Raw genomic sequence first — 288,358 nt, 5'->3', positions numbered from 1 at the left:
CATCCTGAGCACTGGAGCTCACTTTCAACATTTTATTCGAGAGTTTTTGTTGAGTCTTTTCCATACGAAATGCATGTCCACCGTGCAAAACTATAAGCATGATGTCATTGTGAAAATGTTTTTGATTAAATATGTACAACACATTTTTTACGCAAACTCGGGATGTCAAAAAATTGTGAATGCATACTATGAATTCCAAATTGAGGTTCAGAAAAAAAGGAAAGACAGGGTGTTGTATGAAATCAAAAGATAAACAATGAGATAGAACAATTATTAACGACAAGGAAACTCATTGGAGATTCGGAATTCAATACGAATAAATGCTTAGAAATTTTAAACAAAAACAGTATTTAAAGATCAGAGTATCGAAATTAATTTCAAATTCGATATTTTATATTCTTATGAACCTTAGGGTGGCACCTTTGTCAGTTTTTAAATTATTATGCCTAACAAATGTCAATTTTGCCTAATCAAGTTTGCACGATAAATCATTGGAATATACCTATAACATATTAAACTTGTTTTAACAGGATAGAGCGTTCTACGATTTATTTTTGACGATTTTTGTTTACTGTTGAAAAAATCACACAATATTTCGCTGTTTCCTCAATCCGAGTTAAGTACAGATCCTTTGTCAAAACTTTGCATACCTGTATCTGAAAACGCTCCCATTCTGCGGTCTGTTACAAAGAATCTCGATATACTATGTTTTTTTTCGGATAAAATGTAAAATCACAAAAATCTAGAACTCCGAGTACAATTCAAAACAGAAAACCCTTCATCAAATAGCAAAATCAAAAATCAAAAATTTGAAGGCTGAAATTTCATTGCCTAATGTAAAATTACCAGAACAGAAATTGAGTGACAATATAAATAGACTTATTAACATTAGTTTAATTAAAATGAATACTTAAGAAGCAAATAATACCTTCTATCTACCTATTTCATTTATGTGATCCTAATTTCATTTTGGCTGTTAATTTCTTTTGAATTAACAATCTGATATTGTATCGTCTTGTTTGCTTTATAAGAATGAATTCTACTTTAAACGCCATGCATTTTTATCAGGTTTAAAATATAGATCTAGTTTTATTTGATTCCTATATAATGACATATGATGGTTTACAACCTCTTCCTGTTGTCATTGGAGGAAAGGTTGTTTCATTCGTACGTTGAACGTTGTTTTTCTGATAATTCCAGAAGACGTTAATTCTAAGTAACTGCTTATAACACAACAAATGAGTATCAAATACTTTTCACTTCTTTAGTTTACAGTGAGATGCTTATAGGTGTTACTGTAAAATTTTACCTATAGCTCAACCTGTTTTTAAAATTGTCAACACAATAGGGACATTTAAATTGACCAGTTGGTATTGTTAGATTTAAATCTACCTTGATGCTACCTGTAAAAAAATTTATTCACCTAACCAAAAGTTTCAGCATGCTTTTTTCCTGAACTTTTTTTTACCTAGGATTATTCTATTGAGAGATTTTTATTTTACTGTCATTCAAAATCTTATGAGTGATCAAGCCAAACAAGAATGACTTTATCATATATTTCATTTTCTTGCAGTTAATTCAAAATTGCATGACCTAAAATGCACTACATTTCATCTAAATGTTTGCATAGCCACTACTAGCAGTGTTTAATACCCCAAATAATCCAGTCGTAATATTTCACTCACTTTAATGAAACCTCAAAATCATATTTGAATAAACAATTTCATTTATTTTTTTACACTAATATTTGACATCTCATCCAGAATTCCAAAGATTTTAAATAATTCCCAATTTTATTCATTTTTCACTACTTCACTAGATTTTTTTCTAAATCCATAGTATGAATTCTGATTAACTTTCAATGATATACATCCTAATTTAACAGGTGCAGAATCTATACATAATTCAGAATCATTTCCATTACTATATTCCAAATAGTTATCCTCACTTATATTTTGTAAAATTTTATTTATATTTTTACTGTATATCACCTGATTTTAATATATCCACAGTAAACATTTTATTTCATTTCCTATAATAAATTCCCAAATCAAACAATATTTGATTCAGAATTTTATAATGACTATTAACAATTTCACATTCACTTAAAACATTTCCTCATGTTAGGAATATTTTAGAATATTTTACTTTCATTTTTCACTTTATCACTAGATTTGATTATATCCACTGCATTACTTCAACATTTTATTTCATTTCCTATAATAATTTCCAAATCAAACAATATTTGATTCAGAATTTTATAATGACTATTTCCAATTTCACATTCACTTTTAAAAAACATTTCCTCACGTTAGGAATATTTTAGAATATTTTACTTTTATTTTTCACTTTATCACTAGATTAGACTATATCCACTGCATTACTTCAACATTTTATTTCATTTCCAAGATCCCATTAAAATAGGGAATCATCTTAAATTTGTAATAGATCCCAAAATTAATAATGAATATTTCAAAAATCACATTTAAAGCCACAGAAACATGTTGGATGAACACACACTATATCTCCTACTTGAATTCCAGTTTTGAAATTTTTAAATCTTTAACATTACTAAATCCCATCGTATGAAAAATTGAATTTCCTTTAGTGAACACAGCATTTTATGCACAAAACTCCCACTAATATTATAATAGATTTCAAATAAAAAACACATCAAGGTATACTCCAAAATTATTTTGAATTTAATATGTACAACATCATATGTAAGCCCCACAAAACGGTTTGAATGAATTATTTCCTCCTTGATGTCCTTCATGACAATAAAATCTTGAAAGAAACACATCACATTTTAAGAAGCAAAATTGCTATAAAAAGTCTGAGTAGTGAATTCAAATAAAATAAATCCAATATTGTACACACAATGACACCAAAAGATTTAAAATATTGCAAATAATAATCCAAAATGAGAATCTTGAAGGGTCATGTGAAGAAAAGAACAACATATCCCTCTGAAAATTTAAACTGTAAACACCTGAGCAGCTATTTCTTGTTTCACTGGCAGCTGGACAATACTATGTATAAGGGTTGGAATTTTAAAGAAGCATTTTGGTGTAAAAACAGTTTAAATTTTCAAACAAATTAATACATATTTATTTTAATCTTTTACTGATTTAGAATTTTAGGTAAAAAAAAATCATATATATCAGGGATTTAAAACAATGAAAACCAAAACTATTTTCTTCCCTATCAATTTTTAATAGAATAATCATAGGTAAGAAAATCTTCAGGAAAAAAGCATGCTGAAACTTTGGGTTAGGTAAATAAAAATCTGTACAGGTAGAATCAAGGTATATTTTAAATCTAACAATACCAACTGGTCAATTTAAATGTCCCTATTGTGTTGACAATTTTAAAAACAGGTTGAGCTATAGGTAAAATTTTACAGTAACACCTATAAGCATCTCACTGTAATAATTTTGTACAATTTATAGACATATCTCTACCATCTTGGTATATATTTCATTTGTCGTTGTTTAGCAATAGTTTTTTTTGGCGTCAAAGATGCATAATTTTTCACTTTTATATATGCAATTTCTATAAAAATTCAGTGTTAACTTATCTAAGTAAAATAATTTAGCGTCATCATTTTTGTCAACTATAAAGATTTGTTCTTGGTATTCGGAATAAAAATAGTCACAATTTTTAGTCTTGTGTAATTCAGAAAAATGCTGCAACATCTGACCTTGAAAAACCTGTTCTAGTAACTAATTTGTATTGAACCTTTTCCAAGAGAATGACGAACTCAATGCATAATTACTTAAATAGTAACGTTCGGCGTACTTGCATGTTTATTTCTAATAATGACATCGAACTTTATCTGGGTGACAATTAGCTCTTTTAATGAAGGTTACAATGCCTAACAACGTGAAATTAAAACCATAAGATTGAAGTTTTGTTTAGTTTAAAACTATGAAGTGAACGAATAATTAAAAATTCGTTTATAATGTGATTTTGACATTGCTTTTTGCTTTAGACGAATTGAAGGACAATAAACAGTTGGGTTATTCATCAGCATATATTTGATGAAATGTTGCTTTGATAAAGAATGATATTGTCTTAATGAGTGTGCATATAATATTGCTTTGGCATGCTAACTGTCTTTTCCGAAAAATATCTATTAAAAAGTAAAATCACAAAAATACCGAACTGCGAGGAAAATTCAAAACGGACATTTCCTTATCAAATAGCATATTCAAAAGCTCAAACACATCAAACGAATAGATAACAACTGTCATATTCATGACTTGGTACTGGCAGTTGTTAAAAGTAAAAGATGGATGAAACCTGGTGTTATAGCTAGCTAAACCTCTCACTTGCATGAGATGTTAAGTTATGCCTTTAATGTTGGTTAGTAAAGCCACTTTCATTACTATAAGCTCCATCGATAAATGAGTAGATTGGTAGGACGTCGATATATATCAGCAGAACAAACAATCTTTTGATGTAGATTCTGTCGAAATGTGCCGATTTATGATGTTATGGTAACATACAATTCTACTGGACTTGAAGTAGAATAGTACACACGCCTCAACTTAAAAGAATAATTGTAATAACTAATATACGGAGTCAACTCTTTTCATTCAAACTATTAGATGTATTAGGCAATCCTTTCAGTAACCATTATGATTATAGATATGTAATGAAAGTAGCGACGACGATATCTAACACAGAACCATTTAACCTGTTAATGTTTTTTGAAATTATTTGAAAGCTTCGTATCAAAGAAGTTTAATCGGATTCTATTTCTAGTAGGCATTGCCATCTTCTCCTGCTCATCAAACTTTTTGACAAACTATGTATCACATAAAAGTCTACAAAATTTATCGATTTATTGGCAGGTAGATTTATTTTGATTCCTTCAATAAATGATAACTATTCCGATATTTGCTTATTTTTATACTACAACATAACATATTCAATGATAAAATATTAATCTTAATTTGTTCAACACTTATATTTAGATTATAACCCTATTTTGATATTAACATTTAAAAAAAATTAGTAACCTGTGCTTTAAACCAACCCGCATCAATAAACCCTGTCAAGAATATAACAGTTGTTATCCAATAGTTTGATGGTTTTCAGTGTTTTCTTTTGTTATTTGATTATGGATCTTCCATTTTGAATTTTTCTTCGGACTGGAGTTTGATATTTTTAAAACTATAATCCCCCCTTTTATCACTTTTTTACCTTCATATTTGTGTGTTTAGAATTATAAGCTTCCGCATTTTTCTTTTTCTAACGGTTCTTTCATTTATATGTATGGACAAGTGATATTAACTGTAGTTTCACGTGAGTGGACTATTTTCGCAGGTTAATTTTTCAATTCTCTCGCTAACTTCTAACTGGCAAAGTTCAGATAAAAAGTTGGTTCATTATTGTTTTGTTTTCTTGTCTTTTACTATATATAGGTGTAGTGTTTACACGTGTACATTTTGTTGTATTTTGTTTATGTTAACAAAGGCCAATTTTCAGTACTGTCCAATTTACACCTCTCGGGACGATCTTCCGAGCATTAGTGTTAGGAAACGGGTTTACATTTCGACTAAGGTAACTTGGTTGTTGGTTCTTCCTGACCGGCAGGTTCGTTTATTACAGAGTATTTTTTTTTCAATTCGTATTGAAAGCTTGAATATTGTTTTCATATATAGAAATATTATTTTCATAAAATAAGTATGTGTATTAATGATAGATTATAATAGAATCCGGTGTCCTTCTATTCTTGTGGGCGATCGGCAATTGTAAAATTGTGTTTTTGATGTTTTTGCCATACATTAGTATAGTATGTACTTTTACCTAAATAGATGGGATCTAACTCGACACAGACTGTCTTCTGATAAACGAGGTAATTAATTGTAAATTTTTAAAGATTTTACAATACTGGAGATCAAATATATACGTAGGCGTCTAACACGAAATGGCAGCACAGTATCAATTTTCAATAACTATTTAGAACTCCCTAAATATTTCATGTTGAAGTCAAAATTCGGGTTAACTCTGTTAACTGTTATAATTTGTGACAAAAAATATAAAATAAAGCAATACATAAAAAATGGAAACTATTGAAGTAAAGGAAGCTTGTATTATCATTGTGTGACGCTATTTGACGAGTAATTGTCAAATGTTGATCTGGTTCAATAACCTTTGCCAAATACGTCAAACGATGATTATTTGGAGAGCTTTTCCAGACATAATATTAAGATTAAAGGTTCTTATTTAGAAATAAACACTGTTCTAGAGAGCCGTAAATCCTAACCTTAATTTTCTATTTCATACTCTACGTCTACTTTGTCTCTATATATCTGGTAAGAAGTGGCTTTATCATAGAAATTAGATTAAGTAATCATAATATATACTATTGCATTCATTGATTCTTTGTCTTTCAGAGACAAGTGAATTGTCAAAGGTGAAGCCATATAGGGCGTATAACTGGTATACAGTATCAGACAAAAACAGAAGTGTAAGGTTAACTGTTTATTTAAAAGACTTAGCTGATTTATAAGAATGTCAAAATGTAAACAATAAACGGAATAACAAAATACAAAAAACCCAACAGAACAAGTCTTTTTTGTTCGTTTTTTTTTGTGGTCTTTAGTTCTCAGTTTATTGTTTAACCTTTTTCGTTCTTTTGGTCATACATTGTCATAGCAAATTAATGCACACCCATTTTCTATTCATGATTGTAGCAATCATGCAAAACTATCAAAAGTTATGTAAAATTAATTTAATACAATTAAAATCCCAAAAAGGAGACAGACAAGGCCATGGTGTATCAAACATTATCTGTATTTTACATAGATAATCCAAACACTGTCCATAAAGTTCTTCTCCAATAAAATTGCAGCGAAATGTTTTTAGAAAAGAATGTCTGTCTACTGCCATTCAATCAATGTTTGGTTTCTATCAATGTTTGGTTTCTATCAATGTTGGAGTTCTATCAATGAGAAAAATATGCTTAGGGGGACAAGCAGCTTTTTGCCGAATCTACCGAATTTCACTGACAGCCGGTGGTGTACTAATGATTATAAAGTGACCTTTTGAAGTTTCGTTTTGATTGCACTGTCACAATTGTTAGGAGGGAATTTTCTTTTTCAAGTGTGCTATCTATATATATAGAACCAAAAAGCGTTCGGTTAAAGAAAAACAAAAACGAAAATAAAACGTTTGATTGCATTAAAATCAAAAGGATCTTTATTTTTCATTGATGTGTTAGAACCATATAGACATCGTTTCAAACCTTCCAGTCGCATAAACTTTCAAGCCAGATCACATAATTTCTAATAAAACAACAAAAGAGAAAATAAACAATATCAAACTTGACCTTTATTATGAGGAACATACTTACTAAGTATATTGAAATTCGAAAAAGAGTTGATCAAGCAAGCATTCTCAAGTTAGCACATAAACTACCATTTAGCACACAAAGTAAAATGTATTTGTTGTGTACTTTGTGTAATACGAAATATAATGAAGGCCAATTATTGAATCAGTAATATTCCAACAACACACAACTTTTAATAATTAATACGATAGTTCAATTCGCACTGGATGGCACGAACAATATAATAGTTGTTATGTATAACCTAAAACCATTAAATAATTTCGTTGGGCATTTTAGTTTAATACGATATTTGGTCCAGCACATGTTCAATAGATAAATAAAACAACTAAAAGTACTATCTAAGTATGCTTTTCAATGCTTTGCTAGGAAGAAAATGCTTAGGAGCATGAACTCACATGTTCTATTATAATAACTTTATATTCTCATTAAATACATTTAAAAAAAATGTAAACTTTAAAATTAGACAAAGTATCGTTAATCATTAAATATCAACCTATAATTATCATATTGAACGCTTGAAAAAAAGTTCATTGAGTCAGTTTTCTACTTGATCTCATTTCCTATGAAAATGCTGATTACTGAAACTTTAATGTTTTGCTAAAATTTTATTCAATACGAAAACGATGATGTTTATCTGAACCTTTTGCTACCATAAAGCATCCTCTACCCTAACTTGTCTGACCGTAAACAGTTAACATTTACCGCAATGATAGTTCTGGTACCATACTATAAAACATTAAAACACACAAGAAAATAGTGGAAATGTTGGTTTGTTGAAACCTGTTCTAAACATTTATTGTTTCAATGTCGAAGCTGGGAATTCTGTAAAACAAATTATACGTGAAATCATAATTAGTGAGTACCAGAAAGTATTTTAAATAGCAAAATCTAAAAATGTCGGAAGTTGAATGATTATTGAAAGGTACTCCAATGGCAGCTGATAAAAAGAATTTAAAATTCGTTTTGATCGGCTTTGCAAATTTGTTCTTATCTATTTGAGAGTTATAGGTGAAGGTACGGCCTTTAACACGGAGCCTTGGATCACACCAAACATCAAGCTATAAATCTTTTAAAGGAAAGAGCTTTTTTGATATTTTAATAATCACATCTCCAAACACACCAAACAAAGTGTGTTTTTATGTTGAAATGAGTCACTACGGTCGTCTCAGGTTAGGGTTTAGGTCGAAGCCTGTTAAAACGTTTGAATCCGCGGCATCCTAGTGCAGGAGCCTGTTATTCAGTGGTTGTTGTTTGTTGGTGTGGTTCTCGGGTGTTTCTAGCTTTTCGTTTATTTTTTATATCGATTAGACCGTTGGTTTTCCTGTTTGATTTGTTTATTTGGGAGCCCCTTGTAGCTTCTGGTCAATGTAAGCCAATGCACCGTGTTGTAGTACGGCACTTTTAGTTTATACATTTATGCTTGGATTGAGAGTTATCTTATTGGCATAGATAACACATCGCCCTTATTTATACATATAACAACTATATATAGAGAGCGTAATCATTCAATTCAAATTTACGATTGCAGAAACGAATTCATGGCTTATTATAACGGTTTTATTTGCTTTACTTTGATCAAAGCAAGACTTCAAACGGACAGTAATTATTTTGATATTTGATTGATGAGTTTATATTTTCGGACTTACTTTTAGAAATGATATTTGCCCATCGGGGAACTTCATATCAAAGACCTTCACGACAACTAATCTTATTGAGGTCATATTGAAATTAGTTCTGCATTTCACCGAAAATGAAAGATTAAGTCATGGTTATGACCTTTTCCTTGATTGGATATATCATTCGACTTGTCGATACGTTTTGTCTTACAGATACATGTTTAACTTGCCACTGTTGCAGACAATTAACATGGCTGATTGTCACGTCTTTAAAGATATAAACTTGTACTTTTGGTCTTAGTGTTCGATAAAGCAATTAATTTTACTAGCCTTGTATAACTAAAATTGTCTTATGAAAAACGATCGATTATATAAAATTATGAAACAATTGATAGAATATTAGTTTAGTAAAACAAAATAATGCAAGTTTAGTTTTCTGCAAAATAAACATAAAAACCCATAAACAGATAAAAGTATGCCATCCTTTTGAACTTCCGTGTTCACGAAAGTTTATGTGGACTTTTGTCATTAACTTGCATAACTTTAAAAACTCATTAAAAAAGAAACGACGAAGTCTGACCAATCACATAAGTTTGCATAAGACTTAAAGCATCGAAAAATACATACTTACAGAATGATTACAAAAGGATCCTTGATCAATTACGTCGTTAGAGTAAAAATGTTCTTGTGCAGATTCCACAAATGTATAATTGTTTGTAGTTCTTTTATCTAAGACGATTATATATGATTCTTGGTTTTAAATGTTTACTTCTAGTGTTAACTGAAAGCTTACTTATCACTGATACCAATATTATTTGGTTTCTTTTTTTCCCTTTGATTCAAGACAGGTTAGTTTGTTATTTTCAATGCACAAAATGCCAACTTTGTTGTCATTTGATAGTCTTCATAACACTGATTAAAAAAAACCATTTAAAATACCTCTGATTCAAATAAAGGAGATTAATTGCTACCTTCGGATTAAAAAATTTGAGGTCCGGTTTTTGATAATAGGTGACTTAAAATTGTACGGCCTTATGTAGTAACTACAATACCCTTCCCTTTTCACGAATTTGACCTACCGAATTAGACTATTTAGCGGATTTGTAATAACATAAGCAACACGATGGGTGCCACATGAGGAGCAGGATCTGCTTACCCTTCCGGAACACCTGAGATCACCCCCAGTTTTTGGTGGGGTTCTTGTTGCTTAGTCATTGGTTTTCTATGTTGTGTCTTCTGTGCAATTGTTTGTCTGTTTGTCTTTTTATTTTTGGCTATGGCGTTGTTAGTTTGTTTTCTATCTTTGAGTTTTACTCTCCCTCTGGTATCCTTCGTCCCTCTTTTACTTTAGCCGTAATTTGCACAACTTTAGGAATTTTGGGTCCTCAAGGCTCTTCAACTTAATACTGGTTTGTCTTTCTAAAATTTGAGCGTCACTGATGAGTCGTATGCAGACGAGACGCGAGTCTGGCGTATCGAATTATAAGCCTTGTACCTTTGATAACTATGTACTTCAATTCATCAATTAACATGAATCTATCAAAAAAGCAAATTTAAATTCAACCATTATTGAATACAGAAATGCAAGTAATATACAAATTTAAGATGCTGATGCAATTCATTTATGGTATACATAATTCATGAAGCAGGTATCGTCGTTGGGAAAGAGCTGCACATATTTTACAATAGGTGCAGTATCGTTCTGACTATGTCTGTAAAGAGAACCTATTATTTTATAAATGTTCATTCGTCTGATGGAAATGTTTAGTTCTACATTAACCCTAGAATTGAAACATTTGCGTTGATCGCGGATTTTTGGTATTTAGATTGGGTAGAAGTAACAATCACTAAAAAACAGAATTATCTCGTGTAAACCGATCACATCTATCAATGTGTAAGTCATTGCGTCATTGTTATGACCTAGGAAACACCAGGTTTGATGTATTTTATTTTCTCTCTCTAAGTCTTTTATGACTTGTGTATCAAAAAACTGGAATTGACAATTTCCACTTTGAAAAAATGGTGGTTTTTTGGTTGGGCGATTTATTCTTTTGGAAGTGCCATCCATAGATCCAAATACCTCTTCCAATTCTGGCCAATCACCCTTTATAGATTCCCATTCTTCAGTTGAAGGCCATGTTATCATTAATCTGAATGATTGATGAATAATTTCATGGATAGCGTAATGAATAGTTTCATGGATAGCGTCATGAATAATTTTATGTTTAGCTTAAAGAATATTTTCATGGTTAGCTTTATGAATCAAAGTTTTGCCAACATCAAACATCAAAGCCATTTTTCAAATGTAAGGTAAGATCTTCACCAACTCAAAACCATTAAAAGCTTATTTTGATAGTGTATACGAACCGCTTTTTATTCCTCTGTCTTATACTCTCATTTATGTATTTTATATTATTAATTGAATATAACTTGCGTTACTATATTTTTTATTTGATACTCGTTGAATTTTCCTTTGCTTTTTTGATAGATTCATGTAAATTGTTGAATTGAAGTAATACTCTATCAAGTGCATTAAAATTTCACTCACTAAAATAGTGTAACAGCTTAGCATTAATTAAACATATAAACATTCACATTTACCTCACTACTATTTTTCGGTATCGATATCGGCTTATGGTGAACATGTCTATTACGCATGATTCATTGGCCAACGGTCGTTTGAGAGTTGTATCTATTTATACTCCGGGTGCATGGTCTGTAGTTTAATCTCACAAACTTAGAGTGACCATAGTGGAAGCTGTTTAATTAAAGAACATAAAAACAAAATATCTAAAAAAAAATATGTAGTAAGTTTAAAGTCTAAGTCCAGCAGGATAACCGTATGCGTCCTTATATCCTTATCCATAGACTATTGCTCCAAACACAACATTTGATTGAACATGAATAATTTTCTGAGCGCCTTATCCTGAATCCCGATTCATATTTTTGGTCAATCACAATTGAGAGAAAGTTTCTATAAGGTATGTTATTAACACTCATTAATGAAGGTCCTGCTACAACGTAACCATTTGAAAATTGGGTAATAGCAGGAATTATTGACATAAAGGGACTTATCGTTTCATCTAAATATCTTGTAATAACAGACAAAATAATTGGATATTTTGCTGTTACTGAGTATGAATCTGCCGGAAGTTCTACTTGCAATTGATCGCTGGATGTGAAAGACCTTGAGTAATTATTACCAATGATGTTTACGACATTTTTTACATCGTTAATAACTATTCTTAAAGATATTGCTGCAGCCTGAATTAAGGGTACAATAATATCTTTACCCAATGTATGTGTAGGCGGAATACTTTATGCTACACCATCGGAGTTAGTAGAATAAACTTTTAGATTGCCAGAGATGACGGCAAAAGATTATTTGCTGGTAATTTCAAGTCCTGATATGTTAAAGTCAACAGATGTTTCGTAATAGTAACATTGTAAATGGTTTTACCTATGTGTGACATTTTCATGGTATTGAAGATGTTTTCCTAATACATTTAGGGTTTGATGTCCCATTTAAACTGATGTTATCACAACAGATGTATACGGAAACGCGGAGACGATACCGAAACATTGTTTGTCACCAGAACTACGGAAAAGTGTTTGAATTTTGTAATGTTCTTCTTGCTTATCGGGTGACAAAGCATTAAAGGCAATAGCTGTACAACAACTATGATTGTAATTGCTTATTCCGACAACTGATATTAGTTGGTCAGATAAAATATGAATTGCTCTTGATACTAGTCCAGAATAAATGCCATCAATAGCATTTGGTAGATCTACATATGCTACACTTTTGGAAACAAAGATAGGTATATTGACGCCTAGGAATGGAGTATATATATCAACCGTAGCTGTATTGTTAGTTGTTATAATAAGCTTTACTGCCTTTTCCTCTGTACCGTAGTTTTTTTTCAAAAAACCTTCAGAAAAATTAATTTTTTTCTGAAAGTCTGTGAAGGGTCATTATGAGGAACATATTAGACGTTGAACAAGAACAAAGTGACATAGGTTGTAAGGTTAGTTTGTGACTATTACAGCCAAAAGTATCAGTGTGTGAAAACATCATAGGTTGAAAATTTACCAAACTACTAAGAATCTTACGATAAATATGAGATGCCAGATAAATGTTTATTTTCTGTATTGGGAATTTTAAAATTGAAACAAGGACGATGAATGTATGTGCTCCGGGATTCATTTATTTTTAACCAGCATACATGTTTTTTTTTTATCATTTGTTCTTTTAAATAATCATACATATTAATATTTATAAGTTCGTAAGACCTTTCATTGTTTTGTGTACCTGGCATTTGTTTTTATATGTAACTTATACGTTTCATACAATAGGATCAGAAGGGTTCACTTCATTCGGAAATTCTGCTACTTATGTTTTTTGTATTTTGTTAACTGCGACAACAGAATACACAAAAAATCTGAGTAATTACAAACTTATCAAAATCTGGCAAAACCCTATATGTGGTTTATTAAATAAAATAAGAATGGATAATCCCTGACAGAGAGTTGTCTCATTGCAATCATACCAAGTCTTACTATTTTCATATCTTACATACATTATTACTATGGTTGATAGCTGTCTAATTTGCAATAATTCCAACTCTCATTACTTCATAATAATTGCAGAGTGTGTTGCTCATTCTGTGTAGATACAGTAGAATGCGTTCATGTGCCTGTAGTGTAGCCCTAATATTCTACAGAATTCTCTGCTTTGAAAGAACTGTTTATATTATTCTGGTGAAAAGATGTCTCAATGGAATCTGTTTATTTTTTAAACTGTGTACATATTAGTAAGTCGAAAGATGAGCACACAAATAGTAAGAAAGACATCATCACCACAAACGAAAACAAAGGGAAAAAAGTATGTCACACAAATTAAACAAAATGTTATAAACTATTCCTTTAATTATTGGAATTCATTACCAACACATAAAAAACTGTTCCATGTAAAATGTCAAATTAGTTAAGCATAATGCACAATATTTTGCAACATCATGATTTTAAATTATCCAAAATTGGTCATACAACAAATAGAATAACATGATAGCACGTTAATGTCATGTAACACTAACGTTTTTTTCACTTCTTGGAAAAAGACCATAGATCAAATGATTTAAAAAAAATTGAGTTTAGAGTCTAGTCCGGCAGGATAACCGTATGCGTCTAAATAACCATATCCATAGACTATTGCTCCAAAGACAACATTTGGCTGAACATGACTAACTTTATGAGCACTTGATCCTGACAACTTGACAATAATGCATGTGTATTTTAAATTTTCCAAAGTGAAACTAGTTTCTTGTAGAGCCTGTAAGACATTTCCGTTCATTTTTAGACCGGATGAATATGTTTGGTCAATCACAATTGAGAGATAATTTCTAAAAGGTGTGCTCTTATCACTCACTGCCGAAGGTTCAGCTACTATGTAATCATGAGAGAATTCAGTTATAGCAGGAACTATTGACATGAAGGGACCAATCGATTTATTGAAATATTTTGTAAAAACAGACAAAAGAATTGAATGTTTTGCTGTAACTGAGTAGGACCCAGCTGAAAGTTCTACTTGTATTTTATAACTGGTTGTTAATCCCTAAAATAGTTATTACCAGTGATGTTAATGCATTCCTAGGATCGTTCACAATTATCTTTAAATAAATTGCTGCAGCCTGAATTAACGGTACAATGAATTTTTGTATGCCGAATACTATCTATTGTACTATCGTCGTTATAAGACGTGTTTACACGTAGATTGCCTGAGAATACAACAAAAGGTTTGTTACCGGTAATTTTAAGTCCAGAGATGTCAAAGCCAACGGATGTTTCGTAGTAGTAACACTGCAACTGGTTTAACGTGATCCTGACACTATCATGGAAACTGAGATTTTTTCCTGATATTTCTATAGGTTGTTGTACCATTGAAATAATCTCAACAGATGTATCCGGATACACCGAGACAATACCAAAACTTTGCATGTCATTAGAATAACGAAAAAGTGTTGGAATTTTGTAATATTTCCCTTGCTTATCAGCTGATATATCATTGAATGCTAAAGCTAAACAACAATGAGGATAATTAGTACTCAATCCGACAACTGATATTGGTCTGTCAGATAAGATATGAGATAAGAGATGTAATTCCAGTAGAAATGCTACCAATAGAACTTGGTAGATCTACATGTGCTACACTTTGCTTTACAAACACGGTTTTATTGACGCCTGAGTAAGGTGAGTAAATATTCACAGTTGCCGTATTATCCGTTGTTATAATAAGATTTACTGACTTGTTTCTCATATTGAAGTTTTTCATAAACATTAAGAAAAATTCAGTTCCTTTGTGATCTGTAAAAAATACAAAATCTGTACTTTAACACTCATTATTGATACATTTGTGATTAAAATAACCAATTGCATATCCATTAAACGTATATAGTTATTATATTAATTTTATTGCATATACAAAGAAAAATATGGATAGGAAATGTAGTAAACGTTCTTGTAAATAATCGCAAAAACACTGAAATAAATCTAATTGGGCATTCTAACCGGAATTACCATCGCCGAATGTGATCCAGATAAAAGATTTCGACATGTTAAAATGTAAAACGTTGCCTTTTTTAATGGCGACATAGTCTGAAGACAATAGAACATATGAATAAATCATTAAATGAAATATTGCTCGAATCTTTATTTGAATAGTGTTGAAATGCTGAATTAAACAATTTAACAATATAGGTAGTTGCATTTTAAAGTTGGAAATAGAGTGTATTACCTCCTCGAGGAACAGAAGTAGTAGTCTTTTTTTTTGTCGTGTCAAATAAAACAAACACGTTTACAGCAGTGTTGAATGACATCTTTTTTATATTTTGTTTTAGAAAAAAAATAAATTAGAATTTATTGGAGAATTATGTGCGATGTTCATTTTATATATCGTCGTTGTCTTATTGTTTAGGGTTATCAGTGTAATAAGCTTAAGTAATATGATACAAAGTGATCCATTTTTAGGTTACTATGTAACAAAGTACTATGATAAAAAAATATATTATCAAACAGTAAAAACTTAAAAAAAAATATTCATAAGACAAAGAAAATAATATTTATGGATCTTCTCAATTAGCCTGATAAACGATAACATTAGCTAAGAATCATAGTTGACTCTATATTATAAGTGTATTCGTTGCTATGGTTACGATGAAGCCTAGGGTTTCACTCGGCCCGTCAGAACTATTTCGTTTCATATCATAGCACCATGTTATTAGGTTAACCAATACACTGTTATAAAATTTCGTGTTCATTTTTGTATTTTTTAGGAGTTTTACACTCATATGTTTTAAATTGTGTACTGCGTTAATTAGAAACAGCAAATATTAGCCAAAATAAATAATATCTTGCCAGCATCGAGTAAATGTTAGTAAAAATAGTCATCAATATCGAAATCTTTGTAAAAAATTTAAAACTTTGAATATTATCGTTCTGAGAAGCAATAAACGTTCGAGTGTAAAACTTTTAAATTGCTTGATAAAAAATATATGAAAATTGTCGAATTCATAACAATAGCCTCCTCATTTTTCTTTTAGTTTCTTAATCTCGTAAAAATATATCAATGTATAAATATGCATATGTACTCACATTTACTATTGCACAAGTTTTCACTACAACAACTGGCACAGGTAACAACACTAGACCGATCACTTCTCTTAACAGTCGTTTTCCGAATATATCTGGGGTCTGTTGTTCAACTTGTCGTTAGGGCTAACGCGTCGTTAAAATTTCTTAATCATTCGATTAAAATTAATCATATGATTAGTGTGTTGTTCAACTTGCCGTTAATTTTAACGCTGCGTTAAAAAGGCTAAAACTGTCGTTAAACTTAATCCACCTCTTTGAGGTGTATTAAATTTTAATCATATGATTAAAGCATCCAAGATGGCTGCTGTATCAATGCAAAAATTATTTTATCCTCGAAATATGAGGCGTTTAAGAGATATTAGCTCCTGGAAAGAGATTTCAGCCATAAAATACCTTAATATTTGAAAGAAACAAAATATAGTTGCTAGGAGTTGAGTTCAAAACATAAATTGGAAAGAAATTTGACAAGATAGGGCGAAGGATAGGACGCACACATACAATGGGCATTTGATAACAGAGAGAAATTGCACATTTCGGCAGTTTTTCGTTTGTATTTTACCGCTCAGTGACAGTTGATTGCAAAAAAACTAAACGTACGCTGAGACGGGCCACATGTTATTGTGCGGAACCATTCAGCAAATTATGACGAACAGCTTTCATAAATAAATAATGTTACCATAGCATTAATGTACAGGCCATAATTGATTTTCAAAGCAAGTCTTTGCTAATTTCCCCATTTTCGAAGTTCAAATATTAGCACTTTCAGTTTCAGTAGCGCCCTTGACCTAGTCCTAACTGTTTACGCAGGTAAATTATGATGGGTGAATTCGTCCCCGTATATCTCGGACCTTAGGATTTTTATCTTTACACGGAGTTTTTAAACAGTGTATATTGTTTTCCCATTTAGTAAAGCTTATGAGCTATGAGGATCCAAATCATGGGTGGATCCAGCCATTTTGGGGGGTTCCAACGTAGCTCAGATTAAAAGAGTTGTTTCAAACCTCACGTCGCCTTTCAAAAACTTTGATTGTCAAATAAAACTCCCCCTTAGGCCTAGGATCCGCAACTGCAAATATTTATAATGAAAATATACTGCCATCAGTGTTTAATATTACATGTATTACTGATTAGGTTATTAAGAGACTGAGTCAATAAAATGTTTCATATTTTTTTATCTGACACAATATACAAAAACAAGCACCTGTTTAAATTTTAGAATCTAGGAAATCTCATATTCGAGTGTCAGATATATTTCAAAAGAAGTATTATACCACCGTTGGGAGAGAGGTACAACAATGTATGATTTATGTGACTAGTGCTTGTTTTTCCAGATCATCACAGAATATATCTTTGATTTTTTTAACTTCCAACTCATCTATAGATGCTTCTCTGGTTAGTCCGAGTAAGAAATGATAAGTATAAATGATCATAAATTGCATCAATATTGAAAAATAAAGAGCATGCAAATATCTCATAGAGAAAATAACACGGATAATTTATATTGACCATTTGTTATATTGTTGTGGTCTTCAGTGGCGACACGTACATGCAGGTCATGTTCCGGAGCACCTGAGATAACCCCTAGTTTTTGATGGGGTTCGTGTTGCTTATTCTTCAGTTTTCTATGTTGTGTGTGCTATTGTTGTCTGTTTGTCTTTTTCATTTTTGGCCATGGCGTTGTCAGTTTATTTTCGATTTATGAGTTTGACTGTCCCTTTGGTATCTTTCGTCCCTCTTTCATAAATTAATTTCACTTTACAATGGATCAAATCTACGAATGGATCAAGGTAATGGGTGCAGTAGGAGGTCCACCGGAGTTTTGAGAGAGGAATTCTTGGCAATTGTAACAGATGGAAAATTTAGGGTCAGAATTCATAAAACAGACATGGGGCAGTGGCAAATATGGCATGCATATTTGAACACACAGAGGGTAACCCTGGCACCGGCTGTTTTCCCCCAAAAAAAAACATAAATCTATTTCTCTTCTATGTGACTTCAGACTTTATGTTTTCAATTTTAGTTTCACTTTCTATATTCTGTATTTATTCTTATGTAAGCCCAAGGTGAAAAATAACTTGATGCAGGAATATATTAATAATGAACATCTTTGAGTTGGGCTATTTCTTTCTGTGCGGGTGGGGATCAACTTCAAGCAGACAACATGCATGCGTATAACGACACTGAATATTTTTTTTTTTTTTATAAAGACACTTGTTGTCAATCATGACGTCCTTGAATAGATCAGTTAGAAAGCAAGGTTTGAAGTTTAAGTACACAGGAAAACCTCATTTCTAGTGTTGAAAATAGAGGGAGCAAAAGTTCCACATCCAGGGAATATTTTTATATAAAGAACTTTTTATTTGAAAGGTTTATCTTATTTGAAAGGTTTATCTTTTTTCAGCTTAATTTAAAAATAAAAAAAATAGACAAATTGTGATTGGTCTTTCTTCCTTTCTTTTGTTATCTTGTGAATTATCATGTTAAAATCCAGTGGCAAATACTTCATGCCTTTATATAACGGAGAACAATTTAATAAGAGAATGTATTTCAAACAAGAAGCTAAACTTTTTGCCACAAACATAGAATGATACATAATCATAATTCATAGTTATTTTATTCACAGTGAGCAGCCATCTTTGTTGTTCGGTTGTAGCACAATCTCATCAAATGGTAAAAAAGACCACACAATAGGTTCAAGGACACAGTTATCGTCCTTTGATTTTCGTTAGTTAGTTCCTACAGTGAACAGTGTATAACTTGCATTTGTATTTGATACATTTTCACAATTTATTTCTTGATATCTAATGCATGAAATATTAAGTAGGGGCTGTTATTACATGTTATAAAAATTTGGGTGCTGAATCTTTATGTTAAGTAGTGATTTGGTCAGTTTAAAAAAGGTCAATTTTTATTACGTCGGAAGCTGTCATTTAGAGCTGGTAGAAGTGTCTATTAATTTGATCTTATTTGTCTCACTAGTAGTACACTACACTGTAAAAATCTTTTTGAGAAAGAGTAGGTGCAATTTTTTAAATTTGAATTTATTGTCCAAAGAAATGCTCTACGAAATAACTGTGTTCTCGGGCCAATAGGGACCAAATAAACATCTTCTACTTGTATACCGTAAATCCGCATTTGGATGTGCCTTTAATTCAGTTGTTGCATGTCGTTTGTTGCTATATATATTATTGTTTTACGTTCTTAGTTTTGTTCATGAATATATATAAGGCCTTTTGATTTCTATTTTGAATTGTTTTACTGCCTTGATTTGTCATATCTATAGGTCTTTTATAGCTTATGCTTCGATGTGAGTTTTGCTCACTGTTGAAGGCCATACGGTGACCAATATTATATCTGTTAACTACTACATCTTTTGGTTCCTGATAGGGAATTGTCTCTTTGACAGTCATGCCACATCTTCTTGTCTTTATATTTAGTATTAGCAAAGCCCATACCGCATAGTCAGCTATAAAAGGCCCCGATAAGACAATGTAGACAATTCAAACGAGAAAACTAATGGCCTTATTTATATATATATAAAAAAAATGAACGAAAAACAAATATGGAACACATAAACAAACGACAACCACTGAATTACAGGCTCCTGACTGGGGACAGGCATATACATAAATAATGTGGCGGGGTTAAACATGTTAGCGGGATCGCAACCCTTCCCCTAACCTGGGACAGTGGTATAACAGTACAACATCAGAACGAACTATTTCAGAGGTGTTTTCAGGGGCCCAGGCCCCCTCCCCCTTTTGTGGAAAAAATTTGGTTGATTATATAAAGGGAATCACTATAGCATTATTGGAGCGGGCCCCCTCTAAGGCAGTCAGTGCCCCTCCCCCTTTATGAAAATTTCTAGAACTAACAATTTGTTATTTCAGTTTTAATTATGTTCAGTGGACCGTGAAATTCGGGTAAAATCTCTAATTTGGCATTAAAATTAAAAAGATCATATCATAGGGAACATGTGTACCAAGTTTGAAGTCAATTGGACTTCAACTTCATCAAAAACTACCTTGACCAAAAACTTTAACCTGAAGCGGGACAGACGGACGAACAGACAGACAGACGGACGGACGGACAGATGAACGGACGGACGATCGGACGCACAGACCAGAAAACATAATGCCCCTCTACTATCGTAGGTGGGGCATAAAAATCATTGAAAAGGTTCTCGGACTGTGCCATTACACTTGCACAAGTGAATATTTAAAATTGTCACACTGTATCTTCTTTTGCAGTGTGAACTGCAATCGATTACAGTTCTGTTATTTATTACGATCTACACCATCAGTAAAAATTATCTGAAATGTTAACTTGGCATGCCATACTTGATAAAATGCGGACGTGAAAGAAAGCACCCTTCACATACGCGTCAATGGAGATCGTTATTCCAAATTATTTCGTCATTTATAAACAAAAGCGTATCTTTCGCATGTGTAGAAGGTATGACTTAACTAACAAAAAATATTTTAACAGATATTTGGAGGAATCATTATGTAAAAACAAAGACTTCAACTGAATTATCATTGCAATCATGGACACTGTCGTTGTTGTCAGACACCAAATTCCGGCATTAAAATCATGGTCATGAATGATGCATGTTGATTGAGGACCGAAGACAATCTCTGACATTGCTTCTGAGTTAGAACAGTCACATGTTGCATGATAAGACTATTTCAACAACGACTGAAATTTTTTAATATAATTAAGAAACAAACTGATTTCAAGTTATTCATTGCATGAATGTTGGTTTTTCGACCACCTGCATGACCTCATCATTTCAGATACCAAGATTTTTGAGCAATAACATGAAAAACTCTGGCCCTAGTCATAATTTAAAGTGGAATGCAAATGCTGATTATTACAAAATGCACCCGAAACCATTTTCATGGTAAATAAATGCATATTACTTTTGAATTTGAGATTACTTAATCAGTAGTGCATTCACTGAAACTATTTTTTCATTCAAGCATATTTCATTTTGAACTGGAAACATATCTAAAATATTTTTATGTTTCCATAAGAAAAAACATGAATATGTTATAAGATATTTATTCAATAATTATTGGCACCCAAAACCAGTTTAAAAGAAGAATGTTATAATTTAATGCATCAAAGGAAGTTTTGTAGGCCCTGATTTACAATGCATTGTGGGAAACACTTGCTAACTACCCAAATTTAATCATATGATTAAAAATTAATCGAATGATTAGTAAATACAATGATTAAAATAAGTTGAACAACGCAATTTAATCATTGCATTTACTAATCATCCGATTAAATTTTAACGACTGATTAAAATTAATCATATGATTAGTTTAATCACAAGTTGAACAACAGACCCCTGTTGGCGTTAGAAAATGACGACAAAGCTTAAATGAATAGGAAAAAAATACAAGTATGGTAAAAAAAATGCATTTAGTGAGGTAATACCTCATCTTGTGTTACAATGTTGTTAGTATATCCATGATAAGTTGTGAATAAATTAAATAAAAACGACTATTTACTCGTTTTGACAAATTTGATGCAATAGTAGTTTTCCAATGTTCGATTCAGAAGTAATAAATCAAGGTTACAAACTTATTTTTGGAAAACACATATGAGCGTCGACTGGGTGAACATCATGAACAGACAGAGATAACCATATGTCATCAATCTTTTTATTTGTCGAGTCTCCCTAATTCAGTAAATATGTAAGTAAATTAAGGAAATCATTATAAATGAGGGAAAGCATCTCTGATTCTTTGTACGGTTTTGGATCTTTTGGATTGTATCGACTCTTCCTTTTTTAAAGGCATAAAGCATCACTGAAGGTAGAACACTTGTCGAAACGTGAATCTGGTACAGTAAAAATTATATCGTTTATGTTAATACTGAAAAAAGTAAAATCACAAAAATACTGAACTCCGAGGTAATTCAAAATGGAAAGTTCCTAATCAAATGACAAAATCAAATGATAAAACACATCAAATGAATGGACAACAACTGACATATTCCTGACTTTCTCTTAGATTTATCAACAGCATTCGTTGTGACGGCAATTGAAAAAAACACTTTTTGTTTGGCTGTTAAAAATATACGACATTATTTGAATGATAGTAAGATCATACTATTTTTCAAGTTCAAGACAAAAGTAAGAATTTTTCTGATTACCATTTTATTTCTGTTTCGATGTCAATTGTCAATGTCCTAGCCATTGTAAATAATACTATGAATGTTTGAGTTTTAGTTATTCTGATTGAGGCAAATCCAGAAAAAAAACAATTCGAGAGCACATTTTTTCTGTCATTCACTATCAAAAAGGATATTTTTTTTTACTAAACTCCAAGGTCAATTAAAAAAGTCAAGAAAAACCAGTCAAACAATGAAACGATTAGTAAAAAACTGCAATATTTCTGACTTACTAATGCATATTAAAAAAATAAATAAAATTGGTTTATTCCTGGTTTTACAGATTTCTAAACCAATTCTTTGATACGACAGCTGTTTATAGTTTCGCTATTTTGGAAAAATTGGGTGACCAAAACAGACATAATATATAAAAACCTTCGTAACTACTATATTTGATGGTGTTCGTAACATAATGTCTGAAGGTTTAGATGGGCGGGAGGGGTCTTTTATTTCTGTATTCTTTAATTTTGTAGGCCATTTTTCTTTATGCTTTACACTTTTTGTCCATTAATCTCCATTCTTTATATACTAGCTTCCATCATTCTCTATTCTTTATTTCATTGATTGATTTTTATCCATTCTATATATTTTGTGGGCATATTGTTTTTTTTGTATAAACCCCCTTCCACACCGCCATGACGTTGTCAATAGTTTTCATGATAATCAAATTGCGTGAAAGTAAATCTTTCCCCATTCCCCATAAGAATTAGCAAATATATAGAAATGTTAAAATTTGCCGTTACGTGTTCTAATCTGTTGCACAAATTGATTCAACAAATTTACTTCACTCTATAACAAAAACATTTAATGGCTCATACAAGGGCTTGAATTCGTATGAAAGTCAATATGACTGTATTTACTTTTATCTGGAACGCTCAAGTCTTCACTTGAAACCCATCGATTTACAAATACGTAGATACGTTAGGTCACGTTACGGCCTTCAACAATTAGCAAAATATATAACGTATAGTAATATATATAAGCTATATAAAAGGCCCAATTATGACAAAACTTCAAACAATTCATACGAAAAACAAAGTTTTAAAGGAGTTTGGTTTCTTGTTTCATTTTCAATTACTAGTATAAATTTTTTTTTTAAATTTTAAACTTACAACTTACATGTTCAGACAAACAACCAGACGTATAAAACTTGATACCTGACTGATTTATCTCTTCTATGTGACATACCTTTAGAAAAGTATACGTTTCATTATTGTTGAATTAAATATGCATGCGACAGATTAATTGTATTATTTTAATTACTAATGAAGGAATGCATCATTTTCCTTTTCATCATTATTTTAACTTCGTGATTAGTTTAGTGTATGTATATATTTTTTTTGTAATGGCAGCATATAGTAATTTTAGTATCATATTTATTTCATTCAAATTTGATATAGCGATGTTGGCTTTGTTTGTAATTAGTCATCTGTCTTATTTCAATAAATGCAACATTAGTATACCGGTGTTCAAAAGTCATAGTTCCATTGAGATAAAACAAATCCAGGTTACAAACTTAAACCGAGAGACACACATCAACTTTAAGAGGAAAACAAAGGAACAGGAACGCTGAAGTGCGATGAATTTATTCAATATCATATCATATTTATGTTAATGCCTGTATGTATAAAAATTAATTGGTCTATTGTCTAGTATAGATTGCTGTTAAGATACTGTAAATTAAGAAATTATTGCGTGCATTTATTATTGCGATTTTATCATTTTAAACTTAAATGCGATTTTTAATGTTACGTTTTTGAGAAAAATCCTGTTTGATTCATATAAATTATTTCAAAATGCGAGTTTAAATCATTGCGATTATAACCCTGTCGTATTTTTCGCAATGATAAAAACATCGCAATAATTTCTAAATTTTACAAAAGAAATCATTATCTTACTTCTCCAATTTCGCATATGTTTATAGAATCACATTTGGCTGGATTTCTCGACTGTTTACAACTTAAACAGACAGGTCCATGGTTATTAACAAGTCCTTAAAGAAATGAAGCAATAGATGAATTTGGCGATTTTCCAAGGCAAATGGGAAATTTGGAGAAAGGCTGAAATGCCAAAACATATTTCGATAGAAATGCAGTGTATGTGTTTATTCAACAACTTTAGTCATTAAATAACATTAGCGGTAACAATTTAACTGCACCAAACGTCTCGTTAGTGAATAATTCGACTTGATTGAATTCATATTGAAGTGAACTGCAAGTTAACCCTTTAGCTAGAGATGGGTTACGCATAAATTATGCGTGTCTATTTGTCAAAAGGAAAAGACTGTCAACATTGAAAGTGCAACAAGGGTAAACCATTTGATTGATTAATTCGATCCACAAAAACTCATTCTTATACAGGAAAAAACGATAATTAACATATATTTTCAACCTAAAACTGCTTTAAACAGGCATAGAACAATCAAATTGCACAAGTTCGCTATCTATTTATGTCTATATATATTTTTACATCGAGTTATATAATCTCCGGCAGTTTTTGGAGATCACCAAGCTGGTTAATAAGATGACGTCTCGACTATAATACACACTACATGTTGATACTTATAATCGACCCTATGCATTGTTAATTGTTTATTTAAGACTTCCTATAAATTGGAGCGGTTAATTTAGAACATGTGTGTTATTAACAAATATAAGAATTTGATTCAAATCAGTGAACATAAATTTGACAGCTAGTGCATTTTTAAGAACATTTTTTGGAGTGGCAAACAGTAAATTTAAATTTCGACTCGGACAAGAATTAATGTAGATCGATAAAATGTGAAAATATTGACTACCAAATATGAACAAGAAAGCTCCACATTCTGTATGTATGTGCCTGTCCCAAGTCAGGAGCCTGTAATTCAGTGGTTGTCGTTTGTTAATGTGTTACATATTTGTTTTTCGTTAATTTTTTGTACATTAATAAGGCCGTTAGTTTTCTCATTTGAATAGTTTACATTTGTCATTTCGTGGCCTTTTATAGCTGACTATGCGGCATGGGCTTTGCTCATTGTTGAATCCTGTACGGTGACCTATAATTGTTTATTTCTGTGCCATTTAGTCTTTTGTGGAGAGTTGTCTAATTAGCAATAATACCTCATCTTCTCTTTATAAAATGTGGTATGAGTTTCAATGAGACAAATCTCCATTCAAGTCATTAAACAACTAAACAACGAGATATAAAACAAAATAAATAATTATTGAATAACAGAAATGCATTACAAATTGTGTCAAAGGTCAAATTAACGTTTTAGCAATAACAACCTGTTTCTCCACATCCGCCGTAGTTACAAAGATCAGAATCACAACAGTTTGTACATACATCTAGCCCAACTTGTATGCTGCACTTCTGTGATTAAATATATGTATCCCTTAGATGTACAGTTAGTCATTTCATAAGATTTAATACAAATGTTATCTCCTTTAGGTATATGTAAAATGATTGCTGTATCCTATAAAAAGTATTCTCAAAACGTCATATTGAAGTGTTTTCCATCTATAGCACTTCACCTGTTTCTTTATGTCTCATAAGAAACCAGTTTATGTTTAAACATGGTATCGTTTTTAAGATTGATTAATAATGTTATGCTAAAAAATATATATATAACGAATAACGTCATCCTCCCTAATAGCGATTCCTAAAGCCAACTTTTATTACATTGGAAAATAATCATACTCACAGAGTTCAGCCTACATCCGAGGTTGAATAAAATTTCTCCATCGAAACCTTTGAATTTATCAATGAATCACACCTATAAGATTAACAAATAAAAGAAATGTCAAGACCATACAAAAAGTTCATGCAGGAAATAAACTGTAAGAAAGAGATGACTTTGGGAACACTGAATGCATCATGTTCAAGGGTGAAAAAGTCTTTTTGAGTGACATTTAAGACACATTTGAGGATTTTTAATCATTTTGTCAAGAACAACTTGTAGCGTTAATGTATACTTCTACTGGGTTGACACTTCTGCCGATGGTACCACAAGCCCATTTGCCAGTTCGGTCCTTTTTCATCACTGTTTATTATCGGAATAAACATTTAATGCAAAATAATGTACCTTTAATGTTATTAATGTTATTAAAGATATGCTTTGCTTTCGAACAATAGGTATTCCTGAATTATTTGCGGAAAAGTAATAATTTATTTTTTCCGGAATAGTGACTTTTTTTCCGGAAAAGTAAGATATTTATTTGCGGAAACGTAAACTTTTTTTTCCGGAAACGTCATCTTTTTTTCGCGGAAAAGTAATGCCAATTTGCGGAAACGTAAAACGCCGAGTTGAATGTACGAGTTGCAATAAAGTTAATACGCCGTTATATCTTAAAGGTGTTGTCATGAGCGTGTTTTTAAAACTAACAGTTCCTTGCAAACCATTCAATGATTGTTCGAAATGTCGGGAATTATTCTGTTTGTTCATTTCAGTTTTTATGTTTATCGGTTTTGTTTCGTTTTTTACTATTACTTTTACTTTTTCACACAAAGTGTTACACTAAATATTTAACTTGAATTTAATCCATCTTAAAACGTTTTTCCATAGTAAAGATAATAAAATATAAAGGTATACATCACCACGTTTGATTCACACGTAACTTTGCCGTTACACAGTATTGGTGAAATTACATTTTCACATTTGAGGCACTGAAGACTTTGCACACATAAATCTGAAAATCATAGTGATATGAATATGTTTATTGATAATAAAATGAACTGATTCGTTCTATGCTAAAATGAAAGCTATCAGTGTAAGCCAAAGTTTTATATTCTAATTTCGTTGAATTAGCATGGATCAAATTATATAGCAGATAAAAAAAGAACAATAGACAGTGCCATGAACAAAAAAAGACTTAATGATTTACAAATTTGAAGAAAAACCTGGTCTATCACATATGTCATGACAAAATAAACTCTATTCATACAGTTTAAAAACAACTCTTTTCTTAAATAAATTGCTGTCACAGTTTCTAATTGACATTATTATTGCAAATTATCACAATTTAGATACAATGCATATACTCCTAAGTATTAAGACACTTGTTTCGTTTCAGAAGATTGGACAACGACACTCAAAAACAATTCAAAGACTAAGTAGACATTATGAATATGAATACAATTTGAAAAGCATTTGAAACCAAACTCATGGCAAGCATGAGCCAGAGTAGAAAATCGCTTGTACGGTTTTTAATATTAGGTAAATGTTTATTTTTTAATCGTTTGTACAATCTAAAATATCGTTTGTATTAGTTATAAAATCGAATGTACAGTTTTTAAAATCGACTAATGAATAAACTCAATGAAAAATGAGATTTTCATATTTTTATGAGTTTTAAAATTTTCTATACTGATCTATGTACTAAATTAGGCATCGATTATCAACATACATGTTGATAGCTTAAAATTTTCTTAATGGTAAAAGCTAATCATTTTTGTAAAATATTAGCCTTCAGATCAGTATATACTTGATAATAAAATTATAAATGAAATATGCTATTGAAAATCCATGACTCATAATCATAACTTGACTTTTGACTCATAATCATAACTCGATCCCTGAATCACAATCATAACTCGACCTCTGACTCATAATCATAACTCGACCTCTGACTCATAATCATAACTCGACTCCTGAATCATAATCATAACTCGACCCCTGAATCATAATCATAACTCGACCTCTGACTCATAATCATAACTCGACCTCTGACTCATAATCATAACTCGACCTCTGACTCATAATCATAACTCGACCTCTGACTCATAATCATAACTCGACCTCTGACTCATAATCATAACTCGATCTCTGACTCATAATCATAACTCGACTCCTGAATCACAATCATAACTCGACCTCTGACTCATAATCATAACTCGACCCCTGACTCATAATCATAACTCGACCTCTGACTCATAATCATAACTCGACCTCTGACTCATAATCATAACTCGATCTCTGACTCATAATCATAACTTGACCTCTGACTCGATGTTTCGCTCAACTGGATTTATTTATTCTGTATTTTATAATTCGTTATTTACTATTTAATATGCAATTCAAGCAGCGGTGTAGTTATTGTACTGTTTACCATCATGTATACAATCACATGTCAGAAAAAAGTAAAATCACAAAAATACTGAACTCCGAGGAAAATTCAATCGGAAAGTCCCTAATCACATGGCAAAATCAAATGACAAAATACATCAAAAACGAATGGACAACAACTGTCATATTCCTTTACTTGGTACAGGCATTTGCAAATGTAGTAAATGGTGGATTGAACCTAGTTTTATAGCGCTAAACCTTGTGCGATATTCTCTTCAAATTCCAATATTTACAAGGATGCGTGAACAAAACAGACATAATAAATAGAATAGTCAAAATATGGGTACAGCAGTCATTACTGTGTTACAAATTTAAAAGAAACAATTTTACAAAAAAGCACAAACGTATCTATCAAATTAAAAACATATTCATTGCTTCGCGTGTCTGACGTCAGAAAATGTATACGTCACATAGGAAGACATTTTAAACAGAATTTAACTTACATGCGTTTGCAACGATTAAAATCTCCAATAGTCTATATTGTATCATTCCCGTCAATCTATTAATAGAAAAGAAAGTTACTATATTTTGAAAATAGGAATCATTTGATCATAACAAGTCAAAGTAATGATATTAAAAAGTCTCTGAATTAATTTACAAAAAAATACAATATCAAAGAATTCGTTTCGTCCTAATAAATAACAACATTATTATAGATCTTAACCTACAGAAACATGCGTATTAAGAGCTAATTAATAGTATTTTTTCTCAAATAATTGTGTTATTTCCCATGTTCTTGTGTTTTAACTTTGATTTGCAATTAACAACTTTCATAGTAGTAGAAATATTTAAAACTTTTGATCAGGTCGTTTTTTTTCGACAAATACTTGACACACTCCTTTTTATCTTACATTTTTGTTTACAAATCATTGTTAAAATTGGACAAATAGAAATAAGAATTTAGATTTTACCAAATTAAGAGTAACGTCTTATCATCGTCACAACTATTGCATTCACGAAAGATATCCCCCTCCTTTCTCATTTGAAAACATAAGCTATAAAAAAGAAGATGTGGTATGATTGTCAATGAGACAACTCTTTACAAGAGAAAGTTACACAGAAATTAACAACTATAGGTCACCATACAGCCTTCAACAATGAGAAAAGCCTATACCGCATAGTCAGCTATAAAAGACCCTAGAATGACAAATGTAAAACAATGAGCACATACATACAGAATGGGGCGCGGTTAAAAATGTTAGCGGGATGTATGACTGCAATAGACATTGCAATTAACAAAATTACAAAATTAATACATGCTTACTTCTTCGGAGCAACCAGGTATGCAAGTGGAATACTAACTCTCTTTCATCTTGTAACAGTATTAAAACATTTGACTTCTCTACTCTTTACACAAGTATTCCACATTCCAAACTTAAAGACAAATTAAAAGAGTTGGTATTACTTTGCTTCATAAAAAAGAATGGCCAACGTAGATACAAGTATCTTGTCTTAGGGAGGGATAAATCCTACTTTGTAAAGAATCACTCTGATTCAAACAAAAAATTCTCTGAAACCGATATTATCAAGATGCTTGATTTCTTGATTGACAACATATTTGTTACGTTCGGAGGACGTGTTTTTCAACAGACTGTCGGCATACCTATGGGAACAAACTGTGCCCCTCTACTTGCTGACTTGTTTCTTTATTATTATGAGGCTGACTTCATGCAGGAACTTCTTAGGAAGAAAGATAAGAAGTTAGCAATATCCTTTAACTCTACTTTCCGCTATATAGATGACGTTCTTTCACTAAACAATTCAAAATTTGGTGACTATGTGGAACGCATCTATCCCATCGAATTGGAGATAAAGGATACTACGGATACAGTTAAGTCAGCTTCATATCTTGACTTACATCTAGAAATTGACAATGAGGGTCGGTTGAAGACAAAACTTTACGACAAAAGAGATGATTTCAGCTTTCCAATTGTGAACTTTCCATTTCTAAGTAGCAACATTCCAGCAGCACCTGCATACGGGGTATATATCTCTCAATTGATACGATATTCCCGTGCTTGCATTTCCTATCATGATTTTCTTGATAGAGGGTTACTGCTCACAAGGAAGCTATTAAATCAAGAGTTCCAAATGGTGAAGTTGAAATCATCCCTTCGTAAATTTTACGGACGCCATCACGAGTTGGTTGACCGTTATGGAATAACCATTTCACAAATGATATCGGATATGTTCCTCACGTCGTAACTACAATCCCCTTCCCTTTCATGAATTTGACCTACCGAATTAAGACTATTTACCGGATTTGTAATCACATAAGCAACACGACGGGTGCCGCATGTGGAGCAGGATCTGCTTACCCTTCCGGAGCACCTGAGATCACCCCTAGTTTTTGGTGGGGTTCGTGTTGTTTATTCTTTAGTTTTCTATGTTGTGTCATGTGTACTATTGTTTTTCTGTTTGTCTTTTTCATTTTTAGCCATGGCGTTGTCAGTTTGTTTTAGATTTATGAGTTTGACTGTCCCTTTGGTATCTTTCGTCCCTCTTCTATATCTTATCTTGTAAGGGAAATGCGTATTTGTATTCAAAGTCAAGTTCGTTTGTGTTTGTCAAAGAAGTCGTCACGAATTATACAATTTGAAAGATAAGCATATTAAACATTCAAAATATACTGTTTAAACGTAGAAGTACAGTAAAATGTATAGACTAACGGACTTAAAAAACGCAACACACATTTTTGTGATTATTTCTTTTACCAAATAATGATTGATCCTCAAGTAACTATTACTTATGCTAAATAATGATTGATCCTCAAGTAACTATAACTTATGATAAACATCCTTCTTGTCTTTTAAGCCAAAAAAAAAAAAGAGATAACAAGAATGTGTCCCAAGTACACGGATGCCCCACTAGCACTATCATTTTCTATGTTCAGTGGACCGTGAAATTTGGGTCAAAACTTTAATTTGGAATTAAAATTAGAAAGATCATATCATAGGAAACATGTGTACTAAATTTCAAGTTGATTAGACTTCAACTTCTTCAAAAACTACCTTGACCAAAATCTTTAACCTGAAGCGAACGGACGGACGCACAGACGGGATGAGGCCGGAGGCCGAGTCCCCAATGAATTTTATTCACCCTCTATGGATCCGTAGGGGGTCAGTAGTTAACCGTATAACGAATTTATCGGACGCTGGTCTTTTTCTGCGGCGTTATGTTGAAAAATAAACAATGAAACACAACAACATTAATAGATTACGTCGCCATTAACGCGTCATGAACCCCATATGAAACTTACTAACCCCATACGGTCTCATAGGGGGTCACCACGTGACGGCTTTTAACCAATCACAACGTGTTAATTCATCTGTGGTCCGATAAAGACAGATAGGTTTTGTTGATGACCACCCATGGCCAGAACAATATCGAGTGACAATTCCACGGCATAAACATGAGAACACACAACGTCTTTTGCGAGACATTATTACGGCTGTAACATCAACTGATTATCAAGTCAGCGAATGCAATGGCAGACAGATTCACGCCATAAATAATATCCATTTAATGATTTGCCAAAGAATTGACTGCATAAAAAACGTTTAAAAAGTTTAAGTTATAACCTCATAATTGCTAAAACACTCTGTAATGGATTGAAAAGAGACCAAATCAGAAGGTACAAAACTGAAATCATAACATAACCAAAAGAATTGGTTAAGAAAATGCCTATACCAAGTCAGGAATATGACAGTTCAAGTGTTATCCATTCGTTTGACGTGTTTGAGCTTTTGATTTTTCCATTTGATTAGGGACTTTCCGTTTATAATTTTCCTCGGAGTTCATTATTTTTGTGATTTTTTTTTTTACCTTTTTGTAAATGATTCATTTAGGCATTGGCTACAGGCATTCGTTGCCTTTTATAAGGTTATATTGATAATATCAATTGATAAGGGGAACACCAAAGGTTTAGAGACGCGTTGGTTTACAGTTCAGGGAGAAATGTTTAATTAAACGAACATTTAAATGGAACCGAATTTCAAGAGGAATATGCGAGACATAAATCGAATTGTGGGTAGGCATATGTATTTATAAATACATAAATAAACTAGAAGTACTGTTTGTTCCGTATATTATCACAATTCCTTCAATATCGAATGAATTTTGCAATAAAGCATCATATTCTTTCAACCGCTCGCTCAACATATAATAGAAGGGAAGTGACGATGCCTGTAGAGGAACATTACTCAAACCAAATTAATTGACGGAAATGTAACAAACTTAAAAGTTGTCTATTCAATGAAACAGATCTGTGACTGAATGTTGATGGCTGTCTTTGGTCCTTTCGCTATAAATCGAAAATGTATTTCTTTTGAGTTCAACTCAGATTAGAATTAGAGGAGAAAAAAAAGCTTACATTACAATTCTATTGGTTCCATCGTTCAAAACGAAAGTTATAAAAACTATAAAATAAAATAAAAAGTCTTTCGTATCACAGGATTTGTCTTTCTTGGCTGCAGTGATAAAATTGAGAATGGAATGTGAAATGTGTCAAAGAGACAACAACCCGACCATAGAACAGTCAACAGCATAAGGTCACCGATGGGTCTTCAATGCAGCGAGAAATTCCCATCCATGTAAAAACATGAGTAAACTACTCGGAGTTGCAAAGAATAAAAATATAACCACAAACATTGACATATTTAAAAACATATATATATATGTAGGACTCTAAAGTACGATGGTCACGCTAAAGTGCGATGGTCTACGCTAAAGTACGATGGTGCTTCACGCTAAAGTGCGTTGGTTATTTGTATGCTAAAGTACGATTGTATATCACGCGAAAGTGCGATGGTCCAAAAGGGTAAGTTAAAGAGTTTACACGTTACAGTATATGGATTAAAAAAAATGTATACAGCTAGTATGCTAAGGTCTTAGATAAATGATGGGCTTAATCATTTACTTGTAGGCTTACGTGATTGTTTCTAATTAAATTTAAAAGACCGTCCACGTAATAATTGCTAAAAAGGTAATTTTGTTGTCATAAAATGGTCCATTTCCTGTGGATAATTGGTGAAGATTGCCATTTCATGTGGATAATTTGTGTAGATTGCCGTTCAAACAATCTAATACTAACGTAAAGTCGTCATTGTTAATTACAAATACAAAATTCGTTCATTGTCGGAAGGTGTAACATTTATCTGCATATTTGAAAAAGTCTACTCTCTTTAACATAAACTGTAAATAAATGTACGTTTAAAAACTTTTCATACATTTTGAAGTCCTCTTTTTCAAATTGCATGTCGAAATTTGCCTATTTTTTTCCTTTTTTGTTGCTAGGTAAAATACATGTTATATTTTCCTACAATGTACAAACTAATGTTTGAACCGACAATTTATAATTTACGCTTGAAATCATGTAATTTTGTATTTGATCGAGGTTACTTTTCAATAAAATCGATAATATTTTAATAGGGACAGCATTTAGTAAACTGCAACGCAAATAATGACTTTATTTATATAAAAACAAAATGTGTCCGTTTGCTTCCAATAGAAGCAGGATACAGAATACTTATACTTAAGCGTATACTATTTCGTATCTATAATACTAAAATTACCAGGTCCAATTTGTCAGCCGTCATCACGTAAAAACGACGAATCAAAGAATTTAACTTTATATATAACTAATATAGTACAAAGGTGAAGATTAAAAATTACACCACTCCAGGCCCTTTTGTTTTCAAGGTGTCAGACCACCAATTAAAAATCCCTATCTGTTCAACCAAATTTTGCAATTTTCACAGCTTTCTAAATATTTTACCTTAAGTTTAACTTCAAGAAAACCAGGTATATCCTGAATTGTACATGTGTCACCTTTCTACATGCCAATTTTCAACCAATGTTTAAAGTCTTGTAACAAATTTCTGATCTTGAAAAGACAGGTACTACCAAAATAACTCCCGGTTTTCTGGAAATCTTAAATTAGTGTACTATGTAGCGCATTAATCCTGAATTTTTAATGCAAACTCATAGACAAGTGAATTTTGGCTCAAAATGGTCTAAATATATTTCCCTTTCACCAAAAGTTTCATTTCTGCAAATTTGTGGGTTAGTTTAGGTAAACAATGACATCAAAAGCACTATTTTGTGTCAGAGTAGGACTACTTTTAATTGGTGGTCTGACACCTCAAGGTAATTAATATTGCCAATAATTAAGAAGTTCCGGGTCGAGTCCGATACCGATACCAATAGTATATTCACCTGTTACCTATTACCTTATATGTACGTTCCGCATATCAGGCGCACCACCAAACGGTGTATTCAGGATTAATATGCTATATACACGGGTCATTATCACAGGGTTGACACAACTTAATTGTCAAATTGTTACCTGTTGTAGTATTTCAATCAGTAAGACTTTCTAAGATAACAATACGAATACTAAAAATCTGTGACTAAAAATAAGGCGTATAGGTACAGTTTTCAATTTGTTAGCGGGCATGGCGTAAAACAGCGAATCAAAGAATTCAACTTTATTTAACTAATAAAGGACAATGCTGTTGATTAAAAAATATTCCATTCCAGGAACTTTTGCTTTCTAAATAATTAATATTACCAATAATTGATAAGTTCCAGTTCGACGGGTTCAAACAGAAAGACTTTGATAGCAGAGAAAACTTTGTATCTTATAATCGGCATGACTTTATCAGATGACCATTCTAATACTAAAATAAGGCTTGCGCATAGTTATATATATACTTTAATTCAGTCACGGACCCGCGATATGACGGGTGTGTTCTAGTATATAGTAAAATGATCGACTGCAGGAAACAATTCCTTCTTCCAGCATCCCCCCCCCCAAAAAAAGAAAACAACATTTGCTTCATCCGACAAAGCAACGTTATGTTTAAATAAATTAAGTCATGGACATTTTGGTATAGAATCTGTTATATCACATCAAATATTCTTAATTTATCTTCCGGCATGAACACTTTTGGTTTGTATAGACGACTGTTGACGTCATAATCCAACTACGTATAGTACGTCTATATAGATACTTTCGCGGACCAACGCACTTTAGCGTATGCAGGCATCGCACTTAAGCGCATACCTAGACTGGGATCCCGCTATATATAATCACCTTGTTCTATAAAATATATATGAAATATGTAATATGCACATTGATCTAGACAGGCGAATGGGTCTAGCGCAGACCATCGCACTTTAACGTGACCTTCGTAAATTAGCGTCCCCATCGCACTTTAGAGTCCTACATATATATGGATTTAGATTCAAATCAAATTATATGCTTTTAACGTACTCATTGTTTAAATGTGAGATTAACGTTTCTTATTTTGTTTGTACCTGTAATCCAGCTGAGCTAAAGGTTGTAAGTTATTTACTATACAATATTGTTAAAATTTAAAAAATACGCTTCTTCAAACAAATGGCTTTAATTTCAAACTAGCAGACTTAAACTCCAACAAACTGATATCATCTTTGAAGAAAAATAATTTGCTAAATGTCTGCAAAATATTCCTTTTCAACAAAATTTTGAAAAATGAATAATGAAGGGACCAATGACTTGGAAAGCGATAATTCATTTTAATCAAACACAGACTGGCATTTCAATTTAGTTAGAAACAAATTCGCGAGTTTCCGATAGTTGAAGTTACATTATACACGATTAGAGCTTTTAGTTCAGCAGTAAATAAACCGGTAAAGGACATACAATACCGCTTAACGTATCATTTACATAAATGTCCGTTCAACAAATCCGATTGGTTAAAATTTCAAGCTATTGTAACATCAACGAATGAAGTAAAATTTCCTGATCAATATAGTGGAGATTCTAGTTTCCAGTTATACACAAAAACGCTTTGACAGTGATCAAAACTGAATTTATTTTACACAGAGATATCTAATCAAACCACGATATAATAGTCTTGGATTGTGAATTATTGGTAAAAAAGTTTCTGAAATTCAAAACAATTTAAGGAATATTAACTATTGCATCAAGTCTATTTTTATCAAAGGTAAGTTAATTTTAAATTTTGATCAAAATATTCGATTCAATTTGATGAACTTATCTAAAACTGATTAACTCTTCTATGAATTATTTCAATAAAAGCGAATTTAACCAAAAACAGCATATAAAACTGTCATAAATTGTACAGGGCTTAATGTAGTATATACATGTGTAAAACTGGTGTTATTAAAATGTATATACTCCCATGGTATGCATACATTTTATATAACGGTCTTGGACCGTATTTTGATATAACGTACAGATAGAAGTCTGATATACTTTATTACATCATACAGATATGAAGGTAATAGTGTATTGTATAAATATATCGGTCTCACCATATATGATAACATGATGCAAGAGTACAATAACTTGTTGCTGTGGACAGATGTATCACGGATTTGATATATATTGAAAATTATAACTTAAAAAGGTCCTATTATGCTTTGTAAAAGATATACAAAAACTTTGCAGTAATAAATATTAGTTTGAAGGATTTCATTTTAAGAATTGAATGCTTCTTTTTGTAACTTCATTGGGGTGTAAAAGCGTTGACCAAAATACATTTTGTATGAAGCGCTCATACTAAAAATGTGCGCACGGTCAACGCTTTTACAACCCTATGAAGTTACAAAAAGAAGCATTTAATACTTATAATTACATTTCTTGAACAATGATCATGACAACACGAATTTTATTATTGTTTTATTTAATTCACCTGTGCACTTTATTGTGGGACCACGTGTTATCATGAATGAAAAGTTTTATTGAGCAATGCATTGCTTACGGAATAACACGTGATGTGCAGTTAGCCAATCAGAATAAAGTATCATAATAAAACATACATCTAATGTAATTATTAATATGTAAACTGGACACTCACTAACAAAATAAATAAGTCCGAAAGACTTTATGTTTAGTTTGGACTGAAAAATGGAATTCACACACAAAAAACTCCGTCAAAATAACCTTTGGTAGGCATATTTCTTCCATATGTTGGATTTATACAAAATAAACAGTTTTGTATTACAATATTTTATTCTGTCATATTATACAAATATCGTAATATTGGCATGCAGAAAAACCATTATGGCTTAATTTAAAAAAAAAAAACCAAACCCAACCGGTACAGGTAATTAGTATGCATACAAAATATGTTCTTGGACTAAGTTAACCTTCAATACGTTTACTCAATGCTCATTTGGTCTGATTGATATTTAGTTTCTTAACGCCTAGTGTCATGTGTTTCATGCATGTTCATGATCAGGACATGATCAACTTTACAATACATCCAATAGGTAGTCTCTATAATAGAGGTCATCTCGGTCAGGGAAATGTGTCATGCCCCTGGAAAATTAGGGTATGTAGGACAATACCAGATTTTGGACTTTTGGCAGTCTTCCTACGGATCCCTCTAGGTTTGTTGTAAGGATTTTTAACTTGCGGAGAGTCTGATCGTAACTAAACGGATGACCGACTCCGGCAAGGGTTTTACTGTTCAAAACGCCATTTTTTTTACCTAGTCACCAATGGGGTTTGATCATTCGAAGGACAAATCTAGTTTTGTTGACGATTATACGGGAAGCCAAAATTTTAAGAAGTTGGAAAGTTAAAAACCAAAATGACCCCACTAGAATAGTCCACACTGTTTTTAGGTCAAATGACTTCAACTGGGGAATTCCAACCAAAGCTTTACTACAATTATGTAGCAAAATGATATTTAACTAATCCTAACTGTGAATCAAAATTCTATTGATGTTTTCCAATTCTATTTTAAAAAATTAGTAAAATATAGGAACCAAAATATACCAAGGCGATAACTAACTAATACTTTGGCTTTGAAACGGCACAATCAAACAGTATTTTAGGATATTTTCGTATACTCAGATTATTTTACTTATAAAAGAAGATGTGGCATAATTGCCAATGAGACAACTCTCCACAACAGCCCAAATGACACAGAAATTAACAACTGAATTAAACTGAAAATAAGAATCACAATCAATCATTACCATCACAAAGGGGGGGGGGGGGGGAATCTACGTCATCACGCAGGGTGTCGGCGATTGAAATTGGACCACCATCTTGTCGCTTCAAGGTAAGAATTTTACTTATTATGCCAGTTATATGAGGGTTATGATTATGCAAAATAGTCCACCAAAGACTATATAAAGTAGCGAAACAAATGAGCCATCACTCAATATTATTGGTTGTCTCAATTTTGCAAACACTTCGATACCAGTTTTAGGAATTAGGTCAGACATGCAGGATATCGGCACAATTTTTCATAACAACATCTTGAATATCAAGAACCGCCTACTATATCAACAAATGAACATGTCCGAATTCCTTATTGTACTCGGGGGAAATACTTGTCACTCACAATTATCCGTCATCATGGTCGAAAAACCTCTTATTTAAAAAAAAATGGAAAAAGGATGTCGGCAACACATCGAATATCGAAGGATGTCGTGGACACACTTATATATTATCAATGTAATTGTCCTTTGATTTTATCAACCAACCACTTATAAATACGATAAAACAAAACCCAACAGGATTAGTGTTCCTTGTTTGCTTCCATTTCATATACTCAATTTCAGGATTCAATTGTTGTAAATATTCGAATTTTTGAAGGTCAAAATCAGATTTTGTTTCAGTTAAGCCAGGTGTTCCACATGGGTCTATTATTGGACCAAGTCTTTTTGATACTACCGAAAGCTTTATTATTGTGAAGCCAAGGTGGTCGTGTGGTCAAGCGCACCGGATACAGTGCAGGCGATTTGGTGTCACGATATCTCAGTAGCATGGGTTCGAATTCCGGGAACAACAAAACGAAATCTGATTTTGACCTTCTAAAATTCGAATATTTACAAAAATTGAATCCTGAAATTGAGTACATGAAATGGAAGCAAGCAGGAACACTAATCCTGTTTTTTTTGGTTTTTTTTTATCGTATCTTTAAATGGTTGGTTGATAAAATCAAAGGACAATTAAATTGTTAATATATTAGTGTGTTCCCGACATCCTTTTTCCATTTTTTAAAAATAAGACGTTTTTCGACCATTATGACGGATATTTGTGAGTTACAAGTATTTTCCCGAGTACAATAAAGAATTCGGACATGTTCATTTGTTGAAAAAGTCGGCGGTTCTTGATATTCAAGATGTTGTTATGAAAATGTTGCCGATATTCTGCATGTTTGACCTAATTCCTAAAACTGGTATCGAAGTGTTTGCAAAATTGAGACAACCAATAATATTGAGTGATGGCTCATTTATTTTCCTACTTTATAAAGTCTTTGGTGGACCGCTAATTTGTATAATCATAACCCTCATATAACTGGCATAATAAGTAAAATTCTTACCTTGAAGCGACAAGATGATGGTTCAATTTCAAACGCCGACACCCTGCGTGATGACGTAGATCCCCCCTTTGGAATAAAGAAAAGACTAGAGAAGAAAGAATCACAATGTAAGAAAATCAGTGAAGTGCTTCGTTAATTCTTTAGTTTATTTTGTCTTATCCGTTCATAAAATTGAAATAAAAATCTACATTCGGATATATGTAAGGTAAATAAAGAACAAATATAAAGCACAAACATATGATTAGAATATAGATCTGTTTCCACATTACGCTTACAAAAATCCGACAACGCTCCAGTCTGCTTTCCGTTGAATAAACCTTTCGATCTTTTCAGATTTATTCGTAATGATACATACCTTCAAATATTTGAAGGCAGAAATTTCATCGGCTCATGATAATCATTAGAACAGAGTAAAATGGGATGTAGCGTGAACACAGGTTCTGTATTTCAATAAGATTGAAAAAATTTAAAACCAAACTTATTAACTATTTCCAAAACCAGAAATGCCTGGATCATGATAATAAACGAAAACGAACAGAACATAGAAGTGCTAATCTTCGTTTTAAAATACACAGAAATATAGTTACAAGTTACCCGTTTTAAACTCGATCAGAGCGAAAAATTAAAATTGAATTGGATGTAATATGAATCTTCATTTTTTTAAGATTAAAATATTTGATCGAATCGGGGTGAATTACCTGAAAATTATCGAAATCCAAATCAAGCGTGTGACAGATTTAATCTTTTATAAATCAATATCACCTATATATTCATGGCTTGCTCATTTCGATAAAAGTTTAGCATACCAAACAACCCCTTAAACGCGAGCTGAAAGATTTCTGTCAATTTCCCGTAGAGCTTTGTGTGTTGTATTGATGATAATGTAGAATCACACTGCTTCTAAAAGTCAACATTGGTTTATTTGATTGTTTTAGTTACGAGAAATTCAATAGAGTTCAGTGCTTTCGCCAGATTACTTAATAAAAATTCAAATGTTTCACTGTGACTCTTCATGTAAATCTTGCTTTTATAAAACAATTTCGTCTGCCTGTCCTCGACAACATTGTTTTTGTAACGCATGCTTGAATATGAAATAAGAATTATAATTCATCAAAAACCGGTTAGTGTCATCTAGTACGACCGACAGTTTATTTAAAGCTGAAAAAACGTATTCATTTTTTCCGAGTGAAGAAACTCCGTTTACATTTAAAATACACAAGTGGGAATCATATCGGATATATTGGGATGTTCCCAAGATGTATGCAACACAAGTAAGGAATTACCATGTAAACTGTTAATCAATTTGATTGTTTTAAAAATATTTAAATTCAAAATTTAGTCAGTTATCATCTCGGCACTTTTACCATGTTATTCATACAGACATCTTACGGTCATACACCTTTCGAATACAAATATTTTATTGCTCAAGGTAATTTTTTCTCAGACTGTTTGTTACGTCTTTACACTTAATTCAATGTATGTGTTCTGATTGATATTCTTGTCTTTGATACATGATTCATCTATTAGTGGTAAACAGCACTGCTAGTACTCTTAGATCGGTACTTTCAGTGTACTTATTTCTTGTGTTGATTGTTTACTCTGCTTAGTGTTGAACTGATGATTTACGGTCTGTTCTTACGTTGATCATTCTGTGTGAGCCTTTCCAAAGTTAGGAGTCTGCAATTCAGCGGTTGAAATCGAATTTTGGCTATCTTTTTGTTCGGATATTGTGTTGTAAACTGATAGATCAGACCGTTGATTTTGTTCTTATCATTTTGAGTTGTCACACAGGAAGGATATAGATTTGCTAATGTTGAAGGTCGTACGGTGACGGCTCTCGTTTGGTGCCTTTGAGATAGTTTTCTTGTGACAATCAAACCGCAACTTCTTAATTGTGATAATTCGTTGTGAAAATCATTGTTTAAATTTTGTGAACATACTTATTCCGACTTCTTTTGGTTTTTATTACTTTGTTTGTGTTAATGAACGATGAATAAATCATTTAAATCATCGACGCCATTGTTTTTCTTGTAGCTCTCATTATTGCACAAGCGATACTTTTGCGATAACACTATACTGTTGCATCTTGTGCCTACGTAAGATATAAAACCGCCAGACTACTAGTGCTATTTGATGCCGAGTCATAAAACGTCGGCCAACTAATGATATTTGATGCCGAGTCTAATCCAAGCAATAATTATCATTTGCGTAACGTTTTCTCGAGAATAGTCCCGTTTCCTGCTTCACTGAGATCAAAGCGGTTATCTTATCATTAAAACAGTAATGTTATCTTCAAATCATCCCATATAATTATTTAAAACACGTTTTATTCTTTACAAATGTGTTACGATCACGAAGGTTGAATTCCTCTGAAATTGTATTGTTGTTAAGCATAAAAAGGTTGTATATTGTTTTCTGTTTCTGATTTAATAATTATAACACTAAATAAAAATAATACTTTTTTGAATTAACTTGACAACTAGTAGCAAGTCAAATGTACAACCACCAAGCTTTATTGTGTTTCCACTACACACAAACGCACTACACACGTTATCAAGCTTAGATATATTGTTATATAAAATTTTTGTCTTTGTCAATTCATAATTTATCTATAAGATATCACGAAACTATGAAAAAAAAGCCGTTCGAAATATGTTTTAGAAATCCTGTTTATTTACAAGTTATGCATATTCCGACACATTTTTAAGTATAAATTACCAATGCCACTAAACTCTCATAAATTATAATATTTTATGCTAACCATTTAGCAATGTATATGTAATTTTGAAACTTAGCATACACCATTTCGAATAATTACTTAGGACGAGCAAATATTGCGGTCTTAGCGCAGCTGTTCAATGTTTTTGGTAATTGCCAGAACCAAAGACATATAACACACAACATAAATTGTAGTATATGTCTCTGTCAGAACGCTTAGTTTATAAATGATACATTTTTGTAATGTATTGTAAAATATCTATCACAAGCCAACAACTGACCAACTTATTAAATTAGTCAGTCAACAAAATAAGACGAATAGATGTGATGACAACAGCTTTGCTTATTCGTCCAGTTTCAAAGCAAATACTGTATCGTGTAAAGATACACTTCGAGTTTATTTATTGTCTGTATTTATTTGTTTAACTAATTTATTATTGAAACTTCTGATTCAGTTAGATTATATTCATTCTAACATATATTTCTGAACAAAGTTTTGAAAAAACAATTTATTTTACCACGACACCTCCGACCACCCCTGAAATTAGCCTTAGTTGGTCTTAGTCATGTATATAAGATTCATATCCTACTATTGGCATGTTAATATGGTCCTCAAAAGAAAAAGCACTGATGAATTGTCCTAGAAGCATATTTTCATGACTAATAATGTTCTTTATATAAGCAGTTACATTTATATCATGTTTGAAGCGGTGCAATTTTTTTAATTTAATTTGACTTTTACCAAAAGATGCATTGTAGCAAAGGAGAAGAATAATTGTGGTCTGAGGCCACAAACACGAAAATAATTGAATTTAACAGAAAGGAAACAAATATCGGAGCTTGGAAAAAGGGAGAGGATCTTTGATACCTTTTATGAAATTCTCAAAACATAATATCTTTTACAAAAAATCATTCGACAACAGTTCACAAGCTGTATATGCCCGCGATTTTGCGGGTTTGTTCTAGTATTAAAAAACAACTGGTTAAACATTTCTTGTGGTAATTGATTAGTTGTCCTGCAATACTGTATCGGTATATAACACATGTAAACGAACAAGATGATACTGGGTACGATACACCAAGTCGTTCACAAGACATTCGTCAACGAAATTAAGGTGACCTCGTAAGAATTACGAACAATAGTACTGACTAACACGAATAATTCAGTCCCTTCCATAATCTATTTCTCCTTCTTGCGACGTGATTAACCGTGTCATCATAACGGCATAATACATTTAAGACTGGTTAAGTTATGCTATTCGAGCTAACATCGAATAAATATTCGATTATAATGAAAGAATTCAAATAGAGAAAAATATTCAACTCGTGACCGAACAACACTGATAATTAACTCATGCGCTACGCGCATTCGTGAATTAATTTGTTGTTCGGTCACTCGTTAAATATTTTTCTCTATTTGAATTCTTCCATTAGTTATTTTATAATTTCAATACGTTCCAATTTTCTTGAGCAGAAAGGATAAATGAGGGACAAAGTCCATCATATAAATATCAATGATAAATGAGGGACCAAGTCCATCTTGTAAACATCAATAATGCTCGATACATTTTTTATCTTACACGAAAGTGTACATTTCTATAACTGAGTTGAAATAAATGTTATTAATTTCCTGTAAAGCTAATGTTTTATCGGCAATCAGTTGAACGCATGAAACTTCACAAGTCTGAAGAACAATTTGATCGGAAATAATTAAAGCAATAAATAATTGATAGACTTCATATTAAAGAAATCAGCCTACAAACGGATTCTTTAAACGAGTTATAGTATCTTGAAGTCATTTTAATGTAAAATTCCTTTTTACTTTCCTGCATTAGTATATATTGTATAATTTTAAGAATTTATTCATTTGCATATTACAATGATGAAAAGCAATCAAACATTCAAATAATGAAAAAATGGGGAGAAAAGTAACAAGCTGTTACTAAAATATATGAATCAGTGAATTGTAATACTTTTTAATATCCAATACAATATAATTGTAGTATATGTCTATTAAAAATATTTTGGATATTAAAAAGTATTACATATTATAAATTGGATTTTAACATCTCGTTGGTATTATCAATAGAATTAAAAACTAAACGTACATATTTGTTTCTTTCGCTTACGGACAACTATTCTTCAAGTATCTTGGTGTATCCTTGCGATTTAATGTTACGTAGCTGGCGTATCAGTTCATATGACAGCGCTGTAATTATTAACTTAGTTTGGATTTACGAATATTTTGTCCTACGGGATCAACGAGAAGAAACTTATTTTCAAAACATGCATCTGGTGCAGAATATTTAGTGGTGATAATGTCATTGCCCGAAACTTTGACCATCAAATACCTGAAAGTTTGTATTTTCGAAATAGTATCCTGTTCTTTAATGTTGTCTCTTGAGAGGTTATTTTGTTTCTATACGATGATTGTTTTACCTTAAGGAGGTACGCTACTCATTTCAAAATAACAAGCTTTTCATAACACTAGTATATATTGGTAGGAAATTAATAAAGGAACCAAAAAAAGCAACAACAAAAAAAATATATAGGTCAATGTGCTTGTTTACGAGATAATAGCCATTGAAATTTTGAAGGGAAAATGTTATCTCTTGATTTTTCATAGCTTTATCATTGACAAGTTTAAGTTAACTATTAAGAACTAACAAAGATTTTTATTAGACTTTAACAGATGTCTTATAGTTATACAAGTAAAAGATTTATAAAAAGAAAAATAGGGGTCAATGGTCAAAAATTGTTAAGGCATTCAAATGGATAATACCAGAGGATACTGAAAATCTTACAAAAATCTCAAAACATGACAAGCAAACATCCTTAATATACTAGCTTTTGTGTAATTTTCATCAAAATATTCTTTTTTTTTTGCAAATTCCACAAGTAAGATTATAATACTTTTCAAAAGTTACATAGATGTTATACCGGTAATTCTTGCATGTGCAAACGAGTGCGTTTTCGATGTCGACCTAAACACTTATAATAACTTCTGTCTCATGTTCAGTTAGCCATACGTTTTGATAGTTATTTTTACATGAGTTGTAAGTAAATGTATAATTGTGTTTTAAGATTTCATGGACTGCGGTAAGCCAGAACGACTGGGGATGGAATTGACTTTTGAAGGCTCATTTGCACTTAAACATCAGTGCTTACGGACAAGTGTGCACTAATATATCGAAGCGATACTGAAGATGACAAGAGGAATGTCTTTTGTCATGGTCGTTGTATTTGTTTGTATCTTAGAGAAAATAATGTTTATTTTGCTTTTTATAAAACTTGATATTGAACAGATATATCATGTTAAGGAGGGGTATTTGCGAAAAATACCAGTCGAGAGAATGTTAAATTTCACGAGCCGTAAGGCGAGGGAAATTCATTCTCAAGACTGGTATTTTTCGCAAATACCCCTCAATAACATGATATATCTGTTTAATTACACCGAATGTTAATGTACTAAAACGCATTGATGATCGTGACGTTACAAGCGTCCAGTCGGATAGAGTATTTTTTGGCAAATACCACGGCAGAGAGGGTAAAAAAGGCATATCCTTTTAGCAAATACCCCGGCGGCGTTAAAAATGAACGATATTCATTTGATAACAGTAAATTGGTGAAAAATACACTGGCTATTAACCAATCAAAACCCCGGATTCTTACATAAGGTGTAATTATTATCTAAAACCTCTGTTTAATTGATGCTATGTGCACGCCGCAAATGCATGAAAATATATAAAAAAAAAATAAGTACGCGAGAACCTAGAATAACGACGACAAACTGTTATAAAATAAACAAAAAGAAAAGTGTGAGTCTAGATTAGTTTAATTCGGAATATTATCTTGTAAACAGTATAAAGAAAAGCATTATTTTGTATTTTGAGATTTGACCATACCAGTTGATTAAGAAAGTCTATACAGAATTGGTATCTCATTCGTGAAACGATTTCTTCCATTTGGTGTTTGATTGTGTCTATAAAGTGTTATAAATTAGTTGTCTATCACAAAATATGATATTTTGGTAGAGTTCTAAATTATTTTTCGGTGTGTTTGATTATTGCCTACCATTAATCAGATTTACACAATTTATTGGACATTTTGTTCTATAATATCTTACAATGAAGACAGGAAGTATAAATCAATGTTTATAAAGAATATATATGAAATATTGAGGAGAAATGTTACAATATCACAATTTTTTTCTTTACAATCCTATATGGTTATATGTAATTCACAGTAAAATTACCATTTATAGATTTAAACGTATGTTTTTTTTTAAAACAAACATACAAATACGATAGATAATAAATTGAATTGTTCCGTTGTTGTCCATTAGTTTGATGTGTTTTGTCATTTGATTTTGCCTTTTGATTAGGGACTTTCGGCTTTGAATTTTCCTCGGAGTTCAGTATTTTTGTGATTTTACAGCAATGACTAAAACATATTAGAATAACCAATGGAGTTTATAGGTATTCGCTACATAAACGTTGTAAACCAGCCAGGACTATATCAGATTATAACATAAAGTGGAAATCATAACCAAAGAACATTAATAGCTTTGTGTTTTTTTGCGTTTCGCTTTTCTTGACCTATAAAAAAATCAAAACTTTATAACTGTCATATGTAAAAGTACTTTATTCTATCATGTTACATCAATGATCATGGTTAAAAGAAATGACAGCAAAAGCAAATCCATTGAAATATAGATTTTGAGCATGAGATTTGAGAAAGAAAAAATACCAATCTGATGTAGATTTTGCAAAACTGAATGCTGAATTTAAATATCGCTTAATTAATTCAATAGCTGCCATATTGGTTCATCAATACAAAAACATTTTAACAACAAAAACACAACATCTAAATAAAGGCAACAGTAGTATACCGCTGTTCAAAACTCATAAATCCATGTACAATAAATAAAATCGGGGTAACAAACTAAAACCGAGGGAAACGCATTAAATATAAGAGGAGAACAACGACATAACACCGAAACGTAACACACACAGAAACGGACAAAGCATCAGACAAAACACCACGAGAATAACAAATATAACATGAAAACCAAATACATGAATTTGGGATAGACAAGTACCGTGCCACGTCTTATCTCAATTTCTCAAAAATAAGAGAAAACACAAACGACTCAACGTTAAAATGCAACACACACAGAAACGAACAATAATATAACAATGGCCATCTTCCTGACTTGGTACAGGACACTTTTAAAGGGGAATAAAAGTGGTGGGTTGAACCTGGTTTTGTGGCATGCCAAACCTCGCACTTTAATGGCAAAGTTAAATATAACATTGAAATGGCAACATAATATTACAGGACTACAATACAAATTAATAGAACATATTAGACAAAGAAAAACATGATTAATAGATAACAAAAAGCATCAGGTTTAAAATTCAATACGCCAAAAACGCGCCTTGTCCACACAAGACTTACAAGTGACGCCCAGATATAAAAGATCGAAAGTGAAAAAAGTACAAAGTTGTACAACACTGAAGATCAAAAGTTGAAAAGGTTTCGCCAAATACGGCATTGTTCTAAATACACACACAAAAAGAACAAGTATTTACACAATGCTTCTCTCTAGTTATAGAAAAGTAGTCAACAAATTTTTTGTTCATGTCTTTAGATACAAATTGTTGATCTAGTTCGTTTTTCAGCCTTAAGATAGCATAGGCAGCACATCAGACAATTATACGTTTATCAATCTATCCATTTCAAAATATGATTACCAAATAAGGCCACTAGCAAAATATCATCTTAAAATAACAAAGAACAAGAATATTTTTTTCTATGTTTTCCTGTCAGCCTTGAATCTTTGAATCTTAATTGAAAACAGTCACATGTTGAATGGAAATACATATGTTGCTCTCTAGAATGTTATTAAACCTTTGAATTGTATTTTGTTTGGTAAAATGCTCATTTCTCGAGCGTTTATTGGACTATTCTATCCGAAATAAAGTTACCAATGCATGTTAAAGTTTTGGCATTATGTCTTCTTTGGGAGAACGTCAAGTGGTTTGATTAGTTGTAAGAATCAATATCGTAGATTTTCCCAAGTGGCCCTTTAACTTGACAAAGTAGTTCTTCGTTACAGTTCTTTATTCTGTGATTGTTAAGCTGGACAATTTGGTGATCATTAGAATGCTGGAATCTGTTTCAATGCTTTTCCTATAATCTTTCAGCAAAATAACCACAAAGTCATCAATTTATAACGTTTCAGGTCGATATTCAATTAAATATTGCACTCTTTATACAAAACAATTAAGATCTATATTTCTGATATACTCTTTAGGTCTGTAAAGGCTCCGTGTGGGTTAAGTTCTAATAGTTTTGCAATAAAATACAACTTAAAATAATCCTTCACAACATGACACAAATTCCAATAATAATGTGCGATTCTCGAAACGGAAAACATATAATTTCATGTTTATGGCAATGGTGTTTATCTCATGTATATCATCTTCAAATATTGTAATTTTTTACATGTCCTGTTTCGTATTTGAACTTTAATTATAGTGACGATAATATATACGAGTTACGCTTATCTCTATGTTGAAAAAACGACGATGACCTGATTATTTTGTATTATTATCTTACATTTCGGTTTGGAGAAATCAAGCCTAAATTAAATTTTTGAGAAAGTTTTCCGCCGATTTTTATGATTGGTAATCTATACTAAGATGAAGCTGTTTAAAGGATTTTTCAACCATACTATTCTGTTGAAGTATTAATACTTTCAGTTAGACATCACCAATTACAAGTTTGGTTTAATTTGAATTCTTTGGAAAATTTGCAAACGTTCACTCTTCTTCAGTCTTGAAAGATCAATTTTAGAAAAAAAAAAAAAAAACCATAGCACTAAAGTTATTGTATAACACGATCCATTTAACTGTCGTCTTTTGTCTTCACTTTTCCTCGAGGCACGTGACGGTGTTGTAAATATACAGGTGTTCTTTCTGTTAACCCCAAAACACTGTTTATTCTAAGTTTTGAGCATAACTAAAGGAAAGTACCTAAACCAATATTATGTATTTTTTTATGCTTGGAAAAGATTGTTTCTATGCGGTTCTCGTCTATTTTTAGGCATCCGACAAATTAAAATATAATACATATTGATTCTGCTATCGTTCCGATTAATATATTCAATCAAAGCTGTTAGGCATTGTTTTACCAAGATTATGGCAATTAATGGCTACGATAAAAGCTTAATTATCGACTTGAAACAGAAGAATCAATTGTTCTTTAGCTTTTGGATGTATAAATATGATAATTTCCTTGTATCTATCCAAGGTGACGATATCTGTATAATCGCAAAGATGTCGGTCACGAATAATAAAATGGTAAGTGTTGAAGAAACCGTGATGGAATCTGACACCGAACATATTTATTTCTTTCTTTTGTTCTAATGTGATGCTGTTAAATTGCTGTCCCAGGTTATGAGGAGGGTGAGCGCGCCATCCAGAAGTGCATTACCCGCCACATACGGTATGTGCCTGTCCCTAGTCAAGATCCTGTAATTCACTGGTTGGTGTTTGTCATGTTTGTTTTTCGATAATTGTTTTGCACATAAATCAGGCCGTTAGATTTCTCGTTAGTCAATGTCGATCCATTCCGAATCCACTCTTTTCAAGAATTTTTCTGCTGTGTAATATATACCCTTAGAATTCATCTCATAAACTTGCCGTAACGTGTCAAAGGGGTCAGAACCATTTGTTTCTCACATTTTTTTTTCAACATTCAGTATCATTAAGTGCATTGCAGGTGTCTCTCTTTGTATGATGTCTATTAAAACTATGAAAATAGTATCAAATTAATTGAACCACATTGAAGTTCTGTTTCCAATGAAATTTCCTCACGCATCCAATCAATTTCTTTTGATTAAACTTTATAAAAAAAGACCTAATAATTTGAGCATGATATTTCACATGGGAAATCCAATACAAATTTAATGTGCATACATAGATTATATCATATTTTAATGTTCATTAATGTGTCATTTTATTAAGTGTTGGGATACTAGTTTCTTGCGAGGGTTGTAGATACCGTCTTATCTCTTTACGACTTTCATTAAAATCACTTCTAAAAGACCAAATCTGATCATGATATTATAATTGAATACAAACTATTTCGGAAGTTTACTTTTATAAGTACTTCTTCGCTGCAGTGTGAAGAACAAAGGTGATAAATAAATAGAACACTCTGTGTAACTTAATTATTAAAACATTTTCAACTTTAGAATCGAGTTTGAGTGTAACAGAGGCAAATGTTCTGTGCTGACATGAGTTCTCATTGATATGGCCATATTCATAAATCAACTGTTTACAAAACTTTTGAATTTTGAAGTTCTTAAGCCTTTTTACCTCAGGAATAGATTACCTTAGCTGTATTTGGCAAAACGTTTAGCAATTTTAGTCCTTAATGCATTTCAACATCGTACTTTATTTGGCCTTTTTAACTTTTTGGGATTCGAGCGTCACTGATAAGTCGTTTGTAGACAAAACACGCGTCTGGCGTAAACACACACTTTAATCCTGGTATCTATGATGAGTGGAAATGGAAAGGGATTAATATAAGTTGCAAAACTTGTTTCCCAATCCACTATAAATAAATATGTTTAAAAAAATTATGATGAGTTTATTCACCCCTTTTGGTGTTGCAGACGTGTTTCTTATTATGGAAGTCACAATTATGTTATTTTTGTATCGTTTATATACCACACAGAAATAGATTTAACATAGGTTAACAATGACATGCATATAACCTGACCCTATGGGCGGAGGATTTCATCTCCGTTTACTTTGTTGTTCTATCGTTGGTTGTTTGTAAAATTTGGTAGACTGTTGGTTTTTTTTTCTCGATTGCTTTTTATTGCGCTTTGGTATCTTTGCCCCCTTGTACATTGTTACATTGTTATTGGGAAAAATGGAATTCGTTCGGTTTTTTTATGTATAACTACAGCAAATGTATAGGTTGTTTTCTCTTCAAATAAAGTGGACTATTATCGTCATGGAAACTTATGTATCATCCGTATCCAACACTCAATTTATACACACCATATATTGAAAGAATAAATACCGTTTTCTTAAGGAAACTGTCAATCACACTTTTAAGGATAAACACAGTTTGACATTCAAGGAAATGAATATATTTTTTATAATGTAACACTGAACAGAATCTGCAAAAGTGCAAATGTTAATTGTAAGGCATTATTTATCGCTCACTTCATAGTAATTCGTTAGTCATTGACACTTTCAAGACTTAAAGCTTCTATTCAGTTTATTCAAAATGTATTTACATTGTACATTAAAAGCGACATTTTAATTGAAGGAGCTGGTTTGAATGATTCGGACAGATTTAAACACGTTCCAGGCAATACCTTTGCGTATTAGAATTATGAAACACAATCTGTAGACATTAATCCGAAATCAATCTTCCTCACAGTGCTGATTATAACTAACAAATTAAGGAACCGTTGTTAGCGTGTCTCTAGGAGAAGACATCAATTTGCATTTTCTCAAATTTGCGTTTCATTAGTTCGAATCTATATTGTCAAAGCTAATCTGGAGCTACTACATTGGAAGGTCAGAGACCAACTTCATAAATAAATGGACGAGTTATTATATTGTCATATTTCTATATACGAATACTTGTAGTAAATCTTTCAACTATTTGTGATATAAAAAGTTTAGGCCTCTAATTGAAATATATACTTAACGTTTGTTCTTTATAGCATGATCAAACGAGAGACAGCGCATTTGTATAGAACATTTCCCATATTTTGTTAAAGAAATACCTTTCTATATTTTTATGGCATTATTTAAGGTAGCATGGTAGTGTTTGCGTTCCAGAATTTAGGTTGCTCTTTTGTGACCCTACTTAAGTCAATGTACCAGAACAGTGTGATTGGACAAAAACTACAGTATCAACTGAACATACTTTCCAAAACTTACGGATGAATCAGTTGTAGTAAAATATGAAATAATTTTACATACAGGTGAAAATGAATTTTTCAGAAGTTTGCATTCACTGCACGATAAAAGAGCTAGTGGTCTTAGGTTTTTATAGACATTAAAAAAAGTAAATGGTCATGATACCTATTCAAATTCATTTCTGAATAGTATAATGGAAGTACTACAGTAAACAGCATAAAATTATGTAGAATTTTTCTCAGTGTTAGAAAGTTGTGAAATTTCTAAAAAGGCTAGCATTATCCCTTATGGGCCAGGAAAAATAATACCCTGCCACCTTAAAGGACTTCCTCGGATTTTCATTTAGCATGAAACACACATTTTTTGATTCCACATTACAGGACATTACACTGCATGTAATTTATGTTCTTTAAATGTAATTTAATTTTTAACTTTAGAAAATATATGCTTTATGCAGATTTTAGCCTACATTACATAGATTACTTGTTTCAAACAGCTGACGCCATGATGAATATGCAAATTTCTGTATTCTGGTTAAGACAGCTAAATAAAAGAACAAAGGATGACATTTACGTAAAGTGAATAATAAAACGTAATGCTTTTGGCAATATAAATTATGCAGATTTAAAGCAGGTGTTTCGGAAGGATAAGTCAATCCTGCCTATCTAGGTCAACTTGGGTTTTTCGTTAGGTTGATGTCTTATTGCGCGTTTGACGTATATACAAAATTTAGTCTTGGTATCTATGATGAGTTTATTGACATTTTCTACTTTCCCGCCTTAACTTTAATTTAAGAAACCTTATGAACTTTATCATACAAGATACTTACAGAACATATAGTTATATCGTTAAATTTAAGCATCTGAAAGCCAGAAAAGCGCCATTAAATCAGGGTTTCATACAGTATTTTTAGATAACAACTATGATGTAAACCTTATAGTTCAAATTACAAAAAAACTTTAATTGTAAGGCAATTTATAGAATTTCTAGCTGAAGTTTGATCCCAAATATCGGTTTCCGTATGATAATAAAGTAGTTGATTATGATATAGGTACCATGTCGTTGTTTTATAAGTTGCCATTGAAATATGATTACACATTGCATTAAGGATCTGACAGACCGGAAGTTTGTTTGACTTGCTAATTGAACACGTGTTAATGTTTTGTTTAAATTGTCGCTTATTGTTTTGCATTGGTAACTCATTTGAATTCAGCGCTGGATGAAAACACACTGCTTCCAGGGACGAAAACAGATATTTTTCTGATAATATGTTTACGTAATTATGATGTTTTTTCTTCTGTAATGCGAATAGAAAATTCATTGGTTGTAATTGTTAGTCAGAGATAATGCGTTTCTAAAGATGTTCTATTACATTTGTTCAAGTGTTTATGTCAGTTTAGTTTGAACTGACTATGAATTGCTTGAAATTTCATTATATTTCAGTGTTTTTAAATGTTTATAATTACTTGTAGCTATTTATCCCAGAACTTGAAAACAAATTGAATATTTTGTCATGGAAGATATTACAATTTCCTTGTTGAAGGCCTCACGACACTGTGACTTTGAATTGTATAGAACATTTCCCATATTTTGTTAAAGTAATACCTTTCTATACTTTTATGGCATTATTTAAGGTAGCATGGTAGTGTTTGCGTTCTAGAATTTATGTTGCTCTTTTGTGACCCTGCTTAGGTCAATGTATCAGAACAGTGTGATTGGACAAAATCTACAGTATCAACTGAACATACTTTCCAAAACTGAGGGATGAATCAGTTGTAGTAAGATGTAAAATAATTTTACATACAGGTGAAAATGAATTTATCAGAAGTTTGCATTCACTGCACGATAAAAGAGTTAGTGGTCTTAGGTTTTTATAGACAGTAAAAAAATTAAATGGTCATGATACCTATTCAAATTCATTTCTGAATAGTATAATGGAAGTACTACAGTAAACAGCATATGTAGAATTTTTCTCAGTGTTAGAAAGTTGTGAAATTTCTAAAAAGGCTAGCATTATCCCTTATGGGCCAGGAAAAATAATACCCTGCCACCTTAAAGGACTTCCGCGGATTTTCATTTAGCATGAAACACACATTTTTTGATTCCACATTACAGGACATTACACTGCATGTAATTTATGTTCTTTAAATGTAATTTAATTTTTAACTTTAGAAAATATATGCTTTATGCAGATTTTAGCCTACATTACATAGATTACTTGTCTCAAACAGCTGACGCCATGATGAATATGCAAATTTCTGTATTCTGGTTAAGACAGCTAAATAAAAGAACAAAGGATGACATTTACGTAAAGTGAATAATAAAAGGTATTGCTTTTGGCAATAGAAATTATGCAGATTTAAAGCAGGTGTTTCGGAAGGATAAGTTAATCCTGCCTATCTAGGTCAATTTGGGTTTTTCATTAGGTTGATGTCTTATTGACTATTTCTACTTTCCCGCCTTAACTTTAATTCAAGAAACCTTATGAACTTTATCATACAAGATACTTACAGAACATATAGCTATATCGTTAAATTTAAGCAGCTGAAAGCTAAAAAAGCGCGCATTAAATCAGGGTTTCATATAGTATTTTTAGATAACAACTATAATGTAAACTTTATAGTTCAAATTACAAAAACTTTTAATGTAAGGCAAATTATAGAATTTCTAGCTGAAGTTTGATCACAAATATCGGTTTCCGTATGATAATAAAGCAATTGATTATGATATAGGTACCATGTCGTTGTTTTATAAGTTGCCATTGAAATATGATTACACATTGCATTAAGGATCTGACAGACCGGAAGTTTGTTTGACTTGCTAATTGAACACGTGTTAATGTTTTGTTTAAATTGTCGCTTATTGTTTTGCATTGGTAACTCATTTGAATTCAGTGCTGGATGAAAACACACTGCTTCCAGGGACGAAAACAGATATTTTTCTGATAATATGTTTACGTAATTATGATGTTTTTCTTCTGTAATGCGAATAGAAAATTCATTGGTTGTAGTTGTTATTCAGAGATGATGCGTTTCTAAAGATGTTCTATTACATTTGGTCAAGTGTTTATGTCAGTTTAGTCTGAACTGACTATGAATTGTTTGAAATTTCATTACATGTCAGTGTTTTTAAAAATGTTTATAATTACTTGTAGCTGTTTATTTCAGAACTTGAAAACAATGAAATATTTTGTCATGGAAGATATTACAATTTCCATGTTGAAGGCCTCACGACACTGTGACTTTGAATTGAAGAAAGCGTTAAAAGCACTGTTCTTTAATTTGTGGGTGTGTTATACTGTGCGCTGTTCTTTAATTTGTGTGTGTGTTATACTGTGCGCTGTTCTTTAATTTGTGTGTGTGTTATACTGTGCGCTGTTCTTTAATTTGTGTGTGTGTTATACTGTGCGTTTCTTATTTTGTGTTATGGATACCCCATTTCCTTTGAATTTTTTATATTCTAATTATTTATTTTGTTGGTAACTATAAAATAACCATAAAATACGTCAAGTTTTGTTTCAATGCTTTTGAAAGAAAAAAGAAAACATTAGTTTTAATATGTAAACCGTATATAGGAGCTTAGGTAACAGGTTTAAAAAAATGTTGTTCCTTGTCATTGGCTTGCATTTGTAAATTCCATACGAAGCATTTGAATAAACCAAGGTTGACCTTAATGTACCTTTCTGTCTACTAGTACCTTCTTAATATCTACAAGGTTACTATACAGATTTATTTACTAGGGCACGATTCAATATGCTTTTAACTCTTTTTAGTCTTTATTGAAAATGTACTCATGCATGTAGAAAATTACCTGAAGATTTTATTACATGGATGAATTTCCAAACGAAGAATATTAGTTTAATGCATATTGCAGTTTTCAAACGCACTTAAAAGCTATAACGGTTTAGTTAAGATACAAACATGTACAGAAAATAAGGATGAGTTATAAATTAATTTACTTGACATTAAAACATTAATATCTTCAAAATAATGAAAGGGATTTTTAAATGAGACTTGCATGTCAAATCAAGATATGGTATGAGTGCCAATGAGACAATTCTCCATCAAAGTCACAATTTCTAAAAGTAAACTCGTAGCCTTGGCTCAAACCGAACAGCAAGCTATAAAGGCACCCTAAAATACTAGTGTAAAACCATTCAAACGAGAAAACCGACGGTCTTATCTATATAAAAACGAGAAACGAGAAACACTTAAAAACCGCATCAACATACGACAACTACTGAACATCAGATTCCTGAATAAGACAGGTACAAACAATTGCAGCGGGTTTAAACCTTGAAATGGTACCAAACCTTCACCCTTATTTGAAACAATAGTGGAACATCATAACAAAGCAAAACAAACAAAATAATACGAGTAAACGAATAAATTTGATCTATGAAACAATGTAAAATATTAATGGATGTTTTAGAATATATCAGAAAAGGCCAAATACGAGTAAGGAGATAAAGGTATCCTGAAAACCTCAAATTTTACTGTGTAAATGTCTATCAATGCACACTTCGCCACTCGCCACAAAAACTAAAATTTAATAAACTGCCGAAGTTTATCAAATGAAATGGGTTTTTTTCCTCCTTCGATTTACGTTATAGATTCGTAACTAATGTAAACAACTTGAACATACTAGTTTGTTGTATACTATGAAGGCGTTGGTTCAATAATTTTCATAACTTTATATTTTAATTGAATCTAGAATATCGTTTCATATGACTTAAATCTTACAGGCCCTCTCTAAAAAGACTACAATTAATTTAAACTTACGAATGAATTTTAATAAAACAGACCTTCACACTAAAAAACAAAACATATTTGTGCAACTTATAAAAGAAAAGAAAAGAAAATGGAAATGATTGTAATAACAAGGGAGATAATAAAATGATTGTTAATAAATTAATTGTAACAATAAGGGAGGTAATAAAATGATTGTAGTAACAAGGGAGTTATTAATATTATAATTATTGTAATAACAAGAGAAATAACTCATTTTGCAGTTTTCGCAGATTAGACCTAACTAAGATATAAAGAAATAAAACCCTAAATAGTGAATTTACACCTAACAGATAATTTTTTTTTGACAATTTACACGAGTTTGGTACACAGCCATACAGAAGGGAGATATAATGTTTTCAACGATTTATATATAATTCTACAAACATAACATAGAAATACGCACCATTGAAAAAATCAAGAAAAGATACAGAAATGTTGAGTTGTAAAAATAATTATCAACAACATTTCATAACGCAACCAAATTTGTGCTTTTGACAAAGTTGATTAACACTAGAAATATTAACGCTGGACAAAAGCTTATCTGCACTGTGTGCTAGTCTAGATGTTTTCTTTACAACATAGTGGTCAGTGTGGCGTGATTCTGTCTCTCGCACAAGGATTCATTACAATAAGTTTCCAGTCATTTCCTGTGAAAAAGAAAACGGTTTATGTATTCGACAGATACCAAAATTATTCTTATATATCAATCCGTTCGAATATCACGTGATATCTAATACATAAGTTATAAGATGAAAAAAAATCATCAAAGGAAATGAGGAGAATTTCGTTCGCACTGAAATATTAATGCAACTCAATAACAATATATAAATGGATGAACTACAAATGATATAGTTACAAATATAGAATGTACACTTACATTAATTTTTTTTAAATAACAAGTTAGCATGAGCACTAAATATATGAGACCAGTTTCATATACATTGACGCTATGTTAGGAAACAGCTAAATTGTATTGCTTAAAGGAAGATAAACTCATATGTATTTGCGTTTCATCAAGTCGGAACTTACAATTTGACAAAAACCCTTTCGATAACTTTTACAGTTTTTAATTATATGTGATAGCAAGGACAGTTGAGAACTTAGAACACGACCTTGAGCTTTGACTTTGTGATCAACTTCCTGCTACATACCTTTCTTAAATTGTCCGTTTATAAAATAAGAAATTCTTAAGAAAACAAGGTTCCAACTTCTTATACTGCTAGACGAAAAAACGACTGTCCATACCACTACGACTGATAATTTTTGTCAAAGTTGGTAAATTTCACAGTTGATGCTATTATTTAACTGTTCTAGCTAGGGGAAAGTTAATCTTGAAGCTATTATGTAACTGTTCTAGCTAGGGGAAAGTTAACCTTGAAGCTATTATGTAACTGTTCTAGCTAGGGGAAAGTTAACCTTGAAGCTATTATTTAACTGTTCTAGCTAGGGGAAAGTTAACCTTAACTGGATTTGGCTATTGCTTCCAAGTCCTTTTTTGGTCTTATATATCATTTGACTAAAAATATAAGACTTTAAGAATTCCTGTCGGAGGTAAATCTCAAAACACACATCGGACGTATAAAATTTATGGTATTTTTTATTTTTGTTATTACATTACAATGTAGTTTTGTTTCAGGTCCAGTCAAGAACAAATGGGTATATTGTAATGGATTGACATAAACTATTTGTCTGTGTCGTCATTGTGACATTGAAAAAGAGTTTGTTTTGTTTTGGAATGTATTTGTCTTTCTTTTTTTTTTCAATTTCATTTATAGATATATATAAACATTTGAATCAAATATTAGCATCTTTTTGGTAAAAGTTGTCGGAAGCCTTTCATGAGTATTGACCAAAATGTCAGTCCAAATGGGAATACATGATAATGCGTAAAAGCTAAATTAAAATACCACAGGTTATTCGGTGTCCTTCCCGTATCTCCTGCAGATAGCCACCATTTTCATGAATAAAACATAAACATGGAAAATTCGATATCTCTAAAATGATATTACATTATATTTCCTATCGTAAAGCTAAATGAAAAATCAAAAAGTTTGTTATACCGTCTAGACAATTATAAAGGACGATAATTATGTCCTGACGGTTGTAAATTATTCGATTGATGTTTTTATTAACCTTCAGTGACCCTATTTACTATGCCTTATTAAGGCATCAATACATATTTTGCATTTTTGTCAATAACATTCATTATAGCATACCTAGACTACAATGATGTTCATACACGTGTAATTAATTATCTTCTCCCGACGGATCTGATAGTTTTCGACAATTGTATCTTATGAAAACTGGATGTTTTGTTGGAGAAATGTTTATATTCAGACTATTTATATTGAATATTGCTTGCCAATTTAGTACGAAAGCTGAATGGTTATCAAATTTATCTATTTTCTGAACATTTCTCCTTGACATTTAGTAACCTTAAAATGTTTTTGATGGCTTATTTCGATTAACAAATATTGAATACTTTGTTACATGGAGATATTGTACTTGATACCAAATTTTAAAAGAAGGTAAAGGCATGTGTTTAACCGCTTGTTTTTAAAGAAGTGTTGTTTGTGGGCAAGTGGTTGTTCTTTAGTTGCATTTTTTGTTCTTTTAGTCAAAGTGTGGTTTATTACTAAAAAACTGATGTTGTTTTCCTTTGGTATCCTTTTCCTTTTTAATATCATTAGAAAATGTAGATGTTCACTATTAGTGAAAATATTCGACCTATTTCGTCCAGTCATTCATTTTGTATATTATAATATTACGAGAAATAATGATTCCAATATCAAGACCATAAAAATGCAAACTTTAGTAACCTTTTTGATATTTAAAAAAAATTAGTTTTAGTAATTTGAAAATGTCTTTTGCGTACATATCATCAAAAAGTAATTTGTAGCCAGACATCACATATGGTAAATAGATAAAAAGAAACTTATGTCTACTGATTGGTTTGAAGGATTCTAAGAAAGTTATATTTAATTTGTATAGCAAATTGAAAATCTTATAGACAAAATTTCCTGTTACTTGTGAACAAAGTAGTGACTAAGTGTCGTCATGCAAGAAATTCAAAGTTTGACTTAATTAGAGACATAAAATTCGAAAATTGAAAAATCTAGAAAAGGCAAAATGTACTTCTTCAAAGGCTAAAGTCATGCTGACATGGTAGTTTTTAGACAGTTTATCAAATGACAATCAACAGAGTTTTTCGTGAATTGAAATCAAAGCTTACATGCTATCCTTCATTAACAATGACATAATCAATAGACGGTGTCAAACTTATATGAGCATTCAATACTTTTTATGAAATATTGTCAACATTAGAATTTTTGTGATCAGATTAAAACTGAAATCAATGTCAATCTATTTAAGGTATGTAATATGTAATCTTACAAGAAATGAGAGTTTTATGCTTTGATTTTAATGAAACACTCCTTTTATCAATTTGAGATTTCAAATATTTTTTTCTGGTTTATTATGTTTGTTCGGGGAATATTAAAGCTATTTGCGCCAATCTCAGTTAGAACAAAATGTTCTTAAGAACGATAGTTTCTTTGATTTGACTATATATATCCTTTCATCCGATAGTATATCGTGTGCTTTATGCCGATCTCTTTATTTAGTTTGTTCTTAAATTGTGATGTAACACCACTGTTCTGTGTCAGGGACACACAAGTTTAAACTGCCACAATCTTTATGTTCCTGTCATAATTAGGAACCTGTAATTATGTGATTAATGTTTGTTGCTCTATGACCTGTTTGGTTTTCGGTAAATGATTTAGCATGAAGATTCCGTTATTTGTTGTTATTTGTTTTGTTTTGTTTTGTTTTTTGATTTGTTCAAATTGTTTTTGTGGGATTTTTTGTTTGTGATCTAACAGAACATAAAATTCCCTATAGATAATCATAGGATATATAAATACACCAGCAGACATGTTATACACACTATATTCATAGATATAAGTAGACAATGGTCAATTTATTTAAGATATACTACTTCGAATCAGGACCTCCACAAAACATCACTTGTATTGTACGAACAAGACAGACATTTTGAAATTGTGTTGTTGTAAAGAGTTAAAAGATTGTAACAGATCAAGATTTCATACAAAATGCCATGCATACATACACTCATATCATATTTAAATTTGATAACGTTGTGAGATTGCTGTCTTCCATTATTAGTGGCAATCAAATCACTTATCAAAGCTCCGAATCTATTTTCATATTCTAATCTTCAACAATTTATATTAATAGCAATAATTCTCTGTTAAATCATTCAGTATTTCTATTTCAATGACTATTGTCAAAAAGTGTTGAAAGGTTACATTTGATTAGTTAAACGTCAGTTGAAATTAAATACCTGCCCAGATTTGTAATGCTCTGAAGATTCAGAGAAAGCATTCCAATGTATTAATGGAGTGTGGTGGTTTCTGTAATTATAATGTAACGATGACGAAACATAGAATAGTTAGGTAATACATCCCGTGTAAGAATAGCATTGGAAATTCCTGAGACGAAGCATATGATAGTTATATAATACAACGCGTGCAAATATACAATTAGAATTCCTTTATCATGTACCCTTGAAAGATCATATTATGGTTGAAAGGGCTTTTATTATCGATTTAGAAATGTCATATCGAAACTTGTAAAAGTGATAAGAGCGACAAATAATGGATTAGAACAATGGTAGGAGGATCTATCAAAGAGACGTAATAAAGGATTAGAACAATGGTGGGAGGATCTATCAAAGGGAACTGATAATGGGTTAGAACAATGGTGGGAGGATCTATAAAAGGGACGTAATAATGGGTTAGAACAATCGTGGGAGGGTCTATCAAAGGGACAACCAAAAAAAATATATATTAAAGATCTCTTCATTAACAGATAAGATGAATTTAGCAAGGAAATAATGGTTTTAAATGCTAGTGACTTTTTGAAAGTTAAAAGGGAAATAATATCAAAAAGTACTCACCCGCTGGAAGTTTCGTATCCGGTAATAAAGAAAACATGCCGCGATGCTGTCAATGATCCACCGTTGAATTCCATAACACATTTGTTTAAGGAGCTACAAAAACTGTGCGAGAAGACAATATTTTGTGCTATTCCAATAGTAAATGTGTACATACTTTCCATATATAAAATAAGTGCAATCTCTTCTGTTTCAATATTTTGATTTGCAAATTTATAGGCTTCCTTAATATAACTACAGGCACATTGATCAGATTAACAAAGACAACAAACAACGAGGGTAATGACTTAAGACAACCAATTGAAGCAAAAACAGAAATAACAAATTTTCATAGTTACTTCAATCAAACTTAAATCTGTTGATATAAAACATTGTGTCCCTACTCACGGATACTTAAGAGTACATTTTATACATCAATTTCATACATGAACTGTAGAGGATAGCAGGATTCTATTCTATGAAGCTAATACAATATTGAAACTTTGAAATATTCAGTAACAACCTGGAAATTCTTCTCTATTAACTTCTTATTTTGGTATTTTTTAAAGAAAGTTTAACTACAGTAATTTCATCTAAAGCTTATGATGTTGTTTGAAACCGAACACAAAAGTAAATTTATTATTGGTGAAAAAGTATCACAAAAAACTGAATAAAATTGAACGTTATCTTTCAACAACTGAATTTTGATGCAGTTAGAGTTTTTTTTCTGTATAGTAAATAAGTTGATATTTTCATTAACGTATACACATTTTTTATAAATTGTCTCCCTTACAAGAAACTTTATTCTCTTACGACCTCGGACTCGATAAATAATTCTCGATATAATCGGCTTCAGTCGTTTTCTTAATACCTGTATTGTGTCAAAGACTTCTTAACCAATTTATAGAGGGAAGCGATGCAAGCATAAACCTGTTGAATGTTAGTATGAGTGAAGACTTTTAATTAAAAGAATTATTTAGAAATACAGAAATTAGAGATTCAATTGGTGTTATATTGTCACGTATGCTTACATCCAAATTAAGTTTGCTCCGAACGGAATGTGTCATTCATACTTACTGTCTGTTGTCAATAGCTACAAAAAGACAGATATTCAAATCAATGGCGACTAAGAGCTTCCGGTCAATGGAAACTGTTAATTAAGTCGGTTTATTTCAAATAGCAAATGCTAATTGCAATGTAGATGGAAATTATTAACAAGAAATTCCCAAAAGATGAAAGAACGTTAAACAATTTGACCAATTAGATAATACGAAAGGGCAATTCAGGTGAAAGTTTGATAACCAGCAAATTAATAATTTACAATACCATGGGATATTTAGTTGAGGTTGAACGGGGACAACCTATAAATGGCGAAAACTTTCGACAGAAAACAATATTGTTAACAAATGATGATTTAGAAAATGTGTAATAAGTGTTTTATTAACATGTTAACTGTTTTCTTCTCTAAACATGCAGGTAATACTAGAAACAAGCCGAATTTGTCCGTCAGTTTACAAAGTAACCACTTTTTAAATATAACTACAAAAAAGTTTTCTCGTAATATTTTATCAAAAACTATTGCTATTAGAGATGTTTGTTTGTTTAGAACAAAGCAAATGTTAATAAAAAAAAAAACAAGGTTACATTTCCCGCATACACATATACAAGGTTTACTCTAGATGAGTTTGGTTGTTCTTATCTATTATGTTCCTTTTGGTCACATGGCTACTACGGTTTTACGTATTTAAACACATCTCTGTCTTTCAAAAATTGAGATTAAAGTGTTCTTCACCATGGTCAACCAATCCTTTTTCGAAATTGGAAAATATCTCCTCGTGTAATGTTTTCCGCTCAGAAATTATAAAGATGTCTCTAAACAATGTTTCAAATATATTCGTTACTTCCTCACTAACATTTTGGCCGAACCGGTACGGTTACATGCAATAATCTTTTATTCTTTTTTGTCTTTTTGTTTGACATGAGAAGTATGTTGGTGTTACTCCTAACCACCCGTTACTCATAGAGATCTAGAGTATTGTATAGGATTATGTGGTCAATCAGCAGATATGGCAGTTGTTATCTACTAGTTCGTTTCTTTGTATGAAGCACACCTTCGCTAGCCAAGGGTTTTGATCCACTTCCCTCCTCTCTACCCTTGGCAGATTAAGCCAACATTTGTGATAACAGTGTTGCGCCATCTGTTGGTAGATAACAGTCACGCCCATTCCGAAATACATTATTCCTGACCAATGGTAGGACTTAAACTTTTCAATTTGGAGGTAAAAACACGGTAGCGTCTAGATTCTACACACTCGGTAAAGCAGGAAACGTAAATATACGTTGAAATTCATGCATTTGTGCAAAAACATACACAGGAACTTCTATTAGTTGATTAAAAACATTCAAATAATATAGTCGTATGTTTAGGGATGTAAAGACTTGTTGCACACTAAGCACGTGGCAATTGTTTACATACACTTTCTACATTTACACGTGATCATGTTATAGGCATTTTTTTTATTGGATGCAGCGAGTTTCAGCTGCAACCAATGCAAATCTTTACCTTGTATCTCCGAAATTCTATCTCAGTCCGTCAAGGGTGGAAAGGAGGATAATGGATCGTAACCCTTGGTTAGCGAAGATGTATGAAGCATTGCTGGCTTTTTGTTTTTGTTGCGGATCTGTTTCTGTTGTTCCGTTGTTTTCCTCTTATAGTTAGTTGATGTGTTTTCCTCGGTTTAAGGTTGTAACCCGAATTTGATTACTCTCAATCGATTTATGACTTTTGAACAGCTGTATACTACTGTTGCCTTTATTTATAAATCGTGCCAATACCATAACACTGAATTCTGATATATGATTTTCACAGTATAACTTGATAAAGATGGATATATATATATATAAATATGGCGTATTGATTCATAACAAAAAAGCATAACCCGCAAAGGACCAATCATGGTATTATTTTTTTTATCTCAATGTCCCAGCTAGGCGGTTATGTGAGACAAACTGATCGGTTCAAGTTAGGCCTTCATCAGGAAGTAAAATTGTCTTTGTTAGATATTGGCATGAAATATGCATATATTAACAATAGCTTCTAGCTTCCTCCCTACTCTTATTCGGTATCTGTTGGGTATGATAATATTTGACATAATCTTAACTCAATTATTTAAATCACTTCTATTCCCATATTGTTAAGAAACACAGAATATTTAAATTTTCCCTAGATGTTGACGTCGGTAAACATATCATTCTGCAGTTTATTACATGTCATCCTTTTCTAACGTATATGCTATTTTTTTTAAAGATTTCCATCTATTATTTTCTTAAATTCACCAATGAACAGGGTATTGTGGTAGAATAAAGGTATGCGTGCATGTGTCCTCTTATAAGTCATTACCATTAAGGTTCATATGTATTGATGTATTTGTTTTTTATGTCAAAAACTGATTTGACAAAATAAAGTTTTTACTTCCGTATCATTAAACTAATAAGCATAAATATGAATAATAATTTAAAAGAGAAAGAGAAGATAGTAAGAAGGCAATACAAACATATAAGTTACAAGACGGAAAACGACAAAAGGACAAAGAACAATAACAAAACACTACACTGACCACTTAATATAATAAATAGGCAACAATACCCCACCTAGATCCTGGATTCACTCTGGTTCTCTGGAAGGGCAAATAGCCACGAGTAATGGAAGTAATGGCACTTGACGTGTACTAATTGCAGTCAAAATCTGGTTACAATTATCAACTTTTACAATATGCCTTTTCATAACCTTGTACTAAAACATATATGTGCATCTTAAGAACACTATGTTGACCGCTGTACACCAATATTTTGGCATTTGTACCTGTTATGACTGTTTTGTTCACACATCGGTGTCACATAACGGATTTGTATGTACATGTCATACAAATGAGAAGTTTAGCTAGTTATAAAACCAGGTTTAATCTATCGTTTTCTTCATAAGAAAATGCCTTTACCAAGTCAGGAATATGACAGTTGTCATCCATTCTTTTGAAGCGTTAGAGCTTTTGATTTTGCAGTTTGATTTGAGACTTTCCGTTTTAAATTTTCCTCGGATTTCAGTATAATTTTGTTTTTTTTTGAAATCGTTTCATATCATTAAAACGCTATAAACGTGTTCATTTAACTCATTTCAAATCACATACCATAACTGGAATATGCTTCCGTTTTATAATTGATATTGTTTCATCATTCATGCCTGCTCTGATGTTCATGTTCCTATATGAGAAGCACGAAGTATTGTAATTTAAAATAAAAAAGGGTGAATGGGGTTGGGGATAAAGATCATTTTCTAAAAAAGATGCAAAAGTACATGTATGTACCGATTATTATGTTTACTAAAAGTAAACGAGTACAAGTGTAAAGTTGATCAATCTGTATAAGAAATGTAGAAAATTTTCTTATGTAGAAAATGGTATGAAAGTTTTAAAATATTAACACATGTTTCCCTTATCATAATCATATAAAGCTAATCAGCAGACATTTGAGTTATAAACGTGAAAGTCGAAGATTTTATTGTAATATCAAAGCGTTCTTGCAATCTTTGTCACATTAAAAGACAAAACAGAGAAATGTTTCAAGAGAAAATTGTGATTTCCTATAATTACAATTTGTGAGCCTCAAATTACAAATCTTAATTCTATTCACGTTGCTTAATTTGACAGCTGAAATTATTATGCCAGAGCTGAAAACTTGATTGTAGAAATTTTACCATTTGTACATTTGCATGCTTCAAATATTGTTGTTAACATGCTACCACGAATCGCAAATTGGAAGCAATGATAAACAAGCACGAACAATTAAAGATCGACATGTGTTGATGGAGACATCTTTGGAAAATCAAATAAAGTTATGTTTTGTTTCGTAACTATATTAGAGTACATTAGAGAACAACAACACTTAGATATGACTAAAAGGTAAAGTCGGTTAACGCTGATACAGCAAATACAACAAAATAACATCAATTAATGAATCTATATTATTTCGAAGATCTTCATGGTGAATTTGGACTTTTAACTTTGATGATTCTAGCGTCTAATGTAGACGAAGCGCGCCTGTCTTGCGTATACAACTGACTTCTTTATAAGTTTATGTAGAGGTTAACAAATGATCTGCAATGGTAGACGAACACCATAGATCAAGATATAAAACGCTCCGAATCTTATATTAATTTGACGATATTTACAATATTTATGTATTAATAAAAATATTTGTCAAACCTCCACAATGTACCTACATGAGGACAATCCCCCTTTCGTAAGAATCTTGATCTCTACATAAGAAATTAATCGTATTGTCATAAGTATAGATTCAAGAATCACTGGTAAGTCAAAAACTATTGTTAAATAATGATTATGGCGTCCCTTTTGCATAGCTTATTGTCAACATAAATAGTAACTAGACATCTATGTAGAACTGATTTATAGGTCTATGTGTTTATCTGTTTTTATGGTTTTATCAATATATCTTATATATATATACAACTCGTCTAAACATCAACCCAACAATGTTAGATCTGTAAATTTGCTTTCGCAAAAAGAACCATCAATTCGCATGTTTTGTTCATGCATCGTTGTCAATAAAACAGAATATGATGACTGTCATACAAGTGAGAGGTTTAGCTAGCTATAAAATCAGATCAATCCACTATTTTCTACATAAGAAAATGGCTGTACAAAGTCAGGAATATGACAGTTGTTATTCATACGTTTGATATGTTTAAGCTTTTGATTGGGCAATTTGAATAGGGACTTTCCGTTTTATGATTTTACCTTTTTTTCATAATTCAAGTTATAAAAAAAAATTAACAAATTTCAAAATAAAAGGCATGCTCAGAACAATTTCCAACAAATAAGAGTTTAATCGTGATTTGGTTGACCGGTTTACAATACCTAATTATATAATTATGGACTGGTGCCTGGTTTAAAGTCGTCATATGTCTTGTTGACATGAGGTTTGTTTTTTTTGGACATTTTTTTTTAACATTTTTTCTCTCGACATTTTGTCACTTATATGTACATTGATTTTGTTGCCTCCAATAGTTGTGGCTTCATTAGCTACGTATCTACATTAGCGAGCACATTTTGACTCAGAGTATGGTGTGCCAGAATATACAAATGTATAAAATATATAATTTGAACTATCATGAAAAACAGTCTCAAAAAGTTTTTCCTGCTTAATTTTAGTCTAAAATATAATTAATACATTTTGTCAAAGCATTTCTGGACAACATGAATACTGTTATAAAACCTATGATTAACGGGCCTTGAAATAAATAAAGTAATAACTTTGTCCTTGGATCACAGCAACAAGCCTACGCTTCATCGAAGACAGTAATTCTAAAACGTCTGCAATTCATCAATTTTCGTAAAATACTTGCTAGATTTAATCAATTATTTCAAATTTCCACAGCATTAATAGAATGATTGTTTTAAATCAAGTAGGTAAATTAACCCTATCTGCAATTCAAATATCTAATCGTACTCTTTATTCCTTCGTGTACCACTGCACAATAACAACAGATGGACACAAACTGATCAATCAAATTGATTAATGGTAAAATACTGACGATTTAGAGATTTTCATGCAAGAAACATCGCTTATTATTATATCTATCAAGTTTTTGAACAAGTATGGACAATGTTTGTAACATGAATCTTTCTGGTCACTTTGATTTGGTGCGGTTTGTGTTGATCAGTCTTTAATTTTCTATGTTGTGTTTTTGTGTACTATTGATTGTGTATTATACATAAAAAAAGAAGATGTGGTATGATTGATGATGAAACAACTCTCCACAAGATACCAAATGACACATAAATTATCAACTATAGGTCATCGTACGGCCTCCAACAATGAGCCAAGCCCATCCCGCATAGTCAGTTGTAAAAGGCCCCGAAATGACAATATAAAATATTTCAAACGAGAAAGCAAACGGTTTAATTTAAGTAAAAAAATGAACGAAAAACAAATAAGTAACACATAAACAAACGACAACCACTGAATTACAGGCTTCTGACTTGGAACAGGCACATATATACAGATTATGACAGGTTTGAACATGTTAGCGGGATCCCAACCCTCCCCTTACCTAGTCTTTTATTCTTTTTCTTCTTTCGCCATGGCGTTGTCTATTTAATTTCTACGTACGGATTTGAATGTACCTCTTGTATATTTCGCTTTTCTTTTAAAGTAAAAACATACATTTTCATCGTATTTTTGCGATATATTTTAGGACAAAAAGGATAAAAAAATTCAAACCGCATCCTTAATTTCTGTTACATTATATTTTTCTTTTCAAAGCATTAAATCAAATAACTGTTCGTATGTTTTGTTTCACAATTTTAAAGTAATTGAGTTTAAGGGAGTTCGCTTCTCAGTTTCAAAGTAATTAACTTTTCAAAACACTAGTTTATATTGATAGGGGATTAAAAAAGGAATCCAAAGAGCAAAAAATATAGATAGGTCGCCGTGCTTGTTTTCGAGATATTAGTCATTGAAATTTTGGCGGGAAAATATTCTCTCTTGACTTATATATATCTCTATAGCTTTATCATTAACAGGTTGAAGTTCTCAAAAACTGTTAAAAAGTAATTGAAATTGTATAAGACTTATTCAGATGGCTTATCATTATACATGCAAAAGATTAACAAAAAGAAAAATGGGGGTCACCGGGCAATTTTTTTCAATACATTCAAATGGATAAAACCAGAGGATTCCGAAAATCTGACACAAAATCCAAAACTTGACAAGCGAACTCCCTTAATTGAATATACAGTCCTGATGACAAATTGTAATTCATTAGCACATTTCTGTGTTTATATTACAACCTTCTGTTGTATAGCTGACCTGTTTCGAGATTTTATGTTCTTATGTTTTTGTTAAATAGCCCCACAAGTATTTGTACATCACATTGTGTTTCATAGATTCACGTGTTTTCGGCATCTTAGGTTTTATATGCTTACATGTGTTTAGAAATCATTTCTTAAAACGGTTCGAGCTTCGTTCCTCTGATTATAGTCTGCAGAAAAGTAATTGTTGTCTTCAGTAATAACTTTTCAGTTAAATTTATGTATCGATGACTTTCTTATTTCGTTGGTATTTTCGAATCAAACAAGTGGTCATAAATGTAATAATTTTTTTTTAAACGAATAAATATCCCTTTTAAGTCGAAGTTTATCCTCATGAATATGTGTCATACTTTTTGCTAACGATTGGTTTTCGCGATGGTTTCTTTTTGCGAGTAGGAAAATAACGTAAAAAAAATTCGTCATGAATATATGTACCAAGTCAGGGAAATGGCATTTTGTATCTTATAGTTCGTTTCTGTGTGTGTTGCATTGTCTTTTTTTTGTTGCACTTCAGTGTTTCTGTTGTTTCGTTGTTTTCCTTTTATAGATGATGTGTTTCCCTCGGTTTTAGTTTTTATTATTTTTATTATCAGAAAGCAGAATTTGTTTTAGTTTTTATTATTTTTATTATCAGAAAGCAGAATGCCATTAGCATATCTTAATTTATTATTCGGGTCTCGTTTTTCCCCCGAAAATGTGATAGATTACCCCCTGCTGCTATTACAAAATATAGTTTTGCTAGGAAGACCCCCGCACAAAAATATATATCGCCCACTTGAACAATAAGGAAGATTTTTTAGTAATACAATATATTACGGAAAGACAAGTGTACCTCATAAATTTGTATTAAAAAGCCTAACAAGCAGAGACAACTAAATGTAATTTTGTATGTCTTTCGATACGATAAAAACTTTAATCGTATAGCAAGATGTACTTGTATAAGTTTAATGTTGTTGATGGCCATATATTGCCAATTGAATGTCATTCCAAGTTGTCGCAACGTAATTGTTGCAAGAAAAACAATCTGTAGCAAAGACAAAAACATGTCATCAAGACAACTTGTACTATTACAGTTTGTAGATTTTTGAAGTAGTGTTTTTGACACATTCACGTATCCTTGATTTAACTAAACCGAATACATAAATCATGACTAAAGCTCAGAAAAAAACCAATCTTATTTAGTATACTGTCAATCTCGTTGTCCGTAAATCAGATGTATATAATATATACCCTATAGCCTAATACTGATATTTAAAGCGAATCTAATGAAGTATATGATTGTAACTATTTATTTAACGCCTACATATCAATTAAAAGTTATGAACACGGATCTAATTAATTGACAAAGAGGCATGGAATACACCAATAACTAATAGTAGTTGCTGATGTTCTGCAGTGTTTTTTTTATTGTTTTCTTGTGGGTAAAGGGTTTCTGGTAAGGTTCTAGTTGCTCAGTCTTTAGTTTTCTACGTTGTAATTTGTGCACTATTGCTTGTTTGTCTTTTTATTTTAAGCACTGCCGCTGTCAGTTTATTTTTGATTTAGGAGTTTGAATGTCCCTTTGTTTTCCTTATTACTATGTCGAGCAATCATGAGATATACATATACGACTGAACTAATAAAATTTTCTTACTCTATTTTAACAGAGACGTCATGTTTTTATTTCAAAAGTTGTTTATCTTTATTCGAATGTAGTTACAGAACTTATAACGCTCAAACATTGTTGAGTTGTAAAGAATTCCTTTTTTATAACATTTTTTCATTTAGAATATTTCATATCCTTCACTCTTAGCAAATGAAGGAAATTTCAAACTCTTTATCAAATTGAATAAACAACAAAGCTGTTACAAAGACAGTAAAATACAATAATAAAATATTGCATTTTTATAACCAGATAGGAAATTGAAAACATCAGAAATAGAAAAGATCAAAGAATCGTTTTGTAAAAAAGGCGGTTTCATTAAAAACAAAAGTGGCTCAATTTGAAACAAAAGTGTTTAATTATGTATTTCTTCGTTTAAAGGCAACTTTGAGAAATAGATTCTCTCCAACTTTTTCATATAAGTGCTGCCAATGGGGATTTGAAAAACACATAAATTACCATATCAAAGCCTCGACATAATAATATTAAGACACATAAGATATCATTTCTGTAAATAGGATACCTGTTTCCTTCATGAACATTCATAATGATATAATTTTTATTAGTTAGGAAGGTGATGGTTTATTTAAAGAAATAAAAATACCGTAACTTCGCGTTCGTCTATATAAATCACTAGATAATTTAACATTTGACCATCTATCCAATCGAACATAAATTAATTAAAAGACACTAAATGCAACAAAGTCCAAATTCAAACTTGACCTACATTTTAAAATTGACAAGGATAGTTGAGAACAAAACTGTACCGCATACCAATGATTTAAGCTTTTCCGATAGTTAACTATCCTGTTTTTAGCAACATCTCATTTGCGCCTGCATATGTAGTATATCGCATAGTTTCTACGATATTCTAGAAAATTGGCTCCATATCAAATAAACTCCTTATATACAACCAGGATTGCAGTTTGCAAGGATACTATTCACATATCGTTGTCAATATAATGGAATTTTATACGACTGTCATACAAGTGAAAGGTGTAGATAGCTTTAAAACCAGGTTCAGTCCTCCATTTTCTAAATTTGAGAATGCCTATACCAAGTTAGGAATATGACAGTTGTTATTCATTTTGCCATTTAATAAGGGACTTTCCGTTTTGAATTTTCGTCGGAGTTCAGTATTTTTGTGATTTTACTTTTTTTCATAGTAGTGAAGTTTAATTCGTCCCTGTGAAAGTTATAAAGTGTTCCCATGAGTTGGTTGACCGTTATGGACTAAAGGTATCACATATGTCCACGAATATGTTCCTATTGTCGTACCCATTATTTTGTCCTCTTTTCCTCGCTTGTAACATATATGAATGACACTGAATGTACACTTACTATGAGCAATAATGTCTGTATTGTTTTTACAGCTAATATTCAATGTATTTTTCATATCAAAGATATGTTTAAAGATGCATACCAAGATCAGTTAATAACTTTACCATTTGATAACAACATTTAGTTTTGATTTTTCCTTGGAGTTCGGTATTTTTGATATTTTTAACTTTCCTGAGCGCATGAGTTTAGCACCGTTTATGTGGGGTTCGTGTTACTCAGTTTTTAGGGTTTTTCTGTGAATTTGTTTGTCTTTTCTTCTTTTTTGTCTGTTTTCGTATGACACTTTCTTCTTAACCACTTAACAAAGATGAAATCATCACAGATACCATGCTTATAAATAGATGTTATAAAACTAGTCAATTGACACAGTGTCAACAAGTAACGGTAAAAGTAAAAATGTGTAAATTTTAACTGTATTTTTTTCTCTCTACTGGTTGAATTAAAACTTGAACACGCTTCATTATTTCCGTTAACTATACGAAGCTAGACTAAAGAAGTTAAAAAAAAACATCAACAAAATCGAATTATATGCTTGACACTTTTGAATTATCCATTTATTACTTTTTTAAACTTATATAGATCGTTATATTCTCAGAGAGACAATATGAAAAGTTTCAACGACAGTGTATATATGTTAACTAGTGATTTTGCATTTTGGCGTTAAGAATTGGAGGAGGCTGGAATTATATTTAGTAATATGTTATGCATGCAAGTGACATTTCAAAACCCAATACAATTTGATCTGAAATCACCCCCTCTTTTATTTGTCTGTTTGTCTTTTTTAGTTAAAGAGTTGTCATTTTATTTTCGATCTACGAGTTTGACTGTCCCTTTGGTATCTTTCGCCCTCCTCTATAAACAATGAAAAAAACAAATGAAGATATATCACAGGACTATGCTCTGGGTCATGATGACACACATTTGTTGTAATCCTCATAATGTTACTTTTACTTTGACCGTTTGAATATAAAAAAAGGAACTGACACTGGACAGATAATATTTGTTTGTCCTTGAACCTTCCTCCATTGTTCTATTGATAAATCAGCAGTAGAAACAAACAATGATTGAGTGTATAAGATAACAAAAGACAATAATTGATTGTCCGAGGATTAATTGTCATAGGTTTTTAAAGTGACAAGATGTGATCAATACTTCTAACATTTTAATATCATTTTCTCCTCGTTACGATATCAGCCGTCTACACACAATCTGATCTGCATGATACATTGATCGTATTAGCCAATAGACGGACACTCGCAGTATATAGAATTTAATCAGAAACTTATTTTTTATAAAACGAAGCCATTTGCATTGCAAAGCTTGTAGTTAATTTGGACATTGCGAGACACGAACACAGTTCTCGATTCCGTCCATCTCCTGCCTTAAGTTTAATAAATCTTTGGAAAATGTCTGTAACAAGACAGGAATATGATTGCTGTTTTCATTCTTTCGTTAATTGATATATACCAACGTCTGGTTTCGTAAGATTAAAAGGACTTCTCCTTTTTGAATTTACTTTCGAGTTTGGTATTTTGTTTTTAAAAAAATCGTTCTTGCCCATACGAAACTTTATTTGGTAAACGAAAATGTAAAGATATAGCCAACAGATAGCCATTCATAGTAGACGAAACGCGCGTCTGGCGTATTAAATTATAATCCTGGTACCTTTGATAACTATATAGTAATTATTTTTGAGTACTAGCATATATTGAAGATAGAATTTTCATTCACTTATTACTCATAGATAAAACATCAATAATTCTGCAAATATCGACAATTCAAATTTAAAGAAAACAGTTCTTTTATTTGTAAATGATTTTTTCTATGACCTATATGAGGGAAAGCTGAAGTATTGAAAAACGAAAACAAATTACTTTACTTGAATGTATTTCATAGATGACATATTCCTAATTAAGTTAACATTTTTGCAGTTGAGAGATATCGATATATGATGTGTCTTTGATTCACGTTTCAGTTGGAGGTCTTTGTTGCAGATTATACGTTTAGTCTGCAGCATAAGTGATTGCAAAATCTGTAATATATATGTACAGGGTTACACTAGTTCACCGGTGTTCGTTGTGGAAGGATTTATATAGTTTTAGCATTAAACAAAATTGTTTAACGTTTGTTCTGAAAGTTTACTACATGGTTTTCATTCCAATGATAAAATACTATATTGAATCATATTGGAAATTACAATGTTAAGTCATCTGAAATTATACTTACACATTAACCTATATATTTGCTCATTTATGTGTTACATGATTATTTGAAGTAAGACAAACAAAAGTATTTGCAAATTGCTTTCACCACTCCCCATTTTGGTTTTTGCTCTGATTATATGTGCACAAGCACAACTGTCAAGTAAGCGATGGTGTTTTCATACAGAAGCATCAAATTGTTTTCAAAGAATTGTGGTACTGGTAATTATCTACTAATAATAATTGGATGGTCGCAAATATCTGTTTACTTGTTTTTCTGACGCACCGCCACTTAACAACCGATATTCGAATCATATTTATTAATTTAGAAGACAGATCTAGGCAAAGCCCACTAACAAAGTAAATCGCAGGAAATCTAAAAGGAGCGATGCCCGTAGTGTCGAAAGTATATGCATATCCTGCTCTCACCCATCCTGCTGAAGTAAACTAACATCTAAAAACACGAAACACAGTGAATGCAGTGAACAATTGGGGTAGTTTGAATTGTAGTCTATTAAAATCAACTGGTTTTTATTTCATTTGCGCATTTAACTTAAAAAGTAATATAACTAACACTATAGAACAGTATAGAATATAGTCATCATACAAATCTTCTAAATATTTTATACTGTGTTTATTTCATGAATATAGTTATATTTTGTATAATGTCATTTTTTTCATAGAACTCTTTATCCACAATCAGGGGTCCATTAAGCGATACAAACAAGTTTGGCTGGTATCTGAAGATAAAAGACTGCGTAATCATGTTTCTAATGAGATGAAACACAGACATACTTTAGTATATCATACCGGTTTACACAATCGTATTGTTTAGCGTAAATAATTTAGAGAGTCGACATTTGTCTGTTGGTCATTGTTTAGAGTAAGTAGGAGCACATCCCTGTTAATGAAGTCAGTATAGTGTGAACATGCATAGCGTAAATCAGTTCTTCATTTATTTAACAATCAGTAAAAAACTAGGGCAATAGACAATAATTATTCGTCGGATTGGTTCAAATGTTTGCAATAGTGGACGAAATCTATTATCTATAACAAACGATATTCATGTTGATAGGCTCCAATAACAGGATAATTGCAGTAATACTTGTAAAGTCAATACTCTCATATTAAGGAAAACTCTGTGTTTCACTGTTCGGACTTCGGAAACATTCTATTCATTAAAACTGAACCGGCAAAACAAGACATCAAGATATATTAGTAAATGATATGTCAACTCAACCGTTTATAAGTGATAGGCCATCGATCTAAAACTTGTCTGTTTAGAAAGTTAGAAACGCCACTTAAAGCTTTGTCGAAGACCAATCTGACATCAATATAATTTTTCTTTTTCGGTCAATAAACAAACTGTTTGGTTGTCTACTTTGCGATAATTCATATAATCATATTTTTGTTATTAGCAGAAGCCTCATCGTTCAGAAGTACTTTAACTGTAAGCAATATTGTCAAGAACATATTTTGTTCCAGAGTCGAAATGACATACTCATTTTTTTTAATTAACCAACAAACATGTCCAGCCTATTAAATCATTGGTAAAGTCAATGAACTATTTACCAAACATTATTAACATGTTCAAAAAGGCGCACTTGTAAATGTTTCAAGCTATTAGATAATAATAGAATTTGAAAGGCGGAGCTTTTCCCATTCTATTTTTAGTTAACTAACATGTCCAGTATGTTAAATCGTTAAAAAAACCGCTAATAAGATTTTTAAAAAGTCGCATTTCTAAACGGTTTATGGTATAAGATGGTAGAAGATCGTATAAGATAATAATACAATTTGAAAGATAGCGTTATGTTAAGAATTGAATAATGAGTCTAAGATAGTTACGGTCGTCTTTTGTTATGTTATTGTCCTATGTACTGTGCCTAGTCTTTTTCGATTGGAGAACGTCGTGGCAACAAATGATTATAGTTCCGTATATGTTGACATGTTTTATCTGTAAATATTTTTTAAAAGCATATGATCAAGTTATTGCAACTTATACTAATGCCTTTTCACTTTGCGGGTACGAGTGCTGCCTTGTAGCGGCATTAGCCTACTATTTTTCGAAATCTTTACGTGCAAGAGATATGACTTCTCTTTAACACGAGTCAGTCGTTTATCGTCCCCTTCCGACGGACTATCATCGTTCCCTCAAGACTATACTCGCAAATGGTGTCAAGGGAGAGCCGAAAATTAAGTGCCTGAAATTTTCCCCCCTAAACGGGGATCGAATCAGGAATCTTTGTGTTAGTAGTCCGATGCACTAACCATTACACCACGGCTCTCTAAATTAAATATGAAAGTGAATGTCATTAACACCAAATTCCACAAATAGCGAAACACATTAAGTTATAATAAAACAATACATCGGTGAGGGGTCATCATTATCGTCATCGGCAAAAGCTTCAACTAAAAGACAAAAAGACAATGCGTGTATCCGTTTTAAGATAACAAATATTATCTCTTGAGAATTTCCCTGTAAAACCCAATCGTGTCTTTCATTCTGTCAATTTCATCAAGTAGGCTATCCAGTTCAAAATTATTTGACGTTTATTTATCAAAGTATTTCACTTATTTTACTTCAATGCTTCAAGCCAGAACAATTTTAATTAACTTTGCTTCAGTATTTGATTTAGTACACTATAACTGATGGCCCGTTTACAACAATACATCATATTAATCGGTTATTGAACTCGATTTCTCAACACTAAACTAGCTCAGACATATACAACGCTAGATTAACTAAACAGCCTTATGTAATAGATTTGAATTTTGATTTTTGGTGTTTTAACGCCACTTTCAAGCACCACATTTATGCTATTTCGTGGCGGCCAGTTTTTATTGATGGAGGAAGCCGGAGTGCCCTGAGAAAACCACCGACCTTCGATAGGAAAACTGACAATTCTAGTCAATTTTAAAAGATTGAAGTCGGGTGCACCCGCACGAGCGGGTTTCGAACATACAACCTCAGTGTTGACTGGCTAGTGATTACAGTAGTAACTACTTAGACCACTAGGCTACCGAGGACCCCTTATGTAATAAATGAACACATGCAGATATACAAGTCAACCATATGTAAACAATTTACCAAAATATATTTGAAGTCATTTTTCTGACTAATTACTGGTTATTTAGGAAAATGGATAAGTCTATGAAAAAACCTCAGAAATATATACAGGTTTGATGCACATGATTGGCTGTATACTGACTCGACGGTACGGAGTCCTCGAGAACTTTTTTAACTGGCAGGATTGCAGAATGGGTCCATTTGTTAAAACAGAAAGTAAATCTTATAATAAACATGAACAAGGAGAGGTGGTATGCTAGTTAATGTCAAGACGTAATAAGGCAATCATATCCCCTCTCTATTATCAGATGTTAGTTACTTTTAGTATTTCACATCAAAAATCGTTCTTGAATAAACAATTTCATTTTTTTAATCTATTTTTGCAAAAACTATAAGCCATTACGGATGTATTAACGACCGTTTGGTAAAAAAAAGCACTGTTAACAGCAGTAACTATAAAAACCAATACCTAGTCTTTCAAAGAATAGAAACATGGAAGGTAGAAATGATATATTTATGCATGTGCAAATGCCAAAATTTAATTGTCATTCGTTCACTTTACTTTAATGCGACTTGTTAATAAAAGCAACAGATAAATTAAAGGTTTGAAAGACGTCAGCTGGTGACCATTATAACAATAACAATGTCATAAGAATTTATATCACTATGCTTTAGAATTTGAACAAATAATCCTCGAGCGCATTAAATTCTTTGGATGATATAAATTTAATTTGTTTTCAATCTGAAGGACCCATATGTTTTTTTCTATGGGAGATTTAAAAAAGAAAAAAATCTTTTAGATTATCGATTTTAGTTGACCGTATTTTGAAAAGTATCAGTGACAATGCAATTTACAACGAGTAATGTTAAAACTATAGATTCTGATCATCTTTATTCATATTTATGTAATAAATCGTAACCATCTCAATTGTATATAGTCAAAAAAGAACGAATTATCAATATCAAATATCTGTATAGCATAGAAATAGTATACACTAGATGATGTACTTTATTCATTTCTTGTTTTGTTATTCCTATTTCATCCTTGTTCAAATAAATAAATTAAAGCATTTGAATGAGTTATGGCACGAATAAAAGATAAAGTGACATATCTGGTTTTCTTTTTTTAGTAATTTACAGATGAAAGCTTCCAAACAATTTTTGAATAAATAAATATACGACTCTTTTGCATTCAATCTGTAAGAAATATCTGATCGAGTAAAATAAAGTGGAAATTAAAATATTGAGTCAATTTACTTCGAAGCGCCACAAAAGCATAATTAAAAAAAGAACGATTTCATAATCTTCTATAAGAGTTGAATGGGTAAGTAGCTGCATATACAAAACAAAACCGTGACTATTCGAAAATAACAAACAATGTAGCACAATTTTACATGTACTGTAAACCATGGAGAAGATTAGAAACAAAGACATGTGGACGTGTTTGAAATGATAAATCCTGTCTTAACTGTTAATTTAATGTCGAAAGCATGATTATTTCATAGACGCCCATAGAAGCTCTTCCATTAAAAGGGTTACGGTGCCAAAAACATATATACCAAAGATGTAGGCAACACAAATGTTGTCCAAAGTTCATTAAGTCTAAGTCGATAATGTTCTTCATGAACCGAAATTAGTATAACCAGGATGAAATGCATCGAAAGGCAAACCTGTTAAAATTCGGATTACGACAAAAAAGGATATTCGTCAAATCCTGTTTAATATTTTCAAGCAAATTCTGGCATTTATCAGTTCAGACACTTTCTTCGTCTTTATTGTAATATTGTTTGTAAGGAAACTGTGATTTACCTTAATCTTACACTAAACGTCTACACTAATTGCATCGACATATGAACTGTCAAACCTTGTACTGATTTTATGAGGTGGATATTGGGTTTTGTTTTACATTTTTCATATTAAGTCATCTACATGACACCATCCTTCGGAATAATGTGACGTTTTATCTTGAAATCCTTAACACCAAAATGACATGTTTTGTAGTCAAGAGTAAAAGTTGTTACCCGTAATCTAGTAAACATTTCGCCAAATGTTGTGAATGCTCTTCAAATGTTTTACTGATACAAATCTATAGAACTATAAAGGACCATAAATTATCCACAAAAGATTCCAGAGTAATTGATAAATGTTGCATTTTGTTTAGATAAGGATATAGTGGTACCAAAAGGCTATGACCAAACCTTAACCGCATTTGTTTAAAAAAAAAAGGAACGAAAAGAAATATCCATCAGGAATAGGAACACTGATTTTGGATTTTCCTTTTTGAATTTTCCTCGGAGTTCAGTATTTTCGTGTTTTTACTTTTTAAAGTTCAGTTAATATATTTCATTGATTTTTTTATAAACAAAACCGGAAAAACTGAAAAATACGTGAAATGAAATACATTTCATCAAAAATTGAAGAGAAAAACATATTTAAAGAAATGCCCCAAAAAAAAAAAAAAAGTAGAAAAAAGAAGAAATGCGCGGTCTTTTTAGCAGTTTTATATATATTTAAAGTATTATCGAAACCTTTAAAGTGTAATGGATATATCAAGGAAGCGTGGTAGACGTTCATTAATTACATGATTATATACGATATCTATCTAAACATAGTAATATGCGTTGACATGTCAACTTCTGTATGATTAACAAATGAAGTCAATCTCCTCCATGAAACTGATTTAAGCATGAAGGTGGGTAGATTGTTGATTGTTTGTTGGTGGCTTAATGTCCAGTGGGTAGAGGATATATCCTCAGATCAGAGAACTGAGGGTCATACTGTTTCAAAATTATTTCTTAAGAATCTCATATCAATAAATATCCTGAAACTACAAAAAATTGCTATTACTTTTCCAATAAAATAATTTAATTAATAATTTTCACGGCACATTTCATCATAATTTAATTTCATTTTCTGCCTTACAAATATCTAAGCAATATTCCCATGCCATGAGCTAGAGGTTTACGGTTGAATCGAAGCAATAATTTAGCCCTAACTGCCAGTAATTCCAGATTTCTTTAATTTTCTATATCAATTTGATTTACGAAGACGTATTAATTGTTTTTCAACATAATTGAATATCATCATGAATTTTAATTAAATTTCGTCTTCCTTTAGCCATAAAAGAGGATTTTCGCTCCTGGAATAGTAAATTCACACAAAAGTAGCGAACAATATTAACAGAGCGGATGTGAATATTGGATTTCCATAATCTCTGCATCAATCGAGGATAAAATTAGATATCGCCTTCGAAAACTTGTTTTCTGCTTGGTTAAATCTATATTGTAAGACAAATATAACAGTCTTGTAGCGATAAAATCCTATGAATTGAAATGACAAATAGCTTCAATATTGTACCTTAATTAAAGAAGGCATTTTATGTGCAACGTTGTATAAGCGATAATTACTAAATAAAAGAAGAAGATAAATTCTGTTTCAGAACACAGTTCAATCTTTCTAAGGAAATGTAAGGAATTAATGTGGAAATATAAAGAATTATAGTTAAGATAAAATTGAGAATTGATAGGGTGAATGTACCAAAGAGACAACAGCCACACCAATGAGCAGAAAACAGCTCACGAGAAAATCACGTACACAGAGGCGGGCTTCAGCTGGGCCCTTAACAAAAATATATACTAGTTGAGCGAAAACGGACGTCTCACTAAAGTCCGAAACATAAGAATAAGTCCAAATTTAAAAAATCCATACAAGACTTACATTAGATAGAAGCTCTTGACAGGCACAAACATGCCCTGGAGTTCAACATGTTTTGTGAGCTCTCAACCCGTTCCCTATATACATGTATATACTTCTATCCAACTTAGAATAAATAAATACACAGCAATAGAAACATAGGTTCATCTTGCAAAGCTCTGATTACTTGTTTGGTTTGGATATACTTTATCAACTCTTTAACATTTGTATTAGATTTTAAATATTCAAAAATTTCGGACTGAAACATCACTAAAGAGACATTGCATGTTTGACATTGTAAAGCTACTAAAATAAATATCTCACAACGTTTCAAAGTATAAGGTTACAAATTGTGAATGATCTGACGTCATCATTAATGTATATATGAATGAATATACAGTAATGATGCCTTTCTGATCATTCATGACCTTAAAAACAACTGTTACAACACATTTTCAGCTACCTAATGGATTTATAATGACCCAAAGGAACAGTCAAAACACAAAGTTAGAGTAAAGCTATGCATATAAAATCGATGTAGACTGCGATTATCAACGCCATGTTAGTCCGAGTACGTCAGCTAGTGTTTCTATATCTCTACATAATAAAGCATCTCATTTGACCGTCAAATCCCTGCGGAACAGCCACAGTCAAGTGATATGATTAAATAAAAATCCAAACCATTATCAGACAACTATTCGGTATCAGTATAACCATATTAGATATTTGAATAAACTGCTTTGTTAGAAAATAATGTAAATAATATACCTTGTGCGTCAAATCTTTATCTTTTTGAAACACAAATGCAAAGATGATTGATGAAGTTAACTTGGATATTGGGGAGTGATAATGGAAAACCTTGACTCTTTTGTGAACCAATAATTCATGTAGCTTTGAATGACAATTTTAATCAAATATTGTATTTATTGCTGTGATTAAATTGTGAACAGCAACATAAGATGAATTACAACCATGTTTTGTTCTGAAACCAATGTATAACGTTAAATCCTAGTCATGATAAGAATAAAATGTATTTAACAGATGATCATGGCACTGGACGATTGATTAAAGATGTACGTAAAGACCTTTTCTAACATTTTAAACTATTCCCTGTTAGTCTTTCAAACTTTTTTCTTGGGTAATGCATTGCATAGTTTAGCTTACAGTTGTCAAATTTGTTGACAATAACCAGGACAAAAACAACATGGCGCAACAAATCTGCGCTGCTTCTCCTCTAAGCACGCGGCATCCGTGAACATGCTGCGTATCCTTTTCGTGTGTGAGTTCCTGAAGATGGATCAACAATAATGAAATGTAATTGAAACTATTATTAACAGATAGGTTTTAAACGGGTATAAATAGTTCGCATGTGGACGGGCCACAGAAAACCTGGCAACCATTCTCTCGCACATACCGAACAAACCAGTATTTGCCCTTATTGGTGGAATAATACAAATATGCGATGGAAATTCGTCAAGTTCCGGTTTCCCTAATTTAGAAACACTTAGAGATTGGGTTATTAAAACAATTAGGATATAGTGTGAAAATTTGTTAGACAAATATAAAGACAATAACTGTTTAGTGTCTTTAAAATATCAGCTGTAATTGTACGAGGCTAAGAAACAGGTTTAATGTGAGCCTTAGCAAGCTATTTCTCGTGTTTCGTGCCCAGTACAAATACAGCTTATAGGTAATGACACTAAACAGTTATTGTCTTTGTCCAGCAATTCATTTTGTACATTTGTTTTTCCATCCCAATTGATGAATATGTTTTTGAAAGAAATCCACATGACTTAAACGAGGACTACAATGAGGACCCCGATTTCAACTGAGACGTAAATAGTAATTTGACATAAACGTTCGCTTGCAACAGAAGCAGGATACCAAGAAACTATATATACGTCTAGTATACGTATATCGCTTCGTGTTATCCTTTCACCTGTATTTATATAGTAGAAGTCGATAGCTGGATAAAAGAAAAAATCACGACGGAGAAACAGTTATTGTACTAAAGATGTTCTGTGTTTATGACTATTCTACAGAAATTGAACGTCTACAAGTGCAATTAGTACAAGTGTATTACACTCTCTGTGTATTGATTGCTTTCATTGGAATTTGATAGCATTTCCCGTGACTGAAATGAAAATTAAATTTTGAAATTGACATAGAACTCAATTTATCATTTCATAAAAATCAACTATTTGTACATATTGAACGAAGTAGAAATGTCATTTAGTAAATCGGTTCATCATGCAGATGATACATTGAGTGACGTCATCAAATGGCGTCCATCTTATCTGCTTAGTTTCAACTGTAATCATACGATCTCAAAAGACTATTGTAATCGTAGTTCGAGTTTTATAAAATAACAAAAATATAATAACAAAACTTTTTTAGTATAAATTATAAACCAGAAATTCAACAAAATTGATTATAACAAAGTCAAAATATCTCCTATTGAATAACGAAGAGAAGGAAGGAATCTACCTCATATAGTCCTTGAATTATACAATCAAGTATAAAGAAAGCCTCTAATGGAAAATATACTTTTAGTAACGGGAGTTGTGGGACAGACATTTTTTTTTGAACGGCATGCCGATCAGAGTTGTTTGGCATTTCATAGCCTCGAAATTTAAAGTGAAAATGTTTAAAAAACGAAGAACGCAGGACAACACATAGAGATCACTCGCGAGATGGGCTTAGCTGACAAGAAAAAAAGTATATGTAACACTTGGCAACACGAAAGAACATGTAATACATTAATATATGCAATAAACAAAAAGTGTATTTATGTTCTTTTTCACGGGTTCATTAAGCATTTCTTTTCTATACAAGGCTTCATGACACAAAGCACAAATATTCTATGGGATGTAGGTTTACAGCATGTGATACATGGCAACAAAAATTATTTGCAATACATGGCAAAACAAAAAGTTTATATATGTAATACTTAGTCAGAAAAAAAAGTCAATGAAATATTTGACAACACAAATATTATATAATTCAAGGTGTAAGAATAAATTCTTATCATATGCAATGAATTTATAATGGCCGATATTTATTTCTATGTGAAAAACTATTGAGCACTACAATACGCGATGAGTATTCTGCGTATATATCGATAATCAACATTTATCTCAAATTAACAAAGTTTACCCATCAAATTGTATATTTTTCTTATCAAAATTCATTTTTCATATATCATCATTCTAATTAGTAAGCTGTGGAGATAATAACAGAAAGAAAACACTTCAAACCGAATGATTTCTGAAGCATAAAGAATCGAAATTAATTTATCGGAATGTTATCAGGAGTAACATGAATTTTAATAATTAAATGTGATAATGGCATGAACAGCTGTTTATTGGTGATATATCCATAACGTCCTTAACAGCTTTATTTGTTAGACACATAATAGTTTATCTATAACATTCAATATTTCAAAACAGAACAGTATAAAAAAAAATATTGTTTAACAATTACTCGCAGTCGTCAAAATCATATAAATATTGTATTTGAAATTGATGGAATCTATTATTTTCAACTCGTACACGAGTTTAGTTATATATATCTAGTCGTTATCAAATGTGAATCTGTAAACATATACATATTTCTGTAGAAAATGTTTAAACAGGGGAGACAATTACGTCAACTGATAAATTTAAACTAAATATTTGTATTGCATATGAAGTCGTGCGAGTCAAATTGTGTACTCTCTTATGAATACTTTATTAGATGCATGCAGACAGTAAGTTTGTCGAAACCCCCAGGAATAGTCTTATCAAAGGTACCGTCACGTGAGGAAAAGCATGCAAGTCTAATTGCTATTTGTTTATTATAATTATGTATTTTGACATTTTAGTTTAAACAAAGTGATCATTCGATGTGTGATATAATTGCCAATAAGAAAACTTTAACCAAAGTCTAAATGACGTGACAGTTAGTTAGCAACTATAGTTATCGTACGGCCTTTGACAATGAGCAAAACCCTTACGGTACAGTTAGCTTTAGGTCAAGACATGAAAAATGTGAAATAATTGAAACGTGAACAAAAGAGTGGCGAAAGATACCAGAGGAACAATCAAACTCATAGTCTATATACATGAAATCCATACAAACAGCGAACCTTAATAGACGTAAACTATAATACAAAATGACCACAAGCTTTATTCTTATTGTAACATTTTATTGAAATTAGTGTAACATTGTAAAATAGTAGAACTGATTGATCGTTGTCTGTACAGATGATAGGATACAAAGTACTCTAATATAATTTGGGGAAGGAAATGACATTCAAAACTAAAATCTGCTGAAAGAATGTTGGATCGATCGCTAAGTAAAATAAGCATTCTATACGGCTATAAATCACTTGAAGTAGTTGCTATGAATAAGTTGGAATTTAAGAATATGAGCTTGTTAGTAAGAGGAAATACTATATCAAGATATTCTCATTTTATCTATTAGAATTATTTACACATCATATATGGAACAGTGAGATAATTTGTTTCATCAATATAAAACAACGCTTTTCTTTTTTATTTTCAGATGTGATAAAAAAAAGACCTAGCAAATACATGTGATTAATTGTTTTAACAAAAAAAGTCTAAAAGAAAACCGAAGTCTTGAATATAATAACTGTGATAGAACTGGAATTATAAACAATTATAATGGGCGATACCTATTCAATCGTTTTCATAACGTCAATTGTTTCATTTGCTGTCAGTGTTGTGTCCAATTATACAGTGGACACTCAATTTTCGGTAAGCATTGTTAATATTTCCCAAATTCCTGGACACTCTATAACAGATACGGACCATATTGACCATTCCGATGTTGTCACAAAATTTCTTGAACTGGTTGAGCAGTATGAACAAAATAAGTACAATTGTACGACTGGTACTAATTTTACTCTTGGAGATGGTGTGATAAAACAATACGGAAAAAAGCGGTTTAAAGCACAGGCTCTCGTTGCAGTAAATAGAGCAAACTTTCTAACTCGTATTTGGAAAGATGCAGATAAGAATATTCTATCATCCGAAAACTTTTTCTTCTCGGCTGTAAGGTCTATGCTAGAAGGGGACCCCGAATTGTTTGCTGCTGGGAATTGCTACGATAAACAGGAATTTAAAAACTATAGACTATTTTGTCCTTATTCTCATAGAACAGAAGATGGGAGACTAAATGTGAAGGATTTATCTGTGGAATATGATTATCTTGGAAATGATTCAGAATGGTTTTATTCAGCACGAGTAAAAGCGAGCAAGTTGGAAAACTTTAACTACACTATAGGTGAGTAATGTAATTATACAAGTTTTTGTCTTCGCTAGATATTCTTTTATTACGTTTAGCAAAAATATTTCGATACAGCTTTGAACTATCTTCAACTTCAAACTTTCCGACACCACGATACCTTTGTTGTCTGCATAGAAAGCACATACCTAATAGAGGACACCACATATATTAATTTTGTCATAGCTAAACATTCGTTTTTCGTTTCACAATTTCGAATAGACTTCTAATAGTTTTATAACCCTGTCATAAGCAACATAAAAGTTGGCACAAGTGAAGCAAGATCTCTTTTCCAAAGTGAAGTTGAAACAATCCCTTCGTAAAATTTACGGACGCCATCACGATTTGGTTGACCGTTATGGAATAACTGTTTCAGAGATGATATTGGATATGTTCCTTATGTCGTAACCACAATCCCCTTCACTTTGCATAAATGTTACCTACCAAATAAACGTTTTACCTGGTTTGTAATAAAATGAGCAACACGACGGGTGCCACATATGGGGCAGGATCTGCTTAACCATCCAGAGCACCCGAGATCACCCACAGTTTTTGGTGGGGTTCGTGGTACTCAGTCTTTAGTTTTCTATGTTGTGTCTTGTGTTCTATTATTTTTCTGTTTGTCTTTTTCATTTTTAGCCATGGCGTTGTCAGTTTATATTCGATCTGTGAGATTTGTCAGTCCTTCCTTTTACTTTTTTTAATTTTAAGACAAGAAAAAAAAGTAGCAATGTAAATTTTGCATTTTCTTCATCTTTTGACGAATTTCATTTTTTTTAATTCAGTGTCATGTTTATTAAAGTTTTGGTTAAGACTTCCATTAAAGGACTTTTCATTTAATTGAATGTAGAAAATTAGGAATACGAATACGAATACGAATATTTTATATCATTAACATAATGTTACATCGAAAACTTATACAATTATAATACAATAATAGTGCATTCGTAAACAAATATGGAAAAAGGCAGTACTTTTGATTGTGTATGTTTAACACAATTTAACTAAACAGGAGGGACGACAATCGATAATACATATCTAATAAATCTTGCGATTTTTTAATACATAATATCATTTGATGTGAATGACTAATTAAAATTTACAGTATTTGCATTTTTTGAACAATAATGCAGTAATTGTTTTCTTTCTGCACTAAAAAAGTTACAGTCAAGATAATGGTACTTATCACCTATTTCATATGAGTCACATACATTGAAGGTTCTTACGTCTTTTACGAATTCTATATGTCATCTGTCCGATTCAATAGGCAAACGATGACAGCCACGACTAAATTTACATAAAAAAATACATTATATATGAGGGTAGACACGACAAATAACGCTTAAAAACAGAATTCATTCTTAAACATTTTATAACAAATTATTTTAATTGAATTAAAAATTGCTAATGTGACATTTGAAATATCTAATTGTTTAGTTGAAGTTTAGTCACTACAAAAGCTTTTCTAGCTTATTATTGATTAATTGTTTGAAGCTTCACGCCACATTTCCGCTGATCGGTTACTGTAAGACAAGTGGGACTATTTTAATGCAAATAGTTTTACTTTCTAAATAATTCTAATGTGCAACTTTGACTTCCTTTACTCTATGGATAACTGTTCTTCTAAAATATGAAACACGTCCGCATTTCATTTCATCTTAGTACATGTACTACAAAAAAAAACAACCTTAATACAACTTTAGAGGTTTCATAGGCGAAAACATATTAATATTATGGTACCTGTCACAAACCTTAGCGTAACCTAAACATCATCAAAAGAATAAGATTGACATTCGTACGTAAAATATTCAAATATATATGAATTAGAAAAAAGACTTATAGTCCAAATATTCACTTCATTTGAACTTTTGTGGACAGTTGTCTCATTGGTAATCATACCATATCTCCATGATCTCCTTATTTTTATATTGCTCAGAGAAAGAAATACATGCATAGAAATACATATAAAGAAGGGAAGTAACTTTTTTTTGCATTGTTCAATGATTTTGTGTTTTTGCGAAGTAAATTATAGCGTAATTTACGTTATTGCCACACAGAATATAAGCATTAAATAGAATGTCCAGATGTGTGTTATTTTATATATAAATCACTAGTTCTGGCTTAGATCATAAGATAAAATATCAAACAAATTGTTTACAGAATATATTAGAATATTGTCTAAACAAAACAAACATTACGCTAAGCAATAAACCATAATCAATTTAACTTTGATCATTTCAAGCAAATTAATATTATAGTGTAATCACGATTAAGATAATTTTCTGTTGTAAGCGAGTTCTCAGAAAAAAGTTAATGTAGCAAATATGAAACAAAGAAATTCCAACCAAGGTAAGGCTGGGATATTGTTAAAAGGCGTATAATTATTATTTGAAGGTGAGCTTTGATGAATTACCATCAGTAAAAGAGGAAAAGTTCAAACAGTTTTATTTTCACAACATAGGTATTAGATATAATAAAGCAAGTTGCATTACAAAACATTACAGAAAATGATATGGTTATAACATTTGTGTGAACAGTTTGTAATTATGAATAAAAAGACTTCACAATGACGAGGGTTTTGCTTCCTCAAACGAGGTCAAATTTAAGTTTTACTAATTTTTTTAGAAAGAATTCTGCCTTTATAAAATTAGATCAAGATTTATAACATTGTGTGTTTTGATTAGGATTTACCTTAATGCGAGGTCTCAATTAAAATGTTATACAATTTAAAAAGTTTTCACGGAAACTAACTCAAAACGTTACAATGAAGATAAGTATCAGAATTCAGCAGAACGAACAAACATTAAAGCAACTAAACATAGAGAGCATTTTAATGTATTTTGATTGGAAAGATGCTTTAGCAATACAGAGAAAAAAATTCAAAAAATCAAATCTTTAAAATGCACAAATCTATCTTAACAAATTGACTGTTAAGATTCAAAAGAATTAAAAAAAAAAACCCGAACAATTAAAGATAAACTAAAAGAAGAAACACTCAAGACAGGGATATCGTTCGAATTGAACACAGCTTAGTGACAACAATTCATACATTCACAATAGCCTGAATTAAATCCGATATCATATTTAGGGACAGTTGTGAGATCACTTAACGAAAGAACCTTTGCAACAACCAAGATAGAACAGTTTACTGTCGCCAGGAACGTCATCATTTATGTATAGTGAAATTCGAATTGCATTCATTCAGTCGAATTGACCAAATTTTAACATCCTGCCTATTCGGGTAATTGGGTATTCGGTTTTTATTTTTGCAATTTTAACAAGCAAAATCATTCAATCCAAATTCGAGATAAGGAAAACGTGCAATGTCTAAACAAACAATTTTATAATTTCACAAGGGCAAAATAGTCCAAAAGTTCTATAATTTTGACGTTTGAAGTACCGGGCATTATTCCCAATTTAGTTTTGTTGTTTGATAGTTGTATGCATTGTGTCAAGTGTGTTTGCTTCAAAAATTTCCCCTTCTTTTGTCCTTTTAACTCTCTTGTTGCTTTTATTTAACAATTTCTGTTGTCCGTGTTACATAGTACTAGTAACCTATTTTTCCAGAAATTGATCATTTCATTTACTTTAAAACTTCCTGTTTTTTCTATTTACAACATTTAAAGAAACTATAACATTACATTAAACGGCCTTTATTGGACATCCCTGCTAGTTATCAGACATATTACCATGGATAAACGTTCAAATGAAATGAAAGAGTTTCCGGTTGACATTTCTTTTGAATGTTTATAGATGACATGTTGGTCTTATTAACAACATAAAATGTATCTATTTGCATTTGAAACATTCTGAGTAAAAAAAATATTTATTTCATGAAAAGATTTCGGAATTCAATAACACGAGCCATTTATTCCGAATAAGAACAAGAGTGTACATTTCTGGACGAGGCAATAGTAATTACACTAGCAATTCATGATGCAAACCAATGCGTTAGATCATGGTAATTCGTTCAATATCTGTTGACTGTGGGGGTTGAAATAATAAGCTTATAAGGAAAGAACATTTTTATTTGGTATTTATCTTTTGTGCTTATACATTAATGTCCCGGAAAAAGACAAGCAATAAAATGGAAATGCTAAGAAGTTATTATGTCATCATTGGCGTGGGTGATTAATTGTTTAAATTGAACCTTTAATTTCCTTTAGATATTCAAATTGTTTTCCATTTTTCCAGAAAATGATAGTAGAATGTTCGTAGGATTTAAAAATCTGTTTAGGACTTTCATTTCATTGCCTTTAATGCTAGTTATATGATTTTGTGATTCAATCATTTGGGCACAGAGAATACATTTTAGTTACTTGACCTCAGTTAAATTGATAATATTCAAGGTGATGTACTTATTATTCTAGCACATTTTTATGCCCCATCTACTATAGTAAAGGGGCATTATGTTTTCTGGTCTGTGCCTCTGTTCGTCCGTCCGTCCTTCCTTCCGTGCGTTCGTCCGTCTGTCCCACTTCATACCGCATAGTCAGCTATAAAAGAGGGACGAAAGATACCAAAGGGACAGTCAAACTCATAAATCTAAAACAAACTGACAACTCCATGGCTAAAAATGAAAAAGACAAACAGAAAAACAATAGTACACACGACACAACATAGAAAACTAAAGAATAAACGACAAAAAGGCCCCGATAAAACAATGTAAAACAATTCAAACGAGAATACTAACGGCCTTATTTTCATAAAAAAAAAATGAAAAAACAAATATGGAACACATAAAACAAACGACAACCACTGAATTACAGGCTCCTGACTTGGGACAGACACATACTTAAATAAAGTGGCGGGGTTAAACATGTTAGCGGGATCCCAACCTTCCGCCTAACCTGAGACAGTGGTATAACAATACAACATAAGAACGAACTAAACAAATCAGTTAAAAAAGGCTTAACTCATCAGATGGACAAAAATACAAGTTGACGTGGCCGGGTACTTATACATCCCGACAACAAGTTGACAGTATGAACAGATCTGTGAGTACTCGCAGTTATCTGACAGCTAGTTCAAAGCCACTTACAAATAATAAAAAAAATCATGTATCTAAGACTAAACTATCAATCCGTACACATCCAACATCCAATGGATTTAGTGTATAGACGTCATAAACAGCCAGAGAAAAAACACGACCTTGTGCAATGCCAAGTTACAGGTATCGACATATTGTAGATCCATGAATGTGTATATGTATATAACTAGTAATATTTAGTTTGCTTTTGATTTACTGATAACAAACTCAATATTTATACCAATAAAAACAATATTCAATGATCTTATTACCGTATTGAATTGGTAACCTTTTAGAATAAGTTTATTTAAAGGAGCGATAAGTTTACATGGATCATTTCTAAATTTCCGGGCACGGTTAACAACATTTCCGTAAAAATGAGGATGTGCTATCCCGTTTAAAATAAGTTTCCTACAGGTAAAACCAAACTTCAAAACCAAATCTTTATATCTATGGAAAAAATTAGTAAAGATTTCAAGTAATTTATGTTCCCTATGATATGATCTTTCTAATTTAAATGCCATTTCACGGTCAACTTAACATAGAAATGATAGTGCGAGTGGGGCATCCATGTACTATGGACACATTCTTGTTGTTTTTACATTTATAGGAAAACGTTTAGACTGACACATGTGATGATTGTGGTCATCACCAAAATAGTAATTCAGCCACAATTTCTTTTATTATCGTTTCCTGCAGGATAAACATTACAAAGACAATAACAATCAAAACCAAGGAGTAAACAAAGACTTACAAAACCAAAGGACATTTACATCAACAGTTATAAATAATAATTAAGAAACAACACGAACTCCACAAAAAACCGGGAGTGAAATCAGGTGCTCCGGAAGGGTAAGCTTATCCTGCACCGTATACAAAACTATACGCTTCTGTCAAATTATTTCCATTGCAGTTTGCCAGCTCTTCAAATATTGTATAATGATCTGATATTCAAATATTTTGCCCCGATCATCACTGAAGAGACATTACATATCAAAATCCCAGTTGACCTTGGACGGATTAAGCTGTTCTTTTTTTATTGCATTGCTTCAAGGGTTTACACCTACAACCATGGCTTTCAAATACTAGGCTCTGAACATTCCCTAAGAACGTCAATCAAGGAAGTGCTTCAGACAAATACAAAATATGAAGTGTTATGAAGTATGGAAAATTTGTTTTTTTAACCTATAAGTAAAAGACAGCTGATTTTCATGACCGTTGGAGCATTTGCAATATCGTCTGCAAAAGACAGGCGAAAGATACCAAAGAAACATAATTTTAAAAAGAGACAAAATGACACCGAAATTAAAATGTATCAGTCATCGTATGGACTTCAACAATAAGAAAAGCCCATACCCGTCAAGTAAGCTATAAAATGCCCCTAATTAACAAATGTAAAACAATTCAAACGAGAAAAATAACGGCAAAATTCATGTACAAAATATAGAAAGAAAAACAAATACGCAACATAGCAACACACGACAACTAATGAAATACAGACTCTGGACAGGCACATACATACAGTATATAACAAGGTTAACCACGTGAGTGGGTGCCCAACCCTACTCCTAAACTGGGATATGTTGTGGTGTAGCAGTTCAGCATTTGAACAAACTAAAATAATCAGTTGAAAAAGGTTGACGTAAATCACCAGATGGATACAAATATATATGCATACTCATTATTTGAAAATAAACTGACAACACCCATTGCGCGTAACGAAAAAGACAAGAAGTCAAAACACAACATATGCAACTATTAGAGGCGACCAAACACAAGGTTTTAATTTAAGAGAAAAAAATATTTATATAGTAATGTATTTTTTACATTTGCTATATGAATCAACAGGATATTTTATCCTGTATGTTTTCGTGAGAATAAAGGTTTCTAACCTCAATAAATGCGTGCATCAGTGATAAAATTTCAATAAAATGTGTAAATTTTATTGTAGAAATTTCATGAGATTGATTGTAATGCATGAAATTATGCTGAATCCATTTCCAGTAAGTGACTATAGATCGAATAACGTACATACCGTAGAATATAATGTTAAATTATCAGCGACAGAAATAAGATACATACAGAGTTCAATAATTCTTATGCAGACTAAAGTTTAGATTGCAAGAGCTTTAAACAATACAAACATACTTACGTAAATAAGTATTTTACATTGTTGATTATTACATTTCAAATACATTACATGAAAAGAACAACATTTCTACTAAATTGTTCATCTTTACACTTAGTTTCACCAATTTATTTAACAAAAAAAAAGTATACATACAAGTTGTAGGTTTAGTAAGCTAAAACAAATGGTTCAATCCACAATTTTTCCACATAAGGAATTATCTGTAACAAGTCAGAACTATAACAGTTGTTTTCCATTCGTTTGCTGTGTGTTTAAGCTTTTGATTGTGCCATTTGCTAAAGGACATTCCGATTTGATGTTCGTTATTTTTGTTATTTTACTTTTTACTGGTAGACTTATTATCTATGATAGATTTTGGGTATGAGGACGGACCATTTACTGCCAATTCTGTATCTATTCAACCGGCGAATAAAACTTTCTCTACAGCCAAGCTTTCAAGACAAATTTCGTTAATACCCGTTATTCTTTTGGTATTTTTTTGTTTACGTGAAAATAAATTTTGCTCATATCAATGAAGGGATACTGTTTGTACATTTCGCTAGTTATGGCGGATGTTTGTTTTTTGTTAGAGATACCGTTTAGTTATCATAGAAAAAAATATAAGATGTTTCGTTTTTTCTTGTATATGCATTTTTTTTCAATATTTGTTTAATCGTGGTAGTTAACAGTTTTCTGAAATCGTCCAAAAAAAAAAATTAAACTAATCCATTCCGTAAGATGAAACCTTTTCTTTTATACGAACGGCTTATTAAAACCTAATTATTTAGAACATGTACATTATAGAGACTTTCCGTTTTGAAATTCCCTGGAGTTCAGCATTGCTATTGCACTCTCTTCTAATAGTATTTCGTGCTTGCATCATAGCAACTTTTTTTTATTATTTACGTTGATAATCTCATTTTAAATGGTTATTTTCAAAATCTCAAGAAGAGATTTTATATAAATTTTTAGGGTTAAATATACTTTCCACATTTTTTTTGAATTTTAAGATGAGAACATGCTGTGATAGCAAACATAGTCATTATAATAGAAATGTAATTTCATGGTTAGTATATTTAACCAAATTAATATTAAATCAGCCTCTGTTCGAACAGGCTATTGTTTGTTTATCTTTAATAGTCTCCTTGAAATTCAGTTACTACATGTATGGACTTTAGAGTTTGACATATAATACAAAACACCTGCCAATGTTAAAGAAGACATTCCAACCTAGATGTTATGGTGTTTGTTTTTATTGAGTTGCTATTTCATTGACGGATACACAACATTTTAAAATTATTTGCATGTAGTTCATTACTGTGGAATCTTACATCTTGATTTTGTGAAAGTTGGGTTTTAGCTTTGTCATGCAAATGAATATATATTGCATATAGTTGTATCCAAATCAATCTTTTAATTGAACTAGCTCTGTGTACTTTGATGTTACTTGTATTAGTACTTATGCATAGAAAATTGGATTCATATATAAAGAGATAAAGTGAATTCTTTTTGATTACATATTCAACAATATTTATTTATGTATTTATTTAGATTAATAAAGAATTTATATGAAATTATGCAACTTGTGCACAAATAATTAGCATAAATTCAATAAGACATATGTCTTGTTGCAGATTTATTTAAAGAACTTTATCTTTTAAAAGCTTTTTATGACTTTAAATTAGACTGCCTAAGGCTTATTGGCATTAATCTTTTAATAATGGTTGAATAATCTTCATTTGTCAGTTTTACTCCCTCCTTAATTTACCCAAATATTGGATCTTGACTTGAGATATTGTGAATTGTCAACAAGTGTCCTCAGATACATAACTAGTGTTCGTAATGTTTGTTTGGGTGGGTTGCATGGCGTGCATATCTTGTTAATAGTTAATTTATAGTTTACATGTATTTATCTATTTTGTGTTTTCAACTATATGTACAACTATTAACCGAAAGAAACCCAAAGTTTTAAGACTGTGTGTGTAAACAGTGACAAATGTACCAATGTTTATCTACACCTTCAAAGAAGTTTTGGAGATATCTTAGTTTCCGGTAGCATTAACGGAAAACGTTATATATATATATACCTTAAGGGGTCAGCTAGTATTCTTCTGTACGGTTTGGTAAGCTGTAAAAGTTGTAAGTTTACATTATTCGAGACAAGTTGCTAATAATCAACAGAAACGAAAAGTATCTAAAAACAAACAACTTTGATTAACTGTACAAACGCGGATAAAAGGTGACCAAAGAATATTTTAGTTGTGGTAGGAACATACACATTTTACAGAATGCTTTGCTTTTTTGAATTGCGTCTGGAATACACATATTTTCTTTAAGGTTTAGAGCTGATATTGCAAAGTATTCTGTCCCTCTTTTACAGGGTCCATTTCAATTATATAACTAGTCTCCCAAACCTGATCGCTATCGGTAAAAATAAAACGAAATATGCAAATGAAAAACAAAGAAGAAAAATGATGTGCTTTGATTATTTTGTTGTCTCTTTGACACATTCCCCGTTTTCATTCTCTATTCCTTTATGATTTTTATGGCTATTATTTCTTTAGGAATTATATAGTTCACACTTTTCGAAATCAAGTCTAATAGTCTATTTGATTTAAACCAGATATATTTATTCGTTCTAAATGGCAAACGTCCTGGTTTATATTTTACGTCATCTGTCATGATTAAGTCTGACACTAGTTCAGACATCCTAGAATTTAATAAAAAAGTAAAATGGATATATCTTAGGATATTTTGATGGATGATAAACACTTCACTTTGACTAATAGTTTCTCACACGCATAAGTTTAACACATTGATACATATATGTAGTTTATCCTCATTTATAAATTTACTGTCACATTTGACCGTAAATATTGATTTCAATTTTGAGTCATTTCAGTTAACAGGGAAAATTATGAATAGAATCCCCAAGTTGTATTATTAAGTAATATTACACATTAACAGTTCATTTTTCAATCTGTGAGCTTAGCAAGAATCGAGATTGTCAAATGATTGCAAACATAACTTAACCTTTCCGTGCTTTGTGTGAATGCTAACTAATTTCACAAAAAGTGTTTATTATTCTTTTTTCAATTGCGTCTTGAGTACAAACATTTTCATAAAAGATTAGAGCTGACATTGCAAAGCTATTGAAAATGAAATTTATATCGTCCAGAGTTTGTGTCTTTTACAATACATTGTAGCGTTTATATAAGAAAAGGTAACAATTTGAAACATAATCAAATTGCTTTCTACTGACCCCTAAACAAATATGTTTACTAGTTCAGTAATAATAGACCTCATACTAAACTCCGAGTTATACACAAGAAACTAAAATTAAAACTCATACAAGACTAACAAAGGCCAGAGGCTTCTGACATGGGACAGGCGCAAAAATGCGGCTGCGTTTAACATGTTTTTATGAGATCTCAACCCTCCCATATATCTCTAGCCAATGTAGATAAACAAACGCACAACAATACGCACAGTAAACTCAGTTTAAGGGAAGTCCGAGTCCGATGTCAGAATAGGAAACAAACAAAGAAAATAAACAAAATGACAATAATACATACTAGTAAATAACTTCATTTGTTTAACACTTTTTTCATGGATTAGATGATTCTTGTGAATATTTTGTTTGCATTGTAACCTGTCAGGATTTATTTAAGAATCCTGCTTTAATCGTTCATGTAGACTTCACAAACTGTTTCATGAAGAATGTTATTATGGTTTTGTTTTTCGATTATTGCTTCTCTAACTGTTGAAATGAAACAAGTTCGCTTATCTTAACTATAGGCTGAAGTAATATTAGAATGTTCCATTTTGTTCTGTATTGTTGCAACGATTTGTTATGGTCAAATTTCACGATCGTGTGTTCCTGTGCTGTGGATGGGCGTTGGAGTACTGTCTCTTCTCTGATTGTACACCGATATTAGATTGTAAGTTTTTATGATTTTTCGTCAACAGTTAAGAAAATTGAGTTTGCCGTGTAGTATTATATGTGTTTTTGTTTTATTATCAATTACATCATCATCATCATCATCATAAGTGACGTGCGTGCTTTACTTGTACTGTTTTTTTGTGTTAGTGTTATATTTCTTACTATAACAGTATTATAATAAGTCAACTGCTTTCGAATTTATGTGTACTGTTGTTATTGTGTATATACATCGATATATCCCTTTCTATTACAGTACTATTATAAGTCAACTTATACTGGGTTTTTGTTATCTATATCATTACTATCATAAATCAAGTGTTTCACTTACACTAGGTTTTGTTATCTATATCATTACTATCATAAATCAAGTGTTTCACTTATACTAGGTTTTGTTATCTATATCATTACTATCATAAATCAAGTGTTTCACTTATACTGGTTTTTGTTATCTATATCAATACTATCATAAATCAGGTGTTTCACTTATACTGGGTTTTTGTTATCTATATCAATACTATCATAAATCAAGTGTTTCACTTATACTGGTTTTTGTGATCTATATCATTACTATCATAAATCAGGTGTTTCACTTATACTGGTTTTTGTTATCTATATCATTACTATCATAAATCAGGTGTTTCACTTATACTGGGTTTTTGTTATTTATATCAATACTATCATAAATCAAGTGTTTCACTTATACTAGTTTTTGTGATCTATATCATTACTATCATAAATCAAGTGTTTCACTTATACTGGTTTTTGTTATCTATATCATTACTATCATAAATCAGGTGTTTCACTTATACTAGTTTTTCTTGTTAGTATGGTTTGTCAAATATTTCACATCCTATCTAATTATAGTTCATGGTTTTTAAAACTTTATTTGTGACATGAACTACCAAAGTATGGTTTCATATGCTGGTAAAATAGAACAGAATTTAATACAATGAATATTGGTCTATTTGCATGTAGTAGTATTATATTGAGATTTAATATGGTAATCGAGTTGAATTTATGAATATTATTTGCAATTTTGTAGCATTTCCTTTGAATATTGAATCTTGATGATATTACAATTACGTAAGAAGCGTTATCACGTTTTTAGATAATGATTTTTTTCTGTGAGAACCTGTCACCGTTGTATCCATCTTTATTAAAGTAACAGCTAGAAATTTCATAGAGTTTTCATCGTGTCCCTTGCAGTTTTTATTGTCTGTTACACATTACCTTGATTAGGTGAGGTATCGCCAAAACTAGAAAGAGGTATCACATCCAAGAAAGTTTTGATGCACTTGTACATTTTAATCAGTTTTTTTTCTCATTTATTTGAATTAAATGTTCTTTTGAAGTCTCAATTATCAAACGTAAACGTCTATAGGTATGTCACCAGTATCTTATTGTTGGTTACATTTTGCCAAAGACTGCATGTGAAACATGTGAACAAAAAAAAACGTTAGAATAGTATGTTGCCTTTAAGATACAATTGATATGGCAAAATAACTATTGAGATTCAAAATAAATTCTTTTGTCACCACATAAGTATAAAAATAATAAGCGAAACGTTTCCTGGCAATTGTATTTCTTGACACTATGCATATCTAAACAGTATGTGCTAATTTGAAAAAGTTATCAAACATTTTGAGAGCCGAAACCTGGCCTTAATGCCCCTACAAATATACCGTTCAAGAAATATATGGTGTCAGTAGAAAAATATACGAATCTTTTACTAATCTTGATACCTAAAAGATCCGATATATACAACGCTCGTACGCGACAGTAAAACCCCTGGTTCTGTTCCTAAACCTTGTTGAACAATCAGCTACGCATGACATATATAAGAATGATATATCGGTATTCGTCTATGTAGCTAACCGTCTGTGTTTCAAATGTCAAACTAGAAATGGTCAGCAATCTAGACAAATTGTGAACGAATCCCACAAAGGCAAATGGAAATGAAGTTATACATCTTCATAAACAACGAATTCCGTAAATTGAAAAATATTAAGATTACTAGTAATTGCGTCAAATCATGTCTAACGTTTTTCTACATATGGTAGACTTTTAGTAAATGAGTTCCTGTTAAAGAAAGCATGCTTCCTCATCGACTGTTGTACTTCTAAATAGATTTATTATACATCTGTTAAATTATCGTCATTATTGTTTTAATTGGTACCACTGCAACTTTACGGTGTGTGATCTTAACAATAGGAAGTGTTTTATAACTATACATTGCTATAAAATAAAATTCATGATATATCTTTTTATAAACGAAAAGAAGACGACTGCATGGTTTTTAATGACTTTTGTATTGATATTTTACGATGCTGTTTTGTAAAAGATGTTTAAAAATGTAGGAGTTTTTATGATTAAAGTCTTACCAATACTATACCAGCAGATACATTGTCAAGCATTAAACAACATGTGAGGGTCTTGGATAGCAAACGGGGAGGTTTGTGCGTTCGATCAACTAATAAAGCAGCGCCAAATTTTGTGCTTGGCAATGTCAGACTATTTTGACATATAAATGATACTTATTGAGTTTTGTGTTTCAGGGGGGTTCGGATGTTAGTTATTCATGTGGTAATGTGTGGTCTGTGGTGTTTAGGCGATTCATATCCGTACAAAAACGAATCTGAAAATAGTAATGAAGTTACAGTATCACAAATTATCTTGCTATTTTAGAGCGATAGTTCTAATGCAACATCGTTTGTGACGTTGATTTTGATTGGATAACGTCACCAATTTTTATGGCATCAATTGACAATTAATGCTATGAAAATTACACACAAGTGCAGTCCACATATACCAGATTTTGAATGTATGATTTAACCTTGTTTTCTGTCAGAATTATTAGAATGGAGATAATATTTAATTTTAAGTTCTGACGGCATCAATTGGTGATTTGACGGTAACGAATACAAGTTTACAGGCTCCACTAACGCCTTTAAACTTAATTTGTGACCATCAAATCACCAATTGATGCTGTCGGGGCTTTAAAACCATACAGTTATCTTTTAATTGTATTACTATATTTGAATAAGCTTTTGATTGTCTAAACACTTTTCGATCTACTTAAGTATTATTTTTTTTTGTACTGGTATAGTTCCTCTGTGTACAATGTATCAATGTTAGCATATTGAACTAATCACAAAATTACCAATTACCAAAAACTGACATTATGTCTTTGATTTCTTTTAAAATGATCTTAAAAAATCTGATATCTGTTTTAGTAAGACCTTGTTTTGGCTATCACGTCACACACTTTATCTTGAAACTAAACATATTTTACTTGTGCAAAATAGATTACCTTAGCTGTTTTTGGCAAAACTTTTAGGAATTTTTGGTCCTCAATGCTCTTCAACTTTGTACTTAATTTGACCTTTTCAACTTTTTCGGATTCGATTGTCACTGATGAGTCTTTTGTAGACAAAACGCGCCTCTGGCGTAAATATAAAATTTTAATCCTGGTATATATGATGAGTTTATTCACAAGTTTTTTATTTTTTATTTTAAAGATTTCAAGGTGAGATTTTCAAGCTCTTCTGGTCATTCAATTATTAGTTTTAAAATCCATGTGCAATTTAAAATCTATTCAAGTAGAAGAAGACAAGACAATTTTACTTAAACCGATTTGATGACAACAGGTAACGGGATGGATGCCTCTTATTCGTACAAAATATTCCTTTCGATAACATATACTATACTAGAACACACCCGTGATATCACGGGTCAGTGTCTGAATTAAAGTATATAACTATGCGCAAGCCTTATTTTAGTATTAGTATTGTCATCTGATAAAGTCATGTCGATTATAAGATACACAGTTTTTCTCTGCTTTCACGTCTTTCTGTTTGAACCCGTTGAACTGGAACTTATCAGTTATTGGTAATATTAATTATTTGGAAAACAAAAGGTCCTGGAATAGAGTATTTTTTAATCAACAGCATTGCCCTATATAAGTTATAAATAAAGTTGAATTCTTTGCTTTGCTGTTTTACGTCATGCCCACTAACAAATTGAAAACTGTACCTATACGCCTTATTTTTAGTCCAGATTTTTAGTATTCGTATTGTTATCTTAGAAAGTCTTACTGATTAAAATACTACAATAGGTAACAATTTGACAATTTAGTAGTGTCAACCCTGTGGTTATGACCCGTGTATATAGCATATTAGTCCTGAATACAACGTTTGGTGGTGCGCCTGTCAGATGCGGAACGTACAGATAAGGTAATAGGTAACAGGTGAATATACTATTGGTATCGGTAGCGGACTCGACCCGGAACTTCTTAATTATTGGCAATATTAATTACGTGGAAAACAAAAGGGCCTGGAGTGGTGTAATTTTTAATCTACACCTTTGCACTATATTAGTTATATATAAAGTTGAATTCTGTGATTCGTCATTTTCACGTGATGACGGCTGACAAATTGGACCTCGTAATTTTAGTATTATAGATACTTTTCGAGATTCCCCACAAGGAGCCATATAAAATGGATGAGAATATGGACACACAACAAAGACATTGTTCCGCATTTTGTAAAGGTTATTTGTTAGCTTATTAAGAAATTCAGATTAAACAGCGGTGGTACTGTACTTGCTTTGTGGTTTACACTGAAACATTCATCGATGACTTTATCGAATCAATCATTTCATTCTTGTAACAATGCAACGTGGCTTTGTATGTAAAGCGTGTTAATTAAAACGGAAATCTCAATTCAGTGAATTCCTAAAGAAAATAATTTGATGTAAATCAAGAAATTAGCGTTTATTGTGTAAACAAGAAAGTATATTGATGATTCGTGCAGGTTAATACTCTCTACAATTTGTTTTATTTTGTATTGGAGATTATGAAATATACCAACCGTAAAATTTTGCAGCTAGACATGGGAGGCTCCCGTTTATCTTTGAACTGTAAAGTAAAGTAATGTACGGTAGATAAAAATTTAAAAAAATCATGATCTGAATTCTGATTGATATCAGTGAAAATTGTTAACCTTTAGATAAAAAAGAAAGAAAAGTAATGCCGGCTATGAACGCCTAGACAAAAATTGTATAGAAAGCATACGAAATCATATGATTTATTTGCTGCAACTCACCTAAAAGTCTTGTTTTTGTAATTAAAAAGCTATATATTAAATGTATACATATAATTACTGGAACTACGATAAGATAATTAAAGCTGTAAATTTTTGTCACTGACAACATCAATGTCAGTTTCAGGAATAACATAGATCTTCAGGTTGTATGTTTTTCTATGAACACCAATTGCAACCTTCTCATAAGAGATGATTTGTTCACATATTGTTATGAATCAAAGAGTATGGCAACACTTGGTAATGATTCGTCTAAAACGATAAAGCCTTCAATGAACGTAATCTATATACTATTAATGCATCATTATTATATTCTTTCATTGATACCATTATTTGGTTTGAAAGTTTGGCTATATTGGAATATTCTTATTACGAATGGGATATTTCTTTCTAATGTTTAAAGTAAGGTTGACTATAAATCACCTACACGTATATATGATTAATGTAAATCCATTTATCATTTTAATAAGCTTATTCTCAAAAGATATCAATTTTTATTCCATATTGGTATTATTTTAGTAGGTTTCTCTATATGAATTGGATTTTGAATAAAAAAGGATATTCACCTTGAGAAAAGTGTTATTCACCGCGCTAAACGTCACGCGCTTTTACATGCAACGTTATGGGGAAAAAATATGTAAAATTCAAAAGACAGTAATTGTATAATATCCATTGTAAATATTTCAGTGTTGTTGGTATTGGTATTTGATGTTATATTTAAAATCAAACTTAACATTTATTGGTCCCACAACTTTGCTTTATTATGAATCTTTATTGGGGCATAGTTCAAGGTCATGCATTTTCAGACTGTTAAATGTCGTCGTACCATTAAACCTGTAGGTTGTATACTGATTGAAATTTTTAGTCTTGAAGAAACTGCTTTATTTGGTAGTTGTTATTGGTTTTAACAAGTGTTCAGTAACTTTAACTGGAATCTGCTTGTATTACGCTACACTCAAATGTCTATGAATAAAGTGTAGAAGTCAGCCGACTGTTGGGGCGATCATATCAAATCTCTTTATTTTATATAGCGATAGCAGTTAGAAAATATTTTTATAACGTTGTCCTTTTTTGTGACATTGATTGTTATATCACTGTTTACTGTTCACCACATCATTATACTCATTGGATTTCTAAGAAATCTTTCCAAGATGGTTCTGATTATGTAAATCTTTTTAATAACATTTTTTGTCTATCAATTCCGGTGTAGTTAGCTCGTAGACAAATGAATTGTTTTATTTACTCTAACTTTTAATCCCCAATAGATTGTTATGTTACATTGTATAATAACTCATATAAATTGGACATAGAGGTCTTAACATCTATGTTGACCGTGTCATCATTTTTTGTCTTTCCCATAGCAAACCTGAAGATTACAGACACTTATAACAATGATAAATGTAAAGATAACGATGTATATTCTGACTGTCTGCTTCAATTTAAAGCGAATTAGTATTTGATTGATCTCCTTTGAGATCACCACTGATTCCCTGTATAGTCACGGATTTCACAGCTCGTCAGATATACTATACATTTAAGTATTGATGGTTATTATAGTAGAGTTAGAACAGTAACTCTATTGATATACTATGTATAATAATAATGGGGACTTTTTTAGGTTAAATATTTTTGCAAGCTGCTTTTGTTGACTCAAATGAAGATATGTATGTCAATATAAAGAAACTTCTAATGCGCATCTGGTGCAGGAAAATTAGTACCGTTAATGTTATTCTAAAATGATATTGAAGTTATCATTAATTCAATTTATGACAATCAAAAGTGCAAAATACTTTGAATATTTTCATAACCAAACTCCATCAGAAGTCAAAAGAAGAATATTAACATAGCAAGATTTTAGATTTATACAGAAATAGATTGAAAATGAGCATGATGAGACAGCTAACGATGAAAGCTGAAATGAAGTGGATGTATTTTGTTTTTGATGTGAAATTTACACATTTAAGAATTGATTAAATTCTTAATTTGTTTAATAAAAATAAAAAAGGACAACAATAATAGCAAATGTTCGAAGCATGAATTTTAATCTAACTTGTCAAAATAATGTCAAATTTGATTTTAAGATTGCAAGTGACTTTTACCTTGAAATATGAAAAAGAGTCTAACCTGGTCCTTGTCTCATATGTTGGTTGTTTGTTGATTTACTTTTAAAAAGATATTTTGCTGGTTGGTTACTGACTCAGTGACGTATACTTAGTACAATCTTTTACTTAATGGTTGACATTTCAAAATATAAACATGGCTTTTATAACACCTAAGGCTATGCTTGTCCTATATTCTGAGATCATTTTGTAGGTAGTGTTGTTGCTTCTTAGGAATCATATATGATTTTTGCTGATGTAAGAAAAACATATTTTTTTCTGTTCATGTGTCATTTTCGTAAATTTTTCTGATGTGATTTTCAATTACACGTTCATTTTTTTAAATTTTATTATCACAGCTAATTTTAAATTGAAGTTGATATTATAGAATTGTTTTTTCTATCAATACTAATACTTTAATATAATATATATAGGATTTTTCTATTTAAGTTATTTCGCAAACATATCGAAAATTAAGATGTTAATTAAATTTGATCTGATGAGTCGAAATTTCAAACTATTTTTTATTCTTATGTTGTGCTGTTGCAATATTGTCTAAGGTAAGGGGAGTGTTGAGTTTATACCCGCAACAAACTGTATGTACTCGTCCTAAGTCAGAAGCCTGTAGTTCAATTCATATTTGTGTTTCGTTTATTGAATTTTTGTATTTATATAATGAGGTCATTGGTCTTCTGATATGTATTATTTTGCATTTAATCATGTGAAAGCCATTTATAACTGACTATGCGATATGAAGTTTACTCATTGTTGAAGGTCATTCGGTGACCTATTGTTGGTTACATCTACGTCATTTGGTCTCTGTTGGATAATTGTATCATAGGCAATCAAATCAAATCTTCTTATTTTGATAAGCATCTTATCAATATATTTTTGGCAATAGTATTGTTAATAAAAACTGCTGATGTTAGGAAAATATCATGAACTATAATCACGATGGTTTGTAATTCCGTCAAAATCGTCATCTTGTTAATTAAATTCGTTTCCAATGTATAAAGGATGCGAAATATTGACAAGTAAACAATTGTTTAACACGCACAAAATTTTGTTATATAAAATCTTCAAAATTACCTTGCAGTGTACATGTACGAAAAGAAGATTAGAAAATAAACCTAAAATCTCATGGATACATACTGTAAATAAAAATGATGATAGCATATATTTTAGATATAAAGTTTGGATTATCTGAAGAAAAAAAAAGATAATGGCGATATAAAACCTTTTTATTGTTTTAACAATAGTTCTATCTACATGTAGTTGTATTTGTACGACTATTTGTGACATTTTTTGTTCATGCATCATTGCCAATATAAATGAAATTGATGTGACTGTCGTACAAGTTAAAGGTTTAGCGCTATAAAACCAGGTTTAATCCATCATTTTCTACAGTTGTTTTCCATTCGTTTGATGTGTTTTATTATTTGATTTTGCCATTTGATAAGGGACTTTCCGTTTTGAATTTTCATCGGAGTTCAGTATTTTGGGGATTTTACTTTCGATATAACCATTAGACCGATTTGCATAACTAATATTAATTTTACCAAGACATACAAGTAGTATAATTTGTATACAATTTCTGTTTTAGGTTATATACAGCCTCGTTATAACGGTACTCACCACGACGAACGCATAATTGATCGAGTGATATCGGTAACATACGAACATGGACACTGGAGCAAACCATATTTTGATTGTGGAGGTGGAAATATCTGGATGATGACGTATACAGTTCCATTTTTTGGTTATAAAAATGGAACTTTTAAATTTAAGTAAGTACCACCAATATATATGAAAGTCAGTACATCTTTATTGCATATGCAATTATGACTATTTGTGTCTTACCTTTGTCCAATAAATTAAACACATAATACCTAGTATTGTTCCTGCTATTTCTGATGAATGTGGCACCGGCTACATTTCTTTATATTAAAGGATCGATGAGCACGCATGTCGTAATTGTGTTTAAAATATAATAGAAATAACATTGCCAGGAGTACATAGCAGTATTGCACTTTCTCTCTTTCATGATAACAAAATGATTAAATCGTCTTGTAACGTTCACCCTGATTTCGTTTAACCATTTATATGTAGAATTTGCATTTCTGTAAGTTAACAATTATCCCTTTTATTTTACATAAGATAATGTATTTAAGTTCTCGATTTTGAAATTGACCTTTTAGAACCAAGTATTTTGGAATTAATTAACTTATTTTAAAGTATAAAACCCCATTTAGGTTAATAAACAACCTGGTGCAATACAATGTTCCACAAGAAGTTTAAATGAAAGTTAAATTAGATTTGGAAGAACAGACATATTGCATCTTCATTAAAATATTTAACGGTTGAAGTAAAAAACGCAATCTTAACTAAATCATATAACTTTTATGCAAATACAGATTCTTTGGTAAATGTTAATTTCGAAAAAGAAAACTGAACTTATTAGATTTATGATGTCGTGCTCGACTTTTATTAAATTGTTCTAACTAGAAGTAAACCGTCTGAACGATTTTTGTCGAGAATTTAATATCGGTATGACCTTTTGCTAAAGATTATCTAAATATAAACAGTCTAAATAGAATCTGATATTACATTTATATAACCGTTGACGCCATTGGAGATTAAGACTTCAATAACTGCCACAAAAATTGAATAAAAGAGATGTTTGTTCGTTGCGTGATTTAGAACAATAAAATTAGTTGGTTTATTTGTTTCACTAACTTCGTGAATGTTATAAGACAATATATTACTTTTAAAACCCTTTAACTTCATTTTTTATTAAAGCAAACTTATTTGTTGAGTTCAAATAATATTTTACAAAAGTTTTTCTCTTGAGATCCCTCTGTTATACCATATTATATGAAAATAAAACGAAGGATGTAAGCATTGTACTGATTTCAATGAACGTTACATGTGGTTCATTTCTATTTTTATATTGATAACTTGAAATTTATTCGAAGTACAAAAAAATTCAAACAAAACGTCTAACTTCAGGAGTGCAAGTGACTCTAACTTATAAAAATTAGGAGTTCTGAACAACACATAAATATTTTCTGAAAAAGAAATGAATAGAAACATTTTGAAAAAAAAACCAGGAATAAAATGTTGTGCGATACACATGTACCCAAAGTTCAACAATTTGCCATGATAAAATGCAACTTGATGACAATGAATATATGTCTAAAAAGCAGAACAAAAAAATAAATGTTAGTAATTTGAACCATAGATTTTAAGCAATTAATATCATCTGGTTACGACAGTTTACCAACAGTAAAGTATATCCATTTAAAATACGTGATGCTGTCAAGTTCACTACGTTTTAACGCTATAGTTAGAATTATAATGGCGTTTATCTCGCACAGCGTCTGTGTCTTTTATTATTCTTTGCTGGAATTCTAACCTGAAACGTGTCTGTTCGTCATAGCAATTATAGTTTGACATGTCATAGCGAAGTTCTCATCACATGTCATCCAAATTTCTTTTAACGATTTCACATTATATTCTATTCTCTAACTAGCAAATTGATTTTTAATACTTGACTCTATTCAATACGTGCTTTGTTTCTATTAAATTAGCATGGCCAGATAAACAAATTGGTGCACGGCTATGATTTTAATCCGACACATATTCTTTGATGCTGTGAGATATTTTATATAATTGGCATGGTGAAATTGATCATGATTTCAGAATCTTTTGATCTTTGAAGCAATATAAATAAATACTTGACAATGCATTGACAATTGTTGCTTCAAATGTATAGCTATTATTTGATTAGTGTCAACACTATTGGTAAACTATTACTTCGCATTCATATCATCATATTTCTCAGATAATTAAAAAGACGGTTATAACATTTGTTGATTTGATTTACAACATTACTGGTCCGTTATTAAATGTCTATTTTATAAACATTATAGTGACTTCAGTTTGTTTCCTTTCCAATAAGCTGGTAATTCGCTAGAAAAAAATCTGGAAAATATTTCAAGCTATAAATTGATTTGCTTGTAAGTCAACATAGAGCGACAATAACAAATCTGTTATGATCACTTATTTTTGTTTTTATTTTGCTTTTTATTTTGTTTTTGTTATTTTAATTTTACTACCATAACGAACCAAATATCATGTGTGGATAAGTTTAAGACAACTGACAATGACCTGAAATGAACACTATAGTGTGTAAGGCTCAATCCTTTTCCTTTCATCTTTCAATAAAACTACAAATCGTATATGAAAACATACAATAACACTCAGTACATGTATGGCACTTAGCTCTATAATCGCAGTTAACTTCTTAATTTACGCCTTTTATAAATCTTAAACATAGACTTTCATTAAGGAATGACTGTAAAATTGTTTCTGTCAATGAAGAAATAACATCACACATGTGGTAAACACTGAATAATTCGTATGGTCCACATTTTTTATGTTATTTCGAATAGACAGACAAATTATCACAGTACTTAAATCGTGAATCGTGAAAAACGTTGATGACGTCACGATCGCATGACAAAATTATGTCTATGACGGTCAACCAATCAGACGACGCGTTACATCCAAAATCAAATTATTGAACAATGTTTCTCCTTCCAACTTGATACCATTTCAAACCTGACATATATGTCTCAGTTCCAATTAAACATATTTTATTCCAATTTTGGACTAAGCTATGTCAACTGAGAACTGTGAAATGCTATTTTAGTATTAAAATTGGCAACTTGGATACAGCAATTAAGAGCTAGAATCTAAGCAATAATAACTTGGAAGCTAAGGGATGTAAATATGGAATGAGAAATGACAAACTAGAACTGACAAATGATAAAAAGGAATAATGAAAGGTCAAAATGAAAATAAGAAAAACAGAACAAAATGTTCCTACCAGTCTGTCGTACAAAAGTTTTTCACAATTAGCCCTCTTTTATAAACAACAGCGTCATCAATGCTCATTCGCTTACGTGTTTTGACCTATTAATATTTTTTTTATTCCAGCGTCATTGGTGAGTCTTTTGTAGAAGAAACTTTTTTATAATTCAAAATTCATGTGCGCAAAACGCTTAAATATTTTAACGATATATGCCATAAAACGGAAGTATACATTAAGACAACATATACATGTTACAGAGTTTAAGCCTCAATAGTCTAAGGCAAAAGTAACTGTAGATAACTTTCCTACAGTAAATCTGTGTTAGTTCCATTTATAACTGTAGGCCCCTTCAGCTGTTTGTTCTTTGTTAATAAACTTCTTTTGTATATACCGTACGCTAAGCTGTCAACGATATCAATGACTGTTTAACTTTGAATAATGTTATCCTTATTTAACAAAGAACACGGCTGGTAGACTTCAAGATTTTAAGGTATCCCATACACAGTAGTGAGTGTGTCGTAATTTTTCATTATCTAGTATTTTTATTTTAGATAAGTCTTATCAATAAAACAAATAAAAGTTTACAAAAGAGTGCACCCCTGTAGAAAAGTTGACCGTAGAAAATAGTTTAGTCCTATTTAGTGAAATATTTGCAGTCCCTCTTATATATAATAGTACTCCTCATAAGGGTAATTACCATAAGACTACCGTGGGAGATAAATGATTTTACAGACATTTGCATTGGACACAGTTTTACTATAGTTCAATATGATGTCATTTAGAGTTATTTAGAATTTTATGTGTTTAGCAAGCTATACAGAATAAGTGTGTTAATTGAATTTTTTTCTCACAACAAGTTAGTGTTAACTGTATAATACTAATTCGAATTCTGATAATTTATGATTTTTTTTCCATAGTAGAAATTGGACAACAATAAAAGAAATCACTAAAAGGTTTCTAACCTTAAAAAATCTCTTTATTTTTACCTTCAAACCTGATACCCAATTGATAAAACTAATGCTTGGAAATAGCTTTGAAGCAGTATAAAATAGGAAATCACACGTGATTAATTAACCGATTAGAGCGCTATTATGGCCAAGGTCGTCTTATCTTTCAGGTATTAACGTGATTGTTTATAAACATTAGATTGATTTTGCTTTGTTTTCCTATCAATATGTAACGATTTACAATGAGTATACAGAGACTAATCGCCATAAAACATATATGTTTAATGTTTACACATTGTACTTATTCGTAACGTTTTGTTTTCATTATTTGTAGCAAACATGTTCTATTAATAATATAATGTTATTCATATTATGCATGCGCATTCGAAGCGAATAGTGTTATACAATAACTACACTGTCAGCCCTGGGTAATATTTCGTCGAACAATATTTTCCATTTTATGAATGAAAGAATGGGTTAACACACGATTCTATTTCCTAAAAGTAGGTAGAGGAGATGCGCACATAAATGGGGTATAATAACAGACCAAGAAGAAAAAAGACGAAACCTTCACAAAAAAAACCAAACAACATCCGACAATTATTAAAAATAGACCGCAAAAAACTGTCCCACTAATCGCACTCGTCGTGTGAATGAAATAATGTTTACCAAAGATCAAGTCTTCAAGAGGGGGTTTATATTGGACACATTGAAAATCAGATCTTATGAAAGGGAAAATCGATATTTTAGCATATGTACCTACAATGTATTATTGTTTTGTTAATATATATAAAAGTGTTTTTTTTTTTTTTTTTTAAATAATTTTTAATTCTGAAAGTAAATCAATTTATGTGCATATGTCAAAGGTAGTCTGCATCAGCATATATATCACTTTCATGCTTTTCATCTTTGAACTAGAGTCGTATATTGTGATTCATTTAATTACAAGCACTGCATGATTCGAAGATTACTTTTATTGAATTCAAATGTCATACTCCTGTCAAAAATATTAATATTGCCGGAAAATATGCAATTTTGGCTTCCGTTTTAATTGGAATAAATACATCCAGAAATAAACTTTTCAGAACTCGATGATGAAAAACAATTGTCGAAGTCATCTTATAGTACTTAATTTAAAAAGAGTGAAAAGCTTCTCCAGTTTAACATAAATGAAACTATTCTTGCTACATGTTTGCTGCAAGCGAAATGTCAGACAAAAATGACACTGGTTTATAAATTAATTGCAAAAAGCTCAGAATTGTATGTTCTTATATGTTTTGTACCAAGAGAAGAAAATGAAAGTTGTTATCCATTCGTTTGACGTATTTGAGCTTTTGAATTTGCCATCAAACAAAAGTACTTTCCATTTCAAATTTTCCTTCAATTTAAGAATTTTGGTGAATTCACTTTTTATAATAATTAATCAATCGTGTCTCTGTCAAAACCCAATATTCGAGTTAGACATAATACAAAAAAACCGAACCCAAACCATCATAAAACTTTCTGTATAGTTACCTTTACTAATTAACTGTATCTAGCATTTTAAAAAGACAATAACAATCAAAACCAAGGAGTAAACATATACTCAGAAAACCAAAGTACATTTACATCAACAGTTATAAATAATACAACACGAACTCCACTAAAAACCGGGAGTAAAATAAGGTGCTCCGGAAGGGTAAGCATTTCCTGCACAGTATACGGCACCGGTCGTGTTATTTCTTTGTTCAGTTCGGTAATGATGAAAGATTATGATGACTGAGGAAGAATATCAGATGTGGTTTCTGACACACTTTTGTCATAATGGCCAATCAACTCATGATGGCGATTGTAAAATTTCTTGATTGATGACCTCAATTTGATTGGTTCATAGCCCTGTCTTAGCAACTTTTGAGAAAGCAGTATTCCTCGTTCAACAAAATCAACGTACTTTGAGCTAGCTCTAGAGTAACGTATCAATTGAGACACATATACTCCATATGCTGGCGCGCTGGGATGTTGCTACACAGAAATGGAAAGTTGACTCTAGGAAAATTAAAACCATCGCATTTGTCATAAATTTTGGTATTCAACCTACCATCAGTAGTCATTTCGAGAAAAAGGTCTAAATATGAAGCCGTTTTATCTGTGTCGGTAGTATCTTTAATTTCAAGTTCACTTGTATATATTAAATGTAAGTGATCACTGAATCTATTATTATTAAGAGACAGTACATCATCAATATACCGAAAGGTAAAATTAAAAGACTGGGCTAATTTCTTTTCTCCTTTCTGTACAAGCCCTTGAATAAATTCTGCTTCATAGGAATATAAAGACAAATCTGCAAGTAGAGGAGCGCAATTGGTACCCATTGTTTAATTTGTTTAATTTGCTCTTTTCCTTCTATTAAACCCAATCTAAACAGTTCTCTGGAAAGCAAAATGTGGCCAAAACAAAATATATTAACCGACTAATATTATTTAGTACATTTTCAATTGCCATCAATGTCGTTCTTACCATTTATAGAAACATTAAATTCTCTATGCAACATGGTTGAGTTTATCGCACCATTAATAGTCCCATGAGAAAACACATTATAATGAAGTGTTAATTTTCTTCCATTAAGGTGTCTATTACGTTACTGTGGTCACAGGAAACAATAAAAAGAAACAAGTTTTCACAATACGATATAAATATACATTAAAGTTGTATAAACATCATGAGAAGATAAATGGTTATCTATTACTACGGCTAGTGATGCTCAGATGTAGGCAAACTTGTATCACAATGTAAATATAAGTACCAAACAAGAACCAACACAGACAATTATATTCTGTGCATTATAAAACGATTTTGTTATCAAAATTACAATAAGAAAACGTATGTATACTTTTAGTTTTAGTTTACCATTATCAATTTACTTTCTAACATTGTGTTTGGCATACTCATTGACAACTCGATTTGAATACTGCTATTAAGGCTATGTTCTGCAGAGTTTGGATTTATTACATGGTTGACTTCTCTACAGAAGTTATTTTGATGTATCGATTTCCATGATGAGAAACTGCCTTTTTTGACCCCTTTGAAGCAATTTCCATAAATAGATTTGTATGGTATTCACCTATTGCCCTTAGCGACCGAACTGTTCTTGAATAGACTGATATGTACAAATAAGACACCTACACAGCTACACAGAATTAAATAACTTGTTCAATTGGCAGTATGTAACATTAAATATTGATGTCGATTTACGTATTGTAAACATTAATTAATTGCTCATATATTTTATAGAGGAACGAGTGGGATCGACATTGACTTACAAAAGGTTGATATCGACCAGTGTCCAAATATACCAGGGAGTACCGAACGAAACGTATTTGCTGGTTCAGCTAAATGTAAACAGGAGACAACAAGGGTATATATTGTTAGTTTGCTTTTGATCAATATATTTGAGTGCAGTTTCCAGGATTTTGTTTGATATATATAGTCAGATCGGTTTCAGGATTGTGATTTATGTTCACACAATGTTTGTTGCTGGATATCAGTTATTGTCATACTAACAAATTAAATTACGTCCTTTTGGATTGCTCATCTAATTTTGTCACTATAACGGAACTATAAAAATTGAAATGAAAATACTAATTCTAAACGGAAAGTTCCTTATCAAATTGCAAAATCAAAAGCTTAAACCATTAAACGAATGAAAAACAATTTCATATTCCTGACTTAATACGGGCTTTCCTAACTTAGAAAATGATGGATAAAACCTGGTTTCATAGCTAGCTGACCCTCTCACTTATGATATCGCATAAATTGTATTTTATTGACAACGATGTGGGAACAAAACAGACAGACGTAATAGGTAAACATTTAAAGAAATAAATAACTGTCATATACAAGTAGGAGTTGAAGTTAGCTTTAAAACATCTAGGTTCAACCCACAATTTTTGCTGTAAAAAACATGTAAAAAGTCATGAATATGGCAGTGGTTTCCCATTCGTTCCGTTGATTGGTATGGTTAACGTTTGAAACATGAGACCAAGTGATTTGACAGGTTAGCTTAAACATACACAATTATGTACAAAACGTGAGAATAGAAATTGACTTTTGCATTATTTTGGTGAAAACCGAATAAAAAACATCCATCGTATCAAATATATACAGTCTTAATGTACATTTTATGTATATTTTGAACTGAGTGTAAAATTACTGGAATTAAAGTGCAATATGATACTATATTATATAGGGAAAGGAGTGGTTAATGTTGTAATGTTATAAAACTGTCGTTATGAAATGGTCACATAATTCATGCAGACGGTCTTAGGTTATGCTGAATCAACTTGGTCCGAATTACACCATATATGAGTAGTCTCCAAAATAACAATTTCATGTGAAAATGTCTGAAAACACTATTTCACTTTTTTAACAAGCGCCTTGAGGTTTATAAGGAACTTAAATTTACAGCTTTCTTTACCTTCTATTGTAGTGTGTTCCGATAGAGGGCCTCGGATTCCGCCGAGGATCTTATAAGTGTGTTTGTAAGGACGGTTACTACTTTCCAGATATATCTGCTAGTCCCAGATACTACAATGGTTCTGAGATAGAAGCAGAATTCGCCAAGAAAGAGAGGGTGAGTAGTACAGGTATAAGATATGCTGCATCATAATTGAGATAACTGTATTGACGTTAAGCCTGGCCTTCGTAAAAATTGATTTTACTGTCGCAAATATCCGTTTACCTAGGTCCGCTACTCTGAACAATGTGTTCGAGAAATGTATATTGACAAAAATTTGGACGTCATTTTGGTAATACATGACATCGCATTGGACGTCCATTAGAGAAAAAAGTAAAATCACAAAAATACTGAAACCCGAGGAAAATTCAATACGGAAAGTCCCAAATCTAATGGCAAATTCAAAAGCTCAAACACAGGAAACAAATGGATAATAACTGTCATATTCCTGACGTGGTTCAGGCATTTTCCGATGTAGAGAGTTAATATATAAGCCCCTGTTTTGAAAATGTAAACAATGTTCGCTCCTCTTTTTAAAAGTATCAATTTTTAATAATATAAATTAATAATCTATTTAATATGAAATCATCCTGTACAAAATCAATTATATCAAGACATCCATTTTTTTATGAATGTGTATGTGTGTATGTTACATTAACCTATAATATCTTTGTTTTATTCGTTTTCAATAATGTATGGAAAATGTAGACATTTTTTGTTTGTTAAGGGGTCTATTAAACAAGTAAAAAAGTATCTCGTTCAGTGAGTAGATAATATGAACAATTAACGAAGAACATTATATAAATAAGTTTTCTAACGTGTGAACATAACCGCTAAATTTTCTTTATTAATTGAAAATATGATATCTATTACATTTCGAATTATTTGGTATTATTTAAATTTTCAGGGAGATCTTACAAGGTATGATACATTTGTATGTGAGCCATGTGCTGTAGGATGTGACACGTGTGAAGACGGAAGTCCATGTATCTTGTCACTTGATTGGTTGACGAGAAGTCTGTTACTTGGAATATCATGTATTGTAATGTGCTGTATCCCACTTTTGATTTGGTTTTCAGTGCAGTATAGAGATGTAAAGGTAAGTTAAAAGGAATAGGAATTACTGAATAAAATATGTTCCAAAAAAATGTTTAATTTCCCTTTTTCCAATATCTAGTCTTTAAGAAATTGACGTTTAAAAATAAATTTTTATCCAGACGATTGATGTAAAAAATTAAAAACTATTAAAGGAGTTTATCATTTTAAAATGTCAGAGTTAAGAACACTAAAACAACAACACCTCAGTTAGTTTTAACACGACCAACTAGCAACTCTTACACGAATGAACTGACACTTTGATGTTTAATGACATTAGTACGTAAGGTACAATTGTTTAGTTAATCCGAATCTGATCCAAAAAGTTAATCCTTTTTTTGTAATTTCCTCCTAAGTCTTATTATGATAAAATATACTGGTATTTCACTTATTATAAAAGTAATCAGAGAGCCTATATACAAAATAAATTAAGCCTAGACCTTATTTTTTGTTTTTGATTTAGTCTTTTGAATATTTTAATTCGAATGACTCTTACGGTGCTCATGAAAACGAAACTTATTTTTAGCCAAATAAATCACATGCCTGGAATTTTTATCGAGATTTGTCAACCAATTTGTCGCTGGAACTGCTGGTAACCAATTCATTTTCTGAAAAATCAAATAGTCAGCATTTCTGTAAATGTCGCTTAAGTTACTGTACATAAATGTTACCCTTATTAAAAACACTAAAATTCTGCTGCTCAAACAACAGATGGTCATACTCAGATTTAGCACATTTTTTTTATCGATATTGCCATTCAACTAATGTGGTTCGATAGCCACTGATAGGGCTAATGTAGACATTACGCTCGAATGGTGTATGCAATTTTAAATCTGGTATTTTTGAAGAATGTGTTTAAATATTTTTCCTAAATCAAATTATAAATACAGCCTGTGGTAACAGAGTAGTTTCGTATAAAAACGATACGTAATCCAAATTTCATCAGCCATAAAAAAAACACATCACAATGTTATATGTCATTAATCTTTCCTTTAATTCTGAATGGTATTGAAATAATCATACAGCAAATTTAAAAAAATTTTATGTGTGCCATTCCAAAATTTTGAGAATAAAAATTGATTTAAAAGAAAAAAAGAAAAGTTTGGAAAATAAGTTGATTTCTACCTTTAATGACATCTTCACGTCGTTTATTAGATATGTACACATATATTGCTCTGTTTTACATTTACAAGATTATAAACAAAAGGTTAAATTAATATTTTAACGAACTACAATTTGAATTATGTTCACCATTCTATCTTTAAAAGGCAATAAGATTTCTTCCCTTTCTTCTTTTATATGCTTAATTAATTCTCTCTGTTTGTGTCACACTTCACTCTGACATAAATGAGATTTGATAAGAACGTTAAGTCACAAATTATATAATTCGTTTTTTCTGTTCTAAACGTAACTTTAAATGACAGATTAGATTTCTATTTTGACAGTTAAAATGGATATTTGATATTAATAGATTAAAAGAACTTTGGATTACGTAACGTGTTTTGTTTCTAAAGAAAGCAATGTTTGTTTTCAACGAAAGCCTGATATGTTTTTTTTAGAAATCTGTCAGTTGGGATAATTCTCACATGCTTTAGCTTAAATTCATGCCATTTTACTATGGCATGCATTTAGAAACTATTACACTCATTTTATACAACTTTCATTAATTAATCTTGGAGTTTTTCTAAGCGTTGGAAAATCTTCTTTCTTTGAAAATGTGACTTTCTAAATTGAAAAACTTTAAAGGGATAAGTTTGACGTTTTGAATAATGTTCCCTTAGGGAAACATGGTTTTGCAATTTGTCGTTTCAATTTGAAATTTGTCAAGTCTATTTAATGTTCATAACATATTTCTATCAATAAAGATGAAGATAAAGGCAGCTTCATAAGCTGTGTGTAATTACAATCAAATCTAACGACGGAGAATGAAAATCAAAATTCTTTATCTGGTGATGAGTTGTAGGGAGAAAGGATTGGAAATCTTCATTAATTACATCCGCTTGGAAAGTTGAAGTAACAACAATTGCTTTGTTAAATTTTTTTTTTTTATTCTTTGATATTGCTTGCATTTTCAAAATCAATGTGTAGGTTGAACATTATGAACAAAACATAAATATTACAAACAAAATGTTCATAAAATCGAGAGAGAAAGTTGTTTTTACTGGGTTTACAGATACAAAACAAAATATTCAGTGGAAAAAAACGCTAATCAAACATCAGCGAAATGTTTCAGTATCAAGCATTATAGCATATATTTTTGATGATACAACTAGATCCATCTTTTTAAGTCTTCTATTTTAGCTTCATATGTACATTTTAGTAAACCATCGTTGAGTTCATTAGTTAAATTTGGTTGGTAAAGTACCATCTAAAACATAATCTTAACTAAACCCGGCATTTAATTAAACACATATATTGATATGAACAAAAAATGATGGATTGTATTTGTTTAAATTTCAGATAGATAGTAGATCATAATTTTAAAAGTTATGAATTGCATAAATATAAATATATTTGTCTTTGGAAAAAAGTTAAACAATTGCATTTATGAGTTTTTTTGTAATTATTTGATAAAACAGCGTTTTTTACCTGTTTTTGTCTATTGATATTATAGTGTGTAATTAAGGGATAACTAACATACTTGGCAATCCTGCATATTCACTAAGTACGCTTACGAAGCAGGAGATCCTGGAAAACCACAAATCGGTTCTAATCTCCTTTGGTTTTAATCCAAAGGATGAATACCAGGATCTTCCATCCTTATATTGGATTCCTAAGCTTCACAAAAATCCTTATAAGGAAAGGTATATTGCAAGTTCTTCCAAGTGTTCCACTTAACCCCTTTCTAAAGTTCTCACTGCCATACTGACTGCAGTCAATAAAGGACTTCAGAAATATTCCGAAACGGGATATTCAAGAAGTGGTGTTAATCAGATGTGGATTCTGAAAAATTCAAAAGAGTTATTGGTGAATTTACAATCTCAATCATTAAAACATTGTACCAACATGAAAACTTTGATTTTTCAACGCTTTATACCACTATTCCACAAACTAAACTTAAAGCTCGACTGAAAGAACTCGTCAGCTTATGTTTCTTTAACAAAAAAGGGCACTAGACGTTTTAAATATCTAGTTTTGGGCTGGAATTCAGCTTACTTTGTGAAAAATCATACAGAGTCAAGGAGAAAATATACCGACAATGATATCACTGCCATGCTGGAATTTTTAATTGACAATATATTTGTTGAATTTGCAGGTTTGGACTTTCAACAGACTATTGGAATCCAAAATGGGTACCAATTGCGCTCCTCTCCTTGCAGATTTGTTTTTATATTCATATGAAGCAGAATTTATCCAAAAGATTGTACAGAAAGGAGAAAGAAAATTAACCCAGTATTTTAATTTGATGATGTACTGTCTCTTAATAATAATAGATTCAGTGATCACTTACATTCTTATTATATTCAAGTGAACTTGACATTAAAGATACTACCGACACAGATAAATCGGCTTCATATTTAGACCTTTTTCTCGAAATGACTACTGATAGTAGGTTGAATACCAAAATTTATGACAAACGCAATGATTTTAATTTTCCTATAGTCAACTTTCCATTTCTGTGTAGCAACATCTCAGCGGCACCAGCATATGGAGTATATGTTTCTCAATTGATACGTTACTCCAGAGCTAGCTCAAAGTACGTTGATTTTGTTGAACGAGGAATACTGCTTTCTCAAAAGTTGCTAGGACAGGGCTTTGAATTAATCAAATTAAGGTCATCACTCAATAAATTTTACGGTCGCCATCATGAGCTGATCGGCCATTATGACAAAAGTGTGTCAGAAATCATATCTGATATTCTCCCACAGTCATTATAACCTTCCATCAGTACCGAACTGAACAAATAAATAACACGACGGGTGCCGTATACGGTGCAGGAAATGCTTACCCTTCCCGAACACCTGATTTCACTCCCGGTTTTTAGTGGAGTTCGTGTTATTTTTCCTCAATTATTATTTATAACTGTTGATGTAAATGTCCTTTGGTTTTGTGAGTCTTTGTTTACTCTTTGGGTTTGATTGTTAATGTCTTTAGAAACATGTCATATATATAGCATTTGAATACAATTTGTAATTAAATGGCTTGTAAAATTGTTTGTTGCAGTACACAAGATTTAAGGAGGGTCGCTTGTACAAAAAATCCTGCAAATTTAAAAAAATTTTTTATTACAAATTTTATTATTACACTATTAGTTGTTACTTTATGATATGGTACACAAATCAGCCCAAAAAAATCAATTCGTTATGGCCAAAGATGATTTTTAAAATGTTTATATCATTGAAAAAGCTCCAAATTATCTCCCTTTGAGGGAAAAAATGCCATTTTTGGCTTAAAAATTGAAATATCGTTTTTATCCCATCGGGGATCTATATTTTGTATTGTTTTTTTTCAAATAAGCTGTTCTTAAACTAAACTATTGTAAAATTTAAGCGTTTTCTGTTAATTACTTCTTTTTTTATTTCGATATTACCTTTTTCCCCCTATTAGTTCAACAGAAAAAAAATGACCTCAACAAAAATGCATGCTTCTTTTGAAGGCAGATTGTGAACTTAAATGAACGGTGACCTTATGGTTTTTTATTTTATTTTTCTATTAGGTATAGGATTAAGTTTATTTAAAGAAAAAATAGCGAAATCCTATAGTAGAAAAAAAATTGATTTATTCCCGCGAGCCCCCTTTAGAAATATTATTTCGCTCTTTACGAGGAAAAGAAAGGCGAAAGATACTAAAATGACAATAAACTGACAACGTCATGGCAAAAACATTTAAATGACCGACAGACATACAGCCAAGCAGCAGTACAAAATAAACCCACAACATAAATAACTAAAATTGAGCAACACGAACTCCACCAAGAACTGGGTTAATGTTAGGTGCTCCGAAAGATTAAAACTCTTAAGAACTCGAAAAAAACATTTCTTTCAAAAAAAATTTTGTTTAAAAAATATTTTCTCGCTGTCTGTTCTTCAATGTGAAGATACTTTGTTTGATCTAAGTTCGTTCACTTTTGTGTACTTAAATGATATACGTGGATAAGGGAGGTGAATTATAATACAGGTTTAGTGCTTCACTAATACGAATAACGTTTTGTTCAAATTTAACACCAGTGGATTTGAAAAATCACACTATTTGCGTATTACAGTTATAAAGGATATTAGGGTTTGCAAATGTGCGGGTTATTTCACTAATTACTCCAAATGTAATTATCTGTAATTTGAATTTTACGGATTTCCAAAGATTGACAAATAATCTTAGCATAATACTGGAATGACCTTTAAGTAATTATTCAATTACTTTTAAATACGCTAATATTTTGTTTGTATTAGTAGCATGATCCCACTAACACTTAATTGTTGATTGATGATCTAAATATTGAAAGTGCATTCTGAATAAATGATCATTTTGCTTCATTCAGTATCATCATCATATGTTAGAAAAGTACTATTTTCCTAACATATGTTATCAATATTTCTTCCTTACGTGCTTTAAATTACTCATTTTTATCAAAAGTCTTGATGAAAAAAACGGGTAATATTATTGGATACCAGACAATAATATAAAGAAAAAAAATTGAAATTTAATCAAGTTGTTTGTTTGGTTTTATTGACAACATATTAGTTCTATTTTATTGACGTGTACTTTAGGAGACAGTCAGAATATCTATAGAATGGTCTATGCTATTCTTCTCGTCAATTTATTTCATGATTGTAACAATACTGGCTTTATACATAAGCTTCTGAAGAAAAAAGACAATAAGCTAACATTATCATTTAACTTCTCATTCCGTTATATAGATAATATACACTCATTAAATAATTTAAAGTTTGGTGTATATGGTAGTCACATATATCTATCTCACTGAAAATAGATAAATGATTCCAAAAATACAGTTAAATGTGTTTCATAACTTGACTATCATTTATATTGATTGATTATTAATGTTTTAACGCCACTTTATAGCTTATTTGTGGCGGCTAGTTTTTATTGGCGGAGGTAGCCAGAGTGCCCGGAGAAAGCCACCGAACTTCAATAGGGAAACTGACAATAAAAGTCAATTAATATTGGAGTCGAGTGCACCCACATGAGCGATGTTCTAACTCACAACTCAGTATTGACTGGCTAATGATTACAGTTATAACTACTTAAACCACTCGGCCACCAATTCCCCTTTTAGTTAGAAATTGTTAGTAAGAGTTGAATAAGAACTAAACATAACGATAAAATAGAAGATTTTTGATTGATTCCAATTGTGAACTTTTATTTCTTACCATCAAAACTCCAACGAAACGTTAAATATCATTATACTCCAGAATATATGATATCTAAGACATTGCGTGTATTCTCTGATTATTTGATTGAGGCTTCTCAATGGTAATTTACAATTGTTATATTGTGCGTCGAAAGTTAAATAGGCGCCAACAACATGTTTCTGGTTGGTGATTGTTGTGAACTTTCCGTGCCTCAGATGATTATTGCTGTCAAAAAGATAAATCACAAAAATACTGAACTCTAAGGAAAATTCAAAACAAAAAGTCCCCAATCAAAAGGCAAAATCCAAAGCACAAACACACCAAACGAATGGACAACAACCGTCATATTTCTGTCAAAGTTACGTAGACATTCGCGACCCCATATACATTTGTTTGTGAATCATTGAATGAAACATATCACAAATTGTTTTAATTGTTGTTAGCAACATAATGGGAGTTATTTAAACATATGTGACTTTTATACAAGTGAGAGTTTTACATAGCTATGAAATCAGCAGTTTCGAAATGAACATAATACAATTCCGGTAATAAGTCAGGTATGACCTTTGTATGACGTTGCGTCGTTTGTTTTCTCTTATTTTTTAGTGTAAATTCACATTGCGATAAGACGTATCACGGTACTTGTCTATCCCAAATTCATGTATTTGATTTTGATGTTTTATTTGTTATTCTCGTGGGATTTTTTCTGATGCTTGGTCCGTTTCTGTGTGTGTTACATTGTAGTGTTGTGTCGTTGTTCTCCTCTTATATTTAATGCGTTTCCCTCAGTTTTAGTGTGTTACCCCGATTTAGTTTTTTGTCCTTGGATTTATGAGTTTGAACATCGGTATACTACTGTTGCCTTTATTTATCTATTCGTTTGATGTGATCGAACTTTTGATTTTGCTTTTTGATTCAAAACTTTCTGTTTTGAATTTTCCTTGGAGTTCAGTTATTTTACTTTTCCTTTCTAGCGGCAGGTTAAAAATAGAATAATTTATTCCGTTTTTGTTCAATTTATAGATCCATGATATGAACGAATAATTATTATGAGTTAAAATATCACTTATTGGTCCATACAGCATGTAAAGTATAACTAAGGTTTATTTTTACACATACTTCACTCGTCCTTAAACATTTTTTTATGGTTTTTTTTTCGTCCGTCCGTTTGTTCGTTCGTCTGTCTGTCCCGTGTCAGGTTGAAGTTGTTTGGTCGAGGTAGTTTTTGATGAATTTGAAATCTAATCAACTTGAAACTAAGTACACATGTTCCCTATGATATGATCTTTATAATTGTCATACCAAATTAGAGTTTTTACCCAATTGTCACGATCCACTGAACATAGAAAATAATAGTGCGGATGGGGCATCCGTGTACTAGGTACACATTCTAGTTAAATATATTTTAAAAACCCAAAGCAAATGTTTGCAAAACACCTTCAAAATCTTGTTTCTTTCAAAATACCAATTAAGTTAAATGTTTTAACTACATGTAGTTGCAGTTTGAATTTATCTCTACGAACTGATCAACTTGAAAAATATTTTAGCTCATTGTTAGTGATCGGTTGGTAGTTGAAATCGGTAGATTGCATTGTTGCACCTTGTCAATATCATTGCAATTAGCACTACAAAAGTCAAAAAATCTGAAAATACCAGTTTTTGTCTGAATTTGCATGAATTTTTATTCGACATTCTTTATTTGTCTGAAATTTAAAAAAAAATCTTAGCATAGTATGAATTTGTCTAATAAGGTTATTGATTTTTCTTGACAAGTGTCTTGACAGTATGAACATCGTCTTAAAATTTCTGGACACTTCCTGTATCATCTGATAAGAGTCTTGATTAGTCTCGACCAATTCTCGACTGTCTTAAATTTGTTTCGATAAGACTTGACATATTTTTGACATTTTTAATAATGTCTGAATATGTCTTGACACATCCTTACAGTATTAAAGCTGTCTGAATATATCTCGACACATTTTTGAAGTCTTAAATATGTCTTGACACTATATGAACAGTATAAATTTCGCATGAAATGTGTACAGACTCATTCTGCACTATTTATAACTTTCCATTGCTGCTAAATCAACCTTTGAAGAATCAAGGATTAATTTTGTATAGTAAGATACCCTTTTGGTGAAACAGAGTTGGAATACCCTGAATAACCCCAATGTAGTTTAATTTTGATTTATTTTTATTTAACGTCTAATTAATTGTTTTCACTTGGAATATATATGTAGAAAAAGGTTACTGACAAACAGCATTTAGATGTTTGCCGTTCGCAAAACTGCCATTTTAATTTGCTTTACTAAAACAGGTGAATTGAGGCAGTTTTAAAATGTGACCATGTGTCTCTTTTGGACCACCAATTTATCCTTTGCGTTTGTGTGACAAAAAAAAGGGGGGGGGGGCTTTCGTTGAGGTCAAAGATTTGTTCCAATGTTAATTCAAAAGCCTTATTCGTCTTTTAGAACAACCAAAAAAAATATTTCAAAATTGTGTGATAAATATTTGTGATCACTCCCTCCTGTAAAGTTGAAACTATTTAGATCTATATTATGCATGTATGTTTAAGATCCATTTCATAAGACCAATGAATTTCTTTAGAAAAAGGACCCATTATAAATACTTCATTTTTATATTATTCCTGGGGTAGATGATAGTTTTCTTTTAATCGTTGGGAAAGTATTTGTTTTTATGTTAACATGTTAATCCATTTTAATTCAACTTTTTTAAAAATAAATTGATGATTTCATTTTCATCTATCAACGAACTTTATAAATTGTAATGGCATTGTAGGTCAACTGATTAGTTGTATGGCTGATTACAGGAAAAGCAGTAATTTTTCATATGACACTTGCGTGTTTTCTGGGTGTGAAATACCTTAATTTTATAGGAAACATCCTGTCCATGTGTAATACTCAATATATATTCCAACAGATGACATTACACAAATTTTGTTCTGTTTAATCAAGGATTTGTATACTAAGACTATACAAATCCTTGGAAGAATTAGGATACCATCATTATTAACTTTGCTATTTATAAAAACCACATTTTGGTTCAATAATTATTTACCATATTACATTGAATATTATGAATGTAGAATGAAATATCATGTCTACAGTAAGATTGATTTTCATCATTTAGTAATTATTTATAAGATTTAGGAATCAATATTTTATGTATGTGTAATTATTTAAAAACCCACATTTAAATTGTTTTATATCAACGTACCCACATTTGTATTGTTAAATCTTTATATTTCATAGCCATATTTGTATTTGTAAAAATATTTATATACCCAATTATTTTACATGCTCAACTTTTATTTTTGTTGTAACAAGTGTTTCAACTTGAAACTACAGTATATCATATAAGGAGAAATACAGATTGAAGTTATATCTTGAATATTGGACATGATTTTTAAAACTCAGAACATGTCAAGCCACACTGAGAAAAATAAGAATGTCGAGAGTATGTCGAGAAATTTCATACAAATTTAATATAAATATGAATTTGTGAAGACAAATTAAGACACAATTCATACTTTTGGAGAGTATCGAGTAAAAATTAATGCAAATCAAGACAAAAATTGGTCTTTTCAGACTTTCAGACTTTTAGACTTTTGTAGTGTATTGTTGATACATTTTCATTATGATTCTAGGTAATGAAAGCAGCGAGTCCAGTATTATTACGTCTGATTGTACTAGGTGCATTTTTCTTATATTGCCCAGTAAGTATATGTTTTTTTTTTAAATTTAAGTCTGAATGAAACAAGACAAAAAAAGTTTCAATACTGATGGTTTTACGTTACAGTACTAGCCGGTTATCCAATAACGTCACTTGTGTAGATTTACATTACAGCAAACGGTTGAACTCAATTAAAGAAATACATAAAACCAATAATAATCAAAGAAATTTTACTCCTTTAAGATATGGTAGACGATGCTAGAAATATAGTCAGAGAACAATCATCGTAATTTGTTAAGGGTCTTTAAAAAAATAAATATTCAACATAGGTGAATGTACCCAAGATGATAATAAAGAGCATGGCATTTAATTCACTTTTAAACTATGACATACATATTTGCAAATGCTTGCAGATTAATAGAATAAGTTATTTTCAATACATTTGTTTTCAGTTGATTACTGGATATTTTGAAGCAAGTGTGCTGACATGTATACTACGGTGCTGGTTTAGGGAAATTGGTTTCTCTATATCATATGGTGCTCTACTGTTGAAGACATGGAGGTAAGGTTATCAATCACACTCATATTCCACAATTTTTGTCATACCCGCATGACAGTTTTGTTTCTATTGTAGTTATGAAAATTATTGTAGAAACACTTGCTTTTTATTATTATTACCACTGCTGTTGAAAAATGATATTATTTGATTTGTATATGACAATTTTGACTCTTTTAGTTTAGATGCTTTTAAATATAGTCAACATTACTTTACCGACGTAAAAAATTATATTTAAGTTAAAATTCTCTTTTTTTCATATAGATTAGACCGTTGGTTTTCCCGTTTAAATGGTTTTACGCTAGTAATGTTTTGTGGACATTTATAGCTTGCTATTCGGTTTGAGCCAAGGCTTCGTGTTGAAGACCGTACCGACTATATTGTTTATTTTTATAAATTGTGACATGCATGGAATGTTGTCTCATTGACACTCATACCAGATCTTCCTATATTTATTGGTTTTAAAGGTTTCTTTATCAAAAGTTGTGACGTTTGCATGTAAATCTTAAATATACTTTTGTAGGTAACATAAGGACATAATGTGATTCATTCAGTTAATTTCTTATAAGTACATGCAATCCCAGTCCTTAGTAAATATATAACTGATAGCCATTAAAAAGTAAAATCACAAAAATACTGAACTCCGCGGAAAATTCAAAACGGAATTGTCTCTAATCAAATAGCAAAATTAAAAACTGAAACACATCACACGAATGGACAACTACTGTGATATTCCTGACTTGGTACAGACATTTTCTGATGTAGAAAATGGTGGATTGAACCTGGTTTTATAGCAAACTGAACCTCACACTTGTATGACAATCGCATCACATTCCGTTATATTGACAACAATGCCTGATCAACTAAACAAACAGACATAATAGGTAAAAATGTCAAAAATAGGGGTACAACAGTAACCATTGTGTTATAATCTTAATCACAATAAAATTAAACAAATATTTAACAAAGAAACACAAAAAAGCATACATCAAATTAAACAACCTCATTCATTACTTTCTAACTTATGTCTTTTATTAATGTATGAAAAATACAACCGTAAAAGATTGAAAGAAGTTAAGTTCTGGGACTGAAATGGTTTGATTAACATTTACTCTGACGTAGAATCGAGCGTTTTTAAAATTTAAACGTAACACAGGTAGAGATATAAAATAATTTTGGCGTTCAAAGTATGAACATCATATAGTCTATAGTTGGTTTAGGCACATGCTCTGCAGAATTTAAATTAGAAGTTTACCTTGTCTTTCTTGCTGCTTGTCTATCTGCTTATTATTTAAATACACAAAAGAGATGGTTAGTTTTCTAGTTTGCTTATTTTTCGTCTTCTTTGTTATCGCCACTGAACTATGTATTTGTTGGTATAAAAAAAGCAACGTTGACGGATTCGTACAAAGTGTTTCTTACAATAAAGGTAAATTTGCACTAGACGACTTAACCCTGTTGAATTCAGCCTCTTTCACTGGTTATCGTAACCAGTTTATTTATATAGTTTTTATTCCTTTACAGGACAATAAAATCAAATATGTCTTCTAGCCAATTTGTTTAAAATATAGCAGTTTATTCTATTAAAACGTCTCCTGTGTCTTGACGGTATACAGTTAATCTAATAAGTAGTTCTTTGAAATGCTGATAATGAACAGCGTTTCAGGAAATAAGATGAAGTACTGTAGGCATGCTGACAATAAGACAATTCAAAAGTGATAAATATCATTGACTTAGCTAAAATGATAATAAAGGTCCAGATATATGAGGCAATAACGTCTTTTAATAACTTGACTTTTAACCTTTTCTCTCAATAAGACGTTAGACAGATAAATAATCAGTGTCACTTTACTTCCAAATCTGTTATATTTGTTTCTTCATTACGTAAAGAGAATTTGTCTTTCGATAAATTGGTAATGTCCATCAAATCGTAACAGTAAAGCGACGCTGACATTTTATAGTAATTTTATCACCAGCCAAACTGTTAATGAACATTTTATACATTTCACATTAGCCTATATTGATTTGAGAGTGAGACGGGTCGGACGAGATTATGGAATACATATTTTCCCAGAAAAACACTTGTAATATAGATACATTCAAGGTGTATATGACTTTACATCACTGGACACAAACACTAATGTTCAACTTCTATTATGTCAAACTCGCGGGTAATATATATAAAAAATCAAGATGCAGAATACTACCGGCAAAAGTAACTCCACATTATGATTTCATATTGATTTCAAAGATTTACAATTACACGTGTAATTGAACAAAATACTAGAAATTCGAATAACCATTTCTTTACCAATAGTTTAGTAAAAGGTTACCAACTTGGATCTGAGAAAAGTATGTAATGTTAACCCTGCCGATAAACACAATTGTTTCCATCATTAGTGCAATTATAAAATTTGTATCAGTGTATGATTTTATTTGACGAATAGACAGTCATGATTAATGATATCTGATTGCGGCAAAGGTTTTGTAAGTGAAAAAGGAAGTAGATTTCCATAATACAGCAAAAATTACTGGACAAAAACCGATTGCGAAGCTATTATCTAAACAGGTTTCTGGACAGTTGAGACGTTCGTGTTGCTGTAGGTTTGTTTTGTTTGGTTGAATCCATAAAGGCAGAATTTGAGGGCCAGCCATTTTGTAACATCTATATCATTAAGAGCATGCAATTTTGATTTATTATCATTTTGTTTTCGGCCTGAATATGCACAAAATGTTAAACACAGGACGTAAGGAAAAAAATCATCAATATGTATCTTTATTTAGTGTCGAATTGTATGCATATCATATTATGACTTAAATAATATTTCAGTATCTTTTTCATTTTTTAGGATTTCAGTGGTATTTCGAGTGCGATCTGCACAGCGAGTGAAAATATCAGATACAGATTTGATCAAAAGACTTTTACTTATAATATTTGTGTTTGCTGCATATTTAACAGCAAGAACAATAGCAGGACCACCACAAGTTGTTGAAGGTAAGGACATATCGATAGAGACCAGCTAGATTTATCCAAATATAATTTTGAAATAAGTAGCATTATGCATGTTATTAATAGTTCCAAAAAATGATTGAAAAGTCAGTTTACCGAAAAGAAAAGTGTACGATTTGGTTTCAACAAGGCACTATTTTGAAATATACTTGATATCCCTTAAACTTCTATGGAAATTGCTTTCTTAAAACAAAAGTATAACAAAAAACAGGTTTATAAATATTACAGTATTTCATGAAGAATTTGGATATGAATAACGTACACAACATTTTAATATTTGTGTTGCTTGGGGATTATCATTACTTTCACATTGACGTCATCCAAAAACATCAATTCGCATAGAGAGGATATGTTACCACTGTGTTGTATCTGTTAAAAATAAATTTTACAGCTCAACTGTTCGTTCATTAACTAAATAGTTGTTTAAAACGTCTGTCTTCAGACAAAATTTTCTACTGTCACATATCATTGTACTAATAATATAATTACAAAATAGCAATAACCAAGAAAAAGCACATCCGAAAAAGAAATATTGAATTCAGTTTTTGCTGACACTTGCAGAGTTTCACAGGTGTTCAGGCATATTCTTTAGTACCGAGAGGCATTTTGTTTTTGTTTATTTGAATTGTTTATTAAATTTTGTAATGTCCGTTTTTTTATATTGCCTTCCAAACGGCTTTAATTTTACTCGTTGTTGAAGGCCGTAAGATGGCTTATAGTCGCACCATATTTCGTTATCTGTATGGTATTGAATACGAATAATTTTGAGAATGGAAATGACGAATGTGTCAAAAGGACAACCCTATAACTACCGAAAAGCAGAAAACATCTGAAGGCAAATAATATGTATTCAACACTACACTGCGAGAAAATCCCTCAACCGGAGGCGGACTTTAGATGGCCTCTAAACAAAATGTGTTCAATTTAAATGAAAATGGACGTCACACCAAACTTTAAAACATATAAAATTAAAACTCACAAATTAAAGTCCAGAGGCTCGTTCTAGACCTTGGACAGGCACAAATGATTCGGCGTGGTTAAACATATTCTGTGAGATCTCAAACTTCTTTTATATTAGTTGTAAAAATTGTCAATATGACGAAGGATGATAGATATATAATTGTCAGAAGTTGTGTTTCTAACAAAGGCAAAACTATGCAGTTGCTGTTTTTTGATTTACTATAAATGGATGTGACAAAGAGCGAGCTCGGAAGATCACAAAACATCAAATTAAAGGATTTTGTAATTCAATAACAAAATTTTAAAGATGCTAAAAGGTCATGCAATAAGAAAAATTAGAGAAGTTTGATTCTCAACAAAAGAAATTAAATAAGGATAAGATTGTGGAAGGCGATAATTGATATGTTTATTTGATGCTGGACAGTTAATTGACACCCGAGGACACACTTGATTGAAATATGTTTTTTCATTTACAGACGTTTTATCAAAAGATATGTAAATACAACTCATTTAATTTGTCTTTTCAAAAGAACTGTAAGATTTTGATCATTAATCTTTTCCTTAGTTTTTGATAGCTTACTGAGTTTTGTTAATAAGATTACCATAAAACCAGGAAGTTCCATTTGGAAAGAAAGAATTCGTATTGTTATTTCGGTCAATATACCGAAATTAGGTTTCAAGGTTTTGACCGTATATCGTATATGGCTATAAAAAGAAAAAAAATGTTTATCAGTATTATAATAGGATCAGTAATAAAGCGACTACTTTAAACCATAAAGAGATTATATTATTTCATTATTTCCATGTTACTCCATGTCAATGGTTTCAGACGTTGTAATATAAAAGTCTTATAAGCATGTTAAGGGCTCTCATGCATACCATATGCTATAAAACATTTTAGATAATAAAAACCTGCACAGTATAAAAGAACAGAACATATATGTACGTTCACCTATGCAAGTATGTCAATAAAAGCAAAATGTTCTTTCTTAACAGCCATTTGTTTTCTTTTTATGAGATACATGTATCTTTGTAGGTAAACATTATAATGAGTTGAAGGCCTTCCAGTGTTCAGCAGATTGGTGGGACCATTCGGCTGCTATTGGTAAGTTCATTATTCATATAAGGACACCTATACAAATGTGCACAGGTACCGTCTACTTGATTATATGAAGCATTAGATTTTATCCCGGACATTCGAAGCAAACATTTGAATGTCAAAAGGAACGTGCGACACACTCAACAATTAAGCAATTATTCTAGTGAATAATTTAATAATAGATATACTTTAACTACGGCTGTACATGCATATTTATAACGATAATAGTCTGATATAGTATCTATACGATTAAGAATTCGGGCAACTTACTTTAACTATTAAATCCTAATGTCATTCATTTATATTTCATATCCATGTTATAAATTACATTATATTCTTCAGCAACAAACACAATCTTTGAACGCTTTCATTCAGTTAAGCAATGTAACGATGTTTTAAAGAACCCATCTAAAATAAAGGAACCATGCTCTCCTTAAATACATCACTAAACATCCGTCGAATGTAGTGCAAAGATGCCATACACTGTCTTGGGGAAAAGTTGTACTATGCTGAAATATAAGTACATAGTAGCGACAGGATACAGAGCCATAAGTTCAACAATGTAAATCAATACACTGTTATTTAAAATGATTTAATATATCAAAAATAAAATCATCATAATTCTGCAGAAAACGTTATTACTATAATGGTGACTTTATTACCTGTCAAATTAAGTTTACAAACTTTATGAAACACAACGGTCAACAGAACAAGTTCATTTCTATTTGAACTATTAATATTAAATGTGAAAGTAGATTTTTACTTCTGATTCCATAACTGACAGAACATAGAAATAAGTTTAAGTGCGAGCGGATGATTGGATATGTATACACACATATTATTGATCTTACACAAGGACTCGCAATGTCAAAGGTTTGAGTTATAATATATTTTGTTTGATTGATGTTCTTGCTAGATTATGGTATTAACTTATTTTCAAGGGTTGTTTGAGAGGGCCATTCTATGTTCTCATGTGTATAATGAATTAGTATATTATTCAACAATACAAACTTTTATTATTTCAGCTGAACTTTTGTTCCTGATATGGGGAATACGACTATGTATTGTCGTAAGAAAAGCCCCATCTGAATTCAACGAAAGCAGATTTATCAGTTGGGCTATTTATAACGAGACTCTGTTATCATTATTTCTTAATGTATCAATGTAAGTCATATCTAGTATAGCTTAAAATTGCATCATCTTATAAACATATTCCTTATATACTGTTATACATTAAAATCTCATCCTTTGGTGGACTTTTAGAAACATTAGTACATGTAGTACGTGAACACTTATGTAATAAGTACTTCTTAGGATGTCACTAACGATTTAATGCAACATAAATCCATAACTTTTAATAATACAACGATATCCATTCTTAAGCATATATAATAAATGAAGACTAAGTATATGGTGATCAAAATTATGGTACATTGCAAATACATAGTATCAATTTGTTCACTTTTAATGATGACATATGCGTATTTGCAATCAGTAGAAACTCATAAATCTTATCCCACTCAAAAGAGATTGCCAATAATATGTTCTTAAAGTTACCATAAAAATGATGATAATCAAATATAACATGAAGGATAGTCTATGCATCATAGGCTTTGAATATGATTGTATCTCTGTTGATTCGCTTATAAAAATCACACTATTTTTATACAATAACTTTAAATATTAACTTGTTGTTTCATTGCAAACGTTTCTACTAATATAAATAATCTGAAAGGAAGTTCCAAATATTTAATTCCGAGGTGATCTTTTTGTTTTTTCTAGTCTTATTTACTGAAAACACATACATAATTAATACAGTCTGTAAACACTAGACAATGATTTTCTATCTGAAATATTCATTTTGATTTTACGTCATCTGCAGAATTTCAATTAGTACTGGGTAGACGCTTGTTATATGATTCAATATGTTGTTATTCAAATTATGTATCTTCCTTAGCTCACAATGGTGTGAGTTATTCATGTGAATGAAGTAAGTTGTCGATCCCCTCGTTAATTGACCAACAAAAAGAGACGAAAAGTCAAAATAAAAATTGAACTCAAAAAGGGACATTAGCAGGACAGAAAAGAAATGACCTTGAAAAATGACAGTACACCCAGCTTAAAAATATGTATTCAATCATTTAAGGGATTGAAATTAATTAAAATTTAATTAATTTGTGGTCGTCATATTTCAGGATATTTTTACAGCATCCCTTTCCGTCGAACCCTGATTTGGTTTATTTAGTTATATTTATTCATACACAGCTAACAACGACAGTAACACTTGCCTTCTTATTTGGAAGCAAAGTAAGTATGTAAATAAAATAATACAAGACATATTAAATGATAGATTCAATGTCGAGTATTAGTATTAATGATTTTTGTTTGTTGTTTTAGATTAACTTCTCAAGTGTTAGTATTGTTTCATTTTGACTTACATCTAGATTCTAGAAAGTGGCCAAGAAGATCGGTGTACAACTAAACGTTAAGAAAAAGAGAAAAAGATGAATTCAGCTTCTCAATTGTGAACTTTCCATTCCTATGTAGCATCAATTCTGTAGCTCCTGCATATGGTGTAAATATTTTCTAGTTGATATTCTAGAGTCTAAGTTAGCTATCATGATTTCCTCGACAGATAACTGCTTACAAGGAATTTATTAAATCGTTTTGAATTTAATGTTACTACATAACAAATAAACTGACATTCCAGCTTCAACTACCTGCCCGTAAAGAGTAGTATACAAGTTCTTCTCGCAGTTTGAGGTAACGTCGAAAAGAGAGTTCTGTTAATTATCCCATTAAAAGAGAGCCGCTTACTTAAATAGCGAATATAGGGTATGAACAAATAGGTTACAGTTTTTTACGAAAACTAAGTAACCAATGATCAATGAATCGGAAAAACTGAAATTTATTTTAGTTCAAAATTACCAATTTCTTTGTCACTGGTGCGCATTGATATTTTTCGACTTTGATGGTCGCTACCACATTCTCCTCATTCCATGCCATGTATTCATCATGTAAAAGTTGAATTATTAAGTACCATGGGTATAGTTTTTCTTGGTTAAGTTTGTATCGTTGTGTTTTATCTTTCTTTTGCATTGTGTTATCCTGTTTATTAAATAATGAATGTTTTATTTTCAATTTGCATCTTATCTATTATAACGGCGACAGCATTGGATTCACTGCTATATTGTTCTTATACTTTTTAAGACAACTTATTAAAGATTAATAATTGCTTGCAGTTGTCGGGAACATGGCGGTTGTACGATACACTATAGTTGATATCATAAGTGTCATATGGTCTCGGTGGCTAGTTGTCTTATTGGCAACTATATTTTGTTTTTATATATTTTTTTTAGTTTGTATTGCATTATGGATACACAGCCTTTGTATTAATATATTTTAAATATCTTTTATTTTCCCACAAACCAATACCTACAATACCTTTTGTTATTTAGTTATTGATGTGTGTTATAAGATACAAAAATATAAAAAGTAAATGTATAAAAACTTTAAAATATTGTCTTCATTTAATGAATTTAAATAGTAAATAAATCATACACCAGACACGTGTTTCGTTTACAGAAGACAATATTAAATTAATTTTTTTTAATTGCAAGTAAATTTAGAAGTTGAAGAGCATTTAGGACTCATACAGGTGATGTAATATATTTTTGAATAAAGATAAAATAAAAACACAAAAAAAAACAGGAGCTTAATAGCTTCCTTGTTCTATAATTTTTAATGTTAGATTAAATTTGATTGGTCTGTTCACTGCATGTTGATAAACGTTGTCATAAAGGAAATAGGTCCATAAACCTCATGAAAAACATAAAACGATCATTAACCGAATAGTGGGAATATCATGCTTTTATCTTCAAGACGTAAACCATTAATATGTTAATTTAAAGAAAGACCAAATGTTAATTATGAAAAAAATCAATCAATACTTTAAAATAATGGTCTTTGAAATAATAAAATTTGTGTGAATATCCTTTTAAAAGTATTTTAACAGTTGTAGTGTATCCCTCAGATATGTGTTTTTTTTAGTTTTTTTTTTAAAATAATATCTGTATTGCACTTTTCTTTGCTGTTCTGACAAACTACTCGACTTACAACAGATATGTTTATAATAAGTTTAAAAAGAAAATCCAAATATTTTGCAGATCTGACTTTTTGTTTCCGTATGAAAATAAAAGTAGATAGAATAAAGGAGTAAAACAAGAACAACATATTGACCCTAATGAAGGCCAAGGTAGCGCTTAGTTTACATAGTCCATTTACATAGAACAACCAAATTATCATTTTCCTCACACAACCAATTTTCTAAATACTGCTGAAATTTACCCCCAAAGAAATTACTTAAAATATATAAATCGACTTAAAAAGGAAATAACTGTCCTTTCTTTGATGTTCATATTACAGTTTTATACCGAGCTTGGAAGGTCAGAACGGTCCGAGTAAAATAATTAATACCTGTGATAATGTTAATCTAAATGGTAATGGCATTTTTTAACGAAATTAATGTCAAACATGTAAGGAACTATATCTTTTTTTCTACGTATTCACAATTTGTTTTGATCCGCCGTTATCGACGTCTTGACAACGCCTATTGTTTTATGACGTCAGAGAATGAAATAACCACGTTTATTTCACATGTGAAATTATCGGTATTTATCTAACTGGGAAATCAATGTTATTCATTGCAACCAATGTAATAAATACATTTAATCCATTGGGTGCTGGATGTGTACAGATTCATACTAAAGTCTTTGTTACATGAATTCTTTTATTAGTTGTAATTGGCTTCGGACTAGCTATCAGTAATTACGATTACTTCCAGATCTGTATCTATCGTCTTTTTTGTTGTACGAATTTATAAATATCCTGCAACGTCCTGTCTTTTTTTGTTACTTGTTTCTTCTACTTTGTATCGATTTGATGAGCGTGGTGAGCCCATTTGATCTGACATTAGAATTTCGTTCATATGTTGCGTAGTTACATATCTATCTGAGGATAGGGATAGGTTGCCCGCAAAATACTTTATATACCTGTTCCAAGTCACGTGCTTCTAATTCATTAGTTGTCGTTTGTTGCTGTTTATCATATCTGTGATTCGTTGTTTTGTACATAAATAAGGCAGTTGGTTTGCTTGATTGAATTTTTATTCGGGGCATTATATAGCAATATTGGTTTTGTTCATTGTTGAATGACGTGCAGTGGCATAATATTGTTAAATTCTATCTTAATAGTTCTCTGATGGGGAGTTGTCAAATTGGCAATTATACCATCTTATTCATAAAGATATTGAAAAGTAGTTGTCTTTAACATGCTAGTATAAAATTATATTCTGCATTCGATTGTCATTAAAATTACTTTCCTTCTTTGAAATTTAATATCATCATTGAGTACACGAATAAACTGTTTTAAGAACGCAAAAGACTAAACAATTCAAGCTACCAATGTAGACTTTATCTTCATCAAAAACTTTCCTGCAAAGAATAGCCACATGAATAGACGAAAAACAAATCTGGGAGGAAATAACCGTTAACGACATCATTAAGTAGACATCACAGTCCGATCCTATACTTTTTAATGGCACTGTTGTCGTTTATTTTTCATCTAAAGTCTGAAATAGCTATCAGTGTTGTTCGTGAATTAAACCGTATGTTTATGTACATCATAATTGGTCATGATAATGCGCATAACAGATCGAGAATAGCCAATCGTTGTTTTCCGCTCATTAGTCTCACCTCTGATTAGTTGTGTAAGGTAATGATCACATAACCACATTAAAGACTGTGTTAAATTAGAAAGGATACAACCAATTATAACTGCACTAGAAATGCAATTATGTGTGTATATTATTCATTAATACGCTTCTCACATGCAATTGAGTCATGATCAATTTATTGCCATCTCATTTCATCACAACATGGAATTTAAAGACATGAAAAAATATTCTTAAAAAAATCACAAATGATATGTAATGTTTAAATGAACATAGTATTACTTTTATAAATTGTGACTTTGATCGAGAGTTGTCTCAATGGTACTCATACCACATATTCCTATATCTATAATATTAGGTCATGAAAGGAAAATTATGTAATAGGTAAGATAATTAAAAGACCTTTTATTTTCATATAAAACTGTCCTGCAGAGAAAAGCAGCATGAATAGACGAAATGCAAATCGTAAAAGGAAATAATCGTTAACGACATCATTAAGAAAACATCACTGTCTTATCCTTTATTTTTAATGGCACTGGTGTAGGTGTTTTTTATATATCGTCTGCAATAGCTATAAATGCAGTATTTTTGGTTATTTTTGTTTTATTTGTATTAGTGCAGTGAAAAAGGAAATGTTCAACTTAAGTGAAAATGAAAAATAAAATGGTACACATACAATACATACAAATCATTTAAAATTGACATGATATAAGTCATCAATTATATTACAAGTGAAATTCTACATTACCTAGTTGGTTAAACCGACATTGAATTGTTAAAATCTATCGAAATCTAAATTAAATTATATTTAAGATTAAGAAGGACAATTGATTTGATTTTAGAAAAGAAGGATTGCTCGATTATTGTTTGTTCAAGAAGTTTTGATGCATAGTTATTACCAATATTTTTAACCGAGCCTGAATGCCAAAATGCAACAATCTTGATAAAACACATGGTTGCGACTTTATGTTTGCATTTGCTATTTGTTTACAATACGACTGGAATACATTCTAATCGCTCATTAAACCTGCTGGAAATTGCCCGGATAACAGTTGTATAACTGTTTCCAGAAAAATTATTCTGATATGTTGATAAGTTTCTGACATAATTTTTTTTGACAATTCTACCTTAGAAAATTTTTCAACAGGTTTATAAAAAAATAAACCCTTTCAGTTTTATCTATAGAACAGTTCTTTTCCAAATTAATGAAACAGTTCTTAGGTGAGATCAGAAATGAATGCATCTGTAGATATTAGACTTTCCACATTGTGTGATACTCATGTGACATTTAATCGTAAACTTTTCTTTGATTTATACCAGGATTTATTTGGCTATGTTTCTTCAAATTAAACACAAATGTATATTCTAGGCAAAACTCAACGCTAGCTTTTATTTGCACAGGGATTTTTTTTCAGTTACATAAATTCAAATTAGAATAAATAATGAAGTGATATTTAACTGTTGTTTATTTCTAAAATGTGTGCGGGGAATTGTTTGATTTAGTTCTAGCAAGTTTAGATAGATGGTTGAATTCAGTGCAAGGTCCCTCGACAAAAGAAATCATTTCCAGAGAACTGTCAGTATGGGTCATTGCCTTCAACCTTATCAATGATTAATTACAGATGAACGAAATTTGAACGAACAAAACAATCGACTTTAATTGATATATATTTCGGTAATTATCCATTGACAATATTTAATGGTTAATAATGATAAAAATCTATACGCAAATGAATAAGACTGTTAATTCGAAGTCATTCATCGTTAATAAGTTACTGAATACCAATACAATATGTATATGAAGCAAAATGCGATGAAGAGGACAGACTGTCTAGTCATCTTCTATATATCACAATACTCTAACCAAAGGGCAAATGATATGTTACTATGCTGTTATCTGAAAATTGAAATTCCCAAACCCAAAATGTGTTTTAACATGCAAGTTGAAAAATTAAATACGGCCACGTGGGTGCTTATTTCCCACTAGAAAACAATGTTTAATCAGTTATCACTTGTAAGTATAAGATAGTCTTTGATAAAACAAAATGTTGAAATCATTTGGGAGTGAACACATCATATGACTATCGCTATCATCTATGTATTAACTGATTTAACATTTCTACCATGCGTTTTAGATACCTTTAATTCCTACCAATGCAATGCTAAAGGTTATTCAAAGATAAAAAAAAAATGCATATTCCTTCCTTATCATTAATGAGTGTTCGAGTGATCACTTTTATAATTTTGCTTCAGTCAATGTATAAAATTATCTTTTCTCAGTCTTTAAATTCATTTAATGAATCTTATTGTAAATCAAATTGACCAATTGAAATAAATTTGAATCGTGATTAAGCCTTTTAAATTTGTAATTCTTGGTCTTGTCGACTATAAATGAACACTGTTACAAGACAATGGAGATAAGGACGAAACAGACATATGAGTTATACGTTTCCATTGCTAACTCTGTACATAATTACCTTATTTTATCCAGATTCATCCCTTTTACAATTACATTGCATGATTAGTGAAATATGGCAACACGTCATTGTTCTAAATTTTTCTTTTTTCATGTTAAATCTGAAGTATCCTGTATTATTTTCTTTAATATCCACGAGAAGTGCCGTCATGCAATAACCAGCACTTCAGTGCAGGAATTGTTTAAATTAACAAACTGAGCTTCAGACCAGGCTGTTTTCTATAGGGCCAATGGTTGGACGCTCTAAATTATTTATGATATCTTGTTATCGATTTATATTGTTTCTCATGTATAGTGTATGAATGATATTTAAGAAATAAAGGTTTTAAGCTTACGAATTTGAATCGGAATTATAGTTCAAGACTTTCACTTTTCGATAAGCTACATAGTAAAAGATCAGATTCTGTAGTATTTTTGTGTTTGTGAATCTTCGATAAAATGTGGTTGTTCCTGTAAATCACTACATCAATAAAAGCTTTGTGTTGTACTATTCACTTGAACGGATGACAACATTTATATATATGTATTGTTTATTTCAGGCTTACCATATATATAGGAGAGGGAAAAATGATGAAAATTCCCACACAACAATGATAAGTAAAGGTGGTTCAAAGAAGAGTAAATCACCAAATAATACATATAACACAAATCTATTGAACAATTCAAATAACATTAGCTACTCTGACAAAGTTGACGATGCAGAATGTGAAAGTTTATTAGAGAAAGATATCCAGGTACTTATCATATGATTTTTATGTAGTCTAGCTAGTCTGTCTAGGTTTTTATTGTATATTTTACTTTTACGACAAAGGGTCCAGGTGGGTCCAAGTGGGCCCAAGGGGTTTTAGTGTAAGTTGAATTTGCTATCCTCTCCACTGTCTGAATATCGTAATCATATAACTGAAACTTATTTTATTATACAAATTACAGTAAATAGGATATGATCATTTCAATAAAGTGCCGATTCCGTCTAATCTTAAATCTATGAACATATTTTACAATTATGGTTGAGAATTCCAAGCAACTCAAACGTTAAATATGAACAATATTGTAACTGAAAATGAACCATTCACAGAAAAAGCAGTAACAAACTCCAACAAATCATACAACGGACAAAATATTTTACAATTTCTTATGAAATGTTGCAAATATTTATTATCAATGATCTGATAATTTGTGTGTCGACATGAATCAGTTCTACAAGTATTTTGAATTCAAATATTTTTATTTTCACCATACTTATGTCGTGTAGTATATTGAAAATGTTGAGGTTATTAAAAATGTCTTTCTTTAAATTCTACAGGAGGAATTTAGAAGACTGTATACGCAATTAGAATATTTAAAACAAAGGAATATGAAAATAGGAAACCGACATTTACAGCACAAGTTGTCGGCAATGACAGAAGCAGCACAAAAAGACACTCCGAATTCAGTACCACCATCTCCGGCAATTAACGGCAAGAGAGTGATGATAAATCTCGATATATTCAAGGAATCAACAGATTTATAGCTTTCTAATACGTTGCCTTCACTGAATTTATGCCGAAAAAAAAACTATGAGGAAGAAGCAATCATACGAAGGATGAGAGTTTTAGTTTCAAGCTATGTCGAATGAAAAGTTTATGTCAGTCAAACCGGAAGAGCATTTTACTGTTTGTTATCAACAAGGTGATGTTGCATTTATATACTTTGGAAAATTCATATTATCATATCTTTAAAATATCATCAACTTGTATACATTTACAAAAATATTCATCATCAAGATTAACACTAAATGCATATTAATAAAATTTATGGTGATTGAATCTGTAACTCTCTGATACAGTTTTATAATTCAGAGAAAACCATGGTTTTGAAGATGCATTTGTTTGATGTGTAAAAGCTTGGTTCCGCCTGATTAAATCAAAGAACAATGGGCAACTTTGGAAAATTCCAAACACAATTCCTGAATCTTAAGCTTTTAACATTTTCTAGCCCTAATCATATAAGGAGCAGTTTTCTAAATGCAAAGCCAGATATAAAAAAAATAGTATTTATACTGACCGTTTGAAAATTATTTTACCATTTTTGTTAAAATAAATAATTCAAAATTATAGCAACATGAAATCTTAATGTTTTAGTTCACCGGCACCGAGTTGGTTTTAAAATTCCTCAGAATAACAGATCAATCAAGTTACTGTATCGTTAATTGCTTTGGTTGTACGGTAAATACTCCCAAAAACCTTGCTTTCAATAGCCATTAGTAAATTAAACGTTTTTTTGACTGACAATTTTACAAATCGACATCATTTCACTCAGCCCTCTCAATCTGTGTTCACGCATCCTTTGTAACCCCATTGTTATCTTAACTTGGAAAACAGTTGATGTTTCGAAGGCAATATTTCTAGATTTTCGATTCTGGATATTGATTGGTAACCTTTTGTCCTGCAATATTTAAAAATTATGTGTAAAATTGCCATATAGTTTGTACATTGGTATGATTTGAACAGCGTGTTTTAAGGAATAACTGTATTTCGTGTAAACTAAAAAAAACTCTTCAACACCTTCGACTTTAAATAAACAAATTGCAATGTACGCTATTTTCATAGCACTTCTTTCTGCATAAGAAGGTTCAATTACTTTTAGAAATTTATGATTGAAAACGAATATAGGGAAACAATCTTTTGTGTATATGAAAACAAAATGACATATTTGTGTTGTTGCTATCGTGTAAAAGCTTGATACAGATAACTGCGAGTGTGTTTTAATAAAGTTGTTATGAATGTTAAGAAAGTGAACAGTTGTGTATATGTTTATTTGAATATGCTGAATAACTGTATATAAATAATTCAATCAAAATTATTATGCATTCGTTATTTATGAATATAATTTTCTTGTTAATAAAATATTTTAAAATTAAAAACATTATATTTTTGGTGTGCTATGAATTTCGAAGTATTACTACGTTTTAATGGAACTTCCATAAACTATTTAGGTTTTAATGAAATTGTGTACCTTCTATTTTAGTTCCTGTTTCAAATGTTTGTTTGTTTTCGTGCAATCTCTCCATCTATCTTAGTCTTCCGATTTATCTTATAGACTGTTAATGCATAAATAGTGTAAGTGCCTTGCCTAAATGGTAATTGTCTTGTGTTTTATGGGCGTAGTCTCTACATTAATTGTCAGGTACATTATGCATTATCTTATTCATTGTTATTATAGGTAGATATCTTATATATACTGATATACAATATTAATACCCTGAAATCAGACAACCAAAACATCATTTTCAATTAAGGGTACAGAGCACGAAGGCAAGTGATTTTTTTTTATGATTTTTTCAATTTTATTCATCACACTTCATATCTATACATACTATAAAATCATTGTACTTATCAGGCGTTTATACACTATTACATTTTTGAAGATAGTTCATACAATACTACACTCATATATAATATTACACATTACACAGTTGTTCTATTTATTATTCTTTTTGTTTTTTAAATTAAAAAAAATCATATATATAACACCTATTAAAACAATCAATCTTATTTATATTTAACAAAATTGCTTTCAGTTACAACAGTTAGTAAAGCTTCAAAACAAAGCCAAGTGAAATATACCCCTATGAACAGGACATAGGGCAGTTACAGTTCAGTTCACATGATGTGCTTTGGTCCATATTGGATAGTTTACTTACATAGTATAAACCAGATTCAATTCACCATTTTCTACATTTGAAAATGCCTGTACCAAGCTAGGAATATGACAGTTGTTGTTCATTCGTTTGATGTGTTTTTTCATTTGATTTTGTCAATTGATAAGGGACTTTTCCTTTGGAATTTTCCTTGGAGTTCAGTATGTTTGTGATTTTACATTTCGTCCATGAATTTGACTTTTTTAGAATGCTTTCAGAATAACAGTCCTTTGCTTTATTGCATCATGTTATTAATGAGCTTCAACACTAAATATTTTTATTTTACTAAATGAAGATGAAACAAAAAACAACTTAGTAGAGAAAATAGTTATCAAAGGTACCAGGATTATAATTTTGTACGCCAGACGCGCGTTTCGTCTACATAAGACTCGTCAGTGACGCTCATATCAAAATATTTATAAAGCCAAACAAGTACAAAGTTGAAGAGCATTGAGGATCCAAAATTCCAAAAAGTTGTGCCAAAAAACACGTCATATATTTAAATCATGAACATATATTAAAATTGTTAAATGTTGCATATCTACCTTGCAATGGAATTGTTGAGAATAGTTCGAAGTTATAACGTTACGTTTCCCGTATTTACGTTCACATGTTTGTGACGTTTCTTACACCTTGTATGGGCTTCGCCATTGTAAATATTATACGCAAAGTAAACACAACGCAAAGTACATATACGACTTATTTAGTTTATTCCACACATTTATGGTGCCGTAACCATTGGATAAGATGGACAGCAAGCTAAAAGCAGTCAGAGCTGGTCATAAAAGTGCAGTAAAGAGACTTTTACGGAAAACGGAAGATGATTCAAACTTGGACAATGAAGAAAGTGCTGAACTTTTAGAAACATTAATTCAAAAACAGAAAATTATTAGTGCATTGGACGAAGATATTATGAATTCTTTAAAGGAGGAGGACATCGAGGAAGAAATTCTAAATGCAGATGAGTACAAATTCTTTTTGAACACCAAAATACGACATTTACGGAAAACATTCGCAAACAAATTATGTACTGATAATGATATCCCACCGCATGATCACGGATTACCTTCTCACACTTTTGAAAACATTAATCAACACAGTTCTGTTCCGTACACAACACAAATGTATCCCGTTCAGCAACCTAGCAACCAAAATCACCATTTGCCGAAACTTACACTACCCATGTTTAACGGAGAAATTCTGACTTGGCAAACATTTTGGGACTCTTTTGAATCTTCCGTCCATTACAATGTAACACTCACAGACGTACAGAAATTTAGCTATTTAAAATCCCAGCTTGTTAATGATGCTGCAAGAACTATTGACGGGTTACCACTCACAAACTCAAATTACATGGAAGCTATTAAACTTTTAAAGGAGCGTTTCGGACAATCGCATAAGATTACAAATGCTTATATGCAAGCTATGCTAGAACTTAGAGCACCACAAAACAACCTACTCAGTATAAGGGGTTATTACGACAAGTTAGAGGCATACATAAGAGGTCTTGAATCGTTAGGCCGCTCCGGAGAATCGTATGGTGCATTACTTATTCCGATAATACTGAACAAGCTTCCGTCAGAAATACGACAACACTTAGCTCGTGAAAACGGTTCCGATAATTGGGAATTGATTAATTTGAGACGTGGAATTTTGAAAGAAATTACTATAATTGAAGCTGGACAACGCTCGTCGTCGTTTATCGATTCAATGCAGCCTACTGCAATGACCGCATCGTTTTTGACAAGCTCTAATAGAAAAGGTACACCGAGTAAAGAAGTTACATTCGATAACCGTGAGAGACAAACACAAAATATTCGACAAAAACCTTGCATATTCTGCCAGAATTTACATGACCCTGCAAAATGCCCAAATGTTACAGATAACGACACACGCCTATCAATCGTCAAAGAAAAGAAGTTATGTTTTAACTGCTTAGGATCACACCGTTCCGTAGATTGTAAATCGAAATTTCGCTGCCGCCAGTGCCATAAAAAGCACCACACAAGTCTCTGCCATGAAAATACATGTACTAATGATAAGCAAACGTCAGTAAATGCCGTCGTTGATGATAGCGAAAATACATTGATCGCCGCAAGTTTTCATTCGTCTAAAGAAAAGTCCCGTTCGAACGTGCTTCTAAAAACTGCCGTTGCACCAGTTGGGGGAAATCGAAATGTTGATACGCACATTTTGTTTGATGAAGGAGCACAGCGCTCTTTTGTTACCGAGGAGTTAGCGTCGAAAATAGATTTAGAAATACTAGGAACAGAAACCATACATTTATCGGCATTTGGAAGTACCGACAGCAAAGTCCGTCATTTGTCAAGAGCACGCGTATACGTAGAGTCGATAAATAGAACGAAAATTCCAGTTGAGGTTCTAGTAGTACCGAACATCGCCAGCCCGTTAAGCAATTACATCGGTAATGGCATACGAGAATTCAAGTACCTGAAAGGATTACGTTTAGCTCATCCGTTTACAGAAGACAACTCTTCTTTGAAATTTCCTTGCTCATCGGAGCTGATTTCTATTGGGATTTCGTAGAGGATACAATATTAAGAGGAAATGGTCCAACCGCCGTAAAATCCAAACTTTGTTATTTGTTGTCTGGTCCAATTCCGACGTCTAATCGTCAACAGAGTAATGTAGGTTTGTACAACATATTGACATCGCACAAACCAGAGGAGTTCAATTTAGAAAGATTTTGGAAATTAGAGTCGTTAGGAATAGATAGCAACACGACAGATGTTGAAACGGTAGACTATATGGGAACATATCAAAAGTCAGCAATCGAATTTCGAGAAAACAAGTACATAGCAAAGTTGCCATGGAAACCAGATCATGAACCCTTGCCTACCAACTTCTTCGTTACGAAACGAAGAACTGAAAACGTCATTCGAAAATTAAGTCAAGATCCCAAAATGCTTAAGGTATATGGACAGATAATCAATGATCAAGAACGCCGAGGATTTATTGAGAAGGTTAAGGATCCCGATATTAGTAAAGGTATTGTACATTATATCCCGCATCATCCCGTCAAGAAGAAATAAACGAAGTAACACCATCTGATGAATATATGGAAGAACCAAACAACGAAGAAATACCGACAAGAACATTGCCCTTGCGGAAGGCATCAATTCGTGCAAAGGAAAGAATAAAATCATGGACTCGTTAAAGTTTAATTCAAATTCCTATTTTTGTGTTTTGAAGAGACAGTAATTCCTGCAAGTGTAAAATTAAATTTCTTTTCTTTATTGATGAACATTTAAAGTAATATTCTATTGTTTTATACATAAATACACTTTGCGGGCCCCAGTATGTTGAGAATAGTTCGAAGTTATAACGTTACGTTTCCCGTATTTACGTTCACATGTTTGTGACGTTTCTTACACCTTGTATGGGCTTCGCCATTGTAAATATTATACGCAAAGTAAACACAACGCAAAGTACATATACGACTTATTTAGTTTATTCCACACAGGAATATAGTACTGAATTTTCCGTTGAATGAATATGATTCAGAAATGTATCCAAAGTTTAAAAAAATGGTTCTATCCAAATAAGTGTGTAAAAGAGGGACGAAAGATACCGGAGGGACAGTCAAACTCATAAATTGAAAATAAACTGAAAACGTCATGGCTAAAAATGAAAAAGACAAACAGAAAAACAATAGGACACATGACAAAACATAGAAAACTTAAGAATAAGCTACACGAACCCCACCAAAAACTAAGGGTGATCTCAGGTGCTCCGAAAGGGTGAGCAGATCCTGCTATACATGTGGCACCCGTCGTCTTGCTTATGTTATAACAAATCCGGTAAATAGTCTTATTCGGCAGGTCACATTCATGAAAGGGAAGAGGATAATAGTTACGACGCAAGGAACATATCCGATAGCATTTGTGAAACGGTTATACCATAACGGTCAACCAACTCGTGATGGCGTCCGTAAAATTTACGTTGGGATGATTTCAACTTCACCAAAATATGATGACTTCAACTTAATCAAAATATGGATATAATTTCACTGATTTCAAGAGACGCAATTAATTTTATCCACATCGCAATTGGCCTAAAAGGAACTTTTTTTAAATCAATTTCCAAAAACATATAAGAAAAGGAGAAACAGACGATATCAAAAGGATATACAAGCTTATGGATCGAAGAAAAAGTGATAAAAAAACATGTTAAAAAAAACCGAAAAAGTAGTAAAGACACAACAAAGCAAATGAAAAAAATGAATAAACAACGTTACAACAAATCTTACAAAACAACTACGTATAGCAGACAGTACAATCAAATAAATCAACCGCAAACATATCAATTTTAAATTTATGTAACAGTTATTAATCACTTTGAAAGCATAACAATGTATGCTGTAGATAAACAGATATTAAGTTTAAAAGGTAAAATCACAAAAATACTGAACTAAAGTGAACCAGTCATAGTCAAATCTGCACGACGGATTTGTAGGATTCGCGAGCACATTTGTCGAATTTTGGACTGACATTATTTTATTTTGAGACAGTTGTCTATGGAATAAGGTGTTTATTTAAGTAAAAAATAGTTTATGTACCGATATTCAAATCTAATCAATCAATTGAAACAGTACACATCAAGGTAACAATCGTATGACAAAAATAAATTAAAATAAAGAAAACATCTTAAAGTAAAATTGTTCTCCTGAATACTACTTTACGGGGAGTAACTAAGTGGCAATAGTCATAAATTAGTTAAACGATGTTCAAAGCTCGTACGTACATGCAAGCTTTATTAGAAGTCAACCACGAAGAAATAATCTTGTCAGTTTGCGACAATTTTAAAATAAAATGAAAACTCACTTTAGAAAGATAGAATCTTTACGGCAATACCAATCTTATGGAACATTACTTGTTCCAATTATTTAGGGTAAATTACCGGGAGAATAAAAAACAACACTTTGCCCGTGAACATGGAACAGGAAGCTGTTTTTTACGAGACCTTCGACAGAGTATCTTAAATAAAATAACCATTATCGACGCAGGACAAGACATTGAAAATTTTCCCCTTATACCGAGTACGTCGTCTTTTTTTACCGGGACAAAATTGATAAAACCATCAAATTAAGCTCTAGATACGAAACATACACTTCAGAATTTGGAATATACGCCTTGTGTATTCTGCAATGATATACATGCACCAGCGTATCGCACGAGCGTATCTTATCTAGAAACACGCATGCATATTGTTAAACGCGAACAACTATGTTTCAACTGCCTTGGAACACACCGTATACACGAATGTAATTAAAGACACTTTTGTCGCATTTGCAACAAACGACACCCCACAATATGTGTACTGATAGCCAATTTAACAACACTTAACTGTATATGTTGTTACACAGGACTGAACTATTTACGCGGACTAAAGCTAGCGGATCCAGTTACTCAGAAAGTGTCGTTTGAAATATCATTATTGATCGGAGCAGATTTCTGTTGGGATATAGTCGAGGATGAAATTTCACGAGGAAATGGTCCAACCGCAGTTAAGTCTAAACTAGGCTATTACCTTTCCGGTCCAATAAGGAACAAAAGAAAAAAACGCGTTGATAGGTACCAACATATTTAGCATTGTTGTTTCGCAGAAACCAGAGGAACACTATATATACACCACACACAGATGTACTCAAACTAGAAAAATAGCAAGAGAAAAGGTCTTGAAGAAGATACGGAAGCGGACGTATAACCAATGTAGACGAACATGACGAAGAAGACTAACAATTTCAAAAAGGATTTTCTTAGTTAACTCAAAATTTTCATTTATGTGAACAAAACTTAGTTTAACTTAATTCAATTGAGTTTATTTATCAAGATAGAAACTTTTTTAGTTTGATTTATTTTCAAATATTGACAGTTAATAATGTGAAATTTATGATAATTTGCCCTTTTTGCGGCCCCCAGTATGTCAAGACTATCGCGGGATAAAGACGTTCTTGGGTTTATACATTACCATTGATGACGTCACCGACTACAGACACGTCGCCGTGGGCTCTATGAAATTGTTATTAAAAGTTATGGCTGAACAGACGTGTTTGTTTATATTAGCGTAAATATCAACCGTCACATTAGCAAACTTTAAGGACTTTTTAGATGCTCATCAACTTTATTTGGCCTTTTTTATTACTTTTTTAATTCGAGTGTCACTAATGAGTATTTTGTAATCAAACCGCGCTTCTGTCGCAAGTACAAAATGTCAATCCTGGTATATATTATGTTTATTTTCGTATTGTTCGCCTGAATATGTAACCTTACAATATTTCAAATTTCACCTAATCAGACGTGTTTATCGTCATCTTCTTTTGATTGATGATTGGGAAATAGACTACAAGCAGTATTCATTACAACAGCTAGAATCGAGAATGTTGCACTTTTAACGAAAAAATAATTTGAAATTATAATTAAGAGGACATGTGAGTTTACTACAAAAATGTAGGTAAATTGCAGTGCATCAAAGCGAAGCTGTTTTTATGCACAGAAAAAGTCAAGGACATCGTTACATTGAACATCTTAGTATAACTTTACATTGAATGAACAAAATTCTCATATAATATACCAATAAAATGGTAAATGAAAATGGGAAATGTGTCAAATAGACAACACCCTGACAAATGAGCAGAAAACAGCCTAAGGCCACCAATGGGTCTTCAATACAGCTAAAAAAAATTCCGCACCCAAAGGCGTGCTACAGCTGGCCCCTCAAACCAAAAATGGGAACTAGTTCAGTGATAATGGTCGTCATACGAAATATATAAGTGAACTAAAATTAAAAATCATACAAGAATTACATAGGCCAGAGGCTCCTGACTTTGGACAGGCGCAAAATTGTGGTTGGGTTTAACATGTTTTTTGATATCTCCAACCTCATCCTATACCTCCAGCTAATGTAGAAAAAACAAACACACAGCAATACGCACAGTAAAACTGAGTTTAAAAGAAGTCCGAGTCCGATGTCAGGAAAAAAACTTTTTTTTTTTTATGGTACATAAATTTACACAAACTACTAACAGTTACTGACAAGAAGGCGTTCCAAAACAATTAATTCAATGAAACAGATAATACCATATCAATAAAACAAACGACAAAAGGACATACATCAAATAAAACTATGTATTACATTTACAAAATTCTGTTGAATATTCAGACATGTTTTTGTTTGAATCAGAGTGATTTTTTACAAAGTAGAATTTATCCTTAACTAATTAATACATGATAATTTGTATCTATGTTGGCCATTCTCTTTAGACAACAAACAAACTTAAATGTTAGAATCGAGTTTGACTGTAAGCAATACCAACTCTTTCAATTTGCCGTTTAGTTTGGAATGGGGAATAATTGTGTAAATAAACTCATCATAGATACCAGGACTAAATTTTGTATATACGCCAGACGCGCGTTTCGTCTACAAAAGACTCATCAATGACGCTGGAATCCAAAAAAGTTAAAAGGGCCAAATAAAGTAAGAACTTGAAGAGCATTAAGGACCAAAATTCCTAAAAGTTTTGTCAAATACGGCTAAGGTAATCTATGCCTGAGGTAGAAAAGCCTTAGTATTTCAAAAATTCAAACTTTTGTGAACAGTAAATTTATAAATATAACCATATCAATGATAATTCATGTCAGCACAAAAGTGCTGACTACTGGGCTTGTGATACCCTCGGGGAAATAAATCTCCACCAGCAGTGGCATCGACCCAGTGGTAGTAAAGAAACTCATCATATATACCAGGACTATATTAAGTGTAGAAAAGTCAACTGTTTTAATACTACTGCAAGATAAAAAGAGTCTTAGATTGTGTGTACTCTACGATCTTTGGATTTTTTAGTATCCACATCTTATTCACGCCACCTCTAGAATAGGTATTTTCACAATAACTTTGAAGCCCGGTATTGATTGCTGATAAAATAGTTGTTAATAATTTAGAAAGAGGTTTCGTATTGAACTTGGAAGACCCAGCAATATATCGTTGTTTGTAAGAATACTTATGTATTCAATACAGTGATGGAAGATCAGGTTCGTCATCATTGGTTCAAATTTCAAAGGAACAAAGAACAGACTTATGATTAACCAGGATTTTCCCTCTCTTGTAAGTGTCGTGAGGGTATATGTTGAATTACCCAAGTGAATTGTCAATACCTAATTCCTTTATCAAGCAGTTTATGTAATGAGATTTACACACAAAAAAGGTGTTGTTTGGTGCTTTATTTGCGGGGACAACAACATATTTGTCATGGATGTAGAACAAGTGTTTTGCAACATTTGGGTCTTTCAAGATTGACGTAGCATGGGTATTGATAGACCCATTCAGTTCCATAACTCTGATTTGTATCAACGACCTCACAGTCATAACTCATTCGAAAAGAGTATTCAAGTCTTCTTTCTAGCGTTTAATCCATTGCTTGGCATAATCCTCGACTGAATTCATCAGTATTTTGAAGTTTTATTTCCAATTAATGGATTAAGGCTCACGATATTTCGGACCTTTTAATAAGACATTTCGCGGGGAGGTGTTATTGACAGTGCTTAGGTCAGCGGTAATAACGTGGCCAGCCGGATTATATGTGTATTTGAAACAAGCATAAGTGCAATCAGAAAGTTTAGACTTGAAGTCGTCAATATTGGTTTGTTTTGGGTATAATAAATGATTGGTACATATTGATCTTTAAAATATGAAGGTATTTTCGACACACTAATTTATGATGAAGGATACAATAAAAAAACTATGATGGAACGGTCAAATTCGATGGACTCTTACCAAAGGTTCATGCAATAACTGCAGATTCTTGCTTATATTACAATGCACTCCTGATAAGCATGTACAATTTTCCATTCGAAATTAGTATGACTGTCAATTTACTAAGGTAGGTGAAAAGTCCAGTAAGCTTTAGATCGGTAATTGAACTGAGAAATTTAGCAATTGCCAAACTGGAGGACATGAAAAAGTCTTGAGAGCAATATCAATTTATGTTCAATGATACAATTGGAGTTCCATCAGAAAATATTTCAAAGCATAGTAATGAGTTGCAGAGATTAACTGTGATATATTATTCACGGATTTGAGAACCCGGTCATGACTGTCCTAATATGAATCGCACGAATTGATTATTCATATTTTAATATTTCTTCTTTCCTTTTCGTACACATGCGCTGTTAGACTTCTGTTAGAAGTAAATCATCAGTCTAGAATTTGACAATTGATTTCATCCTTTTATTCATGATAACTCAAAACACATTCATTATTCAGCTCTCATTATCAAAACTTATGAATGGAAAGCTACTTTTTTTTTTATTAAATTATTTCCCCAGCACTTAAAAAAACTCTGTCCTACTATTTTAAACTGTTCCAATTTAGGTCACAACCAAAAACACAAAATTGCTATCAGATCATGTACGGTGTAATATTATTCTTTTAATTATTGAACAATATTAAATCTTTAAAATCAATTTTCTGAAGATTTGAACTTATTCAATAAAGAAACATCTGAAATGCTAAACAAAACACAAGTTAATTGCTATCATATGTTTCCCAAAAGACATGTTTGTTGTTCAGAAGTCCAAGATTTATTGTTCAGAAGGACAATGTTTATTCTTTTTTAATGATACTGTCGCATTTTGCAATCATACTTTGACTAGAAATGGTTATGGACAAATCATGTTGTTAATATGTCGCGTTTGGAATAGTTTATAACGACTGTTTCAATAGGCCATTTCCGCAATTATAGATATAACTAAGTGTCGTTTGAAGTGGAAAGGAGAGGAGTTTTCATGTAGTTTAGGACCATATATCATGAAAGATATTTAAAATCGAATAAATGGAAAGATTTTATCGTCTAAGAGAAACCAATTATGTTTCAGACTTGTCAAAATGTTGCTAAAATTATTTGACTATGCAATATTAAAGCACCCACCTATTATACTAGTTATTGGCCTAAAATGTTCTGATGATTCAAAATCAAGTGCTTTGAACATTTTTTGTCAATGTTTGAAAGTACTCCTCTTTTTTTGTTTTTCTGAATAATGGTCGTTTTCTCACATCATTGATCGTCCAATATCAAGAATTAATGTTGCAAACACATCTTTATCAATTTAATCGTGCAAAAGATGAAAGAGATAAACTTTATGTTTTTTTCATTTCTAAATCATGAATGTTTCTGAATGTTGCATTCAAATTGAAACGGACTAAACTTTTAATTGATTTTTAACATTTCAAAGTAAAATATAATTAATTACCATGTGAACTAATTATGTATTGGTACTTGTTATATGAACTATCATATCTGTAATTAATACTTCCGTAGATCCTGTTCTAAATTCGAGTTAAAATTTAAAAGTTAGGAAGAGTATTAAAAAAGAGAAACGAAAGATACCAAAAGGACAGTCAAACTCATCAATCGAAAATAAACTGACAACGCCATGGCTAAAAATTAAAAAAAAAACAAACAAAATTACACATGACAAAACATAAAAAATAAAGTATAAGCAACACGAACCCCACCAACAACTAGGGGTGGTCTAAGATGCTGCAGCAGGGTTATCAGATCCTGCTCCACATGTGGCACCCGTCGTGTTGCTCATGTTATAACAAATCCGGTAAATAGTCTAATTAGGTAAGTCACATTCATGAAAGGGAAGGATATTGTAGTTACGACGTAAGTAACATATCCGATATCATTTGTGAAACGGTTAACGTAACTCATATGTTGTCTTAAGATGGAGTGATAAAAAATGCTGCCATACGTAAAACAAATCGTGTGAGCCAGACTCTTGTTTATATTGCATTTTATCATTTATGAGAAAATGTTCAAGTAAAACAGCAGTTATTTGTCTATTGTGGCATATTTCTAATATTACAGTGACATCACAATTGACATTTCTGCACTTAAATAGCTGGGTTTTTTTATTCACATATTAATTTGTCGTAAACAATAATCATGAAAATTTCACAATCTTTATATTTTACGATGTGATAATGACTTTTGTATCATTTTCTTAGTTTATGAACAATAATAACGCAGTTGTAAATATTTTTATTTTCAATAGAACACCGACTGCACTTAAGATAGCAAACTCTAAAAGGATATATAGCCATTATGTTGTTTTGTAACATTTCTGTGAAAGTTTTGAGACGTTTTTATTGGACAATAGCGTGAAATGAAAACAAAGACAAACAATGGTTGGCTCTTTAAAGTTGCATAATTGTTTATTTAAAAATAATCATATTTGATAGCACTTTTACTCTTGGTTTTATTAGATAGTGGGAAGTTGTATCGCAGATGAGCTGTGCAATTGTAAATAAAAATAATCATACATTCATCATTTTGTTATTGACGACACAATTTAATAAATTTGATACTCCACTCGGGTGGGTGGACAGAAAAAGAGAAAATTTGGCAAAAATAATAGGAATAGAAACGAAACTCAATTACTGATTTCAAAATGTATGAAACTTTCCATCATGTAAAATTACTTTTACTATTTTATACAATGTATATATTACATCAACATTTACTTTTAATTTAGTAAAACTATTACTAGTATTACATGTATGTGTGCATGAGTTTAGAGTAAATTTTTTCAACTGATTTGTTAAGCGTGTTTGATATTGTGCTGTAACACCCATTCCAAGGTTTAGGTAGGGCTGGTATCCTGCAAATATGTTTATTCCCATTACATTCTGTGTTTGTCTGTTCCAAGTCTTATCCCTATCATTTTGGGTCCTTTATATGTTGCTGCGAGATTGTTTTTGCTCAATGTTGAAACCGGAAGGTGATCTATAATTGTTAGTGTAAAAGTTATTTGGAGTCTGGTGGAGATTTGTTATATTGGCAATCATACTATTTCTTGTTATGTTTACATGAAATTCATTTTATCTATAATTATTAAAAAAAAATAAAAAATTCAGATGTAACGATATTTACTATTGATTTAGATTAAATATAATTCATTTCTACATTAAATTCATTGTTTGATAAACTATTTTCAATGATGAATCTTAACCGAATTTCAAGTATCGATACAAGTACAAATACGGGAACAGTTACTTTGTCTGTTCGGCTTAATGGTAGTGTTGTTGACAAAATCAAGTTCATTTATTTAATTGCAAAGCCATAATTACTTGAAAATTGTTAAGTTGTTAGTGAAATGGTAGAAAGCGTAAGGTTTTATTTTTCAAAAATAATTGTTTTAATTTCTATCAAGGCGAATCGGAAGCTGAAATTAGTATCTTTAATGGTTCGTAATAGAGGAAAAAGGGTATTTCTTTTTTTTTGAAAATGATAAGACTGCACATGCCTTCGAGTAATACGACGTACAATGGCAATACTGATGTATACACGACTTTCTCTCTATTCATAAAAGCATCTCAATCTAAGAGGGTACAATCAACTCTGTAGTCAGTACTTCGGTTCTGACTTGATTTATAACAAACTTTTCTATATAAAATAATTTCAATTTATAAATAAAACAAAGTTGATAGTAACTAAGAGCCTCTGGCCTTTGTTAGTCTTGTATGATTTTTAATTTTAGTTTCTTGTGTATAATTCGGAGTTTAGTATGACGTCCATTATCACTATACTAGTATATATATTTTTAGGGGCCAGCTGAAGGACACCTACGGGTGCGGGAATTCTCGCTACATTGAAGACCCATTGGTGGCCTTCGACTGTTGTCTGCTCTATGGTCGGGTTGTTGTCGCTTTGACACATTCCCCATTTCCTTTCTCAATTTTAAGGATTCAACTCCGACTATGTTTGTAGGCCATTTTTGTCCTACAGCTCTTAAACGGTTTTGGTTCTTATTCATCTTTGGCATTCGAATATTTGTCATTGAGTGTTCCTAAAGAAGGGAAATCTAAATCTCTGTCTCAAGGTTAGACATACACATCGAATTTGAAATTATTGGTCAACTCAGGACGATAATCTAAAACAAACGAAGCAATATTAATTTTAAATTATTCTCCCACCTTAACAGCAAAATGCCGACTTCACCTGCATATTGGATATACATTTCCTAAATAAATGGATATTCAAGAGCTTGCAGCTGCTACTCAGACTTAATAAGAGGTCTACAGTCTCTAAGCAGAAAGTTGATAAACCAGGGGTATGTCAAAGTACGTCTCGTCCTTTTTAAAAAAGATACCAAGACATTGTTGATAAATATTCCGTAACGACGTATCAAACATTTAACAAGACGTTTACAAATGTTATAATTTATATTTTTTCATTGTGCATATTTTTATCCGTTTTATTCTCAACGCAAGATGTTTTGTCAACCAACAATCAAAATGAACAACAAAATGAAAGGATCTGAAGATGATTAGTTGCAAGTCAAAATTTGCTTTCCAATATGCCCTTTTTTCCAATGGCATTTTAAGTTACAGTCCCTCCTCATCATGGTTGATCCTTTTTGCAGAATTTAACTTTAATCATTTGTTCTTGTCCTGAGTATGTATGCAGTACGTGTCGCTCTATGTAAAACAAACAAACATCAAGCAACAATGCATACAACAGAAACAGAAATGAAATAAATTAAAACTTTATTTATAAATTTTTAAATTATAAAGAAAAGAAAATTTGGCTATTTATTCTAGGTATTTTGTATCATATAGCTCTTCAACGGTTTCGGTACTTAGACATCCTCGGAGTTCAAATGCTTGGCTTTGAGCGTTCCTGATGAACATACATCCAAAAAAAAGCGCTTCGGACGCATGAAATTATAAAAACGTGTTGTTTTCAAATTTTTTTTATTTCTTTACAAGAGAGCAAGTTTTGAAAAACTGCGATGGACGTCAAATTTCACCAATATTACTCTATGAGTAAATATCAACCATAATAGACGTCCTGATGGTGTGAAAACTTTGTTCAATCAGTGAGGGCAATACAGGAAATAGCTAGTGAAGTTTTTTTCCTATCAACAAGAAACGACGACATGTGTGCTGAGAAGTTGTCATGTTATCTACAATGTGTAACAAGTATTACAAAACACTTTCAATTATTCTAAAATTAACTTTACACGCATCTAATTTGAACAAGTGCTATATTTGTCAAAGAATGCGTCGTAATGTCTTCCTGACTTACAATGTTACTGAAATGAACATCATTATCTTTTTAAATCGTACCATATCTTTTTTTTTTTACTACTACTAAAAAAATGAAAATGCTGTAATCTTCTGTTGATAACTGAGCTCTATATAGGAGTTTTGAAACTAGCAATTATATGCTCACTGATATTTTCTGCCTAATGTTCATGTCGGGAAGCCACTGAGTTCAATATCCTCATTAAAAACCAAGTTGACATTTCAATGATCATTACAACATCAATAACTCGTCTGATCTTATTCTTTGGTTATTACCAAATTCACTTAAAATTTTAACTGAAATAAATAAGAATATACTGCAGTTTTGAAAACAGGAATGATTAATCATCTATGCAGACAACAGAAACCGGAAGTTAGCTAGATAAACGTAATTCAAAACAAGTAATGACGTTTTGAATAACGGCGATTGACGTCAAATATACACAAATATTCATCTATGATTAAATATCATTCACAATAGGCGTCTTGATGGTGTAATACAAATACAAGCAAAATATGATTATATAGTAAGGGGAATAAAGTAATTGTTCAGTTGAAGTTTAAAAAAAATGTTGTTGATGTAATAAGATTACTTGCAAAATACAAAGTTTTTTTGCGTGATGGGACGTTCCGTCTTGATTTTTTCCTTGGAGTTCGGTATTTTTGTTATTTTACTTTAAACACTTGCGACATGTCGAATACTTGATCGTGCTTCAGAATATATATTTTGTAACTGCATGCTATATATGCTGATTTTGTCCAACTTGACAGAGCCGTTGATAAGACCCAAGACAGAGAAATATGGAACAAAGGGAAATGTTTACAATCATAAATGAGATTAAACGCTCACCTCATAACGACTTCTTTGAAAGTGATGGTGAACTCAATTTGAAATGTCCGTTTTTGATAACTATATATAACACACATGTTTTAAATGTAATCAAATTAAAAAGAGGAAATGTTTTTTGTTTAAGATAAAACATATATTTTTAATTTTTAATGAAATCTCTTAACAAAAACGTTTCAAAACTGCCGATTCGGGAATGGTTATAACCGACAACGTAAAATTCTGAATTGTTCACATGTGGCACGATCATGACGATAAATGAGTCGAAACCGAATATAGAATAAATATTGAGAGGCACTGTTAATAACTTTATGACATGAACAGGCACACCAGAGAATTGAACGTAGACAATTCGACAAAGAAACATAGATAAATAAATTTCAATCGTCTATTTTCATCAGCTTAAAGCACAATAACATAACTTATTTTTGGGATTTCTGATGTACAATAGTTCTTCTATTTGAGAAAAAAAAAATACTTAGATAATCGCTTTAATAAAGAAAAAACATTGAATCAAAACATCAACAATTCACTTCACAAAATGTTATCAAAGCAAGGATGTGTATAGTATAATAGTAAGTATTACTTTACCGATCAAAGTTGTCTGTTAATATCTGAGAGAAAAAAGAAACCCTTCAAATAACCAAGACAATTCTGTCGGTATTCGAAGGTTAGTTCAGTCTACAAGTAAGCCATAAAATAATCATATCCCTATAGATAACATTTTAAACAGAGACCTGAATTGTGTATCAGACAGTATACCTTTTGCAATTCACTCAGCTTTTGTTTGGTACATTGAGTTCGATAAACTACTGTCACGTACATCTATTTGTATTCTGCATTATCCCTCATTTCTTGTTTTTAATGCATTACTGATGTCTTATGCAGTTATATCAATTTGTGTCATTTTGATCCTGTCCGTGTAGTCAGTAAAGTATATGTTGTATTACGTTCTTCTTCCAATCAGTGCCCACATTCAAAATTACAGTGCTGAGTATTATGGTAAGTTGTACACAATTAAAAACAATATTGTTGATGCGGCCACTTCTTAGTATTAGTCACTTTAATATTGAATATCTCAAATGACCTAACTGACGATTTATAGAATGATTTTGTGAACAGCTTTGATTTTGAAGGACGAATTCCTACAATCTTTTGTGGTCGGCAATAGTATCTAGGTGTGAAATCTTGAACGGTAGAACTTCTTGTTTGCTATTGTATGTATTTGTTCATGTCTACAGCTACCATGCCATTAGTATCAGTTATTTTGTAGTACTTGACAGTGGTTCTTCATTATGCTTTTCCTCCAAAGTTCACTTATCATGTTGCTACACTTAATCTTTATCTTTGTCTTCTAGCGACCATATCGTGTTTTCTTTGTTGACATTATTATTCTTTTTTTTATAGTAAATAAACTCATCATAGATACCAGGACTAATTAAGATGATAACACAATGATAACTGATGTATCCCTATTTATTTTTCATTTATACCTATTTTTATTTTAGTCTGTTTGTTTTGTTCACATATTTTTGTTAATATAATGGAAATTTGAGCGACTGTATTATAAGTATGAGTTTAAGCTACATAAGGAAATGTCTTACCAAGTCAAGAAAATGACAGCTGTTTTCCATTCGTTGGGTGGGTTTGAGTTTTTGATTTTACCATTTGGCAAGGGACTTTCCGATTTGGATTTTCCTTCAAGATCAGCATTTTTTATGTTACTTTTCAGTTTATCTATCATATCATTGTACCTTAAAGTTTTTCATATTTTAATTGTTTAATGATAAGTGGCCTTTGCTGTAAATTAATGGTTTTATTAGGCAATGGAAAGGATCCACACATCATGATATGCGTAACTTCCCTGAGTATATGTTATCTCTCAGTTTTTTGTTTTTTTTTGTGTTTGTATTAAATGTTAAATATTTTATTTCCAGTATACCCAGAAATTTATATGCGTGTTAGGTTATTTTTGCATGCTATTTGAAAATTGAAAATTACTGTACCAAGTCAGGAATATAACAGTTCTTGTCCATTCGTTTTTGATGTGTTTTGCCATGTGATTATGAACTTTCCGATTAGAGCTCAGTATTTTTGTGATTTCACTTTTTAGTATCAAAATATCAACGTGGTTTTTCAAAATTTTTATCTTTTTCTTTTGATTAATTTGAAAAAATGGTTGTTTTGGCACGCTTTCAGTCCTAATATGCAATATATATTTTCTATGATAATTAAATAATATTTACATAGTCGAAAAAAAACACCCAAATCAATGTTTAAATATCCCACATATTGTAGATTAAGTGATATTATCACCCCGATATACATAAGTATGATAGTAAAGAAGGTATATTTTGACAACTACCTATACAATTTGTCATTTAAAATTGAATTTTGCAATGTACACGTCTATCAATATCAAGTTGTTAAAATTTGATGCATGTATCAATTGAAGAAAACGTGATCAAATATGTGATTGTCAAACCTTTCACCTATATATCTCTTATTTAGGTCAGTTTTAGTTTGTAACCCGGATTTGTTTTTTTTCTCAATCGATTTATGAATTTCAAACAGTAGTATACTACTTTTGCCTTTATTTATTGAGGTGAACAGACTTCTTAGCAGCAGTCAAATTAATAATTATAAGAAATTCACAGACATGCCCTGAGGAATCTGTAGAGTATAACCTCTAAAAGATTTGGAGAAATTAACATAAAATTTTCGACTTTCGATTAAGACAATTATCATTATAATTCATCCCCTTCAAATGCTTAAAAAAAAATATACTCCATGTGAAAACATTGGATGCAATATCAGAAACATGTCTTTCGTTTTTTCCACAATATGTTCTACTCTTCAATATCAATTACATATAAAGATCTAAACGAAGAAGAAATAAAAAATTAAAATATAAAACATCTTTATTAGAAATAATAGCTCAAAGACTCAAAGAAACTAGCACTAAACAAACTGATATGAAATATAACAAAATATGATTCAATGATATTCATTTAGTAATGAAAATATATCTGTTTAGTATTGGTCTGCACCAAGTGACCTTTCTTAGAATCATTATATATCATGCAAGAGAGATCGATCAAATACTGTGGGTTACTATTGAATATGTTGTTGCAGTAAACATTTAATTAATGTTCTTTCTTCGTACAGATCAAAGCAAAGACAGCAATTCAACGTCTGATGAATTTCTCTCAAATTTTCTTTTATCATTATTAACACTGGGCTCAAATCATTTAATAAATTAAAAATATACCTGAGAAAAAAGGTTTTTTAGGGAAACTGACTCCTGTTCCTAAATTTTGTTTTAAAGTTGTTTTATTATTTGCTATCTCAAACAACAAGAGTGAGAATGTTTTTCTCTGTCAGGTAGAGTGAATTTTAGAAAACAGGGCTGGAATAAGAAAAGTTATCAAAAGTACCAGGATCATAATTTAGTACGCCAGATGCGCGTTTCGTCTACATAAGACTCATCAGTGACGTTCATGACAAAATATTTATAAGCCAAACAAGTACAAAGTTGAAGTGCATTGAGGATCCAAAATTCCAAAAAGTTGTGCCAAATATGGCTAAGGTAATCTTTGCCTGGGAGAAGAAAATCCTTAGTTTTTCGAAAAAATCAAAGTTTTGTAAACAGGAAATTTATAAAAATGACCGCAGTATTGATATTCATGTCGACACCGAAGTGTTGACTACTGGGCTGGTGATACCTTCGGGGACGAAACGTACACCAGAAGAGGCATCGACCCAGTGGTGTAAAAACTACTAACAGACTATGTTTGGTCTACCAATTGGAGGATTTAACAGGGCTGGACTAAAAGACTATGTTTGGTCTACCAATTGGAGGATTTAACAGGGCTGGACTAACAGACTATGTTTGGTCTACCAATTGGAGGATTTAACAGGGCTGGACTAACAGACTATGTTTGGTCTACCAATTGGAGGATTTAACAGGGCTGGACTAACAGACTATGTTTGGTCTACCAATTGGAGGATTTAACAGGGCTGGACTAAAAGACTATGTTTGGTCTACCAATTGGAGGATTTAACAGGGCTGGACTAAAAGACTATGTTTGGTCTACCAATTGGAGGATTTAACAGGGCTGGACTAACAGACTATGTTTGGTCTACCAATTGGAGGATTTAACAGGGCTGGACTAACAGACTATGTTTGGTCTACCAATTGGAGGATTTAACAGGGCTGGACTAAAAGACTATGTTTGGTCTACCAATTGGAGGATTTGTTCTGCCTTTGATGAGATTGTAGACAACAAACTTCCTCTGATTTTCAAAACCATTGATTATCTTTAAATATTTCCTACTTTATATGTTTCTGATGATATATCTATAAGTGTTCAGTAAACAATAATTCTGTATGTAAACACAAATGTAATGAAGCATTAAATAAATAGTCATCAAACCAAACAAAACTGAAGAAGTCTAAATCAAGATTTGAAATTTACAGAGCTGTAATAAAAGTTATCTATAAATAATTAATGTAGTACTGCACATAAAACAGAATACAAATATAACAAGTTTTAAATAAATATCACATGTAAAAAGAACATAATCAGATACATCAGACTGAATATTAAATAAAAACTAATTAAAATCTTCAGTCAGACATGGTTCTTCATAGAAAACCCTAATCATTGGGGAAATCCCATATACAAAACATTTATGGCAAATTATGAAATAATTTGAAGTTATCAATAAAACATTGAAAATAACAATTTATAACCCAAATTATCAAATGAATTTTGATAGTGTTTTACTCAGAAATATATTGTGTGGTATGATTGCCAATGAAATACCAAAGGACCAAGATATGAAAACTAACGTGTCAATGAGTGGACTTTAACAACTAGAAAAACCATGATATAAAGTAAGCTCTTAAAGGATCTAGGATTGCAGAATATCAAAACAACAATAAATTTACAGTTAATATAACAAGAATTTCTGAACAGGAATCCTGCAAATGTTCCCTTGTTAACATTGAATTATACAGCTACAGAATACATTTAACATAAAACAAATATTTCACTGATGTCACTGAAAAAAGTCATAAGATGCCACAAGGAAGAAGAATACTAACTTTTTAAAAAGAAGAAACTATTGTGTTTTTATTAATGAGATATTTGATCAACTAACAAAACTTTGAGGCTAATCGATTGGATTTCCGGAAATGCTGCAACTCAAGTTAAAGAATTCTGTCAGAACTATTACAAAACTCTGAGTTCTAATTAACTGGATCACTATTCATAATCATAAAACATTACAATTTTTGTTTTTAATTAAAAATTAAAAAAAACAGAAATCATTCATATCAGAGATGGTAAGAAACAATGAACTGTTTAGTTAGAAAGAATGTTCTGTTAAATAAGTACACATGCTGTTTTGTGATTAAATGCTTCAAACAAGGAATTATTTGAATCTGGAATAATTTTGAATTATGTATGATTAAAACTAACCCATCTAAACATGCTAAATAGGGTTAACCATGCTATTCTGGAAAATTGATGAGAAATTTATGATGAAAACTAACCTAACTAAATAGGGTCAGCCATGACCCTATGGCTAAGGTTAATTTTAATTTCACTATCATTTCAGTATGAACTAAATAAACCTCACTTAGCCATGCCTTCAAAATCATAAATTTCTCAGAATTTAAAATTATTCCAGATTCAAATAATTCCTTGTTCTCAAGGGATTGCTTTGTGTTCCTCTAAATGATGACCTTAAACATATTCTAAAAAGCGCCATATGAGGTGAAATATCTTGTCAACAAGCTTTTAAGAAAAGAATACATGGTATTAGCGCATTATGGTTTGATTTCCTTCAGTCTTTTAGAAATCTTACGATGGAACTATCTGCTGGTCTACAAGTAAGATTGCCAAACTATTCTTTATTGTCTCATATATAACTCTAATTGGTTGCTTATGACTGCTTTAAGTTTGGCAGCAAATATAACATGCTTATTCAGGATGATAGAAGTTCTGATAGAAGATAATAAAATGTTTGAGGCATTAAATTTTTTTTAGGGGTGGTTGGGGATTGATGGGAGGTTATGTAAGCTATTCAAAGGAACATTCAATAATTGTCTCCAGAATCCATGTGAGAAAGACACTAAGAAACTTTACAGATAGATGATCATGATGATGTCAACAGGTAACACTTCTGGCCCAAACAAGCTTAAATAAAACAAATCCAATACTACATATTAGATATAAAACACTTTATTGATAAATACTCTATAAAATCAAAATATGTTCTCAAAACACAAAAAAATAAATCAGACACTGTTCTCTAATATGCATTGACAAAATATAACAAGTCATCTAATCAGACAAAATTATTAACCAACAAGTTATACAGACAACAATCATATAAAGACAAACATCATATTTCAAGGACTGATTTTTAACATGTTTAATGTGTTTTTTAAAGTAGTTCTCAAATTATGATTAGAAAAAGGTATCATGTTCAATACTCCCATCAAATCAAATAATGTAGTCAACTTCCAATAAAGTGTTGAACGTTTGAGAAAATAACAATTAACTATGCTTATCAGGATAATTGAAAAATATTTTTATCTGGCAGAGTTAAGCATCATGTTTTGTTTTAGATACTTAAAACTTTACTGTTTTTATCATGTGCATACAATGTAATGTCCCATTGACCTAATTTTGTAGTTTTCAAAAGAACCTTTTTGACCCAAAATGAGAATGCCCTTAAGAGAGCTGTTCTTTGAATTTAAAGTCTGAGGGAGAAATTGATTTTACATTGAATCATAAATAAATAATGTCAACATAATAAATAATAATAAAAAAATATGTTACTAGGTTACTTTGAATTTGTTTTTGTCATATTCAATCAAATTAAGAGCTGCTGCATAAAAACATACATAGTATATATGGGAATGCCTATGTTTTGTAAATCATGTGAAACAATACTATTGTTACTTCCATGAACAGTAAATCACAATGTATTGTTTTATACAGAATTGATAGTCTTGACAATACAATTAAATATATGTTGATGGATAATAACCAGGACATAATGAAGTTACCATACAAACTTCTGGATGAGTAATTAAATGGCACAATAAACAAAACACATGCAATGACACTATTTAGTTGAAATCTGATATTGTAAGTTCAACAAACAATTAAACACTGACTTTGGTAACCTTGATTATTGTTAATACCATGTAGATATTGTTTGAGTAGACAAAAGATGCTAACTGTATCAACCAGATGGAATGAAATTTCTAAAGGAGCAAATTGACACAAAATCTCTTTAGATCTTTTTTATGTTGAGTCAATTAATATTTTTCCACACAAGTAATTCAATTTTTAGTATATTTTAATAATATTTTCTATCTTAATTGTAAGCCTGGGTTAAGGAACTGCCTAACAGATGTCTAATGCAAGCATATTTTGAGAGAGGGGTCAGATCAGATGTCAGAAGGTGCAATATAGGAATAAAATTTTGATGTTGTGCATTACCAGGTCTGGTAATCAATGATTTTAAAATTACAAACTGTAAGATTGAAAGAAGATTTTAGTTATGAATTAATGGAACAGAAATTAACAAAACAAAATGATAAAAAATCAATTACTTAAAGGACAACATAGTCTACAAAAATAGATATGAGACTATATAACACTTACATTTACTCTTTGTTAGCTTATTAATTCTTCTTTAAAAGAATTATAGAAAAATCATAAAAAACACTAATCAAAACTAATCCAAACTAAATGTAATACATTGAAATGAGTGTAATGTAATATATGAAGTGGTCAGTCACAGATCCATGGAAATAAGCTTCTCTTAAAAATTGTGTAAGGTAATATTGATTAATTGATTGTTGGAGTTTAACTTCACTTTTAGCACTTTTGACCATCATGGATGGCATAGGAAGCCTAAATGCCTGTAAAGACCACTTAATTTCAGTAAGAAAAACTAAACAGTTCAGATAAGTTGAATGCACCTTGCTATGACCAAGTTTCAAACCAGCCACCTCAGTTTTTAGGAGTCTAAACTCAATAGGAAGAAAGGCCTTTTACAATCATAATTTTAAAAACTTTGTAGTATTTGCATTTATCATAATAATCATTTTAATCATTGATACTAGTTTATTTCTTCATCAATGAAAAAATACTATGATAAAAAAATTGTGCAGCATCTAATCAATACCTCAGAACATAATATAAAAGTATGCGTAATTTCTTATTTCAAATAGAACTATGCTACTGTGCTTAACAAAATATCCACTAAATCTTTTATTCAACGTCAAGTATAATGTACTTTTGTTCTTTACTGTAGATTAAATTCTCTTTCCAGTCAAACACAGTGGTACGATGCATTATTTGTGAACTTAGGATTGGAAAAAGGTGAAAACCATCTCCAGCTAAATGGATGTCCAAACACTGACTTTAAACTCAACCAATAGGATTGCTTCTCCGATTCACCTGAATCTTTCTTTAAATTCTCTATCCCCTGTAAGATACAAAGAAAAATGTCCATTAAAAACTGAAACTGTATATGCATAAACACTGTATCTAAATTCTAAATGTATTTTTGAAGATTAATTTATTTGTACTGTTCTTAAATGAGTAATCTTCTTAAAAATTATCAATTTTGAAAAATGCAACCACCTTTTTCTTGTGATGAGTGGCCTTAGTCAATCGGCAAAGACTTCCTCTGCTGTGTTCAGTCTTTATAAGTAAAATTTTAGCCAAAGAAAGATCTCAATGTACTTTTTTAAGAAAATAAAAAAATAAAAATTTAACACGTTTTAATGACATTTTGTACTGGACAGATTAACAAACCAATATAACAAAAGAATGACTTGAGAAATATTTTTTGACCTACAGAATGATAATCATGATAATTTAAGGTAGTGTCATAGATATCATTAGGTAACTTTCCACAAGTTCAAGTCAATTTTGTGTAAAATTTTCCTATGTAGTGAAAGATAATTTTATGTAGTAACTTAATGCAGTGCAAGTCATATATGAAGTAATTTTCTGAAGGAGAATGAAGAATGAGTTTATACTTCATGTACAGTGTATTTTTCATAATATTTTAATATTGTTATGTCATTCTAAATTTATGAGATTTTAATCATGTTTTTTGGTACTCATCCCATATGAACATGACGAAGGCAATAATATATAGGATAATGTTGTTTACAGATATTGTTGCTTCAGATGTTCCAGTTTCATATGAAAAAATACCATAATGAGATAGTCCCTTTTGAGTCAAAACTAATGAAGTAAACCTTAAACCAGTCTGACACAATTCTTAACCGAAAAATTTGATTTTTTCCATAACAAATATCTGTCTGGAGAGAAATATCAATCATTTCTGATTAAATGGTATTTTGCTGTCTAGATCATATTTTTTAATTCATTTTTTCCAATTACTAAGCCTGCTTTGACGAGCTTACGTCAAAATCAAAACTTTTTCATTTCAACATTAAGTAAATTGTAAATCTGAATACCTAAAATCAATATCATTAACTAAGGATATGAATGTACTTCATGCAGACAAATTAAATAGGAGTATACGTTTTATCAAATCAGACTTTGAATTAAGCTCTAAATTCTATACTGGTCATGTTTAAAAAATTCACTAATGATCATACAAAAGAAGAAAATAAGTCTTTTAAAGAAGTTAACAAAGTTGTAATAATTTGTATGTACTACTGCACCTCTGATAAAATGATTCCTGCCAAGTAGAGAACAGTTTGACAATTTCCTACCAAAATGTAAATGTTACATTTCAATAATCTACAAAATCTTGTAATTAAATTTGTTGAATCATCAGAAACTGTCAGAAATTTATCCAGATATCTTCAAATGTCAAGTAAATGTATTGTCAATCACAGTTAGTACAAATATTGGCCAAGTGTTCTGCACATGAAAAACAAAAAGGTTGCAAAGAGCATGCATTCAGTGCTGAATTAGTAGTTGCTACATGGGAATTATATTGAGTCAATTATAAATTTATTCTGATTAAAACAAAATTGAGTAAGTCTTTCAATTGTTTCAGCTTTTATTCTGATAACCTGGTGAAGCAACCACTGGCTGATTATATCAGTTCAATTCCTTTCACGAATTATTGAAAACATGGTAACAGTGCAAATATTTATTTTTTTTGCATTTTATTTCAAACAAAAATTAAATTCTGGTGATTTTGGACATCAGTTTTGTTGATAAATATAAATTGTACAGAATGCACAGTGAAAAAATGTGCAAAGGGACATAAGTAGGAATCCATTGCATAATATAAACAGTGGCCAATAAAAAAAATAGTTACATAAAAAATGCAGTAGAATACAAATGTAATTGTTTTACTTACAGTTTCATCAGAACAGATAGCTGTTAGTTGAGTACCACACATTATAGCTGTAAATATACCAAACAGCAATCCCTCAAATATAAGGAAAATCAGGAAAACTGTGGTTGCTGGTGGAGAAAACCCTGAGCATACTGAAAAAATACCCCAAAATACATAATTCTAGAAATAGGTAGCAGATAATGGATTTAACAGGAAGTTAGTGTCTGACAGATACAGAAAGTAATAACACGTTAGAACTCATTACTCATCAAATTGAAGTTGCTGATATATTAGTTGGACAGTCATATAAACTGATAGATGGAAGGACATACAGATTGCAGTACGTGCAGTACCCACTTTTAGGGTATAATTGATTTTTATTTATTGTTGGCAAATAAATAAATACTGATTATACAGTGAAGCATCAAAGCTTAGAGCCTTTAGACATGCAAAGATCCTCAGTTTTACAATGTCATTCAAACTACTGTTAATATTAAATCAAGATTTGTATGTCAAGACAAATATAATAGAGATGCAAATCTTCAGTTTTAATACGGGAAATTACCATTACCACATTGTTAAATATCAAGGTTACTATTATATATCTTATAGATAATGAAATTGTTTTCCTGCATGAAAGGCTAATAACCTCTGAGTTACTTTCTGTCCTACTCATACCCTTGACACAACTGATCTATAATGAGACAACTTAATTACATAACAGCAGATACTTATCATTGCCAAGAAACTTCCCTCTTTATCTTGTCATTTCACTTGTACTGTAAGAATTTAGACCATAACGACCATAACTTATCTTGACATTGTTTACAGCAAACCAAATAATTTATATCTTTTTTCATCAAATGTGAATTAATTTTTACAAGTTAATTATTTTCTTCTTCAAAATCTTATAGTAATTATCATTTTGAAAAATTTACCATATATACATGTACCAAAAAGTAAAATAACAAAACTACTGAACTCTGAGGAAAATTCTAAACGGAAAGTTCCTAAGCAAATGGCAAAATCAAAAGCTCAAACACGTCATGTACCAACATGCAAAAACAAGGAAGAGATGGACATGATGAGTGAACAATTCTCAAAATTTAGGTTCCAGGTGACCAAACTCAGCTAGAAACCTGAATGACAGTTAATTGGTACTAAAAACTTGACTGTTTTATAATATCAGGATGGAGTCACCTTTTTGATATTTATCTTAATGCGATCTGATTAAAGTTCTGGATCATTTAACGAAGTAAACAAGGCATTTAACAGAAACAAAACACATATCAACTGATAACACAATTATATATTCATTATACAGACACTTTGAACAGCAGAATGAGGAATAAACCTGTATTTTACATATTAAACCTGCAATTAGTATGACAGTTTAATTGTACCTTTTGATACCATAGCCTCTTAGAACTTAACTTTCAAACCTACAATTAGTATGACATTCAAATTGTACCTAATGATCCCACAGCCTCTAAGAACTTAATAGAGTAATTAACTTGTACTTTACAAAAGTTCTTTGACTCCAGAAAATCTATAATTAATATTTTGAAGTGCATATTTCATGTTCAAATTTATATTACCATATTAAGACAGCTGCAATCACGCACCATAATATTATAATCTTGAATATGTAATACCATCAATATCTATAGCAGAACATAGAGAATCTATTGATATAAAATAGTCATAACAGCAACATATCATTATTACATGCCTTTCACTTAATATTGAATCATGCCTTCATATTTTTTTGAAAAAAAGTGTATGCCTTTGACATTTTAAAGTCCTTGAAAATACGAAGCAAAGATACATGAAATAAATGGGGAAAATTCATGATGCCCCCACTTGCATATAACGTTACAAAGGGAAAACACTCAAGAACTGTATAAATGACACCACCTAAATTCAAACTTGATCTGTGTTTTGTGGTAATAAGCATTGTGTTAGTTTCATAATGTTTAGTTGAGGTAAACTATAGTAAGAGAAAGGAAACAAAAAATTCAGCATTTTTTCCATTTGTAAACGGGCATAACTCTAAAACTGTAAAAGTGATACCATCAAAATTCAAATTTGACCTGTATTTTGTGGTAATAATCATTGTGATCAAATTTCATAACATTTGGTTAAGGCAAACTAGAGTTAGAGAACAGAATGAAAAATTCAGCACTTTTCCATTTGTAAAGGGTCACAACTGCAGAATTGTAAAAGTGACGCCACCAAAATTCCAATTTGATCTGTGTTTTGTGGTAATAAGCATTGTGTATAAGATTTATAAAATTTGGTTGAGGCAACTTAAGTACTGTGAGCTCTTTGTAAGAACCAGGCAGAGTGCGATTCATGAAGGTTTCAGATTTTATCTATACTTGGGCTAGAGGAAGCAGTAAATGAATAATGCTCAAAAAAATAATTTTGAGTGGAAAAATATGAGTGGTTGCCATGGTAACGGACATTCTATTTTTTGGTTGTTAAGCGTGGTAAAATCTTTCAAAAACAGCTAAATCACCACAATTCAGAGCCTGATTATGAATAGAATCATGCATTTTTCATTAATTTAGCTGATTTTTGAAAGATTTTACCACGCTTAAAAAAAATAGTGTCTTTTAGGCCAATTATAGAACCCCCCATATATCACATGTATATGGCACTCTGCCTGGTTCTTATAGAGAACTGAAACTATTTTTGTACGTAACGGGATGTACATAAGTACATACATACTGACGGACAAGGGTAATTAAAAAAGGCCCCCTCCGCTACAGCAGGGGCATAAAAACATCTTGAACTGAAACATGAAATAAAAACACTTTATAAATACTGGAACTCATGTTACTATTTTGGATAATCTTGAGTTACTTGATTTAAAGTCACTTACTATCTGAGCTGAAGAAATACTATTAAACACAAACTTAAGAATACACATTAGTTAGGAAGCTCCTCCAATCCAGCACTACAGGGGTATTTTAATACCAAATTATTCAAAGGAGAATATCCCTTAAAAAATAGTTGAAAGTCATTGATTTTTCTACTTTTTCCAGATCAATGAATAAATTGCTGATATAGATCTTTGACATGAATTTTATAAGAATAAAGCAAGAATTGTTCACTTGAGAGCTATATATAATGTAAATTCAGTAATTATTTCAAGTGATGGAGGCATGGTATTTTAATGTCCTCTTTGTGGACAATTGCAAGCATACCACAAAGCTTGAGGCACAATAACCTATGACACTAGTCAGAAGCTCAAAATACATTTATAAATACCATGGACACCAATTGTACTAGTGATTCTAAAGAGTTATGTAATTAGGGTTTATTTTATATGCCAATTTGTAATAATACAAGATATGATACACAATGTACCAGTGCCAGTGTTTCTTGAGAGTTATGTCCCCTTCATCAAGGTTCACTACAAATATACCAATAATACAAGATATGATACAAAATGTACCAGTGATTTCTAGAGTTATACCGCCGTAATCATGTTAAAAAGGGCTTCATGAATATAATAATAATCATTCAAGATACAATACAAACGTATCAGTGACTCTTCAGAGTTATGTCCCCTTAATAAGGGCTTACTAAATATACTAATATATGAGATGATTTTTCATTTCCTATCGTTAATTATCCATTTTTAGATGGTGACGCTCCCTTGTCACCATCTTATGGTGTTTATATATATCTCAACTTGTATGATTCGCTTGTGTATGTAACAATGTTTTAGATTTAAACGAGAGAAATTTATGTATTACTGAAAAATTATTACACCAGGGTTTTTGATATCACAAACAAGTCCAAACATTTACTAAATTTTATCATCGGTATAAGGACATCATTTGTAAATATAGCTCAACATGCAGATTTCTTATACGTTCAGGAATTTCACATCCAATTTTTTATGGAAATATTCTATATAAAGCACAAAAATGTCAGTATTCACCTCAGAGGCTAACAAAACCTTTAAATAGACTTATTAAGAAGGGATATAGTTACGATACTATTGTCAGGTCATTAAAGACTGCATATTTTGGTGTTAATATTGATTCACTTATAGGGTCTTTGCATCGGAACTAACCGCATTTATTTAAAAACCAGTTGTTGGCATGACACAGGTTGTGTTCTTCTCATACATATATGTTATGATGGTATGATACTAAACCTCTAATGGAGGGATTGTGCCTGATATTCATTTGATGAAGACATAATCTTTCAATCAGTTTAATTGATGTCTGGAGCTGGTATGTCAGTTAACTGCTAGTAGTCTGTTGTTATTCATGTATTATTGTCATTTTGTTTATTTTCTTTGGTTACATCTTCTGACATCAGACTCAGACTTCTCTTGAACTGAATTTTAATGTGCGAGGTTTAGGGGGAGGGTTGAGATCTCATAAACATGTTTAATCCCGCCGCATTTTGGGGCCTGTCCCAAGTCAGGAGCCTCTGGCCTTTGTTAGTCTTGTATTATTTTTAATTTTATTTTCTTGTGTACAATTTGGAGTTTTGTATGGAGTTCATTTTCACTGAACTAGTATATATATTTGTTTAGGGGACAGCTGAAGGACGCCTCCGGGTGTGGGAATTTCTCGCTGCATTGAAGACCTGTTGGTGACCTTCTGCTGTTGTCTATTCTATGGTCGGGTTGTTGTCTCTTTGACACATTCCCCATTTCCATTCTCAATTTTAATAATACAAGATAAGAAACAAGATGTACCAGAAATTATTTATAGTTATGTCCCTTCAATTAGGGCTTACTGAATATTAACTAGTAATACAAGATAGAATACTAAATGTTCGAGTGATTCTTTAGAGATAAGTCCCTTTAATAAGGACTTACTAGATATACTAATAATACTAGAATGGAAACAGTTTTTCTTTATTAAAGTTATGTCTTCTTAAATAGGGCTTACTAAATATACAAATAATACAAGATATGATACAAAATGTATAAGTAATTCTTTAGGCAAAATAAAAAGGTCAGTAGGTCATCAATTCTTTATAATCTAAATTTTATTTTTGATTGCCAAAAAAACAAATGACAGGTTCTGGTATTCAGTCAGAGCTCAGACATAAATAAGTCTGAATCTGCTTTTGACTTATAGATGTCTAAATTTGTAAGTTTTAGGATTTGTATCCCTTTAATGCAAGACAAAATACGACTTAAATAAGTCAAATATTGTTAAGCAAGAAATGATTGACCAGAATCAAAAAGTTGCAAATATCAACTCCTACAAGTGGATAAGTTACCAAAATTGGTCAACTTCAAGACCCACGCATACTTATAAAAAGGTCATGCATCTATATCAAATAATGGCAACATTGAAAGACAATGCCTTGTCTTCTAAAGAAAAATATGAATGAGAGTCTGAAAAATCGGGGATCATGTTAATTAACCTTACAATGCAACCACCTGGATCCACACTTAATGAGGTAAAACATCTGTGTTTAGTAAGGATGTTCAATTAGATAATTAAATATAGATAGATCAAGTCCTTGTGAACTCTCAGACAGGTTTTTACTGTCAAAGGTGGTGTAGTTTGGCCACCAAGTCAAGTTAAGTTTTTTCATCAACATAAATAGACCTAAACAAGTCTGTCATTTTGTGACTTAGATAAGTCTAAAATTGAAAACACATTTTTATAAAGAATACATGTTTTGACTTCTTTAAGTCAAAAACAGAAATAGACTTGTTTATGTCCGAGCTCTGACTGGTATTGTGCATGTCCCTACCATGTGTTCACTACTATGTCTCCTTTAATTATTGATTACTAAATATACTAACAAAACAGGATACGATACAAAATGTACCAGTGATTCTTTAGAGTTATGTCCCTTTAATTAGCTTTTACTTTAATAATATATTAATTATAATAATAAAAGATATGATTCACAAAATACCAGTGTTTCTTTGTCCCTTGAATAAGCCCTTCAAGGGCTTTCTAAATATACAAATAATACAAGATAAGATACAGACTGTACCAGTGATGTCCCTTTAATTTTGGCTTACTAAAAATACTAATAACAGTATACATAGATACAGTACAAAATGAACCAGTGATTCTTAAGAGTTATGTCCCTTAATTAGGGCTTACTGAATATAATAATAATACAAGATACACCACAAAATGTACCAGTGTTTAGTTAAAGTTATGACTCCTTAATAAGGGCTTACTGAATATACTAAAAATACAAGATACACCACAAAATGTACCAGTGTTTAGTTAAAGTTATGACTCCTTAATAAGGGCTTTACTAAATATACTAAAAATACAAGATACCATATAAATTGTGCCAGTGATTCTTTAGAGTAATGTCCTCTTAATAAGGGCTTACTGAATATACTTATAAATAACAAAACAAGATTTTATACAAAATGAATCAGTGATTCTTTAGAGTTATGTCCCCTCTGGCTTACTGAATAAACTAATAACATATGTTACAAAATGTACATATACAATCCATAGAGCTGTAAAATCCAATCATTACTGACCATGCAATGGGAGGACTACAGCCTTCAAAATCCTAGCCAAAACCTTGAAGAAACCAGTTATAAAATGAGGCTCTGGCAAAACTCCAGCCACTGTCTAATAGTTAATATTCTCATTATCACACCTTTAGCAACACTTAAAACTAAGTATGTATAGCCTCCATGTATAAGGTATACTCACACTTCCACTCCTTCCCAACACAGGTGATACTGTGGATTCACTATTATTTGTTTGATACCAATTTTTGTGGTTTTCGTGGGTACAGGTTCAACGAAATACAAACTTTCTACCAGGTAATATGCAGATTTTGGCAAAACCATGAAATTACATATCCACGAAAATGCAAGTTTTACGCAATCCACGAAAATTGGTACCCACTAAAATAAATGAATCTACAGTAAAATATACAGACATGTACACCATTGACAGAAAAGTAGACCATGTACACTATACGTATCCTCTATGTATAAAGTATACTTACACTTCCACTCTTTCCCAACACAGGTGATAAAATGATATACTGACATGTATAAACTATGGAATGATATTAAACATATATACATCTGAAATAGAAAATAAAACATATATGAAGATATAACTTTGTTTATTTGCTTTTGATCTATTGTTTACTGTCACTCATATACAAATGGTATTAAAGCTCCTTCTCTTTTAAAGAAAACTCCTGAAAATCCATCATGTGTTTCACAACTCAAATCATTAATGCATTTCAAATTTCATTATTATAAATGAGAATATATCATGAACGTATTAAAATTTTCATGATACTTTTAAAAACAATAAACATTACTTTGTAAAGCTTATATTAGAATACCTTACTAAAGGTTTAATAAATACATATTATTACAATAAGATTTTCTACCATATAGCCTGAATCCATGAGTTAATTGTATATTGCAAGAAGTTAACAGCACTATTCGAACATAAAAAGCAGCTCATCAGGCTCCTAAATCTCCATTCAGACACAACTACCACAGCTCATCAGGCTCCTAAATTTCTTTTCAGACACAACTACCACAGCTCATCAGGCTCCTAAATCTCCATTCAGACACAACTACCACAGCTCATCAGGCTCCTAAATCTCCATTCAGACACAACTACCACAGCTCATCAGGCTCCTAAATCTCCATTCAGACACAACTACCACAGCTCATCAGGCTCCTAAATTTCCATTCAGACACAACTACCACAGCTCATCAGGCTCCTAAATCTCCATTCAGACACAACTACCACAGCTCACCAGGCTCCTAAATCTCCATTCAGACACAACTACCACAGCTCATCAGGCTCCTAAATCTCCATTCAGACACAACTACCACAGCTCATCAGGCTCCTAAATCTCTATTCAGACACAACTATTACAGCTCATCAGGCTCCTATATCTCCATTCAGACACAACCACCACAGCTCATCAGGCTCCTAAATCTCCATTTAGACACAACTACCACAGCTCACCAGGCTCCTAAATCTCCATTCAGACACAACTACCACAGATCATCAGGCTCCTAAATCTCCATTCAGACACAACTACCACAGCTCATCAGGCTCCTAAATCTCCATTCAGACACAACTACCACAGATATTTTGAAGTTTTCCTTATTGGCAATTTTTTTTTATATCAAACGTTATCTGGTTGTTTTGATTTAAGTGGATTATTTTTGTTCTTTATTTCTACTTGACCAAAGACATTTAACAGTAATATGACTGAATTGGAAGTAAAAGACCCCTTTCAAGTTGTGTCCTTCACCAGAAACATCCTCAAATTTACCTTTATAACTTCATTTACCAGATTGTGGGTACCTCCTGATCACTGCACTAAGAAAGTTTATCAAGCAATAATGATTGTCAATATGCAGGATATACTCTGATACTAGAAAGAATGAATGTTTCTTAGGTACTTATTTACAATTCCCTAACATGTTGTTAGGGTACGTGCTATAAGAATTTAATTTTCAGAATAATTTGTGTAATATAGCATAATAGTTTTCCTCAACAAGGGTAAGGAATTGGTAACGCCCTAAACATACTATTGAAGTTTACTAAAACCATAGTTCTTGACGTAATGCCCTAAACACACTATTGGAGTTTACTAAAACCATAGTTCTTGACGTAATGCAACAAACTCAAAAGTGTTCAATTGAATTCCTATAAAATACTTACTGTAAATAAAACAAAAAATTTTTGGTTATTTTCTCCAACACAATTATTAACCCATGGACAATGATGATCCATCTTTTTTATACACCTCTGACAGACACTGCAATAAAGGTAATACATTGGTATAGTCCATGTTATAAATATGGTAAACTGAATAAACGTAAACAAAAGTAAGATAATACAGAACACCGTTAAGATGTGGTATGATTTTCGATGAGACAATTCTCCACTATACACCTGTCTGGTACCAATATTTCATGAAACTGTTTTATCAATTCTCCATTTTTTTCATTCCCCTGTAAAATATAGTACTGAGGATTCATTTATTTTCATTGGTACCAATTTTCGTGGATAGATGAAAACTTGCATTTTTGGGGAATATTTGATTTTGTGCCAACTTCTCAATTCAAGTCTAAATAGAATTTGTAATTTGTTGAACATTTAAATTCTTTGTTCACCAATACCCACAAAAATTGGTAACCAACAAATAATATTTCATCCACAGTACCATAGCAGAATAGGTGGAAGATTACAAAAAGTTGTGTGAAGCACATGTCAGTAAAAATATATATTCTAAAGATTTTCAAGTTTAACATCCAATTTATAGCATTAATATAGCCTTTTTAGTTTGAAGGCTAACATATATTTATACATCATCTTCGAAATTTCTTATTTCATTATTCACTGTTCATACACACTGAGTTATCTCTAAAAGTCTAATAATGTATTATAACACTCGTCAATGATAGTACTATTGCTTTAGAAAGTGATTTGTATTGTTTATCTTTTGTAGGAAAGCTAACTTTACTTCTTGTTCTCTTTGGTGTCTGCTTTTTCTTCTTAACTTATTTTATTAATTATTCCTAATACTTTTAAATTCAATTGAAAGAATGTCTTCTAGAAATACATGTGTACAGTACTAGTGTAATACATGTTTTATCATCATTTTTTATAAAATGCAGCAGAATCATTTTAGGTTTTCAGATATATAAAAAGATGTAGTGTGAAATCAAATGAGACAACTATTCACAAGAGACCAAATGACACAGAATGCTATGCAAATTTAGGGAATTGTCTGTGAAAACAGTTATTATATATATATCTCTGAAGGAATATGATGAAATTTTGATTACAATTATAATTCTATGAAATTAACAAGAACGTCAGAATCAAAGAACGTTTATATAAATAAAATTGAACATTTTGTAATGGTTGTAAAAAGGAAAACTCTGTACCGTAATATAAATAAGAATAAACGCTTTAAAATGTTTATAACAATAAAACTCTGTAGACATGTATTTTTATTACCTGCAATGATGTGCCCTTTCTGGTTTGATACTAACACATTTAGGACACTTAAAGACAACCTGACCAGCACGAAGTCCCATGCGTAAAATGTGCTCTCTTGTTGCATTCCCTTTTGGAACAGATCCCTAAAATAATGAAGACACATAAAAATGTATGTTAAATTGTATTAATATTTTCACGATAAAATAAAGTTTGTATATCAAAACATGCCCAATCATAATTTATTATTGCTATATATGTTATTGTTGTTGCTACTCATATCCTGGTGTCATCTCCATCTTTACCTATAAAGTGCATATCATCAGTTCTTCGACTCATGTACAAATGTATACAACTCATTTCAACATTGCTGATCCTTTTACATCTGGAACACCTGAATTCAATTCCAGTTTGAGTGTGGTTTGTACTGTATTGTTTTGCTCAAACTCTAGCTTTTTGTGTGATGTTTTTCCCCTATAGATATAAATTTGCTTGGTAATTTTAGGTGAATTTGAATTGATTTTAGTTGTGAGGCTAAACTTTCAGTTTGAATATTGATACATAAATTTTAACTGTACGGAAATCTTCATGCAAAAATTATTATGAACCATGTTTACAATGTGTGTCAGAAACCTATTATGTGCAAGTGTCAAATATTTAATTACAATCCAAATTCAGACCTGTATCAAGCACTAATATACTTACAGGGTCGGACCACATTGTTTTCAGGTGTGAACTTATTGCCATGAAAGCAAAAAACTGAAAGATGACTGCATTTATAAAACTCCACGTAGTATATGGATTGTGCCAAAGCATGACGTATAAAACAACATATTCTGCATACAATATCAACATCCATGTAAACACACAACAGATTATCCCACAGATGTCCTTCACACACCACAAATATTGACAGGTCACAAGCCAGGACAACCCTGTTTTCCGGAGGAATGGGCCACAATTAATAGTCTTGACCCCATCTTCAACAGGACCTTTGTGTCTGGATCTCAATGTTTTTACCACTGGTCCATCAGGAAATTCTCTGCAGAAATAAACACATATTTTTTTAATTGTAAAAGTAAATTACTAATTATTTATCTTTTCTGATCATTTACTACATTAAATTTTTTTTATTCTATTTATAGCATTCATGCATATATGTAGACAATTTCTATTTTTATTCATGCACCATTTTTATGGTAAACTTTTTCAGTCTTCCTTAGACATGTTAGACTGGACATGCTAGATGACTTTCTAGGCATTCACTTCTGACACCCTCATGAGTCTGATTTGAAATAACAATGAAATAGTTTTATTTCTCTTCTTGGAAAGTATACTGGTATAAATACTGGGTTGCTGCAGTGCAATGAAAAGGTGAGAAGTATAATACATGTAGCAAACAATGGGTTATATACAGTCTTCACATATTTATTTTTTTCAATCTAGTGTAGTCATGTATTTAAAGGGCCCATTGATCATGTAGATTAAAAAATAAACAGGTTTGGCTCAAATCAGGAAAAGTGGGGTATTCCCTGTTTTCAGGGTACACCCTGGGCAGTTTTCTGGATAAAAAACAACAACATTATACAGGGATTGTTTCCCCTTATTACAATTAATGGTATAAAATCTTTAAATGGGCACATTCTACATGTTCTACATCATGTACATGCAATAACAATATTTTATGATACAAGTAGTAAGTGTTTTTATTGTTCAAAAATCAAGATAATTTCAAGTCTAATGGTATGTCTAATTCACTACAAAACCACGAAAACAATTCCTTTTTTCAAATTCATACCTTTATCATCAATTTGGAGATAACAAAGAGAAAAGTGAATCCCTTGGGCATTTAAATTCAATGAAAAGACATTTTTAATAAAATTCATGACTCAGATAATGTCAGATATCCGGGGAGCATCCAGCTTGATTACAGATTAATTAATATTCAAACAAAAGATTTGTATGTTTTTCAGTTCATTCATGTTTTGTTGTATCTGAAATACTTAATTACAAATACAACATGTACGACTGATGCAGTTTGAATGTGCCCTTTTGAACATTGCATGTCTTAAATTGAAATAGACAAAGGAATTCTGTGTAGACCACTGTTTATTTAAAAAAAAAAACCCAGAAATATGGGGTTTTCAGGCAGGGAATAGAGCAGACCCCACTTTTCCTGACTTCAGTGATTTGTGCACAACTACAAATGTAGTCTAAATAATTATGAAGTCTGGCAAGGTTATTTTATTTTTTTCTGGGACGCCTTCCTACGACATCATAACACTGAAGCCATTTTTTACATCTGGACTTGGAGTGTACTTTGCGACCTAATTTTGACATGAAATTTTTATTGCTGACTAGAAATTTTTACGCAGTTACAAAGTCCTACCTTTTTTGAGCTTATGATGCAAAATATTTCCAGAAATATCAAAAAGAAATATTAAAATAAGATACGATTCCATTTGAGGTGGACAAATATTTATTTTGCTTTCAATATATCCCAGAACTACCAAAAAATGTCACTTCCGAAAAGTATAAAATTAAAATTTTGACAGACCCGAATTTCCGGATAATGTAAATCAAACGTTCCGGATATTCTGGTCCATTAAATTTTACTGAGTTTTATATTTTATATTCACTGGAAGTGACGTTTCTTTGGAATTTTGGGATATCATGTTGAAAGCAATATAAATATTTGTCCACCTCAAATGGAATTGTGTCTTACAGTCAGGGGACTTACTTAAATAAGTGATTTTTAAATCACTTATTTAAGTAGCAAATTCGAAGTTTTGTCAAAAATTGTGATTTTGTAGTTTTACCAAAATTTAAAACACATAGGTTTAAATAATATCTTTTCATTAGTGAAATTGTAAAAAAATGACCTTTTTGCTTCTTTTAAGTAGCAAGGTTTGCGCCTTTAATGCTATCATTTAGCTGCAAATTCTATTTTAGTTAAAAAAAATGCTATAATAATGGCTTTACATAATGAACTGATATTTTCTTAAAAGATTTTCCCAGCAGTGAGAGTATTTTTCCTGTGAAGTTCAAGATTTTATCTTTCAGATTATGTACTTAAATTCTACTGTTCGCGATAAAAATTTCCATGTTCGGGGGTGTTGAAATTAGTGGGGTTATCAAGATAATGATACTTAAAGAAGTTATTTTTTGGAAGGAAATTGAGGTATATGATACTTAAAGAAGTGATTTTTATGTCATTATCCTATGTTCAGTACAAAACCATCACCTGAAATGACCTGTTCATCCTATCAACACAGATGTTGGTTCTGATAATTTTAGAAATATAATTAGTCCCAGGATCATTAGTATTCTATATTTAAAGGTTCAATAAAATTAAATCACTTCTTCTAGTGATTAATTTGTACTACTTAGATAGGTGATTATTAAAGAAAGACAACTCTTACTCCCAACCTTTGTGGAAATAATGTTACTTGAATCAGTGATTTATAAAATCACTCATTTAAGTAAGTCCCCTGACTGTCTTAATTTATCATTTCTTTTGGATATTTATGGAAATATTTTGCATCAATAAGCACAAAAAAAGTAGGACTTTTAAACTACATAAAATTTTCCAGCCGGCAATAAAAATTTCATGTCAAAATTAGGTCGCAAAGTTCCCCTCAAAATTTGCTCTCAAAGTCCAGAAGTTATGACATCATAGGAAGGCATCCAACATTGTCCAAGAAATAAAATAGCCTTGACAGACTTCATTATTATAATTATTTGGACTAGTGCACACCCTGATAAACAAATTATTTGAGTTGATTGATTTTATATTGAAAATTGTGCTAAACTTGACCATCTACAATTGACTGCAGGCATTTGCAAAAGGCAGTGGCTATTTGACCGGCACCGGCTAAATAGCAAATTTGCTATTTGACCGGCACCGGCAAAATAGCAAATTTGCTATTTAGCCGGCACTGAATAATTTATATCTCAATGGAATTAAAATGTAAGAATGATAATTATATATCAAAATTTTGTATTTAAAAAAGTTTTGTAACTGTTACTCATATAAACACTTAAACTTTTAACTATCAAATTAAATATATATATTTTAAAAATTAAAATACTAATACATCCGAGGAACAAGTTGAAGCAAGATCTGAACTTTTAACTGCAACTTGTTTGGACTCAATGATAAACATTGATTTAATCAAAAAGTATTGTCAAAAAGATGCATGGGAAGCTATTAAGAGCGTAAAACTATATAAAGAGAAGAAAAAGAACCCCATCTTCATATGCAACATATGCACACATGGTGCAGATTCAAAGGATGCCAGTGTAATGTGTAGTTCCTGTTTGGAGTGGCAAAGTTTATCTTGTGCTAGATTAAAACAACTTCTAAAGGTTAAGAATTTGTTTTGTAACAATTGCAAATGTTAAATCATGTGTCCTTTTGAAATTTGTATCAAACAACTGGAATTTGGAAACTTTTGTTGTGCATGTTCCTCAACAGTGGTGTTGGTAGCATAAGACGACCTTCCTTAGCTACAGCCACTTTGTTGTATTCTATTTTATAGAACATGGTTAGTCTAGCGTCTTTTCTCCTTTTTCCCATGCAGAGATGGTCATTCCTGCAGGTGCTCACTCATTTTGCTGACACTTGAGTGATTATGGTGTTTGTTGGACACATTTCTTGCTGCTCGTCTCTGGACCATTTCTAGACAATCTATTTTTGTTTTAAAGTATGGGTCCCATACTGGACTTGCGTACTCTATTAATGAATACTGGTGTTACGTTCGGATTGGGGCTATTTCTGTAGCCAGTTCGTTGAGTAGTTTAGGTTTTATATTATCTGGTCCAGCTGCTGTATTTGGATTTATTATTTTTCAGAAGTTTGAGTAAACCATTTTCTGTGATGTTGAGTTCCTCTGCTAAGGGATATTGACCTGGCATATTGCATCTGGATTTAAACTCGTATTCATTGTATGTGTCCTTGGTAGAAAATTTGAACGACGGAGCTCTCTTTGTACCATTCTCTTTGTTTCTTTAAGTTTGGATGTTATTGCAAGTTCAGCTGACTTTCTATGTTTTTGTACAATCTGTCAAGGCGTTTTTTAAGTTTGCATACTGATGGTGTGAGCCAAGGCAGGCTGTCTTTTCGTTAAGGGGTTTTGTGCGGGATGTGATTTATCACACTCTGGTTTAAGTTGGTCTTAAAGACTAAACAGAGTTCCTCGGATGAACTGCAGTTTGCAGCTAGCTATATATGGACCATAATTTGGTATTCGGCCTTTGGTTTCCTTTTGTATCCTTTTTTATAAGTTCTAAAACTTTAACTTTTATTCTGTGGGTTGTGTTGGTGTCAGAATAGTATTAATGGAACAATTGGGTTTTTCAAGAAAAAATTAATACATTCATGACATTTTGATTCACCGTTTACGTGACAGGAAACCAAACAGGAAACCAATCTTTATTTTCTTTATTTTGCACAATATATTTCAAAAGACATAAATGAACACCATTACTAGTGTTACTTGATTCATGTTAATATTCAAAATCTATTTTCAATGTTAAATTAAAGATTTTTTTAAACGCAACAGGAAACCATAAGAAACCGAAAGCATTTTTTTAGTTTTATTTTATTGCAAAATCTGCTTAAAATAATCTGAACAGTATACTTTTTCTGAAAATCCATCTTAAATGTAACAGTATTATAAAACTCCTAAATATGTGCTTGTTTTGAAAACAATTAGTACAATTTATTCAGAAATTTCCATATTTTCTTCATTGATACAGGATACCATAATCGTTGTATCTTGATGTTTTAGCCAAAAAAATGTATTTATAGATGGTTTTGAAATTTCAGTTATATACAATTTATTCCAAATCATTGGCAATGTAAAATTCTTTAAATCCAGTAAAGAAATTTTTTTTAACTTGTAATTAAAATCTTTAAAATAGGCACCATGTGATATTTGTGACCTGTACACCATCTACATGCTTTCCACATTTTAACCTACTTTAGTGGGCTAAAATCAATAAAGTACTTCCTTTCAAGTCATGCATGGTAATATTTACTTCTCCTTTGACAAGTTTATTGCGTTTCTGAAAAGTGTTTGCAGAACATGAATAAAAAAAAAATAATTAAAAATTGTGACAAAGATATAAACTTTGTACATTCCAAGTGTAACGGTATATTAACATGTATTTTTTATTAAATTATCTTTATTCACCTAAAATATCCAGTAATATTTACTGCTGAAGCAAAATCAATCCAACGACCATCTGCACAATGATAAGAGACGTAATGTCGATTGAATTTTCCAAGGACTCTTTACATCGTTATCCGGAAACGGAGTGTGTTATAACGTCTGTCAAATCTGAAATCGATTTTGTCAAGTCTTTGGGCATTATTTTCACACAAGATCGTATGTAACATTATGCACATAGGAAAAATAATAGACCCCTGGCGCAATCTCTTTGAAAATTGTATTTTCCTTTTTTAAACAAGACGAAACAAGTCTACAGATTATGTTTGCTAACATCCCGTTGGAAACAAAACAATGTTTAGACCTATAGTATTTCATATATCCGGCCATAAGGGCGTGATCACATGTTAGTCACATGTTTCACATATGACCGGAAATGATTAGAACTTAACGACAAAAACAATTTTAATAAAAAAAAAAGGAAATAACTGGACTTCTGTTTCGTGTGAAATGTAACGCATAACGATAACGTCCTTTTCTAACTTAATTATTACGAAGAACAAAACTAGAATGTAAATCATCTCTGATTTACCTGTTTGAACATCTCGCGAGAGTTCATATTTGCATATTGTTATAAAGAATTCTATTACAACAAAGCAGATAACATCATCTAAAATTTGCGTTGCGTAATGGGAAACCAAAGTAACGCTAGTGTTCTTACACCTGCTACAGAAATACTTATATAGTTCTCGGCATTTTCTTTTGACTATTCTTATTGGTCGATGTTCTTTATTATTTGAAAGCAAAAGTTACGAATTTGCCGGTGACGATTATCTATAAATCAGTCAGCGTTATGCACTTCAGAAGCGAAAAGTAACGCGAGAAACGACACACAAATACGGTCGTATAATCTTTGAAATTTGTTAATTTCAATTTTTTTTCTAGGGAAGAGTAGCATACACTTGTATGTTGATAAAAAAAAAGGCATCTTTAGATGTAGTTACAACTTTTCTTACAGTAATACACATTTTTATCACTTTTCTATCGTTATAGGAAACGAGCCCAATAGCAAATTATGGTCCATATAGTTCTTTGATCTTTTGATGGTGTTGTCATGCTTTTAATCAATATTATTAACCCTTTCAACGCTACACAAAAAAATAGAAAAATGGCTGCTGCTGCTGCATTTTTTTTTAGTACATTCATTAGAACAGTATTTTCCTTTTCAGACTGCTGTATCTTTTTTATTATATGAGATACAGAGAAAGTTATTGCATGAAAAATGCTCAGGAGAGCATGAACTGTAATGTTAGGCAATTATTTTACTGAAATTTTTATCAGGTTACCTGCGTTTTCAGGTAATTAACAGGTAAAAGGTGTAATTTATTACATTTGTGTTGAATTTTGAATAAAAACTACTTTTAGTCTTCATTTATTTTGTTGTTTTATCTGCCATATTGTAAAGAAGACACCAGTTGCCCGATTTCGTAGCGTATTGTACCATACATAACGTTTTATGTAATCGTGGCACAAATAAATAGCTCCGTCAAAAAAAATTTCAGTCAACCTCCGTTTTCCCCCCTTTTTCTACGTCTCGTAATGATCGATCAAATCATATTTCCCACACGAATTTTATGTAATAAACACATTGAGATAACAAGAAACCTTTTAACTAATCCTTGTTGTAAGTTTCGCCAAGGAAATGCTGAAATTTTTCCATATTTACAGCTTCGTTTCCGATTTCCGCCATTTGCATTTGTCAAAATATTTGTTTTTATTTTCCTTCTATTTTCCTTCTACTGCATGATTTTACTATAAAAATTGTCGGGATTTCAAGCGCAAATGAGACCTTGCATATCCTAGATTCAAACGAGGAAAAATTAGAGAGAACCCGAATGAAAACCGAATGGTTTAAGAGTCCTTATGAAAAATCCTTTTTCATCGCGGCATATGCCGCGAATAGCAGTGGCGAACGGCGTACGTCATCGCGGCATATGCCGTGTATAGCGTTGGAAGGGTTAAGTTATAAATTATTTATTTATATGAACATCTTCAATATTTTATTTTTGATTGTACTGTATTTTTAGTGCTTGATATTGTGATAAAAAGATTTTAAATTATTATGAAGATTTTTTCATTCTCTACTACCATGACTAATCACATCAACATGATCAATGAACAATTTTATTCAGAGCCGGCTAAACAAATTTGCTATTTTGCCGGTGCCGGTAAAATAGCCACTGCCTTTGCAAAAAGCCATTTTATTAATAGAATTTCTACTTTCAATTATCATTGTTTCAGCTTCATTTAGTCTATCAGTGGAACAAAATGTATGTGAAAGAAATATCACATCTTTTTGGATAATCTGATTCAATGAGGAATTTCAGGTGAATAAACATGTTTTTGTTCTCTCATGTATGCTTTTTCTGTTCGTTTCGAGGAAAATAGTGTATTCTACTACGAAAAGTTTTGCTTATAAGTCTTACAGAGGGTCATCCATTCTATAAAGAAGGAATTTTAATGTGAGATTTGTTTGGGATCACCAGGCACAGGGCGCCGACATTTTCCAATTGTTGATGACGTTTTTCGCATTCTTCACACTTCCGGTTTATTTATTCTTACCATGCTTCCCTGTTGATATTAGTTTTATGATAAAATCATGGTTGATGCTTTGTTGAGTGATGCTGAGAAAGTGTTTATTATACATGGCATTCAGGTTTTATAAGTTCTATTCACTATTTAATTCTTTGTACGAAAAATATTTCTGAAAAAAAACCAACTGGCAACACATATCATCATAGTGGAAATAATTATGACATTCTGGCAAGGCTGTTTTATTTTTGTTCTGGGACGCCTTCCTACGACACGAAGGCGTCTCAGAAAAAAAATAAAACAGCCTTGCCAGAATGTTATAATTATTCGAACTACACATATATCTTCTTATTCTTCTTCTTCTTATGGTATCCAGTTATCCATCAGATTTTTGATGATTACTAACTGCTGCGCATGCGTAGGATAATAATAAATAGATATTTACAAAAGAAAAGTGCCAAAAATAAACAAATACTAACATGACATGTGGTTAAAACTATTTACATAACTACTAGGTTTACTGTTTTATATTGTAGAGAACAGTAGGTGTCAACTGTTCTCTAAAAATATTTAAGGTCGGAGAAAGTACTACCTTTGGAGGTAGTACATTCCATTGTGTAATAGTAAACGGAAAAAAGGAATATTTGTAACAGTCTTTAAATGTAAGTATGTGTCTGTAAGTTTGTGGATGGAATTGTCTGGTTCTATTGTCTGTTGGTATGAGTAAATCTGATGGTATGGCGACAATATGGTGAACAATTTTATAGAACATTATAAGTCTAGTTTTAAGTCTGCGTTGTTGTAAGGTAGGCCAATTTAAGGTATTGAGCATGTCTGTAACGCTACTGGTGTTGTGGTAACGATTTCAGGCATACCTAGCTGCCCTACGTTGAACCATCTCAAGTTTATTGCATTGTTCAGCAGTATGAGGGTTCCAAACCGAACAAGCATATTCTAGTTTTGGTCGGACAAGTGCTAGGTATGCCTGGGACTTAATGTTTGTGATTGATGTTTTTAGATTTCTTTTTAGAAATCCTAGACTTTTATTTGCATTGCCAATGATGTTGTTTGTGTGCTGGTTTCATTTTAGGTCAGATTGTAGTGTTATACCAAGATATTTAGCTGCGGAGACAGATTCTAGTGTATGACTGTGGAGAATGTAGTCTTTTTTAATTGTATTTTTCTTATTTGAGGCTGTGAGAACTGTACATTTGTCTGGATGGAAAGCCATCAGCCAGTCTTCTTCCCACTTTGCAGCAGCATCAAGATCTTCCTGAAGACTATCACAATCTTCCTTAGATTTGATGCTTTTGTAAATGATGCTGTCGTCGGCGAACAGTCTGAGTTTACTGGTTTTCAAATATTCTGGTAGGTCGTTTATGTAAACCAGGAATAGAACTGGACCCAGAACTGTTCCCTGTGGGACACCAGAAGTAACTGGAGCAACGTCTGATGACTCTCCATCCAGGACAACTGTTTGTGTGCGGTTTGATAAAAAGGCAGAGATCCAGTTAAGTGTTTCATTTTGTATTCCATAGAAGTGTAGTTTGTATAAGAGTCTTTGATGTGGGACTTTGTCAAAGGCTTTGGCAAAGTCCATAATTACAAGGTCTGTTTGGGTGTTATTGTCTGAATTTGAAGCCAGTTCTTGTATAAAAGATAGAAGTTGTGTTTCACATGATCTAGAGTGTCTGAAGCCGTGCTGGAGGTCGTATAATAAATTGACATATATCACTGACATATACGCTGGAGTATATACACTCAAATATGAGTCCACTCCTTGACGGGAAGATAGATAGATAGACTGCCTGGATTTGTATTGTACAATAATTGATTATTTATAAATGATCCATTATTTTCAGTGTCGTTTCAAAAGTTAACATAGCTCTCACAGCATGATTAACAGGACAGAGTATGACGTCTTGAATGAGGGTAGGGGGTCTCATTGGGGGCTCCGATCCCGGTTCCCGCTTACTGTTTTGTCAGATTTCCGTATCCTGCTTACACTATGTATGTAGGCAATTCTCATTTTCTTGTCATTTCCCAGGTCTCGCTAAACCTCATTTCCCGTTTTCCTGAGACAATAGTTTGATTTTCACGTGTCACGCTTACAAAAAATCGGCAATCCAGTGTCACGCTTATACCTCAATGAGACCCACAGGGTAGTTCAAATAATTATTTGACATCTTGACAGGCTATTATATTTTTTTCTTTGACGCCTTACCTTGCAGGAAGGGGTCAAAGCAAAAGTTTAGAATACCCTTCCAAGACGTCATAATTATTTGGACCAGAATGAGGGTAGTAATCATTATCAGTTTAGTTTAAACATATTTTATTTGCGTAAATGTTCAAAAGGGATGAGACACAAGTTAATCAAACTTATAAAGTCTTCTCCCATCATTATCAGTCAGGGGACTTACTGAAATAAGTGATTTTTAAATCACTTATTTGAGTAGCAAATTCGAAGTTTTGTCACTAATTAGGATTTTGTAGTTTTTTCAAATTTTTAAACACATAGGTGTTAAATAATATCTTTTAATTATTAAAATTGAAAAAAAATGAACTTTTTGCTTCTTTTAAGTAGCAAGGGTTATGCCTTTGATGCTATCATGTAGCTGAAAATTCTATTTTAGTTGAAAAAATGCTATAATAATGGCTTTACATAATGAATTGATACTTTCTTCAAAGATTTTTCCCAGCAGTGGGAGTATTTTTCCTGTGTGTTCAAGGTTTCATCTTTCAGATTATGTAATAAAATTCTACTGTTCGCGATAAAAATTTCACTGTTCGGGGATGTTAAAATTAGTGGAGGTTTTTAAAATAATCAGTCAGAGCTCAGACATAAATAAGTCTGAATCTGCATTTGACTCATAGAGGTCTAAATTTGTAAGTTTTAGGATTTGTCTCCCTTTAATGCAAGACAAAATACGACTTAAATAAGTCAAATATTGTTAAGCAAGAAATAATTGACCAGAATCAAAATATTGCAAATATCGACTCCTACAAGTCGATAAGTTATCAAAATTGGTTAACTTCAAGACCCACGCATATTTATAAAAAGGTCATGCATCTAAATCAAATAATGACAACATTGAAAGCCAATGCTTTGTCTTCTAAAGAAAAATATGAATGAGAGTCTAAAAAATCGGAGATAATGTTAATTAACCTTACAATGCAACCACCTGGAACCACACTTAATGAGGTAAAACATCTGTGTTTAGTAAGGATGTTCAATTATATAATTAAATATAGATAGCTCAAGTCCTTGTGAACTCTCAGACAGGTTTTTGCTGTCATAGGTGGTGTACTTTGGCCACCAAGTCAAATTAGGTTTTTTCATCAACATAAATAGACCTAAACAAGTCTGTCATTTTGTGACTTAGATAAGTCTAAAATTGAAAACACATTTTTATAATAAATACATGTTTTGACTTCTTTAAGTCAAAAACAGAAATCGACTTGTTTATGTCTGAGCTCTGACTGATAATGATACTTAAAGAAGTGATTTTTGGGAAGGAAATTGAGGTATGGTACTTAAACAAGTGATTTTTATGTCATTATCCTAGATTCAGTACAAGGTCATCACCTGAAATGACCTGGTCATCCTAGACAACACAGATGTTGGTTCTGATAAGTTTAGAAACATAATTAGTTCCTGAATCATTAGTATTCTATATTTAAAACTACAATAGAATTAAAATTACTTAGTCTAGTGATAAATGTGTACTACTTAAATAGGTGATTATTAAAGAAATCTTCTTTCTTCCTCTATCATAAGTTGTTTCTTTCATATTTCTTGTTTTTAGTCTGAAGATATTAGAGCCTATAACTACAGAAGAAACATCTAAGAGCTTGTACACTCTCTGATGCTGTGTGTCACAGTGTGTGATGCAGATAATTACTTTTTATTACCTGTCATTAGTTGTCAGTCATAAAACCATTTAAGTTGTCACCTTATATATTTACACCAGGTACAAAAATGTCTCCGTTACAAAAATGTCTCAGTTACAAATCAACGTAGTTACAAATCAACGTAGTTACGAATCGATGAGTTACGAATTGACCAGGTAACGAAACGACTAGCATTCTCATCAAAATCAAATGATTTTTATATTGTCTATAAAAAGTGGACATTTTATCGTCATGCACCAATAATTACTGTTTAACTTCATTTGGCAATTTTTTTACACCTTAATTTGTCAAAAAGGTACACCCATTAATTTTTATTACCACCCTCTAAAATGGCTAATTTGAAAAAATTCTCTGATGGACTTTTTGTATGAGTGATGATTTGACTTGTACCTTATGCAATGTATTATTGCAATATTTGAATATCATGAATTAGATTATGTTGACATGGTTGAAGAATGGACAAATAATGAAAATTAATTATTATGACAAATTTCAGAAAAATCTGCAAATGTACATGTAAATTTGTGTATCTTATATAAGAATGCAAGTTCTTATACACCTTATCCCTATTTGGAAGTCTGCTTTGACTGACCAGTGAATCTGTCCTGCTTGAACTATATAACAATCACTTTTCTTTTCATTTTGGCATCAGATATTTTGTATTATGATGTCTAAATTTCACAGAACCTCTGTGATGTCTAGTAACTTAAATGGCAAACAAATAGCGATAAGGTGTATTATCAGATTACTGGGGTTCTGACTGTTCAGTAACATTATCATGATTATTCACATTAATAGAAACAACACTATAATTTTTGAATGGTTAGTCAGTAATTTAAGGTAAGGAAATGTGAATGTAGGACAGAAAGTCACAGGACAAAAAGTCACAGACAAAAAGTCACGGACAAAAAGTCACAGGACAAAAAGTCACAATTCATTATTGATGATTATTTTCTTTGAATAAAAAATGCTTATTTTTACAAAAACATTTTTGTATTTTTCTTGAAGTATTGTATATTAACCAACTTTGTAAGCAAAATATATCAAAAAAATATGAAAGATGATGAAATAATTGTTAAGAAAACAAAATGTCAAAGTAGATGGCACTTAAATGGCTTCATGGTGCCAAGAAATATGTCCTTTGCATGATTAAAATTACATAAATCTTCATTTTTCAAGTAAAATGATAAATTTAATTGAATTTAATATGAATATACGTATTAACAAGTAAACATTTCAAGATATTTCTCTTATATATTCCAATAATTGTCAAAATATTATTTGTGACTTTTTGTCCTGTGACTTTTTGTCCTATCAAACTTATGACTTTATGTCCTGTGACTTTTTGTCCTGTGACTTTCTGTCCGTTTACCGGAAATGTTCATTTTGATACCAGTAATACAATAAGACCATTTTATTCTGTAGAGTCCTGTTACACAATTTTGCTGTTTTAATATTCCAAATTGCTTTTTTCATTTAAATGTATCCTGATGTACATGTATATCATGTATATTGTGTGCATTTTATATTTATTCATCACCATGATCATTAGAATTTTCTTGTATTTTACAATGTTTTAGGACAACTGTAGAGAAGATGGACGTGGATGTGAGGATTACAGACACATGACACTAGAAACTGGCGTTGTATCAAACACAAGTGGATCGTCAAGAGTTAGACTGGTTTGTATAACAAACTACACAAATGAAGCACAGTAGAATTAAGCTAGAATTACATGTAAAAAAATCTGACCTTCTAAAATAAAGTCTGACCTAGAGTAATACTCAACATGAATTATGTTTTGGTATTAGATTAATTTTGTTCCCAATTTTAAAAAAGTTAGCGCCAAAACCAATATGAAATTTGATGATATCTATTCTCACAAATTAAAATTATACTAACTGTTTCAAGGAATGTATCTACATGTACCACTTGATCAAAAGCTATTTTGCTGCTCTCACAAAATAACTTCATCATTTTCTTACTACGACCATGACAACTGGAATTAGAAAGTTTATGAATACTTGATAATCTTTAGATCTTATTTAAAGCATTATCACACTGTCTGCACAATATCTGGAATTAGTTGTCTTAACCATGCTACATGTAAGTCATCATATGTGCCCAAAAATCATAAAATTCAAATTAAAAACTTGTTATCAAGGTTAAGTATGTTCTTATATAAATGTCGTAAACAGTACCTAAATTTTGTGTTAACAGTATATTTTGTTTCTTTCAGGCTAATACAGATATATTGGTTGGTATAAAGGCAGAACTAGGTACACCTGCACCAGATAAAGATGACAAGGGAAGACTGGAGTTTTTTGTTGATTGGTAAATAATTTGATAAATACACAGATTAACCTTCAGACACATTGAGGAACATTATGTTTTCTGGTCAGACCAGACTTCTAAATTGATTGAATGATATGTTAGGACCTATGTAATATAAATTTCAATAACAACATGTCTATATTTTTATAATATTGTTATGTCTTTCATCAGTTACTAAAAAAAAACTATAATGCATGGTAAGAATATGACATCAACAGTAATCAAAATCACTTTTTGTTGTATGTTTTAACCTGGTACATTTTTTAAAATTCAGCTCAGCAAATGCCACGCCAGAATTTGAGGGTCGTGGAGGGGAGGAGCTTGCATCAGAGATCAGTAATATGTTGATTAGAGTATATGACTGCCCTGGCTGTGTAGATCTTCAGAAGTTATGTATTATACCTAAACAGCAGTGCTGGATATTGTATATTGATATACTGGTATGTTTTGTATCAGTCAGAGAGAATTTTATTTTGCTTGTTAGTTTTTTTTCTTCTATTGGTTATATGGATTTCTTTGTTGTTGAAGGTTTTCTTTTTTACAGCTATTTCTGCTTTTATCTTTGTAGTTGCTAGCAAAACCATCTATATTTAATGTTTCATGAAACCTCCACAAGACTGTATCACATAGTGAAAACAGCTGTAGCATGCATGCTTTTTTTAAATGATTAGTTCAAGCAGAAAGTTATCACTAGCTATTGAAAAAATATTGTTGAGAACAAAAGTATTGAAATTGAATAAAGTTTTATTAATGCAACCTGAATCAGCCTTTCTTATGCCCCCCACTGCCAGGCAAAGGGGACATTTAGTGTGACCCTTATTGGTCCTGTAGGTTTGTCTTGTCCTTTGCTAAAGTCTGGTAAATTGGTTTGTATTCTCTTTCGGATTTCTCTTGAACTGAATTTTAATGTGCGTATTGTTATGCGTTTACTTTACTACATTGGTTAGAGGTATAGGGGGAGGGTTGAGATCTCACAAACATGTTTAACCCCGCCGCATTTTTGCGCCTGTCCCAAGTCAGGAGCCTCTGGCCTTTGTAAGTCTTGTATTATTTTAATTTTAGTTTCTTGTGTACAATTTGGAAATTAGTATGGCGTTCATTATCACTGGACTAGTATATATTTGTTTAGGGGCCAGCTGAAGGACGCCTCCGGGTGCGGGAATTTCTTGCTACATTGAAGACCTGTTGGTGACCCTCTGCTGTTGTTTTTTATTTGGTCGGGTTGTTGTCTCTTTGACACATTCCCCATTTCCATTCTCAATTTTATCTAACATAAATTTGCCTCGACCAAATGCTATGAAACTTTTACACAATTCTTATTAGCGCAACATTCAGATCAAGTTCAAATTAGGGTGTTGTCACTTTAACACTTTAACCCTGCTTGAGTTCTATCCCTATATAATATCAAATGCAAGGAAAGACATCATCTTTGTCCCTTGGACAGTCTCTTTTTATTTACCCAGAGCAACATTGATTTCAATACCACCTTTTTCAAATAGCACTTAAAGTTTTAAGTAACAATTTGCAAGAAAATATAGAAGTATGTGTAATTTTACTTCATATTTCATATGGGTGTAGAATGTTTAAAAGTAAGGGTTGTTCTTGAACATTTTTGTTGATAAAATGATTCTGTTTAATTTCAGTTGTTAGAATGTGGAGGTAATCTGTTTGACGCAGCCTCAGTGGCAGTAAAGGCAGCACTGTTTGATTTAAAGTTAGTATGCACTTAATTCACAAAGCAGATTTCATTGTATGATATGTTTCCCTTTTAATCTTCTGAAATTTTTTCAGTAAATTCTCTTTTATCTTATCTTATTGTATGTCTGTCCCTCTGCTCAAATATTTTTATGCCCCACCTACGATAGTAGAGGAGCATTATGTTTTCTGGTCTGTGCGTCTGTCTGTTCGTTCATCCGTCTGTCTATCTGCCTGTCCTGTTTCAGGTTAAAGTTTTTGGTCAAGGTAGTTTTTGATGAAGCTGAAGTCCAATCAACTTCAAACTTAGTACACATGTTCCCTTTGATATGATCTTTCTAATTTTAATGCCAAATTAGATTTTTATCCCACTTTCATGGTCCACTGAACATAGAAAATGATAGTGCGAGTGGGGCATCCGTGTACTGTGGACACATTCTTGTATTCACACTATTCTCAGAAACTATCTAGTGCAATTACTACACATTTGGTTAAAAGATTGACAGTGATGAGTTGTTATGTATAAGAAGATGTGGTATTAGTGCCAATGAGACAACTGTCCGTCCACAAGTTACAATTTATAAATTTAAACCACTACTAAGGCCAAAGAACAGCCTTCAACACTGAGCCTTGGCTCACACCAAACACCAAGCTATAAAGGGTTCCAAAAATAACTAACTGTAAAACCATTCAAACAAGAAAACCCTTGTCTTATCTGTAATATACATACTTTGCACTGCATTGCATGCATTCTTGTTATAAAAAAAGAAGATGTGGTATAATTGCCAATGAGACAACTCTCCACAAGAGGCAAAATGACACAGAAATAAACAACTATAGGTCACTGTATCATGTGTATGGCCTTCAACAATGCATTCTGGTTAGCATTGTAATGTTATGGCTCATTTGTTGTTTAAACTGTTGGCTGTTTTAATTAATTGCAGATCTTTATAACTGTTTTACAGAATTCCCAGAGTCACTGTAACACAAGATGAAGGCCATGTAGAGTTAGAGATATCAGATGATCCTTATGATGTACAAACAGTTGATGTGAAATCTTCCCCATGTATTGTAACACTTAGTAAGGTAAGAAGCAACTGTATTTTAATAATTAGACATGTAAAATTTCTGATTAATATGTGTTCATCATTTTATTTAAATCAATGCACGCTTTTGATTGTTAATGGTTGTTTTTTGGTCAGTTTAGATGTTAAATTGTATTGCCGATTGATTTTGCCGCTATCACTTAATTAAAAATGCCTGACATGTGCTTTTAGCAGGAATGGCCTAAAATTATAAATTTAGATTCAAAGAAAGTAAAATTGACTATCTCAATAATTTCAATTTGCTGAAGATATGTTTAACCCATCTTATTGTAAGGTATAACCAGTCCAGAGATAGATTGTTTGTTGAGATATTTGAGTTAACTTGTATTTTTAGTAGTAATTAGTACAATAATGAAGGAATTAGGTTAATGTATTAGAATCTGTTAAGACATTGTTCTTTAAATTATTTGTTCAAGAACTGTATCTAATTAGGGTAAAGAAGTTTTCATAAAAATATAACAGAAACAAAATATGAACAAGAATGTTTGTAATGATCTATTCAATTTACTACACATTATGCTTTTTTGTCATCAAAAATATGTAACATAATTAAAATATTGAAAAAAAGAAGAAAATCAAAATGGAAAGTCCTTTTATATCAAATGGCAAAATAAAAAGTTCCAACACATTAAACACGAATGGAAAACAACTATCATATTCCTCATTTGATACATGCGTTTCCTCATGTTAAAAATGTTAGTTATAATAATGTCTGTCTCTCTTGAAATTAAAATCAACACTAATTTTTACAGATTGGCCATTGCCATGTTGTGGATGCCAGTCAGAAAGAAGAGGCTTGTTGTCTAGCAAGGTAGTTAGAACTGTGAGAGAAAGAATATGTACATTGGGGCCTTTTATAGGGGTATGGGGTTTGCTCATTGTTGAAAACCATATGGTGACCTATAGTTGTTGATATCTGTCATTTTGTCTCTTGTGAAGAGTTGTCTCATTGGCATTCATACCACATCTTCTTTTTTAAACATGAGATAATAATCAAATGAAATACTTGAAAATGAAATATATTTTTGGAAATTGCTTTCATTGCTGTTCTGCAACATGTTCAATGCTAAGTTATAGATCTGGCACCTTGCATAGTAAATTAACGATAGCCACTAGTGCTGATAAGTCTTACTCATGAATATTCAGTGATACCATCTTTAGTATCCATATACCATTCAAAGATTTAGGGTGCACACAAATGTGATAGGACCCAAACGATTCAGAAAACCAAAGAATTATCATGATTATTAGGCAAATGCTTTACATAATGTGAAAGACATAATCAGTCTTATTCTAGAAAAGTGTGAATAATTTTAGATGAGAATATAAAATGTCTTTCATCAATGTCTGTATTTTAAGAAAAATAATGATGTAAAATGATAAATAAATTACATATAAAATAAAGTTGTTCTACAAAAGATATCAATACTATTTTAGGAATTGATTTATATGATGCAATATTTAATGAGGAACTTTTGTCATAGATTTTATAGCTCACAAAAACCGAGATATTCAGTTTTCAGTATCCATATCTACAAACAAAAAACATTAGCTCCATACCATTGATAAAATCATAAAATTGCAGTTTGAAATTATGAATTAAGGAAATGATAATTTGTTTAATTATATTTGTAGATTAATGCTGGGTGTATCAGAACATGGTACAATCACTGGTATGAAGAAGGAAGGATCTGGTAGTCTGGACCCATCTAGTATTGATGATATGTTAGATGTATGTATTTACAACAAGTAAAACAAAAAAACTATATGCTAATGAGTTTATTACATTATATCAAAAAGGACCTTTATATATAAAAAAAAGAAGATGTGGTGTGATTGCCAAGAGACAATTCTTTATAAGAGACCAAATGACACAGAAATTACAAACTATAGGTCACTTGTGTTTTATTTTTCCTGTAACACATATTATAAACCTGGATGAAGTTGTAAGTTTTCTGTTGGTTGCTGTGTATTGCTTTTAAAATTAATAAACACTGGGACACACATTTACCCAGAGGATTTATAGTGATACACAAAATGATTCCTCATGTTTAGAGTAGTATGCAACATTTCCATTCATGACATAGCTATCTCTTATTTATTATGTGGAGACAGCAGGTCATTGGAACACTCACACACATTTAGCCACACATTACTCCCTATAAATGAATCACATTGTTGATTGTTACGATTGATGATCAGATAAGCTTTAGAAATATTTGAAAAAGCAATGTCCTTTTCCATATACAATATTAAAATAAGGAGATGTGGTTGCAATTGATTACCAATGGGACAAATATCCCCAAAGTTCAAATGAAGTGGATGTAAGCAATTATGGGCAACCACATGGCCTTTAACAATGAAGCAATTCCGACATGAAAAATATGAAAACTTGCAATTGAAAAATAACAGAACAATTTAAGAAAAAAGAAAAAAAAAGAGACACGAACCAACTACAGCCACTGAACTACTGTCTCATTAAGAATGTGTAAAAGCAGATATGTTACAGTTTATCCAGCTTGACCTTTGAATTTGCTGCAATGCAAGCAAAACTTATTCTTGTTTCAATAATTCTACTCTAATCAAATTATTAGTTTTTTTCTCTTGTTTAAATAGAATTAAGAGAGATATTTAGTATGTGTTATTGCAACCCCATAAACCAAACAAAAATATTGATTATGATAAATGTTGTTCTTATTTTATTTTTTTATGTAGTTTAACACTTCAGTTTATAAAAGTCTCATTCAAGGAACTTTTTGAACAGTTTATGTTATAGCTTCATTTGTTTTACAGACTGGTAAAAGAGTAGGAATAGCTTTAAACAAGTCTTTACTGGAGTCATTAGAGGAAGAGCAGAGACAAGGAAAAAAGAAAGGTCGAACTGGATTCCTTCGGTAACAGAAAGTTTTAAATTAAATGACTGCATATTGGAATTGAAAACTGAAGGACTTGGATCCACAATGACATTAATACAATGCAGTGTTACATGATGGACATGATTATTGTTAGATAAGAACTTCTATTTTCTGCATTAATGTATTGTTATCTGGGTACATTTATGAATGATCTGATATTTCATACCGTATCAGTAGAAACGTTCAATTATGAACCATGACGAGAGCTTTGTATTATTCTCAATAATTTTTAATTTTCATGAAGAAACAAAACCTAACAAAGGTTCAATGTTTTGTTTCAACTATAAATGTACATGATATGATTTTGTATAAAATGACAGTTAGAACAGTACATGTCAGGCTTATTTCTTTCCAAAGATTACTATTACCATGATAAGTATTTTGAAGCATGTTGCAATTGAGAGGTCTCAGGATTTTAATTGTTGGCTTTAAAAAAGGAGTAGTAATATAAGTTTGGTGCATAGCTGTCCTGTGATTAAAAGTTCCATTGAAGATACATACTTTATAACTCTTTGGCATCAGTATCAATCCTGCTGCAACCTTGACAATTGTTTAGACCATACTAGTGCTTTGTTTCATACCAGTACAATCTGCTCACAAATACCTGTTTCTAATACTACTAGGAAATGGATTTTTCACCGATACAAACCTAGGTCCTAGAAATCCTAGATGAACATTCACAAAGCAGTCTACTTTGACAATTTTAAAATATGTTTTCATATAGACCGAGAAGGCATATCAAATCATATGTATGCTGCTATGAACAACAATAAACATAACGAGGCATTGACTTCAATTTTTTATGCCAAATTTTTTATTAGCTTCAGGATATCTATCATTAAAAAATCAAATTATTACCAAATTCAAATCTCATAAATCAATTTTAGATAAATAAGTTTTTCAGGTGCATTACAAGTAGCATCCTCATATATTCATATAAAATATGCAGCTTACATAACAAAACGAAATGATTACAGACAGAAAAATAACTTGAACATCAACTTTCAATTAGTTCAAAACAAAAAGACAAAATGCTTCATTTATACTGTAAACACTACATCATCTTCTGCACTGAAACCTGGCTTGATGCAAATATATCATCTAATGATAACTTTCCATCATAGTTTTATAATGTGTTTAGACATAACCACCAACAATGGCTAAAGTCATTGTGAGGTCCTCATTGGTATATATATATAAATGTGTTCATCACCTCAGAAATAAAAGAACTGCACAAATTATCCTTTAGGCAGAAATTAATATTACAGGTTCAACAAATATCTTATCAGTATTATATAGACCTCTATTTGACACAGGTTTTATAAACATAGATAACTATTGATAAATATAATCAACATATACATCAAATGTTCTGAGATATAATAAAATAGTCCAATTTATACGAAATTGCCAACATTTCAACAAGGGAAAAAACAATACTTGATCGTATCTTAATCAGCAATCCCACTCTCATAAATAAAGTTAACTATTTGACCATCTATTGTGCTACATAACTATGGTATGTCAAGCTCAAATGCAACAAATATAAAGACTAAATTTTTAAAAACAACCAACAGAACACAAAACACAACATTGAAAACTAGTCTGACCTACATGAACCCCAATAGAATCTGGTGTGATTTAAGGTTGTCCGGAAGGTTAAGCAAATCAATACTTATGCAAGTTCATACCCGGAGATAAGTATAATTCGGAATGTCACATAAAATGTTCATGTATTTCGCAGAAAAGTGTTAAAAGACAATGTTAGGTCACCAGTGATAACGTGGCCATTCGGATTTTATATGAATCAAGAACTGAAACAAGTGCATTCAAAGGTTTAGACTTGAATTCGTCAATATTTGGATCCTGAAAATCGTGTTTGTAATTGGAAATCTTAGTTGCAATTGGTTTGGAATAGGTGTAATTAATGATAGGTTGAACTTTAAGATAGCGATGTAATATCAAGTGAACTGATTTATAAAGAAAGATATTGTCAAAGCTGATAACATTGAGACTTCTGTCTTCAAAAGGAAAGTTTAAGAAAGGCAATGTCTGGGCGACCCCGCATGCAGGGACGAGTTGTCACATTGGCATTCGTAGACTACGCGTTCCCCATCCGAAATGTCATCGTTTCATATACACGGAAATTATTACTCAAAACCAGGACTCGCTAGTTTTATAAATATATGTATAGTAAGTGAACAGTTTTTTCTCAGTTAATGAATATTCTTGAAAAATGATAATTTCTCCTTTTTAGCTCACCTGGCCCAAAGGGCCAAGTGAGCTTTTCTCATCACTTGGCGTCCGTCGTCGTCCGTCGTCGTCCGTTGTCGTCCTGCGTTAACTTTTACAAAAATCTTCTCCTCTGAAACTACTGGGCCAAATTTAACCAAACTTGGCCACAATCATCATTGGGGTATCTAGTTTAAAAAATGTGTTTGGTGACCCGGCCAACCAACCAAGATGGCCGCCATGGCTAAAAATAGAACATAGGGGTAAAATGCAGTTTTTGGCTTATAACTCAAAAACCAAAGCATTTAGAGCAAATCTGACACAGTGTAATATTGTTCATCAGGTCAAGATCTATCTGCCCTGAAATTTTCAGAAGAATCGGACATTTCGTTGTTGGGTTGCTGCCCCTGAAATGGTAATTTTAAGGAAATTTTGCTGTTTTTGGTTATTATCTTGAATATTATTATAGATAGAGATAAACTGTAAACAGCATTAATGTTCAGCAAAGTAAGATCTACAAATAAGTCAACATGACCAAAATGGTCAGTTGACCACTTTAGGAGTTATTGCCCTTTATAGTCAATTTTTAACCATTTTTCGTAAATCTTAGTAATCTTTTAGAAAAATCTTCTCCTCTGAAACTACTGGGCCAAATTTAACCAAACTTAGCCATAATAATCATTGGGGTATTTAGTTAAAAAAATGTGTTTGGTAACTTGGCCAACAAACCAAGATGGCCGCCATGGCTAAAAATAGAACATGGGGATAAAATGCAGTTTTTGGCTTATAACTCAAAAACCAAAGCATCAAGAGCAAATCTGACAGGAAGTAAAATTGTTGATCAGGTCACGATCTATCTGCCCTGGAATTTTCAGATGAATCAGATAATCCATTGTTAGGTTGCTGCCCCTGAATTGGTAATTTTGAGGAAATTTTGCTGGTTTTTTTTGTTATTATCTTGAATATTATTATAGATAGAGATAAACTGTAAACAGCAATAATGTACAGCAAAGTAAGAACTAAAAATAAGTCAGTATGACCAAAATAGTCAATTGACCCCCTAAGGAGTTATTGCCCTTCATAGTCAATTTTTAACAATTTTAAATTTGAAGATTTTCAATAACATTTTCCACAGAAAGTACTATTATAGATAGAGATAATTGTAAGCAGCAAGAATGTTTAGTAAAGTAAGATCACATCACATCACCAAAACAGAATTTTGTCATGAATCCATCTGTGTCCATTGTTTAATATTCACATAGACCAACGTGAGCGACACAGGCTCTTTAGAGCCTCTAGTTATCTTTTCGAATGCAAAACTGTTTAGAAAAGTCTGCAGTAATTAAGCATCATCCTTGTTGATAGTAACGATACTTTAAAGAAGACAGACACTAATTCAGTGCAAATCCTTAAGTGTGGATTGTTGGATTTGAAATGGAAAATATACTTTTACGTTTTTTTAAAGTAAGCATCTAAACATACAAAGTAATTTGTCCATATTGAATACGTGGTATGTATTGTTGATCAACTGATGGAATTCAAAGTACTTTTTGTTGTGTTTTTTTTAGCGGGAGGACAATTGTTTAATTGACATATTTTCAGTGCCTGTATCTTCATCGTTCATTCTGCGTAAATGTTGTTTTCATTTATCAACGCCATCTTTGATCGTTTCGTGTGTGTTTAACATGAGTTCAACGTTCATTCATGTAAAATACGCTTATTGTTTCTTCCACTTAATTTATAGTCGTGTAATGTCAACAAACGTGTGTTCATTCGTAATCGTGTGCAATTCATTCAGCATTCATTTTGTAACTTATATGATCACGTACGTAGTGCTGTAATTCTAATATTGCCATATAAGCGGGAACTTTGGATAGACATACAACCAGGTTCAACCAACCATTTTGTTTTTAAAATGCAATGAGTGCCACGTTAGGAATATGGCAGTTATCAATTTCTTGGTTTCTATTATTGTTGTCAAATCGTACAGTTTTGCCTAACCCGTTACTCGAATAATCTTTCGACCGATTAACTGGTTAACCGGTATTTTAAGTTAATGTTTGACGGCCTTATCTGTTGCACCCTTCAAATGTACGTTTTTATAATACGATGAATTGAAGTTTGTCCTGTGGCATCACCGAGGAGGTGGAAGTAAGACTTCGAGCAGGATAAGTCGTTATGATTAATTAAAAATGAAACCACCAACTTAAAATGATAGAAATCATACATGGTCATATATCAATTAAAAGTCAATGTTCATCCTGGAACTATTATACTAACTATTAGTATATTAGTCCCAGGCTCAACACTAAAAGTTATATATACAGATCATACATGGTCATATATAAATTAAAAGTCAATGTTCAGCACTAAAAGTTTATATATACACAGATAGAACAGTAAACGTCAGTACATGTAGCACAGTTAACATATTTCATTTTGTCAAATCGGAAAATTTGTAACCAAATGACTTTATGAAGTCTAAACTCGTAATCTCTTCTCTATCATACTTGACAAACTGTTCGGATACGAATTCAATTCGTTCGCGGTCATTTTTCGAACTGGTGCTATTGCTGATAAAGACCGAAAATAAAGTCTTATTTATCTAATCAACATTTTTTTACAGGTGAAATACAGGTAAAAATGCGGAAAGGTGGTATCTATTTATTGCTGAAAAGTAATGCACGAAAATGCGGAAACGTGAAATTGGACTTTTGCTAAAAATGCGGAAACGTAATACGCCTGGATAATTGATATGTCAAATTAATTACAAGAACGATCATTTTAAAACAGAACAAAATTATTAATGATTTCAATTCACATTTATTTAAATTGCACTAAAATTAAAAACAAAACGCCTGGTTAACCGGTAAGCGATTTTTGGTATTCGGTATTCGGTTCTTCCGACGGTTAACCGGTTAACCGTTGACAGAACTAGTTTCTATGTATGATGGCGTTTGTTTTTAGTTGCAGTTCAGTGTTTTTGTTGTTACCTAGTTTATTTGACTTCTAATCTTATTTATATATAAACTTAGACAGAATAAGTTCCATAAACATGAAACATATTTTAAGGCACTTTGTAAAAAAACAAATATAAATTCACGTAAATATATCAAGAATCACATAGGAATAATTTTGAGCCAGCCTTGCTGACTTGGTACACTGAGACATTTTCTTATGTCGTAAATGGTGGATTTAACCTGGTTTTATACCTGGCCAAACCTCTCACTTGTATGAGAGTTGCATAAACTTGCATTATATTGACAAAGATGTGTGACCAAATTAATCGTCTTTGTCGTTTAAAAAAAATCACACATCGTTGTCAATTTAATAAACATTCATGCGACTGTGAGAGGTTAAGCTAGCTATAAAACCAGGTTTAATTAACCATTTTGTACATGAGAACAATGCCTGTCCCAAGTTAGGAACATGACAGTTTTCATCCATTTATTAGATGTGTTTTAGCGTTTGTTTAGACATTTGCCTACGTTGAGTTGAGATTTTCTTCGGAGTGAGGTATATTTGTTAATTTACTTTTTAATGTAAATCTAAAAACCTATGTCTTGAATTTTTCGAAAAACCAAGTATGTTTATATCCTAGTCATAGAGTGCCTTAGCAGTATTTGGTACAACCTTTTGTTTTTTTTTTGGTCCTCAATGCTCTGCATCTTTGTACTTGTTTTTTTATAACATTTCTTATGTGAGCGTCACAGACCTTCACTGATGAGTCTCATGTAGACGAAACGCGCGTCTGGGGTATTAAATTATGAGTCTGGTGCCTTTGATGATTATTGTAGAACTGTGTTTTTGTTGTTAAAGAAGTGTTTAGTATGATTAGAATGTATTTTTATTTTCGGTGAGGACTGACCTTGTTTCTGGTCTTTTTTATTACACGCAATAGCAATTAAAACATGTTTAAATGAAAAATCTAGTTTACTTCAAAGCATACATAATTTAAGCAATCCAAGTCATTCGCTTTATAATTGCTTTCTAGATGACCAGACATAAACCAGATGGTAGCTGAGCACCTTTTTTGTATACTGTAATATTTGATCACATTTAGGAGTATGAATGATGTTAACAGATTATTTAAAGTAGTTATTGTTTTCCATGTTTTTTTTTCTTTTAAAATATAAATGTCTTTTTGTAGTCATTCGAATAATTTATATTTTATCAAAATATGCACTAATCGGCGGCCAACGACCAATTTCAAATCTTCCTTTCCTTCTACCTATACATATATTAGTAATTATCATGTTTCAATGTTTTCATATATATCGTAGATTAATTGGATTAAAAAATCATGTTATTATCGCGATTTGGGCAGAGAAAATGTTAGGTAATTCTGGTCAGTTGAAAGGGGCGACCTAATTGTAGAGTCTTTAAAAGTACACTCTGATATAAATGAAAGTATATATCTCCCAATTGATACGATATTCCCGTGCTTGCATTTCCTATCATGATTTTCTTGATAGAGGTTTGCTGCTCACAAGGAAGCTATTAAACCAAGAGTTCCAAATAGTGAAGTTGAAATCATCCCTTCGTAAATTTTACGGACGCCATCACGAGTTGGTTGACCGTTATGGAATAACCGTTTCACAAATGATATCGGATATGTTCCTTACGTCGTAACTACAATCCCCTTCCCTTTCATGAATATGACCTACCGAATTAGACTATTTACCGGATTTGTAATCACATAAGCAACACGACGGGTGCCACATGTGGAGCAGGATCTGCTTACCCTTCCGGAGCACCTGAGATCACCCCTAGTTTTTGGTGGGGTTCGTGTTGTTTATTCTTTAGTTTTCTATGTTGTGTCGTGTGTACTATTGTTTTTCTGTTTGTCTTTTTCATTTTTAGCCATGGAGTTGTCAGTTTGTTTTAGATTTATGAGTTTGACTGTCCCTTTGGTATCTTTCGTCCCTTGTTTAACCTGAATATTTTTAAACAGTTTTTTGGAAAGTTTGTTTGTGAAAGAGAATTTTAGGTTGTAAGAACCAAAACAGTCTAAATGTGTTCTCCAAATTTAAAGTTACGCCTGGTAGACAGCCTTATTTGTCAATCATGCTCAATTTTAATTTTACAAGGTTAAAGTTGTTAGCACGAACAAATTGTTTGCCCATGAATTAAGTTTTGTATAGCATGAATATGTGCAAGATTCCTTTTTGTCAAATGTGTTCTGCAAATCTGAGGAGTCCGTCGAACACTTCGTCCTCGAATGTTCTGAATATTCTCCTATTATACGAAACAAGTATTTTGCGGATATGAATGAGTACCGTTTCTAAAGTGCTAACTTCCCCGACTTTTGCTTAACAGAGTTATAGTCCTACGAAAAAATAAACATACTGCTAGGTTAATATGTTATAAGGTTGATCCAAATTTTGTAAACATTTTGACATTTTTAGTATAATGATGTTGACTGAGGTTTATACATACATTTCTTCGATTTTAGAAATTTACGCTAACTGTGATTTGCGATTTCAATTCAATCGATGTGATCTCTAAACGTTGAGATTTTATATTTATATATATTTCTTCTATGACTTACATGAATGTTGACTTGTTTCTAAAAAGAATTAAGTTTCCACTATGATATTGTCATCTGTGTATTTTTTTTTATTGTACATATTCATTGTATATGATTAGACAAATTTGTAGGTACCTTGCCTGCAAGGGCACTGGTTGTAAAGGGGTACACAGGCAAATTTCACTCACATCAATTTCACGTGAATTTAAATTCATGTGAATCTCACGTGAAATTCACATCAATTTCACCTCAAACGAGCTTATACGTGAAACTCACGTGAAAACAATTTTTGTGAGTTTCATGTGATTCTGATGTGAAACTCATGTGAATTTCACATGAAAATCACGTAAAAAAATTTCATGTGAAATTCACATGAATTTTTAAAATAGAGTAATTCAAATAACATCTAAATTTTCAAATTTAATTTAAATCATGAAAAATATCAAATTTTTTTGTTGTAAATTTCACGTGAAATTCATGTGAAAAATTTCACATCAGATTCATGTGAATCTCAATTCACGTGAAATTCACATGAAAATTTTCACGTGAGTTTCATGTATAAGCTCGATTGAGGTGAATCTCACGTGAAATTTTTCATGTGAATTTCAGGTGAGATTGATGTGAAATTCATGTGAGCAAATTTTGCCTGTGTAGTTCCTTAATAAATGTAAGTATATTTATTACTGAAGGAACTTGCGATGTGTGAATGTACACAATAGTCATTGAAATTGGTATCAAATGAATGTTTGTCAGATTTTTACTGTACTACACAATGTTCGCAATAGGCGGAAAGAGCAAAAACTAATAAAAAATAATGGCCTCACAACACTCTTTCCAATTTATTTTCCACGGATGATAATTTTTGTCGTTTTGTTCAGAAAGTTTTTAACCTCTTGGTCTTGAATGATGTTGAGGTTATCTGTAATTACATCGACATAGGGATTATATTGAAACTTATCGAAATGTTTCAAAGTCTCATCTTGAAGGAGCATTGTTTCCTATATTGACGTATGATGTAACTCACATATATATTTAGAAATTAATTTTCTACTGTTTTGACGTATAGGAAACAAACTATAGGTGTACCTATGTTATCAAGATATGAAGATATGAAGGTATCACGTTTTGAACGGTAGACTCATTAACACATTTAAGGTTTTTCAATACGAAGGAACAGTCTATAGTTGTTATGGTACGCGTATGCTCATATATTTTGGACTGATAAACGATATTGCCCCACACTCGGTGATGTAATTAACTAATTGGTATTTAACCATATTTCACATAATAATTGATGTCTTTGTTGATTGTTTGTTGATCTAGATAAACAATCAACAAGTGTAACATTACAACGGTATAAAAATACTAGTAATTAGATGTGGTTTGATTGTCGATGAGAAGACAACAGTCCACCTAAGTTCAAATGAAGTGGCTGTAAACCATGTTTATTTCGTTGACTGCATTTTATGCGATTGCTATGAGACCTATAATTATATACATATATGTCTTTTATCAACAAAAGTTATCAATACAGGAAGTCTTGGATATGTAGCCTTGTTTTTGTCATTTAGACCTACGGGATACACTGTCTGTAGTCGTTTAATTCAAGACAGTTCGCAAATTGTAGCGGAATAGTTTCAATTGTTAAGGTGTTAGTCGTGCAGGTGGTTCTGGACTGTTTGAAGTTGTTAGAATTTCAAAGATTTAGTTTTGTGTTTATGTTTTTCTAAATTTCTAACTACATTAAACTTTTTAGGACTATGGAAGCGATTTAGATATTCTGGAAGTGTTCGGTTAAAGACAATGTATATCTAGAATGTCCTGTATCTATATTGAATATAAAAAAGAAGATGTGGAATGATTGCCAATGAGACAACTCTATACAAGAGATCAAAACGACAAAGATTTATATAAACTTTACAATTGTATTGTTATCGGTATTTTACAGTTACAGTAAATACACCCTCATTGCAATTATCTAACAACTAAAGTGTAGTATCATGCATTTCTTCAAGATTTACTACGAAAGGCTACTTATGTACCGAGGAAGGATATGTCTGAGTCGGTGACAACTCTACAAATATATACGTACGTCTGAGTCAGTGACAACTCTTCAGATGTAGAGTTGTCACTGACTCAGACGTACTTATAAATATAATTATTTCCTGTGACTGTATCTTGCATTCATTTGTAGGATCCTTTACTATAGATAATTTAGCTGATCTGTAACAATAACATCTCCATGCCTTATATATCATGTACTGCAGTACGACGTTAGATTAAAACTGACGAGGAAAGGTAACACACGGCCACCGAAAGCTTTATTTTTGTGAAGCCCAGGCGGTCGTGTGGTCTAGCGGGACGGCTACAGTGCAGGCGATTTGGTGTCACGATATCTCAGTAGCATGGGTTCGAATCCCGATGAGGGAAGAACACAAAATTTGCGAAAGCAAAATTTACAGATCTAACATTGTTGGGTTGATGTTTAGACGAGTTGTATATATGTATATATATATATATTAAATGACTGAATAAATAGTCAACGATAAATCTTACGGGGCGATGGATCATAAAACACTTCAGTACACTACAAAATATAATATATAACAAGTCTAAAAGAGTACAACATCACCGAAAACACAATAAAAAGAACAATATGTTAGATATTTCGGATAACAGATATCCTTCCTCGGTATATATATATATATTACATTTAGGATTATGAATGTCGTGAATATTTATCAAAGGTACCAGGATTATAATTTAGTACGCCAGACGCACGTTTCGTCTACATAAGACTCATCAGTGACGGTCATATCAAAATATTTATAAAGCCAAACAAGTACAAAGTTGAAGAGCATTGAGGATCCAAAATTCCTAAAAGTTGTGCCAAATACGATGATTAAAAATAACTATTGCTTTCTATGATATTTCCTTTTGGAGTATAAATGTATCCTTCGCTTTATTTATATCATATAAAAAATATGCACTAATTGGATGCCAAATCCCACTTTCAAATCTTCCTTTCCTTTTACCTGTTTAAAACCTTCCACATTAAATCAGCAAGCCATGTCAACCGAATGTTGAATATTAATGGGACCTATGCATATTTGATTTCTAGTTAATTATCGTTGTGTTTCCAAATATTTATATAACAAATTAAATATAATGCTAGAATGTAATACTGTTAGATATAGTATAAAAATGTTTTCAACTATAAGTGGAGATTTAATTTAGCAAATAATCTTAGCTCGATATTTATTTTGTTTATTATGTATATCTCTTTTTGTATTTTTATCAAATATGTATTCAACTATTCACCTATTAGTTCCATATGAGTAATTATCATATTACAATGATTTCATAATTATCGTAGAGTAAGTTTATTTGGACGAAAAATCATTTTGTAAGCGCGATTTTGGTTAAAGAAAAGTTTAGGTAATTCTGCTCAATTGAAAGGAGCGATTAAACTATATAGTGTCTCTCTGATATCCAGGAAAGTGGTTTAATGTAAAGACTTGCGATATATACATAATATTAAAATTTTATTGGGATAGGTAACCGTAAACACCAAGTTTTACAAAAGGGCGAATAAGCATCTCAAATAACCTCACGACACTCTTTCCAATTTATTTTTGATGGTGAACAATTTTGTGGTCTTTATGTTTGTCAGTGCGGAGAAACAATCTATAGTGACATAAAGATGTAATGGTAGGCGTAGACTCATATTTTGGACTGCAAAACGATATTACATCAACATTCGGTATAACAATGATTTAATAAACAAACTGGTATTTGTCCCAATTTTCAGAACAATGGATATATTTATTGATTGTTTTTAGATATAAATAAACGATCACCAAGTGTAAAATTAGAAAATTATTAAAATAAGGAGATGTAGTTTGATTGTAAATGAGACAATAATCAACCAAAATTCAATTGAAATAAATTGTGATCGATGTTTATTTCTTTAACTGTGATTAATGTGATTGTCATAATACCTGTCTTTTAGCAACAATAGTCTTGATTGCAAACGAGGAAGATTTCGATATGTTATTGTGCTTTAGACCAAAGGGATCAATGTCTGTAAATGTTTAATTCAAGACATTTAGCAAATTTTACAGTAATCTTTACAATTATTATGGTGATAGTCCTGGCGTGTTTCTCGACATTTTCAAGTGGTTGGGGTATCATATAGATTGGATATTAAGTTTATGTTTTTCTAAATTAATTTTAATTTTTTTAATTTTATAAGGTCTGTAGAAGCAGTAAAGATGTTCTTGTGGTAATCGTTTGAAAAAGAACAACGTCCAGTTTGTCTAATCTATACTGAAGACTAATAATACATTTTGGTTTAGTTCATATTACAAGATATATGATGCTTTTGGTTTTTCAAGTAATGTCATAGGGAATGGAGATAAAAAAAAGGATCTTTAGTTCACTGGTGACCGAACATTATTATTTGAATATAATTTGGAGCAGATTTGTCATTCGCTTGAATTGGAAATCTAGATGCTCCTCATAATCTTTGTCATAACATTTTTAAATTCACACGTTGTCCTCTTGAAAACGTTGTGTATTGGGTCATTAAAACATCAGTAGTTTGAATCTTGATAATGTTGGATTTGAAGCTTTTCAAAAGAATATCAGTGTATTCTATTACTGAGGAAACATTTAAAATGTGTAATGCGAAAATATTAGAAAGTGATGATTTCTTTTTGAAAATGTATAAAAAAAAAAAAAAAGCTATCAGCATTTCTTGAGCTCAATTTTTTTTTCAATTTTGATCTAAAACAATTTAGAAATAGAAGGTGAATTGAATTGATATATTCCAAGTTGTTTTTAATTTTATCAAATACTTCTCTTTACACTTAGAATAACAGAGTACAATAACAGATAAATAAAAAAGTTTGTTTTCATATGTATGCAAATCAAAAATTGTCATTAAAATTTGAATGCAAATTTAACTTGAAGGAGGAACAAACAGAATTAGAAGTATTAAGTAAAAAGTACCAATAATGACCAAACATGCGCCATAACTGACCCACAAAATTTTTGTATAGAATCACAGTTATTAGTATTTATTATCAGTTAGGAATTCATTCTTACTAAATGAAAATGAATCTTCAAGTATTTTTACTGATCGTTTGTGTGGCTGTTGCTTTCAGTTCACCATTAGAACTGGAGGAGAAACTACGCACTCTGTTTGCTGATGAGAAAGAACTAAGTTTGAAAGGGTTGGGAGTATCAACACGGGAAACAGGGACGGGAAGTTTATTGACTAAAACAGAGAAGAGCACAATTCTCAAACTTCACAGACAGGCTCGTAATGATGTTCAACCAACAGCTTCTAACATGCAGAAAATGGTAAATATGAACATTGTTTTGCATTTGTCATTTTGTTTCTCTTCCAATAGTTTTCTGTAAAAGAAAAACAAATTTTTCGAGTATAAATCGGATTGTCTTAAAATTGTTCGTCATAGCAGACCGCAATACCAATTCACTTTGATATAGTGTGACCTATAAGTATAAATGGAATACTGGAGGTCCAGAAAAGTTGAAATAAAAAAAAAAAACAAAAAAAAAACGTATGTTTGGGTTGAGATTTATATGACAAAGATACGTTTTTTCTAGTGTTTATTAATGTGTGCACTGGATCGTTGACTCACAAACTTAACATCTAAGTACTTTGGACATTTCTTCAATTTGAAAGTTAAGCAAACCATTAATTACTTAAACAAAACTAAAATGTACATTTTCATTACTACAATATGATCATTACCACTGCTAGTTGACTGGCAGTCCCCACGATTACAAACAGTCACAGCATCAGTATTCATGTACCTTGACTGCAAAATTTCATTTAAGGAGGCTCGCTGGTATAAGATTTTCAGAAAAAAATTAAACATTTATTTTTCCTTACAAATTTTATTTATTACCTTTAGTAGTTGTAACTTTCTCATTCAAAAAAATCAATTCGTGTTGGCCCCAGGTGACTTTTAAAATGTAGATATCATTGAAAAAGCTCCAAATTATCTCCCTTTGGTGCCATTTTTTGTCATTAAAATTGTAATATCTTTTTTAACTCATCGGTGACCTATATTTTTTTATTGTTGTTTTCGAAAAAGTGTACATAAACTGAATAATTGTAAAATTTAAGCGATTTCTGTAATTTAGTTCTTTTTTTATTTCGGTATTACCGCTATCTCTTCTATTATAGTTAAACTGAAAAAAGGACATTAACAAAAATGTATGCTTCTTTCGAAGGCAGATTGTGAGCTTAAATGAACGGTGACCCCATTTTTTTATTTCATTTTTCTATTAAGTATAAGATAAAGTTCATTTATTGAAAAATATAGCGAAATCCTATATTAAATATTAAAATTGATTTAGACCCACGAGCCTCCTTAATTATCATATAAATCAACTTAACAAAGGTTTCATATTTCCAGTTGCCAGTATTTTATTGTAGTTTGGTATTTGTCTTTAAACATTTTGACTTTTCTCTTTTTCAAAATTAGGTTCGGGTGTAATACCTGATGTAACAATATCCCATAAGCTATGTCGTGTGCAGAGAAAATGGTATCGGTATCGGATCTATCCAAATGTTCCCATTTCGTTACGACGATATAAATAACGTTTGTTTTTATGTATATTTTAAAAGTCCTAAACAAAATACATTCAAATCTTTGTTAATTGTGTTCTCCAATTTATTTATATTGTAGTCCTGTGTTGTCATTTTGATGTTATATTTCACATGGCCATAAAAGTGCGAGGTTTGGCATGCCACAAAACCAGGTTCAACCCACCATTTTTTCCTTTAAAAATGCCCTGTACCAAGTCAGGAATATGGTCATTGTTATATTATAGTTCGTTTCTGTGTGTATTCCATTATAACGTTGTGTCGTTTGTTTTCTCTTATTTTTGAGTGTAAATTCACATTGCGATAAGACGTGTCACGGTACTTGTCTATCCCAAACTCATGTATTTGGTTTTGATGTTATATGTTATATTCTCGTGGGATTTTGTCTATGTGTGTTACATTTTAGTGTTATGTCGTTGTTCTCCTCTTATATTTAATGCGTTTCCCTCGGTTTTAGTTTGTTATCCCGATTTTGTTTTTTGTCCATGGATTTATGAGTTTTGAACAGCGGTATACTACTGTTGCCTTTATTTACATACAAACTGAACTTTAAGATTAATCGAACACAATTAGTAGTATTCAGAAAAATTTAACACTGAAATATTTAATTCCGAAATGATCAAAACAAAAATGACATCGCTTTATACATGTTATAATATTACCACATCTTATTTTAGTCATAGGTGCATATTAAATTATATATACAAACAAGCCAAATACAAGTATGTTTATATTGATAACTTGATTCAAATATTATTTTTTCAATACATGTTTAATTTATATTAAAATTGGCTGTTTTACCATCATGATCGTTTTATCTTTTCTCTGTAGACATGGAGCAAGCAACTGGCTTCTGTAGCCCAGGCTTACGCTGATAAATGCATCTGGGGTCACAACAGTGCAAGGTCATCACAGGCTAACAGTTTCAGCTACGTTGGTGAAAATCTTTACGTTACAACAAGTAAGTCATTGTATTTACATTGCAATACGGTTCTTATTCAAATATTTTAGAGTAGGTTAAAGAGCTTTTATTGAACTGCCTGAATCCGCAACAGAAAAACATTAATGACAAGATTTCAAAATGTGTTGTCTCTTTTAATCCTATAAAAAATATATGCAACACACAATTCTAAAATATAAAAATATATATTGGACAAGTATACATCGTGTAAAAAAAGTAAAATCACAAGAATACTGAACTTCAATCGGAAAGTCCCTATAAATCACATGGCAAAATCAAATGACAACACAAACCAAACGAATGGACAACAACTATCATATTCCTGACTTGGTAAAGGCATTTTCTAATGTAGAAAATGGTGCAAATTTCGATATGTAAACCAATGCAAGGTGTTATTCAATAGAATTATATCACGTTTTAATATTCGTTTTCAAAAGGACAAATCACCTTATCATAATCTATTCTCCTTGATTGACCACACTACTATACAAGTATGTGGCTTATCTGTCATATAATGCTTTTATTTATTATTGGAGATCCGAAATTCAAAAACATTAATGAAATTGAACTTATTGTTTACACACGAAAGATTATTTGATTGCGACACATGCTATGCGCTAAATATTACTGCAAACAACTCAAAATATGTCTGATTCGATAAATGTACCCGAACGTTAACTATTAAAAGAGTATTAGAGAAACCCGTGCCGTGCTTAAAAAGATCTACAGTTTAATACATAAATAAATTTGTTGATAGGTTCTACTGGATATTTGGACAAGAGTGTTGCATCATGGGTGAATGAAAAGAAAGACTATGATTATGCATCTAATTCATGCAGTGGTGTTTGTGGACACTATACGCAGGTGAGAATCCAGTACTTAAACATCAACTGAGCTTTACTATTGTACTAAAAGGTTGGAATTTTAATAAAGACAATGTGACAACCACAAAAATGTTTTCATTAAGTTTGCTTATATATATTACCTGTTACGGGAACCTCACGATTTGCTGCTCCATTTCAGAATATGGCTAAATCTGAATTGACGGTACCGATATTTGTAGTTTGTGGACTCTGACTCGATCAATTTGTCTATTGTCTATTGGTTAGACCTTTGAAATTTTCAATTAAAGTAGGACATGAACCACATAAAATATTTTTTTCTGATTTGCAGTTCATTCTTAAATTCTATTTGATGACTGTGCTTGAGTAAAAAGTTTTACTTTGGCCTACTTCTATCGCATTGTACGTCCCAAATCTGCGATTACGGCATTTTTTTCACTTCTACTCGCTTCTGCGTACTGCTTTTTGGTCCTGTAAGACGTTTCGTTAATTATAACTATGGTGTTTATTTCTAGAAAAGTTTTTAAAAAGTGCTCCAATCGGCCATTGATGTTTTTTTTTCAGGCACCGTTTACCAATAGGTTATCTATTTCGTCTCGTCTCAAATGATCAGATACATCTATGTGTCCCGGAATGCATAACAAACATATAAGTCTGTTCTTAACTTCAAAATATTTAGGTTTAAGCTATATGTTTCGCGTCGTGTATCTTTTATTTCTTGCAACAATGTTTTACTAATTGAATCTATCAATAAACTCATCATAGATACCAGGACTAAATTTTGTATATACGCCAGACGCGCGTCACTTTTTTTAATATTTCGTCAACAGGTTGTCTGGGCTGACAGTACCAAACTGGGGTGTGCCGTAGCAAGTTGTCCTTCTATGACTAATTTACCCTCTTACTTCAGGAATGTCAAATTTGTAGTATGCAACTATGGACCAGGGTGAGTTTAACATTCTTTTTATAAAACAATATACATAGATCGATAATTAGAACCTTTTACATAACAAAGTGTTAAAATGCTATTTTCTCGTGTAAAATAGCTGAAAGTGTATATGCATAAAACAACAATATCAACAAGCTCCAAAAAAAAAAGTACTTATCTAACTAATATCAAACCTCTGACCGGAAAGGCATAAATTGATATCCGTTGCAAGACCTGTTTGTTTAAGTAACAATATAGCAATAAACGTTACTTAGTATTGACATTCATTAGCGCTGAATAAGAATATGTACATGTCAAACGTCAAAAGTTAGTTCGACATGATACGGAATTTGATATAAGTTCTTGAAACATGTTAAAATGTCTTTAGTCACAAAGACATACCATATTTCTTTGCAACATACCTTCATAAAAGTCTCTTTTTTTACTTTCAAGTTGATTGCTTTCAATGTAATTTTTGGAAATAGAAATTAAATGAAACAAATTATGCATTATCCATTATTTGTATAAGTCCTGATTCATTGTATCCTTACTCTCTGACAACGTTCTGGTTGATACTGTTTCATATTGGAACTGGTATGGAAAACGATTCTTAATGCAGCAAGTTTGTAACTTATATAATAAATAGTAAAATCACAAAAATACTGAACTCCGAGGTAAATGCAATCGTAAAGCCCCTAATAGAATGGCAAAATCAAATGGCAAAACACATCAAACCAAATGACAACCAATGCCATATTCCTTACTTTGTACAGGCATTTTCAAATGCAGAAAATGGTGGATTGAACCTGGTTTTATAGCGAAAAACCTCTCACTTATATGACAGTTGCATCAAATTCCGTTATATTTACAACGATGCACAAGTTTAAACTTCTAGAAAGGTATGAAGTGTTTCGAGGTATGGCAACTTATGGTTGATTTGGTCTTGAATTTCCATTTTTAATTTAATATTTTCTTCTGTCGTTAATTTTGCAGAGGTAATTTCAATGGAAGGAAACCGTACGAAGAAGGCACAGCAGTCAGCAATGATAATGGATCAGAAGGAACAGCCAGCAACGACAATGGATCAGAAGGAACAGCCAGCAATGATAATGGATCGTCAGGAACAGCCAGCGGCTGCAAATAGAAAGGTAAATTGAGAATTTCGTGTCCTGGTTAGATACAGTTTAAACGTTTAAATCGTACAAGCTGGCAGCTTGTTCTCACCTGAATATTTTGTTTTTATATTAACCATAGAACCAAAATGAAAAAATGTAATTACCATTTAACATGTAATTCACTGCAATTGTGTTCTATTCTCATGACAAAATGTTTAAATACAGTGATTTTACACTGACTGGGATAATTTAACCTGAATATTATTATTTTTGAAAATAATCAAGATAAATCAGAATCATTCGTTATCTATCGAAAACAAAATACGACACGAAATACAAGAATGTAAGATATTACACTACTGGCAGAAGTTCGTATCAAATATATACCTAGTATACAGTTTATTTTCACAAACCATGCAAAAAAACGTTAGCTCATAAAACAAGTTATGAAAAACGACCAATAGCCATGATTATTTCGTGTCTAAAAAAGCACTAACAATAGATATAATCAGATGTAGTATGTGTGTCATTTACTATAATTCTGTTATGACATAATCCATTATAAGAACTAGTATAGGTAGATTTCATCTATTATAAAGTATTTTGATTTCTAGAAGATTTTACAAAATGTTCTTGAAACAATTTTTGCTTTGCTGTTAATTCATTGAAATCAAAATCAAATGTTTATAGTTTCATGCAATTGTCCGCAAACTTTTGACTGTCCCTCTGGTATCTTTCGTCCCTATTTCAGTTACACCTGTACGTATAGATCAAAATGTAATAACGTATTTTTTATATTGTAGAATGAGCAAGAAGTGTCCGTACAGAATTGTGGAAACCCGGCAGCTTCGCATCTATGATATATCCTCTACAACCTTATAAATAAAATCTGTCATGCATTGGCTCGTGTTCTTAATAATTATGAACATATAACTATAAAAAATAGAGAACTAAAATGACAAACAAAATTGACAGTGCATTAGAACACACTTACTACTCGTACAAATTAGGCAAACAAAACATCGACCATGACTCTATACAGGTACATTAGATGGAGGGTTGGGGAGGAGTACTTAATCCGTATTTATGTCAGCACAAAACTATTTTTTGTGTACCTTTATCACATGTCGTAAATGTAAAACACAAAAAAAGTGTTCTGCCCTGGTATCAACAATATGACAACTCCCCTAGACACATACCTTAATTTGTCTAAAGCCGGTTACCTAGTATCAGAGTCTATGACAGCCGTTACAAATCTAGTGCATCCGGCTTTCAGGTTTTTGAATTAAGGTGTTTCGGCTTTGTCCAGAGGAGTACTTCGAACGCATAAAACTTTATAGTCACTGTGTTGTTTTATTTTAATGAACCCTCTAATTCTTTTTCTCTAACTTGTACTCTATTGTGATAGTATGTATATGTCACAGTAGTTTACTTACTGTTCTAGTTCATATCGGAATAAGATGTGTACCTTCTATTCTTAAAGAAATATAATCTTATACTTATGTTTTAATTGCCGACAATATACATAAAAGCAACAGTAGTATACCGCTGTTCGAAATTCATCAATCGATTGAGTGAAAAAAATACGGGTTACAAACTAAAACTCAGGGAAACGCATCAAATCTAAGAGAAATATAACAATGTCGTGCCCTATTTGGAAGATAAGTGTATTGACCGATGCATTTTAAACATTGTATTTCCCGGTAATCATAAATAAAATCATTTGAACAAAACTAGTCGATATCGAAAACGGCAATTCAAAATAATAATACAACGAGTTAGAGACAGAACCACATACATATTACGTTACAAAGAAATCGTTAGAAAAACAATAATTCGACGGATAATATACAAAACCATAGCCTTAAGAAATATATGCCGATAGACAGAAAAATAATTTGACGTATGATAGACAAAACCAGGGCCTTAAAGAAGATTACGAAAGGCAAAACAATAATTGGACACCTGATAAAGAAAACAAAACCATGGCCACTACGAAGATGACCACAGACAAAATAATAATTCTGCGGATGATAGACAAAATCATGAACACAAGGAAAGATGCCGACATACAAACAAATAATTAAACGGATAACTGACACAACCATAGCTGGTAAAAAGATAACAACAGACACAAAAATAACGCGACGGATGATTGACAAAACCATGGTTGGTAAAACGATAACGACAGACATAACAAAAACACGACGAGTGATAGACAAAAGCCTAATCATAGGAAAAAGATACCAACAGACAGAACAATAATTCGATACATGATAAACAAAACCGGGACCGTTAGGAAGATAATAATGGACAGAACAATAATTCGACAATAATAAACAAATTAATTGTTGGTAGAAAGCTGCCGATAGACGGAACAATGATTCGACGAATGACTAAAAAGAAGCAAGGCCATTAGAAAGACGCCGATTGATATATAAATAATTCGACCTATGATATAAAAGACCATGGTCGTTAAAAATAAATGTGAACAGACAAATCAATCATTAAACGAAATACTAGTATACAGAACCATGGCAAGTAAAGACGCCGATAGACATATAAATGATTTGAAGAATGATACATAAACATGGTCATTAGAAAGACGCCGATAATCATAAAAACAAATTCGACGAATTATAAACTAAAGCATGATAATTAGAAAGATGAAAACAAACAAAACAACGCTTCACCAAATACACAGCCAGAAAAAAACTTACTAGTATAGCATCGAGACCCCAACCAAACAAATGCCTTTAAACAATTTAGTCGCTCAGACTAATATTTGTTTTAGGCAGCCATGACAAGTTGACTATATAGCCTCCATGTATAAATGTTTGTCTTTGTCATTCAAAATGATTGTATCTATATAAACCGGGCAAGCTTTATTTATTAAATTGTAGTAAAGATTGTGGAAACAGAAAGATGAGGTACACAAATGAAGGTGACTGAATAATATTATAATTTATTTCCCGACATGTAACGTAGGTAGACTTAGCATGCAAAGGCATATCATTCGGGAAACAACGTGATAGTTAACTCCATTAATATGTTTATAATAATTAGAACATCAATTTAAGGTAAGGTCAGAATTTTCATTTCCAAATTTTTAATTGAAAAAGGAAGGAAAAGAAATTTAAGCAATTTGAACAAAATGTTCTCGCAATACCATTTTGATTGCTCATTGTCTTGAAAAAAATCTATATTTTCCCACTTGGTATGGCATTATTAAAAACGGAATATTTTGGTGATAATGTATTTTTTATGATCATGCTTTGTTCAAAGTTTCTATAAAAATGAATATGTGATATTTTGAATGATTTGATTTAACTTTGCAAAACATAACTATGAATTTGTATGACATAGACATTCTGGTTGATAACCCGTAACTGCTATTCTATTTAATTAGATATGAAGAAATGTTACACCTTTTGTTTTTATGATTTCATGAATTTCATGAAGTCGGTTTATTTACTGATAAGTTGTTACTAGTACCTATCTATCCGTTGGTCTGTTTTTTTTTTTTATCTCTTTTTCACATTTTATAATAGTATGATACATGTCAGTAATGTTTGTTTGAAGTGTAGTCAGGTCTTTATGTAGGTAGATCTTGTCATTTTGCTTTGGAGTATATATAGCATTTGCGTGGCTTCTTACTCTTGTAATGTTGTTTTGTGTCACAAACTGTTACACTCAGATCGTGTTCAGTTATCCTGGATCGTTCCTTAATGTTTTGAAAAGTGATTGGTTTGTTGTCAGCACTATGTTGTTGCCTCTTATTGGTGTCTCATGTATCTGTGTTATTGAGCGTTATATGATCACTTCCATTTAAGCTCTTTGAAGTCCTTGTCTTGCACATTTTGGTGTAAGGACATGGTATTCCAGTTTATGTCTGGGCAGTTAAAATCTCCAGTTAATATGATGGTTTAATATTTGGTTCAAATCATGTCTAATGATTTGTCTCATTCTTTGATGTCTTCCATGTTCCGGTGTGGCATTAAGAATAAACCTATTGTGATATCTTTTTTGTCTTTAAGTTGTAACTTTACCCAGTCGATCTTACATTTTGTTACAAACTCTGGTTTTTCAATTGCGATGATATCTATTTGTACTAGAATAAAAACACCGGTGCTCAGTGTACCTCGATCATTTCTGTAGGCTATGTAGTTTTCTGGGTAAACTTCACTAGATTTGATTGAATCTTTATTGGGATTTTTTTCCAGTTCTTTTTTCTTTTAACCAATTTCTGTGCCACAGATGATGTCTAGCTTGACGTAATTTACTGCAGCTCGAAGTTAAGAGGTCTTATTCTTGATGCTTCTACAGTTTAATGAATTGATCCTTAAGTTTTGTTCCTTTGGTATGTTGAATACATTGCTGCTGTTAGTTCTGGTCTTGTTTTTGTTACTTTTTAGTGTATTATTATTCATTGAGTTATATCCTTTAGGATTACTGGCTTTTTAATAGTGAACTGAATGCATTTGACTTGATTGATTCAAATGTGCTGCTGTGGGTTTAAGGATCATAATAGTTTGTTCACTTCGCAATTTTGAAAAGTGAAGGTTGAAACGGTGATGCTTTCACATTACTATATAGCCATTGTACTTTTAGGAGATAACTGTGTTGTATTTTAAGCTCCGACAGGTGATTTGATGGCCGCATATTTAGCTTAATGGCGACGCGTTAGCGGATCCAGTTAACGGATATTTACGACCATCAAATCACCAATTAATGCAGTCGGAGCTAAAAATGCAACATCGTTATCTCCATTCTAATTAAACTGATAGAAAACAACGTTAAACATACATTTAAAATCTGGCATACCTCGTTTGCGCTAGCGCTTATTTGTTCATAGCATCAATTGTGAATTGATGCCATGACAATTAACAACGTTATCCAATCAAAACGACCGTTTCAAACGATGTTACATTGTTGCATTAGAAAAGATGCAGTAGGTCTTAATCTGAGAAACATAATTCTATACAAATTCTGTGATGCCATTTATTACAGTCATCACAGCATACTCCTTTGCAGTTCCATGTGACTGGATGTTCACAAAGTCCATATGTGTAGATACTTTGTTGTTTTGTTCTTGGTCCAGAGTTTTGATCTATGTCCCCTACAATGAAGAGGATTAATATAACAATTGCATGATTTTTAATCGGTTTCACAGGTAATGCCATTGGTTTACGGCCTTTTGATAACCGTTTGTTGTTTAGAAGGTTTGTTAAAAAGTGACGATGGTCATATTATTTTTCATTGAAGATGGATTTTCCAAAGTTATATATCATGGTCACTGCTATAATTTGAAGTAAATATTTTCATCTTGTAGTCTTTTTCGTTAGTTTCAAGCTTATCAAATGTTATGTGACTGTTGAAGTCATTGGTTTAGCTTAGAAGAGCCCGTGCTGACTGAAACGCAACAACAGCAATTACCTACAGTCTAGTTGTGCTTGCTCAGTGATCTTCGTTAGCCAGGTCTTCGCCAATAAGTTGCATAGGTGGATTCCGTCAGCGTATAGGTTGTAGTTATATTGTGTCCTGGTTGTTGCTGTTCTGTGGTCTCGTTTTTTTATATTAAGATTTTGTCTGTAAATCGTTTGAAAATATTGTAGAGTGGCTATTTATGCTGGTGTTTAGTTCTTCGATTTTAAAGTTTGGTCTGATGACTTTGTCTCCAAGTATATTGTCCTGTTCTTTAAATACCTCACGCGTTTTGTGTTTACGATGGCAGTTCTAGTGGTAGATTGAGTATACTGGTGTTTCAAGTATTGTTATTTTGCAGTTATCGCATCGTTGGACTAATTTAATATTTTTATAGTATTCTATCAAATGATTTATAATTTCATCAGTGAAGGTGTTGATTGACACATATTTCTTGTTATAGGATGGAAGGTCGCAAGTGCCTACCCAGACATTTATCCATATAGCTCATAATCTCTGTAGGTTGATGATTAGGGTTGATTGTAGCAATTTAAGTTTGTCCTCTATTTTAGCGCCACTCTTGTACCACCAGATAATTTCTTTATTTACTGAGTTGGATCTGTTTACATGGATTTAGAACCAATTCCATTTGCTGTCCGAAAATACTACAGTACAGGTGTATATTTCTTTTTGTTTTGGCTGTTCCTTGGTTTTGTTTAGGAATTTTACCAGTTTAGAGTTTGAGATCTGTAGTTGTTCTGTACAAAGCGATATGTTGGGGATGGTTTAATTAATGATATAGAGAAGACATTTATATTGCAATCATTTCTTGTGAAATGACAGTTGTCAAGTTCAAATTATAACATGGATTCGTATTTATATTCAACAGTAAAATGACAACATAACAGTATCTTTTGTTTTGTCGACTAAACAACGAATAACAGCATACAAAACAAGTGAAAAATAGAAAATTAAAGACTGAGTCACGATTGAGCAAAACGAACCGCAACCAAAAAACGGAGGTGCTCTGAAATGGGAAAGCATTTATCATGTTGCAAATTTAAGTGCAAATCCGCTGATAATCTATCTTTTCTCCCCGAGGGTATTACCGGCCTAGTATTCAGCACTTTCGTGTTGACATGAATTATCATTATATTTTGGAATACTTTTCCCACAATCAAGGGTTCATTAAAGAATGAATATAAGTTTGAAATTTGTATTTCAATTTAGATAGCTATCAGTGTATCAAATTAAGTTGCAGTAAAATGAATACATTTATTTACCTGGTTACAAAATTTAGAACGAGGATTTTTTTGACTCGGGAATAAATTACCTAAACTCATTAATATGTACTTTTTTGTCTTTTTTACGTTTTTCATTCGAGCGTCACTGATATTTATGATTGACACACCAATAGAAAGGAAACGTCCATTGTGAATATAAATAAGAAGGTAAAGATAAATAGCAAAATCTAATTTTGATAGAAAATTCAGATGATTGTTTTTTACGGCACAATAAACATGATAAATAAACCATTAAATTTCAATTTTACATAATATAAGGTCAATGTCAGAAAAATGTATTTTTTTTTGTATAAGGCTGAGAAAATGGGAATTGGGAAGGTATCACAGAGCCGTTCCTCAGTTTTGTGCCGAATACCAAAACAATGAGTAATACATTGACCTAAAATTGTTTTTATACTGCAACTTAAATTAACACATTGATAGCTATCTAAATTGAAACACACATTTCAAATTTATTTTTATCCTTGAATGAACCCCTGATTGTGGGGAAAGTGTTTCAAGATGAAATTAACAATGCACAAAATATAGCTATGTTACTATATTGAGGGAACACCACGGATAGTTTCAGTATAATTTTGTATATTTATCCAATGAACTTATTTGATTTCAGCATTTACATTCATCATCGAATTCGAAATGATATAATATTGTAAAGCATATGAAAAAAAGTCCTATCAGTTTGAATAAGATTGCTTCAAACAACAAATGGATGATTCCACAGAAAAGATGAGTTACAGTAATAATGACAATAAGAATGAAGAAAATGGTAAACTACTGTGTGAAGACACCAAAGACATAGAGAAAGGGCAATTAAGTAGTAAAGAGAACGACACTGATGTCATGGTTATAGACGAGAGGGATCATAGCATGCTGTATAAAGCTTCGGACCATCCTCCTATATATTTGACTATATTTTGCGGTATTCAGGTAACGTTAAACAAGTAAAAATATTATTTTGTTCAATATTACCTTATATTATTATTTCATGTATTCTACTAACTAATTTACTAATTTTAGATAGAGCCATATGCTCAACTGTATTTCCAAAGATAGACCGGCAAAACAGCAGATATAAAAGTGTGATATTGCAATATATATTTTAGTTATCTAAAAGAAGATATCTAAAACCTCAATTATGTGTGCCGCAATCAGTAAAGCAAAATCTGTATTTTGTCCTCAATATATCCCCGCTTTACTGAACCCGGGACGACGTTGCCATAATGAAGCATTTGTGTAGCTAGATAGCAGTCATTAAGTTCACGAGGAAGTTCTTTGATTGTTATGTTTGTTATTGTATTGTCTACCTCAATAAATTTGACGTTTGTGTTTTTAATTGTTAGATCACAGTACTGTACTAACCTTTCTTTGGCGTCTATGTCACTTAAAGTTACAACACAGCTTTTTTCGGTCAATTGGATGGATTTAACACTCTCCAATTTTATTTTTTTTCCAAGTTCCTTTATTATTTTATCGTGTGTTATCCCCTTAAAACCACTGGATTATTTGATATTTTCCAAGTGTATGGATAATAATAGTATCACAAATATAGCTTTGAATAAGAACTAAAGGAGGATATATTGACATGAAGATGTATATATATATCGATCTTCGACATTGTCCTCATTTCATATGCTTCTTTCAGGTCAACATAGTCAAGTTCATAGTATATTTTCGAGCGCTTTTGTCGTCTGAAATATTTCTTCTTTTTTTTCTAATAGATATTTTTATTTTTAACTGTTGTTTGGATTCGTGTACATTGAGGAATAAACAACACACTAAGTAATTTCATTTGTATTAAGCTGAAAATTGGTAAAACTCTTATCCCTGTATGCTATTCTATTTAATTACAAAATGTTACTTGAAAAACGAGTTCATAAATAAAGTGTTAATATGCACTTGAACCTGAGGATTTCTGTCATGATAGTCGAATATTCATTGCTGTATGCACATGCAACTGATTTTATTCGGTGCATTATCAAACGCAAATTTAGTATTTTACATGGATATTGATATATTTTCTGTCTATGTTTAAGCACACACTTGTTTCACTGTCTGGAGTTATAGCTGTTTCTCTGCTGGTTGTTGATGTGACATGCGCAACATTAGACGAGAATATCAAAACAACTTTACTCAGCTCCACGATGTTAATGTGTGGCATCTGCACAATTTTAATGTCACTTGTCGGATCAAGGTACTGATATTTTTACAATTGTTAAAAAATTTCGAATCAAAATCGTAACTCTAGATTTGATTTGTTATCAAAAATTAATTATTTTGTTTGAAGTTGGATCTACAAACTAGGAAAACTTTAATCAAAATTCTTTACCATATATGTTGTAGTTTTGTGTATGTGAGCGTGTTTGTTTGAGGATTTGTTTGTCCCCTTAAAAAGTGTAATGGATCAGTGGATTATTTTTAATATGATTATGCAGATCTTATGATTTGTCTGGTTATAGTTAGTGGATGTATAAATACACAGTATCGTTAGGTCTAATAATCATTGTTAAATGCTCAGTTTCATAACAAAAACACATCTTTTTCCCGATATACTCTTTAATAATCATAGCTTTATTCTAGTAACATTCATATTTTACTTGTTAAACTGTGCCTATGTAATAGTATTACATATTTCTATATTTAGATTACCATTACTACAAGGCGCTGCTGGGGATTTCCTGATCCCACTTCTAGCTATGCAAGTTCTAGATCCAACTAAATGTGATGTTCGTAGCGTACTAAATGGTATTTTATATTTTGTTTGTAAATTTGAGAATCACACATTAAACAAAAACGTTCTTAAATCTTATTGTTTAATTTCTAATTAAATATCTTGCCGATTGATTACACGGGGATTTCAATTATACAAAGTGTAAAATCAGTAGACCAATGCAAATCGAGAAAATTATATTTTATTTTTTGAGAGTTGTTTTTCCGAATTAAGTTCCAAGTTGTCTGCACAAACTTTTTTTACAATATTTACCATTGAAAAACAATACATATTGTATTCTATAGATAATTAACAAATGAGCATTCTTTTGCTTTAAAACTGAATTCTTTCCTTTAAGATTTGAACAGTTCTACTACTGCACCAAACATTAGTTTTGACGACGGTGTGAATCAGTATGATTTTATTGTGAATAATATTCGAGACGTATGTATGATTAATTTACACAATATCAATAATGATAGAATGGAGACCAATGTTAGAATGTAATGCTTCTTTTTTTATATGGCCAGGGTGTAAAATCGTTTACCAGGCACCCAAATTCAGACTATTAGCCAATCATGCATTGGATCCTATTCAATGGACTTGTCAATAACGCTGGTCGGTTAAAAAGTATTATGTAATCATAAATATTATATTGGCGGGAACATTAGTATGCATAAACATACCTACCCGTATAAAGTAGTATATCTATAGATTTACTGCGTCATTTCTTTATTAATTCAAGGACATGGATTATGTATACTGTAAATATAACAAATTGACTTTTTCATTCATCAGACAAATAGAGAAGCTAAGATTTGTTTTACACTAACATTTGAATTGTTGTCTCTTTGACATATTCCCTATTTCCATTCTCAATTTGATAATTGAGAATGCACGTCTTTTATTCGAATGATTGTAATATACATACTTGACTCTTACTTCCCGAAATTTATTGATAGTTTTTCCCTTACTCTTAGTTTCTACTTTAAGTCATTTTTCAGTAACACATATAAATGGACTCTCCTTATAGTTACAGGGGAGTTTGATAGCTGCAGGCACTTGCCAGTTTTTTATTGGAGCAACTGGTATAGTCAGCTTACTGTTGAAATTCATCGGACCAATTACCATTGTTCCTACATTGTTTCTTAGTTGTGTTTTTTTAGTTCGCGCATGTGTTAAGTTTGCAAAAGTTAACTGGGGAGTTGCAATGCTGTGAGTTAATTTCTATTTATTTGACATTGTTTGAAGAATTTGCCTTATAAATCATGATTTTCCTTTTTTCAATATATCCAATTGTATGCGGGATGTAAAGTAATAGATGGAAATAATTTAATAAAATAAATCTAACGAAAAATCCATACAAAGTAAAAACAAATCAGAAATTTAAGATATAAATTTGATTTTATTGATTTACCACATTTGCGTATCTGTTAAAGTTTTTGATTTTAGAAAAAGATTGATCGACTATAGTTTGTTGAATACGCAGCGGCAAGTATTTCATGCTCATTTAATACAATAATTTAACGCTGAAGACAAAAGCATAGATCTGCATTTTGTGCCGACCAGATTGAAGGGATTTTTTATTATATTTCAGATATGTTATTAAGTTATTAAATAAATCTTGAACCATTTCAGACTAATATTAAATTACTAACTTGAAGACAAAACATCTCAATTTTATGTTGTGAAATTGTATAAATCAAACAACGACGCATTTCAAAATCGCTATTGTCTTATAGTTTATATGTATTTACAGGGTAGTTGTAATTGCTCTAGTTTTATCGTTATATCTTAATCACCGTAAGACACCAATACCATTATGGACGAAGAAAAAAGGTTTTCATATTCTATGGTTTCCTTTGCATCAAGTGTATTCAGTAAGTTTGATACTTATATATAAATTATATGTTTATAGTTTTGCTCTATTTCATTACGTTTGTTGTCAAGTTTGTAATATTTGATTGCTGTAATACTTGGCACTTTATTTAGCGTTAACTTTTATAAAGGCTCAATTCTGAGTTGTATCGACTATTCAGTTTTAACGCCACCTTTTACCTTTAACTACGTTTTGCTCTTAAAGGTTATTTTTTTAACTTGTAAAGTTTAACCTCAAACCAGTGTAAAAGTATTCTGCTGTTTTTCTTTAAGTGCGGTGACGATTTTACATAAGAATACCCTTTCTAAAACGTAGACAAGTGAAGATTTGTCAGTATTCTTATGGGATAAACATTGATATCTGTTGTTATTTTCTTCGACATTTTATTGTTTACCTATACGTATTGTTGGAATTAAAGCATCGTATATGATTTATATAATATATAGTTGTCATGTTTATTGCTTACAGATTTTGATAGCCATATTAGTTGGATGGTTGGTTTGTGGTATCATGACTGCAGTGGATGCGTTTGAACCAGATGATATTTATGCAAGAACAGATTCCCGATTAGATGTCATAAGAGACGCAGCATGGTTTAAATTTCCATATCCAGGTAAACATGGCTTTATTGAACAAAGTTCCTATCAATACTTTATAATAATCATGTCTCACTGTAATAGTGTATAACATAATTACATTTTTTGCTGACCATTATACCATATTATATTGTTTAGAGGTCCTTATGTAACATTTTGCAACACAGTCTTATTTAAGTAGCATTCGTTAATATATACTCACAGTAATAAACATATCCTATCAGTCAACTGAATTACAAATAGTACCCCGCAATATATTTCTTGAATTTAGTCCTCGTGATAAATTTCAAGCAACTCCAATAAATCAATAAATCTATATTTTTTTCATTATGAAAAGAATATATATCCTTGAGTTGATTTGGCTGTAGAAATATGATCGCCTCGACTTCTCCCATAAGACTGTAAAAACCCTGTAAAGGAAGCGTAAGTTTTGCTGTGTGAAAACTATGAATACGCAACCATTTTTGATAAAAAAGGAATGCAAATGCTCTTTTTGGGAAAAGTGTTATGTTCTCGTCACATACACAAACTCTTTCAATGACAATTTTAGGGATACGTAAGAAACATATTGTAAGGACAAAATATCCCCCCTACCAGCTATGCCATTTTTTGTAAATTTTCACTACTCACATTTTGAAGAATATGTATTTTGAATTTGTTTTCGATTTAATATTAATGAAATTCTTGTCACAGAAATAACCATTTTAACACAGAACAATTAGAAATATATAGTTGGTGTATTTTAATCTATTAATTTAGGGCAGTTTGGAAGGATTTCATTCAGCACTAGTGTATTTGCCGGTTTTATGATCGGAACAATCACTTCGATACTTGATTCCATTGGTGACTATTATGCATGCGCCAAGATGTGTAACCTCCCGCCTCCACCTGCACATACTGTCAACAGAGGGATAGCAATAGAGGGATTTTGTAGTTTGATAGCAGGGTTTCTGGGTTGCGGGCATGCAACAACGACCTATGGTGGAAATATTGGCGCAATTGGAGTCACAAGAGTAAGAATTATTTTACATTGACAATTTTTTATCGCCTTTAACGTTTTATTCATTTAAACATTATTTGTATATCTCCTTGGTCGTCAGTGTATCTGATTACGAGTAGATTATCTTAATTTAAAGGAGACACAAAGTTGCCACATTAAAATGTATTTTAGATTTATATTGCTGTTATAAGTGTACCGGTAATTAAAATATTCAAAGCTTAGAGTTTAGGCATCACGAACCCCTATACATTCGAGAAAATGTAAGATGTTCAGGAATTTTAGTAAAAAAATTAAAAAGTGTATGGTAAAAAATGATCAAGTATATTTGAAAACTAAATATACATAAAATAAAAGGACATTTTTGTGTAAATATGAGTATAACTTATGCATAAGTATTTTGATTGAAGAAAAAAGAAAAACAAACAATGAAAAAAATACACTAAAAATACTTATGAATATTACACTAAGAAAATATAAAGAGGAAGAATAAACTTTTTGCTCTTCGCCATTAAGATGTCAATGACAATGTATTAATTATACACTTCTTACATTGTTCATCTAGGTTGCCAGTCGAGATGTCTTCATTGCCACTGGGATTATTTATTTTATTTTTGGACTGATCGGGAAGATATCAGCTGTTTTCTTAATAATTCCGTACCCCGTACTGGGAGGTGCCCTTATTGTAATGTATGGTATGTTTAACGGTGTTGTACTGTCAAATCTACAGGTGGTATCACTAAGTTCTACCAGAAACCTCGCTATCATAGGGACAGCTATCCTGTTTGGATTGATGATACCGTATTGGTTGGAGACAAATCCTGATGGAATACAAACAGGTAAACCATATATGTCTACAAAAAAGTTTACCTCGAATTAATGTGGTCTACCGATTAAGACTTATCTCCGGCCAGTTTGTACTAACATCAGCAACACAAAGCATGCCAAATTTGGAATTGAAATTGATTATCCTCCCGGAACACACGAAACCACACAGTTTATTTTAAAATTGGCTCTTGTTGCTCCTGCTTTAATTTTGAATATTGTTCTTTAATTATGCTTTTTGATTTATGTATGTCTTGGTTGTTCTTGCTAGTAATTTTGTTGTGTAACCTTTACGTGATTAAATTTCTTATTTCACAATCGTTCAGGTTTCAATGTTTCAGGTAATTGTATGACCGATGGTTTACTAAATTTGTATGTTTTAAAATATAAGGTTAAACAACTGTCAATGAACAATGTTCTATTGTGTGATCCCTATCACAAAGTCCTAAACTAACACCATCAACTTATAGGAGTAAATACGACATGTGGAGGCGGATCTGCCTACATTTCCAGCAGTTCACCATTGTTTATTGAGGGGTTCGTGTTGCTAAATTTTTAGTTTTCTATGTTGTGTTTTGAGACTGTTGTGTGTTTTTGTTTTTCGTTTTTCGTTTATTGCTATGGTGTTTTAAGTATGTTTTCAACTTTTGAATTTGAGTTTTGTATCCTCTGCTTCTCTCATGCTTTAAGACTAAAAATAAAAGAAATACCGTTGATTGGTGGCCTATCTTTTAATGCATATGTGTTAAGATTGCATTGCTTTGCAATATTATGAAACATGAATATTGTCATGCAATACTATGATACATATGATGATTCTTTAAAGGATCTGCATCAAGAGATGGTGTAATAAAGATGTTATTAGTCAATCCAAATCTGTGTGGAGGTGTTGTGGCTTGTCTTTTAGACAACACAGTGAGAGGTAAGACAATGTAATTACTGAATGAAATTAACAAAGTTTTGCTTATACTAAATAGGTGGTTTGGCCACGTATCTATGTGTAACATTTTAAAGACATTCTACAACTAAATAACTAAAAGATTTCCAACTGTCAATCATTTAAGATAAACATATAGTGTGACCTACCGAATTAGACTATTTACCGGATTTGTAATAATATGAGCAACACGACGGGTGTCACATGTGGAGCAGGATCTGCTTACCCTTCCGGAGTACCTGAGATCACCTCTCGGTTTTGGTGGGGTTCGTGTTGATAATTCTTTAGTTTTCTATGTTGTGTCATGTGTACTATTGTTTGTCTGTTTGTCTTTTTAATTTTTAGCCATGGCGTTGTCAGTTTATTTTTTATTTATGAGTTTGACTGTCTCTCTGGTATCTTTGGTCCCTCTTTTATTAGGTATATATCTCGAGAACGAGATAGAATCAGAACAACACATTTTACATCGAACTATATATCAATGCTATGAAGGGTGCAATTTCGTTCAGAAAAAAAACCAACCAAACAATATTTCGTCATATGTATGCGCCGTCTAAATAAAATTGTAATGGAAATGGGAGATTTGTCAAAAAGACATCAACCCGATCAAACAACAAAAACCAGCCCAAGGCCACCAAAGGTCTTCAATACAGCGACAAAATCCCACACCAAGAGGCGTGCTTCAGCTGACCCCTCATGTGGCAATAAATGTCATACTAAACGACGAAATATATAAATGAAACTAGAATTCAAATTATACAAGACTAAACAAGGCCAGAGGCTTCTGACTTGTGACAGGCACAAACATGCGGTGGGGTTAAACATGTTATTTTGAGATTTCGTCCCTCTCCTATACCTCTAGCAAATGTAGAAAAAAACAAACACGCAGCAAAACATACGCAAAGTAAAACTCTGTTTAAAAGAAGTCAGAGTCCAATGTCAGAATAGGTAACAAAAGAAACTGAACAAAATGACATTAATAGATTAATTAACAAAGGACTACTGACAGTTACTGACATGCCAGCTCTAGACCTCAATAACTGATTGAAAGATTTGTCTTCATCATATGAATATCAAGCACAACCACTCCCGTTAGGATTGATGATAAAATTTAGTAAATTTTTGGACTAGTTTTTGATATCGAAAACCCCCTGGTGTTTTAAATTTTCTGTAATAAATATTTTTTTGGCTAAAAATTCAATTATGTGTTCGACAAGGGAACGCCACTATAAATAATGTATAATTAACAGTAGGAAATGACAGATCATCTCTTTTATCATCAATTATGATATTAAGCTTCACATTTCTGATATAGATATCAAGATCCAGGTTCATTGTTAGTATTATCTTTAATTAAAGTTAGTTCAACAGGATAAATCTCTTAATTGCTTACTGTAGTCGTTATTATTGAGAGCCAATATAACATCCAAATATCTGAAAGTATTATTATATTTGTTCTGATGGGTTTTTGCTAACTTTAGTAATTAATCATGACTCATAACAATACAGAAACAGGTCCGCAATAAGTGGTTCTCAGTAAGTCCCCATTAGAATTCCGATAACTTGACGATAATCAGAATCTGCAAAGCGAACAAAATTAGTATCCTGTAAACATTCAAGACTAGATCTTTATCATCCCATTAGTCCGTACATAAACAATGAAAAGAGACAACGATGCCTTTACAAACAATGATGGATTTTAGCGTTAAGTCTCCGGTTTCAAAAATAAAAATCAGGTATGCACACATATGGTATTTGTTTTCCCTATATATTTCTATGCACCTATCCGGAAATAATAATTGAATACAAAAGATATATAAATCGTTTATTCGGCGAAAAAACCCTTTACGTTTGTACAGTGTATTGACATAAGTTAACTTTTAAAGATGCAACACAAGAAATTCTAATCGACATGTTATCTCAATGGTATTTGAGTTGTTAGATTAATTTATTAACTGTATGTAGGAACACTAGAGGAGAGAGGTATAGCTGCTTGGCAAAAAATGGTAGACGACAAAGCAGACGACAAAGCAGACGTGAATGAAGAGTACGATTGTGATGCTAGTTTCTACGATATTTATATTCCAGAAAATTGGAAACAATCTAAGCTTGTTCAAATTTTACCGTTTCTTCCATCATATAAAAGATGACATTTTTGCCGATTTCAAAAGATGATAGAAGTCACCCTAGGGTATTCTTTATTCTTGACAGTATACTGAGAAACGCTTATGAAATACAGTATCTTCCCCGGAGTAACTTTTCATGTACATGAAACTTCGTCAGTTTTTATGCTGAGAATTGTTTCTCTGATCGATTAATATGTATGTATGAAACGGTTTCCTGTGTTTGGTTTTACTGCAAGCTCTCCATATTTTTTTTTAAATTTTGAACGAGTGTCCTTCGGCAGCTATATTTTTACACCAGTGTAAATAAACTTGTTTTTTGTTTGTATTCAAGATTGATAAACAGAAGTGAAATTTCTATGCTTTTAGTTTTATTTGTTGTACTGCTTTAATCATCCAATAAGAAAAGTACTTTGATATGTTTTTATTGACATTTGTCTGACAAAACTGCGGAAACCAATTCGAAATTAAGAAATATACCCAAAGCATACTATAGCTAGGTTTAACTCATTCTCCAGGTTGGGGCTATATACATGTGAATATTTTCATTTATATTAGATCTCCAATGTCTGTATTAGGTTTGAGGTTTCATATAACCTATATTTCTGGGAATTATTAAGTCGCGTATTGTGTTAAGAGAACGAACATAGACTGATGGTTAATGAACGAGCACGTGGTTTAGAAAGATACGGTTATCAATGCGCGTTAGTATGAAATAGTTCATCTGCAAAGTGGTTGATACAGGGGTGTCCGGGTTTTGGAACCTCCTTTCATTTTGACGATCAATGCATTTGAATGGAGATATACAGTTGGATCCTTCCTATCGAAGGTCGGTGGTTTTCTGTGGGCAGTCCCGTCTCCGGCTTCTTCCACCAATAAGAACTGAATAGCCGAAATGCGGTGCTTAAAAGTCGCGTTAAAACACCAAAAATCAAATCAAATTATAGTTGGATCCCCCTTTATCCTTAGTTAGTAGCCCACTTTTATAAATTGCTATATCCGCCCCTGTGAAACGACTTGTCGAAATATTTGTGTAGTTTTGTGGAATATGGTTTCCTGTCCGTCCTTTATTGATTTCGTGTTGTCAGTGTTTTTTTACTAACTGTTTTGATTAATCCTTATAAATTCTTATGGAACATAATAAGCACTGAGAAAATATTTATCTTCTACATTTATTAATATATAGATCAGAAACAAAACAATAAAATTATTTTAATGCCAAATCCCAAATGTGTACATCATCAAATATTTTAGTATGAAGGTGAAGTATACTTTAAAATACAGTATTACTAGTATGAATAAATAAACAAAATTTCGGTTTTTAAAAGCACAAGCGAAAAGAGAGGGATGCTATATAGTGCAAAGTGGACGATGAAAAAGTCAGATAAAATGGGAAAGATAAACTACGCAAATAATTCACCATATACATAATATTTGATAAACTGTATGTTCATGCCAGAATGATATGCAAATTCAAAGGTGTTCTAAACATCATATAAATAATACTCAGACTGGTCATAATACATATGTAAACACTGCTATGTACTGTTTGATACTATTTCCATCCAGTAGGAACATTTATTTTCAAATAGTTAGGCCTATATATATGCAAACATACATTTTGATTCGATTTTAATTTTACATGTACTATGATTGTGTTTCTACTTTGTATATTTGACTATTATCGATTATTATTTTAAAGAAAACATTATTAACTTTGATCAGTGCATGAATAATTTTGTGTAAAATGTGTGGCATTTAATAACATTTGCAGATGAGTGTTAAGCATAATAACAATGAAACTGTACAGTGTGAAGCTAGCTATAAGTATCGACAGGATGTAGGACCATTGTTGTAAAAATGGATACAGTTGTCTATTAAGTGGGAATTAAGATATGTAATGAATCAGACATTACTCAAATTTTCAATTGCAATTTAGAATTAGTATCCCTATAAAAAAAGTAATTAAACGGACCAATTACTTTACATGAATACATAGTATGTATTGTATTGTATCAACAGCAATATTAAACAAAACACAGCAAAAACAGTACAAAAAACAAAGAAAAGTTAGAAAAGAGTCTAATACATCAAAACAGTAAAACAAAAATAAATTAGTTTCAAACCAAAGAAACCAGTTAAGCAACAATCGATATTAAAATTATAATTTCACTTAACTATAAGTGTTTATAGTAAAGTCTTTGACATTACTGATTTCTTAATGGAAAATACAAATAATAAACAAAGACATGTAAATGCAATTCACGCAAACTAAATTTCATTGATAAATGAGTTCTGATTACTGGATCAGATTATTTTAAGGTCCTCCAAGAAAAACATTGATAGCTCTATATGAAGTAAATGGAGCCATGTTTTGGACATAATAAAAATTATTTATCATTTTAATTATTTAAAAAAGAGTGGTAATTTTACATAGGTTTAGTTTCGTAAAGATTACAAATTTCATTTCAGAAATGATTTTGACATCAATATATTTGAACGAGTTCAAATTAAGGTAATGACCGAAAATAATGAATATCTTGAACAGTTCGTTAGATTTTGTTCATTGGTTCAGTTTTATTCGTTTAATTGAAAGTTCATCACTTAATGTCGAATCATTATTTTCATATTTTCAAATGACCAGTTTATGAAGGAATCTTTATATGTCATGTTTAAACATAGGTCTTTACTTCGATGTATGCCTTTCTTCATGGAACAAAAGATATTAACGACATCATTATTTGAATATTTTAAACTTAGACATGGTTTGATTTCCTTGAGTATAATACATAAACTCACAAGTAAAATAATCAGAAATACTGCTTCCAAGACGCAATTTAAAAAAAGTATGATTCAACGTGATTTAAATGACTAAGAATCCGTATATTCTTTTTATATCTTTTCACCTCATTTAGTCTTTAAATTATCATGTAGGTACAGTTAAGACTTTTGTATGAAATAAATTCTAAATTATTAACACCATGTCAATTGTTTTGATGATTTTAATGATAAGTTATTAATTCATTGCTTTCGAACACAGTTTGTTTTAAATTATTAAAAACGGTTTTAACAAATACTGTCTCCTATGTGGTTGTTTTATTAGTATCTCCTGTATTTTCTTGTACCCTACAAGTATAAAACAAACAATTGATAGAAATATTCACATATAAGAAAGTTTAACTATTATATCATATTTTATAAATTTACCATCCTTCTCCTTATCTGTCATCTTTTTCTGTTCTATTTGTTTTCTTTCAATGGTAAGACTTTTTGATTTTATTCTTGTGTTTATTTTAATTATAAGTCTTTCCATCTTTCAGTGGAAAGACCCTTAAATTTTGTTCGGATTATCATAATTAATTCTACATCCGTCTCTTTCCTGTCTTTCCAGATTATTTTGTTTTTTATTATATCGATAATCTGACACTTCTTAACCGAATACATGTCCACTCAACAGTTACCCCTTTAATTGTTTTTTTTTGTGAGGACATAACTTCCGTAACAATCTAAAAGGATCGCAAAAGTTCATTTTCTTTTTTTCAATTTTTCCACAGAAAAACGCTCTTTGGTTTTGACAGAGTTAATCAGGCGATATCTTAATTTCTTAAAGGAATCATTTAACCTTCATAACTCATGTTCTCGGTATGTTGTTATACCTATGAACGAAAATATGTTGTGAAATATGGTTATTTGATTAGAGATCTTTTGAGATAGTTCGACAATTATTTGGAAATTGGGGTCAAGGTCTAATATTAAGTTTATATAAAAATTTGACCCTTTGCTTGAGACCACATCTGCGCCTTAAATATACAACAGTACAAATGAAAGCAACGTTACAAATGTTTGAGGTATATTGTTAATTTATTCTAAAGCAATTCAATTACATCTTATGGGACGTCTGAAAGACGCGACTAGTGACACATGTGCTTATCATCCCGGCACATATAGTTCCAGCTTTATTTCTAGGTTTTGTGCTACATGCTTTTTTTAAAGTTTATTTTGTATACTGTTGTTTGACTTCTTGTTCTCTGCATCATTAGGGTATATAGTTTAAAAAATGTATCCGCTAACTCGACCAACACACCAATATGGCCGCCATGGCTAAAAATAGAACATAGGGGGTAAAATATAGATTTTGGCTAATATCTCTGAGACCAAAGCATTTAGAGCAAATCTGACCTGGGATAAAATTGTTTATCAGGTCAACATCTTTCTGTTCTGAAATTTTCAGACGAATCAAACAACCCGTTGTTGGGTTCCTGACACTGCATTTGTAATTCTAAGGTTATTGGTTATTTTCTTGAACATAGATAGAGATAAACTTTAAACAGCAATAATGTTCAGCAAAGTAAGTTCTACAAATGAGTGAACATGAGTAAAATGGTCAACTGACCCCTTAAAGAGTTGTTGTCCTTTGTAGTAAATTTTATTGTAAATTTTTGTAATCTTTCATAAATCTATGTCTATGAAACTACCGATACAAATTTAACCAAACTTGGTCACATAGCTATAAAAATAGAACATAGGGATGAAATGCAGTTTTGGCTGACTAGTATATCTCTGACACTTAAGCATTTAGAGCAAATTTTACATAGAAAAAAATGTTCATCAGGTTGAGATTATTCTGAAATTTTCAGACGATTTTTTTTTTATCTCTTACAAATGTCTTCTCCTGAAACAATTGAGACAAATTTAACCAAAATTAGCAACAAAATAGCATTAGGGTATTAGTTTTTAAAAACGTGTCCGATGACCCTGTCTGCCAGCCAACATGGCAGACATGGCTAAAAATAGATCATAGGGGAAAATGCAGTTTTTGACTTGTATCTCTGAAACTAGAGCAAAAGTATAACGCTTGCATTATTTCATACATCAATTGTAAATAAAAATTTCATGTGAGCAACACAGGCTCCTTGCAGCCTCTAGTTTTGTATTCAGTGGTTTAATTTTGCTCTACTTATTTTGATTCAAGGCATACATTCACACTTTGATTGACTTACTTTATCGTATAAACTTCTTTAATTAAGGTCTGATTTGTCTTTTCACCTTCCCTCTCATTTTTATTAGGAAGTTCCTTTGTGGTAATTTGTGAATGATCATTACCATTTACAGCCCCGTCATCCGTTTGACCTTTTGAATTCTGTTCAACAGTTTTTGAAGTCTTCTTTCCTCGTACTTGAAAATAGAAAAACTAGTGGTTTTTTTATATGCATAACTTGCTTTTTTATGTTAATTAGTTGAAGACTTGTTTTTTTAAACCAACGTAAATAGAAAACAAAATGTATGACCTGTGTTAGATAGTTTTAAGGTATTTTTATGTTTTTTTATTGTGAAAAGTTGATTGCATTTTATAGCTAACTACAACAAAGGACTAATTAATAAAGGTGTAGATTGTATTATTAGTCAAAATAATATGGTTACATGGCGTCCGTCACATGTCACATAAAGGATTTATTAACCACTTTGCGACGCACGTGTTCGAAGCAAACCTTTGACTTCTCCACTCCTCTAGTCCAGAAAAGAAAACTTGTAATGACGAAAAAATTTCAAAAGCCAGAAAAATCTCTGATTTAAAATTTTGTTCTATGACTTTGATATAGATAATTATTTTGAGAGAGAACTTCAAAGAATTTTTTTTAATTGACATGACGTGCATACCTTCACGTCTCCACTTTTTCATGGTCAAGTAAAGAAAACTGTCGTTATACAGAAATCTATGCAAAAGGTTGGGAACAACCCCTCGAATGAGAGTAACCCTTCAATGACATGACTACACCTTAAACAAGAGATCAATTTCTAGTGATAAAAGCTTTTATTTTGTTGTTAAAACCACTTCTTAGTACAAAAATAAAAGCAACAGTAGTATATAGCTGTTAGAAACTCATAAATCGATAGAAAACAAAATCCGGGCTACAAACTAAAACTGAGGGAAACGCATTAAATATAAGAGGAGAACATCGACACCACATTAAAATGTAGCACACACAGGAAAGAACTAAGCATTAGACAAAACCCGATGAGAATAACAAATATAACATCAAAACTAAATACATGAATTTGGGATAGAAAAGTACCGTCCCACGTCTTATAGTAATGTGAATTCACACTCACATATAAGAGGAAACAAACGACACAACAGAAACACAACGTTAAAATGTAACACACACAGAAACGAACTATAATATAACAATGGCCATATTCCTGACTTGGTACAGGACGTTTTTTAAATAAAAAAATGGCAGGTTTTACCTGGTTTTGGGGCATGCCACACCTCCCGCTTTAATGGCAATGTTAAATATAACATTAAAATGACAGCACAACATAACAGGACTACATTACAAATAAATAGGAGATCATATTGGACAAAGAAACAATCGAATAATAGCTACTAAAAGGCACAAGACTTAAGATTAAATACGCCAGGAGTGCGTTGCGTTCATACAAGACTTACTAGTGACTCCCAGATACAAAAGTTGGAAAGCCAAACCAAGTACAAAGTTGAACAGCAAAAGTTCAAAAAGCTGATCAAAATACGGCCAGGGTTTACTGCTTGGGATACGAACATCCTTATTATTTAGAATGATGTATACTTTTGCAAACAGTAAATTTTATAAAATGACTATATAAAAGATATACATGATAAAATGAAGTATTAAATAACTACAGGAAAAAAAAAACAACCCGGATACATTACATTAACCAACACATAAATAGACGCATCCGATGTAGTCAAGGCCTCAACGCAAAAAGTGATGTCACATTTGAAATTGTAAAAAAAGAGCAATTTTCTTTTGAAGAAACTTTCCCAAAGAACAGTATATCTTTCTGGTATTATATGGTCAAAACATGACTCGTATTTTCTGCATTAATGAGTAGCCCCCTTTGTTTTTTAGAAAAGTTGTTAAAAATATTGAATTTTCCCACTTTTAACTCGAAAACAAAGTTCGTCTTTTTAAAAGTTAATATTTAGTGTTTAATTATTACAATGTAAACTCTAAGATAAGTAAGTATGAAAGAATATTCATAGACAAAAAATGGGCAATCTCATCTTATTTAGAGGGAAAAAGGGGGGGGGGGGTTAGAAAAAAAGAGTAAATTTTAAACGAAAAATATATTTATGTTATTTGGAGAAAAAAATAATCAAGTTGCGAAAAATATATTGTTTTGGCGAAAGAGGTGGTGATTTTGTCAAGTTTGTCATCAGTTTAAGAAAATCAGATACTATTAATTATTGACTCAGGGGAAACCCAGGTGAAAACTATATATTTTGTTTAGATTTTTTGAAATCCGCATAGAAGTAATATTAATAAAAGTTACACAATCAGCTGATGACCGGTACGCCGAAAAGAATATCGCATGGTCAACAAAAATACTTTGCTCAAAGTTAAGAATTGTTTATTACAATTTCAACAATTAAAAAATTAAACAAATAACCAAAAGTGTCCGATTATTGACAATTTTTTTTATTTGTCCTACACTTCAGAATTACGAACTATCCACATATTCATTGTTTATTGACATTATTGCAGGGGTAATTTTGTGTGTTTGAAATCGGTGCCATATAACATAAAGATAATACTACTGTTATGCTTGTCTATAAGCAGTCAGTGGGTTGCAGATCAGCGACCGGAAAATTCACAGACGGAACAATACGTCATTGGAATGCGATTACAATATAAACATGATACAGTCTGAGGTCACGAAAGTTGATACCACATTCATTAACAGTATTACACAAATATAAATAGTCTGGCAGCTGGCATAATTTTAATGCGATATCTATATAGTATTCAAATCGTGTTAGCGATATATGCTGAGTTGTTAATATATGATAAGACATTAACTTGGAAGATAAATCTATCTGTTTTATATGGATCTGTCATCGGAAACATGATTTTATCAAGTTTGTCATCGGTTTATGACTTTCAATTTTCATTTGGTATATAAAACTGACAAGTAAAAATAAAATAAAATCGTTAAAATAAAACTATCATTGGTTACCAATGAACTGGCTGAATATAAACATTCCCAAATATTGGTTAACTCATTTTACTTTGACGTCATAGAAGCAAAAAATAAATATATAAATTTTGAGGACATTTTGGTCTGATTGGTATAAAGGGAAAGGATAAACATGTTGTCAGCAAGAAAATGCTAAATATACTCTCGGAGAGGAAATATTTTTCTGCGAGAATTGCGAATGACGTGATATCTTAACATCTTTTAGTTAAATGTCTACATATTTTTAGAATATAACTAATATCAGGAAATTTGATTATGATACATGGTTGTTTATAAGTAATGTACGGAGAGCAGATATGTTAAGTTTGAATAACATATCATTAATATTTATTTCCGCAAATGTTAGAAAATGAAAAATAAAATTTATTTGAGCAAATCTGGCACACGTTTGTGGCGGGGTTAAACATTTTTGTGAGCGCTCAACTCTTTCCCTTATCTGGGACAATGATGTAAAAGGCATAACATGAGATTTGTCAGTCGAATAATAAATGACAGTAAAAAATGAAAAAAAAAAAAAAAAACACAAAATAAATTTGTAATTAATTTTTCGTATGAGATAAGTGATACAGTGCAAGCCATTATAGTTATTTTGATTCCCAAAGTTTGACACTGGATTTTTGTGGCATTAAAGACTTTTTAAAACGTTTTTATACAGCAGATGAAAATCAGATACTAGGAATTTGAGTTATGTTTCAATTAATTTGCTGAACTTTTCGGCGTTCGAATTTTAAGGATGTATTCTTCGGACGTTTCAGTCTCGTTGAAATCTCGTTCTGGAATAAGTTCCCAAACATGTGATACAAGTGGAGAATATCAATAAATATAAAAAAAAAAAATTAAACTTAACTCTGTGTAAAACAATGTGTACTAACAATGAGTAGATTTTTAGATATAAATTTTTCGAATGTTACTACGGTTACAAATCAAGTTAGTCTTTTTAGGCAAAAGTTTGAGAAAATGGTTGAGGGGCACAATAAATGATTTTGCCAGAATCTAAATCCAATGTCACTTTTTTCTTTTCAGGTAACTTAGATATGTACTTTTTCAATCATGTATAAACAAAGAAGTTGAAATAATATGCATTTTGTTCGTAATACATAGAAAACTATTTTTTTTTATAAAATTGACAGCATGGTAAATTTGACACAAAAAAGCATCAAAATGCGACAAAACTTTCTTATATTAACGAAGAGGTGTACATCCTTAAAGTTTAAAGTTTGACATTCACTGTCATGGAGAACATTTGTATGCAGCAATGATCTGTCATACCCATAAGCTTCTACTAGGAGCTATCTGCTGCTATATTGTTTAGTGTTAAATTTTTACTTACGGCATTCTTTTAATTTTTCTCTTTTATAAAAAGCTCCTACTAAAACTCCAATACTGGTTATAATACTACTAATTATTCCAACAATCTTGCCAGTTTTGTCGACTACAAAAGAAAATGAATCAGTTACTTACTGGCATGCTGTATTTCTGCAAAAAGTAAAATAAAAAAATACTGAACTCCGAATATAATTCTGAACGGAAAGTCCCCAAATCAAACAAAAAAACAAAAACTCAAACACATTGATTACAAAGTCTGGACAGGCATTTTGTTATGTCGAAAATGGAGGGTTTCACCTGGTTTTAAAGCTAGCTAAACCGCTCACTTGTTTGACAGTCGCATAAAATTCCATTATATTGGCAACAATTTGTTAAAAATTCCAAACAGAGATAACAGGTTTAAATATAAAAAAAAGAGGACCATCAGACATTGTCGTATAATCTAAATCACTATAAATAATTGTCATCTAGGCAAACAGCCACTTATAGGCCATTATTCAAAAACATTAAAAGTCTGCTTCATATCAATATATAATTTAACTAAGAGAATTTGTGATGGCGAAATCAACATTTTATAACTACTCATAAAAACTCAAATCAAAACAAATGTTATCATCACCCCCTGAGGAAGATAAAGTGCACGGAAAAACAAACATAAAAAAATTAATACGTATGTTTACAATCGTCTTGAGTCTGGTTTAGACAAATGCAAGTGTTTGTTATGATTACAATATTTAATCAATTTAGATATAAACAGAAAAGTTATGCATAAATAATTTTTCATATCTGCAAGGACGCTTGATTGGTAGATCTTATCGGAGACAAAACGAGCAAAACTTGTGCATTTGATACATGTGTAAAAATATGTAATGTTAATCAAACTGACAAATAATAATTACAGACGCGTGTTTTAACTACACAAGTAAGTCTCGCAACAAAAAAATACTGATTCCTTATTCGGATTTAACTATACTTAAATTACTTTTTGACTTCTTTAGCTCTAGAACAGAACTATTATGTGTTTGGTTTTAGACAAGTTTGACCTCACGCTTCACTGAAGAGCCATTGTCAAAATGCACATCTCATGCAGAAAAAACCGGTATTTTTAATATAATATTGAACCAATTTTCATACCTGTGAGTATTATTCTTTCCATCAAAGTTTGTTCAGATGCGACAAAAATGCTGATGTAATTTTTTAAATACTTTTTCCGGTAGTAAAAAAAGGCATTAAATCTCCCATACTTATTATTCAAGAGTTTCTTTTAACTGGAGTTTAAAACAAAACCGTTTTTCGTCTTTGGTAGCTAACTTACCGAAACATGCACGTATTAATTTGTAGATATAAAAAAGAAGATGTGTCATGATTGACTTTGATAATGAAACAACTCTCTACAAGATACCAAAATGACACACAAATTAACAACTATAGGTCACCATACGGCTTTCAACAATTACCAAAGCCTGTACTGCATAGTCAGCTGTAAAAGGGCCCGAAATGACGATGTAAAACAATACACCTTATCGCTATTTTGTCCATTCTGGAGAAAACAGTCATTTATACAACTTCCTGTTTGGGTCACCGGCCGAAAAATGGAGGTCATCAGTAGTGAGCTGAGGAAGAAAAAACTTTAGAAAGTGATCATCAAGAAACTTTGATATAGTATGATCCACTTTTTTCGAAATTAAAATTAAAGTAAAAAAATATTTTGTTTAGGTATTTACGGTAGTTTAAACAGGTCTCATTAAAAAGTATCATGCATGGTGAATTGTTTAAACAGGGTCCCAGATAGCTTCAACTGGATGAAAAAGTTGTGTAATTTTAGAACTTATCCGGAATGGAATAAATAGCGATTAGGTGTATTCAAAGGAGAAAACTAACGGCCTTATTTATGTATGTAAGCATTGCCTTGTTACTTCCATGCATTTTTTATTTTATTAATCTCGAACCGCTGCACAGATTTTAATCCGTTTTTAAGTTTTGATTCAAATCGTTAGTTTCAAGGTAACACAACATAACTTCGATAAGGGCCCAATCGAAAAATTTCAGGGACAAAAGTGATTACTTTCTCTTAAAGATAACTGATGTACAAAGTATGTACAAAGGTCAGTTTTTAAGATTGCTAAAGTATTTCGTATATTTACTGAAATGTTAAGGTAAATAAAGGCAACAGTAGTATACCGCTGTTCAAACTCATAAATCCATGGACAAAAAACAAAATCGGGGTAACAAACTAAAACTGACGGAAACGCATAAATATAAGAGGAGAACAACGACACAACACTACAATGTAACTAACACACACAGAAACGGACCAAGCATCAGACAAAATCCCACGAGAATAACAAATATAACATCATAACCAAATACATGAATTTGGGATAGACAAGTACCGTGACACGTCTTAAAATATTTCATAATTTTAATATTTTATCCACAAGGGCACAATTTGAATGCATTATATTTTCAAACATAGTTGTGAATGGAAATTACTGACGACACATACGAAATATATAAAAAGGAATATAAATTCACATTAATACTGAACTCCGAAATATTGCATCAAAAGTTCAAATATCTGTAAACATTTCGCAACGTGCATTGTGGTTATATATATTTTGTTACATACGGGGATATCTATAAAATTATCTGCATTTACGACAGTTTTATGAAAATACTAAGATGAGTATGATTCCCAATGACAGAACTCTCTATCAAATAGTTAGAATGTTACTACTATAGGTCACAGTTCAGTATTCAATAATGAACAAAACCATTTTGTATGGTCAGCTGTAAAGGGCCCCGAAATGACAAATGTTTAATTCTAACGAGAACATAAAGATAAGAAGATGTGGTCCGGAATTCATCGAGACACCTGTCCACACGAGATAAAATGTCCCTCTTGTATATTTCGTCTATCTGTAAATATAGGTCACCGTACAATTGAGCAGAGTTTATACCCCCAAAACATCTATAAAAGGCCCCAAAATGACAATATAAAACATTTCAAACGAGACTTTTCTTATTTATAGCACTTCAACTTTGAAAAAAGCTTTTGGTTATTCTATTTAAAATAAGTTTATTTTGCAGGTACAACTAAACTTCAGAGCAAAATCTTTTTACCTATGGAAGAGGGGCAAAAGATACCAGAATTGAAATTCATAGATCTAGAAAATAAAAATTAAGAAAAGACAAACAGACAAATAATACTACACTAGGCACACCATAGAATTTAATAAAGGTTTCAAGTAATTTGTGAAATCCCTGACTAAATAATTTTCCAAGTAATACATGGATTTAGTACATTGATATCACAAATTCTAATTAGACACGGGTATAGCGAACTTAATGATCAATATGAATACCGTAAGATGGTGCCAAAGAAACATGGTCGTCCAAAAAATAAAATTAATAATAAGTACGACAAATTGTCCTCTTTTTCGTAAATTGTAGTGTAGAGGTTAGATTAGTTATTCAAAGGAGTAAGTTCGGTAAGGGCCATATTTGGCCCCAATTATAAAGTCCATAGTTACAAGACAATACATGTTTTAAGTTGCCGTAAAGACATGAGAGAAAGTTGAACAGAACTGTTTTTGTCAAAGTTTTATTCTTACACGTTGATTTTAACATCCCAAAAAGGTCAACATAAGGGATTTTGGTGAAATTTTACAAAATCAGCTGGATTTCAACCAAATAAAGGACCAGGAAACATAGAACGCAGGCGTCGACAAGCTTAATATTCAAATGAGACATGTGAAATATTTTCACAAACATTATCTAAAACATCTTTGTTGTCGACGTATGCGCTCTATGTTTCCTGTCCAATAATCTATGGAAATTTATCCATTTTCATTGATTTTTTGTGAAAAATCAATATGAGTACAACTTGTGACGTCATAATGAAACGCAGAAACGTAAAATTTTCAACAAAATGGCGTATATCCTATATAGTCAATGTATTAGCTATAATTTATCGTGATATTGGTCAACAAATCGGAATTTGAAATTTACGTTAAAAAAAGGGGGCCATATTAGGACATTATCGAACATACTCCTTTGACTACTAATTATTAGTCTGTATTCATTAAAAATTCAATTTCAGATGTTGAAATCATAACTTACCTGAACTGTCATCTTTGTCTGAAACACATAATGGAGTGGATATTAAACAATTACCGCTTACATTAAGTGAAATACTTGTAAGGTTAAATGGAAGAAAATGAAAGTTGATAACTTAGATAAAGCAAACAGATACAAAAGCCATTTATTTGTATCAAATATATGGAACGCCGTAACTGCCTTATGGTACTTCATTATTTATCATGATGATGTTTTTTCTTTATTATGAGGAGATTTTTTCTCTATTATGATGAGCTTTTTCTCTATTATGATAAGCTATTTCTTTATTATGATGAGCTTTTTCTCTATTATGATGAGCTTTTTCTTTATTAGAATGAGCTTTTTCTCTATTATTATGAGCTTTTTCTCTATTATGATGAGCATTTTCTCTATTATGATGAGGTTTAACTTTATGATGAGGGTTTTCTCTATTATGATGAGCTGTTAGAAGGGAATCATGGGAAATTAAGAGAATTAAGATAAAAAAAAAAAGAAAAATGGCGGAATCAGAAATGTTGAAGGTTCTTTGGAAAGTTGGCTTGATCCATGTGCAGGAAATGTTTTAAAAAGAAAAATCAACACTAAATATTGTCAGCATGCTTTAATAACATGAACTGGAATGTCTAGGAGTTACTATTCCAGCGCATATGATGACAATGCTTCTCTCTTTTGCCACCTACTATGCTCCTCACGACTATGCATAAGTTAGGGATTTCATTAAAACAAATACTTAAAACCTTTACTTAATTCTTTCATATATAGAATAAAGATTATGTTTTGAAGTTTAGTTATACCTTAAAAATATACTAAAATCGTTTTTGGATTGTGACTTCAAGATATCGGACATTTGGAAGTTCTTACAACTCTTATTGAGAACAATATATTGATGGATGGCTCATTTTGGACTACAGAAAAGAGATTTTTCTGACATTGAAGATGACAATTTTGACAGTATACTTTCCGGCATTGTAGTGGACTTTCCTCGTTGTTGCAAACGCATGTTGCATAAAATACCGAAAGGAAAAGGAACTAAAGTATAAAGATTGAGGTTAAGAGATGTCATTCTTAAAATAAACTTCGCTGGTAAGCAAGAGAGAAGGACTCGTCGACTGCACGGACGTGTATACAACGTTACGGCACCGAATCACTAATGGCACATAGACACCTACCATAAATAAATAAGATGGAGTCATTATACTGGTTGGAGCTCGAGTTGATGGATTTAGTAGGCTTATTAAGTTTGTATATTGTCGTGACAACAACACTTCCGCCACCGTATTGAGTAGCTTCCTCTCTGGAGTAGATTTTTTGTATAGGTTCTGCCAGCAGTGGCGGATCGAGAAATTTTCATAAGTGGGTCCCACTGATTGCCTAAGAGGGGGCCCGCTCCGGTCATGCTTCAGTGATCCCCTATATAATCAATTATTTGTTTTCCAGAAAAGGAGGTCGGGCCCCCTGGCCCCTCTCTAAATCTGGCTCTGGTCAGATAAGCGACTAGAAAATGTATTTGTGGCGGATTTCATGTTGACAAAGCATGGTGACGGCAGTAGGATTACAGGCCCAGGCACGCACAATCACAGAATAGAGAGATTGTGGAGGAACAGTAACGAGGGTGTTTTATGCTATTTCTACAACTTATTATGTCCTTTGGAAGACCAGGGAATTTCCGATCCACTGAATGAACTGCATCTAATAGCCCTGCACTACATTTAAATGGGTGAAATTAACAGAAGACTTGATATTTGGACTCATGCCTGGGCAAGCCATAGAATGAGAACAACAAAATCAATATTTGGATCGCCGGTAAAATACAGATTTGGTTGATTGTGGATTAGAATGAAACATTGATGCGGCTAATCTTATGTACGATGGAAGGCCAATTTTTGAGCCAATGAACATTGCAATTTTATAAATGTCCAACGAATAATAAGAGCAGATTTCAATAGGACAGGTATCAACTTTGGCATTGATGACTTTTTCAATTGTGTCGAAATCCTTTCTGCTCAAGCCTGATTGAACTTTCAGTATTTTGTGCGTACAATAACAATGTTATGAATGATCATTGTCTAATTTACGTACAAAAAAAATGAAAGAAAAAAAAACGACAACAACTGAATTACTGGCTCCTGATTTGGGATAAGCACATACACACATAATGTGCTGTTAAACATGTTAGCGGGATCCCAACCTTCCCCTAATTTGGGACAGTGGTACAACATGAGAACGATCTATAAAAATCAGTTAAAAAGGCTTCTTTTTTATTTTAACTCATCAGATGGATAAACATACAAATACTTCAAATACTCGCGGACATGGCCATATACTTGTAATCCTAACAACAAAAAGACAAATAAATAAAATCATGCATCTAAGACTAAATTGTCAATTAGTACACATCATACATCCAATGGATTAAGTGCAACTACGTCAATAAAAAGTCGGAGAAAAACCTGACCTTGTGCTATGTTAAGATACAGGAGTTGACATATTGCAGATCCATGAATGTGTATATGTATTTAAAAATAATATTTAGTTTGCTTTAAATTTTACTGATAACAAAATCAATATCAATACCAATAAAACACTATTCAATGGTCTAATTATAGTGCTGAATTGGTAACCTTTTAGAATGAGTTAATTTAAATGATTAATAAGTTTACCAGAATCAAAATTGTCAGGCACGATAAACAACATTGCTGTAAAAATGAGGATGTGCTACATGTTTCCCGTTTGAAATACGTTTTAAGATACAACTAAACTTCAAAACATAATCTTTACATCTATATATGAAAGAATTAAGTGATGGTTTTAAGTATTTGTGGTAACGAAATCCCTAACTTATGCATAGTCGTGAGGAGCATAGTTGGTGGCAAAAGTGAGAAGCAGTGTCATCATATGCGCTGGAATAGTAACTCCTAGACATTCCAGTTCATGTTATATGCTGACAGTATTTAGTGTTATATTTTTCTTTATAAAACATTTCCCCTGACATGGAGCAAACTAACATTCCGAAGAACTTTCAACATTTTTGATTCTGCCATTTTTGCTTTTGTTTGATCTTTTAAATTCTCTTAATTTCCCATGATTCCCTTCTACCTGCTCATCATAATAGAGAAAAACCTAATCATAATTGAGAAAAATCTCATCATAGTAAAGAAAATCTCATCATAATAAAGGAAAAGCTCATCATAATAAAGAAAAAGCTCATCATAATAGAGAAAAAGCTCATCATAATAAAGAAAATACTCATCACCATAAAGAAAAAGCTTATCTTGATAAAGAATTTAGTATCATAAGGCAGTTACGGCGTTCCATACAAATAACTTGCCTTTCCGAATATAGTAAAATCTGTGGAAGCTTGCCTTACTGATTTATGAAAACAAATATTGATAAATCACATTTCTAACAAGTTTACCGATAATACCAATTTTTGTGATTTCAAAATACGCACTGTAAATTATGCATGAAGTAATGCATCGTGCTTTCAGTTTGCTATTATGTTATGCATACGGAGGAAGTATAACAAGTTACAATTGTAAGTTCGATGTATAACTACAAATTTCTGAAGATATTTTTCAGCTTCTACCTTCATGAGGGACGTGATACTCACATCGAATAATATTTTAACAATGAAAGACAGTTTTAAAAATTTAATGCTCTATTTATTGGTCATTTCTATTGTACTTTAAACCACTCCATTACATTTAGCTGCAGTAATTATATAACGTAATTAAGAGGGTGTCCATGGAAAAACCAGACAGTGGATGGCACATGACATGTTTTGTTTTCAAAATTTTTTCATCTATTACATATCACAAATTCATTCTTTCTCAAGGTTTTTTTTTATTAACTGCAACAAATAAAGAGAAAAAAAAATACATAGAAAGCACTGAAAATTTATTGAAAAGGGGAGATAGCTCTTCATTTTGTAAAAAGGTTTGTTGCGTTGCTAGTGAACTTTAAAATCATTTATTGAGCCATCCACTGTTGTTTCAAAAATATCTTTGACATATATATCCTTTGTGTGATATATTTTGCATTGGAACCAAAAACTCAGTTGGAAAAAATTATGTTGTGCCACCCATATCATAGGATTTGCCTGATATTTACTTGGACAGCCTCTTAAAAGCTAGTAATTAATAAATTGTATTCTAATCAATACTTAACTACAAAAGTTTGGATGTATATTTAGAACTAACAGATGCGACCAACCACAGTTTTTTTTGTCTGAGGAAATAAACTTTATAAGAGTATCCTGACAATAAACGGAATAACCTAGTATTAGTTTGTATTATACCGAGCGATACGCAGTATTCTAGTACTCGTGGACTTTTCTAATCTACACAATTCACTCAATATCCGAGTCTGTCATAGATTTCCATGGAACACTTATGTTTCAATTATGTTCCAATAATGTTTTAATCACTTCTCCTAGTTCAACTATATAATGTTAGAACGGTAATGATCATTTTCTGAAAAAAGATACTAATTGCAATAAAACAAATGTAGACCATAAACGTTTATAATGTTGATTCCAATTGATCATTTATGTGCAGTTTTTGTGAAAATTAGTGAGAAGTCGGAGTTAAGTACTTAAAAAGTACAAAAAAAAAAAAAAGAAACCACCTACCTTGTGTTTGTTTATAATTTGTTTCAACTGAAAAAACAAAATTTCGAAAAACACTGAACTTTAAATTAAAGACGCATAAAATTAACTTATAAAATTTGTTTTCGGCATTATATTTCTCCTTTATTTTCTCAATATGTCAAATAAATTTCTTTTTTTATTATTATACATAGATGAATATTACGTTTGTGGTATTATTAAGTGTTGTATTTCAAACAGTTAGTTAAACAATGAATGGTCAAAAAATACTTGAAAACTAACCTATTAAATCCGACGGTAAACCACATGCGTCGCCTGCTTTATTTATTGCACAACATGTGTATTCACCCTCCATGGATACACTGACCTCATCTATAATTAGTGAAGGATTTTCTGGACTTACTCCGTCAATTCCGACTTCACCATTGTGTATCTCGTTTGTCTTGTTCGTACGAGGGTTATGAACTAACCAGGAAACATCCAGGATTTTAAGATGCTCACTCTTAAAGGGGCACTAGCTGTCAAATTCATTGTAACCAATTTGACTCAAATTCTCATATTTGGTTTATAACAATGTAAAACATTTATCCAAACTATCAAAAGTATAAAATAAACAGTTTACAGAGCATGGGGTAGATAATATATAGGTTCGTTTCGTGTGTATCTTAGTCCAGACGCCATCTAAATAACTATCGATTTGACCTCAGATGACCATATAAGCGATGTAAACAAAAATAAAGATACGAATAGATTAAACCAACACGTGCAATTGCATTTTTATAGGTCTGTTTGATTTTATTTTATAGATTAAAAATAGATGTTTCTCATTGTTTTTAACCATATAAGAATGATTTTATGTGCATCGAATTAGTAATCAAATGATTTACCGTAGTTTCACTTTCATTGTTGACATTCTTTTTCTTTAAATAACCAGTACACGTACAATGCATGCGTTGTCAATCTCTAGCTAGGGGTTAACTTGAAGTTCACATGAATACCGGTTAGAATGATGATGACGTTTTCACTTGCAAGTGAATCAGTCAAAAATTATGTTTAATCGTTTATTTCAACAAAATTAAAGGAAATTGATTGCTAAAAGCAAATTATTATTTCATTATTCCAATTTGATTAATGATTGATCTAAAAAAAATCATACTTTATTTTTTTATATATATCGTAGCTAGTGCCCCTTTAACTACACAGTTGATTGTTACAGAGTATCCTTTACCAGTTTTGTACTTTAACTTTTGTCGTTTGACTTTCGGAACTCCTTTATATAAGAAAAGAAAACAGTGTTAAATCAATATTCCATGTATTAAAATACTGTTTTCTCAAGTTTCTGTTGTCTGAAATAGATTGTTCTTCTAACACAGCTTCAAGCAACTTATAGATTAGGGCAACAGTAGTTTCCCGATGTTCAAATTGCAGAAACTAGTACATGTGCATATATATATCACAATCACTGATCATATATTGTTATTATTTATACAATTCTTAAGACAACATTACTCATGAAAAAACATACTTTGAAAAAAATTGCCACTCGATAAAAGTGCATATGACCTTGTTCGCCGCGACATTTATCTGAAGTTTTCAAGAGAATTGTGTTGTTAACTGAACTGTTTTCCCTTTGCGCAAATAAGGTCCACACTTGCAAATCTGATTTATCGTTAAAACGCTGCCATGCTAAGGTTGGACCCTGCTAGTTCGAAATATCGTCATCAGCTGTCTAAAGGCCAGGGTGTCACAATGTCAAATAACCAGAGAGTTGTTGAAGGCCGTACTGTGACCTATAGTTGTAATTTTTGTGTCATGTTTGTGTTTTGTGGAGAGTTGTCTCATTGGCAATCATACAACATCTTCTTTTTTATATATTTTTTTCAATGTGAACTCTTGGATATCAAATCGTTTGAAAATACTGATTTCATACATATGCACATGGCATGACACGGGTTTGTTATTCTTATATATTTTATGATAGTGCGATACTAAACCCCTAGTCAGTTAACTGCTAGTAGTCTGTTATATGTGTTATTGTCATTTTGTTTAATTTCTTTTGCTACATCTTCTGACATCGGACTCGGACTTCTCTTGAACTGAATTTTAATGTGCGTATTGTTCTGGGTTTACTTTTCTACAGTAGCTAGAGGTATAGGGGACTTAAGATCTCATAAACATGTTAAAACTCGCCGCAATTTTGCGATTATCTCAAGTCAGGAGCCTCTGGCCTTTGTTAGTCTTGTATGATTTTAATTTTAGTTTCTTGTGAATAATTTGGAGTTTAGTATGACGTCCATTATCACTGAACTAGTATACATATTTTTTAAGGAGCCAGCCGAAGGACGCCTCCGAGTGAGGGAGTTTCTCGTAATACTGAAGACCCATTGGTGGCCGTCGGCTGTTGTCTGCTCTATAGTTTTAAATCTAGCTAAACCGCTCACTTGTATGTCGCATCCAATTCCATAATACTGACCTCGATGTGTGAACAAAACAAACAGACACAATAGGTAAAAAAATGCTTAATTTTTAAGAAAGCACGGAAGAGGGGATGGTAAAATTATGAGGCAACATTATTTTCCTTACTATATATTGTTTCTTGAGGCTGTTACACAAACGGAAAAATGACCGATGTTGCTAGATAAAGGTAAAGACATCCCGCAACTTGCACAGAATCCGGATCAGTGATCAGTCCAAATCTATATTTCAGAAACGTGATGAAAGAAATCGTGTATTACTGGCGCAGCAATGAACATTGCTTCCACATGGGCCCAGGTAGTGGACATCGTCGTGTTTTTGGATTTAAAAATGAAAGCTGTATTATTATATCACTTTGAACACTAACTTCAGAATATTTAATTGAATAAATATAAGTTATCAATTTAAAAAAAAACCACAAACGTTTTTCAGTTTCATTCTGAAGTTGATTGCTGATCTCGAAGATTTTCATACAGAAATTAAAGTACTGGGGTATGGTTGGTTTTGTCCCTAATATATTTTTGCTTAGTAAATATTTGTATAAAAGGTGTATCATACATGAGTTACCTCCCAATACTGTAAGAGTTATAATGCTACTTTGTCCTTGTCCAACAGCATTTACTGCAACACAGCTATAATTAGCTGATGATCTAATCTCCTTTATTTTGAGCGTTGAACCAGACGATGTCCATGTGTTCGAAGATATTTTCCTAGTAAAATTGCTATGGATGTGTTGGAGCCAATAAACTTCATAATGCTGTGGGGTTGAATTAATTTTACAATAAAATGTGACGTTGTTTGAATAGTCCACAGTATACTGAAGCGTAGGAGCGATCACATTAGGATAACCTGCAATAGTACAAAATAAAAAAAAACTATCAAAAAATATGTACATTGTACACTGAATATGAGATTAAATCTTTGTTTTGCAAATTTGTTCATTTTAAACATAATAAGCCGACAGAGAAAAATTTGAAAACAACAAGTTATGCATTGCATGCGTCAGAAGCGGTTTTCTGGTTAACATTTATCTGGAATGCTTTTCAAAGATAATCTGTAAATTTTTAGTGCAAGTTGAGCAACACATATCTATGGACAGTAAAATGCAAAGAATTGCTGATTGCTTCTATTCTTTATTTTTTTTGTCTATTTTTCTTTATATTTTTGTTTGCCCTTCATTCTGCTATATTCTGTACACTCCATGCTATAGCTATTAGTTTCACATACTTACCTCCTGTTACGTTCAAGTATATAGATTCGCTGTTTACTTCACCTATCTCATTTGAAGCAAAACAGGTGTAGTAGCCGGAATGAGCGAAGTTAGTTTTTCCAATAATCAGGGAAGGATTTTGTAGGGTAATGCCCTCTGTTCCTATAGCATTTTTGTTAAGGTTTGATGTATTTCTTCCATCATTCGAATGCTTCCAATACACATTGGTATGGGGTGGATCTGACTGTACAAAGCAATTAAGTTTAACTGGATCTCCGAAAATAGATATGTAATTTGTGGAGTCGACTGTGACATTAGGAACACCTAGAATTATAAATAAAGGCAACAGTAGTATACCACTGTTCGAAATTCATAAAGATTAAGAAAAATACAAATCCGAGTTACAAACTTAAACTGAGTGAAATACTTCAAATATAAGAGGAGAACTACGACACAATATGAACACAGCATTAAAATCTAACACACACAAACACGAACTATAATATAACAATGGCCATGTTACATGCTTGGTACAAGAAATTGTGAGAAACAAATGGTAGGTTGTACCTGGTTGTGTGGCTAGCCAAACCTTGTACTTTTATGACAATGTTGAGTATAACACTAAAATGACACCATTACATGACAGGAAACAGTACCAAAAAAATGCAAGAACATTCACCAGAAACAGTGAAGTGAACAAAATACAAACGCCAATTTAACACACACATAAACTAATCTATATTTCAGAAACATGATGAAAGAAATCGTGTATTACCGGCGCAGCAATGAACATTTGCTTCCCCATGTGCCCAGGTAGTGGACATCGTCGTGTTTTTGGATTTAAAAATGAAAGCTGTATTATTATATCATTTTGAACACTAACTTCAGAATATTTAATTGAATAAATATAAGTTATTTTGGATCCTTAATGCTCTTCAACTTTGTACTTGTTTGGCTGTATAAATATTTTGATATGAGCGTCACTGATGAGTCTTATGTAGACGAAACGCGCGTCTGGCGTACTAAATTATAATCCTGGTACCTTTGATAACTATTTGTGATGTTAACATACTCATACATAAAGAATTTATTAGATACTAATAAGGTACAAAGTGAAAACGTTAATCAAAAAGGATAATAAAAACAATTTTACATGACATTTATAACAAATAATTTTGATAAAAGCGTTTTTAAATATGAAACTTTCTATACAAGCCGTGAAACGTATAAATAATGAGGAAAAGATCATTTATAGATTTATTATATGTCATTTGCAGTGTTAAGATTAACGTGTTACTTTACCTCCTATAACATTCAAAACTGTAACTTGGCTTGATCCTTTTCCTACCGCATTCACAGCGACACAAGTATACTTTCCTGGATCAGTGGTTGTTGTACTATTTATTGTTAATGAAGGATTGTTGGTAGTACTACCACTAGTTCCGGACTCTCCATGTCTGATAATTGTTTTGCCTTTATAAGTTTCTAGTATCCAGTAAACCTCAAAATGTGGTGGAGTTGCTTTGACGACTGTACAATTCAAAGTTACTTTGTGACCATATTTAGCAGTGTAACGAGTTGAGCCAATGTGAACTTCAGGGATACCTTTCAAGAGAGATTTATTCGATTATTAAACAGTATAGATACAATTGCATCACATTATAACTGAATCGAATATGATCAAAAACTTTAAGGAAAATATTGAACAATAACATAAGAAGTTAAAAGAAATAACTTTTCCTTTCTTCGTTATTTGATATATTCTAAAATAGGTTTCAGGACGGATGAGAATTTGATATCTTTTGATAACATGTGTGTTTGGTGTTTAGTGGTTAAGATTATAACACAATGTTGACTGCTGTACTCCTATTTGGGGCATATTTAACTATTGTATCTGTTTGTTTTGTTCACGCATCGTTGTGAATATTATGGAACTTGATGCAACTGTCATATAAAAGAGAGGTTAAGCTATCTATAAAACGAGGTTAAATCCACTAGCTACATAAAAATACATGCCTCTACCATGCCAGTTGTTGTACATTCTATTCGTCTGATATGTTTTAGCTTTTGATTTTGCCATTTGATCAGGGACTTTCCGTTTTAAATTTTCTTCGGAGTTCAGTTTTTTGTGATTTTAATTTTTGATATAAACTAGGATTCCTCAATTTCCATATCATAATAAACGAGCCAATGGGTAGTTTATTGTTATTGTTTAAATAAAAAAAACAGAGTTTCTATCTAGCGGTATCAAATTCTCATGATTTGTTAAGTATTCTTCTTTCTTGGTAAACATTCTCTATGTGTTTAATTAAAAAAATCGCGACTTGTTGATCTAGACTATTGAACAACTCATGACCAGTTTGAGATCATAAGTCCTGTTCCGGCGGTGAACTTTAAAATCAAATATTTTAAAACTTTTGTAAGCTTACATAATAAATAATGACAGTAAATAAATATCAATTCATAACTCTTTGTATTTATTGCATGTTTGGAAACTGTTACTCGAAACTTAACATGCCTATACATTTAAATGAAATTGCGTTTGCAGTACTCAATGAGGAACACCTGAATGTCAAACAAAAGTTGAAGTCTTTTTAACTGACAGAGATACGATAAATAAAAAGTACCGACCTATAAATTTATATATTAACAATAGAAACCTAACATGTAATCCCTAGTATTTTCATGACGGCAAAACGGGAATGTGTACATCAGTAATATGTCATCATATTTTGGTGAACGGACTGCTTTTTATGACAGGAATGGCACACCATATAAACTGCTTATTTTGTGGAGCTGTTATGCAACAAACATATAAATCTGGTTTCTGGTGGTGAAAATATAACAGAGGTCCTGTATTGTATACGTCAAGAAGTGCCAAATGTTTATTGTGTAAGTTGTTCGTACATCCGGGACTTTAAAATATTTTTACAGAGGTTAAGGTTTGTCGAATTAAATGTATGACTAAAGATTTATCTTTTAAAATAATAAAATAAATGAACTTACCACCATCGACTTTTACCGGTATTCTACGGCTGAGAGTTTGTCCAGCTTCGTTTCTAGCGTAACAAAGATATTCTCCAGTGTCATGAAACTTTGGAGACTTAAGTGTTAACGAAGGATTAGCTTTCGTTATTCCAGCTGTGTTAAATTCTCCTTCATGTATAATTTTAGCATTTTCCCTATCATAATCATAAAACGCTTTCCAATATATTGCTGTTATTTTTAAAGAGGAATACACTGTACAGTTAAGAACGACGGGACTGCCATAAATTATAGTTGAATTTCTTGGGATTTGAACTGTAACTGTAGGAAGACCTGTTTGTTAAACAAATGGGAAGTTATGAAGAAATAAATAAATGAATTCAACTGTCACACAATTTTTGTTCAAAATTTCTCTACTTTGATTAATATCATTCATACTTTACAAAACTGATATGAACACAATGGACGTCCTACAGTTTATTTTGATTTTTCAATGTCTCAGATGTCTTACGATTTGACCGACATTCTATCATAATTTCCATTCGATTTATATTGTCAGAGCTTAACACTAATGCAAAAACATCTTGTTTGGATGGGTACGTGTCTCAGCGTAATTTTTTATATGTTGATTAATTTTTTGTGTTTCCTTTTTACTCATGATCTTCTTTCTTTCTCGTCAACTGACATTACGTTTACTGCTACCTTGCAACCGATTACTGTTATAAAGTCATACAAATGTAAGTTAAAAAATCTGCAACAAATAATATAGAAACGATCCGTTAAATTGACATGTTGGGCGGTATTAGTTTTAAAAGAATAACCAAAACGTACAAATACCACATTTAACTATAATTTGAAATAAATGATTAGCTTGTTAGTAAAAGAAAATCAACACATCATGCACAATACTGAGGCATAGCAGAACCAAAATCAATGTGATAATGTGCAATTCATCAAAATATCCCCCAAAAAGTTAGAAAAATAATTAAAATTGAGAATGGAAATGGGGAATGTGTCAAAGAGACAACAACCCGACCAAAGAGCGGAAAACAGCCGAACGCCACCAATTGGTCAGCAGGAAATCCCGCATCCTGAGGTGGTCCTCAGCTGGCCCTTAAACAAAAATATATACTAGTTCAGTGTTAATGAACGACACACTCCACTCCGAAATATATATAAGAAACTAAAATAAAATATCATACAAGACTAACAAAGTCTAGAGGATCCTGACTGGCGCAAAAAATTGCGGCGGGGTTAAACATTTTTTTTTTGAGATCTTAATCCTCATATACATCAAGCCAATGTAGAAAAAAATTAACAGCAATGCGCACAATAAATCTCAGTTAAAACGAAGCCCGAATCCGATATCAGAATAGATAACAAAAGAAACTAAACTAAACGACAATGATACATAACTTAACAAAGGACAACTAGCAGTTCCTGACATGTCAGCTCCTAACCTCTATTAAACTAATTGAAATATTATTTCTTCTTCGTATGAATATCAAACACAATCCCTTCCGTTGTATGGAGCAGAGAAGCCGGAATGCAACACAATAAATACTATACATGAAAGTGTCACAAAACAAAAATTAAATTCAAAATGAAAATGAAAATGAAAAAAAACCTCCCACTTAGTTCAAAAATCCAAAATTCAATAACAATCGCAGGAAGTGCTAATCCCTATTGCTAGTTTATTGAAAGTATATACAAATCATGCTATCCTACTTTCTAATATCAATGTAAGTACTTCGTAGTAAATTAAATTTTTCTGGACCATGTAAAATAGAACATAACACAATAATTTTTGTAGAAGTTAAATCAGAATTAATTTGAAATTACCTCCCTTTACAATCAGATGAAATTCTGCACTGCTGCCATTTCCCATTGCATTTCTTGCTTTACATGTGTAAGTGCTGTTGACCATGGGCTTTTTAATTGTCAACGATGGATTTGGTATAGTAACACCTTCTATGCCCGAAGTTTTATCATCAATTCTTGTTGTTATTCCGTTATCAAATTCTTCCCAAAATACTTCTAGAATGGGATATCTAGGCGATACCACCTTGCATACTATTGTAATTGCCTGTCCATAGCTAGTTGTATGTTTTTGAAACGGGATATTGACCTTAGGTAGATCTACAATAAGGATATATTCTAAATAAGACCTTATAAAGAATTTGAAATTATGGGAATTTAGCACAGGAAAAAAAAACAATGTGAAAAAGCGATTATACTTTGTTTACAAACAAACACATGAAATCAATACAATAAAATGCAAAATTTAATAGCAAAATAGAAAGGGCGCAACGTGAAAAAAAATATGCAAAAAATATGCGTTTGCATATTGATGAAGAAAAGTAATGATATAGTTTTGACATTGCATAAACGCATTTAATTTTCAATTACAATCAGAAAGGAAAAAAAAAAACAGCAACAAAAGAAAACAATTAACAGCAGCATGAATAGTAAAATCAACAAATTAGTTTTAATGTGCGGCCTAAGAGAATGAAGAATATATTGTACAGAAATAAAACATCAATTTACCTTGGAGGTTAGCCGTAGTAAATGATGTCGTTGAAACATGTCTCGTTGAAGTTGAAGGAGTTGAAGAAGTTGTTTGGCTAGGTGAAGTTGTTGATGTTGGTAAAGTCGAAGTTGTTAGAGGAGTTGTAGTTGTTGGAATTGTAGTTGTTGGAATTGTAGTTGAAGGAGTTGTAGTTGGTGAAATCGTGGTTGAAGGAGTTGTAGTTGGTGGGATTGTTGTGGTCGTGGTCGTTGCCGTAGTTGTAGAAGTTGTAATTTCACCTGCAAAAAGAAATTGACGTTTGCATACGTGAACCCTAGAAATAAAGTTTTGACTTCGAAAATGTGCTACTTTCAGAATAGCATAATAGAATTCTGTTCTTAATCATCAATCACGAATTGTAAAAAAAGTAATGTTATTGTGAAAGTATTCCAAAAAATGATAGAACTAGTGTTTCCCTGTGGTTCATAAATTTCTTGCACGAATAATATATTTCTCGTTTTACACTGTACGGAATGTGATACAAAAAAATGAAACGAACTTTTTGATTGACTTATCCAGCATGAGCAGACGACATTAGGCTATTTCAACTGGCTATCGTGAAGGTCATTGATGACTTTCAAATGTAAAGCTATGTCGTCTATGGCAACGCAAATCTGTGATTCTATATCAATATACAAAACACTTACAACTTTCAACTTAATTTATCTTTTTTGTTATAATTTTTATTACACTCAGAATCATACAAAAGGATTTAAACTTTCTTAAGCTAGACATCCGAACTAATGATGTCTGGTTTGCGCAACAAACTAAATCCCCGATTAGCAAATTCAGAATTTTTTATTGAACATAATGAGAGTGTTGACCATAGGAATAATATGTTGAAAAACTGAATAGATAACTCTCGAGTTCGTTGCAAATCCGTCAAAAACTTTTGTTTTAGTGTACAGCATTCGTGCGATTAGGGGCGTCGTCACTTCCGTTCCTTTGTTTAGCAAAATGATAATGCTTTATGAAGGAACTATTCGGCAAATTAAATTCTTATCATTGATATTCAGCACTGCTATCATAAGGGAATACTTATGATTAGATACCTACGGAACAAAAATTGTCTCTGGTTTATTCTGCACAATGACGATCACTAAGATGCTTGATGAAAGTTAATAGTGCAGGGATACAGGTGATCCCCTCGAACTGGTAAATGACGTCATAAAGGTGCGCATAGTTTTTTTCCGGTGAAGCACACACTCGAAAGTGGTTTATTGGACATCATTTGATATATATCAGGTCTCATTTTTTTTAATCTAAATAGCAGTAACACACTAGACAAAATTTCTTTTATTATTTAATTAAAAAAGAAACCTCAAGTGGTATATAAATCTTACACAGAAATACACGAACTGATTGAAATATAAAGAAGAAATAACTGATTCTGTAAACATAGATTTTTATGGCAATTCGGACAACAAAGGAGCAACAAGTTTATTTTTTAACCTAACGGCACGGGATACAGTTGTAGGGGAAGTTATGACGTTGAAAACTTGCGTGACTTCAAACTGCGACATATCGGAAAAAGATGCGTGTTTTGTGTGATGTAAATCATAAGCTTAGAAACGAGAATATATGTGTTTGACATCGGTCATTAAATAAATCAAACAAGTCATATCATTTGAAAACAGTATAGGAAAAAGAAATAGGAAATACAGTTTATCGCAAATCTTACGGCAGTTGTTCTAGGATAAAAACTTTCACCTAAATTACAATAATCTCCTTAAATATTTTTTATTTTTTTCTTCAAAAATTTCCAAGACATAAAGTTTCAATAACATCGTCTAAAGACAATTGTATCCAGAATGCTAGCTTAATCTTAATTATGTCTTTAAATGAAACTTGTAAGAACACAAGGAACAGATATATCTTGGGGAAATGATTATGAACAAATAAGGTGTGATTATGAAACGCAAAAACTATTCAAAAACCTTTGCAAAATCACAACATGTGGAGGAAAAACTTGGAGATGTAGAATAAAATATTAGTTTTTATCAAATCAAATCTTTTCATGGCATAGTTGAAGGATCAAATAATCAGACCAAATCTTAAAGATCTTTTCACGGAGAAGAAAATATATATTTCAACGTCTTTTTATTACTATATTATTTATAAGTTATATAACTTACCAGCTTGGCAATACATTGCATGAATTTTATTGGCTAATGTAGACGACAAAGCATTGAAATTGTTGACCTCAATCACAAGCGACGAATTTGATGCTATATTAAGTAGCTCAGTCATCTTAACACCACTGCCTATTCCTATTGCCATGATAATTATACCTCGTTGTTTTAAATTGTCAGCTTCTTTTTTTGTTTGTAAAGAGTCACTTGATTGTCCATCAGTTATCACGACTAATAGGTCCGGAGAATTAACTCTGTCTCCGGCTGATGTACTGAAACTATTACTTCCAACGTAACGCAATGCCTGGTGTGTGTCAGTCCCACCGTTGTCGTAAGGAGTATTTTTTATTCCATTCTGAACTGCGGTAGAACTAGTAAATGTATTTAGTTTGAATTGTGTTGTTTCTGGTGAAAACGTAACAAGACCAATTTGTGTTGAATGTGGCCCTATAGTAAAACCAGAGATCGATCTCACAAGAAACTGCTTCATCTTATTAAAATTGTCTTCTCCAACTGATCCCGATGAATCCAGGAGGAACACAATATCCACCTTTTCCTGGCAATCTTAAAACGAAATTATTGCTACATTTATACTAATTATATATATACAGATAAAAAGGATCAATAACTTATGATGAGTAATGTTGATATTTAATTTTGAAATTTACCAAAATAAAGTTTTCTGACTTAATGTCATTGTCATCAGAGGGGTAGACGAGAGATGAAATTATGCATTGAAGTTCAAATACCGATCAAATTGACTCTGACAGGAAACATGATTTATTTGTAAATACAACATGTTTAATCGAACGTAAAAATATGTTATTCAAAATGTTTAGAAGCACTTAAATTTTCCGATATCAAATCCACTTTCCCTTCTCCTCATAACTGAATTTTGTATAAACATATCAGCCTTAAATGTATCTATTATACAGGGTTGTCGATTAAGATAAAGTGATAAATGTGCTGTGATTCAATCATAAAAATAGCATGGCAGGTATTATGCAGAAAGCCCTAAATTTAAATAGTGTAGCATGTGTGATGTTTTTCCCCCAAAATGTTACCATTAAATGTACAAGAGGCCAGTTGTATTTGATGATACGAAACATTTAAGATAAGATGCACTCGAGGCAACCTTTTCCATGATAATCCTACTTGCTTAAATTTAAAGTGAAGCTGCTTGTGAAAAACTTGCACACAGAGTTTATCAGTTTCGGTATATTTGGAGTGTAACCTGATTGTCCACAAAACATCTACATGTACACTCAAGAGCCACGTATTTACCAAAGCTTGAACTAATGAAATACTACTTTTACTTTATAGCGTAAAGTATTCAAATTTAAGTACACACAAAATAAATCAGGCAAAAGCAGATACAGTTATGAAAATAGTCCGCTGCTTATAAAACACTTAAGAGGTAGACCGAGTGAACCTCTATGTATCGTAATATTAAATACTAGACTGTTTTTACTACCAGCACGATATATCTTGAGTGATTTATACACGTTATATTTCATAATGGTATTGATTTTTCTTACACTATTAAAAGATTAAGGTAAAAATAAGTTTACTGCTTGTAATACCCCAATAGAATTGAGAATGGAAATGGGGAATGAGTCAACGAGACAACAACCCGACTATGCATGGAACAGAAAACAGCAGAAGGTCACCAACAGGTCTTCAATGTAGCAAGAAACTCCCGCACCCGGAGCCGTCCTTCTGCTGGCCCCTAAACAAATATATATACTAGTACAGTGATAATGAACGCCATACTAAACTCCAAATTGTATAAAGAAACTGAAATAAAAAATAATACAAGACTAACAAAGGCCAGACGCTACTTGGAACAGGCGCAAAATTGCGGCAGGGTTAAACATGTTTATGAGATCTCAGCCCCCCTATACGTCTAGCCAATGTAGAAAAGTAAATGCATAACAATACGCACATTAAAATTCAGTTCAAAAGAAGTCCGAGTCTGATGTCAAAAGATGTAACCAAAGAAAATAAACAAAATGACGATAATACATAAATAACAGTAGACTATTAGCAGTTAACTGACATGCCAGCTCCAGACTTCAATTAAACTGATTGAAAGACTATGTCTTTATCATATGGATATCAGGCACAATCCTTCCCGTTAGGGGTTTAGTATCATACCATCTTAACATATATGGAAAGAAGATAACCCGTGTCATGCAAACAACTGGTTTTTAAATAAATGTGTTTAGTTCCGATGCAAAGACCCTATAAGTGAATCAATATTAACGCCAACATATGTCATCTTTAATGACCTGACAACAGTATCGCAACTGTATCCCTTCTTAATAAGTCTGTTAAAGTTGTGTATCAGATGTTGTTTCGATGGGTCTTTGCTGATTTTTGTCATAAATTGTTACTCATAGCAATACAAAAACAGGTCTGCAATAAGTGGTTCACAGTTCGTCCCCATTGGAATTCCGATAACCTTACGATATACGGAATCTCTGAAGCGATTAAAAATGTTATCTAGTAAAAATTCAAAGGCAGATATAGTATCAAGTCTATCTTATTATATAAGATTTTTAAAAGTAATATATGAAAAATTCTTATATTATTTGCATATCTATGAATTGGGTTGGTCAATTACAATTTTTCTCTAGGTTTAAACTTCTATTAACCATTTTTCCGAAACTACTTTCGTAACCTTCATTATGATATATTCATGCTCGATAAACATGCATGCAGGAATACCGGGATTCTAAGCAAACTTTGATTAAAAAACGAGCACATAACAGTTGTTTCTATTCTAATATAAAAAAAATGCATTAACGCTTCGAAAATGTATAAAATTAGATTTTAAATAATTTCCGCGAAATTTTATGAATTAATAGCGAATTTACGTCTTGGCAAAACATGACGTAATAAAAATGAAAATGTCAAGGGAAAGATTATTTCATTACTTGTACGCTTCAAATTCGGATAATATTTATTACAATGAAGTTTTTGAGGTAGGTGCTATTTCATTTTAGATTCTGTCGCACTTATTGTACATTTGTGGGTTTTTAGAAAGTCAAGATGGCGGCTTATTCCTTAACTACGACATGTCAATTTGCTTTTCATGGGAAATATAGAAGCCATGAAACAAAAAATGTTAATTATTTTTTTTTTTAAATTAACCAAGTAAACAATAGGTTAATCGCCTCGGTTTGCACATCAATAACCTCTAGAAAAAATGTGTTTAATCCTATATAGTACTGGTACATGTTTATGTAAACATAAGGACCAACACGTTATTGTGCGTATCTGTACTATGAACATGTTTTGACGTAAAATGACCCAAAACAGCATCAAGCGCATCTGCGGAGAAGCCAGTTTGTCATTCCAACTGCCCAATGGGAATTGTAGAGATGTTCATAGAATTCAGGCGATCATGTCTAAGAGGCAAAAACATACGTACATAGAAACCGACAACCCACAAGTAACCAATTTACGATGAAATTCGTTTAGATGAGAACATTTAAATTTTAAAATCATTTATAAGTACAAGTTCTTTATTTATATTCTCCGAGATCCTGATACGGTAATTTTATTTTTAAAACTAATGGAGTAAGATAACAGATTAGCAGACATTAACATTGTGTGTGATTCATGATCATGCCTATCAGATGACCATTCCCTTGTCGACGCCCCCAATTGTTTTATAGCTAGTTAAACCTCCAACTTGTTTCATATTTAGTAATTGTTCCGATATATTGTAACGCAAAAAGATATTAGAAGTTAATGTGATAAGGATTGGAATCAAATAGACCAAACTGTGTAAAATGTATCGCAGACATACAGTGGAGATCACTTCTAACCTCTCATTAGAACTGTCAGAATATTCTGTCATAAAACTGTTCTAACCTGTCCTAGAACAGTTCTACCCAGAACAGTTCTACCCTAGAACTGTTCTGAGTAGAACTGTCAAAATCAGTTCTAGGTAGAACTGACTAAATCAGTTCTAGGTAGAACTGTCAGGATCAGTTCTAGGGTAAAACTGTCCAAATCACTTCTTACCGTAGAACTGTCAGCAGAACTGACTAAATCAGTCAGAACTGTAGAACAGTTCTAAATGACGTCACTGCAGTAAGGGCACTTTAGAATCTAGAAGAAATAAATCACTTCCAATATTACTTTGCTATATATTAAATAGCAGATTTTCTATATTTTTACTGTTCAAACGACTTTTATTACGTTACATGTACAAATATCGAAGTGAATAGAAGGTTATCCAACTCATCGGAGAAATATTTTTATAAGATTGCATGATCGGAAACATCATTGTTTACACGTTTCTTCGTTCCCCGTTTTTAACAGTCTCTTCCTAAATAAAACTTTGCATTTAATTCATGGAATTTTAATCGTAATTTACCTTGTTTGACTTGGATTTACATTCATTTAAGACTCTGTTTTGACAAATGTTCAAACGAAAATTGTACAGTGGATGAATTATGGGATATTAATGAAAAAAGTGTTGTACAACGTAAAAAAACTATATATATTTGCACCATCTCGTCAATTTAGCCAGACTTATCCATAACAATTATAAATGATATCTGGGAGTCTGCAACGCAGAAAAATATACTGGATCTGAACATGAATGAAACATTTGCCCCTGGACGTTCGGCTACAAACAAAATCATGCATTTTTCTTTGCCTTCTTCAAATTATATTAACAGGAAGAGAACTTCCCATACATGTACTTTTTATTTTATTTTTAAAATAAAGTATATGAATCAGTCATGTGAGTGTTGGATGATGCCATTAAATAGTTTTGTTTAAAAAAAAACCATCACAAACTACTGACTTAAACATGTTAAAAAGTCACTTTAGCATGTTTAATGACGATTAATTATATTATGGATACAGAGAGGAAATAACGGCGCGCTAAATTCTTAGATATGGTATAAATACACATTGTCGCTATTTATCTGCCATTACTGGATATCACACAGGTTCCCGTAAAATTGTGACGTCATAAAACAAAATATCTAACGCCACAATGGAAAGTCATTGTTGTATGCTTCAAAAGTTCAAGAGGCCGGGTCAGCCAGGATTAGCGATAAGGTGTATTGTGTTTCAAAGTTGGTGTCATTTTTATCATACGATCTGTCCTCACATAGAAATAATATTGGTTTACCATGTTTACAATGAGGCCATATACATGTATATTTACATCATAAAGTGTAAATAAGTTCAGTTTTGGTTGATGCGGTCAAATAATTTTGTTAAAACAACTCTCATTTAGTCTGATATATCGAAACCACTGAAATTTGTTTACAATTCAATATTTTGAATAAAATGGACTTGAATTACTTGCTGATATTCTAAATTGATGTGGAATTTTTCTTGTAGCCAATGTGTTCCAATATTCATTGATATTGCTTTCATTTGAATTATACCATCCATCGTAATATGTATTACTAAAAGTGATTTAGTATGCGGCTATATATATATTTAAAAGATTTACATAACAAAGTGTAATTATGGTCAGTTTTGGTTGATGCTGTCACAAATGGTCAGTTTTGGTTGATGCTGTCAAATATGGTCAGTTTTGGTTGATGCGGACAAATTATTTTGTTATATTCACGAGTCAGTCTGAGATATCAAAACTACTGAAATTAGTTTACGATTCAAAATTTTGATGAAAAAGAGGACATGCTGGCACTATAAACTGATGAGAGCATAATTTTATTTTCCAATGTTGCTTTCATTTATATTATACAATCCATCCTGATATAAAAATATAGATGATTTACTTTGCGGCTATTAAGATTGACATCATGTACATAATAAAGTGCAAATATGGTCAGTTTTGGTTGATGCGGACAAATTATTTTGTTATACCAGTCAGTCTGAGGTATAAAAACTACTGATATTTGTTTATGATGCAATATTTTGAATAAAAAGAGGACATGCTGGCATTCTAAATTGATGCAAATGAAATTAGGTAGCATTATGTTCCAATATTTCTATCATTTGTATTTTCATGATTTTACAATCCATCCTTACATAAAAAATATTACAGATTTACTATGCGACTATAAGAGTTACATAAAAAAGAGCAAATATGGTCAATTTTGGTTGATGTGGTCAAATATGGTCAGTTTTGGTGGATGCGGTCAAATATGGTCAGTTTTGGTTGATGTTGTAAAATATGGTCAGTTTTGATTGATGCAGACAAATAATTCTGTTACATGATTACATGTTACTGACGTTACTGTCAGTCTGAGGTATGAAAACTACTGATATTTGTTTCTGATGCGATATTTTGAATAAAAATAGGAAATACTGGCACTCTCAATTGATGCGAGAAAAAAAAGTGTGGTCATTGATTTCTAATATTGTAGTTATTTATATACTACAGTCCTCTTGACCTAAAATTATAACTGAATTACTGTGCAGCTATTTAGATTTACATTAAAAAAAAGCAAATATGGTAAGTTTTGGTTGATGCGGTCAAAAGATTTTATAATACGACTCAGTCTGAAGTATGATTAAATATTTTGAATAAAAAGAGAAAAAGAGGACATGCTCATTGGCAGATCAAGGGGGGGGGGGGGGGGTGTGGTTCAGGAGTTGGAACCCCCTTTTTTTGACGATCAATGCATTTTAATGGGAACATATAGTTGGAACCTCCCCCCCTTTTTGAAAATGGCTGGATCTGCCCCTGCATGCTGGCACTATAAATTGATGCGAACAAAATTGTTTTCCAATATTGCTGTAACTTGTATAGTACAGTCCCTCTAGACCTAAAATTAAAACTGAAGTACCGTGTGCAGCTATATAGATTTGCAGAAAGAAAGAGCAAATAATGTCAGTTTAGATTGATGTGGTCAAAAGATTTTTGTTAAACAGGTCCGTCCGAGGTATGAAAACTACTCGTAAACAGATATTACATTTGGTTTATGAGGTCAGATAATTTTGTTAATGTGATAACGAGCCGTCTTGACTCCCAGAATAACAAATGTAAAACAATTCAAATAATACCCCCCCCCTCCCCCCATAATACTAATTAACGGCCTAATTTATGTACAAAAAATGAAAGAAAAACAAATATTTTATGTAACACATCAACAAAAGAAAATCACTGACTTTCGGGCTCCTGACTTGGAACAGGCACATAAATGCAGAATATGGCGGGGTTAAACATGTTCTCTTGCCGATTATAAGTCTGAAATAAAACCGAAAAAATAGCAAAACTCTATATAATATTAATCGCTATTTTGCCGAAACCTTTATATTAAGACAAATATTTCTGAAAACTTATAAATCAATTCTAGCCGTAGAATTTATAAATCAATTTGAGCCGTAGAATTTATAAATTAATTCTGGCCGAAGAATTTATAAATCAATTCTAGCCGTAGAATTTGAAATCAATTCTAACCGTAGAACTGTTGTAGAAGTAGAACTGACCAAAGATTTGTTCAGGTCTAGCTAGAACTGTTTAAAACTGTCTAGGGTAGAACTGTCAGGATCAGTTCTAGCTAGAACAGTTCTAACCTAGAACTGACTAAAAGGTGTCAGGCTGACAGTTCTACATACTGTTCTAGAACAGTTCTCCTGACAGATTCTGACAGAATTTATGAGAGGTTAGAACTGATCTCCACTGTACAACCAAGCTGACTTGAAGTTTGAACAATTTTCATACTTTTTGAACGGAAGTTGTGCATATAACTTCTACATTTGTGTTGAGCATATCTTTTAAGTATACGTACGCGTAATATACATGAGAGTTATAAAAGGAACTTTTTTTTTCAAAACGTGTATTCAGATGAGAAAATACTAGTTACAGACTTCGTTATGCGTATTTAATCACAAACTACACCTTTCGAAAATAACACATTACAAACCGTTTGCTTAATTTAAAACACTCGATCATGAAAATCCATTTAAAAATTATACATGTGGAAGTCTTATATTTGTTAGGTGAAAAGTTAAATTGTACATGTGATGTTTGTGTAGAAGCAGTCTGTTTTCATCATGTATATCGCTGTTGGTTCGGTTCTTAACTATATGATATCATCTAGTTTTACTGTGAGCTATAAATTAAAGCAGATGATCTTAACTAAACAATTTTTAAGAATAAAAAATATACTAGGGTTGCATACAAACACTCACAAAGAAGACAAATTTTGAGTAATCCACTTTAATTTGTTAAAGATTTACACACCAATAAAACGTTATTGTTTGTTATATATAGAAATAGAAAGAATAATTGCCAATTAAACAACTATCTAATAAAGATCAACAGAAATTGATTTGAGAAATTATAGATAATTATATATACCTATACTTATGTATACCTATATTCAGCTTGTATAGACATATAAAGGGTTGTTCCTCTTTATCTTTAAACTTTATAAAAGAAATAATTCCCATGTTTGCATTAAATCAAATGAAATTCATATGCACGCATGATGCATAGAAATGAACCTAAATGTTGTTAATTAGTATTTCACATAGTATTTACAAAATTTATATAAAAAATAAACAAAAACTAAGTTGTACCTTACCTCAAAATTGGTTTTCCAAAAACATAAATATAGGCTTTATTATTAGTATCTTTATATTTGCATGTGGTAACATTTTTTTAAGGATTAAAACGTGCATAAGGCGTGTTGTAAAATCAAAAGACTCACTCTGTCCTGATACTTTCACCACGACAAACACTGAAGCATAAGATCATTCGTGATAGTCAAAAATAAACAGTGCATCATCCATAATATTTGCTATTTAAATAGGTTTTCTCTCATTGACAAAAACAAATTCCCAATTAATTGTACCTGAATACTAAGTAATGGTAAAAAAAATAAAAAAATATAGTTAATTATAACATAATTAAAACTAAGTTACCAAAAGCCGACATCACAAGTGATAGCTTTCTGGTTGACACATGCATCTTCTTGTCCATGGTGCTTTTTTTCTGGAAAAACAAATATTTGTTATAATAGTAGAGTATGACATCGTTTTCCCTTTGTATCATATATATTCTTATTTATTATCCCAATTTGGACATTTAAATAAATTAAGGCAAAAGTATTATACTGCTGTTCGAAAGGCATAAATAGATCCAGAACAAAAAAAACTAAATCCGGGTTACAAACTAAAACTGAGGGAAACACAACAAATATCAGAGGAGACCAACGACACAACATAAACACAACACATATTAGAGGAGACCAACGGCACAACAGAAACACTAAAATGCAACACACACAGGAACCAAATAAAATACAACAATGGCCATTTTTCTGACTTAGTACAGGACATTTATAGAAACAAAATAATGGGTTGAACCTGGTTTTGTGGCTAGCTACACCTCTCGCTTTTATGACAATAATAAATATAACATTAAAATAAAAACACTACATGACAGGACTACAATATAAATAAATGGGAGAACATACAGGACAGAGAAACACATAAATAATAGCCATTAAAAGGTAATATGTTTATAACCTAACACGCCAGACCAGACGAGTGCCTCGTCCAAACAAGACCCACCAGTGACGCTCAGATAAAAAACTTCAAAAGCAAAAACAAATACAAAGTCAATCATATATGCATGATCATAGATAGGTTTCTGTTGCTGCTTATATCAACAATGTTTATTACGTGATTTTCATTTTATAAAGAAAGGCAAACAAATATAGTATTGTGTGAAGGGTTTATATTGGTAAATAGTGTTGAACCTATTATCTTTCCAAATGTTTGAATTGCCTGAACAGTTTCTCGACGACTGTAGGGGATAGACAACAAGAACGGCACTGTAAATGCATAAATTATTGCGTGCATTTATTACTTCGATTGATAAACAATCGACACAATGCGAATTATATTATTTCAATTTTAGAAAATGCTGTATTCATGTAATGTTATTCAAATAATTAGTGTTTTCACGACACCTATCTCGTTGAAGATTTTGCAATAGTAAAATCATCGCAGAAAGTGCTAAATTTACATTATATACCTATATGGAGTTATTTTCTTTCAGAACGACAGGTCTTTCTTTTTCAGAATCAACCAGGACGATACCCTGTTTAATGATATATGCTCCAAGGGACAAAATAATGTGTGAAGTCATTATTTTCCTTAATAAACATGCAATCTATGATATACTTCAAAACTTTACTCGTCTAATAGTTTTTTGTTGCCGATTTGGAAATTTATTTTTTAAAATTCAATCGATGATAGGTGTAAAAGAAACCGTCATTGTAGTTCCGCATTTTAATTTTAGAAACAAATAACGTGAAGTACGTGAAATTTTGTTAATTTATCGCTACAATAAAGAAACATTATCATATATGTCAGATGAATTTTAATGTAGACTTTCATAAAATAAATCCAGATTTAACATATTCGTGTGTAAGATTTTGAAATTTTATTGAGTAAAACTGAATAGGTTGATTGATTTTTAGTTGCTTGCTTAACGTCCAGTGGCAAATAGTTCATGCATGTTCAGAACGATACACACTGAATAGGAAATCATACTGTGACCTACATGTATTTATATTCGTCTTCGTGTCAGTTTTTAACTTTTTAAAATTTATGTATACCTTTTTCTCTATCAAATGATCAACTAATAAGATAATCTTATATTCTATTGAACAACATTAACGTAACTCATGAAAGGGTCGGGTGCGGAGGGTATAAAATAACATCCTGATTATCTTTTATTAAAATGTATTGCTATTCAAAAGACAATCTTTCTGAATTTTTCATTCGATTCAAGTAAAATTGTTAAAAAACATAACCACTTTTCCGCGAAAGAAATAACATAACAAATATAAAAACACATACCCCTCCCCCTTTTCCCTAAGCTTAGTGGTACAATAAATTACTTACAATGTGTCTTGTATTTGTCATACACCATTATCGGATGGTAACAATACATTTATGTTCTACTTCCTGCAGTTACAGTAATATTTTTACTGTGTAAGGATTACAATTTTTAAAAGGTTTATATCTAAATTATTTAGTGAGTTTTAATTCACATTCTAAAATGAGCCGCAGGGCGTATAAAAACCTGGACTCATTAGAAAGGAATATCCCACTTAAGTGTTGTCGGTAAAATAGGATACTAAATTTTACAAATCTTTATAAAATTAATATTTTTTGACGGTATATAAGTCAGATAATGCATATTTTAAGGTTTTTCTTGTCGTAGAACACACCTCGGGGTGTTCTACGACAAGAAAAACCTTAAAATATGCATTATCTATAACATAACTATTATTTGTTTTAGAACACGTAGCATTTGTCTATTGCACAATCCTTTTGTTTTTTATATCTGCTCTTCAGGTTCTGTTTAATGTAGAAGTTTTTTTAAAATTATTTTGTTATTAGTAATCTTTGTAGAGATATACACTTGACAGCATATTTGAAACAGTAAACATAGTTAGATAAGTGATATTACATTTGGACTACCTATTTGTCAAAACATCTGCTGGTGAACTACTAGATTCCAAGGATAACACAAGGCCAGTAACCAGTGCGTCTTTATTTTCATAAAATACGACATTTTCTACTTGGAATTCATCTTACATTAATGAATATATATTTATATCCCGCTTACAGTGCATTAATTCTTTGTCCGATTTTCGATATATACTTAGGTTTGCTTTGGTTCTACCGGATATTCAATGTTTGTATAAGTATTTGTACTTTCATCGATTTCGGCCTGAAGCAACGCTTAATTGTAGATATGTCTATATGGGTCACTAAACCTGACATCGATAATGTCAGCGATTTCATTTAATTTTTAAATATACTTCAAATAAGAACTATTCTTATTTTGATATATAAAGTATGAATGCATTTATTCTCTTTCTTTCTTATTATTATACAAATCGTTTTAATGTGATATGTGTAGTAAATTATTAAAATGGAGTTCAGTGTATCTATCTACATAGGCAACAGACGTAGCCTTTTCGCTCCTGCGTTTTCTGCTGTTGAAAATGTTGCTCGTCACAGAGAGTTTCATTTAAAATTTTCGCAAGTTATACACCTATGGCCAACACTTATTTCTAGGTATTTGAATTTTCTACACAACAAGTCAGTACTAAAGACAGTATTTTTCATCAAATATTGTTAAATTACTTTGTTGATAGTGTTGTGTCTGTAGGTTGCACTTTTGTAAAAATATTGACAATGCAAGTTCAGAATGGGATTCACTTTTCAAACAAAACTGTTCCACTATAACTAAGACGTTTCGTAAACAAAATGATAGCCTGGAATTAATAGTTCATAAGCACCACTAATAGTGGAAGATATTAGCAAGCAAAATCGAGGGAATTGTGCAAATGATGATACAAGCATGAAATTTGGTATAAAGGACGACTATATGATACTAAAAAAAAATCCGCTGCTGGCCAAAAAAAAAAAATCATTTTTTCAAGATGGCCACGGCCTTTTCAAAATGACTGTAGTTTCAAAGTTCGAAAAGACCTATTTTTCTGGAAAACTGTTTTTCTTTGTCATTCTTTTGGTAAAAAACATATGAGGTTAGGTGGGTTCCTTTCTTACATGAGAGATATATTATATAAATGAATATTTGACTTGTTTGGGGTTTGCGCATGCTCAAAAAAAAGTTACAAAATTCAAAAACATTTACCATTTCGTTTATGTATTTGTCTATACTAACTAATGATATTTTTGCCACATATAATAATGATTGTTATTTACAATTACGTCGTCAGATCTCACTTATTCCCTATTGTGACTGTTTTTGCTGAGTATAAAATCGCATTGCTATAAGACGTGTCACGGTATTTAGTTATCCCACATTCATGAATTTGGTTTCAATGTTTCATTTGTTATATTGATCGAATATTGTTAACTGTTTTATCGTTTGTAGTTGTAACTATTTTATTTTCTATTCTATTATTATAGTATTGTAACTTAAATTGTTATTAAATGCATCGAATATCATTATTACGAACCTAATCTTGAACTTTATTCTTTTTCTTGAAAATTATTAAAAATTACCTGTGAATTCAGTTTTGTGCGTCGATGTAGTCGGATAAATCCCTCGACCTGTTATAATTTGCGTGAAATTTAGAAAAGGTTTTTTATAACTGTATTGCAATTATTGTTGATATCATTAATGCTATAAGAGTAAATATTTGATTTGGTTTTATTTTCACAATCATTATGGCGAAAAGAATTCGTCTGTCATCAGTCTCAACAGACAGTTGGGATACTGACTGGACAAAGTGTTGTTTATGTCAAGAAGACACAGTTTAAACATTAAAGTTAACTGCCGATGGGTATAAAATGTTGGCTATCAACATTCCTAAGTTTCACGAAATGAATAGCTTACCTTACCACTAGACGTTAGAAGGTTTAACAACGGTTCTAGTATTGAAAGCACTTTAACAACAAATGAGGCAAAATACCATCCAAGTTGTCGAATCAAATTTAACAACACCAAATTGAAACGTGTCGAACAACGATACGAGTCGACACAATCAATCAAAAGTGAACCTTGTTGCTCTCCTAAGTTCATTCGATCAATTGATCATTCAGATACAAAATTAAAACAAGATATTGTTAAATGTTTTTTTGTTTGACAAAGAGGCTCCGCCTTCCTCACTCAGGGAAACAATGACAATGAAGCTGAATGATAGATTGAAAAGTTGTGCTGAAACTCTCCAAGACAAACAGTTATTGGCCAAACTAAGTACTGGGGAGGTCATAGCCCAAAACTTGAAATACCACCCCGCCTGTCTTGTAGCTCTATATAATAAAGAAAGAGCCATGAAGAAAAGGACAGCAGAACAGGCACAGATTGATACCGATGCGGAAAAAGAAGCAGGAGATGTTGCCTTGGCTGAATTGGTTAATTACGTATTTGAAACTCAAAGAAATAGTGATGGGGCCAATGTATTTAGACTCGCAGACCTTTCAAATATGTATGAAAAAAGGGTTCAGCAATTAAATGAGGGTACAATTCCAATACACAGGACACGACTGAAAGAAATGCTTCTTGCAAAGATACCAGATCTTCAAGCATATACGAAAGGTAGGGAGGTGTTATTGGTTTTTAAAAAAGATGTCGGTCCAGCAATAGCATTAGCATGTAATTACGACGACACCATACATATTGGAAAAACTGCAGAAATTATTAGGGCACAAATTAAGGAACATAAAACAAAATTTCCTGGTTCATTTTCTGCCGAAGATAGTCAATCAAGCATTCCAACATCACTAAAGGGATTTCTTCGAAAGAGTTCAACGGCTTTCTAAAGTGATGACTGAGTTTGGAAATCCTTTTCTAGAGGAGTCATCAGATTTGTACAAAATTGACTCTAAGGAAATTGTAGACTCGAAGATATTGGATCGAAACAATACGAAGATCTATTACAAAAAATGCAAAACAAAGGAGAATCTGCTTTTTATGACCCGATAAAAAAGAACAATTTCCCGTTATTCAGCCGTAAAACGAAACCGGAAACGTCTTCATCAAAAACAAAGCTTAAGAACCTTAAAAGTGATTGTGATCTCTTTTCTAGACTTTTCATTTCGTGTCAAAGTAGACAGTGTGACTTAAAAGATTTCTTTAGTCATGAAAACCAAACTGCTCCACCGTCTTTGTCTCAGGATGGCACTTTCAACAGTGGAAATACATTGCAGCTAATGGACATACTTGAATCCTTCTGCGATTTGCCATCAACTGATCCACACTCTGACGCATTCATTGTTGATGGGGCAGCATTGGTTAATTCCAGACCACCACGTGGGGTAGAAACATTTGATGACTATGCAAATGATGTCATACTGCCTTACATAAAATCTTGCACAGATGATTATTCAAGATTAGACATTGTATTTGACGTTTACTTAAAGAATAGTTTGAAGGCTGGAACGAGAAGAAAGCGAGGTGCTGGTGCAAGACGGAAAGATGTTGGTTCAGGTAGAACGCCATGGATTTGCAGTAGTTTTCTCCGTGAGGATGACAACAAAACTGAATAGTTCCAGTTTCTGTCCGACAGAATCGCTCGTTTAGAGACTGATAGAAAAATTGTTTATGTGACGCAAGGTGAAAATGTTCTTTGTAATAGTAATACGGATATCTCCCAGCTATCTCCTTGTAACCACGAAGAAGCCGATACACGACTGTTTGTCAATGTTAAGCATGCTGCTGCAAATGGTTGTAAAAAAGTGATAATAAGTAGTACTGACACGGATGTAGTAGTGTTAGGAGTTGCGGCATTTGAAAGATTAGGTGTGGAAAAATTGTGGATTGGTTTTGGAAGAAGTAAAGACTTCCGATGGCTTCCAGTGCATGAATTATCGAATTCGTTAGGTCCTCGCGTAGCTGCTCTTCCTTTCTTCCATGCATTCAGTGGGTGTGACACTGTGTCCGCATTTCGTGGGAAAGGGAAGAAATCAGCTTGGCAGACATGGGAAGTATTTCCGGATGTAACAGACGTTTTCGCCCGCTTGAGTATAAGACCAAACTCTATTGAAGACACAGACATCGACCTCATAGAAGCATTTGTTTGCATTATGTATGACAGATCAACAGCAACATTTGCAGTGAACGAGGCGCGGTTTGAATTATTTGCGAGGAAGCAGCGGCCTTATGATGCTATTCCGCCTACCAGAGGTGCTCTTTTGGAACACACAAAAAGAGCAGCATTCCAAGGCGGACATGTTTGGGCCCAAACGGACGTATGCATTCAACAGGTACCAAGTCCTGAACACTGGGGTTGAACGAAAGAAAATGACATCGACAATTGGAAACAGAAATGGACTTCGTTACCTGCAGTTGCATCGCCGTGTCATGAACTTGTGAAATGCGGATGCAAGAAACCCAGCTGTGTTGGTAATTGTAAATGCTACCGGTCTGGCCTTCCTTGTACGGGTTTGTGTACATGCAACTGTCAGTTTGATAATTTTTAGATACCCACAATGTTTTTTAACCAAACTATGAAAGAAAACTGAAAGCAATCAGTAACATCCCTTGTGATGTTGCTTGAAAGTATAAAAATTGTCATTTTTGACTTTTTTGCCGGCATTTTAAAACCGGAAGTCACCTTTTGTTTCATTTATGTATTGTGCAGTCGACATTTAGGATCTGTTATCTACTTTTTATCAAAACTAACATCGGATTTAAGGTATAACACACCTTTTAAAGGATCAACGCAGTATTGTCAATTTGTAATGACGCCATTTTCAAAATGAGTGGTGGCCATCTTGAAAAAATGATTTTTTTTTTGGCCAGCAGCGGATTTTTTTTTAGTATCATTTAGTCGTCCTTTATACCAAATTTCATGCTTGTATCACGATTTGCAGAAATATGTCCATAATATCTCCCACTATAATGTTTACTAAGGTCAAAACATAGGGTTGTGAAGCGTATTTTTAACATTAATATACTTTGAGATTTTTAGAGCTTAAACGTATTCCAAAATTATGTACTACTAGAACCATTCCCTTTACTTTGAGTCTTTCTAATTCAAATAGCCGCTATCCAACAATTTCCATACTAGTAAATTGTTTCTGTTGTGTCTCTATGAGATGAAAAATTAAAGCTAATACCATCTTTTAGAACCGGAAGGTCAATAAAGCAAGATATATCTAGAATTAAAAATCACCGTTTTGGAATCAGCTGTATACCACAGTGCAATATTTAGCGTTGTCTTATGATGTTTATATATTCATACTCTTTCAGTAAGCCCGTGATTGTATCATTGTTTTTTGTTTTTTTTTTATTTCAGTGAACATTATCTCTGTATTACGGATAAATGATTAAGTCAAGGATTTCTTTATCAGAAATTTTTAAGACCTCTATACTTAAATCTGCCATAAACATATCAATTTTATTTTGAAGTTTAACTAATATGAGGCAGGCATTACCTGTGAATGGGAACTAAGTTTGTTTAAATCATTTCTTTTGTATTTTAAATATTTGTTAAAAAAAAAGATACGGAAATACCGTAACGTTTCGTAACGTTTATTCATACCAAAGACAAAGAATGATTAAAAATGAAATATTGGTATTGTGTTCCTTGAGTTCCTATATTTTACTAGACTAATCAAAGTCTCACGACAACAAGACCGAAAGAAGGAAGTAGAGTTATGTGTTCTGCGCAGATCCGGAAATTAAAAAACACGACAAAAAAAAAAATTGAACGATTTTGAGTTCATTAGTACAATGAAAAATTCGGGAAATTTTCCCGATTTTTTTTTTTTTTTATTGAATTTTCTACTGTAATAGGGGACTTCGACCCCATATAATTGTTTTTTGTAATCGGGATGACACATCTCTTTTTCAAAGGTGATGCACTTTACAAAGAACATACACTTGGGTAAAACCCGATTAAACTTTTTTATAAATGTAATTAGTCTACAGGTTTTACAAATTTACAGTTTTCAAAAGTATAAATTATTCTAAATTATAGGGATTTTCTGGTAACTAACAGAAAACCCTTGCCGTTTTTGGCACAACCTTTTTGATCTTTTGGTCCTCGATGCTGTTCAACTTTGTACTCGTTTCGGCTTTCAAACTTTTGTATCTGGGCGTCACACGTAGGTCTTGTGTGGACAAAATACACTTCTGGCGTATTAAAATTTTGAACTTGTTGCCTTTTGTTGGCTGTTGTTCGTGTGATTCTTTGTCAATTGTGTTCTCCAATTTATTTATATTGTAGTCCTGTGTTGTCATTTTGATGTTATATTTCACATGGCCATAAAAGTACGAGGTTTGGCATGCCACAAAACCAGGTTCAACCCACCATTTTTTCCTTTAAAAATGCCCTGTACCAAGTCAGGAATATGGCCATTGATATATTATAGTTAGTTTCTGTGTGTATTACTTTATAACGTTGTTTTGTTTGTTTTCTCTTATTTTTTAGTGTAAATTCACATTGCGATAAGACGTGTCACGGTACTTGTCTATCCCTAATTCATGTATTTGGTTTTGATGTTATATATATATATGTTATATTTGTTATTCTCGTGGGATTTTGTCTATGTGTGTTACATTTTAGTGTTATGTCGTCGTTCTCCTCTTATATTTAATGCGTTTCCCTCGGTTTTAGTTTGTTACCCCGATTTTGTCTTTTGTCCATGAATAATGATTGTTAATCTATAAATTAGAACTAAATTATGCATTATTGTTATACACATGAGCATACAAGAGTACGGACTAGCAATCTGTCGGTACCTTTATCTTGGCAATGCACAATGTGGCATCTTTTCGCCTATTGTTAATGCCGTCTATACACTTAATCCATGTGATGTTAGATAAGTTTTTTCTAAGATACATGATTCTTTTAAACATTTTATGTGTTGAAATTGCTTCTAATAACTCCGATTATTAAAAAGTACGATTGAAACAGCCCTAGTACTACACAAACGACATGTGTCATACTGGTGACGTCGCCCTGGTCATATCAATCAAGTCATCTATAATGTTTTTCGGCCCGGTTCAATAATTCCAATACGCACTGGCAATGAATCCTGAACTACATGTAAACATATATTGTGCATGTAATTCAGGTTTCATTGCCAGTCGGTATTGGAAATATTGGCCCTATATTCACATTTGATGTATGTAATACAGCAGTCAGAACGAGTCTGTATTGACAAAGTTGGATTATTAAATAAAATTGTTATCAACTGGCTGTTTCTGTATTGCCACTGGTATAGATTCTCGGTCAGCTGTATTGATTCTCGACCCTACGTGTTTTCGAGGCCAATACAGCAAACCTTGAATCTATAGTATTCTTTAACCTGTACGTTACATGTGTTTTGCATGTTTATGCTTTGAATCTATCTGAAATGTTTTGACCTTTTCAACTTATTTTTATAGTTATTTTATATCTAGAAATGTTCTTTTGAACCCGTCAGTCTGTAAATGCAATCTCAAAACAAGAGCCTGTCGTTTTCTGACTTCCGTTTATTGCTGTCTATAATACTAAATTTTAGTGTACATAAATAAGGCTTTTGTTTTCTCGTTTGAACGGTTTTACATGATTTTTTGAAATGTTGGGACCCTTTCTATCTTAGTTTGCGGTATGGGTTTTGCTTATTGTTAAAGATAGAACATTTACCTATTGTTGTGAACATATCCGTCGTAATTCTATTTAAACAATACATACTAGCTATATGTAGTAATGCATAATGTTTGCCTCTAGGTCCTCAAATACAAATATACCAATAAGATGGTTCAACGTTTAGCTTCCTTTAGATAGATAATTCAGATCATTTGTTGTTTTAAATACATGTTAGAGAACTGATAATTTTTATCAATTTAACAAAGCGAAATTATATACTTAAGTGGTAATACTTAAAAATATCAAAAATCAATCATCAACGTTCATTTTATTCAAAATGACCCGTATTTCTTTATCTTTATATATATCAATCTATTTATAAGTCATTAAATAAAACTGTTACATTGATATTGCGTAATTTCCGAGAACTGAACTATGTAAACGAATTATTTACTTTGATAAAATAATAAGTCCAATTACATTAAAACAATAAAATAAAAACAACACTAGAAAGCGTATCTATATGAAACGTCTGTGTTGGTATTGATTATCATTGATATAGTCGTAAATAAAATGAACTGTTTTCAAAACTTTTCATTTTTGAAATACCAAAGCTATTGTATCTCAAGAATATATTACCGTAGCTGTATTTGGTAAACAATTATGGAATGATTGGTCACCAATGTCTTCAACTTCGAACCTTTTGTGGCATTGTTTAAAACAAAAATTATTCGTGAGTCACTGATGTCTTTTGTAGACGATACGCGCGTGAGACGCAAATAAAATATTCAATCCTGGTATCTATGATGAGTAAATTTACACTAAATACAGATAATGATATAAATAACTGTAAGAACTGTGTGTTTAATTAAGGCAATTTCAATTCTTAGATAAATGAGGGAATAAAACAGACGAGGGTAGTATATAAATTACAAAAGAAGGTACAGCTTATATGATGTGAAAAACCTGAATTGTTCCAAGATGGCCTCTCATTTATATATATCTTTGTATATTTTCATTAATCTATCCAGATATACGTCAATTATTATAACTGTTGAACTTTGAATGACACGTTTCTAAGAACTGAAATAAGATAAATGATGATTACCACTAATACTGATTATATGCACAGGAATAATAATTCGTTGTCAATATAATAAGGTCTTTCCACTTTTCTGTGGAAAGACCTATTGTTTTTCTTCTGATTATTTTTTTTTTCTTCCGCCAAATTTTGTTCTTGCGATAAACATTAAACATTTGTTTCGCAATATGTCGCTTAGATATTTGGTATATGATATCGAACAGTTTATGCGCTTTTGAAATTTACCCTGCGTAACCGAATACTTTTCTTTGTAGGAGTTATCTCCCCAAACACTGTTTACCTTGTGTCCACAAATCCTTCGCAACCGTAAAAGATTACGACAAATTTATTTTATAAAATTGCTCGTTATATCCTTCGCATGATTTGTCCAATATGAACGCTCCATATGAGAGTTATTTCCCTTTTTGTATTTGAAATTTTGAAATGTATTTTAAACTGGAACACCATAAGTGATAGAGACCTAGGATCTTTTGATTTAAATTTGTCTTATTTTCACTCATTTTCATCAACCTTATAAGATATCGACAAATTATTTTGTATAAATTGTTAGTTGCGACATGTGGTAACTAAATAATTTTAGTTGAAAGGGTGCGTAAACTATGAATGGGAGTTTTAGCCCCTATCATATCTTAAATTATGTTTAAAGTGATATAACTTATTAACCATACATATTAGAGACTAGGGTCTTTTGATTTGAAATCCTCAGTTTGTGACCTTGAAATTGAGGTCAAGGTCATAGGTTAATTTGACGTTATAGATTTTGACCTTTGCTTTAAATTCATATCTATACATCATAAAGCCATATGAACTGACATTTTAGACAGATTTTTTTTATATTTCAATATCAAAATAGATATTAATTGGTGGAAAGACCTTCAATTGTTCTCTGAACAATTGGTTTTTAATTGAATATGTTATTTCTTTAATAATACGATTCTATGTAGTTAAATATTTATAATATCGAAAGAAAGAGGAAAACTCCTTTTTTCCGCAGAATTCCGATTCTTCGTCTACATGATATACGCACATACATCTATTTTAAGTAAGTAATTTTTCACACACCTTATGCGTCTTTTATGAACTTTGTAAAACCAATTAAACAGATGTTACAGTTGAATGATGCAAAGACATTTGTAAAACACTCCCCATCTTTAAATTCATCCAAAATGACCCCTAACTTCCTTCAATATTTATATTTATCGATCTAGGGCAATGTAATAAGAATATTTATTAAAATTTGAATTGCACAATTTCCAAGAACTGAAATAGAAAATAATGATCTACTTTGATAACATATCTTGTCACGTGATATTACATGTATGTTTAAGAACCCAGTCAAATCGGAATTATTTGTTACTGTCTCCAGAAGTTAAAAGAAAATATGACTCCTTTTACAATAGCGCATCTTAATATGATTTCTATATAATATGAATGAACTTGATTTGAAATTGAATAAAATACTACGAACAGATAAACCGGTTTGATTTGTCAAATATTAGTAATCGTTATAAACATAATGAATAATTTAAAAAGGTATGTCAAGTCTTTAATCTACTAGTTTTGTTTTGTACACTTGAAGAGAGATATTTTTAAGCGAAGTTAACACACTTTAAATTGATAAGCACTTGGTCACTTTACAAACAAATGGGATGAGGTTATTATTAACACTATTATCGTTTAATCTTTTTTTAGCAGATTCATATGAAACTTTAAGAAGATTCGTCTTTTAGGAAAACGACCAATGCGTTAAACAATGTTTTGGTGCCAATCCTGAAATTTGCATGAACACCGTTTAGATCTACATTAGCAAAAAGCAACCATAATTTATCAATTCATACAGCAATCGAATACAAATATAAAGAATCAAGACTTAGTCATCACAACAGAAAAATTATGTTTAGACCACTTTCCGTCCCGTGAATTAAAAAAATTCAAACGCCTTTTAGATATTTATATTTATATTATACAAATGCCATTTATATACATGCGGCTACCATATATAAATCTTGTACCTTACTGTTATATACTATTAAATAATGATTAGGTTATGTAAACTGCAAACACTGTCAAAGGAGGAAAAAGTTAAGAAATGAGCGTGTATACTGAGATGAAAGCCAAAGCCTTACAAATAAACATTTGTTTTGGTACATGTATTATTTGTCAATATTCTGTTTCTTACATGTATTGTTGTATTTTGAATAAGCATTTCACGAGCGCATTCTGCGTCTATCAAGGTCTTCGCCGAATTTTATTTAATGAACATTTCCAAAGTACTTACCTTTTATGAAGCTGTTAATATTGATGTGGATTGTCAATTAACTGAAGATTGAAGTACACAGTCAAAGGACGTGTACCTTTATCGTTCGTTCGAAAATTATAATCTTTTTTTTAGAGTTTGACAAGGCCATGTGATATGTTATCTCGTACATACATCTAGACAGTACTTCCACTTATATAGATCGTTTATGTTCTGACATGGACATTTACATTTTGGTACCCCGGTGTCTCGGTGATGTATTCAAAGGATTTTGTATCAAATTGATCTATAAATTTATTGATTGTATGCTAATTTATGTCCTATTTTACGCATATTTAGGACGAAAACAAATAAAAAAAAAACATTAGTACAGTCGGTGCAACAGGCTACAGATAGATCGATCAAAGAGTTATTTCAAGAGTTCATAAAGTTCAGAGAGCATGACACT

At 31.6% G+C, this 288,358-nt stretch overlaps 7 protein-coding genes and 1 long non-coding RNA gene across 9 annotated transcripts; 6 read left to right on the top strand and 2 right to left on the bottom strand.

The window, feature by feature from the left end:
• Positions 1 to 36,734: 36,734 nt before the first annotated feature.
• On the top strand, positions 36,735 to 144,252 carry LOC139522904 (metabotropic glycine receptor-like). The gene is made up of 14 exons (XM_071316532.1): positions 36,735 to 36,906; positions 87,063 to 87,806; positions 107,708 to 107,891; positions 115,198 to 115,321; positions 116,393 to 116,536; positions 117,327 to 117,518; positions 127,493 to 127,561; positions 127,971 to 128,080; positions 130,924 to 131,069; positions 133,081 to 133,149; positions 134,169 to 134,307; positions 135,339 to 135,450; positions 141,890 to 142,084; positions 142,654 to 144,252. Exons 2-14 carry the CDS (start codon positions 87,185 to 87,187, stop codon positions 142,858 to 142,860), a joined length of 2,313 nt encoding a protein of 770 aa, XP_071172633.1. The 5' UTR covers positions 36,735 to 36,906; positions 87,063 to 87,184; the 3' UTR covers positions 142,861 to 144,252.
• A 1,524-nt stretch (positions 144,253 to 145,776) lies between these two features.
• On the top strand, positions 145,777 to 147,576 carry LOC139522691 (uncharacterized). The gene has a single exon (XM_071316159.1). It carries the CDS (start codon positions 145,777 to 145,779, stop codon positions 147,574 to 147,576), a length of 1,800 nt encoding a protein of 599 aa, XP_071172260.1.
• An 18,647-nt stretch (positions 147,577 to 166,223) lies between these two features.
• LOC139522902 (palmitoyltransferase ZDHHC3-like) lies at positions 166,224 to 189,075 on the bottom strand. Its single transcript, XM_071316530.1, has 7 exons — positions 188,972 to 189,075; positions 181,018 to 181,354; positions 180,334 to 180,458; positions 179,029 to 179,125; positions 177,332 to 177,413; positions 170,372 to 170,502; positions 166,224 to 168,505 (listed from the first exon to the last, which is right to left on the bottom strand). The coding sequence occupies exons 1-7, from the start codon at positions 188,983 to 188,985 to the stop codon at positions 168,350 to 168,352; spliced, it is 942 nt and encodes a 313-aa protein (XP_071172631.1). The 5' UTR covers positions 188,986 to 189,075; the 3' UTR covers positions 166,224 to 168,349.
• Positions 189,059 to 201,370, top strand: LOC139522903 (exosome complex component RRP42-like). The gene is made up of 9 exons (XM_071316531.1): positions 189,059 to 189,201; positions 194,570 to 194,671; positions 195,229 to 195,323; positions 195,598 to 195,763; positions 196,967 to 197,037; positions 197,984 to 198,104; positions 198,877 to 198,935; positions 199,760 to 199,856; positions 200,918 to 201,370. The coding sequence occupies exons 1-9, from the start codon at positions 189,145 to 189,147 to the stop codon at positions 201,020 to 201,022; spliced, it is 873 nt and encodes a 290-aa protein (XP_071172632.1). The 5' UTR covers positions 189,059 to 189,144; the 3' UTR covers positions 201,023 to 201,370.
• A 12,549-nt stretch (positions 201,371 to 213,919) lies between these two features.
• Positions 213,920 to 218,247, top strand: LOC139522690 (GLIPR1-like protein 1). The gene is made up of 4 exons (XM_071316158.1): positions 213,920 to 214,168; positions 216,276 to 216,405; positions 217,163 to 217,269; positions 218,078 to 218,247. Exons 1-4 carry the CDS (start codon positions 213,920 to 213,922, stop codon positions 218,195 to 218,197), a joined length of 606 nt encoding a protein of 201 aa, XP_071172259.1. The 3' UTR covers positions 218,198 to 218,247.
• Positions 218,248 to 219,153: 906 nt separating this feature from the next.
• On the top strand, positions 219,154 to 220,190 carry LOC139522289 (uncharacterized). Its single transcript, XR_011664373.1, has 2 exons — positions 219,154 to 219,323; positions 220,094 to 220,190. It is a non-coding gene; the product is annotated as an uncharacterized lncRNA (long non-coding RNA).
• A 6,438-nt stretch (positions 220,191 to 226,628) lies between these two features.
• LOC139522901 (solute carrier family 23 member 2-like) lies at positions 226,629 to 236,440 on the top strand. The gene is made up of 11 exons (XM_071316529.1): positions 226,629 to 226,945; positions 228,052 to 228,209; positions 228,660 to 228,760; positions 229,084 to 229,169; positions 229,759 to 229,940; positions 230,485 to 230,605; positions 231,073 to 231,217; positions 231,960 to 232,213; positions 232,763 to 233,036; positions 233,849 to 233,944; positions 235,925 to 236,440. The coding sequence occupies exons 1-11, from the start codon at positions 226,724 to 226,726 to the stop codon at positions 236,107 to 236,109; spliced, it is 1,824 nt and encodes a 607-aa protein (XP_071172630.1). The 5' UTR covers positions 226,629 to 226,723; the 3' UTR covers positions 236,110 to 236,440.
• Positions 236,441 to 238,621: 2,181 nt separating this feature from the next.
• On the bottom strand, positions 238,622 to 288,014 carry LOC139522900 (cell adhesion molecule DSCAML1-like). 2 transcript variants are annotated; one of them, XM_071316527.1, is made up of 17 exons: positions 287,932 to 288,014; positions 274,401 to 274,470; positions 274,187 to 274,216; positions 265,530 to 266,090; positions 263,373 to 263,633; positions 262,668 to 262,964; positions 260,847 to 261,158; positions 259,143 to 259,445; positions 257,862 to 258,164; positions 257,198 to 257,479; positions 255,351 to 255,425; positions 254,438 to 254,662; positions 254,180 to 254,206; positions 249,553 to 249,570; positions 245,435 to 245,536; positions 241,083 to 241,257; positions 238,623 to 239,208 (listed from the first exon to the last, which is right to left on the bottom strand). In XM_071316527.1, the coding sequence occupies exons 2-17, from the start codon at positions 274,456 to 274,458 to the stop codon at positions 239,166 to 239,168; spliced, it is 3,072 nt and encodes a 1,023-aa protein (XP_071172628.1). In that variant the 5' UTR covers positions 274,459 to 274,470; positions 287,932 to 288,014; the 3' UTR covers positions 238,623 to 239,165. The 2 variants fall into 2 exon arrangements, with proteins under 2 accessions (XP_071172629.1, XP_071172628.1); XM_071316528.1 differs by lacking the exon at positions 254,180 to 254,206 and having other exon boundaries at positions 238,622 to 239,208.
• Positions 288,015 to 288,358: the final 344 nt, after the last annotated feature.

The sequence above is a fragment of the Mytilus edulis genome, chromosome 5 (genome assembly GCF_963676685.1).
Source record: "Mytilus edulis chromosome 5, xbMytEdul2.2, whole genome shotgun sequence".
In the NCBI taxonomy this organism is placed as follows: Eukaryota; Metazoa; Mollusca; class Bivalvia; order Mytilida; family Mytilidae; genus Mytilus; species Mytilus edulis.
This window is presented reverse-complemented; position numbering and strand designations above follow the sequence as displayed.

Excerpts from the sequence above, each read along its gene's own strand:
- LOC139522900 (XM_071316527.1), bottom strand. The coding sequence starts at position 274,458 with ATGGACAAGAAGATGCATGTGTCAACCAGAAAGCTATCACTTGTGATG. Across the intron at positions 257,480-257,861 it reads ATACTTGAACGTAACAGGAG|GTTATCCTAATGTGATCGCT; the intron begins GTAAGTATGTGA and ends GTACTATTGCAG. Across the intron at positions 254,207-254,437 it reads TTTACCGTCGGATTTAATAG|TTGAAACAAATTATAAACAA; the intron begins GTTAGTTTTCAA and ends TTGTTTTTTCAG.
- LOC139522690 (XM_071316158.1), top strand. The coding sequence starts at position 213,920 with ATGAATCTTCAAGTATTTTTACTGATCGTTTGTGTGGCTGTTGCTTTC. Across the intron at positions 214,169-216,275 it reads CTTCTAACATGCAGAAAATG|ACATGGAGCAAGCAACTGGC; the intron begins GTAAATATGAAC and ends TTTTCTCTGTAG. Across the intron at positions 217,270-218,077 it reads TTTGTGGACACTATACGCAG|GTTGTCTGGGCTGACAGTAC; the intron begins GTGAGAATCCAG and ends TTTCGTCAACAG.
- LOC139522904 (XM_071316532.1), top strand. The coding sequence starts at position 87,185 with ATGGGCGATACCTATTCAATCGTTTTCATAACGTCAATTGTTTCATTT. Across the intron at positions 117,519-127,492 it reads TGCAGTATAGAGATGTAAAG|GTAATGAAAGCAGCGAGTCC; the intron begins GTAAGTTAAAAG and ends TTATGATTCTAG. Across the intron at positions 142,085-142,653 it reads TATTAGAGAAAGATATCCAG|GAGGAATTTAGAAGACTGTA; the intron begins GTACTTATCATA and ends TAAATTCTACAG.
- LOC139522903 (XM_071316531.1), top strand. The coding sequence starts at position 189,145 with ATGGTTGATGCTTTGTTGAGTGATGCTGAGAAAGTGTTTATTATACAT. Across the intron at positions 189,202-194,569 it reads TTATTATACATGGCATTCAG|GACAACTGTAGAGAAGATGG; the intron begins GTTTTATAAGTT and ends ACAATGTTTTAG. Across the intron at positions 195,764-196,966 it reads TATTGTATATTGATATACTG|TTGTTAGAATGTGGAGGTAA; the intron begins GTATGTTTTGTA and ends GTTTAATTTCAG.
- LOC139522901 (XM_071316529.1), top strand. The coding sequence starts at position 226,724 with ATGGATGATTCCACAGAAAAGATGAGTTACAGTAATAATGACAATAAG. Across the intron at positions 226,946-228,051 it reads CTATATTTTGCGGTATTCAG|CACACACTTGTTTCACTGTC; the intron begins GTAACGTTAAAC and ends TCTATGTTTAAG. Across the intron at positions 232,214-232,762 it reads GCGCAATTGGAGTCACAAGA|GTTGCCAGTCGAGATGTCTT; the intron begins GTAAGAATTATT and ends TTGTTCATCTAG.
- LOC139522902 (XM_071316530.1), bottom strand. Across the intron at positions 179,126-180,333 it reads GAAAGGGCACATCATTGCAG|TGTCTGTCAGAGGTGTATAA; the intron begins GTAATAAAAATA and ends CCTTTATTGCAG. Across the intron at positions 168,506-170,371 it reads CTATCTGTTCTGATGAAACT|GGGATAGAGAATTTAAAGAA; the intron begins GTAAGTAAAACA and ends TGTATCTTACAG.
- LOC139522691 (XM_071316159.1), top strand. The coding sequence starts at position 145,777 with ATGGACAGCAAGCTAAAAGCAGTCAGAGCTGGTCATAAAAGTGCAGTA.